The sequence below is a fragment of the Rhinoderma darwinii genome, chromosome 10, assembly GCF_050947455.1.
Source record: "Rhinoderma darwinii isolate aRhiDar2 chromosome 10, aRhiDar2.hap1, whole genome shotgun sequence".
NCBI classification, from domain to species: domain Eukaryota; kingdom Metazoa; phylum Chordata; class Amphibia; order Anura; family Rhinodermatidae; genus Rhinoderma; species Rhinoderma darwinii.
Window position 1 is genome coordinate 53,535,494 of NC_134696.1, and position 210,495 is coordinate 53,745,988.

Sequence of the window (210,495 nt, forward strand, 5' to 3'; positions counted from 1 at the left end):
TGAAATTGTGATTTTCAGTAAACCGTTGATTTGAAAAGAACTGAGTAGTGTTGTGGTGTCCACGTTTAGTCTTACCTAACAACCAGAGCAAGCTCTGAGCAGACACTGAAGCAGCAGAGTATGCAGGAAGATATGAGAGTAGGATCCTGAAGAATTGTGACTGTAGTTCTGGATGAGAGCAGGTTAAAAATATAGGCCGCAACACAGCATCAGTAAAAATAAAAAGATAAAAGCGCAAGCTTTTCTGTTCTGAGGGCCACGTTGTCAGAATAAAACACTCCCAAGGGCCGCAGTGAAATGTAAAGGGGTAGCATTTATTTCTGTAACTTATATAGTGTCAACATATTCTACAGCGCTGTACAGCAGTCCGTACATACTGTCCCCGTTGTGGCTCACAATCTAAATTCCCTATTGGTATGTTTTTGTTATGTTTTTGGGGTGTGGGAGGAAACTGGAGTACCCGGAGGTATCCCTTGCAAACACAGGGATAACATACAAACTCTATGCAGACGTTGTCCTTGGTTGGATTTGAACCCAGGACCCCATTGTTGCAATATAGAGAGTATCTCTAAAAAACAGTCTGATAGGTGGGGATTCCTTTTCTGGGACTTCTACCTATCGGGACAATAAGGGTCCCTTGTTCCACCGTTCGGCACTCTAAAGACGATGAGATCATGCATATGTGTAGCTCTGTCATAATAGTTTATGGTAGTTGTGTAAAAAGCTTATGTCGTCATTTCCATATAACAGTGGCAGCCACACACAGGCAGTGCCCCAACATAACTGGGCAATCCACACAATGCCCAGCATAACTGTGCCAGACACACAGTACAGCACTTGTATTCCCACACTGTGCACCACTCCTCTTCACTCTGACATGAAAAATACATGTGAACAGCCATCAGGGGGCGCATGGAACAGCATTGTGGGTAAGTGTAGCTAAATGTTCGACAAACTTCTGACATGTCATAGAGACATGTCAGAAGTTTAGATTGGTGGGGGTCCAAGCACGGAGACCCCCACCAATCTCTAGAACGAAGCAGCTGAAGTCCTCATATGAGTGCTCAGCTGCTTCGTGTCTGTTCGGCTATTTCCGGAAATAAATGTATCGGTGTACGAACTCAATACAAAGTCTATGAGCCCATACACGATACATTTATTTCCGGAAAATGCTGAACAGAAACGAAGCAGCTGAGCACTCATATGAGCAATTCAGCTGCTTCGTTCTAGCGATTGGTGGGGGTCTCCGTGCTCGAACCTTTAGCTACACTTTAAGTTCTGCTTCATCTGTAGGTTCAACAGAAGACGCAATATTTTGGTAGAAATAATATTCATGTAAACCTGTCAAACTTAGGGTTAACAATCTTACAAATGCGTCAGACCAAGTGATGTTAACGGTTCCCAGTAGTTATTTCTCCATTGTGTATAACTGACAGGTGCACTTTAAGGCTTTTGCATCATAGGAAATTGTTCATCCATTCAGCTTGTAAAGAGTCAGCTGTTTTTCAGATCACTTACGTCACTACATTTATTCATATCTGAGAAATTATATCACGTCTGGAAAAAATCTGGCTTTGAAAACATTTGACATCTCATTTTCTCATAGAAAATTACATTATAAACTTGTGAATAAATGTTTCTATGAAAATAAGACATATTCTAAGTATTATTAAAAAATCCATTACAGACAGTGACCTGTGAATGATGTCATCCGTCCAACCACATCAGACATTTACTACTGCCAAAGCAACGCATGGTCAAAGTTCATATAACAACTCTTCATCTATGTACATGAATGAAAATAGTAAGAATGTTTTTCTAATAGCTTAAAGCCTATGTACACCTTTGAAATAGTTGTTGTTTTTTTTTTATAAAAATGTCTATCATTGTGTTTGGTGCAACTTTCTGAATACTTTTTTTTAAAAATAGCTTTTACTTTTTGAGATACAGCAGCTTTGTATCCTGTATACAGAGCAGCTGTATCCTGCGCTGAGACCTGAATCCGTCAGGTCAGCGGCACTGACGGGTTCAGTGACAGCGGGTCCTGCGTGTCTATGGATCCACCTGTTATCGATCACATCTAAGTTATGGACAAAGATGTGAAAGATAACAGCTCGATCCAACCACTGTCACTGAACATTTTTATTTAAAAAAAAAAAATTATTTCAAAGATGTACATAGCCTTTAAGACATTTTTGTCTTTTTCGGGTTTTTTAGCCAGTCAGTCGGAGTCACATGCTCATCCTGCTAATCAGAGGTGTACATTGAAGCACCTGGGTCCCCGTAAGAGAGCCTCCATATTTAATTTAGATTTAGTCATAGTATTGGTGTCTTCTTATGTGGCAGAGGGATCTTTGAGCCCCTCTCAGACTACAGGACTGGGTGTGACTGCTACCTCTGCACCCCCTGTATTTACACCCATGCTGCTAATAGCTAAATGCTCATAACATGGGCTGCATGCGGCAAAAAGTGGAATGATTGGCCCTCCTGAAATTGGAGATGGAAAAGATCAACAGCTACATGTGGTGTGCTGGGATGTTAGCAGAATGAAGCCCCGCCTCATAAATACTTTGGTCATTTGTTTTAACCCCTTCATACATTATCGCATACATGCGCGTCATGAAGGGCCCCCTTTTTTCATAAAAAGTGGTTTGACCCCTTGGAGACACTACTTACCAATTTTTCATATCTGACATGTGTTACTTTATATGACAAGAAGTTTGCAATGGTTTTACATATCCTGATTCTGAGATTGTTTTCTTGTGGGATATTGTACTTTATGTCAGTGGGAAAATTTGGTTGATAAATTCAGTATTTATTTGGAAAAAACACCAAAATTAAGAGCAAATTTGCAAAAATAAGCATTTTTCTCAATTTAAATGTATCCGTGTAATACCACACAAAACAGTAAGGGTATGTTCACACGCTGAGTCAAAAACGCCTGAAAATACAGAGCTGTTTTCAAGGGAAAACAGTTCCTGATTTTCAGACGTTTTTTAAGCCACTTGCAATTTCCGCTTCGTTTTTTACGGACGTTTTTGGAGGTGTTTTCTATAAAGTCTATGAAAAACGGCTCCAAAAACGGCTGAAGAAGTGACAGGCACTTCTTTTTCGTGGCCGTTTTTTTACACGACTGTTTTTCAATAACGGCCCGTCGGAACAGAACGCCGTTTTCCCATTGAAAACAATGGGCAGATGTTTAGAAGTGTGAACATACCCTAACTAGTTAACATTTCCCATATGTCTAATTTATGTTGGCATCGTTTCTAGAAAATCCTTTTATTTTTTGAGGGTGCTATAGGGCTTATTAATTTTGCAGCAATTTCTCAAATTTTCAAGAAAATGTCCAAAACCTATTATTTTAGGGACCAGTTCAGTTCTGAAGTGGCTTTGAGGGCCTTATATATTAGAACCCCCCCCCCCCCCCCCTCATAAGTCACCCATTTCAAAAACTACTCCCCTCAAAGTATTCAAAACAGCATTTAGACAGTTTCTTAACCCTTTAGGTGTTTCACAGGAATTAAAGAGGCTCTGTCACCAGATTTTGCAACCCCTATCTGCTATTGCAGCAGATAGGCGCTGCAATGTAGATTACAGTAACGTTTTTATTTTTAAAAAAACGAGCATTTTTGGCCAAGTTATGACCATTTTTGTATTTATGCAAATGAGGCTTGCAAAAGTACAACTGGGCGTGTTTACAGTAAAAGTACAACTGGGCGTGTATTATGTGCGTACATCGGGGCGTTTTTACTTCTTTTACTAGCTGGGCGTTAGGAATGGGAGTGTATGATGCTGACGAATCAGCATCATCCACTTCTATTCGTTAACACCCAGCTTCTGGCAGTGCAGACACACAGCATTTTCTCGAGAGATCACGCTGTGACGTCACTCACTTCCTGCCCCAGGTCCTGCATCGTGTCGGCCACATCGGCACCAGAGGCTACAGTTGATTCTGCAGCAGCATCAGCGTTTGCAGGTAAGTAGCTACATCGACTTACCTGCAAACGCCGATGCTGCTGCAGAATCAACTGTAGCCTCTGGTGCCGATGTGTCCTCGCTCGTCTGACACGATGCAGGACCAGTGAGTGACGTCACAGCAGTGATCAGGCAGAAGCTGGGCGTTCTGAAGAGAAGTGGATGATACTTCTCGTCAGAACGCCCAGCTAGTAAAAGAAGTAAACACGCCCAGATGTAACACAAATAATACACGCCCAGTTGGACTTTTACTTTAAACACGCCCTGTTGGACTTTAGCAAGCCTCATTTGCATAAATACAAAAATGGTCATAACTTGGCCAAAAATGCTCGTTTTTTAATAATAAAAACGTTACTGTAATCTACATTGCAGCGCCTATCTGCTGCAATAGCAGATAGGGGTTGCAAAATCTGGTGACAGAGCCTCTTTAAAGCAAATTGAAGGTGAAATTTAAACATTTCATATACTTTTTTCGAAAATCCTATTTAATCCATTTTTTTCTGTAACACGGAAGGTTTTACTAGAGAAAAACAAGTCAATATTTATTTTTCAGATTCTGCAGTTTTTAGAAATAATCCACATGTGGCCCTAGTGTGGTAATGGACTGAAACACAGGCCTCAGAAGCAAAGGAGCACCTAGAGGATTTTACGGCCTCCTTTATATTAGTATATATTTTAGGCACCATATCATATTTGAAGAGGTCTTGTGTGGCCAAAACAGTAGAAACACCCCCAAAAAGACAGCATTTGGCAAACTACATCCCTCGAGGAATTTATCAAGGGGTATAGTGAGCATTTTGACCCCACAGTTTTTTTCGCTGAATTTAGTTTAATTAGGCCATAAAAATCGACAATTCTTTCCAATAAAAAGTAGAAATTTTCAATTTTTATAAGGCATAAAGGAGAAAAACCATCTCAACATTTAAAAAACAATGTCTTCCAATTACGGCAATACTCCATATGTGGTAATAAACTGCTGTTTAGACAGAGGGCAGGGCTCAGAAGGGAAGAAGCACCATTTGGCTTTTGGAGCTGAAGTTTTGCTGGAATGGCTTGCAGAGGCCATGTCGCATTTGCAAAGCCCTGAGGGACCAAAACAGTGGAAACCCCCCAAAAGTGAACCTATTTTTGAAACTACAACCCTCAAGGAATTTATAGAGGGGTATAGGGAGCATTTTGACCCCACAGTTTTTTTTGCTGAATTTAGTGGAATTAGGCAGTGAAAATGAAAATCAACTTTTTTTCAATAAAATTTTGTTTTAGCTGACATTTTTCCATTTTCACAATGGATAAAGGAGAGAAAGCACCCAACATTTGTAAAGCAAACTCTTCTGAGCGTGGCAATACCTCATATGTGGTCATAAACTGCTGTTTGGACCCACGGCAGAGCTCAGAAGGGAAGTGTAAGGGTATGTTCACACGACAGCGTCCGTAACGGCTGAAATTACGGGGATGTTTTCAGGAGGAAACATCCCCGTAATTTCAGCCGTAACGGCATGTGCAGGCGCTTGAACGCCGCGTCCATTACGGACGTAATTGGCGCTGCTTTTCATTGGAGTCAATGAATAACGGCTCCAATTACGCCCAAAGAAGTGACAGGTCACTTCTTTGACGCGGGCGTCTATTTACGCGCCGTCATTTGACAGCGGCGCGTAAATATTTTTCGGACGTAATTCGGGGCAAAATTACGTCCGTAATTAGTGCGTGTGAACATACCCTAAAGGATCTGCCAGACACAGCTTCTGTGTCGACGCCCGTGGGTAATCAGTCTGCACCTGCTCCTAAGTCTGAGAGAGTGACTCCATCTTCTACCAGTCAGGCTGGGAGGCTTAGGAGTGGGAGAGCCTATCACAGCCTGGCCAGACGGAGCTAGCTCCCGCCCTCTGTCTATTTATACCTTCACTTCCTGCTCCTCCAGTGCCTGTGAGTCTGCCTGTTTCCTGGCTCTGCTGCTGCTGCTTGAACTATTTGTCCTTCATTTTGACCCTGGTTTACTGACTACTCTCCTGCTCTGCTTTTGGTACCTCGTACACTCCTGGTTTGACTCGGCTCGTTCACTACTCTCCTGCTCTGCGTTTGGTACCTCGTACACTCCTGGTTTGACTCGGCTCGTTCACTACTCTCGTTGCTCACGGTGCTGCCGTGGGCAACTGCCCCATTTCCCCAGCTTCTGTGTACCCTTGTCTGTTTGTCTGTCGTGCACTTATTGAGCGTAGGGACCGTCGCCCAGTTGTACACCGTCGTCTAGGACGGGCCATTGCAAGTAGGCAGGGACTGAGTGGCGGGTAGATTAGGGCTCACCTGTCTGTCTCCCTACCCCGGCATTACAGGAAGAAGGGCAATTTGGCTTTTGGAGCTCAAATATAGCTGGAATAGTTTTCGGGTGCCATGTCGCATGAGCAAAGCCAATGTGGGACTAAAACAGTGGAAACATACCAAAATTTACCCCATTTGGGAAACTACACCCCTTGGGGATTATTTTTGGCGTATAGGTCTTTTTCAGAATCTATTGGAATTAGGCCGTGAGAATAAATATCAACATTTTTTCCACTAAAATGTTTAATTTTTTTTATTTTCACAAGGGACAAAGCAGAAAAAGCACCACAACATTTGTAAAGCAATTTTTCCCGACTACGGCAATACCCCACAATGGCAGGATCGCTATTTGGCATGTAGATTTTGCTGGATTGGTTTTTGGGCGCCATGTCGAATTCAAAACCCCTGAGGTACCAGAGTACAGTGGAAGCCACCAAGAAGAGACCCCATTTTTTAAACGACACCCCTCAAGGCATGTATCCTTTGCTTGGACATATAACAGGCAAATGAGGCATATTTTGGTGATTTTCGCAGCATTGGCCCTGAGGTCAAATAGTAAAACGAACCCCAAGTAGTGACCCCTATTATGGAAACTACACCCCTTAAGGCACTTTAAGGGGTGTAGTGAGCATTTTGAGCACACAGGTGTTTTTTTCATTAGAAATGAATTAACCTTTTAAGGACTGAGACATTTTTTGCTTTTTCATTTTTGTTTTTCACTCTCCGCCTTCCAAGAGCAATAACTTTTTTATTTTTCCATCAATAGAGTGATGTGAGGGATTATTAAGTACTGGGAAATTTTGAAAAACTTCTTTGCAGGCTGAAATTGGAAAAAACTGTGATTCCTCCATTGCTTTTCGGGTTTCATTTTGTGATTCTGGCATGGTTTTATTTGAAAAATAACATTACAGTTTTATAGTTTGGGTCGTTACAAACGCGATGATACCAAATATTTGTACTTTTTTTTTACGTTTTCATTTTTTTCCTATAATAAAAGACTTCTAGGAAAAAGGGCATTTTTATTACCTTTTTAAACTTTTTTTTTTTTGTCCCACTAGGGGACTTGAAGGCCAGCAACACTGATATCTATACTAATAGATCTATACTAATAGATCTGATATCCATACTAATAGATTACACTACCTATGTAGTGTAATGTATTAGAGCTGTCATTGTGACACTGACAGCAATCCTATCAGGACCTGCCGGAGGCCATGCCAACCATCGGCACCACCCGCTATCGCATCGTGGGGTGTGCCAATCTGCTACAACCCCTTATGCGACGATTGCTATTGACTGCCGCATTTAAGGGGTTAATTGCAGAGATCGCCGGCGTTGGACAGCTGACCTCCCGGACCCCAGACACTGGCCGTCAGGACAGTGTGCTCCGTGAACGGTTCAGTAACTGTACGTACTGGTGCGGGAAGTAACCTCTTGCTAGGACGTACAGGTACTGACCAGTGCGGCTAGGGGTTAATTTAGTAAAAGTGAAAAAATAAAATAAAAAACCACATATATATAGTATTGCTGTGATCGAAACGCCCCGAACAATAAAGTTAAAACGTTATTTAAACTGCATGGTAAATGCAAAGAGAACGTCAGAATTGATTTTTTTTTCCATTCCCCCCAAAAAATATAATAAAAGTTAATCAATAAGTTCCATGTACACCAAAATGGTACCAATGAAAACTACACCTTGTCCCGCAAAAAAAAACAAGCCAAAATACGGCTACATCGACAAAAAAATACAAGTTATGGCTTTTATGGCGATGCAAAAAATAATTAATTTTGGTTTTTATTGTGCAATATTAGTAAAACACAAAAAACCTGTACATATTTGTTTTTGCAGTCCAAACTCATAGACTAATCCTCACATTATTGGCGCAAATTTAAAATGCGAAAAACAATGCTAACATAGCTGTTGTTTTCAATTTCCTCACAAAAAAAGTTAATAAAAGCTTTGTATATGACATCTTTATATTGTTTTGAAAGTCTGTAATATAATGTTTCGCTTGGTCAGAGAGATGATGATTTTTGTTGATGTTATTGGTACCTATTGTATCCTTACCTGTATTGTCTTCCCTTCCCCAACCTAGCCTTAGTTATGTATCCATGTCTTCCCATCCTTCTTATGTACCTTTACCCGAAATTCAAAATAAAGAATTGACAAAAAAAAGGTTAATCAATATATTATGTGCCCAAAAATGGTGCCATTGAAAAATTTAACTAGTTCTGCATAAAACGCACCCTCTTTCGACTATGTCATTGGAAAAATAAAAGCGTTATCAAAACAAAATTCTGACACTACTCATAGGAGTGCACAAAGTACTAACCTGATAGTAAAATTTAACTCACTTATCTGTTCCACACTACCACACTCTTCCTCAGCTGCCAGTAAGTTATATGTTAGTGGTTTGCGGCTGTTGTATGTATACGACGAGGCCGCAGCCAATGTGGAAAACACAATCAAACACAGTAGCGGAGAACATCTATATGAATATTGTGCATTACATAATGAACTGTGGCTGATGCCTATGAGCAATACTGGCCCAATCTAAAAAAAAAAAACAACGAGTTAGGGCATGCTTGCTTCCCTCTAATTATGGTCTGCCATTTTTGGGTACCGTCCAATGATTAGATACGGTATCCAGAACTAAAATTTTCTGATCGTAGAAACACATTGTTATGGAATTGCTAGATAACCGATTCCCCAAAGACTGCTGGAGACCGCTGTGAGAGTGTGTGCATATAAATCCACAACCTCATATCTGCCACAACTTTGATCAACAGAGTCTAAGGCTACTTTATGATATTCGTCAGAGCCCAACGCAAGGCGGGATGGTTTTTGTTGCATAGAACCCAGGTTGTTTTAGCAGAGTTCAATGTTGAATAAGAGGTGCAATGCAGGCAAACATAAACAGGATAACCACACAGCCAGAGGTTAAACAGAAAGTCCAAATAAATAAGCAAGTGGATACCAGGTAAAGCATAGGTCAGAGCCAGCCGGGAGCAGATAATCCAAATCAGCAAACAAGGGGTTAACGGAGAGACAAGCCGAGTTCAGTTTTCCAAGAACTCCAAAAGTCAGAGTTATGGGTTTAGTCAGAAGCTTGATCAAGACACCTGAAGGTAAGGAAAATCACAAGCAAATACTGAGTGGGAAGGACAGGTATAAATACAAAACGAAATCTGATAGAAAGATAGAGAAAACAGATAGGCTCAAAGAAAAAACAACCGCCCACAAGCCAGAACAGTAGTCATGGAGATCATTAAAGGAATAGGCGTTTCCTAACACACATGTTCTACAGGGGCCAATCAAACATTACTTTCACTTAATTCTAAATTTCCGAACAGATACAATATTATAACACATTCTATCCGCTCTCTATTAATCTCGTGACAGCTATTTTTCATTGGCTACTGAAGACCATGTGACTCCTTTAGCCAATCAGAAAATCACTGCTGGATATATAGACATGGACTGAACCAAAACATAGCAGACACAATTATTTTCTGTACAGTGGGGTACGTAGTAGGTATGTAGTAGAGGTATGGGGAAACAGTCAGTGAAGTTATAGTGTAGTTGCGGGCGGTTCTCTTTTGTACAGTAGGTTAAAAATAGTATAAATAGCTTTTCTGTGAATAGTAGGTTACATGTGGTATAGAAACCTGTTTTCTTACGGGTAGGGGAGGACAGTGGTTTTATGGGGTGTTGGGGGATCAGGCCAGATATGGATTGTTTTTCTGATTGGCTAAAGAAGTCACATAGTCTTCAGTGGCCAATGAAAAATAATTTTCATGAGACTAAGAGACATTATATTCAGTTGGAAATTGAGAATTAAGTAAACGTAATGTTTGATTGCCCCCTGAAGAACATGTAATTCTTCGAGCCAAGCAGAAAATGTTACTGCTGGATATAAAATTATTGGACAGTATCCAAAAATGGCAGACCAATATTAGAGGGAAGCCGGCATGACCAAGCCGATTACGTGATTGGGCCAGCGTTGCCCATTGGCATCGGCCACAGTTTATTATGTGATGTGCAACAGTGATGTTAACCTCTACACGACTTTCTGCTTGCTGATTATATACTGTAGCTCACGCTGCCAGCTTAGACCCCCACTTGCGCCGCCTTCTACAGTATAGAGTACTTGACAGAACTGTAACTGTAACTGTATATTACATACTTAGGTAGCATTAGTGTTCGCTGAGTGCTGTCGCCATTTTTGGATATTGTATAATACATACTATATCTCTTATACTGTACTGTATGTAGAGTTTTCCCCCTAGCCCCAAATGACCTCAGCTTCAGTAACCCATAGACGTCACTTGCGCCACCATACAGTATGGAGCCCCAACCTTCTACTGCCAGTTTTTCTGTGCTGCCTATAATGTACTGTGTACAGTACTTGTAGGACGCCCTCCAGCAGTAAAAGGGTGGAAGTACTGTATACATACTGCATTGATAACCCCTTACACTCTACAGCAGCCCCCTCATACAGTATAACCCCAACACCTCTGTGCTGCCCGATAACATTTTATTTCATACACCCCATTATCCTTGCCCTCATATTACCCTGGCAGCACAGTGCTGCCCGCCTCACACTGTGCCCTACACTGCAACTTATACATTAACTGTGCTGTAACCCTGTAATGTACTGTACCACATCTGATATACCCATCCACTTTTACACTGTACCTCCTATTCCGTACTGCTTTCAGCTTCATATACAGTAATCCATACGGAGCTAACATTCTTCGGCTGCTCGCCTCATATAACTCCAACACGGCACTGCCACTTGCTTACACATCACATCCCTATTCCCCTTGCGTCATACAGTAGAACGCAAAGCCCCCATTGCCGCCCTTAGATGCCCAACACCGTGACCTAACTGCCGCCGGCTTACCCCTTATACTGCAGGCTATACCTTATCTCTGCACAGTAGCCTACTTTGTCCTGCATTTGACTGTCTCTGGAAGTGGCATCATATTGGAAAAGATATAGTACTGTAGAGTACCATTTCTCTTCGCTATACTGTGCAGTACTGTACTCTACTGTACAAGTCTCATGATTCTATGGTCCTCATTACAATCCCTAAATGTGCTGCGCTTACTACTGCACAGGAACTGTAAAACTGCTTTATATGCCATCTGGTGGTGGAATAAGGATATTACATGTTAAAAACAGTTTTTAAACTGCAGAAGAAAGCTTAAAATGAGTTATGATTTTAACTTGTTATTAGGTCATATAAGTTGATTTAGTTAACTGACCTAAATTGTGCTGTCTCCCTGATTCTATCGCAGTTTTTTCTTTCTTCCTAGACCACCGTTCTGTTAAGTTAGCTCCCTATATGGTAATTTTCTGTAGTTAGCCAACAGGGTGGAGCTAGCTTCCATGCCGCTGATGATGACCAATCAGCGAGATGCAGCTTGAGGGTAGTACACGTTGGCTAACTACAGTAAATTAGCATATAGGAAGCCAACAGCAGTGGGCTATATCTCAGGAACGTGGGTAGGTTTAGAAAAAATTTATTAAAAAAAACTTAAAAAAACAGCGATGGAATCAGGGAGACAGCGCTATTCAGGTCAGATAACCAGTTCAACTTATATGACTTAATGACAGGTCCTCTTTAAACGAACCTCAGCAAGTTACTGTGTCGGGCTAGCAAGTTAAGCGAGTCAAGATAACGAATGCTACATCTGTACTACTATTCAAGTGGCAAGGAATACAGTAATATACAGTAAAAATATTTAGTGTCTGATTCTTTAGGGTTGGGCTATAGTTTTTATAGCTATCTTTCACATGGTGCTATATTGATAACCCCCCATTATCAATGCTGCACATCATACTCAGAGTAGCCACTAACTATCCTGCTAGGACTAGGGGTGGGTTGGCATTTTTAACATGTACTTGTAAGGTGAATCCCCATTTTACTATGAAGTATTATACTAATGAGTTAAGGTTATAAATCCATTTTGTATGTTATTAATCTAGATTTGTGAAATGCTAAAATTATTAGTCCTAGTGAAAGTGATTTTCAGATTGGGGGCATGGAGTATAAGTTATTTTAATATATGAAACCCTGAAACGAAGGGCCAAAGCCAGAGCATTGTCATGGATGGCAAAGAGTTCAGGACTCCACTTGTCTCACAGCGACCACACCCAGACTGTTACGTGAGACAGTCTCACTTAGACTCTCCACCACAGTCACCATCAGACGACAATATGTCTTCCTTCACTAGCCCTGCTCTTAGGGCTCTCCACCTTCACGCCACAGTTTTCTGACTCTCAAGGGTTATACTCTTGGCCACAGCTCTCTAAATTCCAAAAATTCTATATCAAACACATTCAGTCGACAATCTAATTACGGGACAAAATGACCATACTCGGGTCTGATCCTCTTCATCTAGCGTTCACGGGAACAAGACACCCTTCTCTCTAGGGACCTGACTGTCAAGGACTCCTGCAATGCTACTTCTCCCACTGACTACACTACTCAATGTGGTCTAATCCAGGACTGCACTTACTAGGCCAGGTCTACAGGGCAACCAGTCCTCACTGCATCTGCATCAGTGGCCCACCAAAACAGGGATCCCCAAAAGGACCTATCTACAGTCCCTCTGGTTTTGAACACATTACTACTCACCGGCACACTGGCTCCCTCACACGGCCTGACAATACAATGTAGCCATCACCGCTTCAGCATGACCCTCATCCACAGTCCATATCTCCAAACTTTTGAATTTGGAAAAGAGGGTCATTTTAACCTAACCTTCTTCAAATAACCAGAGCATATTCTTAATATGGATCTCTAGACTTGGAAAACTATGGATATCACAAATATTATGGATCAGGTTATATCGTCTTAGTGTTACTTTTCCTAACTTGAGTATAACATTTGCTGATCACGGCAGCAGAACCTGCAGGACAAAATAAAAGGCAGAGAACAAGCACTGGGGCTGCTGCAGGCTCGTATTAGGAGGCTGGGAAGGGCCAAAAACAGTGGGCCTTCCCACCCTTTTAACGCTATGCTGCTGCTGCTGTGTTGTATCTAGCTGGTTATGAAAATGGGGGGGACGCAATGTCATTTTGTTCATTTTTTTTTTTTTTTAAACTACGTGGGGCCCATCCCATTTTTCATAACCAGCTAGATACAATAAAGCAGCCCAGCCTATCATTACAAGGGTGGGAAGGGCCACGGTTTTTGGCCCTTTCCAGCCTCATAACACCAGCCTGCAGCCGCCCAGTGCCCGCCCATCACTACAGATGGTCGGGTACTGGATCGTACCCAGCTCTTCCCAGCACCCTGGGTGGCGGTGGATACCGTGGTAATAATGGGGGGCTAGTGCTAGCGCTAGCGTTTTTACTGGCTAATACTAAGCCTCATTTTAGTAATGGACGGTGTCAATCAGACAACTGCCATTACTAAGGCGCTAATAAAGTATTAAAAAAGAAGAGGCTTAAGAAAATATTTTTTTTTATTGAAATAAAAACTCCCCCACCCAACCCTCTTTGACCATTTTATTAAAAAAAAAAAAAAGACGTAGATCATCGAAGTAGTCCAATGAATTTATGATGTAGTCCAAACGGTCCAGCGGAACCTGCAAAACAAAAAAATAAAGTTAGTAATATGAAAAATAAAAAATCTTACTCACCTACAGCAGTTTTCTGTCATCCCATGCGCCACAATAGAAACTAGACATGAATTAACTTCTGAAATGTCATATATTACAAATTAAAAGGGATACATGTGTGATCGCTGGGGGTCCGACCACTGGGACCCCCATAGATGAGAACTGGGGACCGAAAATCCCCCCGAAGTGGCCAGTGCTCCATTCATTTCTATGGGACTTAGGGGACTGCTGTCTCCGGCAGCTCCATAAAAATTAATGAAGCAATGGTCGACCAAGTGCCCCAGTGCTCCATTCTCATAAATTTCGATCCCCAGATCTCATCGCTGGGGGTCCTAGTGGTCAGACCCCCAGCGATCACACATGTATTCTTTGGAAAACCCCCTTTAAAGGGCTTTTCCAATCCCTAAAAATTGATGGCCTATTCTCAGGAGAGGCCATCAATAGCTCATGGGTCGGGGTCTGACTCCTGAAACCCCTGCCAATCAGCTGTTTTGAAGGGGGTGCTGTTTTGAAGTGAATGGGAGAAAAAGCTGCAATACTGTGAATCGCTGCTACATCTGTGTCGGAGATTAACAGTGAGCAAGAAAAAACTAAATGAGCGCTGCACCCCCTTTAAAAATATATACAAAAAGGATGAATGAACAGTCCATAGGCTGTAATTATGGGTGCCCAAGTTATTTGGTAGCAGCTCAGAGATAATAGCGGCTGCAGGCTTTCATGCTATATAGCAGGGGCTCCGGGAAACCAATAACATTGGTTTAGGACCTTATATAAGGTCACATTATTATGACCACCAGGGCCGACCTTAGGATTGATGGCGCCCCATGCTAAATTATTATTTGGTGCCCCACCCACATCATAAAAAAATGCCCCATAAAAAGTATAATGCCACAGCCCTATATAGTGCCCCCACACAGTATAATGCCCCTTTAGTGCCCCGATACTGTATAGTAATAATAATATCTAATAATATATAATAACCCCTTCAAGGACACAGTATTTTATCCTCTAATTGTGCCCACACAGTATTATGCCCCCTAAGTGCCCCTGCACAGTATAATGTCCGCTTAGTGGCCTCCACACAGTATAATGCCATCTCGACTGGCTGCCACACACAGCTCCCCCTTGTAGATAGAACCCCCCCTGTAGATTGTGCCATACAACCTCCCTGTAGACAGTGCCATAATCCCACACCTCTTCCTTGTAGACAGTGCCACACAGCCCCCCACCTCTCCCATGTAGACTGTGCCATACAGCCCCCACCTCCCCCTTGTAGACAGTGCCCCCAAACAAAAAAAATTGTACTCACCTAGGCCCCGTTCCCACGACGTACTGAGCTGCTCCACAACTCTGACGGCGGGATCCTTGCGCAGGCCAGCATGGTCCTGTAGCATAGTACAGAGTTTCCCAACCTTTTCAAGCTCGAGGCACCCCTAGAAAAAAAAAACAGCACCCACTCACAGTAAAATGACCATCAGCCTCCACTCTCACTAAAATGATCATCAACCCACCACTCACAGATGCCCCCTGTAGATAGTGCCACACACCCCCTTGTAGGTAGTGCCACACAGCCCCCTTGTTGGTAGTGCCACACAGCCCCCTTGTTGGTAGTGCCCGACAGCCCCCTTGTAGGTAGTGCCACGTAGCCCCCTGTAGCTAGTGCCACACAGCCCCCTTGTAGGTAGTGCGACACAGCTCCCTTGTAGGTAGTGCCACACAGTCCCCTTGTAGGTAGAGCCAGACACCTAGTTGTAAGTAGTGCCACATAGCCCGCTTATAGATAGCACCCACTTTCCTGTAGATAGCGCCACACAGCCCCTTGTGGGTAGTGCCACATAACCCCCTTGCGGCTAGTGCCACACAGCCCTCTTGCAAGTAGTGCCACTCAGCCCCCTTGGCAGGTAGTGCCACACAGCCCCTTGGCAGGTAGTGCCACACAGCCCCCTTGTATGTAGTGCCACACAGCCCCCTTGTAGGTAGTGCCACACAGCCCCCTTGTAGGTAGTGCCACACAGCGCCATTGTAGGTAGTGCCAGACACCCTCTTGTATGTAGTTACACACAGCCCCCTTGTAGACATCACCCCTCCCTTCCCATAGATAGTGCTGCACAACCCCTTGTAGGTAGTGGCACACAGCCCCCTGTGGGTAGAGCCACAAAGCCCCCTTGTAGGTAGTGCCACACAGCCCCCTTGTAGTAGTGCTAGACAGCCTCCTTGTAGGTAGTGCCACACAGTCCCCTTGTAGGTACAGCCAGACACCTCCTTGTAAGTAGTGCCACATAGCCCCCTTATAGATAGCACCCACTTTCCTGTAGATAGCGCCACACAGCCCCTTGTGGGTAGTGCCACACAGCCCCCTTGTAGGTAGTGCTAGACAGCCTCCTTGTAGGTAGTGCCACACAGACCCCTTGTAGGTATTGACACACAAACCCCTTGTAGGTAGTGCCAGACACCCCCTTGTAGGTAGTGCCACACAGCCCCCTTGTAGATAGCACCCCCCTTCCTGTAGATCACACCACTGTAGCTCCATATATGGACAGTGACATCAGGGGCAACTCCTAAAGCTGAATTCCCATCCACAGTGTTGCCGGGGATTCTGCTTCAGGAGTTGCCCCTCACGTCACTGTCCATATATGGACAGAGACATCAAGTGCTCTGTCCAGGAGCAGAATCCCCAATCACAGCCCCCTTGCAGGTAGTGCCACACAGCCCCCTTGTATGTAGTGCCACACAGCCCCCTTGTAGGTAATGCCAAACATCCCCTTGTAGGTAGTGATACACAGCCCCCTTGTAGATAGCTCCCCCCTTCCCATAGATAGTGCTGCACAGCCCCTTGTAGGTAGTTCTACACAGCCCCCTGTGGGTAGAGCCACAAAGCTCCCTTGTAGGTAGTGCCACAAAGCCCCCTTGTAGGTAGTGCTACACAGCCTCCTTGTAGGTAGTGCCACACAGTCCCCTTGTAGGTATTGCCACACAGCCCCCTTGTAGGTAGTCCCAGACACCATCTTGTAGGTAGTGCCACACAGCCCCCTTGTAGATAGCACCCCCTTCCTGTAGATCGCGCCACTGTAGCTCCATATATGGACAGTGACATCAGGGGCAACTCCTAAAGCGAAATTCCCGTCCACAGTGTTGACGGGGATTCTGCTTCAGGAGTTGCCCCTCACGTCACTGTCCATATATGGCAGAGACATCAAGTGCTCTGTCCAGGAGCGGAATCCCCAGTCACACAGGGATTACGCTCCTCCAGGGAGCTACAGTGGAGCTAGTAGATAGCAGAGCAGAGCGATACCTCCCTGCTCTGCTATAGTATTCAATAGTACCTATGTAAAGGATCTGCCAGGCACAGCTTCGGGGTAAATGTCCATAGGTAATCAGTCTTCACCTGAGTCTATGTCTCTGAGACTGACTCCAGCTTCCACCACTCAGGCTGGCAGGCTTAGGAGTGGGAGAGCCTATCGCAGCCTGGCCAGACTCAGCTAGCTCCCGCCCTTTGTCTATTTATACCTGCCTTTCCTGTTCCTCCTTGGCTTGTGATTCTTCTCGTGTGGTTTCCTGGCCCAGCTACAGCTTCTGACTATTTGATCCTGCTCCATATTGACCCCGGCTTACTGACTACTCTCCTGCTCTGCGTTTGGTACCTCGTACACTCCTGGTTTGACTCGGCTCGTTCACCTCTCTGGTTGCTCACGGTGTTGCCGTGGGCAACTGCCCCATTTCCCTTAGCTTTGTGTACCCTTGTCTGTTTGTCTCGTGCACTTACTGAGCGTAGGGACCGCCGCCCAGTTGTACCCCGTCGCCTAGGGTGGGTCGTGGAAGTAGGCAGGGACAGAGTGGCGGGTAGATTAGGGCTCACTTGTCCGTTTCCCTACCCCTATCATTACATAATCACAAGCCCATTACCTAGTCTACCCTGGTCCCTGTCTCTACTATGGACCCCCTTGAGACCCTGGCCCAGCAAATGCAAGGTCTCTCCCTACAGGTCCAGGCCCTGGCTCAGAGGGTCAACCAGCCTGACGCTACCATGGTAGTGCCCCTCACCTCACCTCTTGAACCCCACCTCAAGTTGCCTGACCGGTTCTCAGGGGACCGGAGGAATTTTCTCTCCTTTCGGGAGAGTTGTAGACTCTACTTTCGCTTAAAGCCTCACTCCTCAGGTTCTGAGAGCCAGCGGGTGGGTATAATTATGTCCCGGCTCCAGGAAGGGCCCCAAGAGTGGGCCTTCACCTTGGCTCCTGACGCCCCTGAAGTTTCCTCCGTTGACGGTTTATTTTCTGCTCTCGGACTCATTTATGACGAGACTGACAAAACTGCCTTTGCCGAGAGTCAGCTGGTCACCTTACGTCAGGGTAAGAGACCTGTTGAGGAGTATTGTTCTGACTTTAGGAAGTGGTGCGTAGCTTCTCGGTGGAATGACCCTGCCTTAAGGTGCCAGTTTAGGTTGGGTCTGTCGAACGCCCTGAAAGACCTGCTAGTTAGCTATCCCTCTTCTGACTCCCTAGACCAGGTTATGGCTTTAGCGGTACGACTTGACCGACGTCTCAGGGAACGACAACTTGAACGTTTTTGTGTTTTCCCCTCTGACTCCCCCATGATGCCTCCCGAGGTCCCGTTGCTTCGCTCTTCCACGGAAGACTCGGAGGGTCTTCTGCTAATATCATGTCTGTGGAATTTGCTATGTCTCTAGCTATGCCTTTGATTGATTTGCCTAAACCTGTCCCGGTAGTGGGTATCGACTCCACTCCTCTTGCTAATGGTTATTTGACACAGCATACCCCTGTTTTTGAACTCCTTGTTGGCTCCATGCATTTGGAGCAGTGCTCTGTACTGTTGATGCAGGGATTATCGTCCGATTTGGTTTTAGGCCTTCCCTGGTTGCAGTTGCATAATCCCACGTTTGACTGGAATACTGGGGAGCTTACCAAATGGGGTAATGAATGCTTGACGTCATGTTTTGCTGTTAATTCTATTTCTCCCCCTGAGGAGGTGAACACGCTACCTGAGTTTGTGCAGGACTTCGCTGATGTTTTCTCTAAGGAGGCCTCCGAAGTGTTACCTCCTCATAGAGAATACGATTGCGCTATCGAATTGGTACCAGGAGCTAAGCTCCCTAAGGGTAGGATATTTAATCTTTCTTGTCCCGAACGTGAAGCCATGAGCGAGTATATCCAGGAATGCCTGGCCAAGGGTTACATTCGCCCCTCTACTTCTCCGGTAGGTGCAGGCTTCTTCTTCGTAGGGAAGAAGGATGGTGGTCTTAGGCCATGCATTGACTACCGTAACTTGAATAAGGTCACTGTAAGGAACCAGTATCCCCTTCCTTTGATTCCTGATCTCTTTAATCAGGTTCAGGGGACCCAATGGTTCTCTAAGTTTGATCTACGGGGGGCGTATACCTTATCCGCATCAAAGAGGGGGATGAGTGGAAGACTGCGTTTAACACGCCCGAAGGTCATTTCGAATACCTCGTCATGCCCCTTGGGTTGTGTAATGCTCCTGCGGTCATCCAGAATTTCATAAATGAGATTTTAAGGGATTACCTGGGGGTATTTCTTGTAGTGTACCTTGATGACATACTGGTGTTTTCCAAGGACTTGTCCTCCCACATTGAGCATGTCAGGAAGGTGCTCCAGGTCCTTCGGGAAAACAAACTGTTTGCGAAAACCGAAAAATGTGTGTTTGGGGTACAGGAGATACCATTTTTGGGGTCAAATCCTCACTCCTCATGAATTCCGCATGGACCCCGCCAAGGTCCAGGCGGTGGCGGAATCGGTCCAACCTGCCTCCCTGAAGGCGTTACAGTGTTTCTTGGGGTTCGCTAATTATTACAGGAGATTTATTGCTAACTTCTCGGTCATCGCTAAGCCTCTTACAGACCTCACTCGCAAAGGTGCTGATCTGCTCCACTGGCCTCCTGAGGCTGTCCAGGCTTTTGAGTTCCTTAAGAAGTGCTTTATCTCGGCCCCGGTGCTGGTTCAGCCCAACCAAATGGGGCCGTTAATCGTGGAAGTTGACGCATCCGAGGTGGGAGTGGGGGCTGTCTTGTCCCAGGGTACCAGGTCCCTCACCCTCACCCATCTCCGTCCCTGTGCCTACTTCTCCAGGAAGTTTTTGCACACTGAGAGTAACTATGATATTGGCAACCGCGAACTCTTAGCCATTAAATGGGCATTTGAAGAGTGGCGCCACTTCCTGGAGGGGGCTAGGCACCAGGTAACGGTCCTTACCGACCACAAGAATCTGGTTTTCCTAGAATCTGCCCGGAGGCTAAACCCGAGACAAGCTCGATGGGCGCTATTTTTTACCAGATTCAACTTTTTGGTTACCAATAGGGCTGGGTCTAAAAATATTAAGGCCGATGCACTGTCGCATAGCTTCATGGCCAGCCCCCCTTCGGAGGAAGATCCTGCTTGTATTCTGCCTCCTGGTATAATCATTTCTTCTATTGATTCTGATTTAGTCTCAGAAATTGCGGCTGATCGAGGTTCAGCTCCCGGAAACCTTCCTGAGGACAAGCTGTTTGTTCCCCTGCAATTCCGGCTAAGGGTACTTAGGGAAAATCATGACTCCGCACTATCTGGTCATCCAGGCGTCCTGGGTACCAAACACCTCATTGCTAGAAACTATTGGTGGCCTGGGTTGCCTAAAGACGTTAAGGCCTACGTCGCCGCTTGTGAGGTTTGTGCTAAGTCCAAGACTCCCAGGTCCCGACCAGCGGGCTTACTACGTTCTTTGCCCATTCCCCAGAGACCTTGGACCCATATCTCCATGGATTTTATCACCGATTTGCCTCCATCTCAAGGCAAGTCGGTGGTGTGGGTTGTAGTAGACCGCTTCAGTAAGATGTGCCACTTTGTGCCCCTCAAGAAACTACCCAATGCCAAGACGTTAGCTACCTTGTTTGTCAAACACATCCTGCGTCTCCATGGGGTTCCTGTCAATATTGTTTCGGACAGAGGGGTACAATTTGTTTCATTGTTTTGGAGAGCCTTCTGTAAAAAGTTGGAGATTGATCTGTCCTTCTCCTCTGCCTTCCATCCTGAAACTAATGGCCAAACCGAGAGGACTAATCAATCTCTAGAACAATATTTAAGGTGTTTTATCTCTGACTGTCAATATGATTGGGTCTCATTCATTCCCCTCGCCGAATTTTCCCTTAATAACCGGGTCAGTAACTCGTCAGGGGTCTCCCCCTTCTTCTGTAATTTTGGGTTTAATCCACGGTTCTCCTCCGTTTCACCTGGTAGTTCCAACAATCCCGAGGTAGAGGTCGTTCATCGGGAACTGTGCACAGTCTGGGCCCAGGTTCAGAAGAACCTAGAGGCGTCCCAGAGCGTACAAAAAACTCAGGCTGATAGAAGACGTTCTGCTAACCCCTTGTTTATGGTCGGGGATCTGGTGTGGTTATCGTCTAGAAACTTGCTCCTTAAGGTCCCATCCAAGAAATTTACTCCCCGGTTTATTGGGCCGTATAAGGTCATTGAAGTCGTCAATCCTGTCTCCTTCCGACTGGAGTTGCCCCCATCTTTTCGAATACACGACGTGTTTCATGCCTCCCTCCTTAAACGCTGCTCCCCGTCCTTGGCTCCCTCGAGGAAACCTCCTGTTCCCATTCTCACCCCTGAGGGGGTGGAATTCGAGGTGGCCAAGATTGTGGACAGCAAGATGGTCCAAGGCTCCCTCCAGTACCTGGTCCATTGGAGAGGATACGGGCCTGAGGAGAGAACTTGGGTACCCGCCCGGGATGTTCAGGCTGGGGTATTGGTCAGGAAGTTCCACCTTCGTTTCCCCAATAAACCAGGTCCACTTAGAAAGGGTCCGGTGGCCCCTCATAAAAGGGGGGGTACTGTAAAGGATCTGCCAGGCACAGCTTTGGGGTTAACGCCCATAGGTAATCAGTCTTCACCTGAGTCTATGTCTCTGAGACTGACTCCAGCTTCCACCACTCAGGCTGGCAGGCTTAGGAGTGGGAGAGCCTATCGCAGCCTGGCCAGACTCAGCTAGCTCCCGCCCTCTGTCTATTTATACCTGCCTTTCCTGTTCCTCCTTGGCTTGTGATTCTTCTCGTGTGGTTTCCTGGCCCAGCTACAGCTTCTGACTATTTGATCCTGCTCCATATTGACCCCGGCTTACTGACTACTCTCCTGCTCTGCGTTTGGTACCTCGTACACTCCTGGTTTGACTCGGCTCGTTCACCATTTTTGTTGCTCACGGTGTTGCCGTGGGCAACTGCCCCATTTCCCTTAGCTTTGTGTACCCTTGTCTGTTTGTCTCGTGCACTTACTGAGCGTAGGGACCGCCGCCCAGTTTTACCCCGTCGCCTAGGGTGGGTCGTTGCAAGTAGGCAGGGACAGAGTGACGGGTAGATTAGGGCTCACTTGTCCGTTTCCCCACCCCTATCATTACAACCTGCTTCCTAAGGACAAAGATACTATTGAATGTTGTGTCGCTAGCGCTGTAGTGGCTGCTAGCGTCGGCGTTGGCCATGGGGTGGCCCGTCCTGGAGGGTGGTACGGGCGCCTTCATGCCCGGTTTTGCCGCTAGCATCCGCTATGGCTGCTACAGCGGTAGCGACGCCACTGATTGAAGAAGTGCCCGGGCGGAAAGACAGCTGCTGAGTCGCCAGGCCCGGGTGCTCCGGAAACAAGCAGGGGAAGGGAGCCAGCGCAGCGCCCCTTCCACTTGCTGTAGTGATGCTCACTGTGCAATGGCACAGGTCGCACACCCCTAAGGCCGGCCCTGATAACCACCTCCTACTTACGACGTTGGCAGCGCGTAGCCCATGATGGAAGTGATGTGTCGTGGGCTTGCTTGGTGGGTATATAAGGTGTGTGATAGGCTGTCTGAACACATATCAGTTGTTGTTGCCAAGGGTAAAAGGGACGATTTATCAGAGTTGCAAAAAAGGGATGATTAGTGGCTTTCGAGCCGAGGGTAGCCAGTACCGTATTTCTTAGACAGTGCAGTTTGTGAACTGTTCGCATGCTGCTGTGGTGAAAGTGCATCGTGAGTGGACAACTGACACCATTGAGAATAACCGACGTGGAAACTGCGAAGCACCACTTGCTATTGATATAAGAGGCGAATGTCGGCTACGAAGGTGCGCGAGGGCCGAACGACACGCTACAGTGGAGCAGCTCACTGTGAAAATCAACCAGGGTGCTACCAGACGTGTGTCTAAAACAACAGTTCAGTGAATCCTACTGCGTATGGGCCTCCGAAGCAGACGGATGGTCACTGCTCCTATGTTAACAAAGGTGAATAAAAAAAGAAGGCTTCAATTTGCACGGCCATATCGCTATAGGACCACCGTTGATTGGCAAAGGGTTGCCTTCTCCGAAGAGTCAAATTTTCTGCTTCATCTAACTCATGGACGTTGGCGTGTCAGACGAGAAACATCAGAGAACAAACACCCTGCAACCATTGCTGGAAGAACAAAAGCTGGTGGTGGCAATGTTGTGGTCTGGGGAATTTTTTCATGGCATTCTCTGGGCCCACTCATCCATGTGGAAGGCACTCTGTACCAATTGGTTATGAATCCATCATTGCAGATCACGTCCACCCATACATGCTTTTTGTCTTCCCTGGGGCAGAAGGAACCTTCCAACAAGACAATGCAACAAGTCACACAGCTAGAAATGTCCGACAGTTGTTGGAAGAGCACGACCAAGACTTCCAAGTACTTCCAAGGACATCCAGAAGATCATTTTGCACACTCAGCCATTTAGATATCAAGAATATAAGGAACGCATTAAAACTTTCACATACTGTAATGTACGATTTGCACTGATTTTGTGTTCTTATAATGGAGACTAATCTAACCTACAAAGAAAGAGAAGAGTCTGGTCCATTACTTGTCCAGACTCTGTAAAGGTGCATTGTGAACACATGACACATGACATAAAACACAGGGATTATAGAATAATCTGTATTACACATGCAGAATGCCTGAACCTCCTAGGCCATTTAACTAATCATTTAGGGATTTCTGGAACCCTCTGTCTCCATTGATTCTATGCATTCACAGTTCCCAAATAATGTCTATCTCTCATCACAGCGAGTGGGCGGGTTCCTGGTACCTCAAAAACGGCAAGTGACCTGTTTTTTACCCATTGTGCTAAAATCTGTGTTTCCCAGAGCCCACAGACCCATTTCCCAGAACTGGTGCAAACTCAGTCTTGATCTTTGCCACCAATGGTCAGTAGGCTTTAACTTATCGTGGCGTCTCTCATGTGGAACAACTTCTAAGCGATGAGATAGAATGCGAGGAAATAATAAAATCAAGCCTCAGGTTGGAACCTCCTCAAACCTTCCCTGATCAAACTATTTAAACAATGAATTGAAAACAGCATCATGGATACAGAAGACAATTTATACCATGCCAAACCTGAGCAGTAGTAAAGTGAGAGGAAAAGTATAGGTATAAAAGTTTATCCTATACCGTAGCCACTCTGTCTTCCAGTCCTCCTGCCCCCGGTCCTGGTGGCTGGTGTTAAGATGGCTTTCTGATCCAAGTCACGGCAACATAAATTTCACAGAATTTTTTCATCAAATAGCTGGTTCACTCCTCAGAAAAAAATAAAATTATATTGTGCACACAAGAGACCATATCCAGGTTTAGTTTCTGATCTGAATTTGCTTTTCTGAAATTTTCCTTTCACAACAACAATTTTTACAAATAGGAATCTATTTCTACCGATAAGTTATTTATTTACAAAGTTTCAACACACTCTGCACCTTTTATCTGGCACATGCCTCCAATAGACATTTTCTAAGGCATGCTGATCCAGAACTATCCTGAAACCTAACTTAACCCCTTGCGTACCTTTGACGTAATAGTACGTCGCTGGCCGCTTATTCCAGCGTACCTTCGACGTACTATTACGGCGCAGGAATAAACTGTCACTATGTGAAATCACATAGTGACAGAACAGCGGCGGCAGCTGTCATTGACAGCTAACCGTCTCTGCTACCGGCCTGGGGACCAATTAGCAGTCCCCAATGCCGGCAATTGCTGTGATTGGTCAGTCTCTGAAGACTGACCAATCACAGCCGTCTGTGACGTCGTCTGCAGGAGAAAGCTCCTGTCACTTTCTCTGATCTCCTCACTTCTGTGAGATACGTGAGGAGATCAGAGAAAGCGGTGTAAAAAAAAACAAAAAACTTTTTATTAACCCCTTCCCGAAAATGGGCGTCTAGTAACGCCCTGAGGATGAAGCGGGCACAGGAGCTGTGCTCGCTCCATCTTCATCGGATGTCGGCTGTAATATACAGCCGACATCCCACTGCAACTACAGCGATCACTGTCCTCTCCGATCGCTGTAGTTTAACCCCTTAAATGCCGCTGTCAATAGCGACAGCGGCATTTAAGTGATTGATACAGAGGGAGGGGGCTCCCTCTGCACCCCATTGCCCCCCCGCGAAAAATCGCGGGGTTCTGATGGTTGCAATGGCAACCAGGAAGCCTAGCAACGGCTTCCTGGTTGCCAGGTACGGGAGCCTATTAGGTCCTGCCCAAGGCAGGACGTAATAGGCTCAACTGTCAGTTGTAAAGTGACAGTTACAATACACTACATCAGTACATACAGAAGTAGTGCAGTGTATTGTACAGGGGATCAGAAGATCAGATCTTCCAGTCCCCTAGTATGTGTAAAATAAAAAGTGAAAAAAAAGTAAAAAAAAAAGTTTTAGATAAATAAATAAATACAAGTTTTACATAATAAAAACAATAATCGCCTTGTTTCCCTGATCAAGCCCTTTATAATTAGAAAAAAAATGAAAAAAAAGACAAAAACTAGATATAATAGGTATCGCCACGTTCGTATCGGCCTGACCTAAAAAAATATCGTATTATTTATCCCGCACGGTGAACACCGTAAAAAAAATACCATAAAAAACAATGGCAGAATTTCCTTTTTTGGTCACGTTTCCAAAAAAATTGAATAAAAAGTGATCAAAAAGTCGCGCGTAGCCAAACATGGTACCAATAAAAACGACAGTGTGTCACGCAAAAAATGTATGTACTCCGCACAGATTACATATGCCCCCACATTATAAACTGAAACACCAGTAAAACACTAAACAAAACTACTACCAAGCAAAAGCTCCAAAAGCCAAATGGCGCTCCTTCTGGGCCTGGCAGTGTGCCCAAACAGCGGTTTATGACCACATATGGGGTATTACCGTACTCTGGAGAACCGCTTAACAATTTATGGGGCGTATGTCTCCAGTGGTACAAGCTGGGCCCAACGCATTGGGCACTGAAATAGCATATCTGTGGAAAATGTCAATTTTCCATCTGCAACATCCACTGTGCACTAATTTCTGCAAAACCTTTGGGGGTCAAAATGCTCACTACACTTCTAGATGAATTCCTTGAGGGGTGTAGTTTCCTAAATGGGGTCACTTCTCGGGAGTTTTCACTGTACTCGTACCTCAGCGCAATGCAACATGGCGTCAAAAACAAATTTTGTAAAATCTCCACTCCAAAAACAAAATTGCACTTTTTCTGTTTAGACCCTTGCCGTATGTCCAAATAGCCGTTTACAACCACATATGGGGTATTTCCGTAATCAGGAGAAATTGTGTAACACATTTTGGGGTGTCTTTTCTCCTGTATTCCTTGTGGAAATGAAAAATTCTGAGCTAAATCTACAGGTTATTGGAAAAAAAAAATGTTTTCATTTTCACGGACCAATTCTAATAAAATCTATAAAACACCTGAGGGCTCAAAATGCTCACTACACCTCTAATTTAATTCTTTCAGGGGTATAGTCTCCAAATTGGGATCACATCTGGGGAATTTCTACTGTACTGGTACTTCAGGGACTCTGCAAATGCGACATGGCCCCCAGAAACCAATTCAGCAAAATCTGAGCTGTAAAAATCCAAATGGTGCTCCGTCCCTTCTGAGCCCTGCCATGGGTCCAAACAGCAGTTTATTACCACATAATGGGGTATTTCCGTAATCAGGAGAAATAGCTTTACAAATGTTGAGGTGCTTTTTCTCCTTTATTCCTTATAAAAATTAGAAAATTCTGTGTTTTTTCCAAAAAAAAGTCTCTTTTCATCTTCACAGACTAATTCCAATAAATTCAGCAAAAAACCTGTGGGGTCAAAATGATAACTATACCACTAGAAAAATTCCTTGAGGGGTATAGTTTCCAAAATGGGGTCACTTTTGGGGGGATTCCACTGTTTAGGTCCCTCCAGGGCGTTGCAAACGTGACACGGCACTGAAAACCATTCCAGTAAAATCAGATCTCCAAAATCCAAATGGCGCTCCTTCCCTTCTGAGCCCTGCTGTGGGTCCAAACAGCAGTTTATTACCACATATGGGGTATTTCCGTAATCACGAGAAATTTCTTTACAAATGTTGGGGTGCTTTCTCTCCTTTATTTCTTGCAAAAATTAGAAATTTTTACGTTTTTCCAGAAAAAAAGTAGATTTTCATTTTCACAGACTAACTCCAGAAAATATAGCAAAATACCTGTGGGGTCAAAATGCTAACTATACCCCTAGATAAATTCCCTGAGGGGTGTAGTTTAAAAAATGGGGGTCACTTTTGGGGGTTTCCACTGTTTTGGCACCACAAGACCTCTTCAAACCTGACATGGTGCCTAAAATATATTCTGAAAAAAGGAGGCCCCAAAATCCAAGAGGTGCTCCTTTGCTTCTGAGGCCTGTGTTTCAGTCCATTATCACACTAGGGCCACATGTGGGATATTTCTAAAAACTGCAGAATCTGGGCAATAAATATTGAGTTGCGTTTCTCAGGTAAAACCTTCTGTGGTACAGAAGAAAATGTATTACATATGAATTTTGTAAAAAAAAATGAAATTTGAAAATTTCAGCTCTACTTTCCTTCAATTCCTGTAAAACGCCTAAAGAGTTGAAACACTTTCTGAATGCTGTTTTGGATACTTTGAGGGGTGCAGTTTTCAAAATGGGGTGTTTTATGGGGGTTTCTAATATATAGGGCAATCAAAACCACTTCAGAACTGAACTCGTCCCTGAAAAAAATCGCTTTTTGAAATTTTCTTAAAAATATGAGAAATTGCTGCTAAAGTTCTAAGCCTTATGAGGTCATAGAAAAATAAAAGGATGTTCAAAAAACGATGCAAACATAAAGTAGACATATGGGAGATGTTAATTGGTAACTATTTTGTGTGGTGTTACTATCTGTTTTACAAGCAGATACATTTAAAATGGGAAAAATCATAATTTCTTCATATTTTCGCTAAATGTTGGTGTTTTTCACAAATAAGCAAAGAATTTATCGACCAAATTTTTGCACTAAACTAAAGTCCAATGTGTCACGAGAAAACAATCTCACAATCAATTGGATAGGTAAAAGCATTCCGGAGTTATTACCACATAAAGTGATACATGTCAGATTTGAAAAAATGGGTCTGGTCCTCAAGGCCAAAATGAGCTGGGTACTCAAGGGGTTAACCTCAGTATTTATTATTCCTATTTTATTTTTGGATATCCTCTAGAAAGCTGCAAGAAGCCTGTGAGGAAAGAGATGTGAGTGCTCAATCTGTCTGCTGTTTGTGCCTCTATTTGTCTGTGTGTGTGTATATATATTATATATATATGTGTATATATATGTATATATATATATATATATATATATATATATATATATATACACACTACCGTTCAAAAGTTCGGGGTCACCCAGACAATTTTGTGTTTTCCATGAAAACTCACACTTATATTTATCAAATGAGTTGCAAAATGACTAGAAAATATAGTCAAGGCATTGACAAGGTTAGAAATAATGATTTTTATTTCAAATAATAATTTTCTCCTTCAAACTTTGCTTTCATCAAAGAATGCTCCATTTGCAGCAATTACAGCATTGCAGACCTTTGGCATTCTAGCTGTTAATTTGCTCAGGTAATCGGGAGAAATGTCACCCCATGCTTCCAGAAGGCCCTCCCACAAGTTGGATTGGCTTGATGGGCACTTCTTGCGTACCATACGGTCAAGCTGCTCCCACAACAGCTCTATGGGGTTGAGATCTGGTGACGATGGCCATTCCATTAAAGATAGAATACCAGCTGCCTGCTTCTTCCCTAAATAGTTCTTGCATAATTTGTAGGTGTGCTTTGGGTCATTGTCCTGTTGTAGGATGAAATTGGCTCCAATCAAGCGCAGTCCACAGGGTATGGCATGGCGTTGCAAAATGGAGTGATAGCCTTCCTTATTCAAAATCCCTTTTACCTTGTACAAATCTCCCACTTTACCAGCACCAAAGCAACCCCAGACCATCACATTACCTCCACCATGCTTGACAGATGGCGTCAGGCACTCTTCCAGCATCTTTTCAGTTGTTCTGCATCTCACAAATGTTCTTCTGTGTGATCCAAACACCTCAAACTTCGATTCGTCTGTCCATAACACTTTTTTCCAATCTTCCTCTGTCCAATGTCTGTGTGCTTTTGCCCATATTAATCTTTTCCTTTTATTAGCCAGACTCAGATATGTCTTTTTCTTTGCCACTCTGCCCTGAAGACTAGCATCCCGGAGTCGCCTCTTCACTGTAGACGTTGACACTGGTGTTTTGCGGGTACTATTTAATGAAGCTGCCAGTTGAGGACCTGTGAGGCGTATATTTCTCAAACTAGAGACTCGAATGTACTTGTCTTGTTGCTCAGTTGTGCAGCGGGGCCTCCCACTTCTCTTTCTACTCTGGTTAGAGCCTGTTTGTGCTGTCCTCTGAAGGGAGTAGTACACACCGTTGTAGGAAATCTTCAGTTTCTTGGCAATTTCTCGCATGGAATAGCCTTCATTTCTAAGAACAAGACTATAATGTCGAGTTTCACATGAAAGCTCTCTTTTTCTAGCCATTTTGAGAGTTTAATCGAACCCACAAATGTAATGCTCCAGATTCTCAACTAGCTCAAAGGAAGGTCAGTTTTATAGCTCCTCTAAACAGAAAAACAGTTTACAGCGGTGCTAACATAATTGCACAAGGGTTTTAAAGTGTTTTCTAATCATCCATTAGCCTTCCAACACAGTTAGCAAACACAATGTACCATTAGAACACTGGAGTGATTGTTGCTGGAAATGGGCCTCTATACACCTATGTAGATATTGCATTAAAAACCAGACGCTTGCAGCTAGAATAGTCATTTAGCACATTAACAATGTATAGAGTGTATTTCTGATTAATTTAATGTTATCTTCATGGAAAAAAACTGTGCTTCTCTTTCAAAAATAAGGAAATTTCTAAGTGACCCTAAACTTTTGAACGGTAGTGTATATATATATATATATATATATATATATATATATATATGTTTCTGTGTTTGTATGTGTTTAAGTTCCAGTATGTGTGTGTATATGTATCTCTGTGTGTATATTTGTGGGTCTAAGGCCTCATGCACACGACCGCAGTGGTGTGCACGGCCGTGATTTTGGGCTCGGACGGCCGCGGAGTGTCAGCAAATCACGGGTCGTGCACTTGGCCACACACTGCTCCCTGTAGATGATGCCACATTGGCCCCTGTAGATAGTTCCACATGGCCCTCCTGTAGATAGTGCCACAGTGCCCTCTGAAGAGAATACCACAATTCCCTCTGTAGATAGTGCCATGCAGCCCCTCTGAATATGATGTCACACACCCCCTTTAGATGATACCACACACACCGCCTGTAGACGATGCCATTGTGGCTAAATATATGAGCGGAATCCCCAGCCAGGTGTAGGCAATGCTTTTGCTCTAGGTGGAGCCCCAGACTTCATTGTCCATATATGGACACTGACATCTTCACTGGCTCCCTCTATGAGCAGAATCCCCGGCCAGGTGCTGGCAATGCTCTGGTCAGTGATTCCGCTGCAGGAGGTGCTTCTGACGTCACTGCCTTTATAAGGACAGCAAAGTCATGGGCTACTCCTGGAGCGCCGGAATTCCCGGCCAAAGTATTGCTGACACCCTGGCCGGGAATTGAGCTCATAGAGAGAGCCCTGACTTTACTGTCCATATAAGTGCTGTGACATCAGTGGCACATCCTGCAGCAGAATTCCCGGCTAAGGGATCGGCAACGCTTTGGCCGGGGATTTTCGCTCCAGGAGGAGTGAATAGCAGAGCAGGAAGCGGATAGTTTCCTGCTCTGCCTAAGTATTCAATTGTACCTGCGTCCTGCCCAACAGAATTTAGCAGCAACAGTTGTAAAACCTGGGACATACCAATTAGATCTTACAAAATCGATCTTTGCAGTCTTGGTGGCATATTTGAGACAATACCATCAATGAAATTCACATCAAGAGTTACCGATTTATCTTTCTTATCTGCCCACATTCCATTAGAATCTGGTTTTCATGCCTTTAAGCCCTTATTCACACGACAGGGTTTCCCGGCCGGGTGACGGCCGTTCATAAAACGGCCATCACCCGGCTGCAGTGGGAACAATAGACAATGGGGCAATTCACACGACCGATTTTTTTTGACGGCCTGGGAAACCTGGCCGTCAAAAAATGGGACATGTCCTATTTTCGGCCGTTTACCCGGCCGCCCGACTGCCATAGAAGTCTATGGGGCTGGGTAATACACAGCCATCACCGGAATGTGTCCCGAGTGATGGCCATGTATTCCGTCGCTCGCTCCCTCCTCACAGCGCAGAGTGTATGTGAGGAGGAGGAGTTGATGCCATTCGGACGAAAGGCTGTACGCTGGAGGTAAGTTTATACACTGTGTGGCAGGGCCGGGGTGTACAGCAGGTGGAAGGGAGCACTGCGCTGGCTCCCTTCCCCTGCTTGTTTTAAAAGCGCCCTGGCCCGGCGACACCTTCCATGGCCGATGGCGCCGCTAGCAGCTGCTGCTGCGGCTGCTACTACTGTAGCGATGCCACTATAGCAGAGCAGGGAGGTATCTCCCTGCTCTGCTATGTACTAGCCCCACTTAGGCTCCCTGAAGGAGCGGAATCCCCGTGTGTTCGGGGATTCCGCTCCTGGACAGAGCGCTTGATGTCTCTGGCCATATCTGGACAGTGACATCAGGGGAAACTCCTGAAGTGGAATCCCCGAACACTCTGTGACCGGAGATTCCACACCAGGCGAAGCCAGTAACGTTCAGTGTCCATAAATGGACACAGACAACAGGGGCTTTTCCTGAAGTGGAATCACCGGTCACATGGGGATTCCCCTTCAGGAGTTGCCCCTGATGTCACTGTCCAGATCTGCCCGGCCCGGAACGGATGCAAAACTAATGCAAACCGGCCGGGAAAAACGGCCGATTTTATCGGCCAACACTCAGGCTCGGGCGGGACCCTGTCGTGTGAATAAGGCATTATTCCCAGTTGGACACCTCCTGTGGAGAACAATCTCTTTGCCAAAATAATCTTAAATTGACATTTATCAGGCAGTTCAATTGAAGGTAAATTTTCAAAAATGACAACTTTAAGTTAAACATTAACATTGAGCAATATACTAAATGTGATATATGCAAACCGATTTTCTTCTTTCTATATATACTTCATCATGTTTCCCTTAGAAATACTAAAAGAGACTAGGAATGTACCCATCTTGTACATACTGTATTTGATGAAGTATCTCCTTCTTGCATATGGATGGACTGTTGTTCAAATGGGTGGACCCTACGTTTTTTTGTTTTTTTTAAAATAGAAAGCTAAATGTTATATACTGCTCCATGTTCATTTGATAATCCAGAACATTTGATAACACTACCCCCATTATGTAATGTAAATCCCCAATTAATACAACAAACTAAAAAATTGTGATACTAAAATCGGGGAAAACGGATGATATTCAGGTAATTATCGCCTCCTCCCACCTCTGAGTCTGTAAAGACTCATGCATCTAAGGCCTTATTCACACGAACGTGTTATATTCCGTGTGACGGCCGTTAAAACAACGGCTGTCACACGGACCTATCTAATTCAATGTGGCCGTTCACACGGCCGTTGTCCGTGAGAAAATAGGACATGTCCTATTTTTTTGCTCTTCACGCATCCCTCCATAAGGAAAAGCACGGCTGTTTTTCACATCTGAGATGCACAACGCTCGTGTGAATCTAGGCTAACAGTGAAGAATATTACACAATAACAAACAATAACCTTACCACTATTTTCCCTATTGCCATTGGGGAACATAGGGAATCACCATTAATCTTAAACAGACACAGAGAAAGTCTGCCATAACTAGATAAACTTAGTGTTAATTTGGCTATTTTCTGTAATAAAATGTACTCTGCATAATGTAGATTTTTGAGTGTAAAGTGTGTCCTTGACTGCTGCAGACTCACACATGCAGCCATCCTCTCCCCTTCTGTCTCTTATCCGGGGATGGATTGGCCCTGGGAAAAAATGTAAAAGTGGCCTCTGTTGTGGGTGGGTCCAATTTTGCAGCAGGCGGGGCTAACAAGTAGTCGGGGTGAGCAACCCTTTAGCCATATCCACATTGGTGGTAGGTTGGGCCAATCCAAAAATAAATTGGTATGCGGAGCCTGTGGGCGGTGTTAATGCACAAGTAAGCGAGGCATTGCACTGGTAAACAGGGCCAATGCAACAGAGCATTAGGCAGAGCAGATTAACAAGTAGCTGACCCAGCACCCCAGCGGGTCGAGCACACACTTCAGTTTTGTGAGTAAGGGTGTGTTCACATCAGCGTTTAGTTTCCGTTGAGGGGTTTCATCAGATCTTTCCGTCGGAGGAACCCATCAATGGAGAGGCTAACGGAAACCATAGCTTCCGTTTGTACTACCATTGATTTCAAAGGTAACGCTTCCGTTGCAAATGGTTTCCATTTGTCTCCGTTCCGTAAGGCTTCAGTTTTTTTGAGCGTAATCAATACCGCTGTCAACTGAAGCATTACCATTGAAATCAATGGTAATGCAAACGGAAGCTATGGTTTCCGTTAGCCTCTCCATTGATGGGTTCCTCCGACGGAAACCAAACGCTGATGTGAACAGGCCTAACACTGATTAATCCAATAACAGAAAGTTCCCAGGGCTAACGTGGTAGGGATAGTAATTGAGCCTTGAAATTCCTTGCTGTTGCATGAGGCCAAGCCTGCCACTGTGAGATAGATCATTCTTACTGGGGTCTCCTTTAGGGTATGTTCACACGGCTTATTTTCGGCCGTTTTACGCCTCCAAACATCTGCCCATTGATTTCAATGGGAAAAACTGCATTCTGTTCCGACAGGGCGTTTTTTACGTGGCCCTTTTGAAAAATGGCCGCATAAAAAGACGCCCGTGAAAAAGAAGTGCATGTCACTTCTTGAGCCGTTTTTTAAGCGGTTTTTCATAGACTATAAAAAAACAGCTCCAAAAACGGCCGTAAAAAATGCTGCGAAAAACGAGAGTTTGATTATAAAAACACGGCTGAAAATCAGGAGCTGTTTTCCCTTGAAAACAGCTCCATATTTTCAGACGTTTTTTAGTAAGCGTATGAACATACCCTAACTGTTAATTTCATACTGGCTCCCTAGCAGTTTAAAAGACAAAATAAATCCCATTGCTTTTGTCTACCTTTTAACAAAGACTTTGGGATAGCGTATGGTGAGGTGATCATAGACATAGTTAGATTAAAAGCATATGTTTCTGCACTTTTATATTCTACCCCTGCCCCTAAGAAGAGGTTCCACCCTCAACTTGGGGGATACAAAATGCAAAAACAAAACAAAAAACATTCTTTGTTAGTTATTAACCCCTTAATACCAAAGGTATATTAAACCGTAATGACCAAGCAATTTTTTAAGTTTTTTCATCGTCGCTTTCAAAGAGCTATAACTTTTTTATTTTTCCCTCAACACAGCTGTATAAAGGACTTTTTGTGGAACAAGTTGTATTTTTTTAATAGTGCCATTTTGGGGTACATCTAATTTATTGATTAACTTTTATTAACTTTTTTGGCGGGGTAATGGAAAAAGAACCAGAAATTTTGCCATTCTTTTTTTAATCTAAAATTTATGCTGTTTACCATGTGGTCTAAATAACATAACTTTATTCAGCGGGTCGTTACGATTATGGCAATACCAAATTTATATTGTTTTTCTATGTTTTACTACTTTACACAGTAAAAACACTATTTTTTAAAAATTATTTGTTTTTGTGTCGGCATATTTTGAGAGCCATAACTTTTTTATTTTCCTGCTGACGTAGCTGTATGAGGGCTGTTTTTTGCGGGGCAAGTTGTATTTTTTAATGGAACCATTAGGACTCACATATAGTTTATTGATTAACTTTTACTAATTTCTGGGAGCGGGAATGGAGAAAAAAAAAACCATCAATTCCAAATGAATTTTTTGCATTATAAATCTACACCTTTCGCCGTGCGGTGCAAATAACATGTTACAATGTTCTATACACGATTACGGCGATATCAAATACGTATAGTTTTTTTTCATGTTCTAGTACTTTTACACTTTTAATAGAAAAGAATTTGTTTTTACATCGTTGTGTTCAAAGAGCCATAACATTTAAAAAATGTTGGCGATGTAACCGTATGCAGGCTTGATATTTGCGGGATCGGATGTCGTTTTGATTGGTATCATTTTGGGGTATATGGTACTTGTTAATTAACTTTTTTCACATTTTTTTGCGGTAGGGGGATAAATACAAAAGGAATTTTGCATGTTTTTTTTTTTTTTTAATTCTTATGCAGTTTACCAGTGTATTTTTTTAACACTGACAAAATAAAACCATTTTTTAATGTAATTTTTTTTTTTTTTTATTTATTGTGCAGTTATTTAATAAATATTATTGGAAATTAAAGGAGTTTTCCAACAAAATACATGCATTCCCTAACCACGGAATAGGGAATACATGAGTGATCGCTGGGAGTCCGACCACTGGGACACCCAGCAAAAAAGGAGAATGGGGACCAAAATTCCCCTGAAGTGTTCGATGAGAATGGAGCGCTGGTGCGCATGAACAACCAGCGCTCCATTCATTTCTATAGAGCTGCCAGAGACCGTGATCTCAGAAGTCCCATAGAAATGAATGGAGCACTGGTTGTTCATGCGCACCAGCACTCCATTTCCATCAAGCAATTCAGGGGAATCTTGGTCCCGATCTCCTCTTTGCTGGGTGTCCCAATGTTCAGACCCCCAGTGATCACACATGTATCCCCTATCCTGGACTGACAGGATTTCTGTACGTGGGGCTGATAATAAGTCATAGATATCAGGCTGAAAAAAAAATGAAATGCACACAAATTGTCACACTCACATTTCAAACTCCGCACAACTCAGGAGCCGGAAGACAGTGGAAGCACCGCATGCCAGCAGGGGTTTGGAGAGGGTTGGGTGGAGACAAATCTTGTCTCTGAGTCCAACAGCCGGGCAGCGTTAGCTCCGCACAGAACGACGTGATGATGGCCAGGACGTTATGTGCGCAAGTGCCGCTCACAATGCACAATACACACTACACACACTACACACACAATACACTGGCCGGGAAATTGTGTGCCTGGCCGGGCAGAGAAATAAATGTGAGCGCATATGAAGGATGGTCGGGCCAGGCAGCCCACTATGTCTCATAAACGAGCAACCCACCATGAATTTTCCCGGTAGTTACAATGGCCAATCAGCCCATGCTGTTATCACACTGCTCCTGAAGCACTGTGCATCCCAGCAAGGCTAAATGATATACAGTGTAATTTACTATGATGGTTATGTAGTTAGTATGGTTGAAAAAAAAAGACATGTCCATCAAGTTAAACCGAGATTAGAAGAACTCCATTTAATGTAACTATAAACAATGTGCTCCTTGGCTTGGCTAACTAATTCTGCAGTTTGGGTGTTTCTAATATCTTCTGGAATGAGCCTCCTTGTCCCTCCCTCTTAGTTCCCCCAAGGGTTTCCTGGCCTTGGTGATAAAAGACACCGTTATCTGGTTCAATCCATTCGTCTTCAGTGTCACGTCTGCATTTCCCTTTGTATGACTGACTACAGTCTACAAACACCTCCCACATCTGGTGTGTAACAGCCGCTGTGCAAACCATAATGTAGTGAACAAGCATGGGCAGTCAACAGCCTTGTTGGCATCAGCGGCCATAGCCCCAAACTTTCACCACCTCCTATATGTCCCAGACATATCTCTCCTACCTCCTATATGTACCTCCAAGAGAAAAATCTTTAGACTGACAATCAGAATGTAACCAAGTCAGAGCTTGGTGCATTGACCTATTATATTCAAGATGTAGCCTACAATTAAGGTCAATTAACACAAAATGATTTAGAAAATTACAAAATGTTCTTTATTGTTTAACATATATGAGACGCAAACAGGTTAAAAAATGAAACATGAAGTGCAAAAAGATGTCCTACACAGCAGGAAGCATATGGGCATGCTATAATAGATGAGAATATATGTAAGCCACAGAGGAATGCTGACATAGTATGTGCTATTTAATAGTGGGAAAACAATCCCCATGCGTGTAATTGAAGCTGATTGTAAGCTAATGAAGTATTAATGCAGAGTGTGACATAGTAGTTGTAAGTAACGTCATAAATTAATGTGTTAAGAAAGAAACACACTCATGAGCATATAAATTCAGCAAGACCTATATAGGTGGCACAGTGATATATCTTACTCACCCATATAGTTGCTCCTGCACTGTAGAGACACCAACCCGACGCGCGTTTCTGCGAAATGCCTTCGTCCGGGGGTGGTGTCTCTCAAGCGGAAGCCACTATTTACATAAACATTGTCCAATCACGCTAGAGAGACCTGTAAGGGCAAACAAAAAAGGGAATAGCCATTATGTGGCAGCAGACGCCAGGTACGAAGATGTCCGACGATGTACTTTCGGTGTCGCGTCACCCGGAGGGGCAAGAGAGGGAGCGACGGAAGCGTCACTCTGACTCAGCACATCCAGATAAAGATCGCAGGACATCATGGACACTCCCCCGATTCGCAAGCGCTCGGCTCATCCCAGGTGTGATGAAAGGATCTATCTCTGGAACGTGATTGGACAAATGTGCAAAAAATGCATATGTTTGGAGAGGAAAAACATCAGGGGAGACGGAAAAAGTACAACGATCACTGACATACTGAGATACAAAGTCTGTAATACAAAATAACATGTAAAGTGCAGGTGAAGGTGACAACAAGATTGGAATAAATATAGAAAAAATTATGTGTGAAATTATGTATGTGCGGAAAGAAATGAAAAAATGTGGATAAAAACGAAAATGTGATAATGTGAACAAAAAGTAATAAGTAAATAAATATGATAGTGGTGAATGAGTGAAAGAATAAAAAAAATTAAATAAATAAAAATAAAAAGTAAAGTGAAATTATGTGAGTGGGATCAGATGAGAAAGTGTATTGGAGTATACATGTGTGTTAATGTGACCATATACATATATATATAGTGCATATATCTATGAAAAATATGAACGTGCAACATATTGATGACATCAACTTGCTATTTATAATTTTATATAAAGGATAGAAAAATTCAACATGGGACCAAGTCCTTATATGTCATATTTTTGAAAAAATGTTTATTAACATAAAGAATACATATTATGAAGAATGACACATAGGACATTTTTGTGAATCTTGTCCTAAGAATGAAGATCTCTTTTCGGATATCTATCTCATGATATCTAAGTCCGTCAATCCGCCAAGAAGAAATACAGTCTCAACTCCATCTGTATGCAAAAATATTTTAGAAAATATTAGAAAAAATATATAATAATGAATAATAATAAATAAAGTAGAGATTAAAGGTTAAAAAACATATCAAATATGTCCACTGTCTCAATGGAGACACAAACTTAGATAAAAATGGACCCGCTAGAGATCCATGGTCAGAGGAAAGACGCGAAACGTAGAACTTCATTCAACCCCTGTGGATACATGGTATTGAGAGTCTAAATCCATTTGGATTCACATTGTGCCAGTTTTTGGCATACGTCACCCCTTCGAATGCTGACCTTAATGCAATCAATACCCTTTACCTTAAAAAATGTGGGGTTACATGCATGATGAGTCTTGAAATGTTGGGCTATTGGTTTTAATGTTTCTAAAATTTCGATTTGAACTGCTCCCACAATATCACGTATATGCTCCCTCACTCGTACTTTAAGTTCCCTGGAAGTAAGGCCAATGTATATTTTAGGGCAAGGGCATGTTGCATAATATACAACCGCTCGTGTGGAACAATTTATATGATATGTGATGTTGAAGGTTTTCTCACCTCTTGCATCCACAAAGGTAGTTGCCTTTTCAATATTTGGGCAGGCAACACATATGAGTTCTTGGATTGATAATGACTCCTTACAATGTAATCTTTCAGATTACGTGAGCGTCGAGCAGAGATACCTGGAAATTTGGTAATGTATTTCTCAATGGTAGGGTCTGATAAGAGAACTGGCCAGAACTGTCTCATGATTTCCTTCATCCGAGACCAATGTGAGTGGTAATTGGTAGTAAAATTTACCCGTAAATCATTTTGTTTCCTATTCTTGGGAAAAAAGAGATTTTCTCTAGGTGTATTTTTTGCACGATGATAAGCCTTTTTTATTGATCTCCTGCTGTATCCATGATTCAGGAAGCGATTAGTTAAATCATAAGCTTGTTTCTCAAATATTTAGTCTGAGGAACATATCCTTCTAATTCTGAGAAATTGTCCTGTTGGTACGGCTTGTATGGTCTGTGCAGGATGAGAAGAGGATGCATGAAGTAGTGCGTTTACTGCAGTTGATTTTCTAAAAACATCAGTTAGAAGAAAACCTTGTGCATCCTTGGATAATTTCACATCCAAGAAATCAATCTGGCACTTATCATACTGGTACGTTAATCTGACATTCAGGTTGTTCTTGTTCAAGGTATTCATTAATTTCTCCAGAGACATTGAGGCCCCCTTCCAGATGATCAAGATGTCATCGATGTACCTGGCACAAAAAATCACCTGGTCCATCGAGACATCCTTACCATCCCCCAATAGGTCCCTCTCCCACAACCCCAGGAACACGTTGGCATATGAGGGTGTGCATGCAGCCCCCATTGCTGTTCCCTGGAGTTGTAGGTAGAAGGACCCATTGAATATGAAAAAGTTATGTGTCAATACATATTCCAGAAGGGTAGCGAGTGATGTTTCCACATTCCCCATAGCCAGAAATGAGGCTACTGCTTTTAAGCCATCTGTGTGTCGAATACTTGTGTATAAGGATTCAACATCACAGGTGACTAGTAACATGTCGTATTCAATATTAATCCCATCGATCTTAATATCGGGATATTAATTGGTGTCATGGTTCGGCTTCAACTGCAAAGGGGAGACATTTCCTCAACCTGTTGCAGGAAAATTTTATGGGCCAGTTTGTGGAAGACCCGACTAGAGGTGAAGCTCTGTTGGATCTGGTCATTTCTAATAATGCAGATCTTGTTGGGAATGTCAATGTTCGTGAAAACCTCGGTAACAGTGATCACAATATAGTTACATTTTACCTATACTGTAAAAAACAAACGCAGGCTGGGAGGGCAAAAACATTTAATTTTAAGAAAGCCAATTTCCCCAGGATGAGGGCTGCAATTCAGGATATGGACTGGGAAGAACTAATGTCAAATAATGGAACAAATGATAAATGGGAGATTTTCAAATCTATTTTGAGTTATTATAGTGCAAAATTTATTCCTACAGGTAACAAGTATAAACGACTCAAATTAAACCCCACATGGCTTACACCTTCTGTGAAAGGGGCAATACATGACAAAAAAAGGGCATTTAAAAAATACAAATCTGAGGGTACAGCTGTAGCCTTTGTAAAATATAAAGAGCTTAATAAAATCTGTAAAAATGTAATAAAATTAGCAAAAATACAAAATGAAAGGCAGGTGGCCAAGGATAGTAAAACAAATCCTAAAAAATTCTTCAAGCATATAAATGCAAAAAAGCCAAGGTCTGAACATGTAGGACCCCTAGATAATGGTAATGGGGAGTTGATCACAGGGGATCAAGAGAAGGCAGAGTTACTAAATGGGTTCTTTAGCTCTGTATATACAACTGAAGAAAGAGCAGCTGATGTAGCCGGTGCCAGTGCTGTTAATATATCGGCTGATATACTGAATTGGATGAATGTAGAGATGGTCCAAGCTAAATTAAATAAAATAAATGTGCACAAGGCTCCGGGACCAGATGGGTTACACCCTAGAATTCTTAAAGAGCTTAGTTCAGTTATTTCTGTCCCCCTTTTCATAATATTCAGAGAATCTCTAGTGACTGGTATAGTGCCAAGGGACTGGCGCAGGGCAAATGTGGTGCCTATTTTCAAAAAGGGCTCTAGGTCTTCCCCGGGTAATTATAGACCAGTAAGCTTAACATCCATCGTGGGGAAAATGTTTGAGGGGCTATTGAGGGACTATATACAGGATTATGTGACAATAAATAGCATTATAAGTGACAGCCAGCATGGTTTTACTAAGGACAGAAGTTGTCAAACTAACCTAATCTGTTTTTATGAAGAGGTAAGCAGAAGTCTAGACAGAGGGGCCGCTGTGGATTTAGTGTTTTTGGACTTTGCAAAGGCATTTGACACTGTCCCCCATAGACGCCTAATGGGTAAATTACGGACTATAGGTTTAGAAAATATAGTTTGTAATTGGATTGAGAATTGGCTCAAGGACCGTATCCAGAGAGTTGTGGTCAATGATTCCTTCTCTGAATGGTCACCGGTTATAAGTGGTGTACCCCAGGGTTCAGTGCTGGGACCACTATTATTCAACTTATTTATTAATGATATAGAGGATGGGATTAATAGCACTATTTCTATTTTTGCAGATGACACCAAGCTATGTAATATAGTTCAGACTATGGAAGATGTTTGTGAATTGCAGGCAGATTTAAACAAACTAAGTGTTTGGGCGTCCACTTGGCAAATGAAGTTTAATGTAGATAAATGTAAAGTTATGCATCTGGGTACCAACAACCTGCATGCATCATATGTCCTAGGGGGAGCTACACTGGCGGATTCACTTGTTGAGAAGGATCTGGGTGTTCTTGTAAATCATAAACTCAATAACAGCATGCAGTGTCAATCAGCTGCTTCAAAGGCCAGCAAGATATTGTCGTGTATTAAAAGAGGCATGGACTCGCGGGACAGAGATGTAATATTGCCACTTTACAAAGCATTAGTGAGGCCCCATCTAGAATATGCAGTTCAGTTCTGGGCTCCAGTTCATAGAAAGGATGAATAGAAACTGGGGAGGAGACCTCCAGCTCACCTTTCACACTCCAGTGTGGTGTGGATTGTGGATGGCGCTCGGATCCTCGTGTCGGCACACGGCAGGCTAACGAAGAAGGAAGAAGGTAGGAGGTAGGATCCAGCGCTCTGTGTAGTTAAAACGGATATTCTGTTCCAAGTTTATTGGAGGTAGATTAAAAGGAAGTCCAGTTGCATGTAGTCCTGGGTGAGTGAGAAGTGGAGGTATATGTCCTCGGAGCCTACGCGTTTCGGACGACTATCCGCGTCCTTAAACTTGGCTGTAGTGATTTTTGAAATGAGCGCGCTGTCATTTTATACTTAGTCAGCTGATTCATGCGTGTCATCGTCTGAGTTGTTTTGGAACGCACAGCCGGAAATGATCCATTTATACTCAGTCAGCTGTTAATTGATGCGTGTCATCCTCTGTTCTGCGTTGGAACGCAGACCGGCAATGGTCGTGGGTTCCTATGTTATCGGTTGGATCTTTTCCGTAAGTAATAGGATTATTCTAAATCTTTATCTGACCTAGACGATTGGGATTGTATGATATGTTATAACTGTTTGTGATAAGTGCTGTATGTTAACAATAATTTTGTTTTGATTTAATTGTGACGTTTCAGATTTTTCAGTGGATATATAACAATCTCGGAGTCTGGTTTAGAAGTATATCTAGGTCTACACGAGCTCCCAAAAACCATCATGAACGTTCGTGTTGGCCGTGAGTAATATTAAAGCGTGGATTTTTACTCGTATAACCGATGATTTATATGCATAAGGTTGTGTTTATTAATTGGTTATAGCGAACATCGGGGACCTATCGAGCTGGTCTTGATGGGTTATCCAGTCATGTAAAAGTGGCCATGAAAATGAATTGGGATTGGTGTTGTTACGTGACTGATGTTGTTTGCCTGAAATGAGGTATGCATGAAGGCCTCTTAGAATGTAACAGCGTGATCTGCATTGATGATGAGGACCATGTGGGGAATGTGTAGGAAGGACTCAACTGGATCTACAAGGGAATTAGGAACACGTAAATGAACAACAAGACTAGGTGATATGTGAATTAAAAAGTGTGCATGACAAAAAGCACATGTTATGTATGCATCACTTGGGGGATTTGTACCTCACATGGATTCGCATAATTGATTCGATTTTGATTTTTGTAAGTCGTAACTCTATCCTAATGTTATGTTTGTGTATGGCTGATATTGCTTCTATATGTAGTGATTGTATTTGTTAGCTAGTAATATTTGTATGTATGATGACTTTTTAGTATAGATACATTAGTTCTTTTCTTAGGTTTAGGCCTTTTGGATATCTAGTATTGAGTCTGTATATCCAGTAAGCTTCCCTAAGATGGATTTTGTGTTTTATGTCCCCTCCTCGTTTGCAGGGATGAATTTTTTCTATTGCGTAGCAACGAAAACATTTGATGGATCTATGATGTTGGGAAATGAAGTGCTTAGCGGCATTTGATATGTTTAGAATGTTTTCATTTCTGATATAGCTGAGGTGTTCTAGAATTCTTACTTTAAACTTCCGATTGGTACAGCCTACGTATTTTAAATTGCATTCAGTGCACTCTATGATGTAGATGACGGCTTCAGAATTACAATTGATGTAGTTTTGAATGTTGAAACTGTCTTTTTTTGTGGAGTCACTGAAAGTTTTGGTAATCTGTACATGGGAGCACACTCACCCAGGACTACATGCAACTGGACTTCCTTTTAATCTACCTCCAATAAACTTGGAACAGAATATCCGTTTTAACTACACCGAGCGCTGGATCCTACCTCCTACCTTCTTCCTTTTTCATAGAAAGGATGCCCTGGAGTTGGAAAAAATACAAAGAAGAGCAACGAAGCTAATAAGGGGCATGGAGAATTTAAGTTATGAGGAAAGATTGAAAGAATTAAACCTATTTAGCCTTGAAAAAAGACGACTAAGGGGGGACATGATTAACTTATATAAATATATTAATGGCACATACAAAAAATATGGTGATATCCTGTTCCTTGTAAAACCCCCTCAAAAAACAAGGGGGCACTCCCTCCGTCTGGAGAAAAAAAGGTTCAAGCTGCAGAGGCGACAAGGCTTCTTTACAGTAAGAACGGTGAATTTATGGAATAGCCTACCGCAGGAGCTGGTCACAGCAGGGACAGTAGATGGCTTTAAAAAAGGGTTAGATAATTTCCTAGAACAAAAAAATATTAGCTCCTATGTGTAGAAATTTTTCCTTCCCTTTTCCCTTCCCTTGGTTGGACTTGATGGACATGTGTCTTTTTTCAGCCGTACTAACTAACTACTATGTAACTATGTGTCCCATGTATATGATGGCAAATTTTCCACGATTCCTTTAAGATGATAGTCAATGAAAGTGCAGATTTTTTCCGTCATACTTCCCCTACCTGAAATAATTGGTCTGCCCGGTGGAGTTATGGCATTCTTGTGGATTTTGGGAAGTAGATATAGCATTGGAATCGTGGGTTCAGAGACGGTTAACGCTTCATTTAATTCCTTTGAGATTATATTATTCCACACAGCGTCATTTAATATCTTCTGTAGATCCTGTCTGTAAACAGACAAAGGGTTAAAGGTCAATTTTTTATAACAATTTTTATCATGCAATTGTCGATAGGCTTCCGCCTCGTACATATTGCAAGGCCACACAACTATATTTCCACCTTTGTCGGCCGCCTTAAAGATGACATCATCCATTTTTGACATTTTTTTTTAAGGCTCTGTCGTTCTAAATTTATGAGATTATCACATTTGACATTGTTAGATATCTTTTCAAATTCTCTGCTTACAGACTTGACAAACATGTCCACAGCTGGACATAATGCCAATGGTGGAAAACGTTCGGACTTCACTCTCAATGGTATGGGTACTTTACCTAATGGGTCAGTATCAGCCCCTAGGCTCCATAAGTTATATCAGCCCCTGGTACAGAAATCATGTCAGCAAAAAACTTAAGTTATCAGCCTCTATTCTAGGGACTGATTATTTATGTGTGAGCAGACATGATTTCTGTACTAGGGAGACTCGTCACTTATGTAGCCTTGGGGGCAGGGCTGATTATCCTAGTACAAAGATCATGTCAGTCCATTAGTCACAGATATCAGCCTGGAAAAAAATTAAATGCCTGTGGCCCCTAGTACAGAGATCAAGTCAGCACATAAGTCAAAGATATCGGCTTGAAAAAAAAATTAAATGCATGTGGCCCCTAGTACAGAGATCATGTCAGCCCATAAGTCATAGATATCAGCCTAAAAAAAAAATGAAATGCACACAAATTGTCACACTCACATTTCAAACTCCGCACAACTCAGGAGCCGTAAGACAGAGGAAGCACCGCATGGCAACGGGGGTTTGGAGAGGGTTGGGCGAAGACAAATCTTGTCTCTGAGTCCGACAGCCGGGCAGCGCTAGCTCCGCACAGAACGACGTGACGCTGGCCAGGACGTTATGTGCGCAAGTGCCACCCGCTGCTCACAATGCTCTGACACTGGCCGGGACATTGTGTGCCTGGCCGGGCAGAGAAATAAATGTGAGCGCAGATGAAGGATGGTCCGGCCAGGCAGCCCACTATGTCTCATAAACGAGCAGCCCACCACGAATTTTCCCGGTAGTTACAATGGCCAATCAGCCCATGCTGTTATCACACTGCTGCTGAAGCACTGTGCATCCCAGCAAGGCTAAATGATTTACAGTGTAATTTACTATGATGGTTATGTAGTTAGTATGGTTGAAAAAAAAAGACATGTCCATCAAGTTAAACCGAGATTAGAAGAACTCCATTTAATGTAACTATAAACAATGTGCTCCTTGGCTTGACTCACTAATTCTGCAGTTTGGGTGTTTCTAATATCTTCTGGAATGAGCCTCCTTGTCCCTCCCTCTTAGTTCCCCCAAGGGTTCCCTGACCTTGGTGATGAAGGACACCGTTATCTGGTTCAATCCTTACATCTTCAGTGTCACGTCTGCATTTCCCTTTGTATGACTGACTACAGTCTACAAACACCTCCCACATCTGGTGTGTAACAGCCGCTGTGCAAACCATTATGTGGTGAACAAGCATGGGCAGTCAACAGCCTTGTTGGCATCAGCGGCCATAGCCCCAAACTTTCACCCCCTCCTATATGTCCCAGACATATCTCTCCTACCTCCTTTGAGTGCGAAATTTATCCAGGATCTCCACCTGCTTGTGGAGTAATTAATTTCCCAAAGATCTATGATCTAAGATCTCTTCAATTTAGAGAGTAAAGCGGAGGGTAAAGCACTGGAATCCTAACCACAAGGAGAGCTACTTATTTAACGTATGGAGGTAACGTTAGTACACTATGGGGCTGTAGTGCTCATTGACATCTCAGGAACGCCCGAGACTGCTTGCCAATACACAGCCTGGAGACACGTTACTGCCTGTCCTAGACAGCCACAGTTTGTGAGTGATGTCTCAACACCACATTTTGTAACCAAGCTAGTAAGACACAAAGACAATTAAAATGGAAAGTAAAAAAACATCACCTGTGAGAGAGACATCGGCAATGACGCTTGGAGCCAGAGTCCCCGATGTCGACCCACAAACGAGGAGGAGGGACTGCTAAGAAATCTCATCTGCGGCCACAAAGTCTGTCCCGAAAATCCTCCTGTCTGGATCACTTACAAGGGAAACCAAGGCTGCTGGACATGCCACATTCTCTACCAGCTCTAAAGATTGACTCTTAAATTAGCCATTTAAAGGTATTTTCTGTCTAGCTGCCATCGAGGAACCGCCCTACAAGTTATTGGCCACATAAGAAATGACACAATCATTCTATTCACAAGTATTACGTTGTCTAGAATATCACGTCTGTCTTCAGTAACTTTTACCTCGGAAAGACCTGGTAAGCAGTCTGATATTCAGAGAATACTGTTTAAAAATAAACCTTAGCTAGCAAGATCATATAAAATAAATTTCAGAGGCAGAGTATATGTAGTATAAGCATATTATTTTTCTTTATTAGTAACTATGTAACTCCTGGGAGGATTTATTACTCAGTTATCAGTAGTGGTGGAATGGTGAAGTTTCATCTTCCTGTCCAAACTTCAATGTATTTTCCAGTGTGAAGTAAAGAATATGATAGAACTGATCATGGAACAAAACTTTTAAAACTTGAAACTTTTCTCAGCTGTTACAAAATTGTATTTTATTTCGCAGAGAATGTTGTCACTTTGCATTAAGATCACAATCTAATTTCCCTATTAATATGGATTTGGAGTGTAGAGAAGAAAACCATATTAGAATATTACAGAAACTACGATATGATGCAACCAGTAAACACAGGACACCACAAAAAAGCAGCAGGAGCTCGAGGTCCTCCGCTCCCACTCCACTAATACACCGCAAAACGATACTCCTTAGGGACTGTACTCCCTCCAACTACAGCTTGTAGTAAAGGTGGAAGTGATCTTACTTTAGCAGTGCAGAGAAATAGGTTTTTCAGGCCAAAAACCAATGGAGTCTCCCCGTATGTTTCCGCTCCACACTGTAGCGTGTTATTGCAACAATGTTTAAAGTGGCCAAAACATAGTGTAACCCCACAACTTCAGATGGACAGTTAAAACAAGGGTGTTTTAACTCTTTCCGCCGCAGCCATTTTTCGGATTTTCACTTTTGTTTTTTCTTCCCCACCTTCCAAAAGTCGTAACTTTTTTATTTTTCCATCATATCTATATAGCCATATAAGGTGTTTTTTTTTGCAGGACGAGTTGTAGATTTTCACAGCACCATATAATGTAGTGGGAAACTGGGAAAAATATTTGTGGGGTGGAATAGGAAAAAAACAGCGATGCCTCAATCCTTTGGGTGGTTTTGTTTTTACGGAATTCACCATGCGGTAAAAACGGCGATACCAAATTGACATCGTTTTTTTTATATTTTACTACTTTTACAAGGAAAAAAAACTGATTGTTAAAAATAAAATTGGAGTTTTGTCGCCATATTCTGAGCGCCTTAACTTTTTCATTTTTCTGTCTTAAAATAACCTCCTTACACAACATTACCCATCAAGCCTCTTGCTAAGTCATTTACACACACCACTACTGCCACATTCACACAGATCCAGCTTCCAGAAATCAGTCCCAATGGTATTAAAATGAAAACTGCCCTATAGCATATGTTCTGTGGAGGAGACTTTTACATCTCTATGACAAAAAACAACTTCCCCCTTCCTAGCCACAAAATAGGAGACTTCTTTGTTCATTTTTATCCTTGACTTGTCTAGGTGCTCCACAGACCTGGTATGAAGCAAAACAAAACAGCAGTTTAAGAGAAAGGCCCAAATGACAACCGGTCAACGCTCCACAGAATACATATTAATAGCAAAGTATACAAATTAAGCAAAAACAACTAAAAATAAATAAGGAGGAAACACACAGTAATCCACCGAACACAGAGAAAACATAAATACTACCAACTCCACTTGCTCTTAGTTTTTTTTTTTATTCCGGAAGTTACAAGTTATCTAACTGGACAGTAATTGACGAATGTAAAACGAGAATTGGAAGATTCCCAGCGACCAAGAAGCCTCATGATATTGTCACCTAGACCCCCATCTAGACTCCTTTGTGGCAGCTGTGATATGGAAAGAGAGGGACCCATACTCCCCAGACAGATCCGCCACTTGAGCCAAATCCCTTAGGAACACCGCACAAATTATAAGTGAGATAGCCTGTACCAACCAGAAACCCAACATACCACCCTTTTTTCAAAAACTCAGAGAAACACTTAACAGGGTAAACTTCAGAATCTAACACTGCATACAAAACAACCAGACATCCCCGGTCTAAGGTCAACAATTTTCACCACACCACTGTAACAGATTGACCCTCAGAATACACATGACGAACCAGACATAGGACCAGAACCAGCCGCTCATCATCACGCCACTGACCAGGCATGCTGCAATAACTATCCCATTCAACCCACACCAGTTGATACCGCTACCAAGTAAGTGCTGACACGACCGTGTCATCAATTCTGCTACTGCACTGAGACCAGGTTCCACAAGTATGGACAACTTGGACCCACTTTGTTCGCTGCCAGTGCCAAAAAACAAAACCTGTGGAACTAAATTGGGATCGGGAATCACCGACTGAATTCTGAAAGCCCAACACATGCTGAGTGGACATACACGCATTCAACTAAATCCTCGCATTACCAAGCGATGCAGTCAAGACACTACTGGGCTAGAGCTAGCTGACCGGAAATTAGTAGCAGGAACTATAGCTTGATTGTCACAATAGAAACAGACTTTTCTGTTTCAAAATAATCCCTCCCCCGCAATTCCACTGCCCCCAGGATGGGGAGAAGTTCTAAAAAGTAAAAAATTCTTCACTAATCCATCTTCTACCCACTTCTCTGGCCAGCGCCCAAAACATCACTGCCCTTTAAAAAAAAATGCTACAAAGCCTAATGACCCTGCTGCATCTGTATGCAAGTCTAGGACCACAATAAACATTCACTGTAATGCTTCAAAAAGGAGTCCAAAACGTCCAAGTCAGCTCGGACCCCCTTGTAAAATGCACATAATGCAAAAGGGACATTACATTTGCTGTTGCGTCGGCCAGCTATTGACAAAACACCCTGCCAATTAGCATAATACTACATGCAAAATTGAGCTTCAATAACAAAAAAAAAAAACTAAACCGCCCTTAAGCGAACCTTACGCGCCCCTCTCATGTTGGCTATCACTGCCCTCGGGTCGGAGAACTTGTCTACTGGGAGCCTACATTCCATTGTGAATCAATCTGAATCCGAAACACATAACCCTGGAGGGACCCTCTGTCATGTCTGCCTCCCCACCCACACTGGACTCAGAGGAAACCGCAACCCACGGATCAAGTGGGTAAGAGTAAACATTCGTCTGCCATAATCAATCCAACAAAAGCCCCTGTAGGAAAAAAAAAATTGTCACAACATATCCATTCACTGCACTCCAGCTATAGGGAACTTGCCAGAAACACACAGGAGAAATGGCCCACCCCCAAAGTAGAAGCAGGGGAATAGATGGACTCACCAGGCTGCCTCAGAGTTTACTTTGAATCAGCCGCTGTCCCAGCATCCACTGGCGCCTCCTTGACAGGTCCCTCTTTAACATGAGGTAACTTTCACTCTTTTGCACTGGACATTCGACCACTGGCACCCACCTAAGGCCCAGGGGAAGTGGCACAAACTGTCAACCACAAACGCATCCAGCCAAACCTGCCTAGTGCTGTGTCACAGCAGTCTACAGCCCTCTTCCTTCCTTGTCTGACATGGTTTCGATGACCGCCCCCTGGTGATCACCCACAGGCCTTACCGCAAGTACAGGCCTCAAGCATGGCGTGCCGCTACTTGTCCGTGGATAATCCACTGGAACGTGGTGGAGAATGAGAAAACTGTAAATCTATAAAATGCCTTCTCTACTGTATTCAATCAAGAAAATCTAATCACAGACCATTATTTCTAATATTTAAAGATTCTATATTAACTGGGGCTGTTCCACAGGACTGGCACATAGCAAATGCAGTGCCAATACAAAAAAAAGGGGGGTCAAAAAGTGAGGTTTTCTTAGAGATGCTATGACAGTGTCTCAATGAAAATAAACTTGTAACGCAACATCAGCATGAGTTTATAAGGAATTAGTTCTGTCAAACTAGTCTCATCAGCTACTATAAGGGTAAGTTCACACGTAGCATAAATACTGCGGATTTTGGGCAAAGGATCTGAAACATAATATAGTAGCAGCAGATAAGTTTAACAAATTTCATACACACGCTGCGTGATAAGCGGAAAAAAACGTTCAGAAATTGATCTGCGTTGCGGTTTTTTAATCCGCAGCATGTCAATTGTAATTTCGTAATCACAGCTTTTTTGTTGCGTGTTTTCAGGCTGCAGCGGTCACATGGGATGAAACACCATCCCAGGAGGCCGGGCTACAGGACGTCAGAGGGTAAGTACACCGTGTTCCAAATGATTATGCACATTGGATTTAAGTGTCATAAACATTTAATTATTAGTTTTTCAATTAAACTCATGGATGGTATTGTGTCTTAGGGCTCTTTGGATCATTGTAATCAATCTCAGACACCTGTGATAATTAGTTTGCCAGGTGTGCTCAATCAAAGGAAATCTACTTAAGAAGGACGTTCCACATTATTAAGCAGGCCACAGGTTTCAAGCAATATGGGAAAGAAAAAGGATCTCTCTGCTGCCGAAAAGCGTGAAATTGTCCAAGGTATTGCACTAGGTATGAAAACATTGGATATTTCAAGAAAACTTAAGCGTGATCATCGTACTGTGAACAGATTTGTGGCTGATTCAGAGCACAGACGGGTTTGTTCAGATAAAGGCATAATGAGGAAGGTTTCTGCCAAACAAATTAATAGGATTAGGAGAGCAGCTGCTAAAATGCCATTGCAAAGCAGCAAACAGGTATTTGAAGCCCCTGGTGCCTCTGGAGTCCCGCAAACCTCAAGGTGTAGGATCCTCCAGAGGTTTGCAAGTGTGCATAAAGCTATTATTAGGCCACCCCTAAACAATGCTCACAAGCAGAAAGGGTTGCAGTGGGCTCAGAAATACATGAAGACTAATTTTCAAACCGTGTTGTTTACTGATGAGTGCCGTACAACCCTGGATCGTCCCGATGGATGGAGTAGTGGATGGTTGGTGAATGGCCACCATGTCCCAACAAGGCTGCGACGTCAGTAAGGAGGTGGCGGAGTCATGTTTTGGGCTTGAATCATGAGGAGAGAGCTGGTAGGCCCCTTTAGGGTCCATAACGGTGTGAAAATGACCTCTGCAAAGTACGTAGTTTATGACTGACCACTTTCTTCCGTGGTACAAAAAGAACCGTGCCTTCCGTAGCAAAATTATCTTCATGCATGACAATGCACCATCTCATGCTGCAAAGAATACCAAAATATCTATGAGGGTGGGAGGCAGTTCACATCAAAACAGCAGCTCTGGGAGGCTATTCTGACATCCTGCAAAGATATTCAAGCAGAAACTGTCCAAATACTCACAAATTCAATGGATGCAAGAATTGTGTAGGTGATATCAAAGAAGGGGTCCTATGTTAACATGTAACTTGGCCTGCTAAGTTTTTTTTTATTGAAAGAGCTTTTGATTTCTGTAAATATGACCTCCTGATGCTGTAAATTCAACAAATTACCATTTTAGTTCTCTTTACAACCTTTAAAATGTTTTGATCTCTGTTGTGCATAATAATTTGAAACAGTGCATTTTGAGTTTTTTACTTCTAAAAAAAAATCTGTTATCATTTGGAGATTTGTTCAATAAAATTTGCATTATACTCCAACGGTTGATGGCTTGAAGATTATACTGACTGTCATTTGCATCGATTATTTAGGAAAATCAGCGAAAAATAACATTTGCATAATAATTTGGAACGCGGTGTATGTGCGTTTTTTTTCTCTTGTTTTCCACAGCGGACATTCCAGCCAAAAAACAACAATTTAACGCGGTTTTTCCTCCGGAATTCCCTGCAGTCGCCAGGGTGGAAGCGCAGTGTAGCTTTACGCAGGGAATCCGCCCTGTATGAACATAGCTTAAGAAGGTACACTATATGGACAAAACTATAGGGACCCACCTTTTAATCATTGAATTCAGGTGTTTCATTCAGTCCCATTACCTCAGGTGTATAAAATCCAGCACCTAGCCATGCAATCACCTTTACAAATATTTGTGAAAGAATGGGTCGTTCTAAAGAGTTTACTGAATTAGAGCGTGGTACTGTAATAGGATGCTACCATTGCAACAAGTCAGTTCCTGAAATGTAGATTTTCCAGTCAACTGAGTGGTATTATTGCAAAGTGTAAGCATTTAGGTACCACAGCAACTCAGCCACGAAGTGGCAGTCCACGCACAATGCCAAGCGTCAGATGGAGTGGTGTAAAACCGCCGCCACTGGACTCTGGAGCAGTGGAAATGTGCTCTGTGGAGTTACAAATCACACTTCTCTATCTGGCAGCCTGATGGACAAGTCTGGGTTTGGCGAATGCCAGGAGAACATCACCTGCCTGACTGCATTGTGCCGACTGTAACGTTTGGTGGAGGAAGGATAATGATATGGGACTGTTGTTTAGGGGTTCGTCTAGGCCCCTTAGTTCCAGTGAAGAGAAATCTTAATGCTTCAGCATACCAAGCCATTTGGGACAAATTGTAGCTTCCAACTTGTCTATTCCAGCATGACTGTGCCCCAGTGCACAAAACAAGGTCCATAAAGGCATGGATAGGTGAGTTTGTATGGCCAGTCAATTTCTTCCACACCAGAGTCCTGATCTCAACCCCATCAAACACCTTTGGGATGAACTAGAACGCTGTTTTAGCTGCAAAGGGGTGTCCAACTCTATATTAATGCCTATAAATTTATAATGTGATGTCATAAAATCTCCTGTATGTGTAATGTGCCCCAGTACCTCAACATTGTTGCAGACGAAGTACACCCCTTTATGGCAACAGTAGTTTTATAATTGCAGTAGCCGCTGTCATGTTCCTCAAACCATTCCTGAATAATGTTTGCATTGTGGCAAAACTGAAAAAGATTTCTCCCACCAGAAGCAATATTTTACAAGAGATCAAAAGCAGAGTCAAAGTACCAAGGGAACATTCTCTTTCTCTCTGGTGGTCTAGGTTGGTGAAGAGGTTAATGGTCCATCTGTTGTGGTCTAGGACAATGAAAAGGCTAGTTGTTAAACCCCTGGCAGTGAAGGGGTTAATAGAAAAATCCCTGGTGGTCTAGGGTAGTGAAGGGGCTAATGGACACGTTTGGTGGCTTAGAGCAGTCAACGGTTTTGTTTTTCCACTGTCAGGTTGCCATCATCCAATGCAGGACCTCTGGCTGAATGTAGGGGGTATGGGTCATTGGAGATGGAAGAGGGGGTTCATTGTGTCCAGCAATAGGAATAGATTATGGTCAAAGTTGGGAACACATTGTGGCTCAAACTTTGGGAATAAGGGTATTGTGGCTGGCAACGATGGGACTAGTTATTGGGGCTGACACTATATGAAAGAGGTTCTGTAGCAGCTCAAGTGCATATTATAAAGGTTCCGTGACCTGCATAAAATAACTTGGCTTAACAGAACAGCTGCGTTCACATCTGCGTTGTGGCTTCCTTTCTAGCGGATCCATCAGAGGACCCCAAGAATGGAAGTTAACGTTTACGTTAAAAAAAAACATTGATTTCAATGGGCTTTATTTTTGCATCAGTTGTGCTCAGTTAGGCTCCGTTCCATCAGATTACGGTATTTCTTCTGTAAAAAAAACGGAAGTCTGCTGCGTCTGATGACGGAAACCTGACAGAAAAGAGCTTTCCATTTTTTTTTAACATTGAAGTCAATGGATGACTGATACAAACGGATGGCATGTCAGTTTGCATCCGTTAGGGCCTGTTCACATCAGCGTTGGCTTTCCGTTCAGGGGTTCCGTCTGAGGTTTCCGTCGGGTGAACCCCGCAACGGAAAGTCAAACTGAAACCACAGCTTTCGTTTCCGTCACTATTGGGATCAATGGTGACGGAAACATTGCTAATGGTTTCCGTTCGTCACCATTCTGGCAGGTTTCAGTTTTTCCGACGGAATCAATAGCGCAGTCGACTCCGCTATTGATTCCGTCGTTAAAACGGAAACCTGTCGGAATGGTGACGAACGGAAACCATTATCAATGTTTCCATCACCATTGATCAAACAGAAGCTGTGGTTTCAGTTTACGTTGCGGGGTTCACCCGACGGAACCCCGGAACGGAAAGCGGATGGTGATGTGAAGAGGCCCTTATGGATTACGTTTAACGGACCTGTTTTTTTTTCTGCACATGCGCAGACTAGAACGGATGACAAACTGACGGAAAGAAAAGGGTCAGTTTTTTTTGACGGATCCGGTAAACTGATCCGTCAAAAACAAACATATTTTACCTTCCGTTGCATTCAGTCTGGCATTAGTCAGTCTGTCTGTTTTGTTTTTTTTTCATTTCAACAGATCCGCTAGAACGGATGTCACAAAGCAGATGTGAACGAAGCCTATGACCGTTCATACGCAAAGTATTATAGGTGCTCCCTCTACTGTTCATTTGTGAGTTAGCATCTTTCAATGCTTGCATAGATAAAAACACAAGGAAGAGTCAGAACATACAGGATACCATTAAAAGTGACTTGCGCAGTTTAATAGCATGGTGTAAATAAGACTGAGAAGAGGTCAGTTCTTTATCATATTGCTGGGAGAACAGAGAGCCTTGTGCGTTGCAGCACCGAGGAAGATCTATTGAAGTTGTATTCCTGTAGCAACGCCCATGCACGTAAACTACAGAACGTAGAAAACAAAGCCTGCACCACGATCATAGCCTCTACTGCTCTACAGTCACACACAATTTCTAGTTCATCTAAGAAAATAATCTCATAATACAATTTAATACATCGAAATACAAGAGGCCACTTGTTCATCATGTTGAAGGACTATAAAATGAAGGATGAAGAGACTGCAACGCTGGAGGTAGACACTCTTGTTTAACCGTTTCTTGATGATCACCAAGACTATAAATTTTCTTATAAAGTAAAAACACATAAATAAAATCCAAGAGGTTGATTATTGTGATGCTTTGGAATGAACAGGTCTTAGCAACATCTCATCCGTATCACACAAGGTACATCCAGTCATTGGAAGTGCGGCCATACTACGGGATGAAAAAAAAAAGGATTGTGTTATGACTGTACACAAAAATTATTATAATCAGACTTGTATTGTCAGTCTATGAGGGAAAATGAAGAAAAAAATCTTGTAAAAAACTTATAAACCAGCTAAGACCCCCTGCTTAGTAAGAGAGGACAAAGCCACTGTCCTATCGTCGTACTTAAAGGGGTTTTCCACGTTCTGACAACTGATGACCTATCCACCAGGTCATCAGTATATGATCGGTGCGTGTCCGACACCCGGACCGCATCCCGAACCGCCACTCCGGCTGCCTCTGTGCACCGGACAATATTGGCGGAAACAGTTGGCTCCGGTCAAAGAATAGCGGCCAAGCTGCAGTTCTGCTCCCGGCTCCACCTACTGCATACCGTTCCAAACATCTGATGCACGGAGTCAACCGGAGTGGCGGAACAGTGCGGGGTCCGGGTGTCTGACACACACTGATCATATACTGGTGACCTATCCGGAGGATACGTCATCAGTTGTCAGAAAGTGGAAAACCTCTAGAAGTGGAGAACTTTAGATGTAGTAGGGTAGTACATTTATAAATGCCAACTGCAATTCCCACCCCAGCTCCGAGGGAGAGGAAGATGGTATCAAGCACCCAGTACAAGGTCACAGATACTTATTTTTTCTCTTTATGCTGCACTTACAGAGGGGGCAATAACACGTCTGACTTGGTGACAGTATTTAAACTGATGCGTGTTTTGTTGGATGTAGGTAAAATTTTAGTTAGTAGGGTTGGAAAAAAAAGACACATGTCCATCAAGTTTAATCAGAGTAGAGGATGTGGAAAGGGGTAGGTTTACATTTTAGAACTTTGCTTCCACCTGTTAATCGAGAGGAAGCAAAGATAGAACCATAAGGGTACCACGAGGACGTCCACAGAAAACACACAGATCCTAATATTTAACAACTACACTGTCAAATCACATTATTATGACCAGCAGCTAATATCCAGAGTAACCGCCGTGTGCAGCACGGACAGCAGCTAGACGGGCTGGGAGTGACTCAATAAGGTGCTGGTAGGTGGTCTCAGGTATCTGGAGCTATGCGGACTGCAGTGCGTCCCATATGTGCTAGAGGGTGCGTGGGGGAAGATCCATAGAGCGGACAAGACGATCGAGGTGCTCCCACAGATGCTCTATTGGGTTTAAGCTTGGCGAATCAGGGGGCCAGGGAACTACTTGGAATTCTTGGTTGTGCTCTTCCAACCACTGTCAGACATTTCTAGCCGTGTGACATGTCGCATTGTCTTGCTGGAAGATTCCATTTGCCCCAGGGATAACAAACAGCATGTATGGGTGACGTGATCTGCAACGATGGATTCATACCCTAATCAGTGCAGAGTGCCTCGCGCGTGATGAGTGGGCCCAGAGAATGGCAAGAAAAAATTCCCCAGACCATAACGCTGCCGCCACCAGCTTGTGTTCTTCCAGCAATGGTTGCAGGGTGTTTGTGCTCTAATGTTTGTTCTCTAATGTTTGTCACTGGCACGCCAACGTCCATGCGTTCGTTGAAGCAGAAAATGTGACTCATCGGAGAAGGCAACCCTTTGCCAATCATCGGTGGTCCAAATCCGATACTGCCGTGCAAATTGAAGCCTTCTTTTCCGATGCACCTTTGTTAACATAGCAGCAGTGACCATCCGTCTGCTTCGGAGCTCCATACACAGTAGGGTTTGCTAAACTGCTGTTTTAGACACACATCTGGTAGCCCCCTGGTTGATTTGCAGTGAGCTGCTCCACTGTAGCGTGTCCTTCGGCCCTCGCACACCTATGTAGCGGTCAGTTGCCTCTCACATCAATGGCACGTGCTGCTCCGCAGTTTTAACGTCAGTTATTTCCAATGGTGCCGTTTGCCCACTCACAATACACTTTCACCACAGCAGCACGGGAACAGTTCACAAACTGCGCGGTTTGACAAATACTGCCAACCTTGGCCTGAAAACCAATAATCATGCCTTTTTGCAACTCTGATAAATCGCCTCTTTCACCCATGGCAACAATGAGTAATTTGTGCTCAGACAGCCTATCATACACCTTATATACCCACCAAGCCGGCCCACGACACATCACTTCCTTCATGGGCTACACGCTGCCGACGTCAAAAGTAGGAGGTGGTCATAATAATGTGACTCGTCTGTGTATTGTCAGCTGGTCTCATCCGGGGGGGATGTAAATATTCACTTATTACATTCACAAAGAGTTTCTATAAAATAATTGTCCAGAATATAGCCCACTGTTTGAAAAAGAAGGGGGGAAACCAAGATGTGGAGGAGAGCAAATAAGAGGAATCCCAGAGTTATCAATCTAAGTACCTTTAACAGGAGAACAAGGATAACCTTCAATAGAGCGCTGCAATTGAATTTTGACAGCAGATATTGCAAGAATTTGGCTTCTAAGAGTTTGCAAGTGTTTGTCATCTACAATGTTATAAATATGGAGTGTTCCTTCCCTGCCTGCTGGGAGGGCACTAGAGAAGAATCTGGGCAGGACACGACCTGCTTCTGCAGAGCATTAGAAATGTGTGTAAAGAAACATACCTGAATGTCTGTGAGCTCTTTCAAGAAGCGTTTGGCCAGGTCAGGTCCATTATCCATAGTTGGTATGAGGTAATTCTGAAAAAAGTAAAAAAAGTACACCTATATCAATCAAGTAAAAAGAGGAATATAGTCTTGCAGAACATATACCGTGTAATAAAGCTTGCCATACATTCATAAAACGTGGAGGACATAGAAGGAACTCTGCGGCAGATTTTCCCTTTAAGGCCAGGATCTCACACACAGTTTTGATGAAGTTTTTGGCTCTATTTTTTTTAGCCAAAGCCAGAATAGGGATCCAAAAGGAAGAAAAGGTATAAAGAAAAGACTGATGCATCTCCTTTCTTTTGTGTCCAGTAGCATCAAATCTGTGTGTGTGATCCCAGCCTTAGGCGGACGGCCAATTTTGAGGGATTACTTTTGACCCTTCTATAGAGTAGAATCAAGGCAGTTACCCACATTGCACGTATATTGCAGGAAACACTAGAAATGTTTTGGAGGGCCCCATACATGCACCTTGGTAACCCCTACTTATATACTATGTATTTATGTGGTCAGTGTAAAGTTGGTCATGCACATTAGTTAAAACTCCGCCTACGACAATCTAATCCTCCATGACAATCTAATGTGTATGGGGTCTCCCGACTCTCCGATTACAGATGTTGGGGGAAAACGATCAGGCATGTTGGATTTTAACATGCCCGATCCTTTGTTTCTGTGGGAGATAAGCCGCTACCAAAGGTGTCTGTCAGCAGATTATTCCACTCTCCCCATTGAAATAAAATAGCATGCTTGACGGAGCTGGGCGTACATGTTTATGGTGGAGTCGGAATAAATAGTCATGTTTATGGTCAGACCGTGACAAAAACGAAGCTAAAAGAAGATGGACATTACAACAATCCTAAACATACTTCCAAATCAATCCTAAAGTACTTCAAAAAACAAATACTAAGGGTTTTGGAATGGCTGTCCGTCCTCCGAAATTGCTGGATAGATCTAAATAATGTTGCACATGCAAGATGAACACAGAATCTAGAAGTGTTCTGCAAACAAGTGTGGGAAAAAAATACTAAAATAATAAGCTAGCGACATGAAAGGTTCAAAGTCTAAAATTTCTGCAAAAACACACACAGTCCTAGGGAACCTATCAAGCCGATCATGTAGTCCAATCTGCCGCGCAGCAGGTTATAGAGAAGGAGAAGATGAGAAGAATGGAAAATACAGTTTTGTACAGAAAAATATAGGATAGCGTGAATTTCATTCATTTAAATCCATGCTCATTCTGGGCTAAGGAGTCCAGTGGGTGGTCCTACTCAACGATTGACAGCCTTCCTGGTGTGTGACTAGAGAGATAGCTGTCAATCACTGGGTGGGACCGTCCGCTGGGTGGGACTTTTAAACCCAGAATGAGAAATTATTTCAATCAATAAATTTATTATACTGAATCTTTTCCCACAAAGCTGTACATCAATCTACTCAGTTCCTCCTGCTCTATAGCATGCTGCCCGCAGATCGCACAGCATGTTCAATGTGGCAGCTTTACTGTAATCCATCATCATTGGGACTAGACTATCAAATATTCTACGTTATTGGTACTCCTCTTCAGGATACAGCCTAAAAAAAAAATGAAAACACAGAAAATATACTACTATAACCATGCTCTGTCCGTCTGGTCTTGTAAAATTGCACATTATATTGCAACTCTGGGCTGGAAATAAGTGCCAAATTAAATGAATTTCACTGTATACATGTATTTTACATTCTCTATGTCTGTGTGTCTATTAGCACACGCATGCAGAACTCACTTCTCTGTTATAAAATATCCGATTAACAGGGCAAACCACACAGGCTGTCCCTGCGCCGAAGATCTCTTTCACTCTGTTCTCTTGTAGCCCTTTGACCACATCAGCCATTGTAAATGTACGTTCTGAGACCTTAAATTCACCCTGCAGGAGACAATACAGAAAAGGATATAAAAGTGCGCACTCACAAGACTGGCATTTTAGCAAATTATTACTTTCCTACTATAGATATTGATGGCATATTATTGTAATACACTATAAATGTCTGATTGGCACAGATCGGACCTCTGGGACCATCACCCATTCCAAGAACAGGGGTGCCTGCTCACTTGGCTGTCCCTGTATCTCCCATTCACTATGGTGGTAATTTATGATTCAAGTCAATTCTTCGCTGCTAAAAATCTATTTTTTTCCAGCACTGCAACAGATATTCTAATTTATGGGAATTTCTAACAAACACCAAAAAGGGTTGAAGTGCATTAGCCAACAGCGCAGCCCCTTTTAGTATCAGTGGGAGAGGCGGCAGACCGGACCATCCACTTATGAAGCATTGAACCTTACCCCCCCCCCCAATTTTCTAAGCTTAGCATCTGTAGCTAATGAAGTATCTACTGACATGATCAAGACACTTTCTTACTTTTCATTTATTACAATGTAGTGAAATTCTGAAATGTCACCTGTAGATCTTAAACTAACCCATTGTTGTGCCAGATCCAGCAAACTTTGTCTGGTCACTCCAGGGAGGATTAAACCGCTGAGTGGTGGAGTCACAAGTTCTTTCTCTACAAAGAGATGGAAAAAAAACATTACTAAAAATAGTCGCAAAATACATTAAAAGGGTAACTAAACGTTTGACCAGCTTCTGACATTTCATAGTGACATGTCAGAAGTTTTGATTGGTGGCGGTCCGAGCAAGGAGACCCCCACCAATCGCAAAAAAAACCAAAAAAAACGGCAGAAGCGCTCGTGTGATCGCTCAGCCACTTCTTGTCTGTTTGGATTTTTCCGGAAATAAATGTATCAGAGTACGGACTTAATCGAAAATCTATGAGCCTGTACTCCGATACATCGGCTTTCCGGAAAAAGCTATTTACACAAGTAAAGACACACAAAGTGAAGTAGCTGTTCATCATTATTCCACCATTACTCCTATTCACTTAGCCCATGGATGAGTCTTCTATGTATGTAGGTCATGTACCCTGTGCCTAACTCAATGCTAGAATCATGACGGACGCCATGTTTAGTGGTAATCCATTAGCCTGATGCACTACACAGGACTAATCTATGGACTATACCATTCTACTGCGACAGGGGCCTCGTGCACTATGAGAAAGGTATATGAGCAGAATTTCTAACACATGGATATTAGAAAACTGTATGATTTCCTATTCTATAAAATCAACAAATTAAAAAAATTAAAAGCGGACGGCCCCTTTAAACATTATAGGGAAACGAATAACCAAAGATCTGTGTTATCACTATTGTGTTACAATAAGATGTGCGTTCTCTACCACACACACAGAAAGCATTATTTTTATTTTTCTATTCGTAGGACTTTTGAATGTGTAAATACAGAACTGTAAACTTAAAAGGGACTGTCCCATATTCTCTATTAGTGCATATAGGCACATAGAGCAGGGGGTTCTCCGCTTAGCCAGAGTGAAGAGCATTTGAATTAACGCTGTAAAATAATTTTTCCTGCTGCCGCTTCCCCCGGTGATATTGACGGATCATCAGGGGTTTCAGGTCCAAATCTGTGGCAATCAGAGGATTGGTGGCTGGCAGCACACTTTTGAGAAGAGCTTGTCAAGTTGAGATAACCCCTTCAAAAGGCTATGGTTCATCAAAAATTACCTGCAGTTTATCCTCTTAGTGACCAGGCTTATTTTAGTCTTAAAGGGAACCTGTCACCAGCATTTCACCTATTGAACTCCCCTCACCCCCTCGATGCCACTGCAGTCAAAATTTCATTGGCGTTATCTCCTCTCCTAAACTCCTCCTCCGACCGTAAATAACGGTCTGCAAACATTTCACACCTTTTATGGTAATAATCTGGCAGTCTCGTTCGTTCCTCTTCTTATGAAGATGAAAACTGGCCCACCATGAACGCCAAAATCTTGTCTAAGATAGCGCATACGCCAGTCATGTATGGTCCGATACCCTTCCCTGCTATCGTCCGGGCCCCAAATCTAATTACTGCGCATGCGCCGCTATGGTGTCCTATTGTGCGCACGCATCAGAACAGGACATTGATCCGCAAACACAGGATTTCGTGTGTGCTGGGGGGAGGCTATAAGCGGTCAATCAAAAGTTTACTCAGAAAGGCTTGAGGAATGAAGATATGGCTCTTTTATGTTTATTAGCATACTGTATGTAACAGGAACACTAAAAAATTGAATACTAAAAAGGTACAGAGAATACTTAAAGGTAATGTGTCGTTTTTTTTTTAGTTAAACAATTAGTGTACATTGTTAGTGTATAAGTGATTAAACATTGTTCTAATTTTTTTAATTTTTTCACGAGCCAGGAAATATTATAGATTAGATTCTAATTTATAACATTTCCCAGTGCTGGTCACTAGATGGAACAATTCCCAAAATTGCAGCATTGGCATGTGGTAAAGCAACCACATTGCTTTATGCTGCAAAATTTGAGAAAACTCACTCGCTCTAGTGAGCTCTCAGAATCCCCCCCTCCTTTATCCTGGCTAGTGCCGGGAGAAACGAGGGGATTGAACGGTCAAACCTCCTACACTGTGTGTCGCCATTTTTTGAGCTAATACACAGTGTAGTAGGTTAACATACACTAGTAAACACACAGTAAAACACGTACATACACAGAAATAACTTACCTGCTCCTGCCGCCGCCGCTCCCTCCGCTCCAAGTGCACAAGTCCGGAAGCCACGACCGGAAGTAGTAATCTTACTGTCCGGCCGCGGCTTTCGGTCCACAAGAAAATGGCGCCGGACGTCGCTCGGCCAAAGACCTTCAATTTGGACTGTGTGGGAGCGGCGCATGCGCCGTTCCCACACAGACGGCGTACAGCATAGTGGATGGACTATGGGGCTGTATGTGCCGTATATCCATGTCTGTATGTGTCGTTAATCGACACATACAGAGATGGAAAAAAAATGGCAGCCCCCATAGACAAGAAAAAGTGAAAAAATAAAAAAAGTAAAAAACACAAACACACAAATAAATAAAAAATGTTTTAATAAAACACTAAAAGCAAATTGATATAAAAAAAAAAAAATTCGCGACACTCGTCCTATAAAGGTAAGGTTACACAAAAATAATTTTTCACCCACTTCCACCAGGTATTGCTGATTTAATAGGTGAAATGCTGGTGACAGGTTCCCTTTAAATGGGTTTTCACATGAAGGACATTTATGACATATCCACAGGATATGTCATAAATGTCAGATAGAGGAGGGTCCCACCTCTGGGACACGCACCTATCTCTAGAACGGGGCCCCCTAAACCCTGTTCTACCGCTCTGTGTTACGGCTGAAGCGTGTGATTTCTGACCATGAAGAAGAAAACAGAGTAGCTCGCTGAGCTACGCGGTTTCTGTAACTCCCGTAGTAATGAATGGCAGTTATGGAAGCAGCGTAGCACGCGAGCTACGTTGTTTCCGTAACTACTATTCAGTTCTATGGGAGTTAAGGAACCAGCATAGCTCAGCGAGTTCCGTAACTCCCGACCATGTAATCAGTAAGTTGCCGGGAGGCAGCACGAGTACAAAAAGCTGGAACGGGGTTTAGTGGACACCGTTCTAGAGATAGGTGCAGGTCGCAGAGGTGGGACCTGCATTTGTCTGACATGTATGTGTATGTCACAAATGTCCTTCTTGGGAAAACACCTTTAATGACCAGCATTCTTTTTTGTTTTTTCACTTTCGCATTCCAAGAGTCATAACTTTTTATCTTTCTGTCAACATAGCCCTATGAGGGATTTATATTTTTTGCGGGATGATTTGTAGTTTTCATTGGCAGAATTTTTGGGTACATTTATATTACATAGTTAGTACGGCTGAAAAAAGACACATGTCCATCTAGTTCAACCATATTGAATAACTGCTAACTTTTTTTGGGTGGGGGGGGGGGGGGTTGATAAAAAACAGCTATGCTGCCAACGTTTTTTTTTTTTAGTTTTAGATTTCAGCCGCACACGTTTTTTTAGGGGGTTTGGGGGAAAAAAATTGTGCCGTTTTTTTGTACGGCGTTCACTTTGTGGTTTAAATAACGTGTTCACTTTATTGTTTGGGTATTTACGATCACGGCGATATCATATATATGTTTGTTTTTTTTACACCGTTACAAAATAAAACTTATTTTTATGGAAAAATTGTTTTATTTTATGTACTGAGCAATTTATTTTTGAATAACTTAACTGTATTTGAAAAATTTTGTCCCGCTTTAGTCCCGATCTTTTGATCACTTATATAATGCTTTTGTAAGCTCAGTATACCAAAGCATTACTGCCTGCCAGCGTATAACTGACAAGCAGTCTATTAGGACATGCCTCTGGCACTGTTTAATGGGCCATACAGTCATAGCAGGCCTGGGGGCTTTCATTAGACTGCCAACTGCCGAGCAGGTAGCTCATTCTGTCACTCATTGATGTACAGTGAACGTGACCCCCGGCCGCCATTGGGTAACAGAGTGAGCTACCTCTTTCTGTCAAACCACTTAAATGCCAGGGTCACTGCCCGGGACCTGTACCTGCAGCGGTGGTGAAGGAGCCGCCTGTATTAAGACCGCATGGATCTCCAGAGCGGGGGGACTAGATAAGTAGATCTTTGATCGTGGAGTGCCTTCCCTTGTATTCTCAGCTTTTTCCATTCTAAGAGCTCATGGTAAAAGTAGACACCACCAATGTGACTGTCATATCAGAAGATCATAGTTTTATCCAAATACAAAACTTGCCTCCTTGCTCATTGATCCAGTACATGAAGAAGTTCATGGTACCAGCTTCGGTCACTTGGTGGTCATCACCGTATAGCCATAGTACTTGCTGACATCCTTCCTTTGTTGCTTCGTGTTGCACATAAATTGTGGGCCCATAGTTTCTGTGTAAATATTCAGGTATCATAAATATCATATTGCATAAAACATAAAAAAAAAAAAAACAACTGTCCACGGTCGAAGTTGCAAAACCAATTATGGCTATAGCTAGTGCAGGGTGTCTTTTGTATATACATTAAACTGTACAAATGACGGACCCTATTGTAAGGCCATAATGGACATAGATCCAGGATCCTTGGATTCATACAAGAAAAATAGCGATTTAAAAAAAAATTAACATAAAAGTAACTTAAAAGCAAAAGAATAAAATGTAAACACTCTATGGACGTCCCACATACAATTTTTTTTACTGTAAAGTTAATCAGAATTTTTTGCAATTTGTAAAAATGTGCAGATTTTTTGTTCCACACAATCATAAAAATCTTGTGCAAATTTTTACATTTTCAGCTGTGCTTCCAACAATAAAAATGAATAAATAGGAGCTGTAAAAACCTATGACTGCTCTCAATGAGGTATTATAGGGTATTCCTTGTAAAGCGAAATACAGAAATACAGAGCTGTTTACTCAAGAACATGCATCATAAAATTATATATATATATATATATATACACACACACACACACACACACACATACCACCACAATGTACAATATTAAACAGTAAATGAGTATAGAAGAAGCGGTTACTTACCCACCCAGTTTGTAGTTTCCTACTCCCCCATTCCAGGCACGCACGTATTTTGGATCTGCCAAAAGTGAAACTGGAGTAAAACCGCCTCCTGGAAAGTATGGTCCTACAGGCCCAATGATTACATACAATAATGCATGGTTGGACTTTGTGACTCCAAGTGATGGCTGCAAAAAGATCGCAGATTCATTAAAAAAAGAGTCTGTTTTTCCTGTTGAATTAGGCTTGATTGGTGCAACTTTAAAAACACTTTATTAAAAATTATTTTTACTTTTTGAGATACAGCTGCTTTGTATACTGTATATAGAGCAGCTGTATCGTGCGTTAAGACCTGAATCCGTCAGGTCTGCAGCACTGACGGGTTCAGCGAAAGCCGGTACGGATCCAACTGTTATTGATCACATCTAAGTTGTGAACTTAGATGTGATTGGTAGCAGCTTGATTCTGACGGTCAGAGACACACAGGAGCCACTGTCACTGAACCAGTCAGTCCCGCGGACCTGACAGATACAGGTTTCAGCACTAGATACAGCTGCTGTATACAGGATACAGAGCAGCTGTATCTCAAAAAGTAAAAAAAATAATTAATAAAGAAGTATTTTGAAAGTGGAACCAATTACACTGATAGACATTTTTATTAAAAATGATATTAAAAAGGTGCACAGAGACTTTAACTTACTTATATTCTAATGATTTGACAGGTATAAACTGGCCCAACCTCTTACCCGCTATGAGTTTTACATTATGCATCTCTCACTGTACAGGATTTTCCAACAATGTTGAAAAATATTGTATGGTGGTAAAGTAAAGTTGCATGCGCTCAAACTACAAGAAATAGCATAGATTCTGTTGAGAGTACAGTAGCGTACATATAAAAGACTGATAAACAAGAAAATAACACTGACAGAACAAGCCTCCCTGTGATCAAAACGGTTATAGTATAAAAGAGAAGGGGGGAAAAAAAAAGAAGGTTGTGTTTACAATAGTGAAAGATAGAACATCTAAAAAACAGGAAAAAAACAAAACATTTTACGATTAACTGGGTTATATGTATACAGCAGAAGACATATAGCCCCCTATGTAGCAGTTACAAATTACTGTTATTTGATGCGTCATCCATAGTGACACTTGTGACGGGTCGTCCTTTACAATGTGCAGCAACTTTGTTGTAACAAATCCCATATGCTTTGCACACACAACAACCATACAAGTTATAAAAACAATACATAAAATGCATAAGAGTAAAAGCAAACTCTACCTCGGTGCCAATAAAGGTGGGTCGAATATAGAGACTTGCAGATGTAGATTTAGGAACCCAGTCTCTGTCAATATCAATAAGTCTTCTCAGGCACTCTAAAAGTTCTGCCTTGTCAAAGGACTGGAAAAAAACAAAACATAAAACACCACCTCCATAAAAAACACAATACATTTCAATGAAGGAAAATAAATTGCAGGAGGCTTTCAATGAGACAAGAACAAGACAATTGGAATGACGAGGCCTTTACACTGCAGAATTATCATCACCCCCCCCCCCCCCCCCCCACCTGTTTATACGTGCATTTTTTTTTTTTTAGGTCTATATCTTGAATAATGCACACGGCAAGATGGAAAAACAATCCATTATATTATTTTGGTGTTAGGCCTTCGAGCTAATACTTTCCACCGGTGTGGTCTGCTACAGCTATAGTTAGACTCTTGTATTGAATCACAGGTACAGTCAAATAAAGCAGATATATGTGCTTGGTACTGGTTAAAATGACTATAGTATCGTAGAGGATACAACAGATTGAAGAAAATCTTCGCTTCTCAATGAAAGGTTCTTCTTAACTGACTTTTTAGGAACCGGAAATGATTTAGGCCTCATGCACACGACCGTAGCCGTGTGCACGGCCGTGATTTTCGGGTCGGCCAGCTGCGAACTGTCAGCCGCGGGCCGCCCGCAAATCGTAGGACATGCACATGGCCGCAGTCATTGTTTTCAATGAGCCCGGACCGCAGAAGATGTCCGTAATAGGACATGCCCGTTCTTTCTGCGGTGCGGGTTCCCGGGCCATGCACGGACCGTAAAAACTACGGTCGTGTGCATGGCCCCATAGAAAAGAATGGGGCCGCAATTCTCCCGTGGATTTTCGGGGGAATTGTGGCCGCAAAAACACGTTCGTGTGCATGGGGCCTTACATTACAGTATCTGTAGTTTTAGAGTGAATGTCACTCATCTCCACTGTAGGCATAGAGGCAGAGCTGACTGAGGTCTTGAAAAGATGGCAGAACGACTATCACTTAATCCTGTTTATTAGTCAAGACATGATGCTGTAGCGACTCGGTCTCAAAGAAGCAAAAAGTTTAGGGAACCCGTGTCACAGTTAGCAGATCAGCTCAGCGGGAGCAGTCAGTAACCACTAAAACTATTAAAGGGGATCTACAACCAGCCTGGAGGTCATCGGGAATCTGCCGGTGACATGTTTGCTGTATATTGTTGAGGAGAAGCTAAAAAGACCAGACTGTAAGTGCTGTATATCTCAGCAAGAACTAAACATAGACTTGACCAAAATGGCACCAAATTTAGACGTGGCGAATTTGCGATAGATTTTGGGTGCAGCATCCGTACAGGACAATACGTGTTATTACGGATTTTTAAAGATGTTGCGGATATTTGCAGTGGATATCATCCTTTGCAATGTAAAGTTTTACATTTGTACAAAATCTGCATGTGAAATTTAGTGCAATTTTTTTTTTCCACAGTGTCCAAACGTTAAAAAAAAAAAAGATAATCCCTTCAAATCGCTTTTGTAGCAAGAGACGACTTTTGGATTTTCATGGTGTGCTACCTGAGGATATACGGTCATTCAGACTTACAGGTAGACAAGCTCTGAGTGCCGTCCGATGCATCCTCTCCATGTTCATCAGAGGTCGGAAAAGTCGAACTTGATTGTCCACCCCTCTGTAAGCTTTCATACCCTCAAAGAGCTACAAATACACAAGGAGAAATTTAGCAAATAAAAAAAAAAAATTTATAAAAACATACACTACCAAACCACATGGAATACATAGCAAAGGCAACCCCATGGCGATCTGATAGAAGGGTCAGGCTGCCGAGAACTCTAAATCAGCTGTTATAGCTGGGGGAAAACACCTGCGAGTCCACATTTCACCTGCAGGATCAATTTACAACTCAGAAAAATAATAATATTAAACCACTAGAAGTAATTGATTAGTATTTGGAACAGAGTGCAGATTTGGAACTCAATGGGGGAGGCCTGGTGCGTCAGGATCTCATCCCGATTCAGCATGCCTCATAACAAGGCGCATTCCCCGTTGATGAACCTGTCATAGGCGAAAAATAATGTCAGGTCTGACCAGATGTTGTTGTTTTCCCATCACTTTTCAAACTAGAAATGTGCATGAAAATGATTAATTGGTCAGAACGCTGAACCCCCCCCTTTCCACGTCCGTATGTAAAAAAAATTGCAGACTTTTCTTAATGCCATTACATCTCTTCCTGGATCTTAACATCTTACCTCAACCGAATAGTGCAGTGCAGAAGAAGCCGGGTGAAGGGAAAGGTTTTGGAAGGGCTTAATGCGTGGCTTTCCCCAGCCTCTCTCATTGGTCCATTCTATTGTCAGCATATGGTCCGTAAAGGTTTTTCCAAACACTAAGTCTGACACAGCCGGCTTCTCTTTAGGATGTTTGTTCAATTCTACTTGCAGATCTGCCGACTGAGTTGAAGAATAAAATAATTAACAAGAAGACAAGATATAACGCATTTGAGAAGTTGTATAATAATAAAAAAAAAACCTGCGCCAGTACTGGCTGGAAGGCGCCTTTAATAATAAAGTTATAGCACTTCTTAGGAACACTTTCGGTAATTCTAGCTACCCAATAAGGATGCCATCTTTGGCCACACAGGGTCCTCACCTTGAATGTCGTGCTTGCTGCCCTCCATGAGATAATAGGCCAGCTGCGCTGAACGGATATAAGCTGTTTAACCAAAACCTAAGGAACGAAAGCAAAACTCAGATGTAAGCAAATAATAGGCACATATAACGTAAAGGTATTAGAAATGACAGAAGGGCATGTTCAGGTCCAAATCTGTAGTCAAATCTGGATGTGTTTCATGCAGATTGGCCGTGGTTTTCAGTTTGCAAAACTGGACTACAAATCAGCAGCACTTCGGGTATGCAATAGATTTGGAAATCAATTTCTTATATCCACACTAATTATTTCTACCATGTGTAAATACAGTTTTGTAAAACCCCATTCACTAGCATTGTACTGTACTTTTGGGTGTGAAATCTGCACCAAAAATCCACCACGTTTACATGGCCTTTAAAGGGGTACTCCCATCTTAGACGATTATGGCACATCCACAGCATAGACCATAAATGTCTGAAAGCTGCGGGTCCCAGGGATCCCCCAATCCTGTCCCACCTGATGAGGCGGCCACTGTCCGCTGCATAAAAGGCGTAGAATCTGTGGAGAGGGGTCTGGGAATCATGGAAACCGCCAAGCTTGCTGTGCTACGCTGTATCCGTAACATCCATAGAAGTAAATCTTCAGTTGTTTCCCCAAATCCCATTCGCTTCTGGGAGTTACGGAAACAGTCGAAAACAGCAAGTTTGGATATTCCCGGTATTATCGGTCACCTCTACACCGATTTTCACCTGGTTGCCTCACCAGGGGACCTTTGTTTGGGAAGTAGGTGTGGGTTCTCGAGGTGGTACCCAAATCTATTAGACATTTATGGCATATCCTGCGGATAGGAAATATGTGACACCAGAGCAGAAAAACCTTCCCACCCTACGGGGCCCTGGGCATGTGCCCAGTGTGGCAGCCCCTAAATCCCACCCTAGATATAATGCAGAGAGTTTTCTTTTAAGCACCTGTATTTTAAGGGGATTTCCCATTTTAGATATTTATGGCATAACCACAGGATATGCCATAAATGTCTTAAAGATGCAGTTCCCAGCTCTAGAACCCACACCTATATCGAGAACGGGGGTCTCCCAACCCCCGTTTCGCCTGGTTCGGCAGCCGCTGCCTGTAGAATATAGGCGGAGACTAGTGGAAAGAGGGTTGCGCGTGCACCTCTTCATTGTGTTGAATGGTCCATTGTTCTATTACGTTACATGGTCGTTAAGGAAACAGCCGAGCAGCACTTGGCTATTTCCGTAACTCCCATTGAACAGAATGGAGAGAGCCACGCTCACACGAGACCCTCTTTCCACTTGTGTCCGACTGGATTCTACGGCCAGAGCCGCCGACTCCCCCGGTCTCTATATAGGTGTAGGTCACAGATATGGATCCTGTGGATACGACACAAATGTTTAAGATGGGGAACCCCATTAACATGATAAATAACAAAAAAATAACGTTATGTTACACCAGTTACTCTATGATTGCATGAGAAATGACTTCATTACATTTATGGGAAGTTAATATAATGACGACAGATTATAAGACTTCAAGGGGACATTTTATCTTCTTTAGAAGGGGAAAAAAAATCATCTACACCTCAGATTTATTAATATTGTCTTAACGTTAGACAGACCAGACAGGCAAAACCTGCTCCAAATTGATCACAGTGGTGCATGCTGTATAATAAACTTGGAGCAACTTGCTAGATACGTTAGAAATGTTTTTTTTCTTAAACCACCTTATGGCAGGTGTACTTTTCACCAATTTTTTGCATTAAAAGAATGGCGCACGCCATTATTAAATCTAGTGAAATCAGAAAATGTGTCTAAAACACATAATACATTTGGTGCACGGCATATACGACAGTTTTTTGCAGCGATTTGAGGCTTTGTACATCTCCACTGGATAATCTTCTGCACAATTGGCTGTAAAATACCACATCAATACCACAATGCAATGAGTCTGTGTGATCCGGGCCTTATGGGAATATTTGTCTTCTGGAGAACTCTCGTCTGAGACCTACAATATTAAATGTTGCCATCCTTCACCCCTGTAGCTGATATAACTGCGGATGGAGGGATTTGGCCTCATTCCCTGCAGAGGGATTAACAGCAACACATTAATTATCATTTTGGCAGAACACTGAGGTAATGTCCCACTGGCAGACAGGGTACAAAAGGCAAATGGCTCATTTACATTCTGTACAGCTCAGCAAGTTTAGTGGCGTGAGAAGTAACCCCCTGACATGAAGACTCCTCCTTTAAGGTGGGCTGTGGACGGACTCTCCTCCACCCAAGCCAATCAGCCCGAGGACTGTCTTCATAGTTTGCTCAGGATTCTGGACTCTGGACCCTCTGAGTTGACAGATTCCTCGTACACAGTGATCACTCTACCAAATGGACTTGAGTCAGGGCACCGGGCACCCTGAGTGAAGGGATGGAGAGCAGAAAGATGAAGAAACACATAGAAGAGGACCTCCAGGACTCGCTGCTGGAGGATGTCATGCATATAGAGGGTGAGTACATCATTATATTACACCACACAGGACTCTCCAGGACGTCCCCAGACAGCTAACTGGTTATATAGGGCAAAGTATTGATCACAGTGAATAGGTTGCACAGACAGGGGCATCAAACGAAGACGGAAGCACACCCATCAGTTAATGAAAATTGACAAATATGTTGGAAAACTTTTTGCACTATAAAGAATTGCAACAATATGATAAGTTTATGATAGCCTGTAATAATGGGAAATGCACAATGGCATGACGTATGGAGTGATCTATGAACAAAAACAGCTGTTATAAAACTACAACTCCCAGCATACACGGATAGCCTGAGAGTTGTAGCCTTGCAATGGATCGAGAGCCACAGGTTGGAGACTACTGCTGTATATAATACATATACTCCTAACACACTGCTCTATATAAAACATATACTCCTATCACACTGATGTATATAATACATACTCCTATCACACTGCTCTATATAATACATATACTCCTCACACTGCTGTATATAATACATACTCCTATCACACTGCTCTGTATAATACATATACTCCTATCACACTGCTCTATATAATACATACTCCTATCACACTGCTCTATATAATACATACTCCTATCACACTGCTCTATATAATACACATACTCCTATCACACTGCTCTATATAATACATACTCCTATCACACTGCTCTATATAATACATATACTCCTATCACACTGCTCTATATAATACATACTCCTATCACACTGCTCTATATAATACATATACTCCTATCACACTGCTCTAAATAAAACACTCATATCGCACTGCTCTTTATAATACATATGCAGTGTGATATGAGAATGTATTATATAGAGCAGTGCGATATGAGCATATGTATTATATAGAACAGTGTGATAGGAGTATATGTATGATATAGAGCAGTGTGATAGGAGTATATGTATGATATAGAGCAGTGTGATAGGAGTATGTATTATATACAGCAGTGTGATAGGAGTATATGTATGATATAGAGCAGTGTGATAGGAGTATGTATTATATACAGCAGTGTGATAGGAGTATATGTATGATATAGAGCAGTGTGATAGGAGTATATGTATTATATAGAGCAGTGTGATAGGAGTATGTATTATATAGAGCAGTGTGATAGGAGTATGTATTATATAGAGCAGTGTGATAGGAGTATGTATTATATAGAGCAGTGTGATAGGAGTATGTATTATATAGAGCAGTGCGATAGGAGTATATGTATTATATAGAGCAGTGTGATAGGAGTATATGTATTATATAGAGCAGTGTGATAGGAGTATATGTATGATATAGAGCAGTGTGATAGGAGTATATGTATTATATAGAGCAGTGTGATAGGAGTATATGTATTATATAGAGCAGTGTGATAGGAGTATGTATTATATAGAGCAGTGCGATATGAGCATATGTATTATATAGAGCAGTGTGATAGGAGTATGTATGATATAGAGCAGTGTGATAGGAGTATATGTATTATATAGAGCAGTGTGATAGGAGTATGTATTATATAGAGCAGTGCGATATGAGCATATGTATTATATAGAACAGTGTGATAGGAGTATATGTATGATATAGAGCAGTGTGATAGGAGTATGTATTATATAGAGCAGTGTGATAGGAGTATATGTATGATATAGAGCAGTGTGATAGGAGTATATGTATGATATAGAGCAGTGTGATAGGAGTATATGTATTATATAGAGCAGTGTGATAGGAGTATGTATTATATAGAGCAGTGTGATAGGAGTATATGTATGATATAGAGCAGTGTGATAGGAGTATATGTATGATATAGAGCAGTGTGATAGGAGTATATGTATGATATAGAGCAGTGTGATAGGAGTATATGTATTATATAGAGCAGTGTGATAGGAGTATGTATTATATAGAGCAGTGCGATATGAGCATATGTATTATATAGAACAGTGTGATAGGAGTATATGTATGATATAGAGCAGTGTGATAGGAGTATATGTATTATATAGAACAGTGTGATAGGAGTATATGTATGATATAGAGCAGTGTGATAGGAGTATATGTATGATATAGAGCAGTGTGATAGGAGTATGTATTATATAGAGCAGTGTGATAGGAGTATATGTATTATATAGAGCAGTGTGATAGGAGTATGTATTATATAGAGCAGTGTGATAGGAGTATATGTATTATATAGAGCAGTGTGATAGGAGTATGTATTATATAGAGCAGTGTGATATCAGTATGTATTATATAGAGCAGTGTAATGAGTATATTTATTATATAGGGCAGTGTGAGGAGTATATGTGCTATATAGAGCAGTGTGATAGGAGTATATGTATTATATAGAGCAGTGTAATATTAGTGCTTGTGTATGTATAATATAGAGCAGCGTAACATGAGTATATGCATTATATACTCATAGTACGCTGCTCTATATAAAACATATGGTCATATCACACTGCTCTATATAATACATATACTCTTATCACACTGAGATATAATCATACACAGACACTATCACACTGCTCTATACAATACATAATATACTCACATCACACTTCCTGTAAAATGTCCAACAACTTGTATGCAGAAAAAAAAAAAGTTGAGCAACTTGAATCACATGCAGATATTGCACGGCCCAAGTTGTCATTTGCTTTAGCCTTACTTACCTATGTTAAATCTATAAACTATATGGCAAAGCAAATATAAAATAACTTACCGATGATACCGTCTTTATGTATTTGTATGCAGGGGCCGTGCAACTCACCAACACAGGTCTTTATCATAGACCCCCCCCCCTCCACCCCCTCCTATAGCGGTAGTGTTTTTTTCCCGTAGAAACTCAATCTCATGAAAGCTGCACGTATATGCGACCATCGCAAGACTTTCATGGGGGAAAAGTGCACAACGTGTATGATACGTCCCACTATATTCCGATCGACAGCTCACCTGCAAACGTCTGTGTGTAGCTCCGGCCTTGACTATCACACCTCACTCAGCTTTATTTTGTTTCTATTACAAACTACAATTTATTTTCAGAATGTATTCATTTTAGAATTTATCTATCAATTATATATATACAGTGAAGGAAATAAGTATTTGATCCCTTGCTGATTTTGTAAGTTTGCCCACTGTCAAAGTCATGAACAGTCTAGAATTTTTAGGATAGGTTAATTTTACCAGTGAGAGATAGATTATCTAAGAAAGAAAACAGAAAATCACATAGTCAAAATTCTATATATTTATTTGCATTGTGCACAGAGAAATAAGTATTTGATCCCCTACCAACCATTAAGAGTTCAGCCTCCTCCAGACCAGTTACACGCTCCAAATCAACTTGGTGCCTGCATTAAAGACAGCTGTCTTAAATGGTCACCTGTATAAAAGACTCCTGTCCACAGACTCAATGAATCAGTCTGACTCTAACCTCTACAACATGGGCAAGACCAAAGAGCTTTCTAAGGATGTCAGGGACAAGATCATAGACCTGCACAAGGCTGGAATGGGCTACAAAACCATAAGTAAGACGCTGGGTGAGAAGGAGACAACTGTTGGTGCAATAGTAAGAAAATGGAAGACATACAAAATGACTGTCAATCGACATCGATCTGGGACTCCATGCAAAATCTCACCTCGTGGGGTATCCTTGATCCTGAGGAAGGTGAGAGCTCAGCCGAAATCTACATGGGGGGAACTTGTTAATGATCTCAAGGCAGCTGGGACCACAGTCACCAAGAAAACCATTGGTAACACATTACGCCGTAATGGATTAAAATCCTGCAGTGCCCGCAAGGTCCCCCTGCTCAAGAAGGCACATGTACAGGCCCGTCTGAAGTTTGCAAATGAACATCTGGATGATTCTGAGAGTGATTGGGAGAAGGTGCTGTGGTCAGATGAGACTAAAATTGAGCTCTTTGGCATTAACTCAACTCGCCGTGTTTGGAGGAAGAGAAATGCTGCCTATGACCCAAAGAACACCGTCCCCACTGTCAAGCATGGAGGTGGAAACATTATGTTTTGGGGGTGTTTCTCTGCTAAGGGCACAGGACTACTTCACCGCATCAATGGGAGAATGGATGGAGCCATGTACCGTCAAATCCTGAGTGACAACCTCCTTCCCTCCACCAGGACATTAAAAATGGCTCGTGGCTGGGTCTTCCAGCACGACAATGACCCGAAACATACAGCCAAGGCAACAAAGGAGTGGCTCAAAAAGAAGCACATTAAGGTCATGGAGTGGCCTAGCCAGTCTCCAGACCTTAATCCCATCGAAAACTTATGGAGGGAGCTGAAGATCCGAGTTGCCAAGCGACAGCCTCGAAATCTTAATGATTTACAGATGATCTGCAAAGAGGAGTGGGCCAAGATTCCATCTAACATGTGTGCAAACCTCATCATCAACTACAATTAACGTCTCACTGCTGTGCTTGCCAACAAGGGTTTTGCCACCAAGTATTAAGTCTTGTTTGCCAAAGGGATCAAATACTTATTTCTCTGTGCACAATGCAAAAAAAGATATATAATTTTGACTATGTAATTATTTTTTTTTTTTTATATAATCTATCTCTCACTGGTAAAATTAACCTAGCCTAAAAATTCTAGACTGTTCATGTCTTTGACAGTGGGCAAACTTACAAAATCAGCAAGGGATCAAATACTTATTTCCTTCACTGTATATGCGATATTTAAAACATTCTCATTTTGGTAGAAGCTAAAACATTGTGCATCAAATCATTCCTGTTAATAGGATACCTGTTTAAAGACAAATTCAGATAAGAGACCATAGGGGAGAAAACCGGTTATCAGGCGGTGTAACCTTGGAAAACATTTCCAGGTGCCTGCACATATTGGTTCGTTCACAGTCATGTTTGCTGAGCACATGATATGCTAAGCACGCTCGCTTTTCTTTAGTGAAGGGCCTTTTTCACATAAATGTCTATTAAAAAACGACCGAGAATCTGCAGGGAAACCAACCAGAATATCCGCACCAAATCGTGCGAATTATCCACAGCAAAAAATACAGTTAAAAAAACAAAAAAGAAAACACCTCTATACTCACCTCCCCCGGTGCTCCCGTAGCAACACGTCTCCGGTTCCCACCGGCTGGTTTCTGTACACCCGACCTCCTGTCATGTTGGTCTCACGGTCACGTGTCGACAAGACACCTCATCACTAAAGGTCGGGTGTACAGAGACCAGCCGGGGGACTAGGCATTCATTGTTATAGGAGTGCGAGGGGAGGGGAGTATATATATATATATATATATATATATATATATATAGTTATTTTTTTTAACTTTGAAAATAGTGTTTTGATGATTTTGCTGCAGATATTAAGTTAATCTGCAGCAATATCCGCGCAAGGATTTGCCTGTGGATTTTGACTTCCCTGTTGAGGTCAATAAGGAAAATCTGTGCTCTGCGGCACAAATACACACAGTGCGGATTTAACAATCTGCACTGCAGGTCAATTTCCGCATGGAAATTTTCTGAAGAGTGTGGATGAGATGTGTAAAAATATCAACTACTTTGCTGCTATTAGAATACACTGAGAATATCAGAGGCGGAAACTCCAAGAAAGAGCATGCCGCAGTTTTTTCCCCTGAGAGGTTAAATGCCTCTTGAAAAAAACAAAACAAAAAAAAACACACGCCTCTGCTTACCATTGAAACCAATGAGATTTAGGGCTGATTTACACGAGCGTGTGCGTTTTGCGCGCGCAAAAAACACAGCGTTTTGCGTGCGCAAAAGGCACTTGACAGCTCCGTGTGTCATCCGTGTATGATGCGCGGCTGCGTGATTTTCGCGCAGCCGCCATCATAGAGATGAGGCTAGTCGACGCCCGTCACTGTCCAAGGTGCTGAAAGAGCTAACTGATCGGCAGTAACTCTTTCCTAACCCTCGACAGGGAGTTCCGATCACAATATACAGCAACCTGTGAATCAAAAAAAGACGTTCATACTTACCATGAACTTCCTGCTTCCTCCAGTCCGGTCTCCAGGCCGTTGCCTTGGTGACGCGTCCCTCTCTTGTCATCCGGCCCCACCTCCCTGGATGACGCGGCAGTCCATGAGACCGCTGCAGCCTGTGATTGGCTGCAGCCTGTGCTTGGCCTGTGATTGGCTGCAGCTGTCACTTGGACTGAATTGTCATCCCGGGAGGTCGGACTGGAGGAAGGAGGCGGGACTTATCGGTAAGTCCGAACTTCTGTTTTTTTTTACACGTATATGTATATTGTGATCGAAAGTCACTGTCCATGGTGCTGAAACAGTTTAAGTCTTTCAGCACCGTGGGCAGTGACTGTCTCCTGACGTCGCGTACCCGAACATTTTTTGCCGGGTTCGGTCAAAACGAGTTCGGCCGAACCCGGTGAAGTTCGGTGCGCTCATCTCTAATTTGACACTCCGTTTGGATGTTTGTAAACAGAAAAGCACGTGGTGCTTTTCTGTTTACATTCATCCTTTTGACAGCTGTTGCGCGAATCACGCAGTTCGCACGGAAGTGCTTCCGTGCGGCATGCGTGGTTTTCACGCACCCATTGACTTCAATGGGTGCGTGGATGCGCGAAAAACGCACGATTATAGAACATGTTGTGAGTTTTACGCAACGCACTCACGCTGCGCAAAATTCACGCATCGTCTAAACTGCCCCATAGAGTAATATAGGTGCGTACGACACGCGTGAAAAGCACGCGCGTATATTACGCTAGTGTAAATGAGGCCTTAGGGTGTTTCTGGTACGGATTCGAATGCGACTTCTGCTTCAAAATCAGCACCAAGAAACCCTGTGTGAACTGGGCCTTCGGAGAACATTGTATGTTATGCTACAGGGATAGTGGTGTTTACCTGGAGCTTCTGTATTCTAACAAGCCAAATTAACTTTTCTGCAAAAGTCTGAAAATCCAGAATATAAGGCTACGTTCACACAGAGTTTTTGGACTAGTTTTTTGACGCGGAAACCGCTCCGCAAAACTCGCCACAAACAGCCCGAAAATGCCTCCCATTGATTAAGAAGCGACATGCCCTATCTTCGGCCGTTTACGCCTCTGAACTCCCATTGACTTCAATGGGAGGCAGAAAAAGCGTATTTTGTGGCGTTTTATGCCCGCGGTGCTCAATGGCCGCGGGCGGAAAACGCCGTGAAAATCGGCGTGCAGAGGGAGGAAAATCTGCCTCAAACTTCCAAACTGAATTTTGAGGCAGAAATTCTGCCTGCAATAAAACCTGTGTGAACATAGCCTTAGATTATCTGGCACCTGTTGGATCCATTTATGGCCAAAGTAAAGAAATGTGAAATTCTCCTATATCACTATAGTGATGATCACTCCCATTGCTTGCTCTTGGTTGGGCATAGCATAGGCAAATGTTCATGTCGTTTTTAGCAAGCAAAACACGAGTAGAAAATTTTAGGGACTGCGGCTGAATGCACATTTGTAAACAAACCTGTCCTGTCCATATAGACGCTTTGACATCTCAGCTCAGAGACTGAAATGTGTGCTGCATATAAAGTGTGCCATTCCCCTCACTAATTGGTCTGCCATCTGTGGTGTCCGAGCTATAGTAAAACTACAACTCCCAGCATGACCTGACAGCAAGCTCTGCCAACTCCTCTATAAGAAAGGTGCCTTGGTGCTGACCCTTTCTGGTCTGAGGGCCACATTGACAAATTGTACCACTCCCATCGGGGACATTTATGACCTATCGACAGTGTGTGCCATAAATAATGGGATGGGAGTTCCACTTCTGGGATTCTTAGCGATTAGAAAAGGAGTCTGCTGCTCCTCTAGTCAACCCTTCAGAGAACAGAAGACAAGGTGGCCATGAATGCACGCAGCTATTTGTGGTTTATAGGAGCTATGGAAACAGCTGGGAGTTTCACAACTCACAAACTACACTGGACAGAGCTGCATATATACACAGCCACCTCTCCACCTCGTCTCCGGAATACTGAATCCAGCAGACATTTATAATGTATCCTGTGGAGAATGATGGGAATGACAATTTAAAAGGAGCACTCTGAATAAAACAGATGCAGTGTTATGCCTAGTGAAGACCTTAAGGGGTGGTGCATGACACAGGAATCACTACAGCACAAATAAGATTATTTCATGTCTGCACTAGGTATAAGGCCTTGATAGCTTCTTTAAGTTACTTAAAATAAAACCCCTCAGTTCCCTCCATAACAGCAACAGCGACACAGTGCCCCTCCCGTTGGCGCCGGACACACAGGGCTCTCCCGTTAGCGCCGGACACACAGGGCTCTCCCGTTAGCGCCGGACACACAGGGCTCTCCCGTTAGCGCCGGACACACAGGGCTCTCCCGTTAGCGCCGGACACACAGGGCTCTCCCGTTAGCGCCGGACACACAGGGCTCTCCCGTTAGCGCCGGACACACAGGGCTCTCCCGTTAGCGCCGGACACACAGGGCTCTCCCGTTAGCGCCGGACACACAGGGCTCTCCCGTTAGCGCCGGACACACAGGGCTCTCCCGTTAGCGCCGGACACACAGGGCTCTCCCGTTAGCGCCGGACACACAGGGCTCTCCCGTTAGCGCCGGACACACAGGGCTCTCCCGTTAGCGCCGGACACACAGGGCTCTCCCGTTAGCGCCGGACACACAGGGCTCTCCCGTTAGCGCCGGACACACAGGGCTCTCCCGTTAGCGCCGGACACACAGGGCTCTCCCGTTAGCGCCGGACACACAGGGCTCTCCCGTTAGCGCCGGACACACAGGGCTCTCCCGTTAGCGCCGGACACACAGGGCTCTCCCGTTAGCGCCGGACACACAGGGCTCTCCCGTTAGCGCCGGACACACAGGGCTCTCCCGTTAGCGCCGGACACACAGGGCTCTCCCGTTAGCGCCGGACACACAGGGCTCTCCCGTTAGCGCCGGACACACAGGGCTCTCCCGTTAGCGCCGGACACACAGGGCTCTCCCGTTAGCGCCGGACACACAGGGCTCTCCCGTTAGCGCCGGACACACAGGGCTCTCCCGTTAGCGCCGGACACACAGGGCTCTCCCGTTAGCGCCGGACACACAGGGCTCTCCCGTTAGCGCCGGACACACAGGGCTCTCCCGTTAGCGCCGGACACACAGGGCTCTCCCGTTAGCGCCGGACACACAGGGCTCTCCCGTTAGCGCCGGACACACAGGGCTCTCCCGTTAGCGCCGGACACACAGGGCTCTCCCGTTAGCGCCGGACACACAGGGCTCTCCCGTTAGCGCCGGACACACAGGGCTCTCCCGTTAGCGCCGGACACACAGGGCTCTCCCGTTAGCGCCGGACACACAGGGCTCTCCCGTTAGCGCCGGACACACAGGGCTCTCCCGTTAGCGCCGGACACACAGGGCTCTCCCGTTAGCGCCGGACACACAGGGCTCTCCCGTTAGCGCCGGACACACAGGGCTCTCCCGTTAGCGCCGGACACACAGGGCTCTCCCGTTAGTGCCAGACATAAAGCCTCTAGAAGATGTGCACTGATATTTATGTACAGAGAAGATGGCACTCTGTTCTCTGCATCAGAAGGATGTGGGGGTGTCTTTTGGACGCCTCACCTTTCTGAACCATCTGGACAGACAAGCATGTCTGGGTCCCAATGGTTGGGGACCACACAGAATGGCATCACGAGTTGTGCATCCCTGCTCTAGACCAATTCGTAAGCGCTTTAAACTAGGTCAATATAATGTATGGCCGTTTTTCCAAAACGGAGGCAACAAAAATATATAAACCGATGCAGTTGCCAAGCGTTATTAAGGTGTCTTAGTGACAGATTCACTGTAAAGTCTACAGAATATAGGCTGACAACATATATTATTATCACTGAAATCAACGTGTGGGTTCCTCAAAGAAACAAGTAGTATCCCAGAGTGTGAACTCTTCATAAAACATAACCTTTATTCATTATTCGGATTAAAATACTCTAGGTAATTCTTTTGAATACAAATATCCCTGACACAACCAGGAGTGAAGCAATAAGCAATCCACACTTATCACCGGGAGTATGCAGAAAATTACATCTAGGTGGCGTAGTACCATACACCACCTATGGACAAACTCCAGGGATACAAACATTTCTCTCACACACAATTAGTGTCATTTATAAGCACCAAATATTGCATAAAATGACCACAACATTGACACTTCATAACCGTCCCAACGCATTTCCCCAACCTAGTTGGTTCATCAGGGGACAGTACTGGACAATGTGTGTAATTGGAGACCTATAAAAGGTATATATACATATATATATATATATAATAAATATTTGCTTGTATCGGCACATTTGAAAACAGCTCCATATTTTCAGACGCTTTTTAGTAAGCGTGTGAACATAGCCTTACTGTGCTTTCAATCCTATTTTCTCCAAAACTGCAGATACAAATAGTGACATAAATATTGATGAACAATACTTCACAGGCTTCTATGGGGAGAATGTGTGTGTAACACGGCCTATGCATAAAAACATGACGACAGCTGCTTAGGCTCTCCTCACATCAGCGCTATGCGTCCTTTACAGGAACAGAATAATAAAAAGAAACGGAAGAGCTGGATCTGTCAAACGTTGGACATTTCACCAGATAAAATAGTGCTGCATGCTGCACTATTTTGTTTGGCAAATATGACGGAATCTCCTAACGCTGACTCTGACGCAAATGTGAATACAGTCTTATTCAAGACCTTGCAAATATAGATGGGAAATACTGTTCATGTGAACAAGGCTGAGGACTGTAGTTGTAAAGAGGCCTGTGAATAGAAACGCAACAATGCTACCCTCTAGTGTTCAGCACTGTAATTGCGTGCGCAGGTAAAGGAACACAAGAGGGCGCTCTGCCCCTCCTAACACATCATTTAGACGTAAGGGTATGTTCACACGGCCAAATTTCAGACGTATACGAGGCGTATTATGCCTCGTTTTACGTCTGAAAATAGGGCTGCAATACGTCGGCAAACATCTGCCCATTCATTTGAATGGGTTTGCCGACGTACTGTGCAGACGACCTGTTATTTACGCGTCGTCTTTTGACAGCTGTCAAACGACGACGCGTAAATTTACTGCCTCGGCAAAGAAGTGCAGGGCACTTCTTTGCCACGTAATTTGAGCCGTTCTTCATTGAAATCAATGAAGCACGGCTCAAGGTTTACGAGCGTCTCAGACGCCTCGTAAATTACGAGGATGAGCTTTTACGTGTGAAACGAGGCAGCTGTTAACAGTCTGTCTTTTCACACGTAACTGCCTCTCAGCGTGTGAACATACCCTAAGGCTCACACTGAGCTGAAACGTCGCACACACGTGGAATAAAAGGATAATTTTTTTCACAAATTTGGTAGTGCTGCCTCATTCTCCTTTGCTTGCCATGGGGTCAGGTGACTGAACTGGTCCAGTCCTGTGCCGTCACCGACCCCAGACAAAAGTGATCCGATCTTCGACGCATGACCACCTCCTCCTGACGGTGAGTCATGTCAGGCAGAGAGGAGAGTTGTAGCAGTAGGCTACCGATCTCCGCTCTATTTGCCCTAAGTACAAGGGAAGGGGGGAGGCTGTGCGTGGCTATCTACATGGGGAAGCTGTGTGTGGCTATCTACAAGGGGCGGTTGTGCGTGGCAGTATATGCAAGGGGGTCTGTGTGGCAGCATATGCAAGGGGGGCTGTGTGGCAGCATATGCAAGGGGGGCTGTGTGGCAGCATATGCAAGGGGGTCTGTGTGGCAGCATATGCAAGGGGGCTGTGTAGCAGCATATGCAAGGGGAGCTGTGTGGCAGCATATGCAAGGGGGGCTGTGTGGCAGTATATGCAAGGGGGTCTGTGTGGCAGCATATGCAAGGGGGTCTGTGTGGCAGTATATGCAAGGGGGTCTGTGTGGCAGTATATGCAAGGGGGGCTGTGTGGCAGTATATGCAAGGGGGTCTGTGTGGCAGTATATGCAAGGGGGGCTGTGTGGCAGCATATGCAAGGGGGGCTGTGTGGCAGTATATGCAAGGGGGGCTGTGTGGCAGCATATGCAAGGGGGGCTGTGTGGCAGCATATGCAAGGGGGGCTGTGTGGCAGCATATGCAAGGGGGGCTGTGTGGCAGTATATGCAAGGGGGGCTGTGTGGCAGTATATGCAAGGGGGGCTGTGTGGCAGTATATGCAAGGGGGGCTGTGTGGCAGTATATGCAAGGGGGGCTGTGTGGCAGTATATGCAAGGGGGGCTGTGTGGCAGCATATGCAAGGGCGGCTGTGTGGCAGCATATGCAAGGGGGGCTGTGTGGCAGCATATGCAAGGGGGGATGTGTGGCAGCATATGCAAGTGGGGCTGTGGCAGTATATGCAAGGGGGGCTGTGTGGCAGTATATGCAAGGGTGTGTGGCGCTCTCTACAGGGAGTCTGTGTGGCGCCATCTATAGGGGCAGTGGTGTAATTAAAGATTCTGTCATTGATGCCTATAATTGGGGTTTATAAGAGTCTATTTTACTGCTGGACTTGTAATATAATATTTAAAAAAGTAAGTAAAATTAATTTAACATAAGTTTTCTTATTCTCTTATTTAGTCGCTATATTAGCGTTTACTGGGGGTACTACTTTTGGTCATCAGATCACCCACCATAGATGGAGACTCGCCCTGCTCCCTAACTGCCCTGCTCAGGAGCTGCCAGGACTTAGAGGGAACATTGGTTAGGACTTTACTAGGGTCAGCAGTTATAGTACCCTTGGGAGTTCTCAACTTAATAGGCTCTCGCTGCCAAATTGGAAACCTCAACTGGTGCGCCAGAAGCCTGACCGGCTTATTAGTTTGAGAATAATAACATGGCTTGGACCACCTAAGTTTATGAGTGTGTGATGCGCGAAAAGCGTCAAAGTATAGGACATGTCGTGCGTTTCACGCCGCGGACATATGCTGTGTGAAAATCACGGACTGTCTGAACGGCCCCATTGAGTTACATAGGTCCGTGCGAACTACGCTCGTGTGAATAAGGCCTTAGTGTGAGATTTTCTGAGGACCTTATCCAAGATGGGGCGAAGCCGGGAGTCTAAGTGTATGTTCACAGGCTTAGCAAAATACATCTGAAAATACGGAGCGGTTTTCAAGCAAAAACAGCTCCTGATTTTCAGACGTTTTTGTAACAACTCGTGTTTTTCGCAGCGTATTGTACGGCCATTATTGGAGCGGTTTTTCAAAAAGAGCTCCAAAAACATCCCAAGAAGTGTCCTGCACTTCTTTTTCGCGGGTGTCTTTTTACGCGCCGTATTTTGACAGCGACGCGTAAAATTAAGCCTCGTGGTAACAGAACACCGTAAATCCCATTGCAAGCAATGGGCACGTTTGGAGGCGTAAGGGTGCAGTTTTTTCAGGCGTAATTTGAGGCGTAAAACACCCGAATTACGTCTGAAAACAGTGCATGTGAACATACCCTTACCGGGAAGATTGGGATTGTTGGCTGGGACGACCCGTTGGCGCAGGTAGAAGTTGTAGGGTTTCTAAGAGTTGCTTGAGGTAGTCAGCCGAGGAAGAGGAGTAGAATTTATTATTCAGGGAGAAGTTAAGTTTAAACCGATGCCCCCAACGGTATCTAATTCTGAGTTTGGAGGATGGCAAGGAAAGATTTCATGCTGCGTCTCTTCCGGATAGTGACAGGTGACAAGTCAGCAAAGATTTGGTATTCATGGCCCTGAAATGTTAGGGCTGATGAGGCCCTGCCCTTTTGCATTAAGGTTTCTTTAGTTACATAGTAGGTCAGTTCAACCACAATATTGCAGGGTTTATCATCTGCCCGCTTCGGGTCATGGGATTCGAGTAGGCCTTGGATCCTGAGGTTTTCCTGGCGTGCTCATTTCTTAAAGTCTTCTAGGCGGAGCAGCAGCGGAGTTTATGTCCGCTCTCAGGGAATCAAATTCTGCATTGCGTGCAGACAGCACTTCAATAGCGTAGTCCATTTTAGTTTCGAAGGCATTTCTTCTAGCTCCCAACTCACGTATTTTCCTTGTGAGGTCTTTGAACAGCTTGCTAGCTGTGACTTTTCAGAGTAGGGAAGCGTCCCTGGTGGAAATTTGCTGCTCCGATGAAAGTGGTGAGGGAAAACCCTCGTCGTGGGGCTATGAAATGAACCGTTAGGTCATCTTCTGACATAGCCGACATAGTGGGACATCCGGCGTTCGCTGGCGCGCGATCAGATGTTAATGATGGTTTCGACTCCTTTCGCGCTGCTGCACTCCTCCGGACCATGGGCAGTTGAATCAGGGGGATACCAGGGTGGAAAACTGGGAACGTTAGGCAAGGATATCTCACCTCAAATATTAGCTCTTGTGCCCAGGAGTTGCAGAGCCATATCAATGTGCGGCCATCTTAGTTATCTGCTCTCGAGCGCCACCCGGATTTCACCCTTTTCAATGTAGAAATCCCCAGGAGCTTGACTGGAGTGGCGGTTCAGCATGCGCGCACTGCTTCATTCACTGTCTATAAGGGTATGTGCACACACACTAATTACGTCCGTAATATACGGACGTATTTCGGCCGCAAGTACCGGACCGAACACAGTGCAAGGAGCCGGGCTCCTAGCATCATACTTATGTACGATGCTAGAAGTCCCTGCCTCGCTGCAGGACAACTGTCCCGTACTGTAAACATGATTACACTACGGGACAGTTGTCCTGCAGCGAGGCAGGGACTCCTAGCATCGTACATAAGTATGATGCTAGGAGCCCGGCTCCTTGCACTGTGTTCGGTCCGGGACTTGCGGCCGAAATACGTCCGTCAATTACGGACGTAATTAGTGTGTGTGCACATACCCTAAGAGTAACTGAAACAGCCGAGCACTTTATTTGGCTGTTTCTATCATTCCCACAGACATTGAATGGAGCGGCAGAGCGCATGCTCGACCGCCGCTCCAATCAATGTCCTCCTTACTGTGGTCGAGCAGTGAGGAAGAACTGGGTTTCGGAACCCCATTTCTCACGATCGGTGCGGACCCCGGCAGTAAGGCCTCCAGCAATCAGAAAATAATCACCTATCCTGTGGATTTGGTGATGATTTAGGATTTTGTAAAAAAAAAAAAAACACTTTAAGATGCGGTGTAATTGCCTCAGATTTAGCGTGAATTTTTTGTGCAGATTTCAGCGAACTTGAAAAGGTGAAATCTGCAGCAGTTGGCAAGATCCAAATCCTGTTAAATATTGAGAAAATTGAAAAAAACTTATTGGGGACATTTTATTTGCACCAGCTGTTAGTCTTTGCGATCTGCCTCCTGTAGGGTCTTCAAAAAGGAATAGCTGCAGCGTAAGGACTGCCTGTCACTTTATGCAAATGGAGAACCGTCGCCACCCCATCGTCATTGAGTTTATCGTGAATTTAAAAAAGTGCTATATCGATCAGTGTTACATTTTTCCCACTATTTTACCAGGAAAAAAAATCCAAGAATATTTAAGTGAACTGTTTAGTCCCAACGTCTTTCTATGGCTACAACTACCGTCCTCAGATTCTCCAAAGCAAGAGTTACTGCCCTATAGAGGAACTGGTAAAACAAGTATTACATAACCCGTACCAGTGAACGTCCCCAGGGCACCTGTACATAAATTAACCTTTTCATACCCCTTCATCATTTATCTAAGGGATTATTCAAACGAACGAGTGTAAACACGAGTCCCACACGGGTGCGACTCGGACGTGAAAAACATTAGTTTTCACATTCGAGTCGCACCCGTGGGGGAGTCGTTTTCACGGATCCCTCATATAGACTGGAGTCTATTGAGGGATCGGTGAAAACGGACAAAAATAGGACACGTCCTATTTTTTCACAGGCCCTTCACACGGTCTGTTAAAACAACAGCTGTGTGAACAGCCCCATTGAATTGCATGAGTCCGTGTGCGGTCCGTTTTTTTTAACAGACAGCAGATGGACCTATAATATGCTCGTCTGAATAAGCCCTAACAGCTATTGTGAGAAGTCCTGTGGATTGCAGTTTCAGATGCAGCCCACGAGTCTGGTGAACCATGATCCTTTAAGAGTGCATTTAAATTAGATGTTTTTGGGGTGCGCCGTAAAAACGCACTCGGTTTTACAGCTATTTTCTGCGGTTTTCGATGTGGGTTTTAAGTGTGCAGTTTTTACAGGTGAAACTTGTAAAATAAATGTGTTTCAGCTGTAAAAACGCACAAACGAAAACAGCATCACAAACCGCGGTAAATCACGGTAAAACCGATTGCATTTTTGATAACATTTTACAAAAACGTCATATCTAAACACACCTTATGGGTTTATTCCATCGATGTCTAAGGAGGTTATTATTGCCTGGATACTCACAAAAGAAAACCTAAGGGTGCACCTAGAGACTTTTTTGGCATGTGGTAAAAAAACGCATCAAAAGTCGCGGCAAAAACACACACGGTTTACCACTAATTGCCGCAGTTTGCAATGTGTTTTTTGCCTGTCTGTTTTTACAGGTCAAACACACTTATTTTACAAGTTTCACCCGGAATAATCGCACAAGCAAAAAAAAAACAAAAAACGGAAATCACAGCAAAATTTGATTGCGAATTTTGATGCGTTTTTTACAGCGTGGCCAAAAACGTCTTACCTAAATGCACCCTTAATGGGTTTTCATTTGTTGTGCCCAGGACGGAAATGCTGTGGAAATTCTGCATGGTGAATTTGGATGCTACATCTGCAGCATGTGTCAAGACGGAAATGCCTGAGGGAAATTCTGCAGTGTTTTCGTCTTGTGTGCAGGAGTCCTTAAAGTTATAGTCCTACAAAATAGAAATTGCACAAAATAGGCCATTTACAAATACTGTACATCCCCTGTTGGGATTTTCCCGTTTCTAAATGTTAAAAGGCCATGGTCATATGGAAACACAGCCATGGTGATGTCATCCTTATGATGTCACATACTCACATGACCTCTTTGTCCAGAGGCGGTCATGCTACAAACACATATGCACGATCTTTACGGACATAAATCGCATGATCGGACGGATCTGATGTCCAATGAATGACATCATCATGGCTGTATTGTTTACATCCGACCATGGCTGCTGAACAGCGAGAAGTGGGGGCTTAGTACTGACATGGACTGCACTGGTAAGTGACATTTCAATTCTGTCAAAACTTCAATGTGCTTATACTTACCTTCCCTTTTTTTTTTTTGTTGCAGAGAACTGGTAAAACTTTGAAGATATTTTTGACGGTCGATTTGGATGTAAATGAATAGAACAGAATCCTCCTTGAAGGCTGTTTTTATAAAGACATTACCTTGGAGTTCTTATAGTTGGATAAATAGGGAAAAGTGAGTATGGGGGGGGGGGCACCTACGTCAGAAGACAATACATATTGCTTGATATATGGAATATTTGGAAATAATAATCAATGTAAATGTAGTATAACAGCTGGTAGAAGACCCGGGAGCTAAGTGGACCTGCAAGGCCCAGCTCCCCCCCCCATTCCTCCCTTACATATGACGAGCCCAGATACAATAACCGTGCCCTTGAGGTCTCGCTGTGGGCCACAATCTACTCCACTGACAATCTTGAATGCTCAGAAGATCAGTCTGGTCTCATGAGTGGAGTGTCTAAATAGTTTGATCTCTGCGTTGTAACGTCACTCGTCCTAGCCAACAGTTCCGTAAAAGTGTCAATGTAACATCTAGACCACCAACGACACTCTCTGGGCAAAGGAAGTGGGTCACTACATGAAGGTGAAAATCCGGCACAATGTTAAGGCACCCTGCACACAGGACAGGAGGGCTGCAGATTTTCCGCATGTATTTGCGCGCAGAAAATCTGCACTGGATTTCAGTATTAGCCATGTGGATAAAATTTGAACAAATCTCTATCACATTCAAAATTTTCACACAAAAATCAGAGCATGATGCAGATCTTAACCCCCTGAGCATGCTCATTCTGCTCCGAATGTTCACCCTCTACAATGTAGAATTGGGGAAATCTGCGGTGAATCTGTAGCAATTCTTCCATATGTGTGGGTACCCCCTAAAGCTTGCCTTATTGCATACCAAATAGAGAATACCATTGAAGCTCGTAGAAGGAGGCCTCTCACTTTTTTTTTTTTTCAGTATACATTACATTTGTGTAGTCTGAATTCTTCATCCTTCTACAATAGATGGCATTGCCCGGGATGTGCTTGTTGGCATGGCTTAGTTGGTTATTATGTGCGTCACTTTTATTTTTCTGTACTACTGTTTTTAAAATGGTTACGAAGCAAAAAAAATAAAATACAAGAACTAGAAGTGCAAGTGTATGATCTAGGGGGCCACAGTTACTAGGTGGGGTGGGGAGCACAATATTCATTTACACACATCTTGTGCTATGTGTTTGTATAGCATACACAGTGAGTGCCAAGCAGAAATGTAGGGCATGTTATATGGTAATAGCGTCACAGCGAGCCCGCTCAGCCAGTCAGAATAGCAGAGGACTCATGTGACAGGTCTAATATCACCTATGTAAATGGTCTCAGACCTATTCAAAGCACCCCCCCCCCCATCCTTTAATAGATCTGAGAGTGAGAACACAGGGAGCGGCAGAGGCACGTGGCCAAAACCACTTACATGCGGTGGCAAATCAGTGCACGATTTTGGCAGTAAAACCACGTGTGTGGTTTTGGCCACGTGCAGCTGCCACTCTGTGGTCTCATCCTGATGTGGAGGGGGCATTTGGTGAGCACATTTGATATACGATGACAGGGGGTCCTTGCCAAGGTCTACACTGTAGACCTCTGACCACAAAAAAATACAAACACAATACATTATAACGGGGTTTTACTAAACCAAACTAAACCAATCATTCACACACTGTAGAAAAAAATTAAAATAAATCAGTACAGATTGGAGGGATGGTGACACATGCAGATTTAGGCTCTATTCACATCACCAGCCTATATGGCGGAGGTATATTGAAATACAGTAGAGGTCGTTTGCAAGGACGGCGTTAGCACCCGGGAAAGTGCCGGTGGTCCAATAGGCCGCTGGGTCCTTTACGGTGCCGCCATGGCTCAACCAGGAGCGGAATCTCTGGCCAGAGCGTTGCCGACGCACTGGACATGGAATCTGCTTCTGGAGAAGCCCCTGACGTCACTATCCATATATGAATAGGGACGTCAGGAGCTCCTCCAGGAGCGGAATCCCTGGCCAGACATTGCCAACGCTCTTGCCGGGGATTCCGCTCCTAGAAGGAGCCCCTGTCTAGAGGGAGCCCTGTCCATATATGGACAGTGACGTCAGTTCTATATGGGTGCATAAAATGGGCCTAAGTTCTATGGGGGCACAATTTGCCATTTTCCTGCTGCCATGAGTTCCGCTGCAAAGGGGCCCACTAAGTCTGTGTCGCCCAGGCACCCACATAAAACTGGGGCCAGCCCCGGCTGTATGTACCGCTATGGCCACCCTATTAGGCCAGGATCACAGACACAGTTTTGACGCAGTTTTTGAGCCAAAGCCAGAAGTGGACACAAAAGTAAGGAAAGGTATAAATAAAAAAAGACTGATGCATCTCCTATTTTTTTTTGTGTCCACTATTACAAAAACTGCATCAAAACTGCGTGTGTAATCCCGGCCTTACAGCTTCATACAAAACGGAGTCATTATAAAGCCGTTAGGCCTGATTTGAGTAGATGCGGTTTTTGCAGCTGACACTAGTAAAATAAATGTGTTTCACCTATAAAAAGTTTCATAACTCCTAACAGGACATACGGATAAGTTATCAAAGTAGACAAACCCGTAAGGGTATGTTCGCACATGGAGGAATAGATAGCACATGTGCATTGTGGATTCCGCACCGCGAATCCACTGCTATTTATAGTACAATTTATGAAGACAGGGTTTTCAAAACCAAATCTACATGTAGCAGAAAAAAAATCAATGTGGAAATCTGCAGCATGCCCATGCATGAATGAAATCTGCGGAAAATCCACAGCAAAACCCATATATAACACATGAAGATTTTGCTGTGGATTTTTCGGCCATGTCTGAACTTAGCCTTAGGGCGGATTTACACGAGCGTGTGCGTTTTGCGCACGCAAAAACCGCTGCGTTTTGCGTGCGCAAAAGGCACATGACAGCTCTGTGTGTCATGTTCATATGGATGCGCGGCTGCGTGCTTTTTGCGCAGCCGCCATCATTATGACACTCCGTTTGGATGTTTGTAAACAGAAAAGCACGTGGTGCTTTTCTGTTTACATTCATACTTTTTTTACTGCTGTTGCGCGAATAACGTGCGTCCCACGGAAGTGCTTCCGTGTGGTGCGTGTGATTTTCACGCACCCATTGACTTCAATGGGTGCGTGATGCGTGAAAAACGCCGAAATATAGAACATGTGAGTTTTACGCAGCGGACTCACGCTGCGCAAAACTCACGGACAATCTGCACTGCCCCATAGACTTGCATAGGTCCGTGCGACCCACGTGAAAACCACACGGGTTGCACGGACGTATAGCACGTTCATGTAAATCCGCCCTTAAAGAGGTGAGCGGGACAGTGCCAGTGTGGCCATCTATGGCTAATATCAAACGACTTTAATACGGCCACTTTTCTGGGTCCGTATTACGGCTAGATGTGTGCCACCTCACGCCACGTTACCGCCATGGCTCATCTGTGTCTGTGCACAAGGTAAAGGTGGCATGGTGCCTTTTAGCAGGCAGTGCAAAAACCTCAGCCAGGGCAATACCAGCCCCAGAGGGCTGCTCCGTAGACAGCAAGTTCTATTCCGCACTCCGCACCAGTCATTACTACGGACTATAGAAGATTCAGAATTTAGCGAGTCTGTACAAGATTTCTTTCTGCTTGGCATGTCTTGGCCAGTGATTTATGACTAGGAAGCTTGGCACAGGAAGGCATAATGGCTGCTCATATTGAAGTTATTTTTAGAGGAATAGAAATCACTGTGGGACCACGGAGGAGATGTGTTGTATTATCTGGCACATTTGCTTGGGCACTGCTGTGGCTGGCACATTGTAAGGGCATTGCTATAGCAGGGACTGGTCTTTTGTCATTGCTGTGTGATTGAAACAATTTTTTGGCACAATATTATGGGTAATTGTGTGTGGCATGCACAATGCTATGGGCAATTCTAGGCTGGCACTACCGTCGTTCATGGGCAGAACTACACAATGGCACATTTGAGTAAGTACAATGTGACCATAGTTCGGCGACTGTCTACTGCGATATAGTGAATCTACCAATTAATCCAGTGTTGTTATAATGACGATGACACCCGTGAGGACTTAGGCTAGGAAAACACGTAAATGCTGCTGGGCCACCAAACACCAAGTCGTTATATGGTTATACGGCAAATCAGCGTGGTTTTTAAATCAATGTTAATATACGGCCACCTGCAAAAACACTCGGACATTAGTAAGGCCCTGTTCACACGGCACTATTCCTGCTGTCGGCAGAAAGATTCCTCCCGTCCATTGACATCAATGGAAGGTTCAGGCGAAATCCGCCCGAAGATCGAGCAGGACCCTTCTTTTTCCTGCTAGATGAAAAAAATCAGCTAGCGGTAAATAGAAGCGTCTGGCTCCCATTAAAATGAATGGGAGGTGGAATCCGCCGCAAAATTTCCTCCGTGTGAACATACCCTTATAGCGGATTTGTGGTAAAACCAGTAACTGGCTTGTTGTTCGGCCGTCCCGGCGGCACCTTGGCGTGTCCCTACTGTTATGTGGTAGTGTATTTAGTAATCCATGTTAAGTAAATCTCAGTTATTTCCGTATCACACACAATTCATAGGACTCCTGCGCATACAGCCGATTTGTCGCAGATTTTCTGTCCGGAATTGCGGGTGGAAAATCTGCAGTGGAAGATTGTTGTAGGCAAGTGGATGAGATTCAATACACATGTTCTGCACGGAAATCAGCTCATTCTGCGCCGGAGGTTCACTGCAGATTTCACCCTTTTTAATGTAGAAGAGGTGAAATACACGGTGGAAAAACACGCGTATCACTTGCAGAGGTTTCGTTGAGGTAACGCTGGAGTAAATCCGCTACGTGTGTGTGGGTACCCATAAGGACAACTCCCGCAAGAAGTGTTGTCATGTTTACCCCACAAATAGTAGGGTAGAACTAGACGTTCAGTCCTCTGCCTCTACACAGGGATTATAATATAAACTCCACAAGGTATTTTCTGAGGCCTCCGTCACACACTTTTTTTTCAGCGTTTTAGAATGCATGTAAATAACGCCATGCGTTTCATGAGGTTTTTAATGGCGATTTTTACACGCCTTTTGGTGGCATTCTTTTATTTAGTGTAATTTTGTACAGGAGTGTTTCCTGGTGTTTTTGAAGTCCTACAGAGAAGCCAACCGGAAAAATGCAAAAAAAAAAAAAACACGCTATACTTAGGCCTCGTGCACACCTCCGAGACATTTTTCACGACCGCTTGTGACGGATCCGTGTGGCCGTTTTAGCTGCCATGTGCACTCCGTGTTTCCGTGCGCCGAGCACGGTACTGTCCAGGGTGCTGAAAGAGTTAATGGGCTGCACTGATCGGCGGTAACTCCTTCAGCACCCTGGACAGTACATGCTCGGCGCACGGAAAATACAATTTTAATTAAATTAAAAAAATAATAAATAAATTCATACTTAACTTTCCTCCTGTCCGGCCTCCAGCGATGACGTTTCATCCATGTCACCGCTGCAGCCAATCACAGGCTGTAGTGGCGGTCACGCACGTCAGAAGGCCGGCCTCCAGGGATGACGCTTCATCCCACGTGACCGCCTCTGCAGCCAATCACAGGCTGCAGCGGCCTCTGCAGCCAATCACAGGTTGCCGTGTCAGAAAGGAAGACCAGACTGGAGGAAGAAGAGGGACTCGTCACCAAGACAACGACCGGGTACGTATGAACTGATTTTTATTTTATTTTTAATCAGCAACCTCTTTTCTCTATCAGTGATTGATAGAGACAAGTGGCTGCCGATTAGAGTAATATTTCGGTTATGTTTTTCTGCCCGCCCGGCCGTTGCTAGGCAACGGCTCCGTCACACACGGACGCCTTCCGTGTGCCTTCAGTTTTTTTGACGGCCCCATTGACTTGCATGGGCCTCACGGTCACGGAATCTCGGACCAAAGTAGGACATGCTCTACTTTGGATCGGAACGGAGCAACGGACCGTCAAAAAAAACTGAAGCGTGCATGGCCCCATTGAAATGAATGGGTCAGTGTACTAGCCGTCAGAAAAACGGATAGCACCCTGAAGGAAAAAACTGAAGTGGGCATGAGGCCTTAGAGCATGCTGTATTTTAAAAATAAAATTAAGAAATGCTACAAAAACACACACAAAAAAAAAAAAAAAAATAGATGTCTCCCATACTTCTCACTATCATCTGGCCGCAGAACCACATCAAAAAATGCCACCAAATACGCGACGTGTGTGTGTGTGTGTGTGTGTGTGTGTGTGTGTGTGTGTGTGTGTGTGTGTGTGTGTGTGTGTGTCCTTGTGTCCTTGCATTATTACATGTACAATACTTGTATTTGTTACTCTGTGGCTTCAGCTAGTAATAAGCTCCGGTTGAAGGGTGACCTTCAGGACGTCTCCTGACAGAGCGCTGCGTGGGGTGACAGCCAGTGCTGTACGACAGGCGCAGGTAGAGCAGTCATGAGATCTACACTGGAATGTCATCAGAGAAGTGTGGACAGGAAAGACAGCAACTGGAAAACACGCCAATGTCATTCACCTTTAGTTGCCTACACATGTATACGAAGGACTTGATTAAAGGGAATCTATACGGGTGCGTTCACATACAGCTGATTTGTTGCCACTGTCCCATACATCTGAATGGGGATGTCAGAAATTCAAGGACATGCTGCAGATACATCCCCATTCCCTTACAGCTGTTAGATGCACCTGTGAGTACTACTACACCCATCACCCAACTCCCCAAACTACTGCCGAGCCAACGCAGTGGAGCGTGTGCTATATACTAATGGCATGACGGCATCCCCAGAACCCAGAGAGAAATAAGTGTCATGGATGTGGCCCATCTTGGCCGATCAGCCTGGAAAGGCGTTCAGGGAACCGTTCTACAGGAGTTGTAGCGCCCTCTATGGCTTCTCCTCATTAGGGGGAATCAGAGACCCCCTGATTTAAAGGGGTCTGCCTCCATGAGAGATTACCTTTATACCGCCCCCTATTTTACACATATCAGCTTACAGGATGAAGGGGATTTTAGATTCCCACCAAGGTCCTGAGACTCTTTCCGCACTATATAGGATGTGAGCAGCCATTATTCTACAGATGAAAAGTTGCTGCAATTTGGAGTAATGTGGAAACATAGGCACAGCGCTGTTCACACCAGGGTGATGGGGACCTCCACAGTTACTGATTCACAACCAGCAGGTTTACATTGGGAACGTCCTATGATGGTCCATATGTGCAGATAGAATAGAGCCGTGACGGGGGAAGGGTCACTATATTTCCCATACAGATGTCACATATCCAATATTGTGAAGAACCCTTTATCTCTGGAAACAAAGCTCATGGAGAAGCCAAAGCCCAATACATAGCAAGCGGAAATAAATATATATATATATATATATACATACATATAGAAAGCGCATAAACCGTAACAATGCTATACACACTTAGCAATGAGCTTGGAGCTAACGCTGGGGGCAGGGGCAGTGTTTGTGTACATAGGACGTTGCTATATGAAGGCAAAACATCCACAGGGCTGAATTCACACATTCAATAGTGCAGTTTTTTTGTTGTCTTTCCGCTATACTTTTCTTCCGCTTTGTATCCACTTTTGACTTTGGTTCATCAACCGCATAAAAAACTGCATGTGTGAATCCGGACTAAGGAGCCAAGTACATATATACATAGATAAACACACTGCCCCCCAAACCCAACAGCCCCAAGATCGGGCGGGGGGACAATGTATATTACAGTAGACCTCTATAGACCCCCTGTATGTGCGGTCTGTGGACCTCTATAGATCCCCTGTATGTGCGGTCTGTGGACCTCTATAGACCCCCTGTATGTGCGGTCTGTGGACCTCTATAGACCCGCTGTATGTGCGGTCTGTGGACCCCTATAGACCCGCTGTATGTGCGGTCTGTGGACCCCTATAGAGTGATCACATATCAACTCATGTTATATTAGTATCTATAGAGGAGATCGCCTTCAATATGAGAACAAGAGCCACAGAAATGCGGTTTATGTGAAGCGGATGATATCGGGGTCACCGTGCTATCAGGTCCATGCGCTCCCCCCGCCACGTCTGTATTGTACCGGAGCAGCCGCTCTCCCTCCTCCCTGTGCACCGGATCCTCTTCCCCCGGATCCCTGGTATCCACTGCCAGCACTCACCTTCACCCCGGATAACGCTGCCCCGGCTGCCATGGTCAGTGCCTACCCGCAGGATCACTTCTTATTCCGCCTCTCTCAAGGTTTCTACCCGCCTGCCCGAGTCACAGGAGACTGGAAATGAAGAGGCGGGCGGGGCCAGCCGGAGCCCAACCATACATGACTATAGAGGGCTGCACTAAACCCCCCTCATCATCTGCCTGTGAATCTACTATCCTGTACTGCACTAAACCCCCCTCATCATCTGCCTGTGAATCTACTATCCTGTGCTGCACTAAACCCCCCTCATCATCTGCCTGCTAATCTACTATCCTGTGCTGTACTAAACCCCCCTCATCATCTGCCTGCTAATCTACTATCCTGTGCTGTACTAAACCCCCCTCATCATCTGCCTGCTAATCTACTATCCTGTGCTGAACTAAACCCCCTCATCATCTGCCTGTGAATCTACTATCCTGTGCTGCACTAAACCCCCCTCATCATCTGCCTGTGAATCTACTATACTGTGCTGCACTAAACCCCCCTCATCATCTGCCTGTGAATCTACTATCCTGTGCTGTACTAAACCCCCCTCTTCATCTGCCTGCTAATCTACTATCCTGTGCTGCACTAAACCCCCCTCATCATCTGCCTGTGAATCTACTATCCTGTGCTGCACTAAACCCCCCTCATCATCTGCCTGCTAATCTACTATACTGTGCTGCACTAAACCCCCCTCATCATCTGCCTGCTAATCTACTATCCTGTGCTGTACTAAACCCCCCTCATCATCTGCCTGCTAATCTACTATCCTGTGCTGCACTAAACCCCCCTCATCTGCCTGCTAATCTACTATACTGTGCTGCACTAAACCCCCCTCATCATCTGCCTGCTAATCTACTATACTGTGCTGCACTAAACCCCCCTCATCATCTGCCTGCTAATCTACTATACTGTGCTGCACTAAACCCCCCTCATCATCTACCTGCCAAAATAACCATAAAGTGCTGCACCAAACACCTCTCATGATTTATCTGATAACTAGAGTGCTGCACTAAATCACCCTTATCATCTACCTGCTAATAACTAGAGTGCTGCACTAAATTACCCTCATCTACCTGCTAATAACTAGTGCTGCACTAAATCACCCTTATCATCTACCTGCTGATAACTATTCAGTGCTGCACTAAATCCTGCTCACTGTACATTCACACATAGCATTACTGTACAGCATTCGTGTGTATGGTCACTACATGTACATTTTAGTAACCGCCACTGTCCCCATCCATAGTAAGTACATGTCATTTCCAGCCCATTCCTCTGCTTGATATCTTGACCTTACATCATTTCTCTTCATTGTATCTGCACACACCATTCATATAAGCGTATACTCAGTACAGGATACCCGCCACCTACAGGCCGCAGTGAGTATACACGCTGTTCTCCCGGACAGATATTTCCTGACACGCCAGGACACATACAACAGATACATTGATCCAAGGCACATGCTGCGCTGTCCAATCACCGCTGTCGCCCCCTTGTCCAATTAGAGAGCCGCTCTGTACCCACCTCCTTCTCGGAGCCATACAAAAACAAGGGCGCCCAATATGACCAATCACAGGCCGCCTCTCATCCACGCCTCCGTGCAAGTAGTCAGCTGATGTAGGAACTGAACACCCACAGTAAACAGACGGCGGCATCTGCCTGACGTAACACAAAGCAACGACACCGAGGAAACAATGACCGTAGCACGACCTTCTCCAAGATCCGCGCGGTTTCCTCTTCTGTCAAGTTCAGTTGAGCCGTTTGATAGCTGTGTCTGTTTCTAGGAAGCCGAGTGACAATCAATGTAGCTGTCCATACAGAGTATGTTACTCAGTATTTCCAGATGCCAAATTCCTGCGTTTTTCCCCATTTACTCTAGTGTATGTTCACACAGGGTGGATATGCTGCGTAAAAGCACACCTTGTATACGCCCTGGTCTCTACAGGGAATTCCAGTCAAAAAACGCACCAAATTGTGGTGCAGTTTTTTGCCTGGAATGTCTGCTGTGGAAAACTTACCCGTAGCCATAGCGCCGCATCGCTCCACCGTCCTGCAGCCTGTCCTCCTAGGATGATGTTTCATCCCATGTGACTGCTGCAGTCTGCGATTGGCTGCAATTGTCACATGGGATGACACATCATCCCAGGAGGCCTGACTGGCGGAAGAAGAGCGTTTTTGTTTTTTTTCCTGAGTTGCGATTTTCACAGTGGAATTGCAGCTTTTCTGCCGCAAAAATCACAACCTTATTTGTTGCAGGTTTTAATTCAATACAATTAACATGCTGCGGATATAAAAAAAAACTGCACCGCAGGTCACAATATCTGTTCACTTTTTACACATTTCCGGTCTGGCTGCCATGGATGATGTAGCCCATGTGACCGGTGCAGTGGCAGCCACGTGGGATGTAACCTCATCCCAGGGGGCCGGCCTTTTGACGTCATCTAGGCTGGCCACCTGGGATGACGTGTCATCCCATGTGACCACCGCTGCAGCCTGTGATTGGCTGCAGCGGTCACATGGGATGTGACGTCATCCCAGGAGGCTGGCCTGGAGGAAGAAGAGCGTTCTGGGTAAGTAAGATTTATTTTATTTTTTTCCGTAGTTGCAATTTTTGTGGTGTAATCGCTGCGAATACAACGTAAAAGTCGCAACACTTGGCGTTCTGTTGTGGGTTTTGTATCCCCATTGAATTCAATTCAAGTGATCTCACGCCCGACCTGACATCAGGTGCGGAAAGACACACCGTACGCTGGGCGGAACTGTTGCTGTGACAACCAGTGAGTATCGTGTATGGGTCTAATTGTAATTAATCATACCCGCGCACAATACTATCAGGGCATAGTACAAGTGCCCCGGTAAATACCACCCAGCATGCAGGAGGGTCTCTCCACACCCTGTCGGATGGGAAATCACAAGTAGCAGTACACTTTATAGTCGTGTTGTGGGGGAATATGATGGAGCGCAGCACAAAACACTTTGCCCTATGCATGTGTCCCACTCTAGCCCCACTCCCAAATCATTTACCCACTATAAATACATATATATATAACAAAGGAGCGCAGATGAATAGAAAATACTATTCTATAATCCTCCTTCAGTCACGGCCGTAAGATCTCAGATTCAGTCTAAGCTGCAGGGGCTTGTGGGAATGTGAAGTGGGTGGCACCGCACACGGAGGGAGCTGTCCGAGAAGATACACGTGCCGACTCCAGAGGTGAGTCGTTATTTTGCATAATAGACGCACTTCTTATTCAAATGAGCGTGAAAAGCAAACACTTTTACATCAGCTTTTTTCTGCAATTGCCTTAGGATTGTCCGTTTTTTTACGCCCGGAGGGCATCAGTCTGCCATCCGGTTTTTACGTTCGTGAGAAAAAATTAAGAATGTCAACTCCCCATCAACTAATATACGAGTTATTTGATACAGATTTTTTTTTGCAGCTGCACCGTTACTAATTACCACGGAGCGGAAATCGCCCATTGTCCCTACTATCCCTCAATGGATCAACAAAATAGATCAAAATGACAAGTTTCAGGAACTCTCGCATCGGGAGTCACGTTCTCGTACTAGATTTCTTCTGGTCTGGGACTCATGGATTACCTTGAGGTTTTCAGAAATCCTGAATCTAACTAAAGGGCCTATTAGACGAGTCGATTCTCGTTCGAATAATCGTTCTATTGAGCAAAAGTGATCAATCAGCCTAAGTGTAAACACTGCAAGCGATCGAACGATTACCAATATATCCTTCGTATATCGACGATCACATCGTTTTGAATGAGAGAAATATTATTGTCCGTTGTCCCTAAATGTGCAAGTTTAAACCGGTATCGTTGAGGTGCAAATGCACAAAAGATACCAGACAAGCGACCTAAACGCCGATCGCAATAACTACTATTTTAACGATAATAGATGCAATTAAATAACGATCGCTCGCTACGGCACGATCGCTAACTAATCGTTCGATCGTTACAATTTCTTGGCTGGTCTAAAACGCTACACCACTTACGTGTATTTATCTGCTATCACTTGGAAATTGGGTGTTTAACCCCTTAATGACCGGGCCTGAAAAGACCTTAATGACCAAGCCAGATTTGTTAAATCTGGTATGTGTGACTTTATCAGAGAATAACTCTGCGAAAGTTTTAAATATCCAAGTAATTCTGACATTGTTTTTTCGTCACATGTTGTACTTTATTTTAGTGGTAAAAGTAGACTGATACGATTTGCGGAAATTAATGAAAAAATTGAAGAAATTTTGTAAAAATTATAATTTTTCCCTATTTTTAACTGCAATATGTCCCATATGTACATACATACTGTACAATTTTTTTTATTAAATATATATTTCCATCTCTTTACTCTATTTTGGCAGCACTTTTGAAAAAATATTTTTTTTTTTGAGCAATTTAGAAGACTTACAAGTTAAGTAATGATTTTATAAATTTTGAAGTACATTTTGTTTTCCCGCACCAAGCCAGGTTTTCAGAGGCTCATAGGTGTCAGAATGGTGGAAACCCCCACAAGTGACACCATTTTGAAAACTACACCCCTTAAGGTATTTATTAAGGGGTGTTGTAAGTATTTTGATCCCACAGTTTTTTTGTAAGAATTCATGCAAAGCAGGCGTAAAAAAAATATAATCTCACTTTTTTCATAAAAGTATCACTTTGAAGACCGATTTCTTTGTAAAGCGACCATGAGAATGAAGAAACACACCCCAAAATCTATCACCCTGTTTTCGAAAATGCCCCCATTGTGACCCTAATGCGTTGGCTGGACACACGGTAGGGCCCGAAAGGGAGGGAGCACACGAAGACTTTCAGGACACACATTTTGCTTGAAAATGTTTCAGGTCCCATTACACATTTATAGAGGCACTGAGCAGCCAAAAACATAGAAACTCCCCATAAATGAACCCATTTTGAAAACTAGACCCCTTAAGGTATTCATCTAGGTGGTTACTAAGTATTTTGACCCCACAGATTTCGCAGGAATTAATGCAAAGCAGGTGGAAAGGAAATTTTATTTAACTTTTTTTCACAAATGTGTCATTTTAAGGTCAGATTTCTTGTACAGAGGACATGAGAATAAGGAAATGCACCAGCAAATGTCTCACCCTGTTTCTCCTGTGTTCAAAAATATCCCCATTGTGGCCCTAATGTGTTTCCTGGACACACGGCAGAACCCAAAAGGAAGGGAGCACCCGGAGGCTTTCAGGACACACATTTTGCTTTGAAAATGGGAGGATTCTACTTTTCTAGATTGAGAAATATATGTCCCTTAGGCCTCATGCACACGACCGTATTTTTTCCCACCCGTAAATACGGGTCCAGTGTCACACGTATTCCACCCGTTTTGCACCAGTATTTACGAACCCGTGCTCGTAAATATGGGTCCGGTGTCACACGTATTCCACCCGTATTTACGAGCACGTTTTTGGCGGCAAAATAGCACTGCACTAATCGGCAGCCCCTTCTCTCTATCAGTGCAGGATAGAGAGAAGGGACAGCCTTTTCTGTAATAAAAGTTAAAGAAATTCATACTTACCCGGCCGTTGTCTTGGTGACGCGTCCCTCTCTTCACATCCAGCCCGACATCCCTGGATGACGCGGCAGTCCATGTGACCGCTGCAGCCTGTGATTGACCTGTGATTGGCTGCAGCGGTCACATGGCCTGAAACGTCATCCAGGACGTCGGGCCGGATGTCGAGAGAGACGCGTCACCAAGGCAACGGGTGGGAGACCGGACTGGAGGAAGCAGGAAGTTGTCGGTAAGTATGAACGTCTTTTATTTTTATTTTTTACAGGTTTATACTGATCGGTAGTCACTGTCCAGGGTGCTGAAAGAGTTACTGCCGATCAGTTAACTCTTTCAGCTCCCTGGACAGTGACTATTTACTGACGTCGCTTAGCAACGCTGCCGTAATGACGGGTGCACACATGTAGCCACCCGTCATTACGAGAGCTCCATAGACTTCTATGGACTGTCCGTGCCGTTATTACGGCCTGAAATAGGACATGTTCTATCTTTTTCAACGGCACGGGCACCTTCCCGTGAGAAAACGGGAAGGCACCCGTGGCCAATAGAAGTCTATGAGCCCGTTATTAGGGGTCGTAATTACGACCCGTAATAACGGGAGTTTTTACGGTCGTGTGCATGAGGCCTAACAGTTTCTACACCCTATGACTATGTCGTGCTAAGAAAGCAGCTGTCCTGAAATCATGTCAGTCCATAGACATTATGTATATCAACCCGCTCTGATAGATAGTAAGTTAGAGTGGGAAAATGTATTAAACTGTTGGCGGAAAAAGGCAATCTATCCAAAAAAAAGGAGGAAGAATGTATCCAGCTATGTGAAAAACTAGAGCATGTTCACAGGATGAAAGAAAATTTGTAGGGCTGTAATGACTTTATTATTCAAAGTGACTGGTCATACAACGTCTCTTTAGCTCCATCAATCCCTATATAAGTGACGAATGTGCCAAGTGACGTGGTACACCATAACCAGCCCCTGCCCGGCAAGGTAGGAACCGCCATGTGCACAAAACAACCAATCACCTGTAGAATATATAAAGGGGCAGTGTCCCACACCGTATGTATAGATACAGTAAAGGACCACTACTCCCCAAATTAATGTCGCTATTTCTAGAAGTATTGTCGGGTGTAAGAGGTCCACCAAAAACCCGAACAAAACTGTAATAAAGCCCATAGTGTATTGATAAGGAACAGCTCACTTAGTAGAAATCCTCCGAATAAAAAGAAAAAATGATGCCGTATCCCCAGTCAGTAACGGCTATTTATGGCAGGACATAGTCATAGCGGAAAAGGAAATAAAAACCTTTCAGGGCACAATTTTATCTTGAATGAATTTCAGGGCCTTATTCCACTTTCTATAACTGGGTTATATCCCAAAATGACTCAATCTAGAAAAGTATATTTCCCTCCCTCCCAAATAAAGTGATTAAAAAAAAGAAATCTCTAAAAGAACCCTAAATTTTGGCATCTCCTAAATATACAGCGAAGCTGCTTCCCTAAAAAAACAAAAAGAGGTGTACAGAAAAATAAAATCCTAAATAAATCCTGCATTTTAACTTTTATAGCTCACAAAAGAAAATTAGTAATGTGCGACGGTATGATAGATTTCAAAACAGGGACTTATGCATAGACCAGGGTTGGAAGGACAAGCGGAACAATAATATCTTTACTCACTTTGCTGCAGACCCGACACCGTTTTTTGGGGTATTTTTGGTTAGGTGTTGAAGGGATGTAAAAAAATTTTTTCAACGACTCGGCGTACATCCTCTGACTCATGGACTACTCTCTGGTCTGCAGATTGAAATAGGAGATCTTCAATCACTTTCTCCTGAAATTCAAAGAATGTAGCCCTGCCCGCTGATTTTTTGTACAGGACAAATGCATTGTGCATTGCAACCTGGATGAGGTATATTGCCACTTTCTTATACCACGTTCTGGTTTTCCTTTTAACCAGATAAGGTTGTAACATCTGGTCGCACAAATCTACCCCACCCATGAATTTCTTATAGCCGATGACACACACAGGCTTTTGTCTATCTGCAGAGGCCCCACGTTCTCTAACAGTTGCTGTTGCACTTGAATGGACAGTGCTGATCATGTAGACGTCTTTGCGGTCACGAAATTTTAAAGCCAGCATCTTCTCAATTTGAAAAGTGCATGACTGCCCCTTTCGTAGTTTTTTATCCACAAGTTGACATGGGAAACCTTTGCGATTCCTGCGTATTATGCCACAGGCTCCGGTGTTGGCACAATGAAGGGCGCTAAACAATGGCACACTGGTATAAAAACTGTCCGTGTATACATGATACTCCTTGTGTAGGAAAGGGCCAATTAAATCCCACACAATCTTACCAGTGGTACCAATATTTGGAGGGCACCCTGGTGGATTGAATTCACTGTCTTTACCCTCGTAGATCTTAAAGGGAATGTGTTGCCAGAAAAACATGTTTTTTTTAAAAAAATTAAACATTTAGTGTGTGGGTGATTAAACATTGTTCAAATTTTTTTTATTTTTTTGCACGAGTCAGGAAATATTATAAATTATTTCTAATTTATAATACTACCCATTTTTGGTCACTAGATGGAGCTGTTCCCAAAATTGCAGCATTGCAACATTGGGTTAAAAGCCCTCGCTCTAGTGAGCTCTCAGCATCCCCCCCTCCTTTATCCTGGCTAGTGCCGGGATAAACGAGGGGTTTGAACGGTGTAACCTCCTACACTGTGTGTCGCCATTTTTTGAGCTAACCCACAGTGTAGTAGGTTTACATACAGTAGTAAACACACACAAACACGAACATACATTGAAATCTCTTACCTGCCGCCGCGGCTCCCTCCGGCCCGTCCGCTCCATTTGCTGCCGCTGGTGCAAGTGCACAAATCCGTAAGCCGCGACCGGAAGTAGTAATATTACTGTCCGGCCGCGACTTCCGGTCCACAGGAAAATGGCGCCGGACGGCGCCAATTTCGAATAGGACTGTGTGGGAGCGGCGCATGCGCAGTTCCCACACAGACGCCGTACACTGCAGTCAATGGGACGGGAGCCGTTCGCAGTCCCTATGGGACTGTGGCTGCCGTATTCCATGTCTGTATGTGTCGTTAATCGACACACACAGAAATGGAACAAAAAATGGCAGCCCCCATAGGGAAGAAAAAGTGTAAAAATAAGAAAAAGTAAAACACAAACACACAAATGAATATAAACGTTTTTAATAAAGCACTAACATCTTTAACATATAAAAAAATAATTTGTGATGACACTGTTCCTTTAAATGCACATGTGTAGCCAGTAGTACTTTCACATAACTTGTAGATCTTTACCCTGTATTTTGCACTTTTTGAGGGTATGAATTGGCGGAATGAGAGACGCCCTTTGAAATTTGTGGGATTCCACAACCTGGCATTAAGTGACGAAGGCTTATTTGCAATGTACTGCCTGGCATACAAATTTGTTTCCTGCACAAAATGTTCCAAAACTTGGTCCGTAATAAAAATATTAAAATAATTTAGTGGTGAAAAATTACTGACATTGGGACTTATGCCAGGAGTAGCAATAAAGTCATTTATGGTGGGAGAAAATAAACTCGTGGGATCCCACACTAAATCTGTTTGGTGGGGTTGTGCAATTTCAGGGGCTGCACTTTGAACGGACGTTGTGGCAACTGCGCCGTCTCCCATATCACTGGTGCTGGGTCTCATATCCATAGAATCCCTTGAAGCGACACTTTCGCTGTCGCTTTCAAGTAAAAGCTCAACTTCAGATGCAGAATCCGTATCTGGGCATAGCATCTGATAGGCTTCCTCGACGCTGTATCTTCTGGCAGCCATAATGATAATACAGTCTAAACCGCAAATAATAAACGTAACTAGCGGTTTAATTTTTTTTTAATCAACTAAGAACACTAAAGGAATGAAACTTTTTTTTTTCCCAAACCTAAACTCTACGCCTAACACAAACCGTAAACCCAAGCCCAGAACAGCACCCTACGCCGTCTAACAGCGTACACACCGTCTAACAGCGTACCCTAAAAAGAAAGTCGTTTATAGTACGATTCTTAGTATATACAGTAAATATATTTATATATATATATGTATATACTATAAAATACTGAAAAAATGTTGTTGTTTTTAAACTGTGTGTGAGGAACAAGTGATTTTGTGAGGGGACACTGACACACTTGTATCTGTTTCTCTCCACAGCTAGAACAGTGAGGAGAAACGGATACATGTTTTTACTTTTATTTTACTGTAGTGATCACTGTGATTGGATCTCATAGTGATCACAAAAGATCAGGAACCAATACTATTGGCTCCTGATCACTGCTCTAAGAACAGAGCTGCTAGCAACAGCTCGTTCTTAGAGCAGGAGCTGTCATTTAGACACTCCCGGCGGCTCTGTACACAGTAACAGCATGTGACCGCTGTGATTGGCTGTCACAGCGGTCACGTGCTGTTACGACGAAATCGGCAGGTCCTGATGGCTGCACTAAGAACCGGACCTGATACTTACAGCCGGTTTTTAGTGCAGACTTCACCAGGGTGCCGCTAAACCGCCTCTACTACAGCAACGCCAAAAGGCGTCGTTGTAGACTGAGTACATGCACCGCCTGACGTCAAAAGACGGTGGGCGGTCGTTAAGGGGTTAATCTTCCCTTCCTTTATTCTGCTATTGCCATGCTGCATTTATGTGAATTTGAAACTTTATGTATATGGACCCTCTTCGATGTATTAACCCTTTCCCGCCGCAGTCATTTTTCGGATTTTCACTTTGTTTTTTTTTTCCTCCCCACCTTCCAAAAGCCATAGCTTTTTTTTTCCATCAAAATTGCCTTACGAGGGATTTTTTTTTTTGCGGGACGAGTTGTAGATTTTCCCGGCATCATTTATTGTACCATATAAAATGTAGTGGGAAACTGGAAAAATACATATTTGTGGGGTGGAATAGGAAAAAAACAGCGATTCCTTAATCTTTTGGGGAGTTTTGTTTTTACGGTGTTCACCATGTAGGAAAAATGAAATGTTAACTTTATTCTGCGGCTCAATACGATTACAGCGATGCCAAATAAATATATATATAATTTTTTTTATTTTTTATTACTTTCACATTCAACTTTTTTTTTTTTTGTTCCATTTTTTGTGGGAGATAAAGTCACCAAAAAATAGCGATTTTTGGCGTTTTTTTACGGTGTTCACTGTGTGGACTAGATAATAGTATATTGTAATAGTTCAGACTTATCACGTTGGGGCAGGAGACGCCGGAGTTGTGGGACACTAGGTCGGATGCCTACCACGACCGCCACAGCAAAGACCTTGTGTGGGAGGCCATTGCAAAAGTGATGTTCTTAAGTGAGTGGAGTAGTGCGATGCCTGCTGACAGAACCAAATTTGGTAAGTGCAAGCATAGTATAGCCTGCATCGTTGTGTCCAGGTTGATAAAGCTTTTGCGCAACTTTTGAAGTAATTAACGCCACAAGGCCCTGATAGACACGGTCACTGCTAAAATGAACCCTTTATTGCATGTTTGACTAGTAGTGCATGTTTAGTATACTGGTCCCAATGCTAAATACACACATATATATATATATATATATATATATATATATATATATATAAAATATGTGTGTGTTTTTTCAACAGTGGATGACTAAAAGGGAAGAGCGGTTCTGCGCCCTCAAAGAAAAGGGCCATACGTCGTCGCCAAACAGCTGTCTTTCCTGAGGCTCATATTTGACCTTCGTCCGTAAGTATCCCAAAATAAAAGTTCTAGGGGTTTTCCCATCATGGAAATTTGACATATCCACAAGATATCTTAAAAATGTAGCGTGTGGATATGTAATTAGCTTCCATGATGCAAAATACATGTAATATATATTAATTTGTTAATTTTTTTTATCCAAATTTAGCTCCGAAGACAACCTAGAGAAGAACGAGGAGGAAGAGGAGAGCAGACAGATGGGGGAGATTAGAGAGGAGTGAGACACTGGTCTTCCAACCCAAGAACTATATCCTGGTACATCTTCTGGATCCAGTCCATGCAGCCCTACTCCTGCAAATTGTGGTTCGCTCTCGTTCGGCAACCAAGAGGAGAAAAAAATTAACCTAGCCGGGTTCTAGAATATCTGAATCTAAATCAACCAGAGGATGAGGTGGACACTTTTACCCGTAGCCTGGGTCTGCATTTACGGCTTGTACTGGCAGAGCATCGCCTACGCACACTATCATCTATTTTGATTTTTCTGCAGGCTGCTACACCACTTAACGATCCCAGGGAATGCTTTACAGCACTAGAGCACTGGGGCTTGCTTGGGCACATAATGCCTCAGGTTCTAGCATCACAAGCACTCCACCTCCTCCAATGCCACGTCGATGGCAATGTTTTCTGAGGCAAATGCCTCAAGACCACCCAAGTGGTTATAGGGGGGGGGGCTTACTACAGCCTACAGGAGCCTTATTATGGCAATCTGCTGCCACGGCAACCTTCATCCCAATCTGTCTCTGAGAGAATGTAGTCCGCTCCTGCAAGTTCCCCACCATCCTCTCTGGAACTCTTTTAGTTTATCACTTTTTTTTATGTAATATACTTATGTTTGATTTATGTAAAGCCTCAGTTCTACAGGTTTTATGCACTGGTGCGTTTCATTTTTTGGATAAAAAGCGAATTTCACATAAAATGTTTCAATACTTTCTTTTGCATATTTGGTGGTGAGTGGGCATGAATGTGTCATGTACAAAAACACTACAGATCACATCATTTTATCATACAATTTTAGAGGTATTTGTTTATATTCTGGTCAAAATATTAATGTTACTGTTCTGTATAATTATAAAGTATTTTAAGATAAACATATTAATTTTTTTAACCTGCATACGAAAGCACGCAACCTGTGTCATGGGTCCTGATTGTATCGCGAGTGCCTACACTAACCTAACAAAACTATAAACAATATAATGACAGAACTAACTAAAATAACTTCACACGTGGCATTTCTAGTGGAAAGAGTCCTGCTGCCAGGGCACTGCTCCCTCAGAGGTGACAGAATCCCGGAATTATATGCAGATTATTTTAACTTCAGCTGTTCCTGGTCTCCCTTGGACTGTCTCGTCTGAAGTCAAGGCTCCAGTGGCCATCTGATGTTCCACGTCACCATCACCTGCAGAATCGTACACCCTGGTGAAGTTGTGCAGGATGACACAGGCCTTGATTTCGTGGTTGACATTTTCCGCATCGATTTGGATTGTAGACGTGAACAACCTCCATTTATTTACTGGTATACCAAAGGCGCATTCCACATACCGATGAGCCCTGGTAAATAGAAAATTATAAATGCGCCTCCGGTTGTCCAAACCACATCTAGGAAAGGGGCGTATAACGTGGGTGGAGAGTCCAAAGGCCTCATCTGCCACTATCACAAATGGTGCGGGGGATCCGGGCAGTAGACGGGGTTCAGGAAGAGCTAGCTAGTTGTTAAGAAGGTGCTGACCCATTCTGGAAGCCCTCAAGATAACAGCATCTGCAGTGCTGCCATAGGAACCGATGTCTACAATTACCAACCGGTATTGACTGAGCCACGGCCGACAGCACAACCCAGAAATACTGTTTGTAATTGTAGAATCGAGACCCTGAGTGTGGTGGCTTCTTCACTCTGATATGTTTTCTGTCCAGCACCCCAATGCAATAAGGAAATTGTGCGTGGTCCATGAACCCATTTGCTATGCTCATCCACTGTTCTGTTGTGTGTTGAGGCATCACGGTGACTTTCCGTTTACGCCAGATGAGCTCAGAGGTGGACCTGATAATCCTGGAAATGGTTGACGTCCCCACTAGGAATTCAAAATGAAGGGATGCAAAGTCCCAGTTGCAAGGAATCTGAAGAAAAAAAAAAACTAAAAAAGTAGATTACCGTTGATAACCTCAAAGAGGATAGTTTGTGTACAATTTCACTTACAAACAACATTAATATTTATTAGACTGTCAGAGCAAGTTCTTTTTAAAAACATTTACCTCAGGGTGAGCCTTACCTCTGGTGAAATGCTGCATCTCATGTTTGTGTTCCGTAAAGTTAGTGTGGAACGCAGCTCTTCCAGCAGCCGATCAAACGTTGCGACTGACATCCGACAGAAGGAATTACGTTTCCCAGGATGCAGCCGCAGGGCCTCAAAGGGTGTGAAAGTGCCCTTTGGAAGCAGGTTGGGAGGCAATTGGATGAACCCAAAGCCGCCTTCTCCTCCTCCGGTTCTTCCTCCACCATATGGCATCGCTCTGCATATGTGCGAGATATCAGCCACATCATAAGAATATGGTCCATGGTTTTTGATGTCATGTTCCAAACCGAAAAAGTAGTCAAAAATCCAAGTCAAATAGCAGAAGTTTCAGACAAAGCTCTCTACGCTGTAAAAGCAATAGAAAATGGCATTTTGAAACCACGTGACCGCCCTGAGAGTACTCCCAGGGGGTTGGCACAAGAATTGTGACAAAAGTCCGCCTTCCCTTTTTTTTGCGCACGTATTAAACATGTCTATTTTTCACACAGACAAGTTGACTTCTATGGGCTGTTCCTGCCTGAAAAACTGACAAAACAGCACGCTGCGATTTTTTTATCAGATGGATGGTCAGTAAAAGAAAAAACACTATTTTCATTTTTTTTGCCATATAAAGAGAAATTTATTTTTCTACATAATTTTTTTTGTGGGCGTTGACAATTTATCATTTAAAAATCTCCTAAGACTAAGAATATCTCATGACCATTCAGCGGAAAATAAACGCAGCGTAATACGTTAATAAATTGACCTGCAGTGCGGTATTTCGTTTCGCAGCATGTCAATTTATGCTGAGTATTTGTTGATTTTCCCGAAACAGCCAAGTTTTGCAACATAATCGCAGCAATTACACCACACAAAGCACAACTATGAAAAAATAAATAAATCTTACCCAGAACGCCCCCTCCTTCATGAAGTTTCACTGCTGCAGCAAATCACAGGAGGGAGGGGGGTAAGTATGAGCACTTTTTTACGCAGCGGATATTCCCTCCCAAAATCTGCACCATAATGGTGCGATTTTTCGGAAGGCAGGTGCTGCGGGTTCCAGGTTGGATACACTGCGTGATTTTTACGCAGCGTACCCGACCTGTGAGAATTCGACCTAAGACAGCCACAATGTATCCATAAGTCACAAAGCCCCCCCCCCCCCCCCCCAGCCCGTGCATTACTCCGGCAGACAAGCTTTATGTTTGATGTGCGGCGCTCACATCCACATCAGACACAACCACTGACATCTCCGTCATCACTCACTTAGAGGCAGCATACGCTATTTAAGAGTATGTTCACACAGGTTGAATTTGCTGCAGAATATTCCACAGAAAATCCAAAGCAGAGAATGCAGGAAATTTCAGCCAAAAATCTGCACCAAATCACGTTTGACTTGGTGCCGATTTTCGGCCAGATATGTCAATGCAGACAACAGGTCTCCCCTTTTAAAGCACCCGTGCTCCCCGGCTGGTCTCTCTGCAGCTGGCCTCCTGGGATGAAGTTTTGTCCCATGTGACCATTGCAATCTGTGATTGGCTGCAATGGTTAGATAGAACGAAAAATCATCCCAGGAGGCCGACTGCACAGAAAACAGCATTGGTAAGTAAGGGTATGTTCACACGGCCTATTTACGGACGTAAATCGGGCGTTTTTGCCCCGAATTACGCCCGAAAATAGCGCCTCAATAGCGCTGACAAACATCTGCCCATTGAAAGCAATGGGCAGACGTTTGTCTGTTCACACGAGGCGTATATTTACGCGCCGCTGTCAAATGACGGCGCGCAAATAGACGCCCGTGTCAAAGAAGTGACCTGTCACTTCTTTGGCCGTAATTGGAGCCGCTATTCATTGACTCCAATGAATAGCAGCGCTAATTACGGCCGTAATTGACGCGGCGTTCAAGCGCCTGCACATGCCGGTACGGCTGAAATTACGGGGATGTTTTCAGGCTGAAACATCCCCGTAATTTCAGCCGTTACGGACCCCCGCCGTGTGAACATACCCTTAGTCTTTGCTTTGGAAGGCCAGGGGAGGTGAATATACACCGCGTTCCAAATTATTATGCAAATGTTATTTTTCGCGGATTATCCTAAATAGTCAATACAAAGGACAGTCAGTATAATCTTCAAGCCATCAACCGTTGGAGTATAAATGCAAATTTTATTGAACAAATCTAGTAAAATACTCAAAATGCACTGTTTCAAATTATTATGCACAACAGAGATCAAAACATTTTAAAGGTTGTAAAGAGAACTAAAATGGTAATTTGTTGAATTTGCAGCATCAGGAGGTCATATTTACAGAAATCAAATGCTCTTTCAATAAAAATAAAAAAACTTAGCAGGCCAAGTTACATGTTAACATAGGACCCCTTCTTTGATATCACCTTCACAATTCTTGCATCCATTGAATGTGAGTATTTGGACGGTTTCTGCTTGAATATCTTTGCAGGATGTCAGAATAACCTCCCAGAGCTTCTGTTTTGATGTGAACTGCCTCCTACCCTCATAGATATTTTGCTTGAGGATGCTCCAAAGGTTCTCAATAGGGTTGAGGTCAGGGGAACATGGGGGCCACACCATGAGTTTCTCTCCTTTAATGCCCATAGCAGCCAATGACACAGAGGTATTCTTTGCAGCATGAGATGGTGCATTGTCATGCATGAAGATAATTTTGCTACGGAAGGCACGGTTCTTCTTTTTGTACCACAGAAGAAAGTGGTCATTCATAAACTACGTACTTTGCAGAAGTCATTTTCACACCGTCAGGGACCCTAAAGGGGCCCACCGGCTCTGTCCCCATGATTCCAGCCCAAAACATGACTCCGCCACCTCCTTGCTGAAGTCACAGCCTTGTTGGGACATGGATGGAGTAGTGGATGGTTGGTGAATGGCCACCATCTGGACCATCCAGGGTTGCACGGCACTCATCAGTAAACAACACGGTTTGAAAATTAGTCTTCGTATATTTCTGAGCCCACTGCAACCGTTTCTGCTTGTGAGCATTGTTTAGGGGTGGCCGAATAATAGCTTTATGCACACTTGCAAACCTCTGGAGGATCCTACAACTTGAGGTTTGCGGGACTCCAGAGGCACCAGCAGCTTCAAATACCTGTTTGCTGCTTTGCAATGGCATTTTAGCAGCTGCTCTCCTAATCCTATTAATTTGTCTGGCAGAAACCTTCCTCATTATTCCTTTATCTGAACTAACCCGTCTGTGCTCTGAATCAGCCACAAATCTTTTCACAGTACGATGATCACGCCTACGTTTTCTTGAAATATCCAATGTTTTCATACCTTGTCCAAGGTATTGCACCATTTCACACTTTTTGGCAGCAGAGAGATCCTTTTTCTTTCTCATAGTGCTTGAAACCTGTGGCCTGCTTAATAATGTAGAATGTCCTTCTTAAGTAGTTTTCCTTTGATTGGACACACCTGGCAAACTAATTATCACAGGTGTGATTGATTACAATGATCCAAAGAGCCCTAAGGCTGGGTTCACACGACCTATTTTCAGGCGTAAACGAGGCGTATTATGCCTCGATTTACGCCTGAAAATAGGGCTACAATACGTCGGCAAACATCTGCCCATTCATTTGAATGGGTTTGCCGACGTACTGTGCAGACGACCTGTTATTTACGCGTCGTCGTTTGACAGCTGTGGGTATGTGCACACGATGAGAGGCTTTTACGTCTGAAAAGACAGACTGTTTTCAGGAGAAAACAGCTGCCTCGTTTCAGACGTAAAAGCTCCTCGCATTATGCGAGGCGTCTGTGACGCTCGTAAATCTTGAGCTGCTCTTCATTGACTTCAATGAAGAACGGCTCAAATTACGTTGCAAAGAAGTGTCCTGCATTTCTTTGACGAGGCAGTCAATTTACACGTCGTCGTTTGACAGCTGTCAAAGACGACGCGTAAATGACAGGTCGTCTGCACAGTACGTCGGCAAACCCATTCAAATGAATTGGCAGATGTTTGCCGACGTATTGTAGCCCTATTTTCAGACGTAAAACGAGGCATAATACGCCTCGTTTACGTCTGAAAATAGGTCGTGTGAACCCAGCCTGTCAAACGACGACGCGTAAGTGGACTGCCTCGGCAAAGAAGTGCAGGACTCTTCTTTGCAACGTAATTTGAGCCGTTCTTCATTGAAGTCAATGAAGAGCAGCTCAAGATTTACGAGCGTCACAGACGCCTCGCATAATAGGAGGAGGAGCTTTTACGTCTGAAACTAGGCAGCTGTTTTCTCCTGAAAACAGTCTGTCTTTTCTGTCGTAAAAGCCACTTCTCGTGTGCACATACCCTAAGACACAATACCATCCATGAGTTTAATTGAAAAACTAATAATTAAATGTTTGACACTTAAATCCAATGTGCATAATAATTTGGAACACGGTGTAGTCTTTGCTTTTTATTTTATAATGAAAGTGTTTTTTGTTTTTTCTTCCATACTTACGATTTGTGCTGTGAATTCGCAGGTTTTCTGCAGCAAAAATTTGTTGCAGATTTCTACTTCCCCATTTAGCTAAATATCCGCAACAAATATACATACATTAAGCAGCATGAATTGGCATGCTGTAAATTAAAAAATCTGCACCGTGTGTTAATTTCTACACGAAAACTTTCAGCAGCTTGAGGATGAGATTTTTTAAAATCTCATCCACTTTGCGGTTACTGTAATACACTAGAGATTTTCCGCCTGCAATTCCAGGTGTAAAATCTACAGCAATTACACTACCTATGAATGTAGCCTCAGGCCGGGTTCCCACATGTCAAAAAACTGCAGCGTATCCGACCTGGAACCCCCAGCACATTCCGTCCAAAAAACCGCAGTGCGTTTTTTCGAAAGGAAATCACGCTGCAGGAAGCAGCGCTTGAAAAAAAAATTAAAAAGTTTACACTTAGTCCCTCCCTCTTCTCTGTGCGTAGTCTGACCTCCTAAGAGGACGTTGCAGACCATGTGACGCTGCAGCCTGTGATTGGCTGCAGCGGTCACATGGGATGAAATGTCATCCCAGGAGGCCAGACTGCAGGAAGGAGGAGCTACGATTTTTGCGGCATCCCCATTGAATCCAATGGGGAAAACGCCTAACAGAAAATAAACTAAAACGCATCATAAATTGACATGCTGCGGATTCAAATTCCGCACCGCAGGTCAATTTATTAACATTTATGCTGCGTTTATTTTCCGCAGCGTGGGCATGAGATTTTCTAAAACTCATCCACTTTGCTACTACTGTAAATGCTGCCGAATTTCCGCACACATTTCCATTGCAGAAATTCCACAGTGTTTACACTAAGTGGGAACCCGGCCTTAAGATTGCTGGGGGGGGCCCTGAAAGCAAATAGAAGGGACCCATGGGAATATTGAGACTAGGGTTTAAATTTGGCTTAGATGGTGTTTTATTGAGAGGAGTAATAGTAAATAATGCATTTTTGTTTGAGTTACACTATTTTTAGCCGTTTTTCTGTCTGTAAACGCCCTGAAAAATGGCTGAAGATATGGGGGCTATTTTACAGCCGTTTTTTGTTTAGCGTGTGAACATACCCTTAGGGTTAATTGTGCCTGACTGGCACAAGGTTACCAAAGAAGTTTCCCGCTCTTGGAGGAGAATCCTTATTTAACGGATGAATTGCAGTAAAACCCACTATAAAAACCCTGTGGATCGGTGTCCATGTACAAGAACTCCCGCTGAAGGTTTAGGAAATCTTAGGCCAGGAACACACACACACAGTTTTGATGCCGTTTGTGTGAAAATTTTTGCCCTCAGTCTTATATGCTCTTTAGAGAGATGTCACCCAGTTTAGGGTTGGGTGGACAGGGTTATTGATCAGAATAATACTGTTTGTTGGGTTATTGGCTCGATCCTGTGGTCAATAGAATTTATTGGTAGCCATTAATAAAATATGGTGGCCAATTTCTTCAAAGCTTTGTCCTGTGTGTTTATTTGTTGGTTATGTTAATGTGTTTGGCTATATTATAGCTCATATATTCCCATGCTGCTTCCCTGCTAGTTTTACATTATATCCGCATCCAGAGGTAAACGCCATTGTTAGGCTGGGTTCACACGACCTATTTTCAGACGTGAATGAGGCGTATTATGCCTCGTTTTACGTCTGAAAATAGGGCTACAATACGTCGGCAAACATCTGCCCATTCATTTGAATGGGTTTGCCGACGTATTGTGCAGATGACCTGTAATTTACGCGTCGTCGTTTGACAGCTGTCAAACGACGACGCGTAAATTGACTGCCTCGGCAAAGAAGTGCAGGGCACTTCTTTGCCACATAATTTGAGCCGTTCTTCATTGAACTCAATGAAGAGCAGCTCAAGATATACGAGCGTCACAGACGCCTCGTATATTACGAGGAGGAGCATTTACGGCTGAAACGACGCAGCTGTTTTCTTCTGAAAACAGGCTGTCATTTCAGCCGTAAATGACAGCTAGCGTGTGAACATACCCTAAGGGTATGTTCACACGGCCTATTTTCGGCCATTTTTTGTTGCCGTAAACGCCAGAAAAATCGTAAGCAAAACTCCTCCAAACATCTGCCCATTGATTTCAATGGGAAAAACTGCTTTCTGTTCCGATGGGCCGTTATTTTACGCATCCGTTTTTTTATTTGTTTTTGATATTTTTTTATTGCATCTTAGACCATAGACCTGCTGTCTCCAAGGGTCTTACTAGAAATCACAATGCCTTGTAGCAGAATCTGGAATGTCCCCATGAACACTCCTTTGTTGAGGGGCACTCCTAGCCTGTCTGCTGACCGTGGCGAAAAGTAAAAGATCGCACCACCTCCTCAAAATGGAAATGGGAAAGTAAATGAGAAAGCTGACGTAATGCTGCTCTCCCTGGCTGCCTGAGGTGGAGTTCTCACACCATGGATGGGGCAACCAGGGCCGCCATCAGGGGGATATTAGGGGTAGTAGTGTAGGGGGCCCGGCCAAACTTAATTGAAAGGGGGGCCCGGCAACTGCCGCGACTTGCCTTTGGTAGAAAAAAACAGGCCCCTGCAATGGGGCCTGTTTTTTTCAACAAAACAATGTCGTGAGCTGCGGGGCCCCCCTCTCGTGAAACACCGCCGTGAGCTGCGGGCCCCCCTCTTATCACCGCCGCGAAACACCGCCCGCTTGCGCGCGTACGAGCGAGCGCGCGACCGCGCGCGAACGGCCGCAAGCGCGCGCACCCACGCGCGAACGACCAGGCGCGCCGCCGAGAGGGAGGCGGTGCGCCCGCAACAAAAGATCTAGGGGGAAGGACAGCCACACTGGACAGCGGCGCAGTCTACTTACCTGCTGGCCCGCCTCCGACTAGTCCTCCTCCTCCGCCTCGTCCGACTCCTTCTCCAGAGCGTGGCTGCGTAAGGAGAGGGGGAGGAGTCTAGTTGTTGCGCGGCGGCAGTTCTACGATCCCCGCCATTTTCTGGAGCCTGGAGGTGAAGGACGACATCTGGACCGAAGACATCGCCTGAAGAGGACTGGAGTGGGAGCCAGCAGCTCTTCTGACACGGTGAGTAAAGTGTCTCAAAGTGCTGTTTATGTATGACCCTGTTCACACAGAGTATTTTGCAGGCCGAAAAAATCAGCCTCAAAATTCCTTAAAGAATTTTGAGGCAGATTTTGACCTGCCCACACTATCTTGCTGCGTTTTTTGCCCGCTACGATTGAGGACAGCAGACAAAAAACGCAGCGAAAAATGCATTTTCTGCCTCCCATTGATTTCGATGGGAGGTCAGAGGCGGAACCGCGGCAAGAAAGGACGTGCTGCTTTTTCTTTTTTCCGCGACTGGCTCCCATTGATTTCAGATTAAATCAATGGGAGGCGGTTTTGGAAGTTTTTTGGTGCTGATTCTGACGCAGTGTCCGAGTCAATATCAAGGCCCAAAAACTCTGTGAACTGGGCCTTATTATTAGGGCTTATTCAGACGAACGTGTAATACATCCGTGCAACGCGCGTGATTTTCACGCGCCTCGCACGGACCTATGTTACTTTATGGGGCCGTTAAGACTGTCGGTGATTTTCACGCAGCGTGTGTCCGTGTGTCCGCTGCGTAAAACTCACGACATGTCGGATATTTGTGCATTGTTCGCGCATCACGCACCCATTGAAGTCAATGGGTGCGTGAAAATCACGCCCAGCACTTCCGCAGTAGTATAAACTATGACTGAAAACAGAAAAGCACCACGTGCTACAAACATACAAACAGAGTGTCATAATGATGGCGGCTGCGCGAAAATCACGCAGCCGCGCATCATACGCTGCTGACACATGGAGCGGTTATGACCTTTTGCATGCGCAAAATGCCACGTTTTTGCGCACACAAAAAGCACACGCTTGTGTGAATCCGGCCTTAGGGTAGGAACACACTAGGCATGAACACTGCGGATTTTATGCAACACATTTTATTGTGGAAAATCCGCAGCGTATCACAGTCGCAGCCGAGTGGATGAGATGTGAACAAATCTCATCCACACGCTGCAAAAATAATGGACCTGCAGTGTGACTTTTTAAGCCGCAGCGTGTCAATTTATTCTGCAGAATCGCTGCTCCTCTGTTGCGGAAATGCTGCGGTTCTGCCGCAAAAATCACACATGAGAAAAAAAAAAGGTACTTTTTTAAATTTATAAAAAAGTTTAGACTTACCCTGGCCGTAGTCCTGGTGACGCGATTCTCTATTCTTAGCGCAGCCCGGCCTCCTGTCATGACGTTTCATCCCATGTGACTGCTGCAGTGGTCACATGGTCTACAGTGTCATCCCAGGAGGCGGGGCTACGTTCAGAAGATAGAGATGCGTCACCTTAACTACGGCCGGGGCAAGTCTAAACTTTTTTTTCCCTGCAGGATTCCCGCAGCGGACACGCCTCACGAAACCTGCGCCACTATTTGGTGCTGTTTTGCTGGCAGAATTCCCTTCGGCTACCGGGACAGATAAGCTGTGTAGTTTTACTCAGCATATCCGCCTAGTGTGTCCCTTATGATGTCGCTCCTGGAGCTGCTGCCGGTCTCTAAATAGGCAGTTGGTCCAGTAGAATTTGGAATTTTTTTTTTTTTTGTGAACCAGCTTAAAAAAATACAAAACTTTTGTGTTAGGGCCTGTTCACATCACCGTTCGCTTCCGCTCCGGGGTTCCGTCTGAGGTTTCTGTCGGGTGAACCCCGCAACGGAAAGTGACAGCACAGCTTCCGTTTCAGTCACCATTGATCTCAATGGTGACGGAAACATCGCTAATGGCTTCCGTTCGTCACCATTCCGGCAGGTTTTCGGACGGAATCAATAGCGTAGTCGACTGCGCTAATGGTGACGGAAACGGAAGCTGTGCTGTCACTTTCCGTTGCGGGGTTCACCCGACGGAAACCTCAGACGGAACGGAAGCGAACGGTGATGTGAACAGGCCCTAACACAAAAGTTTTGTATTTTTTTAAGCTGGTTCACAAAAAAAAATAATTCCAAATTCTACTGGACCAACTGCCTATTTAGAGACCGGCAGCAGCTCCAGGAGCGACATCATAAGGGACACACTAGGCGGATATGCTGAGTAAAACTACACAGCTTATCCGCCCCGGTAGCCGCAGGGAATTCCGCCAGCAAAACCGCACCAAATAGTGGCGCAGGTTTGGTGAGGCGTGTCCGCTGCGGGAATCCTGCAGGGAAAAAAAAAGTTTAGACTTGCCCCGGCCGTAATTTAGGTGACGCATCTCTCTCTTCTGAACCTAGCCCCGCCTCCTGGGATGACGCTGTAGACCATGTGACCGCTGCAGCAGTCACATGGGATGAAACGTCATGACAGGAGGCCGGGCTGCGCTAAGAATAGAGGATCGCGTCACCAGGACTACAGCCGGGGCAAGTCTAAACTTTTTTATAAATTTAAAAAAGTGCCTTTTTTTTTTCTCATGTGTGCTTTTTGCGGCAGAACCGCAGCATTTCCGCAACAGAGGAGCGGCGATTCCACAGAATAAATTGACATGCTGCGGCTTAAAAAGTCACACTGCAGGTCCATTTTTTTTGCAGCGTGCGGATGAGATTTGTTCTAATCTCATCCACTCTGCTGCGACTGTGATACGCTGCGGATTTTCCACAATAAAATGTGTTGCATAAAATCCGCAGCGTTCATGCCTAGTGTGTTCCTAACCTAAGGCCGGATTCACACAAGCGTGTGCTTTTTGTGTGCGCAAAAACGTGGCGTTTTGCGCATGCAAAAGGTCCATAACAGCTCCGTGTGTCAGCAGCGTATGATGCGCGGCTGGGTGATTTTCGCGCAGCCGCCATCATTATGACACTGTTTGTATGTTTGTAGCACGTGGTGCTTTTCTGTTTTCATTCATAGTTTATACGGCTGCGGAAGTGCTGGGCGTGATTTTCACGCACCCATTGACTTCAATGGGTGCGTGATGCGCGAACAATGCACAAATATCCGACATGTCGTGAGTTTTACGCAGCGGACACACGGACTCACGCTGCATGAAAATCACTGACAGTCTGAACGGCCCCATAGAGTAACATAGGTCCGTGCGAGGCGCGTGAAAATCACGCGCGTTGCACGGATGTATTACACGTTCGTCTGAATAAGCCCTAACAATAAGACCCAGTTCACAGAGTTTTTGGGCCTTGATATTGACTCGGACACTGCGTCAGAATCATCACCAAAAAACTTCCAAAACCGCCTCCCATTGATTTAATCTGAAATCAATGGGAGCCAGTCGTGGAAAAAAGAAAAAGCAGCATGTCCTTTCTTGCCGCGGTTCTGCCTCTGACCTCCCATCGAAATCAATGGGAGGCAGAAAATGCATTTTTCCCTGCGTTTTTTGTCTGCTGTCCTCAATCGCCGCGGGCAAAAAACGCCTCAAGATAGTGTGGGCAGGTCAAAATCTGCCTCAAAATTCGGTGCGTGGTTCCAGGCGGTCGCGGGTGCGCATGCGCGGGAGTTTGCGGGTGCGCGCGATCGGTCGCACGGGCGGCAGTGTTTGACGGCCCCCATGCTACCCAGGGCCGCCATCAGGGGGGGTATTATGGGTACTGATGTGAGAGGCCCGGCCAAACCTAATTGAAAGGGGGGCCCGCAGCTCACGACATTCTTTTGGTGAAAAAAACGGGCCCCATTGCAGGGGCCTGTTTTTTTTCTACCAAAGGCAAGTCGCGGCAGTTGCCGGGCCCCCCATTGAATTAGGTTTGGCCGGGCCTCTCACATCAGTACCCATAATACCCCCCCTGATGGCGGCCCTGGGTACCATGATATAGTGCTGGACGGAGTACCGTTAACAGGCGGTGCCACGGTAGGGGGCCCTGAAATTCCTGATGGCGGCCCTGGGGGCAACCCCTGCCCTGCTTCAGACAGACTGCCTTTGCCTCAGTCACTCAATGTAAGCAAGATCGTACACTTTTTTTTTTTTGGTATAAAAACTTATACAGAAGATTAATGGGCCAAACGTAGTGTGAACTGAGCCTAAGATGATTAATTGAAGACTCTTGGAGTTGAATTTCATGAGCTATTTCAACCTACTGGTCTCCAAAAACCAGACCCGGGGACTTATGCAAACATCCCATCATGACTAGACAACCCTGATACACAATACCGGCTCGTTTACAGCTCCATACAAGTTATGAGTCCATACTTTACCTCTATGCCCCTGATTTCATATGAAGGCATACAGGGCTTTTTACTGCCAGATTCATAAAGAAAACAAAAAAAAAATCGTGCCATGTTTTCATCGGATGCTGTGTTATGGAGGTATTCTCCCCTACAAGCATGGCACCATACAACGATCCATAGTACAGTGCCAAAGTGCATAAGGCCTGATATAAATAGTAATACATCATAAACTGGTAAGGTTGATATATTTACAGATAAAGTGTTTTGTTTTTTTAAATGTAGATTTCTATATTAGAACCAGCACGTTCTACTTCCTTCCACTACAACGTTCAGCTGCTAAGTATTAACAACACTAGACAAACTTTACATGCAATTTATTGCAATTCCCTTTACATCAAATAGTCATAGATATAAAATCACATTGTAAGCTACACAGGCAAATGTATTATTAGAATTACTTTACAGGAGAGTGTGATCCAATAATCCTGCGTGGCGCCAATAGAAGCATGAATTCTCTCTGTGCACGGATATTACATAAGTCTCTGCCAGCAGAATACAGGCTTTCATAAACAGTGCCCGTATAATGCTGATGGCACTTTTAGGGGAGAGGGAAATTTAAATCACGCTGCAGTGTTGCCATTGGATAATTCTGCTGGTTAAGGCCCTCTGCAGACTGCCATGATTACGGACAAGGCCGGGCGCGAACAGTCACCCGCATTTGCGGGCCGTACTCCCGTTATAAAGTAGTATGGGAACACAGTACGTAAAATCTAAAAATAGGACATGTCCTATTTTTTGCCAATCATTTCTACAGCCCTGACACCTTCACGTAAATATACGGGAAGGTGTCGGTGGGCCATAGGAAAAAAATCGATCAGTATTTTGATCCATAATTGTGGATGATCAAAGTTACGGTCGTGTGCATAGTGCCAAAGTAAGCAGTTCCAATAATAACTTTAGATTCGAGAATGGGAGTTGTAGCTGTTGGGGAGTCTTGCAATCACACCCCAACATTCCTGAGCAGGATGCTTGTTGCCTCCCCTTGTATGCGAGGAGAATGGAATGACCCACTGGGCAACCCCCTCACTTGCTGGGTTGGACACAAGGAGCCCTCTGCAGTTTCACACAGGCCTAGGGAAGGGGGATGGGGCCTGCCTGAATGGGCTACATCTATGGTATGTATGACTCAGCCCACTGTCTTTTTTTTCCAGGTTTAATAAGGCATTTGTGGTTGATAAAGGGATGTGGTGTATTCATAATAAAGTTTAAAGAAAGTGAATGCCTTTAAAGCTAAAACCATAGTACCCAACATGCTAAGGCCTCATGCACACCTCAGTTTTTTCCTTCAGGGTGCTATCCTTTTTTCACTGATAGCACCCTGACCCATTCATTTCAATGGGCCCATGCACATTTCTGTTATTTTCACGGATCCGTTCTTTCGTTACGTCAAAAGTAAAGCATGTCCTACGTTTGACAGTGATTCCGTGACCGTGGGGCCCATAGAAGTCAATGGGTTCGTGAAAAAAACGGACAGCACACAGGAGGCTTCCGTGTGCCGTCCGTTTTTGACGGATCCGCTGCCCTAGCAAAGGCAGGGCGAGCTAAAGTTCACAGACTGGGACATGTGAAGTTCAGATGAAGTTCAATACCTTCCGTTTTTTTAAAGGAAACACATCATCCGTTTGAAACGGAATGGACACGGAGTACACCCGGATACCATAACGGACACACGGATCCGTGAAAACGGTGATGGAAGTGTGCATGAGGCCTTATAGGATCCTTTTATTTAGCACTAGTTACAGCTTTTCAATGGTGGTCCTACAGCTATTAGCAGACATAAGTCTGGATTGCTTCTATTGCTACTAATGCTTTATATAATCATTTTATATTTTTTTTGTATTTGTGTACATTATATCGCTCAAATGAAATTGTTTCTTTACTAAAAGATTTAACCCATAAGCATCAAAATCAACAAAATGACATTACAGTCTATGAAAAGTCAGTGATAATTGCTGCTTCGCGCCTTCTTCTGATTCTTATTGGCATAATTGAGTTCAGCTCCACCTGTTAGGAGAATATCAATACCTGTACAGAATGTACCTTCTGCTGCCAGGTACAGCGCAGCATTGGCACACTCCTTAACTGTCCCCATTCGACCTAGAAGCTGAAATCAAAGAAATCAAAAAGAACACATAAGAAATGGGAGTGGATGAAAAAAAAAAATGTGAAGATTATCTGAAGTTGAGAATTGGATGAATAGTAGTTCCATTACGTGATGTTTTTTTGGAACCATAAGCAGTGGAAGTGTTCAGATAGCATAGAAAGACAGACCCTACCCCATTTAAAGAGAACAAGTCACAAGCATTTTACCTATTATTCAGCAATACCTGGTGGAAGTGGATAAAAAATAATTTCTAATTATCTTCTAAGTCGGCTCTGTACCTTTAGTATTCTGTTTTTTATTATTCCCGCACCGTATGCTAATGAGCATAAAAGAGTCATATCTTCATTCTTCAAGCCCGAGTTAACCCCGCCTCCTTACTATTGAGTAACAGCATTCAAGGTGGGCTCGTTTTTGGCGGCGGGCGGGCATAAGCAGAGGAACGAACGAGACTGACGGATTATTACCATGAAAGGTTCAAACCGTTTGCAGACCATTATTTATGATCAGAGGAGGAGTTTAGGAGAAGAGATAACGCCAATTAACTTTTTACAGCAGTGGCCAGAGAGGGGTGAGTAGAGTTCAATAGGTGAAATGTTGGTGACCGGTTCCCTTTAAATTCTCCAAGGCTTCCTTATCATCCAGTCAGCAGCTAAATTGTTACTTAGAGGGACACTAAACATAAAAAATACAGACCCTCCACCAGTGCTCTGTAAAGGGTGGAGGCCCTTAGCTAAGCCCCATCCCTCGGATATCTGCCAGCCTAAAATTTTACAGATTGGAGAAAATTTAACCCAATTGTTCTCTGCAAGATTTCTACAAGACTTTGTGCTTCACGAACAAGCACAAAATCCAAAAGACAGACAGCGTGGGCAAAAGATCTGTGACCTACGAAGCTGTAATACAGTGACCAAAGCTGCATGTGGGTCCATTCCAATTATATATAGCACAAAAAGGTTTATTCTCACAGATTCATACAGAATCCATGAGAAAAAATATTAGGGAGCTATTCTCCCCTAGAAACACTGCACCATACAGCAACACACCGAGTGCTTACATCTTCGTAATAGTCCATGCTGCCGTACAGGCCAAATGCTGTGTGCATGGATCCTAACACTATAAAGAATTAAAGAATGGTTGTTTAACCCCTCAACAACATGCCATGTACGTGGCAGTCGGTAAGGTGAAGTATGGAGCTGGCTCACGGGCTGAGCGCACGCCATACTTCGCAGGTGACGGCTGTGTAATACAGCCAACACCTCACTGCAACATTCGAAATCAAAGATCACTTCGATTTAATCCCCTTAAATGCCACGGTCAATCGTGACTTCGGCATTTAAAATCACTAGAAACAGGGGGATGGCCCCCTGTGACATGCCATCGGGCCCCGGCGACACGACCGCGGGGTGCCAATGGCCATCAGGGCAGCCTGGAGACCAATTGAAGGCCCCCAGGTCTGCCATCTTTTTACTCCTTTGAAACCCTGGAGACCAGTGGCGTAAATACCACTGTAGTAGCCATGGCGGCGTCTGCTGCAGGCCCCCCTATGCACAGTGGCATCGCTGGGAGCTGGAGCAGTAGTGACGCCACATTCAATTGTATCTGCTTAGGACGCAGATACTATTGAACACTATGGCAAAGCAGGGAGGTATCTCCCTGCTCTGCCATTTACTAGGCTACAGGCCACGTTCGGCCTGCAGCCTATCAGGCACAGGGACAGGACACCTGCGCAGACCAGCGTGAGGACATCACTGGATCAAGAGGACCTACGCAATGATCACGTCGGCATTGAGGATGCTGTGGAGCAGCTCCGTTAGTCGTGGGAACGGGGCCCAAGTGTATAATTTTTTTTATTTTAGGTGTTTGGGGGGGGGGGCGCTACCTACAGTGGGGGCTGTATGGCACAATCTACCGAGGGGAGCTGCATGGCACAATCTGCAGGGGGGGCTGCATGGCACAATCTGCAGGGGGGGCTGCATGGCACAATCTGCAGGGGGGCTGCATGGCACAATCTGCAGGGGGGGCTGCATGGCACAATCTGCAGGGGGGGCCTGCATGGCACAATCTGCAGGGGGGGGGCTGCATGGCACAATCTGCAGGGGGGGGCTGCATGGCACAATCTGCAGGGGGGGGGCTGCATGGCACAATCTGCAGGGGGGGGGCTGCATGGCACAATCTGCAGGGGGGGGCTGCATGGCACAATCTGCAGGGGGGGGGGCTGCATGGCACAATCTGCAGGGGGGGGGCTGCATGGCACAATCTGCAGGGGGGGGCTGCATGGCACAATCTGCAGGGGGGGGCTGCATGGCACAATCTGCAGGGGGGGGCTGCATGGCACAATCTGCAGGGGGGGGCTGCATGGCACAATCTGCAGGGGGGGGCTGCATGGCACAATCTGCAGGGGGGGGCTGCATGGCACAATCTGCAGGGGGGGGCTGCATGGCACAATCTGCAGGGGGGGGCTGCATGGCACAATCTGCAGGGGGGGGCTGCATGGCACAATCTGCAGGGGGGGGCTGCATGGCACAATCTGCAGGGGGGGGCTGCATGGCACAATCTGCAGGGGGGGGCTGCATGGCACAATCTGCAGGGGGGGGCTGCATGGCACAATCTGCAGGGGGGGGCTGCATGGCACAATCTGCAGGGGGGGGCTGCATGGCACAATCTGCAGGGGGGGGCTGCATGGCACAATCTGCAGGGGGGGGCTGCATGGCACAATCTGCAGGGGGGGGCTGCATGGCACAATCTGCAGGGGGGGGCTGCATGGCACAATCTGCAGGGGGGGGCTGCATGGCACAATCTGCGGGGGGGCTGCATGGCACAATCTGCGGGGGGGCTGCATGGCACAATCTGCGGGGGGGCTGCATGGCACAATCTGCAGGGGGGGCTGCATGGCACAATCTGCAGGGGGGGCTGCATGGCACAATCTGCAGGGGGGGCTGCATGGCACAATCTGCAGGGGGGGCTGCATGGCACAATCTGCAGGGGGGGCTGCATGGCACAATCTGCAGGAGGGGCTGCATGGCACAATCTGCAGGGGGGGCTGCATGGCACAATCTGCAGGGGGGGCTGCATGGCACAATCTGCAGGGGGGGCTGCATGGCACAATCTGCAGGGGGGGCTGCATGGCACAATCTGCAGGGGGGGCTGCATGGCACAATCTGCAGGGGGGGCTGCATGGCACAATCTGCAGGGGGGGCTGCATGGCACAATCTGCAGGGGGGGCTGCATGGCACAATCTGCAGGGGGGGCTGCATGGCACAATCTGCAGGGGGGGCTGCATGGCACAATCTGCAGGGGGGGCTGCATGACAATTTGTCACTGTTCAGGATCTCGTTCTGAAGGAAAGCTCCGACGGAACATTAGAACACGACCCCAACGTAGATGTGAACAGAGCCTTAGGCCCCATGCACACGACCGTGCCCGCAATCACGGCCCGCGATTGCGGGCACGGCCGGCCGCTGACTGACAGCCGTATTTTCGGGCCGTGCTCCCATACAAAGTATGGGAGCACGGCCCGCAAAATGCGAAAGAACGGACATGTTCCATAATTCCCGGAACATTTCCACGCCACTGACACCCTTCCGTAGTGCTACGGAAAGGTGTCAGTGTTCAATGAAAGTGAATGGCTCCGTTTTTGTGGACCGCAATTGCGGTCCGCAAAAACGGAGGTTTTTTGCGGTCGTGTGCATGGGGCCTTAGAGGTTGAAGGAAAGGTGTAAAAAGAAAAACCATAACCTGGATACTACAAACAGGCTTAAAGAGGCTCTGTCACCAGATTATCAAATCCCTATCTCCTATTGAATGTGATCGACGCTGCAATGTAGATAACAGCAAAGTTGTTTTTTTCTTAAAAACAATCATTTTTTCGCAAGTTATGAGCTATTTTATATTTATGCAAATGAGCTTTTCAATGGACAACTGGGCGTGTTTTCTCGTTTTACCAACTGGGCGTGTATTGTGTTTTTACCAACTGGGCGTTGTGAATAGAAGTGTATGACGCTGACAAATCAGCATCATACACTTCTCATCGTTCCCACCCAGCTTCTTTCACTGCAGACACACAGCGTGACGTCACCCACAGGTCCTTCAACCTTGTCGTCGGACAAAGAAGATACATCGGCTCCAGGCATCCAAGAGGTTAATATGCTCATCTCTAGGGAGTTTGCTATGCTTACCTGCACATGGTGATGCTGCTGCAGATTCAACTGTACCCTCTGTCGCCTGGAGCGGATGTGTCTTCTCTTTTCCGACGCCAAGGTTGAAGGACCGGTGGGTGACGTCACGCTGTAGATCTGCAGTGAAAGAAGCTGGGTGGGAACGATGAGAAGTGTATGATGCGGATTTGTCAGCGTCATACACTTCTATTCACAACGCCCAGTTAGTAAAAACACAATACACGCCCAGTTGGTAAAAACACAATACACGCCCAGTTGGTAAAACGAGAAGACACGCCCAGTTGTCCATTGAAAAGCTAATTTGCATAAATATAAAATTGCTCATAACTTGGGCAAAAATGATCGTTTTTCACAAAAAAAAAAAAACTTTGCTGTTATCTACATTGCAGTGCCGATCACATTCAATAGGAGATAGGGATTTGATAATCTGGTGACAGAGCTTCTTTAACCACTTCCCGACCGCCCACTGTATATTCACATCGGCATTTGCTGGGCTCTGTGCAGTGCCAACGTGAATTCACGGTGGGTGTTAAAAGCACGATCCGGGTGTCTCAGAGTAGCGCTGACACTCGGATTGCGCTGTTAACCCCTGCCTCTGTTCCCGGAGACATGACCGGGACCTAATTGGTTCAGGTCCCGGTCATGTGATCGCAGGGAAAGCTTGTTGTAGCAACGAACTGGAAAGTTTTTTACTACAACAAACTGGAAAGTTTGTTGCTACAACAAACTTTCCAGGGGACCGATTGCGGGTGCTGCAGTCGGTTATAAGGCAGAACCGAGGCCATACAACGGCCCCCGGGTCTGCAATGCACAGCAGCCTATGAGAACCAGCCGGAGGCTGGTCCTCATAAGCTTCCTATCAGTGTGACTCTCAGCGTCACACTGACAGTTTATAATACGTTACACTACCTAGGTAGTGTAATGTATTATAGCAGCGATCAGTGCTGCAGGTATTCAAGTAAAACAAGTAAAAATTAAAAAATAAATAAAAATGTTTTATAAAAGTGTAAAAACAAGTTATAAAAGTTACAAAAACAAAAAATGCTTTTTTTCCTATAAGTCTTTTATTATAGGAAAAAAATGAAAATGTTAAAAAAAAAAAGTACACATATTTGGTATCACCGCGTTCGTAACGACCCAAACTATAAAACTATAATATTATTTTTCCCGCACGGTGAACAGCGCAAAAAAAAATCACTATTTTTTTTGGTCATCAACCCTCCAAAAATATAGAATAAAAAGTGATCAAAAAGTCGCATGTACCCTAAAATAGTACCAATAAAAACGACAACCCGTCCCGCAAAAAACAAGCCCTTACACAGCTTTTTTGACTGAAAAATAAAAAAGCTATGGCTCTCAGAATGGTACCAATGAAAACTACAGATTGTCCCGCAACAAATAAGTCCTCGCACGGCTCCGGTGAAGAAAAAATAAAAAAAGTTCTGGCTCTCAGAATATAGCGACAGAAATTGTGCAGTGTCCAAAAGCGGATAAGATCGTGCGACATTTATCAGTGCGACATTGGCCACATATCTGCGGATTATTATTTATTTACCGAATTATTATACCCTCTTATGTCCTGATGTACTCTGCCCAATTTACACATACCCCCACATCATAAACTGAAATACCAGCAAAACCCCAAACAGAACAGTTACCAAGCAAAATCTGCGCTCCAAAAGCCAAATGGCGCTCCCTCCCTTCTGAGCCCCACAGCGTGCCCAAACACCAGCTTACGTCCACATATATGATATTTTATATCCGGGAGAACCCGCTCAACATTATATGAGGCATTTGTCTTCACTGGCACAAACTGGGCACAACATATTGTGCGTTAAAATGGCATATCAGTGGAAAATTTTAATTTTCACTTTGCACCATCCGCTGCGCATTAACGCCTTCGCGCACCACGACTTAATAGCATGTCGTGGTGCGGGGGGTTATATATGAAGCGGGCTCATGCCCTGCGGCCGCTCCATATTCTGCAGGTGTCCACTGTGTATTACAGCTGACACCCGGGACTAATGGACAGGAACAGCGATCGCCCTGTTACAGGAGCCTGTAAAAATGATATTATACTGCAATACATTAGTACTGCAGTGTATTGTACCAGCGACCTAATGATCGCTCGTTCCAGTCCCCTAAAGGGACTTTTGGGAGGTTTCCACCGTTTTGGTACCTCAGGGGCTTTGCAAATGAGACATGACACCCGAAAACCATTCCAGCTAAATTTGAGCTCCAAAAGCCAAATATTGGTCCTTCCCTTCTGAGTCTTGTCGTGGTTCCAAACAGCCGTTTATTACCACATATGGCGTATTGCTGTAATCAGGACAAATTGCTTTACAAATTTTGGGGTGATTTTTCTCCTTTATTCATTGTAAAAATTAAACATTTCTATGTTTTTTCAGAAAAAAGTAGATTTTCATTTTCACGGCCTAATTCCACTAGATTCAGCAAAAAAACTGTGGGGTCAAAATGCTAACTATACCCCTAGAAACATTCCTTGAGGGGTGTAGTCTACAAAATGGGGTCACTTTTGGGGGGTTTCCACCGTTTTGCTCCCTCCAGGGCGTTGCAAACGCGACATGGCACTGAAAACCAATCCAGCAAATCTGCGCTTCAAAATCCAAATGGCGCCATTCTGAGCTCTGCCGTGGGTCCAAACAGCAGTTTAGTACCACATATGGGGTATTGCTGTAATCGGGAGAAGTAGCTTTACAAGTTTTGGGGTTATTTTTATTCTTTATTCCTTGCAAATATCTTTTTTTTTTATATTTTTTCAGAAAAAAAGTAGATTTTCATTTTCACAGGCAAACTCCAATAAATATAGCAGAAGACCTGTGGGGTCAAGATGCTAACTATACCCCGGCCGGTATTTCAGTCCATTTTCACACTAGGGCCACATGTGGGATATTTCTAAAAAGTGCAGAATCTGGGCAATAAACATTGAGTTGCATTTCTCTGGTAAAACCTTCTGTGTTACAGAAAAAAAATGTATTACAAATGAATTGCAGCAAAAAAAATAAAATTTGTCAATTTCCCCTCTACATTGCTTTAATTCCTGTGAAAAGCCTAAAGCGTTAAGAAACTTTCTGAATGCCGTTTTGAATACTTTGAGGGGTGCAGTTTTTAATATGGGGTGATTTATGGGGTCTATCTAGTACATAAGGCCCTCAAAGCCCCTTTAGAACTGAACTGGTCCCTGTAAAAATCGCCTTTTGAAATTTTCTTGAAAATGTGAGAAATTGCTGGTAAAGTACTAAGCCTTGTAACGTCCTAGAAAAATAAAATAATGTTCAAAAAACTATGCAAATATAAAGTAGACATATGGCATATGTGAAATAGTAACTATTTTGTGTGGTATTACTATCTGTTTTACAAGCAGATACATTTAAAATTAGAAAAATCATAATTTTTGTACATTTTCTCTAAATTTTGGTGTTTTTAACAAATAAGCAATGAATTTATTGACCAAATTTTTCCACTAATATAAAGTACAATATGTCACGAGAAAACAATCTCAGAATCGCTTGGATAGGCAAAAGCATTCCAGAGTTATTACCACATAAAGTAACACGTCAGATTTGAAAAAATGGTTGCTGGTCCTGAAGGCCAAAATGAGCTCAGTCTTGAAAGGGTTAAAGGGGTTATCTGGAGAGATCAAATTGATGGCCTATCATTAGGATAAAGTATAGAGCAGTGAAAAGTATAATGGGGAAGCAGCACACACACAAGCGGCACATTCTTTTCAAACAGCTGATCAGCAAGGGTGCGGAGAGTCGGACCGCCACAGATCAGATATCAATGGTCTATCCTAAAAATAGGCCATCAATTTTATCTCTCCGGATAACCTTTTAGCATAGGTTCACTAGAGAGGATTTGTTTAAAGTAAAGGTTTACTTTTGATGAACCCAAATGTGTATATATATATTAGAGAACAGTATTATCAGCAATTCTCTAAATATACCACTCCTGCATGAAGCCGTAATATGTCTGCATGTAAAGGCCGGAGCATAAAGGATTCCAATGATTTGAAACATTTTGTAGAGGCACAGGATTATTTTATATATATTTTTTTTTTATTTCACATCACAAAACCTAGAGCCCATATTTGCTGCACTTTTACCTGCGCATCTTGCCCTCCCTCGATCATGGTAGCTGGATCGGTAGAAAGAAGTGATAACTCATTCCACATTGGTGTCCATATGTTTCCAGGAGATATGCTGAAGGTATAGAATTCTGTTTTATAGGATGAATGTACAGCACCATATATTATTACTTCAATGACCATCTAATGCAACTTCATTATACTATCTGTACAGCAAAGAAATATTGTACTGCTCCGTTAACAAGAATGTATTTTTTTTTTAGACAAATTATTTAGTTTGATATAGTCTCCATGAACTTTATGTACTAAATAAATCTTTACAGCAGCAAATTCATTTGTGAGCAGAAATACACTTACATGCACTCAGATGAAAACATTATGGACAGAAATTAGTTCCATTTCATGGTGTGTTCCCAATAATCCATAGACGAAAACTTACAGGGTGATCTGGGATATAATAACTGTTGACCAGTTAAAGGGATATTCCCATCTTAAACATTTATGGCATTAGCTATAGATAAAACTGCCTGGTAGCGCCTCGAGGGCCCTCACCTATCAGAAGAGCTGGAATCCTCTGATCAGGATTCCTGTTTTCAAAGGTTATCGCTAGAATAAACACTTTTACCCCTTTCGCACTCTACCACATTGTCAAAAGAAATGAGATTCAGAGAGGGAACGTCTTGGTGGGAGTGGTGCATTTTTGTGTGGTTTATTGTAAACCCCCTACAGGTCGTGTCTCCAGCATATGGACAATCAGATGAGTCCGAGGTGCAGCCACAAGACAAAGGGTCCTCATTGTCCAGTCTCCACAGGGGATCATCAGGAGGCACCACCATCACTCAGCTCAGGTGCAGACGAGCAAATAAAGCAGATCCAATTATCTCCCGTGTGTTCTCATCCTGGCTGTGGCACACAATAACCGAGCAATACACAGAATAGTACAAAAGGCCACAACTCGCATGCAAACAGAAGAAATATTAACTGAAGTCAATCTTCTAACAAATCATGGTGACTGGAAAATGCCTCCCCCCCTGAGGGGTATATAAGGGCTTGAGCTGGGGAGGATGGGAGTTCTGGATTTAGACCTTCATGGGAGCTGAAGCGGAGGCGAGATTTTCCGGTGATTACCCTATTTTGTGGACTATGTGCTGTGTCCTGCGTGGAAGCCCATCTGTTCTGTTAGAATTGGATGCAATAATCCTTTTGGAGCTGCCCTGTCATGACTGGTTCTGTTGATCGTGTATTAACCTAATGAACCCCATGACACACTCTTAGGGTATGTTCACACAGGCTATTTTCAGCCGTTTTTCGGTCTGTAAATGCGGGGGCTGAACGCCTCCAAACATCTGCCCTTTGATTTAAATGGGAAAAACGGCGTTCCGTTCCACGGGGCATTTTTTTATGCGCCCATTTTTTTAAAACGTTCGTGTAAGAAAACGCCTAGTAAAAAGAGGTGCATGTAATTTCTTGAGCGGTATTTCATTGACTCAATAGAAAAACAGCTCCAAAAACATCCGTAAAAAAAGCCACAAAAAACGTTTGATGCATAAAAAACGGCTGAAAATCAGTATTCCAGTATTTTTAGCTGGGCCCTTAGTTGTCAGTTAGTTCATGTAATCATTTCACCCAACAGTCTGTTACAACAAAATTTCATCTTCTTGTCAGTGCCCAGAGTTCTTACACACATTCTATGATCATTGCATGAGTTTTCACTTTTTTTACTTTACAGTCGGCAGCACCAGAGCAGTTAAAAGGGGTATTCCCATCTTAAACATTTATAGCATATCCATAGGATATGCCAAAAATGCCTCAAAAGGTGCGGGTCCCACCTAGAGGACCCTCAGCTATCAGCAAAACAGGGATCCTATGATCATGATTTACGTAAGCCCCTTTCCCCTTCTAAATCAATACAGAGATAGGCAAGCGCTGCGGCCACTTCTTTAACTCACATAGAATTAAATGGAGGGGGCAAACACTGATGTACAGTGTCAGAGTGCATGCTTGCGTGTGGCCTTCTTCATTGAACTCTATGAGGGTTGCGGAAAGATGAAAACTACGTCCACCTCTCTATTGATTTCTTTGAATGAATTTATTCAAGCAGTGGGCGTGAATCGGTAAATGCAGTCCATAAAACCCCCTCTCTCCAGATAGATGAGGGTCCCAAAAGTGAGAGTCGCAAATATCAGGAACTTATGGCTTATCCTGTGGATATGCCATAAATGTTTAGGATGGGAATACCACTTTAACGATAATCGTTCCAGACATATCCGTGTTAATACATACTGTAATACCAAACAGTTGTTATGCTCCATGTAATGAGGACATTAAATTTATATTTGTGTTTTATGAATAAATTTTACATATTTAGGTTTCACACATAAAATACACAGACTTTTCAGGATCTTACCTATTTACTCGTACATTGTACTGGCTTTCATCTACAGCCATTGCCTTGGTCATTGCAGTCACTGCTCCCTGTTTAACAAACAAACAGTATAACGGGGTCGTTCAAACACAACACAAGTCACACAGCAAAAGGCCGTTTTCACATTGCCCTTGTCCATATGCACTAGGAAAAGCTCCTCAAGGCATAGGTCAAATATACCACTAGACTCATTATACCAACGGCCAAAGACAGTTCTTTTGGCTTATGTCGGGAGGTAAATGTTAGGGATACAGTTTTTTTGCCGTGTGAGATGGACCGTTTTAATGTCACAACACTTTTGTAGTGCATTTCGTTTGATCTACTGTGTGAATTTTTTTTTTTTATATTTCTTCATTATAATGGCAGCTGGTATATTGGTGCTGCATTTTCTCAACTAAAAAATGTGTAGAAAAAAAAACAACTGCATGGCAATCAGATGCAGATGTTTGTTTTTTTTTTTAAGAAATACCCTTATCTATAGGTTTGGCAGGAAAAAAAAAAAAGGAAGAAGAAGGAGGAAGAAGAAGGAGGAAGAAGAAGGAGGAAGAAGAAGGAGGAAGAAGAAGGAGGAAGAAGAAGGAGGAAGAAGAAGGAGGAAGAAGAAGGAGGAAGAAGAAGGAGGAAGAAGAAGGAGGAAGAAGAAGGAGGAAGAAGAAGGAGGAAGAAGAAGGAAGAAGGAAGAAGGAAGAAGGAAGAAGGAAGAAGAAGAAGAAGAAGAAGGAGGAAGAAGAAAGAAGAAGAGCTTTACCTCAACTGTAATAAATAAAACGATGTGAACAGAGGTGAACACTCTTTTTTCTAAATTTTTTTACATAGGAGTGTGGTGGAGCTATGAAATGTGTCAAGATTTTAAGATTTCTAGTAAATAAAACCAGTCATATTGTTTACTCGGGAGTAAAATTAACGAGCCATCACCAGTTTGTAAAAACATGTGAGCATCTAGTGAATGCGTTTTCATGGGATCATGGGGACACTTAAGTGTTAAATTCCTATCATGGTTGTCGTTAATTTTTTTTCTCTCTAGAATTTTTTACTTCTTACATGAACTTACCTGGCTCATTGGGAGGTCAACAGTGCTTGGTCACGTGTAGGTTCCAGAATATTCTGAGCTACATGCGGTGTTGCCTAACTGGCTACAAGTTCTTTGAGCGGGAGAGTGAACCCCCTTATAAGGACAGATATTCTGCTGTTCCTCCTGTCTTCGCTATTTTGGAACGAGCATCGCCCGCCCACCCTCTCTTTGGATTTTATCATTTGTCGATGGTTGTTTATTAGAGGGATAGGTTATTAGTCACCCAGTTTCATGGGTGGACGAGTTTAAAGTATTTTTGATTTAGGATTTTTATATTATATTTATGATTATTTATATTTTTAACTATGTAGCCCTTAATAAATAACCACGGCCTCGTTCAACCAATCTCTTGTAGTCTGTGTTTTTATTATTATTATAATAAGTTATTGGAATTTTTGAGTTGTCATTATGTTTCCATGCCTCTGATGAAATAAACATAATTCAGTGTATGTTACAAGACTAGAACTGTAAACTATCAGTTAATAGATTAAAAGACGCTGATTCCAAATCTGTACGTTTTATCTTTCTACTCACTTGCATTCCCCCGGTGTAAGCCCACAGATGGGCCATGCGCTGTGCGGATGACGAGTCCTAGAGGTCCTCTCCATTATACACGCTTATGCAGCATGCAACGCACGGCCCGTTTGCGGGTTTACAGCTGGGAAATTTTATGCTGTAATTCAAAAATACAAATCAAGATAACACGACAAATAAAACTTAATTTTAAGATTACATGAAAGGTATGGTGCATTAATTGGTACTAAAGACATTGTACCTTTGTGGCAACATAAGGTATTGCATGTTTTTGACCAATAATTCCAACGAGACTTGAAATGTTGATAATGTTCCCTTGAGTTTTTCTTAGATGGGGTAAAGCATACTGGGAAATACAGGAAAAAAAACAAAAAAAAAAACAATAAAAATTGTTGACATAGATATACATTTTAATAAGCACTACAATACCTAGTATTCTATTACTTGATGCCATGCTTTGAAGGTAAAAAGTAATGTAAATGCTTGCTCCGACAATGGCTATTGCACACATTTTGCCGATGTGTGTATTTAGCGCCAGGGATGGGACTGGATCAGAAAAAGCATTTCCATCTGCATTACTACATTAGCAAAGCAAAATCAGCTACAGTAATATATCATGGTGTTGCGTCTCTCTGCGAGTGCTACACCATATATATTTTTTTTAACATAACTGTGAAATGCTGCGGATGGGAAACTGACTTGTTTTATATTGGAGCAGAATAAAGCAACCTATCCTGAGTTTAGGCCTAGGCCCAAGAGAGAGGATTCTTCTGTTGCACAGATCTAATGTTTAGTGCAGGGATTCCTTCTATAAGGTTGTCTTGTAGAGGCAGATGGGCTCACACAATTTGATCAAAATGTGCGCTAAGAAGAAGTATAGTAAATATACTGTAGAAGTAATGCGATTGAAAATAATATAAAAATGTTTGCATTGCATATATCTTAGCGCCTGCAGAGTGCTGCATCTTTGTGTTTGTTTGCTAGGAAACTGAATGGCTACATGTAGCTTCCTCCACAGCTGATCGCCAGTGTGGTTTAATGATAATCTTATGACATGTAAAAAAAAACATTTTGCATCAGTGTGTCTAAATTTTCATCCATTTCCAGTCCGTCGGTCCATTTTTTAAATGGCCGTTTGTCAACCATTTGCCATCCATATTTTATGGCCGTTAAAAAAAATAAAAAATAAAAGAAGGATGGATTTCATTGATCAGTTATTTTTGGTCCCAACTCCCTGAAAATGCCACAGTGCCCATGCAGATAGTGCTGCAATGTCCCTGTAGATAGTGCCACAGTGCCCACTGTAGATAATGCCCACATAGGGCCAGTGACCACATATAAAGTGCCAGAGCCAACATAGTGCCATACTGCCCACTATCGATAGTGCCACAGTGCCCATAGTACCACAGTGCCCACATATTAAGTGCCAGTGCCCATATAGTGCCAAAGTGCCCAAGTAGATAGCGCCAGTGTTCCCTGTAGATAGCAAGGGGGGTCTGTGTGGCACTACCTGCAAGGGGGGGGGGGTCTGTGTGGCACTACCTGCAAGGGAGTCTGTGGCATTATCTACAGAGGGCAGTGTGTGGCATTATCTACAGAGGGCAGGCTGTGGCATTATCTACAGAGGGCAGGCTGTGGCATTATCTACAGAGGGCAGGCTGTGGCATTATCTACAGAGGGCAGGCTGTGGTAGAAAATTAGGCTCTATTCACACGGCAGGGTCTGAGTGTTGGCCGTTTTGCATCCATTTCCGTTCCGGGCCTTGTTTCCGTTTTTAACGTCCAATTTTGACCCGTTTTGCATCTGTGTTTTTTACTGTCCATTTTGAAAACGGATCAATTTGATTTGTACATTTTCTGCCAAACACTTCCTTCTGTAGGTAATGCCTCACAGACCCCCTTGTAGGTAGTGCCACACAGACCCCCTTGTAGGTAGTGCCACACAGACCCCCTTGTACATAGCCACCCCCCATAGATGGCACCCCCCTACCTTGTAGGGGACAGCTCCAGGAGAAGTTCCTGACTTCACTGTCCGACGTCACTGTCCATGTATGGAGACTTCTCCTGGAGCAGGATCACCGGCCACAACTTCAGCCGAAGCTGTGGCCGAGGATTAGGCATTCAGCTCCTACAGGGAGCAACAAAATACCCTCTTCCTCCTCACATGCACTTCGCACTGTGAGGAGGAAAAGGGAGCGAGCGGCAGAATGCACGGCCGTCACTCGGATCACATCCGAGTGATAGCTGTGCTTTACGCAGCCCCATAGACTTCTCTGGGAGCCGTGTGGCCGGGAGAATGGCCCAAAATAGGGCATGTTCCATATTTTGATGGGCAGGTTTACCGGGCCATCAAAAAAATCGGCCATGTGAATAACCCCTTTTGGGGTCTATTGTTCATTCTGCAACCGTGTGAATAGGGCCTTACACAGGATTAGTAAATTTGCCCCACTGTGGTTCAGATAAATGAAACAATTGTTTACAAGCTACATTTGATTGGAGCCCTAAAATCTAGAAGACGGGTTTACATCTATTAGAAAAGTAAAACATTAAACTGGTTAATGATGATTTTAATACCCATTAGGCTTACAACCTGAAATCGGTGCTTATTAATATAGTCAACCACTCCACATCATTACTTCAGAAGACAACGAATTACCTTGGCAGTCAGAAAGTAGCCAATCAGATTCAAGTTTAAGAGGTCCTGAAACTCCTGGACAGTTGTGTTGTCTATGGTTTGTTCTGGGGGATCTAGGATTACACGTTGAACAGAGCATAATAGCAGATTAACCAACAGTATAATTGATCTGGAAAAAAGAGCAGCAATGTTAAAGGATTTTTCCCATAATAATGATTTATCAGCCATCCACAGGATACAGCAGATGTTGGGGACTATCTGCCAGGCCATATGGACGTTGGTCGAACTTGAAGGACGTGTCTTTTTTAACTGTACGATGTAATATTTAATCCCTTAGCGCACCCTGACGTGCCATTACGTCCGGTTGTGGGGGTTAATGTGTGGAGCGCGCTCACCCACTGAGCGTGCTCCATATGTTGCGGGTGTCGGCTGTATTTTACCCAGGGCTGCCTTCACTCTGCCTCTGCTAAGCCCTGCCTGTGGCAGGGCTTAACAGAGGTCTGTAAAAATGATGATATACTGCAATACGTTAGTATTGCAGTATATTGTACCAGTGATCTAACGATCGGTTGTTCAAGTCCCCTAGGGAGTCTAAAAAAAATGTGTGTAAAAAAAGTTTAGTAGTGAAAAAAAAAATTACAAGTTCAAAAGAACAAAAACCTTTTCCCAGTTTCCACCCTAAAGTAATGTAAAAATCAAAAAAGTAAACAAAGTTTGTATAACTGCGTCCGTAAAAGTTTGAACTATTACAATATAGCGTACTTTAACGCTCACGGTGAACACCATAAACAATAAAAAACGTGATCAAAGAGTTCTACGCACCCAAAAAATTGTACCATTAAAAACTACAGCTCGTCCCGCAAAAAATAAGCCCTCACACCGCTCAATCGGTGAAGAAATAAAAAAAGTTATTGCTCTCAGAATGTGGCGACACAAAACATTTTTTTTTAACAAAGTTTATCAATAAAAGAAGCAAAATATATATATATAAAAAAAAAAACTATATAAAATTTGGTATCACTGTAATGGTATTGAGCCACAGAATAAAGATAAGCTGTCGTTTTTACTGCACAGTGAAAGCCGTAAAAGCGAAAACCCAAAAACCTATTGAGGAATCTCAGTTTTTTTTCCAACTTCAGCCCGCAAATAATTTTTTTTCAGTTTCCCAGTACATTATATGGAACTATAAATGGTACCAAAAGAAACTACAACTCCTCCCGCAAAAAATAAGCCCTCACACCACTCTATTGATGGAAAAATAAAAAAAAGTTATGGCTCTTGGAATGCGTCGAGTGAAAAACAAAAAAAACATAAATAAAAAAAATGGCTTCTTCCCAAAGGGATTAAAGAGGCTCTGTCACCACATTATAAGTGCCCTCTCTCTTACATAATGAGATTGGTGCTGTAATGTAGGTAACAGCAGTGTTTATGATTTAGAAAAACAATCTATTTTCACCAAGTTATGAGCGATTTTAGCTTTATGCTAATGTTTCTTCTTAATGCCCAGCTGGGCATGTTGTTACTTTTGACCAAGTGGGTGTTGTGGAGAGTAGTGTATGACGCTGACCAATCAGCATCATACACTTCTCTCCATTCATTTACTCTGCACATAGTGATCCTGCGTTGTTCACCATGTGCAGTCACATACACACATTAACTTTACTGAAGTGTCTTGACAGTGAATAGACATCACTTCCAGTCGGGACAGGATGTCTATTCACAATCCCGACACTTCGGTAACGTTTGTGTTTCACTTACAGCACAGCACATCAAGATCACGTTGTGCTGTCATATACAGCGTGATCTCGCGAGATTACGCTTGCTGGGCTGTAAGTCCTACACAAACGTGATGTCTATTCATGGTTAAGACATTTCAGTAACGTTAATGTGTGTGTATAAGTGACTGCACATAGTGAACAACGCAGGATCACTATGTGCAGAGTAAATGAATGGAGAGAAGTGTATGATGCTGATTGGTCATCGTCATACACTTCTCTCCACAACGCCCACTTGGTCAAAAGTAAAAACACGCCCAGTTGGGCATTAAGAAAGTAATTAGCATAAAGCTCATAACTTGGTGAAAATAGATTTTTTTCTAAATAAAAAACACTGCTGTTACCTACATAACAGCGCCGATCACATTATGTAGAAGATAGGGCACTTATAATGTGGTAACAGAGCCTCTTTAAGGCACCTCCGCTGTCCACCTGGTGCATAAGCAACATTGGAACAAAGTAGTTGTATCCTGCAAAGTTTCCTGTATGCATCCAATTCCAGTTTGCTATCTGCTGTCAGCCGGTATCCAGCTACCAGCTAGTGTCCAGCTACCCACCTGTGTCCAGCTACCTGCTGTCCACATGTGACCAGTGATCCGCTGTCAGCTTCCATCCCTCAAGGTACCATCTGCCACTGCCTGTTTCTTGTCTGTCTGGCCAGCAGCTACCCCACCTGGACCACCTCAAGAGGTAGCCCCGCCCACAGCAAAGATCCAGATCCCTGCATAGGGGTTGAAAGGTGAAGACCGGGGAGGCTACTTAGATAACGCACAATTATGAGCTGGCCCTAAGCCAAACCGGTGAAGTAGTCCAGTGGGTAAACATCCTGCTGGTCATAACAAGCTCAATCCCCTTTGCTATTAGATGACAAGATCCTAAACAGGACTTCACTCTCCAGAGGTACCTAAATGATCGTCTTGAACAAGGAGGTGGGGAATTGGGCCAAGGTACATACAAGTGGCGTGGTGGGGGAAACACCAGGCACTTCTGTTCGGGGTGGCAAAGCCTGGCACCATAATGGGGTGTGGGCAATTTGAATCTTTTCTCTATCTTCTATGTACACCACTTTATTAAGCTGTATTATATAGTGAAGTTGATCTAATGTGCCCTACACAGAGCCAAATCCCAATCTGAAGATTATATATTCACATTTTCAAAAATGGTTATTTGTCAGTGGTCAAGTAAGTCAAGCCTGGCCAATCAATTTCAGTCTAGATATCGGTTGGTTGTCAGCCCGTTCATGTAAAAAGTACACCCAAAATGGTCAGAAACTCTTTGTTATATCAGATGGTTTATCCAGCCAGTGGCCAGCTTGAAGGTCCTTACTCTTTAGAGTCAGCAGCAGCACAGTTAAAGGAATTATCCCACAATGAATGAAAAAACAAAAACAAAGCTAGAACCAGTCCTGTATCTTACATGGATCCAGAGATCTCCCCATTCATTGCTCTGAATGCTCCGCTTGATTTTCTTAAGGCTGGCAGCTCGGGGGCGTGTCCTCTTACAGCTCCTCTCCCTCCCTGTCATAGCTTGTATAGGCAGATCGTTCTGTGTCACTGGCTCTGCCCGGTCTCTAGGAGGAGCTCTACAAATACCCCCATTACATGGCTTTTTAGAGGGAGAGCCAAGCCCTATATAACTGAAGACAAGCTGTGTTTCTGAATGAAAGCTTCTTCTCTACTTCCTTACGGACAAGCAGAGGAGGCATTTTCTATTGGCTGGTGGCAGTTGGAGAGTGTATCTGAGCATGTGCGTCCTCCCTCATTCAGCTCAGTAGGACGACGTGCACATTACTCTACAGATTGAACTCCAGGGGGCACCATTATAACGAACTAAAAGGAGACATATCGCAACTGGAGCATTTTTGCAACAGAAGGTAAATTATAAAGCTAATTAGTTTTTAATGCTGAATTATAGTGAAGCAACATTTAAGAGCGGGAAAACCCCTTTGAGGAGTATCTATGATATGAAACATTGTTCTATACGAAGAAAAGGTGATCTCACTGCGAGTGTTGAACATGTTCAGCTTTTAGAAAGAGCTTGAAGAGCCCATATATTAAAAACATTACACTCCTCCACCGTGATGTCAACTCCTCTTTTCTATTCATTGACTCCTGTAAAAGATTACATAAGGTACTTACGCCACCCAGCATTGTTGATCAAACAGTCTATTTTCCCGTATGTTTTCACAGTTACATCAATCAGCCTCTGTTTTAAATAGAACCTATCAGTTAATGTTTTTTAATGTCCTAATTATAAAATACACACTTCTTTACACTATAGACATTATATAAGAATACATAAAAAAAAAAAATTAAAAAAAAAGAGAATCAAACCCCATCTTTCGCCATATACTAGTTCTTCTCAATGAATTAGAAGATTAAAAAGTTAATTTATTTCAGTAATTCAATTAAAAAAGAGAAACTCATATTATATAGACTCATTACACGCAGAGTGATCTATTTCCAGCATTTATTTCTTCTAATGTTGATGACTATGGCTAACAATTCATAAAAACCCAAAATTTAGTGTCTCAGAAAATTTGAATATTCTATCTTTTTAATACCTAAATGTTGGCCTACAGAAAAGTATGTACATTATATGCACTCAATACTTGGTCGGGGCTCCTTTTGCATGAATTACTGCATCAATGCGGCGTGGCATGGGGGCGATCAGCCTGTGGCACTGCTGAGGTGTTATGGAAGCCCAGGTTGCTTGGATAGTGGCCTTCAGCTCGTCTGCATTGTTGGGTCTGGTGTCCCTCATCTTCCTCTTGACAATTCTCATAGATTCTCTATGGGGTTTAGGTCAGGCGAGTTTGCTAGCCAATCAAGCACACTGATACTGTGGTTATTAAACCAGGTATTGGCACCTGCCCACACTGCCAAAAGTACCAAGTCCTGCTGGAAAATGAAATCAGCATCTCCATAAAGCTTGTCAGCAGAGGGAAGAATGAAGTGCTTCGAAAATTTCCTGCTAGACGGCTGCATTGACTCTGGACTTGATATAACCCAGTGGACCAACACGGTTGCTCAGAGGTCCAAAGTCCTGTTTTCAGATGAAAGTAAATTTTGCATTTCATTTGGAAATCAGGGTTCCAGAGTCTGAAGGAAGAGTGGAGAAGCATCAATCCAAGCTGCTTGTGGTCCAGTGTGGAGTTTCCACAGTCAGTGACGGTTTGGGGGACATGTTCACTATTAAAAATTATTTTTGAAATTTGGCTTATTTAATATTCTAATTTTCTGTGAGACTACATTTTGGGTTATCATTAACCCCTTAATGACCAGCCTATTTTGGACCTTAAAGAGGCTCTGTCACCACATTATAAGTGCCCTATCTCCTACATAATCTGATCGGCGCTGGAATGTAGATAACAGCAGTGCTTTTTATTTTGAAAAAACGATCATTTTTGAGCAAGTTATGAGCAATTTTAGATTTTGTTTCTTAAAGACCAACTGGGCGTGTTTTTACTTTTGACCAAGTGGGTGTTGTAAAGAAGTGTATGAGGCTGACCAATCAGTGACCAATCAGCCTCATACACTTCTCATTGTTCCAGCCCAGCTTCTTTCACTGCACAATCCCACTGTGCTGTGGATCATGCTTGGCTGGAACAATGAGAAGTGTAGGACACTGATTGGTACTGATTGGTCAGCCTCATACACTTCTTTACAACACCCACTTGGTCAAAAGTAAAAACACGCCCAGTTGGTCTTTAAGAAACAAAATCTAAAATTGCTCATAACTTGCTCAAAAATGATCGTTTTTCAAAATAAAAAGCACTGCTGTTATCTACATTCCAGCGCCGATCAGATTATGTAGGAGATAGGGCATTTATAATCTGGTGACAGAGCCTCTTTAATGACCAAGCTATTTTTTACGTTTTTCAATCGTCGCATTCCAAGAGCTATAACCTTTTTATTTTTGCGTCGACATAGCTGTATAAGGTCTTGTTTTTTACGGGAAAAGTTGTATTTTTTAATAGCACCATTTTTAGGTACATATTATTTATTGATTAACTTTTATTAACTTTTTTTGGGGGGGGAATAGAAAAAAAATCAGAAATGTCGCCACTGTTTTTTGCGTCCTAAATCTACGCCGTTTACCGTGTGGTATAAATAACACAATAACTTTATTCAGCGGGTTGTTACGATTGCAACAATACCAAATTTGTATCGTTTTTGTATGTTTTACTACTTTTACACAGTAAAAACGCTTTTTTTTCTAAATAATTAGTTTTTGTGTCTCCATATTTGAAGAGCCGTAACGTTTTTATTTTTTCGCCGATGCGGTTGTATGAGGGCTTTTTTTTTGCGGGACGACTTGTAGTTTTTATTGGTACCATTTTGGAGTAGATGCGACTTTTTGATCACTTTTTATTAAATTTTTTTAAAGTCAGTATTCACAGAAAACAGCAATTTTTTCAATGTTTTTTATTAATTTTTTTACGGCGTTCACCGTGTGGGTTAAATAATGTAATAAGTTTATAGTCGGGGTCGTTACGGACGCGGCGATACCAAATATGTGTAACTTTTTAACTTTATTTTGTTTTTTTAATAGTAAAGCATTTTGTAAGGGGAAAAGCTGGGTTTTTCATTTTTTTTCACATTTTTTTTTAAATTAACTTTATTAAACTTTTTTTTCACTTTTTTACTAGTCCCATTAGGGGACTATGATATGTGATTCTGCGATCGCATTTATAATACACTGCAATACTTTTGTATTGCAGTGTATTATGCCTGTCCGTTTAACACGGACAGGCATATGCTAGGTCATGCCTGCGGCATGATCTAGCAGGCATTCACTCCAGGCAGACCTGGGGGCCTTTATTAGACCCCCGGCTGCCATTAAAGACACAGACACTCGGCGATCGTATCGCCAGGTGTCGGTGGGAGAGAGAGGGAGCTCCCTCCCTCTCTCCAAAACCACTCAGATGCGGTGCTCGCTATTGAGCAACGCATCTGAGGGGTTAAACGTGTGAGATCGATACTAATATCGATCTCACACGGCAGAGCAGGAACGCTCCCAGCCCTCAGCTGCCTCTAGCAGCTGAGAGCAGGGAGATTTGACAGCTCCCTGCTCTGTTTACTTATTCCGATGCCGCGACGTAAAAAGTCTATGGCATCGGAATAAGGCCCGTTAGTGACCGATGTAGAAACATGATGGGCCGGTCACTAACAGGTTAACGGTTACCATAATCATCAACATTAAAAGAAAAAAATGCTGGAAATAGATCACTCTGTGTGTAATGAATCTATGTAATATAGGAGTATCACTTTTTGAATTTAATTACTGAAATATATCAACGTTTTGATGACATTCTAAATATTTGAGAAGGACTAGTATGTGATAATTCTATTACGCATATGGCACAATGTAAGGTTAATCAATTACAGAGGAACGGTCAGCTTCCCTGACATATCGATATTAGTAAATACTTGAATTTCTCATATAGCCACAATTCTGGAGCATCTTCTCTTAGAACTCTGCGTTGTGCCATTTGTCTTCTATTCCTTCTAGGAATTTATGTATAAATGGACAGCTGGGCCTTACCATTCCCCTTGTCAAAGTAACATGTAACTACAGGTCTCAGACTGTGAGCACTGATTGGACAGTTTCAGACTGTAGGAACACCGCCCCAACTGGTAACACCCAGTTGTCAATTTATTAATACATTTCTAGGCGGGATAACAGAGGAACAGTACAAACACAGATTTTTTTTTTACTAAAATAGAATACAAAGTTTTTACTAAAACAGACATGTCAGGAGATCTCACAGGTCCTCTTTAAAGAACATTTTTTTAGAACTCAGCGTCCATACATTTTCACAAATTTCTAGGAGGAACAATAGACGAACATTGTTATTTCAAGGGGAATAGAAGTATTTACTATAATAGACTTGTCAGGAGAGTGATCAGGTTCTCTTTAACCTGTTCACTGTTTCGACCTTGAGAACACCGATTTTTTTCAACTATAACTTGTTACTTTATGTGGTAATAACTTTGGAATGCTTTTACCTATCCAAGCGATTCTCAGGACATTTTGCACTTTGTTCGTGGAAAAATGTGGTCAATAAATTCAGTATTTATTTGTGAAAAACAACTAAATGTAGGGAAAATGTGCAAAAATTTGCATTTTTCTAAATTTAAATAGTTACTAGTTAATATTTCCCATATGTCTACTTTATGTTTGCATCATTTTGAACGTCCTTTTATTTTTCTAGGACTTTACAAGGCTTCTAACTTTAGCAGCAATTTCTCACATTTTCAAGAAAATTTACAAAACCTATTTTTTTTTTATGGACCAGCTCAGTTGCTAAGTGACTTTGAGGGCCTTATATATTAGAAAGTCCCCATTTTAAAAACTGCACCCCTCAAAGTATTCAAAGCAGCATTCAGAAAGCTTAACCCTTTAGGCGTTTCACAGGAATTAAAGCAAAGTAGTACCACAGAGGGTTTTACCCAAGAAATGCAACTCAATATTTATTGCCCAAATTCTGCATTTTTTAGAAATATTCCATGTGGCCCTAGTGTGCTAATGGACTGAAGCACCGGCATCAGAAGCAAAGGAGCACCTAGTAGATTGTGGGCCTCCCTTTTTTTTTTAGAATATATTTTAGGCACCATGTCAGGTTTGAAGAGGTCTTGTGGGGCCATAACAGTGGAAATCCTCCAAAAATGACCCCAGGTATAGTTAGCATTTGGACCACACAGTTTTTTTTGCTAAATTTATTGGAAATAGTCTGAAAAACATAGAAATTTTATATTTTTACAAGCAATAAAAGGAGAAAATGCACCCCAACATTTGTAAAGCAATTTCTCCCTATTACGGCAATACCCTATATGTGGTGATAAACTGCTGTTTGGACCTACGCAGGGCTCAGAAGGGAAGGAGCGCCATTTGGCTTTTGGAGCACAGATTTTGCTGGAATGATTTTCAGTGCCATGTCATGTTTGCAACGCCCTGGATGGACCAAAACAGTGGAAACACCCCAAAAGACGTACCCCATTTTGGAAACTACACCCCTCAAAGAATCTATCTAGGGGTGTGATCACTTTTTTAACCCCATAGTTTTTTGCAGAATCTTGTGGAATTCTGAAGTGAAAAATAACAAATTTACAATTTTTCACAAATGCTTCATTTACAGGACAGATTTTTCACACACAGAGCATGCAAGTGAGGCAAAGCACCTCAATATTTATTGGCCTATTTGTAAGGAGTTCAGAGATACCCTCAAACTGGTCCAAATATGTTGTGTGGACAGATGGCAGTGCCTGGAAGTAAATGAGGTGTAAGACTTTCAGGGCCCAAGTTTTGCATGATTAGTTCAGCCCCATTTGATCTTTGAAGAGACTCTGCGCCACCAGAAAGATCCAAATCCCCCAGAAATTACCCCATTTCGAAAACTACACCCTCAAGAATTTATCTAGCAGTGCTATCACTTTTTTGACTCCACAGTTTTTTTGCAGAATCTTGTAGAAATCTGGGGTGAAAAACAAAATTTTAAATTTTTTCACAAATGCTTCATTTGTAGGACAGATTTTTCAGACACAGAGCATGCAAGTGTAGAAAAGCACCTCAATATTTATATGGCTATTTCTTCTGAGTTTAGAAATGCCCCCAAATTGGCCCTAATCTACTACTGCTGGACATATGACCAGGCCTAGAAGTATTGGAGCACCACAGGGATTTTGAGGTCTTATTTTACCTGGATGATTTTTGGGCACAGGTCATGTTTGCAAAGGCCTAAAACATTGTGCATACACTATACCATATTACAAATACTAGGTATTCATCTAGGGGTATAATGAGAATTTTAATTATGAGGGGGATGTTCAATTTTTAAATGGTGAAAGAAAGGGACGGTAATTGTAAATGAAAGGGACGATAATTCTAAATGAAAGGGACCGATGAAAATAAAGTTTATAACTCTAGCCTGAAGCACTCCTTCATACACAGTCGGGGATGGGAGGGACAGTTGTTACACTGGCATGACAAGTCTCTTCTTATGCCTCTTCTGGCACAGACACGACACCTTTTCTGGGGGCAGCTTTTTTTTCTCTGTGGGTGGAACTCTCCTGGCAGACATTACTACTTGCAGAGGTAGAACTTTCTCCTACCTCTGCCACATTACATTTTATTACCTACTGGTATTTTAGGTATGTTCCCTCATGACCAGTGCTCCTGTAGATGACAAAGGAGTTGTACCATGGCATTTGGATGAAGTACACTGGCAGGTTTTTGTTAGATTTACGCATGGCATTGTACAGCTTGAGCATCTGGTCAGAGAGATCTACTCCCCCCCCCATAAATTTGTTATACGCCTGGAAGCACAGAGGCCGTGACGTGCTGTTGGATGTTGCACCACGCACAGGGACAAGGGATAGGTGGCATCATGAATGCATGTTAGCATCAATACATCCTTCTTGTCCCCGAATTAAAAAAAAAAAGACCCCTTCGCTATAGCACGCCCTGCTCTCCCCAAGCTGCAGGGTTTGGCTGAGAAGGGTCTTTGAGAGCTGGCTTTGGTTTTTGTGGACTGTCCCACGCACCACCATTTTTTGCTCCACCAGGCACTCGAACAGATGTACACTCCTGTACCAGTTGTCAATGTACAAGTGGTACCCCTGATTAAACAGTGGGTGCAAGGGTCAAGACGGGTGGGGGGACAGTTTGGGGGCTCAATGTGGCTGTCCCTTCCCTCGTAAATTTTAAAAGTGTGCGTGTAGCCCGACTCGGACTTGCACAATTTATAAATTTTAATGCCAAACCTGGCACGCTTGTTGGGCAAATACAGCCTGAATTTCACCCTTCCCTTGAAATGCACCAGGGACTCGTTAATGGCTATTTCTCTCTTTTTGGGGGCCAAATAAGAAATAAGTGATCTAAATTTTAAAGAGTCGGTCAAGACTGGGGTCATCGTGGGGGGGGGGGGGGCACTGGGAATTATCATTATAATGTATATATTTTTGCATGGCCTCAAAACAAGCCCTGGGCATCGTAGTGCGGTGTAAGGGGCAATCGTAAATAATATTAATGGACAAATAGACCCTCAAATGATGGCTTCTTAGTTGGTCCTGAATATGGGCCTAATCCTAAGTATTGTAGCATTTCTTCTTTATTGGTAGGATGCCACCTGTATGGCCTGGCATAAAAAGTACTGGGATTCGCAGCAATAAATTGTTGAGCACAAAGATTTGTCTGCTCAACAATTTTTTCAACAAGGCAAAGAAGAGCTTGAAAAATTCAATTTCTGACAGCCCTGCTGTCTGTATTTGGAACCCTGCAGCAGAAAAAGTCTGGTACTTGGGGGTGTAGGAGGTTGGGGCAACCAGTTAGGTTCAGGTGCAACCAGAACGCTAACCATCCTGCGACTTCGAGGATGTTCCTCGGTGTTAGTCGAGGAGGAGGACAGAGCAAAAGCGGATCCTACATCACTAGCACTCTGTGTCCGATGTGAGCATCCCATACGCCTCCTTATATACATTTACTGTACATAAAAAATAAATATGTATACTGTAGAGAGCTGTATACAAAAAAATTATAATATAGAACTTCTTTTATTTTTTTTTACATAAAAACACTAACGTACACGAATATTTTTTGCTTTCATTTTTTTACACTAAAACTGCCTAACTTACACTGACAGGCAGACAGACAGAGATGGCCTAACGCTGACAGACAGTCTGACGCTTTTATGAATTTTGAAAGAAAAAAAGAAAAGAAATAAGAGCTCCCTTATACAATGGGAGAGGTAGGGAGAGTGATCACAGTGGGGAGGGGGTGTGCACTGTGATTAAGGGGTTAATGAGGTTTTGTTTTTTTTCATCTCCTTCCAATGAAGATACCGGCTTTGACCTCTCCAACATATGTTCACCAACAGAGGAGATCAGAGGTGGTAAACCCATTTTACATAACTTCTAAGCTCCGATTGGTAAGTCTGTACAGACTAACTAATCGGAGCGATCTCCGACAAGGGACCGCTTTGGCAGGTCCCTTGTACTCTGCCTGGAGACTAGGGTAAGCTAAATGGAGAAAAAAAAGGAGGATAAAATTCTCCAGCGCTGTCCAAATGTTGTGGAATTGAAGGATTCAATCCAAGGCAAGAACTTTAAATGAGATATATGTTTAATGAATAAGAATGCTACGCGTAGCATTCTTATCCATTAAACATATATCTCATTTAAAGTTCTTGCCTTGGATTGAATCCTTCAATTCCACAACATTTGGACAGCGCTGGAGAATTTTATCCTCCTTTTTTTCTCCATTTATCTCGATTTACTGAGGGAGCCCTGACAGCCCCTGCACGGATTTACCAGCTGCAGTCCTTTGGGACCATACAGGCACTTCTGGGTGTTGTGCTCCTAGCACAACACCACAAGGTAAGCACAACCGCTTACCCCCGACCCTTTGTCACTTTAATCAAGAGATGATGCACGATGTGCCCCGGGTGTTTTTTGTTTTTCTCTCCTTGTCTGTAGATAATTGGAGACCAGGGCAGGCGCGATGGTTAAATTTTAAAGTGTAGACGCCACTGCACGTCAAGGTGCGCAAAGTTACTGCTCACCTGGATGTGCAGTTACGTCAAGGTACGGGAAGGAGTTAAAGAGGCTCTGTCACCAGATTTTGCAACCCCTATCTGCTATTGCAGCAGATAGGCGCTGCAATGTAGATTACAGTAACGTTTTTATTTTTAAAAAACGAGCATTTTTGGCCAAGTTATGACCATTTTTGTATTTATGCAAATGAGGCTTGCAAAAGTACAACTGGGCGTGTTGAAAAGTAAAAGTACAACTGGGCATGTATTATGTGCGTACATCGGGGCGTGTTTACTACTTTTACTAGCTGGGCGTTGTGTATAGAAGTATCATCCACTTCTCTTCAGAACGCCCAGCTTCTGGCAGTGCAGATCTGTGACGTCACTCACAGGTCCTGCATCGTGTCGGCCACATCGGCACCAGAGGCTACAGTTGATTCTGCAGCAGCATCAGCGTTTGCAGGTAAGTTGCTACATCGACTTACCTGCAAACGTGGATGCTGCTGCAGAATCAACTGTAGCCTCTGGTGCCGATGTGGCCGACACGATGCAGGACCTGTGAGTGACGTCACAGATCTGCACTGCCAGAAGCTGGGCGTTGTGAAGAGAAGTGGATGATACTTCTATACACAACGCCCAGCTAGTAAAAGTAGTAAACACGCCCCGATGTACGCACATAATACACGCCCAGTTGTACTTTTACTTTTCAACACGCCCAGTTGTACTTTTACTTTTCAACACGCCCAGTTGTACTTTTGCAAGCCTCATTTGCATAAATACAAAAATGGTCATAACTTGGCCAAAAATGCTCGTTTTTTTAAAAATAAAAACGTTACTGTAATCTACATTGCAGCGCCTATCTGCTGCAATAGCAGATAGGGGTTGCAAAATCTGGTGACAGAGCCTCTTTAAGGATTACCAGTTTTATTTTTTTTTTACAGAACTTGACAATTTCTTAATCAGTTTTAGAAAATATAACTGTACGGTCACATAAAATGATGTCAGAGAACTCAAGGGCAGTCAGTTAATATCACAAAGTCACAGTTTAGGGCATACCATTTTTCTCTTTTGGCTCTAATTAGTTTGCCCAACACACTTCCCCTATATGGATTTTGGAAATGCCTCCAGCAAATCACAAGTAAACTCCAATAAGTCGCCTAAGAGCAATACTCAAGCTAATTTCTAGGGGCCAAATAAAATCAGACTATAAAAGCCAGTGAATGGCAAATGCACCTTATATTACCTCCGTCTCATAATAGTCTCTAAATTATAACAATAGGTCTATAAAATGGCACAAAATATAGAACCTTGTAGTATACTTACCCTATTAATTCTGCTTTGCTCTAACCCAGTCACTCCTTGGCCCGCACTTTTTACAAGAGATTGTGATGATCAGATGATATTACTGTGGAGTGGGGGGCACGGGAATATTGCAGACTTCATAAGGTAACTATAATACTATGTTTTTTATGTGCCCATATAGACCTATTGTTATAACCCAGAAAACCCCAATAAATATAGCTATAGAAACACCTAAGATAGGGATCGTGCAGGCTAATCAAACATATAAAATAATTGGGTAAATCTCTTGTAAGACTGTCAACTGTTGAAATAAAACTGAAAAAATAAATAAAAAATAAAAATATTATATATATATATATATATATATATATATATATATATATATATATCATAAATTAACAAAACCTGAAAACAATAAAAGCGTTACCTTGATCTCTTCTTCTTTTGTTACATCACAAGAGACATAAATAGCAGCTCCTGTCCCAGAAGCTTTCAGTTCAGTTTCAAGGTCTCTGGCTGTCTCCTCTGCAAATAACACACAAATATTCCAGGAATAAGAGTTGTGCATGAGCTCATCTTGGTTGTACCATTTCATACCGCTGTTAGGCTCCATGCACACGAACGTAAAAACGCCTGTAATTATGGGCCCATAGACTTCTATTGACCATGGGTACCTTCCCGTTTCCTTACGGGAAAGTGCCCGGGCCATTGAAAAATATAGAACATGTCCTATTTCAGGCCATAATTACGGCACGAGCAGGCCCATAGAAGTCTATGGGGCTCCCACAATTACGAGTGGCTACGTGTGTGCACCCGTAATTACGGGGAGCGTTGCTAGGCGACGTCAGGAGATAGTCACTGTCCAGGGTGCTGAAAGAGTTAAACGATCAGTGCGGGACAGAGAGAAGGGGCTGCACTGATCGGCAGTAACTCTTTCAGCATCCTGGACAGCGAGTACCATGCACGGCGCTTACAATATAGATATCTAATATTACTTCAAAAACCTGTAACAAAAAAAGTTAATACTTACCCAGAACTCCCTGCTTCATCCTCCAGTCCGGCCTCCTGGGATAACGTTTCAGCCTATGTGACCGCTGCAGCCAATCACAGGCTGCAGCGGTCACATGGACTGCCGCGTCATCCAGGGAGGTCGGACTGGATGTCAAAGGAGGGACGCGTCACCAAGAAAACGGCCGGGGTACGTATGAACTTCTTTTACTTGCAATCGCTGCGTTCCGCTGTGGAAACTCTGCCCGAAAAGGCTAGCCCTTCTCTCTATCCAGCACTGATACAGAGAAGGGGCTGCCTATCAGTGCAGAGAAAACGGGTCCGGAAATACTGGTGAAATACGGGTCAAATACGTGTGACAAAGGACCCATATTTTTATGGGAGGAAAAAAATATGAAGCTGGATTAAGGGCCGCTGCACACTTCCTGGAGAGGCGAGGAGGGGAATGGGCCCATCAAAATGAATTTATCATAGAGATGTTGGAATTTGTCCTGAACCACAATTGCTTCTCATTTGATGGTAAATATTACCGCCAAGTACAGGGGACTGCTATGGGGTCCTCCTGTGCACTTTCATATGCATGTTTACATCTGGGATGGTGGGAAGAATTTATTGTATATCCCCACCCCCTCTTCAGAAAGTGTGCAGCCACCTGGCTCAGATACATGGATGATGTGCTCCTGTGTTGGAAGGGATCGGTGGAATCCCTGGAAGAGTTTATTAAAGATCTTAATACGAACAGTTTGAATCTTTTCTGGACATTTACTTCAAGTGAAACTACTATTAGTTTTCTTGATTTGAATATTCACAAGGAAGGAAAGCAACTTATGACCACGACTTTCCGTAAACCAACGTCAGGAAACAGCCTTCTGGCAGCAAGTAGCCATCATCTACCTTTCCAAATCAAGGGAATCCCAATAAGCGAATTTCTTTGAATCAGACGTAACTGTTCTAGATTTGAAGACTTTAAAGGAGGGGCTCAAGACCTAACATCTCGTTTTCTAAATAGGGGATTTCCTAAAAAAATTATAAAAAAAGGGTACAACAGAGCTTTAAGACAAGATAGGAGGGAAATTCTTGAGAGGGTAAAAAAAGAAAAAACATGACAATAGCGTACGGTTCATCTCAAGGTATGGTTCCCATTGGAATTTGCTACGCAATTTAATGATTAAAAACTGGCCCCATCTAACTTTGGATAAAAGGATTGGTTCAATAGTAGGGGAGATACCAAGTATGGTTCCAAGAAAAGCCCCTACGTTAAAAGATATTCTAGTAAGTTCTGAATTTAAAAGAAAGACCATAGACAACGAAACATGGCTAAATAAACGGCCAAAGGGGATGTATATGTGTGGCTCTTGCAATTGTTGCAAATACGTTTTGAAGTCCGATACCTTTTTCGACAGTGAACATAAAAGAAAATTTAAGGTTTATAATTTTATCAACTGTCGTTCAACTATGGTGGTGTATTCAATTATATGTCCATGTGGCAAGCAATACATTGGAAAAACGAAACGAGAGTTACAGATAAGAATAAGGGAACATCTCTCTGACATTACAAAGGGCGAAATGAAAAGCCCATTGGCAGCACATTTTAAATTACATCATAGACAATCACCCAAGGGCTTAAAATTTATGGGAATCTACCAACTCTTTGAGGATAGAAGGGGTGGGGATCGTAACCGTATTCTTCTACAGAAAGAAACTATGTGGATTTACACATTGGGAACCCTCAACCCTAGAGGTCTAAACAATGAAATAAAATTTTATATGTTCTTATCACAGGTTGAAGTAACAATTTCCTTCTATTTATTGGTGGATGTGCCCCTGTGGGGTGGATTGGTTGGCAGTCTCTGGGATACCATCAACGGATCGACTGCCGTGTGACCTATCCTCAAATTGTCTGATTCAACCCAATTCAAGTAAATATTTTCCCATTCTTTGAAAATAGGAATGAACAAAATTATGGGATGAATAAAAAACGAATCCTGATGATTCTCTGCCTCCGAGTGGTGGGGACTCGGTCCCTACAGATTTTTATCTGGAATGGACCCGCTCCCTGCCATTCGGAGGCGGATATCAAATCCTTGGATCCCTGAAGCGTTTTTGTCTGAAATTGGGGAAGCCTGTGGGATACCCCTTTATGTTTTGGAAGTGATCTTGTCTGTTTATCACTTCGGTGGGGGCTGCGTGGATCTTTATGGGCCGGCTGTATACCAGCGTCCCATGATTTTTCCACGCACCAACCACCGAACTGATCTCCCTTTATAAATACCTTTTCCCTCGGGATAAATTGATAGGCCCGATGGGTGCTCTCTGTCTCTGGGGGATGGGGACTCGGTCCCTCCGGAAATATCTTCCGGGTTGGACCTACTCCCTGTCATCCAGGGACGGAGGATATATTATTTGGACTCTTGGTAGATAAAAATCTGCGGGACACTGTCACACTTCTATAATGAACAGGTGCATTGTTTTCTCAGGACTTATGGATAGCCCCTTGATAGAATTAGTGTGAGACTAGTGTTATACCATCTGAAATGCATCATGGATCTCTTATAATTAACATGAATTTATTTAACATTTTGGATTTTTGATTTATTTATTTAGTTTTATTATAAATTTTTTATTATTATTTTTATTTTTATTATTTTTTTAATTTTCTTTCTCCCGATAGAAATGTCTGATGAAATACTGAGGGGAATCTATAAATATAGAAAAAATATGTGTATAACTGGATGTTTTGGATTTGAATTATTGGATTATAATGAGTACTTAATGAGATATCCTTACATATGTGTCCAGTTCCCTTTAAATTCGGCACTATAAAGGTGCCAGACTTTACTGAACTCCTGAAATAGCTCTGAGGAAATCCCGGTCCAGGATGAAACGCGTCAGCTGATCAATTAGTCTACACCTGGCAGGTAGTGACGTCAACCTTGCCTCGTCTTGCAGTCTCCAGCGTTGCCAGAAAAATCAACGTGGATACCAGCATAGCACGATACCGACTCCTCAATGTAGGAGTGTGCTCCATCGCTATAATTTGTTCACCTTCGTGTGAAATCTCGGCTGCCCCCGAGTATAGGAAGATCTAAGCTACTCAACATAAGCTTTGACGGTGGATGGAGTGGATATAAGGAGAATCTCCTATGTGGGAACTGTGACCTGCCATTGATGAGATCGAAGGGGTGAAAAACCCGATTGGTATACTTCCAAAATCTGCCTTAACCCTACAATTGTTCCAGGAGGAGGAACACAGTGGAAAGGAGGGAATTTCCAGTCCATCCTGAATTGCGAGATCTACATGAAGATGAGTATTCAACTCTTTACCTATACTTGCATTGATATCATATAAGAGGAACTGTTCTTGTTAGTTTCGGATCAAATTTCTAAAAGAAGAAAAAAACGCAAGTGTGAACTGAGACCAACTGTGTCTGAACAAAAAATCTCAAGAACGGTTTCTTATAGCTAATGACCTATATGGGTCTGATGAAAGGCTCGTGTATAGAATTTATATTACTTAAATACATCATCATGACATGTTATTATGTTTAGAGGGGGATAAATTAATGGAAGTAAGGTTATAAAAGTCTGTGTTGGTATCCTGGCCAGGAGACATTTTTAAATTATGTACATCTAGTTTGAAACAAATGTGTTTGCTCAAACCCTTTCCTTTTCCTAAAAAAATTAGTATTATGGAAAAAAGAGGAAAGAGATTATATATATATATATATATATATATATAAAAAACACCTTTAAAATATATTTTTATATGGAATTTAATAAAAATGTATACAAAATTATTCTTATCCCAAAGAGTGCCTGGTATGTTTTGGAAAATATTTATTTATTTTTTTCTTTAGGAAAAAAATATGTTCGTGTGCATGTGGCCTTATAAGAGATTTTCTGAAGCAAATACTGGACTCACATTTAAATAAAGGCATAGTCCGCTTTAGACAATTCACTTTTGTTTAAAGTGTCCACCGCAATAAGCTGATCCCACTAATGCGACCCCCAGTAATCAGCTGTAATCTGTGCGGGAAACTCCCAGCAACTGTTCAATTTTTCTGCAGCACCACCACAGGGGATATTAAGAATTACACAGATCTCATTAAAATTAATGGATACGTGTCCCGCATCATATAGCATTGCTCACAGATTAGTTACTTCTTCATCAGCCCCCATACAAATGTCCACTCTTTTAAACAGGAACGAAAATCTAAATTGCCAATCAATTGTGCACTGTGGCTGCCACTGTTATGGAGACTCTGTGCCAACACTGTTGTGGGGAAAATGTTTTGGTTATTAATATGGGAAAGCATGAAGAAAGAAGTCCCTGTGAATCAAATGTCCGGATGTTTAGGACTGCTTGCTTGTCTAGGTGATGGCTGGTATGCCTGTAATACAAAAGATACTGAGAACATCAACACTTTCCACTGCTGTAGAGTATGCCCATACCAGAGGAAAAATAGATCATATCTCGCTATTTGATCCTTGCATAATTTGCACTTCACCCACAATGTACTTTACCTTTCGAACAGAAAACAACTGAAGCTCCATTGTTCACTGTGGGTCCACATACAAAAGAGAAAAAAAGATAACAGTGTTAGTAAAAGCTAATTACTTATTCTAAGTAAACAAATAGTATTGACAAATATTAAAGCAAACTAAACCAAAGATTTTTACCACCCCCTCCCATGCACTTCGCACAGTGATAATGAACCTGACAGAGTAGTCCAAATTGTTACAGTGCAATGGCAAAAATATGCCTTCTTGTATTTTCGGCAGATTTGTGTCCCAGCAACATCTGCATGCAACACACATGGATGCTTAGGGGGTGGGGGGGGGGTGTCGAAGACTGCGATTGCCCGGGGCTTCTAATTTAAAAGACAGGAACCGCGGGAGAAAACAGAGTAGGGGGCTCATTTTCCTGACCACTATACTGAAAATACACAACACCGAGTTCTCTATATAATAGCATACAAGGGTAGTGACCCCCTACTTTTAATTTGCCCAAACCCCCATTTTCTATAAAACAGGGTCGGTTAACTCATTTGCCACATATGAACTTAAGCCATCTAAAAAGTGTATGGCCAGCTTATTGTTCAGCTGACAGCTATTCCTACTGACTCCCTATACACATGCACCCTAAGGGTATGTGCACACGTAGTGACCAAAAACGTCTGAAAATACAGAGCTGTTTTCAAGGGAAAACAGCCCCTTCTTTTCAGACGTTTTTTGAGCAACTCGCGTTTTTCGCTGCATTTTTCGCGGCGTTTTCGCTGCGTTTTTTGGAGCTGTTTTCATTGGAGTCTATGAGAAAACAGCTCCAAAAACGTCCAAAGAAGTGTCCTGCACTTCTTTTGACGAGGCTGTATTTTTACGCGTCGTCGATTGACAGCTGTCAAACGACGACACGTAAATGACAGGTCGTCTGCACAGTACGTCGGCAAACCCATTCAAATGAATGGGCAGATGTTTGCCGACGTATTGTAGCCTTATTTTCAGACGTAAAACGAGGCATAATACGCCTCGTTTACGTCTGAAAATAGGTCGTGTGAACCCAGCCTTAACAGGAGCTATGCCCATGCGCCATCGGCAGCGGGTGTAATATAAAGCCGACACATAAAGTAGTGAAGTGTATTGAATAGGCGATCAGAAAAATCAGGCCTTCAAGTCCCCAAAGAGGGTTAAATTTTTTTTTTTATTTATATATAGTTTTAGACAAATAAATAAAATAAAAACAAGAATCACCCTGTTTCCCTGATCAAGTCCTTTATAATTGAAAAAAAATAAAAAATTAAAAAGTATACATATTTGGCATTGCCGCATTTGTAACAGCCTGAAATATAAATATATCATGTTAGTTGTCCTGCACGGCAAACACCATAAAATAAAATATAAATTGAAAAAAAAAAAAAGGCTGAATTTTTTGGTCACCTTGTTTAACCCCTTCCCACCTTCCTGACCGAGCCTCATTTTTCAAATCTGACAGGTTTCATTTTATGTGGTAATAACTCCGGAATGATTTTACCTATCCAAGCGATTCTGAGATTGTTTTCTCGTGACACATTGGACTTTATGTTACTGGCAAAATTTGCTCGATATGTTCAGTATTTAATTGTGGAAAAACACATTTTTCTCAACTTAAATGTATCTGCTTGTAAGACAGGCAGTTATACCACACAAAATTTCAAAAGGCTATTTTTACAGCGGCCAGTTCAGTTGTGAAGTGGCTTTGAGGTCCTTATATATTAGAAACCCCCAAAAAGTCACCCCATTTTAAAATCTTCACCCCTCAAAGTATTCAAAACAGCATTTAGAAAATTTCTTAACCCTTTAGACTTTTCACAGGAATTAAAGTAAAGTAGAGGTGAAATTTACAAATGTCATATTTTTTTGCAGAAATTAAGTTTTAATCCAATTTTCTTTATAACACAGAAAGTTTTACCAGAGAAATGCAACTCTATTTATTGCCCAGGTTCTGCAGTTTTAGTAAATATCCCACATGTAGCCCTAGCGTGTTACTGGACTGAAGCACCAGCCTCAGAATCAAAGGAGCACCTAGTGGATTTTGGGGCCTTATTTTTAGTTGAATATATTTTAGGCACCATGTCAGGTTTGAAGGGCTCTTGCGGTGCCAAAACAGTGGAAATCCCCCAAAAGTGACCCCATTTGGGAAACTACACACCTCAAGGAAATGATCTAGAAGTGTAGTGAGCATTTTGACCGCACAGGTTTTTTACAGAAATTGGAATTAGGCCGTGAAAATTAATATCTAATTTTTTTCAAAGAAAATGTAGGTTTAGCATTTTTTTTTCTAATTTCCACAAGGACTAAAAGGAGAAAAAGCACAACCAAATTTGTAAAGCAATTTCTCCCGAGTAAAACAATACCCCACATGTGGTAATAAATGGCTGTTTGGACACACGGCAGGGCTTAGAAGGCATGGAGCACCATTTGGTTTTTGGAGTTCACATTTAGCAGGAATGGTTTGCGGAGGCCATGTCACATTTACAAAGCCCCTGAGGGGACAAAACAGTGGAAACCCCCCACAAGTGACCCCATTTTGGAAACTACACCCATTGATGAAATTATCTAGGGGTATAGTGAGCGTTTTGACCCCACAGGTTTTTTTGCAGAAATTAATGGAATTAGGCCCTGAAAATAAAAATCTACATTTTTTTCAAAGAAAATGTAGGTTTAGCTAATTTTCTCATTTCCACAAGGACTAAAGGAGAAAAAGCACCACCAAATTTGTAAAGCAATTTCTCCTGAGTAAAACAATACCCCACATGAGGTCATAAACGGCTGTTTGGACACACGGCGGGGCTTAGAAGTGAAAGAGCGCTATTTGGCTTTTGGAGATCACATTTAGCAGGAATGGTTTGCGGAGGCCATGTCACATTTGCAAAGCCCCTGAGGGGACAAAACAATGAAAATTCCCAAAAAGTGATTCCATTTAGGAAACTACAACCCTTGAGGAATTCATCTAGGGGGTGTAGTAAGCATTTAGACCCCATAGATGTTTAATAGAATTTATTAGAATTGGGCAGTGAAAATAAAAACAACCCTTTTTCTTCAATAAAACGTAGCTTTAGCGCAAAAATGTTTCATTTTCTCAACAAATAAAGGAAAAAAACAAAAACATTTGTAAAGCAATTTCTCCCGAGTACGGCAATACCCCATATGTGGTCAGAAACTGCTATTTGGGCACATGGCAGGGCTCAGAAGGGAAGGAGCGCCATTTGGAGTACAGATTTTGCTGGATTGGTTTCTGGGCGCTTGTGGGACCAAAATTGTGGAAACCCCCCAGAAGTGACCCCATTTTGGAAACTACACCCCTCAAGGCATTTACCTAGTGGTGTAGTGAGCATGTTAACCCCGCAGGTGTTTTGTAGAAATTAGTGTGCACTCCATGTTGCAGAGTGAAAATGGGATTTTTTCCATAGATATGCTAATATGTGGTGCCCGGCTTGTGCCACCATAACAAGACAGCCCTCTAACTATTATGCGGTGTTTCCCGGTTTTAGAAACGCCCTACATGTGGCCCTAATCTTTTGCCTGGACATACGACAGGGCTTAGGGAGTGAGAGAGTACCATGCGAAATGGAGGCCGGTGTTGCACTGATATATGGCGCCCTTTCTTATGCCCCTTTTGGTCCACACTCCGCACCTTTGCAGTTTGGGGAATTTTGCTGGGAAAGTGTTGTCCTGGTATAATACGGGCACCGGCGCTTCCAGCGGACATGTTTGGGCCCTCTCTTTCCTTGTTCTTCAAACAACTGCAGATTTTTTATTTCCTGACTTATTGGAGCCATAACTAATTTTATTTTTTCATAGACGTAGTTGTATGAGGGCTTTTTTTTGTGGGACGAGCTGTAGTTATTATTGGTACCATTTTGGGGTACATGCGACTTTTTGATCACCTTTTACATTATTTTTTGGGAGCCTAGGTAAACAAAAAAAACGCAATTCTGGCATAGTTTTATTTCGTTTTTTTATACAGCATTCACCAAGCGTTATAAATTACATGTTAACTTTATTCTGCGGGTCAGTACGATTCCGGCGATACCTATTTTATAGGACTTTATGTTTTGCAACTTTTTGCACAATAAAACTACTTTTGTAAAAAGAATGTATTTTTTGTGTCGCCAAGTTGTGAGAACCATAACTTTTTAATTTTTTTGTCGACGCAGCTGTAGGAGGGCTTGTTTTTTGCGAGACGAGCTATAGTTTTTATAGGTACCATTTTTGGAATACGTGCGACTTTTTGATCATTTTTTATGCCAATATTTATAGGTCAAAGTGACCAAAAAACAGAACCTCTGGTATCGTTTTTTAAGTTTCTTTTTATGCGGTTCACCGCGTGCAATAAATATAATATTTTGATACCTCAGGTCGTTATGGTCGTGGCGATACCAAATACGTATGGTTTATTATTATTTTTCAATAATAAAAGGACTTGATAAAACTCAATCCCCCTTTTACTCTTATTTTATTACTTGCAACTTTTATTGTTTTCAAACTTTTATTTTGTTCACTTTTTTTTATACTTTTTCTCAAGTACCACTAGGGGACTTGAAGGTCCAGCTGTCAGATTTATTTTTTTCTAATACATTGCACTACCTACGTAGTGCAATGTATTAGATCTGTCAGTTATTCACTGACAGCAAGCCGATTAGGCTTCGCATCCCGCATCAGCTCCTGACCCGGCGCCATCTTGCCGGTGGCTACGGAAGCCGATCAGGCTACGCCGCCGGGCGGATCTAGACCGGTTTCCGTGCTAGGCAGACCGGGAGGGCAGTATTAGGCCTCCGGTTGCCATTGCAGCCACCGGAACCCCGGCAATTTCATTGCTGGGGTTCCGATGAGCTGCAAACACCTTAAGTGCAGCGATCACGTTTGAGCGCTGCACTTAAGGGGTTAATGGCGGGGATCGAAGCTAATTTCTGTCCCCGCCGTTACAGTCGGATGTCAGCTGTAAGATACAGCTGAGATCCGACGATGATGGCACCGACTCAGCTTCTGAGCCGGTGCCAAACATTTGGCGTATGGGTACGGCAAAATGCGGGAAGTCAATGCTTTCCATGGCGTACCCATACGGCAAATGTCAGGAAGGGGTTAAATGAAATAAAAAGTAAAATGGAACTACAGAGTTACACGTACCCCGAAATAAGAACTACAGTTTGTCACAGAAAACAGCCCCCTCCCCACAGCTCAATCAACGGAAAAATTAAAAAAAAGTTATGGATCTTAGAAAACGGCGACACTAAAACAAATTTTTTTTAGAAAAAAAAGTTTTTATCGTGGGAACGTAGTAAAAAAATAAATATATATATATATATATAAAAATATTAAATTTGGTGTCACTGTAATCGTATCGACCCGCAGAATAAAGTTAACATGTTGTTTATACTTCATGGTGAATGCTGTAAAAAAAAAAAAATTATAAAAAAGTTACAAATTGCATGTGTCCCAAAAGGGTAAAAATAAAACCTACAGCTCATTTCGCAAAAACCAAGCCCTCACACAGCTCCATCAACGGAAAAATAAAACGTTATGACTCTCGGAACACAATGATGCAAAATGATGGGCCATACTAATTAATAGGTCCAGTAGTAGTTGACGAAAAAACCCATGTCATCATTTGCTAGACCCCACAGGTGGACCCCGTAGATGCAGCGGAGATGAGGACATTTTAGGGAGTTGTGCTTCTTACGGGGCAAGGGAAGAAGTCAAATATTAGGCAATACTCAAAACGCAGATATTTTGTACAATACCCAGGATTTACCACATAGTCACGTCCCATGGTACCCAAAGCTGGCTGTGCAGATGGCATTTTACGTGCTTTCTTGATGTGCAGGCCAGACAGGAACATTCCTTCAGTTTTAAGAATTATCATCAACAACCTAATATTTGGGAACCAGGGAGGGCCCAAGTACGACTGCCCCAAAACATCATCATCTCTGCTGGAAGTGAGACTGCCTTATTGTAGCTGGGCAATACTTTCCCAGAGAAGTTCCCCAAACTGCAAACAAAGGAAGGACCCAAAAAAGTTGAGCGTGTTCCAAAACGGGGATAAAAAAAGGACACTATTTAGTGTGACACCTGCCCCAAAAACCTGGCCTGTGCATAAAGGATTGTTTCAAAGCGTACCACACCAATCCATGGATTATTTTATTATTTACCCCATTATTACAGATCCCTATTATGCCCTCATATACTCTGCACAGCTTACATATGCCCCCACCTTATAAACAGACACCAGTAAAACCTCAAACAAAACTACTACCAAGCAAAATATGTGCTCCAAATTGCGGTCCTTTCGAGCCTGGCAGTGTGACCAGATAGCAGTTTATGACCACATATGGAGTATTACTATACTACGGAGGACTCGTTTAATTTACGGGGTGTGTATCTCCAGTGGCACAAGCTGGCCACAACATATTGGGAAATGAAATGGCATATTTGTGGAAAGATGCCAATATTCAATCTGCAACATCTATTGTGTACTAACTTCTGCAAGACACCTGTGGGGTCAAAATTCCTATTATACCTCTAGATAAATTGATTGAATGGTGTATTTTCCAAATTGGGGTCACTTTTCAGGGGTTTCTATTGTTCTAATAACTAAGCGCAATGCAACAGTGTCTGAAAACTAATCTTGTCAAATCTGCACTCCAAAAACTAAATTGCGCTCCTTTCCATTTAGAGCCTGTTTATGACCACATATGGGCTGTTGCCTTACTCGGGAGAAATAGCGTTAACAAATTTTTGGTTGCCTTTTGTACACCTTTTAGAAAGGAAAAATGTTAAGCTAAAACTAGAAATTATTGTAAAAAATATACCGTTTTAAATTTTCACGGCCCAATTCTAATAAAATCTATAAATCACCTGTGGGCTCAAAATGCTCACTACACCCCTAATTTAAATTCCTTGATGGGTATAGCCTCCAAAATGGTGTCAGATCTGGGGACTTTACAATTACTTATGGGGTATTGCTTTACTTGGGAGAAAATTCTTTACAAGCGTTGGGATACTTTTTCTCCTATAGTCCTTGTGAAAATTAACAATTTTGAGCTAAAACTACACCTTATTAGAATTTTTTTTATTTTTACAGCCAAATACTAATAAATTCAGGAAAAAAAACAAACAGGTCAAAATTCTCACTATATAGGGGTTTCCACTGCACTGTTAACTCAAGGGCCCTGCAAATGCGACATGGTGCCCAGAAATCAATCCAACAAATTCTGCGCTACAAAAGCCAAATAGTGCTCCTTCCCTTCTGACCCCTGGGGTGCATCAAAACTGCAGTTTCTGACCACACATAGGGTATTATCATACTCAAGAGAAACTGTGTTACAAATAATGGGGTGCCTTTTCTCCTAATGTCCTTGTGAAAAATGACAAATTTGAGCTAAAACTACATATTAGCAAAAAAAAGCAGCTAATTTTTACATTCCAAGTCTAATAAATCTCCCGAAACACCTGTGGGGTAAAAATGCTCACCACACCCCACATTAATTCTTTGAGGGCTGTAGTTTCCTAAATGGAGTCACATTTTAGCATTCAACTGTGCTGGTACCTCAGGGCCTTTGCAAATGCGATATGGCATCAGAAAACCATTCCAGCAAAATCTGGGCTCCGAAAGTTAAAAGGTGCTCCTTCCCTTCGGAGCCCTGCCATAAGTCCAAATAGTAGTTTATGACCCAAATGGGGTATTACAATGACATGGATAAATTGGCTTTCAATTGCTTTAAATTTTTCTTCTGAATTCCTTGTGGAAATAAAATTATTTTAGATGAAACTATATATTATTCTAAAAACAATATTTTTTCATTTTCACGGCCCAATTGTAATAAATTCTATGAAACACCTGTGGGGTCAAAACGCTCACTACACCCCTAGATACTTTCCTTGAGTGGAGTAGTTTCCAAAATGAAGTATTTTCGGGGTGTATCTAACGTTTTGGCCAACTCAAGTTCTCTTCAAACATGAAATGGCGCCTGAAAAACATTGTAATAGAAAGGAAGCTCTAAAATCCACTAGGTGCTCCTTCATTTCTAAGGCCTGTGTTTTAGTCGCATAGCATACTAGGGCCACATATGGGATATTTCTTGAAAACTGCAGAATCTGTGTAATAAATATTGAGTTGTATTTTTCTGTTAACACTTGCTGTATTCCTGAAATAGACTAAAATTGAATATCTGCAAGAAAAAAAAGTTTAATTTGTAAATTTTACCTCCACTTTGGTTTTACTCCTCTGAAACACCTAAAGGGTTAACAAACTTCCTATATGCTGCTTTGAATATGTTGAGGGGTGCAGTTTTATAATTGGGTAACTTATGAGGGGTTTCCAATATATAGGCCCCTCAAATCATTTAACATTTGAAAAACTGATAAGCCTTATAACAACTTGAAAAAAAAAACAAAATTGGATTAAAAAAAATTATGCCTATATAAAGAAGACATAGTAAAACTTATTTACTAATTTGTGAGGTCCCATTATCCATTTTCGAAGCAGAGGATTTCAAATGTAGGAAAATGAATTATTTTTCAAAAATAAAATCGAGCAATATTTACCACTCACAAAATACATAGCGTTATGAAAAATCACTTGGATAAGTAAAAGCATTCCAGAGTTATTGCCACATAAATTGATATATGTCAGATTTTAAAAAATGTGGCTGCGTCCTAAAGGCCAAAATAGACTCGGTCCTGAAAGTATTAATGTGTTCAAAATAGGAAAAACAGAGAAAGCCGCTGCCAGACTCCTCTGGTAGCATCTTATCTAACAACAAACAAAAGGTTCGGGCAAGTTGAAATTCAACTTACAAACCCTTCTCTGCCCCGATGCAGTCAGGGAAGCATTGGGATGCCGCTATACACATTAGATGGTCTGCCTGTCCCGCCGGCGGGTTCAGCCGACATACATCTGATGTGTATGGCCTGCTTTAGCCCTACAGTTTGAAATAAAGGGAAGGAAGACAAAAGGTAGTATCATGTAACCAAACATAAAAACTAGACTATCCTCCCAAAGTCTTATGTGCAGACCTTCTTGCAGTGCAGATTGTGATCCAGACTTCTTGTCTTGAGTTTCTGGGAAAATAATTAGCGGACTGACACCAGCGATTATAACTCATATTGCCTTTCTTGGAGCTCACTTCTCTGTTTAAACAGAAATAATAGGGCCCCATAGCAAAACTAAGAATGGGACCCACTCCCCACAAAGATTCACCAAATGTACTAAGACCTTTATTAAAATTGATGTCCAATACTCCATTTGTAATCCCTAATTCTGTGCTGAGCTCTGTTTTTCATACAGAATTTATGATAAAATTCTGGTTGCATGCCACTCCAGGGGGAACTAACTCTATTTAGGTCTAAATAGCTAGAATTGAACTCAATTAGACTATGTTCACACGGAGTATTTTGCAGGAGGAATATCGGCCTCAAAATTCCGTTTGGAACTTTGAGGCAGATTTTCCTCTCCCTGCACGCCGATTTTCGCGCCGTTTTTAAAACACCGTGAAATACGCTTTCTCTGCCTCCCATTGAAGTCAATGGGAGGTCAGAGGCGGAAACGCCCGAAGATAGGGCATGTCGCTTCTTTTTCCCGCGAGGCAGTTTTACTGCTCGCGGGAAAAAGACGCCGACGCCTCCCATTGAAATCAATGGAAGGCGGTTTCGGGCCGTTTTTGCCGGGTTTCGCAACGCTGTTTCCGCGTCAAAAAACTCGGCAAAATACTCCGTGTGAACATAGCCTTAGGAGCCCAATGAATCTGTATTCAGTGAGCGCCATCTAGTGGCAGCTGCAGATAGCGGCCATGACAGTGTCACTGCAAGCAACGAATGCGACACCAGGCTCGATGCTACCAGGGGCCACATAGCAGCCTTTTGCCCTGCTTCTATGTTATACCCACCACTGGTGATCGTCTCATCTGTAGAGATATGCTTTAATAAATCTATGCATGTAAAAGGGAAAACTCGGTCTGATATAAATCAGAAATGTTTGAGACAGACCAAAGGCTTTATAGTTTATAGATGCACCAGGCACTTTTTTACCAAGTTGAAAAATTAGGTATGTTGGCACGTGTAGTTTTAGTGACATCAGTGGAAGGGGAAAGAACTTGTTTTTCTGAATTTCGTTTTAACCCCTTCAGTACACAGCCTGTTTTTACCTTGTGGACACAGCCAATTTTTATCAAATCGGACGTGTCAATTTATGTAGTAATAACTTTAGAATGCTTTTACCTATCCAAGCGATTTGGAGATTGTTTTCTTGTGACATATTGTACTTTATCAGTATGTGAGACTAGACATGGACCGCACGTCCACTTGTAATACATTGATCTATAACTGCTAGGCAAAAATTTATAAACATGAACGAGGTTCTTTGTTAACCTTTTGATCAAACTGTATAAGCCCACTCACCACTTCACGGCGACCTCTTTCAAAGTGGGTCCCTACTCTATCGGTTGCAGCACCACATGGCGGTCGCTGCCACTGCAACACCACTCCTGCAGAGGGAACAGCCTGATAGCATGGATGCTTTTGGGCCCCTGGGTTGCTCCCTCTGCAGGAGCGGTGCTGCGGTGGCAGTGGCTACCATGCGGTACTGCTACCGATAGAGTGGGGACCCACTTTGAAAGAGGTCGCCGTGAAGTAGCGAGTGGGCTTATACAGTTTGATCAAAAGGTTAACAAAGAACCTTATGTTCATATTTAGAAATTATGCGTAGCGGCTCAGATCAACGTATATATTGTGGGTGTGCGGTCCATGTCTAGTTTCTCACAATGCGGAGATTGTACTTTAGGTTAGTGGTAAAATTTGGTCAATAAATTCAGCAATTATTTGTGAAAACACCAAAATTTTGAGAAAATTTGCATTTTTCTAAATTTAAATGTATTTGCTTGTAAAACAGACAGTAATACCACACAAAATAGTTACTAGTTAACATTCCCCATATGTCTACTTTACGTTGGCATCATTTTTTGCGCATCCTTTTATTTTTCTAGGACGTTACAAGGCTTAGAACTTCAGCAGCAATTTCTCACATTTTCAAGAAAATTTCCAAAACCTATTTTTTTTAGAAACCAGTTTAGTTCTGAAGTGGCTCTGAGGTCTTATATATTAGAACCCACCATAAGCCACCAAATTTAAAAAATTGCACCCCTCAAAGTATTCAAAACAGCGTTTAGAAAATGTCTTAACCCTTAAGGCGTTGCACAGGAATTAAAGCTAAATTAGAGGTCAAATTTTTTTCTTTCGAAAATCCATGTTAATCCTTTCTTCTCTGTAAGGGTATGTTCACACGCAAATGCAAAATAAGTCTGAAAATCAGGAGCTGTTTTCGCCTGAAAACAGCTCCGTATTTTCAGACTTTTTTAACAACTCACATTTTTTACGGACGTAATTGGAGCGGTTTTTCAATGGAGTCAATGAAAAACGCCTCCAAAAACGTCCCAAGAAGTGTCCTGCACTTCTTTTGACGAGCCGTTATTTTATGCGCCGTATTTGGACAGCGACGCGTAAAATAAAGGCTCGTGGGAACAGATCATAAATCCCATTGCAAGCAATGGGCAGATGTTTGTAGGCGTAATGGAGACGTTTTTCCAGGTGTAATTCGAGGCGTAAAACGCCAGAGTAACGCCTGAAAATACTGCGTGTGAACATACCTTCACACAGAAGGTTTTACCAGAGAAACGCAACTCAATATTTATTGCCCAGATTCTGCAGTTTTTACAACCATCCCCCATGTGGCCCTAATGTGGTAATGGCCTCAGCAGCAAAGGAGCACCTAGTGGATTGTGGGGCCACCTTTTTTATTAGATTATATTTTAGGCACCAGGTCAGGTTTGAAGAGGTCTTGTGGGGCCAAAACAGTGGAAACAGCCCCAATGAGACACCATTTGGCAAACTACACCCCTCAAGGAATTCATCAAAGCATATAGTGAGTATTTTGACCACACAGTTTTTTTGCTGAATTTAGTGTAATTAGACTAAGAAAATGAAAATCTAAGTTTTTTCCAATATAATGTAGAAATTATCAATTTTTACAAGGCATAGAAGGAAAAAAAAAAAAAGCAATTTCTCCCGATTACGGCAATACTCCATACAGCAGTTTATGACCACATTTGGACACACGGCAGGGCTCAGAAGGGAAGGAGCACCATTTGGCCTTTGGAGCTCAAGTTTTGCTGGAATGGTTTTTGGGTGCCATGTCGCATTTGTAAAGCACCTGAGGGACCAAAGCAGTGAAAACACCCCAGAAGTGATCCCATTTGGGAAACTACAGCCCTCAAAGAATTTACTTAGGGGTATAGTGAGCATTTTGATCCTACAGTTTTTTTGCTGAATTTAGTAGAATTAGGCCGTGAAAATGAAAATGTAAGTTTTTTCCAAAAATAATGTCGTTTTAGCTCAGATTTTTCAATTTTCACAATAAAAAGGAGAAAAAGCACCCCAACGTTTGTAAAGCAAACTCTTCTGAGCACGGAAATATCCCATATGTGGCAATAAATTGCTGTTTGGATACATGGCAGGGCTTAGAAGGGAAGGAGTGCAATTTGGAGCTCAAATTTAGCTGGATTGTTTTTTGGGCGCCATGTCGTATTTGCAAAGCCTCCGAGGGACCAAAACAGTGGAAAGACCCCAATAGTGACCCCATTTGGGAAACTAGACCCCTCAAGGAATTGCTCTAGGGGTATATTAAGCATTTAGACCCCACAGGGTTTTTGCAGAATGTATTGGAATTAGGCTGTGAAAATGAATATCAACATTTTTTCCACTAAAATCTTGAAATTTTTCATTTTTACAAGGGATAAAGGAGAGAAAGCACCCCAACATTTGTAAAGCAATTTCTCCCGAATACGGCAATACCCCATATGTGGTCATAAACTGCTGTTTGGACACATGGCAGGGCTCAAAAAGGCAGAAGCGCTGTTTGGCATGCAGATTTTGCTGGATTGTTTTTTTGGACGCCATGTCGCATTTGCAAAACCCCTGGAGGTACCAGAGTACAGTGGAAGCCACGAGAGGTGACTGACCCAATTTTGGAAACTACACCCATCAAGGCACTTACAATTTGCCTGGACATATGACAGGACTCCGAAGTGAAGAGCACCATGCGCATTTGAAGCCTTTTTTGGTGATTTCCACAGCATTGGCCCACAATTGCAGGGCTCTGAGGTCAAACAATAAAACAAACCCCCAAGTAGTGACCACTATTTTGGAAACTACACCCCTCAAGGCATTTTCAGGGTTGAAGTGAGCATTTTAACCCCACGTGTTTTTTCATTAAAAATAAATTACCCCTTTCAGGACAGACATTTTTTGCTTTTTCATTTTCGCTTTTCACTCCCCACCTTCCAAGAGTCATAACATTTTTAATTTTCTCTCAATAGAGTTGTGTAGGGGCTTATTTTTTTGTGGGAGGAGTTGAAGTTTCAATTGGACACCATTTAATGTACCATATAATGCACTGGGAAACTGAAAAAAATTCTTTGCGGGCTGAAATTGGAAAAAACTTCAATTCCTCCATTGTTTTTGGGGGTTTAGTTTTTATGGCTTTCACCTTGCGGTAAAAACGACAACTTAAATGTATTCTGCTGCTCAATAGGATTATGGTGATACCAAATTTATACAGTTTTATTATATATATATATATATATATATATATTTTGCTGCTTTTACAAAAAATATCTATTTCTGAGAGCCATACCTTTTTTTCTTTTTTGGCCGATTGAGGAGTGTGAGGGTTTATTTTTTGTGAGACGAGCTGTTTTTATTGGTACATAAAACTTTTTGATCACTTTTAATGACATTTTATTTTAGCGCTATGCGATCCAAAAAAGATTTTGGCGGTTTCAATTTTTTACGGCGTTCACCGTGTGAGTTAAATAATGGTATATTGTAATCGTTTGGACTTTTACGGATGCAGGGATACCAATTCTAGTTAATATTTTTACATTACTTTAGAAGAAAAATGGGAAAAACATTTTTTTTTTACATTTTATTAGTTCCCCTAGGGGACTTGAACCAGCGATCATTAGGTCCCTGGTACAATACACTGCAATACTTCAGTATATTGTCATTTTTACAGGCATCTGTAACAGCGAGATCGCTGTTCCTGTCCGTTAGACCCGGGTGTCAGCTGACACTCGCAACGTATGGAGCTGGCTCAGCATGTGAGCCCGCTCCATACATCACCCCCTGCACCACGACGCGACGTGCTATTATGTCGTGGTATGCGAAGGGGTTAATGCGCAGCGAATGTTGCAAAGTGAAAATTGCAATTTTCCACTGATATGCAATTTTGTTGTGCCCAGCTTGTGCGACTAAAGACAAATAACTCATAAAATGTTAAGTGGGTTCTCCCGGGTATGGCGATGCCATATTTGTGGACATAAACTGCTGTTTGGGCACGCTATAAGGTCCAGAAGGGAGGGAGCACCATTTGGATTTCGGAGTGCGGATTTTGCTTGGTAGTAGTTCTGTTTAGGGTTTTAGGGCCTGTTCACATTACCGTTGTCTTTCCGTTGAGGGGTTCATTCGGAGGTTTCCGTCGGGGGAACCGCTCAACGGAAAGGCAAACCTTAGCTTCCGTTTGCATCACCATTGATCTCAATGGTGATGGTAACGTTGCTAATGGTTTCCGTTTGCCACCGTTGTGACAGTGCTCCATTATTTTGACGGAATCTATAGCGCAGTCGACATTTCAGTTTATGTGGGAGCATATGTAAGCTGTGCGGAGTACAAGAGGGTATAATAAGAGGGTATAATAATGCAGTAAATAAATAATTATCCATTGATGTGTGGTCAGTGTCGCACTGATAAATGGTGCCCAATCTTGTCCGCTTTTGGAACATACTCTAAACATTTTGTGTCGCTATATGCTGAGAGCCAGAACTTTATTTTTTTTCCTCCAACGCAGCTGTACGAGGGTTTATTTAATGCGGGACAATCTGTAGTTTTCCTAGCAATTCTGACAAGGTTTTTTTTATTCCACATTGTTCACCGTGGGATATAAATGACAATATTTTTTTTATTCTGCGGGTCGATATGATTATGGTGATACCAAATGTATATACTTTTTTTTTTGTATGTTTTGCAGCATTTGCACAATAAAATCACTTTTTTAAAAATAATAAATTTATTGTGTCACCAACCATATTCTGAGAGCCATAACTTTTTTATTGTTTAGTCAAAAAAGCTGTGTAAGGCTATGTTCACACGGAGTATTTTGGGGGAGGAATATCTGCCTCAAAGCTCCAAACGGAATTTTGAGGCAGATATTCCTCCCCCAAAATACTCCGTGTGAATAGCAATTATCGCGCCGTTTTTCGCCCGCGGCCATTGAGCGCCGCGGGCAGAAAACACGCTTTCTCCTGCCTCCCATTGAAGTCAATGGGAGGTCGGAGGCGGAAGCGCCCGAAGATAGGGCATGTCGCTTCTTTTTCCCGCGAGGCAGTTTTACTGCTCGCGGGAAAAAGACGCCGACGCCTCCCATTGAAATCAATGGGAGGCGTTCTCGGGCCGTTTCTGCTGAGTTTTGCGATGCGGTTTCCGCGTCAAAAAACTCGGCAAAAGACCCCGTGTGAACATAGCCTTAGGCTATGTCGACACTGAGTTTTTTGCAAGCTGAATTCCTGCCTCAAAATTCTCTTTGCAAGTTTGAGGCAGATTTTCCTCTCCCTGCACACCGATTTTCGCTGCGTTTTTCGACCGCGGTCATTGAGCGCCGCAGGAGAAAACCGCCCCCGCCTCCCATTGAAATCAATGGGAGGCATTTTAGGGCCGTTTGACGAGTTTTGTTGCGCGGTTTCCGCATAAAAAACTCAGTGTGAACCAGGGTTTTTTGCGGGACAGGTTGTAGGTTTTATTGGTACTATTTTGGAGTACACACAACTTTTTGATCACTTTTTAGTCTATGTTTTGGAATGGGTGGTGGTGATCAAAAAAAATAGCTATTGTGGCATTGTTTTTTACTTACAATGGAAACCTCAATGGATAATCAATGGAAACCTCAAGGCCACGGGATATCTGAAATTGCTACAGGATGATGTGTTTCCCTCTTTATGCACTGAAGCTGGCACGTTCCCTGAGTTTTTCCAGCAAGATGGTGCACCACCACATTATGGGTGTCAGGTCCGAGCATTCCTAGATGAAGTTTCCTGGAAAGTGGATTGGTCATCGTGGGCCAGTTGAATGGCCCCCTAGGTCTCCGGATCTGACCCCCTTAGACTTTTATCTTTGGGGTCATCTGAAGGCAATTGTCTATGCTGTGAAGATACGAGATGTGCAGCAACTGAAACTACGGATACTGGAAGCCTGTGCTAGCATTTCTTCTGCGGTGTTGCTATCAGTGTGTGAAGAGTGGGAGAAGAGGGTTGCATTGACAATCCAACACAATGGGCAGCACTTTGAACACATTTTATAAGTGGTCAGAAACTTGTAAATAACTCATGAAAGAATAAAGTAACGTTAAAACCAAGCACACCATTGTTTTTCTTGTGAAATTCTCGATAAGTTTGAGGTGTCACATGACCCTCTTCCCATTGAAAAAACTAAAGTTGGATACAAAATGGCCGACTTCAAAATGGCCACCATGGTCAACACCCAGCTTGAAAAGTTTTCCCCCTCCCATATACTAATGTACCACAAACAGGAAGTTAATATCACCAACCATTCCAATTTTATTTAGGTGTATCCATATAAATGGCCCACCCTGTATTTTTTTGGGCAGTGTTCACCATGCAGGAAAAATAACAGTTAACAGTTTTTTAGTTTGGGTCAATACCAAATATGTGTACTTCTTTTATTTTTTTTACTTTTTCCTATAATAAAAGACTTATTGGAAAAAAGGCAGTATGTTTTTTTAACGTATAACTTTTATACAACATTTTTATTAACTTTTTTTTTTGTCGCACTAGGGAACTTGAAGACCTACAGCACTGATCTACCTACGTAGTGCAATGTATTAGAGCGGTCAGTGTGACGCTAAATGTACGTGCACACGCAGTGTTTTCAACCATTTTTCGTGCCGTAAACGTCCCGAAAAACATCTGCCCATTGATTTCAATAGGAAATACGGTGTTCTGTTCCGACGAGGCATTTTTTTTATGTCTCGTTTTCCAAAAATGGCACGTAAAAGGAGCATGTCACTTCTTGGGACGTTTTTGGATCAGTTTTTCATTGACTATAGAAAAATAGCTCCAAAAATGGCTGTCAAAAACGCGAGTATGATTAAATCACGCTTGAAAATCAGGAGCCGTATTCCCTTGAAAACAGCTCCGTATTTTCAGAGAAATTTTTTGGTTAAGCGTGTGCACATAGCCTAACAGGAAGCCTATCAGGACATGCCTGTAATTGAATCACTATTTGAGCAATTCCAGAGTGCAAGTTTATGGAATAGCTATGCGAGCGATTCCCCAAAGGCAGCTGGAGACCGTGTGGTTCTAGCGTGCAGGTAAAGCTACCTCAAGTCCGTCACTACTCTACTTTTACACCGGCCGACAATAGACCGGGGCAGCAAGCGCCGATCAACGAGACATCGTTGATCGGCCCTGGTTTGCTCCGGTCACACGGAGCTATGGATGGGGACGAGCTGTCGTTACTCTGATCGTTCGTCCCCATCCATTATCATCGTTTCGGCAGTGTGTCACCGTTTACACAGGGAGATGTGCTGTCAACAATGATAATCTTTTAGTTTTTTTAAAACAATGCGACCAGCAGATTGCTAGCTCATCTGCTGATCGGTGACCTTTTTACACAGGGCAATCATCGGCAACGAGCGTTATATGAACGTTCGTCTGCACAATAATCGCCCAGTGTAAAAGGGCCTTTAGGCTACTCTATGGTCTTCACCAGAGCCCACCACAAGGCAGGTTGGATTTGGCTGCATAGAACCCAGGTTGCATTAACAGAATACGGTGTTGGACAGGAGGTGCAATGCAGGCAATACCAGAACAGATAACCAGACCAGCCAGAGGGTAAACAACAACATGGTTCACAACCAGGAGAGCGTGAAAGTCCAAATAGCAAAACAAAAAGGATACCAGGAATTGCAAAGGTCAAAACCAGCCAGGAGCAGAATGTCCAAATCAGTAAGCAAAGGGTAAACCCAAAGACATGCCGAGGTCGAGTTCCAAAAGTCCAAATAGTCAAGGATACAGGGTACAAATCAGGAGTTTGATCAAACACATGCATACACAAAGAGAATCACAAGCAACAATGACAGAACTAACCAGACTTAAATACCCGCCCAGAAGCTAGACTAGTAGTCATGACAACCTTAAAGAGACGGGCGTTTCCCAACACTGCTCATAGGCTTCCGTACATGGCCGACCCAGAGGCCATTGTCAGACCTCCGGTTGCCATGCCAGCCATCGACACCCCTCGCGATCGCGTCGTGGGGGGTGCCGATCTGCTACCTTTTTAATGCGACGATCGCTATCGACCGCCACATTTAAGGGGTTAATTGCCAAAATTGCTGGACGGCGACAGAGGAGTGTCAGCTGTTGGGGACAGCTGATCTCCTGGTTCCTGGACACTGTCTGTTAGGACAGTGAGCACCGGGAACCGCTCAGTAACTGTATGTTCTGGTGCGGGAACTAACCTCTCGCCAGGACGTACAGTTGTGTCCTCGTGCGAGTACAGGTTAATGCTTCGTTCACATCTGCGTCAGGACCCCGTTCATGGGTTCTGTCTGAGCTTTCAGTCAGGGGAACCCATGAACGGAATCCAAACTGAAACAAACGTGCATCACCATTAATTTCAATGGTGACGGATCCGATGCAAATGGTTTCCGTTTGTCACTTTTGTTTAAGGGTTCCGTCAGGAAAAGTTTTTTTTTTAACTTTAAATACTTTTTTTTCCTGGAACATAAACCCCCCCCCCCCCCAAAAAAAAAACAACTTTATTTAACTGTTTATTAGTCCCCCTGACCTTTACACACTCACGCACATCATGTTACCATTACACACACACACACACGCATCATGTGACACCACACGCATCATGTGACACCACACGCACCATGTGACCATCACACACGCACCGTGTGACCATCACACCCCATGTGACCCCACACCATTACACACACACCATGTGACCATTATACACACACACCATGTGACCATTACACACACACACACCCATCACACACACCCACCATGTGACCCCCTTGTATTTAGTTGATAACAGGGTTACATGACATACATGTGTTGGGGCCACATAGAGGGCACATCCATGGGCTGAGGCCCTATGCACACGACTGTAAAAATCTCCGTAATTGCGGATCGTAATACGGTCCGCAATTACGAATCCACTCAGTTCTATTAGCCACAGACACATTTCCGTATCGCTACGGATATGTGTCTGTGCCATAAAACTGTGCCGGGAATTACGGAGCATGTCCTTTTTTTCGTATATTACGGGCCGTGCTCCCATCCATACTATGTATAGGAGAACGGCCCAAAAATGCAGGCGGAGGCCGGCCGGCCGTGCCCGCAATTGCTGGCCGTGATTACGGGCACGGCTGTGTTTATGAGGCCTAAGTGAATGGTGGAATAATTAACTATATCACTGTCCCTGCATTCACAGTCTATATATGATTTATAAAATGGCTGCCTGTCTCTAGGTGATGTTGTTAATAAAGTTAAATATTAAAAAACAAAAAGACAGAGTAGACCAGGAGTAAAATGTAAGGCTACATGAGCACGTTGCGAATTTTGCTGCGGAACAAACACAGCAAAATCGCAAGAAATTCGCAGGAAAAAAAACGCACCTGAAGGTTTTTACATTTCTACTTTTAGCTGTGTAAATAGCTGCGTTTTCATGTTGCGGGTTTTGCGGCGTATTTCTTTAGAACTACAGGGCTAAAATTCGCAAGTGGAATCGCAAGATAAATTGACATTCTGCAGTTTCAAAAATATGCACTGCGTGTCAATTTACATCCTGAAAAATATTGCAGCGTGGACATGAGATTACCTGGAAACTTGCTGGTACTGTATTAGGCCTCATTTACACGAGCGTAATATATGCGCGTGCGACGCGCGTGCTTTTCACGCGTGTCGTACGCACCTATATTACTCTATGGGGCAGTGCAGACGAGGCGTGAATTTTGCGCAGCGCGAGTGCGTTGCGTAAAACTCACGACATGTTCTATAATCGTGCGTTTTTCGCGCATCACGCACCCATTGAAGTCAATGGGTGCGTGAAAACCACGCATGCCGCACGGAAGCACTTCAGTGCGAACTGTGTGATTCGCGCAAGAGCTGTCAAACTGAATGTAAACAGAAAAGCACCACGTGCTTTTCTGTTTACAAACATCCGAACGGAGTGTCTTAGACATGAGCGAAACGAACTTTACCGAGTTCGGCCGAACTCGTTTTGACCGAACCCGGCAGGAGACAGTCACTGTGCAGGGTGCTGAAAGAGTTAAACTGGTTCAGCACCCTGGACAGTGACTTCCGATTCCAATATACGTGAACGTGTAAATAAAAAAAAAAGTTCTGACTTACCGAGAACTCCCGGCTTCTTCCTCCAGTCTGACCTCCCGGGATGACAATTCAGTCCAAGTGACATCTGCAGCCAATCACAAGCCTAGCACAGGCTGCAGCGGTCACATGGACTGCCGCGTCATCCAGGGAGGTGGGGCCAGATGTCAAGAGAGGCGCGTCGCCAAGGCAACGGCCGGGAAGTTCTCGGTAAGTATGAACCTCTTTTTTTTTTAAACAGGTTACTCGATATGGTGATCGGAATGCACTGTCGAGGGTGCTGAAAGAGTTACTGCCGATCAGTTAACTCTTTCAGCACCATGGACAGTGACTGACGTCGACTAGCCTCACCTCTATGATGGCGGCTGCGCGAAAATCACGCAGCCGCGCATCATACACGGATGACACACGGAGCTGTCAAGTGCCTTTTGCGCGCGCAAAACGCACACGCTCGTGTAAATCAGGCTTTACGCTGTGGTTTTGCCGCACGCGAATACGAGAGGCAGAACCGCACGTAATACGCAACGTGTGCATTCGGCCTAAGAGCTGCTCCTCAGACACTGACCGACATGATGAGATGCTGCTGTAGGTAGAAATACTTTATAACTTCTGCTCCTCAACAACCTATTATATACCTGGACAGTGTTACCTGAATGCCAGGGGTCACATGATGTGTGTCACATGATGTGTGTCACATGACTGACGCTATCTATAGTCTATTCAGTTATCCTATGGGTGCTTTTTTTATTAACTAATCTGTAGGCTATACCTTTTTTTTTTTTTTTTTTTTTTTTTAGACAGTAACTACACTGATACTAGAAATGTGTGTGCGAGCAGAATTTAAAATACATGTATATTACAAATCTGTATGATTTCCTATTCTATAAATAAAATAAATTAAAAGTGGACAACCCCTTTAAATTCCTAGATTGGGCTTCCTTTATTTATTCTCAATAACATCAGCCCATGGGAATTATGGTGTAGCATTATTTTATACTTCCCTTCAGACTGGTTACTATTGTGCAGAACACGGGGTAGTGCGCCCCACCTTCTTGACTTCCGATCTCATTTTGTTTTCTTTCACACAATGTGGAAAAGGTGAACGGGACTTGATCGAACCGACGGCGGAAGGATTTATAAATTAGGTATAAATCATAAGTGGGTTACCAATATATCCCAGTATTCTGTTGTCTATATACTCTACGATGCATACTGTAAAACATTCCCCTATGCTTACATAACGGGATCGCTGATTGTTTAACGTTCTGGCAGAGGCGCATTTGAGTGCGCATATTCATATTATGGGACACGGTCTTGTTTGCACCAGTGTCGGTTATTAACTAAATCGCTGTCATAGGTTAAGTGGTCGTCTGTCATTTAAGTTTTTCCCTCTGTTGAACGGTGAAGCAAGCTTCAATTTATATTGTGCAAGCAAATATAGTGCAATATTTACATCGACCTCTATAGGAACCGGTGTCTCTTTTTCCCATACATAAGATGGCTGACAATGCCTCAATGATTATACCACGCATGTGCGGCACTGTTATGCTCGAAGACTAGATTTTCACATCGCAGTCAAAGTGCATTGAATTGTGGCAAAACCGCACAATTTTGCTGAAATGTTACAAAAACCGCAAGAAAATGACACATTTTGACGATGTCGTGAGAACCCAGCCTTATGGTAACTATAGACGCTTCTCCTCAGCTCTCTTATGGGTTCCTTCGTTTTGTCACATGGCTATGTTGCTAAGCCATGATGGCATTGACTTATCCTCATGTACATTGAGCACTTGAAATGACAGATCATCAAGTTGCATAAAATCACAGACAAATCTTTTTCTTCTATTGGTGAGTGGTCCTATTCCCGGCCTCCTGAATAATTGATTGAATCAATTGTTAATTTTTTAATATTGTTGAAATATTTTAGACACATAAAACAGTGATCAGTATTGTGACATTACCACATTATTTGCTATTATATATATACACACACACGAATATTACACATTTGATCTATTTGTCTTGTACAGACTTCACAATTTTAATAGATAACTGTATATAATTACTTGATGTTTGCACATACACACACATAGAGATTATATATATATATATATATATATATATCTCTCTATCTGCCCTGGTTTGCTTCACATTGCTTGAAAAAGCCCTGTGAGGGTAAGGCCACACGGTGTGTCGTTGACGCGGTTTTGTTGCGTTTGAAAACCGCATGCGGTCAACTGCATGCATTTTTTGTCTCTGTAATGCTGCAGTTCGGTTGCGTTTTTAAAGGAAATAATTGATGGACATAGGTTTCACCCGTGTTGAAGTTTATTAGGCGCTTCCTGTATATAGTTCTTTACAATGCATTGCAGAACTGTCAGGGTATGTTCACACGCGTAGCCAAAAACGTCTGAAAATACGGAGCTGTTTTCAAGGGAAAACAGCACCTGATTTTCAGACGTTTTTTGAGCAACTCACGTTTTTGGGTATGTGCACACACACTAATTACGTCCGTAATTGACGGACGTATTTCACCCGGAAGACCCGGACCGAACACAGTGCAGGGGGCCGGGCTCCTAGCATCATAGTTATGTACGATGCTAGGAGTCCCTGCCTCTCTGCAGGACGACTGTCCCGTACTGAAAACATGATTACAGTACGGGACAGTTGTCCTGCAGCGAGGCAGGGACTCCTAGCATCGTACATAAGTATGATGCTAGGAGCCCGGCCCCCTGCAGTGTGTTCGGTCCGGTACTTGCGGCCGAAATACGTCCGTCAATTACGGACGTAATTAGTGTGTGTGCACATACCCTTACGCTGCGGTTTTCGCGGCGTTTTCGTGCCGTTTTTGGAGCTGTTTTCAATAGAGTCTATGAGAAAACGGCTCCAAAAACGTCCCAAGAAGTGTCCTGCACTTCTTTTGACGAGGCTGTAAATTTACGCGTCGTCTTTTGACAGCTGTCAAACGACGACGCGTTAATTACAGGTCTTCTGCACAGTACGTCGGCAAACCCATTCAAATGAATGGGCAGATGTTTGCCGACGTATTGGAGCCGTATTTTCAGACGTAAAACAAGGCATAATACGCCTCGTTTACGTCTGAAAATAGGTTGTGTGAACCCAGCCTTAGCAAAAACGCAAGCAGTTCAGCAACAACTTTTGCAGCGCGGTCATTAACCACATGCGGTTGGACATTATGAAGATGCAGTCAACTGCACAAAAAACACATTGTAATATAATAGCAGCATTCGGTCCATAACAAACATTTCACCATTGACTTCTATTGAAAAATGACTTGCTGCAGTTTAAAAACGCAACATAAACGCAACGTGGCCGCATCCTGTGGCCTTACCCTGAGAGTGCAGTTCTGTAGATGTGCCCACATAAGTAGTGAGACCCCTAGAGGCCATGCATATAACATATTGCTACAGGTGCAGTCACATGCAACAGATTTTATTGCAGAAATTTCTGACTGAAAATCCGTTCCATCTGAATATAGTTGTTTTTGCAGCAGGTGCATGGATTTCTGCAAGGACCATGCAGATAAATGGAACTGATTTTTAATCGTAGAAATTTCTACAACAACATCTGCGGAGTGTGACTGCACCCCAATAGGGCTGAAACGTTGCTGTGACATGGGTGAATAAACCACTTATTTAATTGGATTGCTCTTGGAGTGCTGCGATTTCCTAATTTTGTACGTGCATTCTTTACCCTGGATCAAGGTCATGCTCGCTGGCACCATTATATGTTTTCTTCTGAGGTGCTGCTTTCATTCGGATATATATATTTAAGTTACTTTTACATTTTATGAGGGAAAGGGGACAGTGTCAGTGCTTGTAAGGTGTGTGAGTGTGGGGGGGGGGGGGGGGGGGGTCAACAAGCTGAATCTTTGCCATGGGTTAAGGATAGCCTAGCTACAGCTCTGGCATAGCGAGGGGTTTAGCACAGGGGGGGGGGGGCGGCGAGACATATCTGAGTTGGCCCCAACCCAGTAGGCCCCCCTAAGCATTTTTTACAACTGCAGAGGTGCATCCTAATCGTAGTAGTTATTGTGAATGGGCAGGAGTGCTGTACTGTATACGCTGCTATATTATCCATGATAATTAAACGTTTGAGAGCAGTATAAAAGGCTGTCTTGAGTACATTACACATGTATAGCCGAGTTTAAATGCTATCTACTACATTATGAAAAACAGTAGAAAAGACGGGACTATTACATTACAACAGGAGAAGACATAGCAGCCGTCTCAATATCAGAGACACATCCTAATCTATAGAAGTTTAATAGCCGACTATAATACCAGGTCAGCGGTATATCAAAAGGAGATACACCTCCAAACCAAATTGATACTTGAAAGCAGTAGACTAGCCAAATATAAGCAAGGAGAACATCAGCGCTAATCCATCACATTAACTTTATCATATACAAATCCCAGAAGCAGAGCAGGTGAGCGGCTACAAGTACATCCTACAGCATGCAACTATTATAATTCAGATAGAAAAACACTTTAATATACTCATAGGAAATACATTTAAAAAACATGTTACTCACCAAGTCAATGTCCACGTTGGCTCAAACTCAAAAATAATCATGTGATCCATTTTTTTCAAACTGATACAGGGATGTGGGGTTATATACAGTTATATACAGGGATGATGGCTGGTATATACAGGGATGATAGAGGGTTGGGAATAGAAATGATGGGGGTCATATACATGGATGATGTCTGCTCCAGCTATCATCCCCATATATAACCCCCATCATCCCTGTATATAATCTCCATCATCCCTGTATATAACAGCCAGGCTTGTATACACAGGTATGATGGGGGTTATATACAGGGATAATAGGGAGTTTTGTACAGTGATGATGGGGGTTATATACAGGGATGATAGGGGGTTGTGTACAGGGATGATGGGGGTTATATACATGGATGATGGCTGCTCCAGCTATCATCCCCGTATAAAACCCCCATCATCCCTGTATATGTAAACTATCATGCCCGTATATACCAGCCATCATTCCTGCATCTAACCTCCATCATCCCTGCATATACCAGCCAGGTTGGTATATACAGAAATGATGGGAGTTATATACAGGGATGATGGGTAGTCCAGCCATCATCCCTGTATTAACCCCCATCATCCCTGTTTAAAGCAGCCATTATCACTGTACAATTTCAGAACGGGATACATTGGGGACGGATGCTTGCTCACCCTCTCCTCACACGCAGGAAGGCTTCTTCTGTTCCTGGCGGGCAGACCTATATCATTATCCTGTGCCACTAGAGATTAGCAGCTCATTTTTACACTCTCTATTGTTTGAAAAGAACTGGGGTGCACTTGAGGGGGGTGTTCCTAGTACCTGGAAATCCCCTCTGAACAGTGATTCTATGAGAAATCCCCTATGAGAAGTGATTCTTTCGGATGCCACTAGCTCACTACATATAGATCTATTATAGAGTTCAATGGGAGTTGTAAACATATGCATTGATCTCCCCCTAGTGGTGACTGCAGGCCTCCGCACCAAAGAGGGTAGGGAGTAGCTTAGCATAGCCTATTGAGGTTTACTGTAGGTTTCACAAGAATTAAATAAACTTAACTGTAAGGTTCATTCACTTCCTCCATTAAGATCATACGTGGCTCATGTGATGGGAAATGACTGCTGGATACCATTAACATACATCATATTAATTGATAAATTATAACTATACAAAATATAATTAAATTAGGTATTTAATATAAATGAGAATTGCTCAGAATAATTTTGGCTGAAAAAGAGTTGAATAAAAATGGCTTCAGTGACTTCTTATTCAGAAGGATATGTTTTCACCACTTATTATAATTACAGTATAATTCTGATAGTCGGCAAAATCAATGTCCCCTCCAACCACTCACCACTCCAATGAACAACTTTTTCTTACCATGGACATGGCCTTCTCCACGGCTTTTTCTTTTGAATATGAACACTGAATTTAACAAATTCATTATTAATTTAAAATGTAAATTGGGGCTAATATATTGCATGTTGCATTAGTGGGATTTCTGGACCACTGGGTTCTAAGAATATCACGAGTTGCTTTGAGGAAGTGAAGATTGGGTCACGTTTTGGAGTCTTTTACACTCTTTTTTAGGCTCAGTTCACATCTCGTTTTGTGCACATGTTCGTGGTATACGACGACGTATACGATTTTAAAGTTACAAAAACATATGCCTACATTTTTTGTGGTGTATGTCGTATACATTTGTGCCCATTCTTACTTATAAAAATGTTTACTTTTTTATTGTTCTTTAGCCAAATCAAACATTGTAAAGTCAAGATTTACCACATAAGGTTACAAAAACGTATACGTTTTATGTATGCAAACGTAGGGTTTAATCTTGCATATGTCGCCATTGACTTAAATACAAATAAAACCATATATGTTTGGAAAAGTACTGAAAAGCGTAGTAGACTACGCTTTTCAGGACACGGGAAAAAATAATACAACGTAAGCACATAAAACATAAGCACAAACTACACCATTATGGCATCGGTCCTGACCGTAGCAAACAATGTGCACGCTGTGGTACACGTTTTGATACAGTTTTCTCATGTCAAAACGTGCACGTCAGACGTAGAGTAAAAACGAGATGTGAACTTAGCCTTTTACAGCAAATTCTTTTCTATAGCAATTAGATGAACGTGATAACAAATGAAAGGAAATTTAGAATGCTGCAACATAAACTAACAATCAACAGTCCCAGCTCCAACTTTTTACCATAGCTGGCAATCCCAGTGACCGGCAGACCGGCCCTTGCCGAGTGGTGTGTAGGGAACAGGGATCGGATAAATAAAATGTCAACTCTTCTATCCTTTTATTACTCCCAAGAAAAGCATCACCAGATGTGTCTGGTGGCCGCTTATCCCTGCCCCACCCTAGAATTAACATGCCTGCTCAGTTTACTAAAGAGATGAATGGAAATGGTTTATGATAAACTGATGTATCCCCTAATACCCCTGATGTATCCCCTAATTTTTCTAATAGAAAAATGAAATATTAGCGCCCCTATGTGTGGGCACGGCCCAGGTCTGAGGGCAGTCATATAGGTCACCCACCAAAAGTGTCGTTGAATCATCCACCCACGTATGCATTTGTATTTAAAGAGGCTCTGTCACCAGATTTTGCAACCCCTATCTGCTATTGCAGCAGATAGGCGCTGCAATGTAGATTACAGTAACGTTTTTATTTTTAAAAAACGAGCATTTTTGGCCAAGTTATGACCATTTTTGTAATTATGCAAATGAGGCTTGCAAAAGTCCAAGTGGGTGTGTTTAAAAGTAAAAATCCAAGTGGGCGTGTATTAGGTGCGTACATCGGGGCGTTTTTAATACTTTTACTAGCTGGGCGCTGTGAAGAGAAGTAACATCCTCTTCTCTTCAGAACGCCCAGCTTCTGACGGTGCAGATCTGTGACGTCACTCACAGGTCCTGCATCGTGACGGCCACATCGGCAGCAGAGGCTACAGTTGATTCTGCAGCAGCATCAGCGTTTGCAGGTAAGATCGACTTACCTGCAAACGCTGATGCTGCTGCAGAATCAACTGTAGCCTCTGGTGCCGATGTGGCCGTCACGATGCAGGACCTGTGAGTGACGTCACAGATCTGCACTGTCACAAGCTGGGCGTTCTGAAGAGAAGAGGATGTTACTTCTCATCAGAGCGCCCAGCTAGTAAAAGTATTAAAAACGCCCCGATGTACGCACATAATACACACCCACTTGGACTTTTACTTTTAAACACACCCACTTGGACTTTTGCGAGCCTCATTTGCATAACTACAAAAATGGTCATAACTTGGCCAAAAATGCTCGTTTTTTTAAAATAAAAACGTTACTGTAATCTACATTGCAGCGCCTATCTGCTGCAATAGCAGATAGGGGTTGCAAAATCTGGTGACAGAGCCTCTTTAATATTACATTGTTTGCACTTTTTGTATTAAAAAAATACAGTAAGTTCTTACCAAAAACCCTGACAATTGCCTCTCCAATGCCCTTTGTACCTCCAGTGACAATGACTGCTTTGTTGTGATAGCGCACGCTTGGTTCTGGTCCACTAGAAGCCATTCTGCTTTGCCTGTAATAGATGAAATAAAGAAAAGTGTTGTTTTAACAGAGTTGCAGTCACGCTCATATCAGCTGACCTGTCTAGAAACCAACAGGAAAGAAACTGGGCAGGTTCCTGCCCCTAGAGCATGATGGGATATGTAGTCTTATGAACACCGTAGTTAAAGGAAAATTACTCAATTGCAGACACAGTTGCAGAACATTGAGGGAAAAACACCCAGCAGTGATCAGCTCACCACGTAAAGCTGTGGTGCAGGGAGAGAGAGCGCTGAGCCGGTAATCAGGTGGTAAATGACATAAAAGAGTGCGTGTAGTTCTCCAGCATCCAATCAAGTTAAAAACTAAAGTTGAACCCCTTGAAGTCCAATCCATTTTTTTTTTTTTTTTTTTTCGTTTTTCACTCCCTACCTTCCAATAGCCATAAAGTTTTTATTTTCTCGTCAATGTGTGAAGGCTTATTTTTTGCGGGAGGAGTTGTAGTTTTCTATTGGCGCTATTTAAAATACCATATAATGTGCTGGGAAACTGAAAAAAAAAATAATTGTGGGGTAGAATTGGAAAAAACTGTGATTTTTAGGTTTTGTTTTTACGGCTTTTATCGTGTGCTAAAAACAACAACATAACTTTAATCTGCTGGTCAATACGATTACAACGATGCCAAGGTAGTTTTTTAAAAATATTTTACAAAGAAAAAACTTCTTTGTTAAAAATACAAATGTTGTGTGACGCCACATTCTGAGAACCATACCATTTTTATTTTTCAGTCGTTTGAGCAGTGAGGGCTTATATTTTGCGGGACGAGTTGTAGTTTTTATTTGTATTTTTTTTGGAGCTAATTGGACCAAAAAACAGAGTTTCTGGTGTTTTAATAAAAAACGTTTTTACGGCGTGCACTGTGCGAACTTGTACTTCGGATTTTTACAGCTGTGGCAATAGCAGTTTAGTTATTTTACTATTTTTTTATTAGTCACACTAGGGGATTTGAATTAGCGATTGTCTAAATTGCCAGTGCAATACAAATGTATTGCAGTGTCTTGTAATTTTTACAGGGCTTAACAGCAGCAGGAAGAAGGCAGGCATGGGGGCCTTCATTAGGCCCCCGGACTGCCATGACAACCATCAGCAGAAACGATGGGCTGTCTGAGGGGACTACCCCCTCTTTCTTACGGCTTAGATGTCACAGTCGATATTGACCTTCGCATCTGAGTGGTTAAACGGCCAGGAACAGAGTTCTCTCTGTTCTTGGCAGTTAGGCTGGATTTACACGAGCGTGTGTGTTTTGCGCGCGCAAAAGGTACTTAACAGCTCCGTGTGTCATCCCCGTATGATGCGTGGCTGCGTGATTTTCACGCAGCTGCCATCATTATGACACTCTGTATATTTGTAAACAGAAAAGCACGTGGTGCTTTTCTGTTTTCAATTATAGTTTTCACTGCTGTTGCGCGAATCACGCGTGTCAGACGGAAGTGCTTCCGTGTGCTGCGCGTGATTTTCACGAACCCATTGACTTCAAGGGGTGCGTGATGCGCGAACAACGCACAAATATAGTACATGTCGTGCGTGAAAATCACGGACTGTCTGAATGGCCCCATAGACTAACAGAGGTCCGTGCGAGGCGCGTGAAAATCACGCGCGTTGCACGGACGTATTACACGTTCGTGTAAATAAGCCCTTAGTGCGAGTTGTCATCAGTCACCTGCAGCGTATGGAACAGGCTCAGCCCGTGAGCCCACTCCATACATCAACCTCTACACCATGACGTATAGTTACGTCATGGTGCATCAAAGGGTTAATTCATCATTTAAAAGAAGTACGGAGTGCACTTCCAAAAAGATGTGTGCACGGTCCGTGATTACGGCATGGGCGGGCTGCGGAGTGTCATCCGCGGGCAGTCCGCAATCACGAACTGTACACATACAAGATGTGCATTGACTTCAAGGAGCCCGGACTAGAATTGCGGTCCATAAAATGACGTCCTATTTTGTTTGCAGTCCAGGCTCCAGGCAATGCATGGCCTATTGACCCATAGGATATAATGTGCCCTATATTATCCACAAATACAAATAGTATGCGGACACAAATGCACGCTCGTGTGCATGAGCCCTTAGTCATAGCTGATTTGAGACATAAAACACCTAAGTATTTTAAATGGGAGAAGAACTTCTCCCCTCCGCGTTTACAAAGTACTTGACATATCAGTGAGACGGTATTTAATATTATCTTGGTATAGGCATAATATTGGAAAGGTTTATATTAGAATATGCAAGTAAGGCCTCATTCACACGGCAGGGTTTCCCGGCCGGGTGCCGGCCGTTCATAAATCGGCCGGCACCCGGCTGCATTAGGAACAATAGACCCCAAATGGGGCTATTCACACGACCGATTTTTTTGACGGCCGGGAAAACAGGCCGTCAAAAAATAGGACATGCTCTATCTTCGCCCGGGTACCCGGCCGCCCGGCTCCCATAGAAGTCTATGGGGCCGGGTATTACACGGCCATCACCGGGATGTGTCCCGAGTGATGGCCGGGTTTTCCGGCGCTTGCGCTCTATCTCCTCCTCCTCACAGCGCAGAGTGCATGTGAGGAGGAGGAGTTGATGCCATTCTGACGAATGGCATCGCTGTACACTGTGTGGCAGGGCCGGGGTGTACAGCAGGTGGAGGGAGCGCTGCGCTGGCTCCCTTCCCCTGCTTGAAAAGCACCCTGGCCCGGCGACACCTTTGATGGCGCCGCTAGCAGCTGCTGCTGCTGCGGCTGCTACTACTGTAGCGACGCCACTATAGCAGAGCAGGGAGGTATCTCCCCGCTCTGCTATGTGCTAGCCGCACTTTAGCTCCTTGAAGGAGCGGAATCCCCGTGTTTTCGGGGATTCCGCTCCTGGACAGAGCGCTTGATGTCTCTGTCCATATCTGGGCAGTGACATCAGGGGAAACTCCTGAAGCGGAATCCCCGAACACATGGGGATTCCCCTTCAGAAGTTGCCGCTGATGTCACTGTCCGGATCTGCCCGGCCCGGCACGGATGCAAAACTTAATGCAAACCGGCCGGGCAAAATGGCCGATTTTACCGGCCGACACTCGGGCTCGGGAACGACCCTGTCGTGTGAATCCCGCCTAAGAGTTGTTATCAAAGCTGAAAAAGTTCTGAGAGAGTAGAAAGTTGACAGAAAGGCCTTATTCACACGAACGGACCTATGTTGCTGAACGGGGCCGTTCAGACTGTCAGTGATTTTCACGCAGCGTATGTGCGCTGCGTACAACTCATGACATGTCCTATACTTGCCCGTGTTTCGTGCAGCACGCACCCATTGAAGTCAATGGGTGCGTGCAAATCGCGCACAGCACACGGAAGCACTTCCAGTTGACGCGCGTGATTCGCGCTACAGCTGATAAAGAAGAGAAGGGAAACCTAAAATCCCCTCCTTCTTTACTGTGTCGTCACATAAAAAGGGAGTGTCATAATGATGCCGGCTGTGTGAAAATCACGCAGCCACGCACCATATACACATGTCACACTGAACTTTTTACTAGTGATTCAAGGAGGATGGTATAATAGTAAAGGCCTGTAGTTTAAGTAGCATCAGTGGTTGATGGCCGGTGACTGAAAATCAAAGCAAAATTGGCATAGAGCCCATAGCAACCAATCACAGCACAGCTTTCATTTTCAGGAGCCAAATGTGAAATGTGCTTACACTGTGCTACAAAATATGACTACATTGAAGTGAGAAAAAGCTTTTTGCATGTTGGAATTTGCAAGAACGACATCTGTTGTGGCACTACAGCGAAATTTTCAGAATAAATTTGGTAAATCTCGCACAGAAACTGCATTTAGCTTTGGGTGAAGCAATTCGAAACCACTGGGTGTTTATGTCATGGGAAAAGTCCGGAACCCCCAACGACTTCGGAAGAGACAGTGGACAGGATTCGAGTAGTGTATGAACGTAGTCCTAGAAAGTCGACCAGGTTGACTAGTATGGAACTACAGGTGCCACAAACCACGGTATGGCGTATCTTCCGAAAATGTCTGCATAGTACGCCATACAGATTACATCTTCTTCAGGAGCTGACACCTGACAGCAAACCGAAACGCCGGGACTTTTGCATTGACTTGCAGGTCCGATTGGAAGAGGACGAATTCACTGACGGGCTGGTGTTCAGCGATGAGGCTACCTTTCACCTCAGTCATACCTTCCAACTTTTGAATTCGGAAAATAGGGGCATTTTAAGCCACGCCCCCTAACCACGCCCAATATCCCGCATCAAGACATCAAATCACGGCCAGATCCTTCTGCAAATAACAAGCGCACATTCTCACTGCGGATCTCTAGACTGTCTGGATATCACAGATATTATGGATCCGGTTATATCGCCTTTATGTTACTTTTCCTAACTTGGGTATAACATTTTCTCATCACGGCGGCAGCAGTTGCAGGACAAACCAAAAGGCTGAGAACAATGAAAGTCAAGAGTGAGACTCTGTGGTTGATGAGTTTTCAATTGACAGGTAGCAGAGTTACATGATGGGGATTTTTTTTCCAGTTGTGTAACTCTGCTACCGGTCAATGGAAAAGTCATCCACCAGAGCCCCCCTGTAGATTGCTCCACACACAGCCCCCCTGTACATAGCGCCAGACACAGCCCCCCTGTAGATAGCTCCGTATACAGCCCCCCTGTAGATAGCTCCAGACACAGCCCCCCTGTTGATAGCTCCAGACAGAGCCCCCCTGTAGATTGTTACACACACAGCCCCCCTGTACATAGCGCCAGACACAGCCCCCTGTAGATAGCTCCACACAGCCCCCCTGTAGATAGCTCCACTCACAGCCCCCCTGTAGATAGCACCAGACACAGCCCCCCTGTAGATAGCTCCGTATACAGCCCCCTGTAGATAGCTCCAGACACAGCCCCCCTGTAGATAGCTCCAGACACAGCCCCCCTGTAGATAGCTCCAGACACAGCCCCCCTGTAGATAGCTCCAGACACAGCCGCCCTGTAGATTGTTCCACACACAGCCCCCCTGTACATAGCGCCAGACACAGCCCCCTGTAGATAGCTCCACACAGCCCCCCTGTAGATAGCTCCACTCACAGCCCCCCTGTAGATAGCACCAGACACAGCCCCCCTGTAGATAGCTCCACACACAGCCCCCCTGTAGATAGCTCCAGATACAGCCCCCCTGTAGATTGCTCCACACAGCCCCCCTGTACATAGCACCAGACACAGCCCCCCTGTAGATAGCGCCACACACAGCCACCATGTACATAGCGCCAGACACTGCCCCCTGTAGATTGCTACACACAGCCCCCCTGTACATAATGCCAGACACAGCCCCCCTGTAGATAGCCCCACACACAGCCCCCCATGTAGATAGCTTTACACACAGCCCCCCCTGTAGATAGCTCCACACACAGCCTCCCCTGTAGATAGCGCCACACACAGCCCCCATGTACATAGCGCCAGACACAGCCCCCTGTAGATTGCTCCACACAGCCCCCCTGTACATAGCGCCAGACACAGCCCCCCTGTATATAGCTCCAGCTACAGCCCCCCTGTTGATAGCTCCAGATACAGCCCCCTGTAGATTGCTCCACACAGCCCCCTGTAGATAGCTCCAGATACAGCCCCACTGTATATAGCGCCAGACACAGCCCCCTGTAGATAGCGCCACACACAGCCCCCCTGTAGATAGCGCCACACACTGCCCCGCTGTACATAGCGCCAGACACAGCCCCCTGTAGATAGCGCCACACACAGCACCCCTGGAGATAGCTCCACACACAGCCCCCCTTGTAGATAGCGCCACACACAGCCCCCCTGTAGATAGCTCCACACACAGCCCCCTGTAGATAGCTCCACACACAGCCCCTGTGTAGATAGAGCCACACACAGCCCCCGTGTACATAGCGCCAGATACAGCCCCCCCCTGTAGATTGCTCCACACAGCCCCCCTGTACATAGCGCCAGACACAGCCCCCCTGTAGATAGCTCCAGATACAGCCCCCCTGTAGATAGCTCCACACATAGCCCCCCTGTAGATAGCTCCAGATACAGCCCCCTGTAGATTGCTCCACACAGCCCCCCCCTGTAGATAGAGCCAGACACAGCCCCCCTGTAGATAGCTCCCTGTAGCTAGCGCAACACAACCCCCTTATAAGAGGTAGCCGGCCCCACTGCTGCCACTCTCCGCTCTGCTTTTACTCACCGTCAGAAGAAGGCAGGAGTCTCACTGGTGTCGATGCTGGCCCGGGAGTGGACCAGATGACAGGTCAGGGGATTGGACTGGTCCACTCCTGTGCCGGCATCGATCCCAGTGAGAACACCGCCGCAAGACTCCTGCCTTCTTTTGATCGTTGCTGCAGATGTCTGGCATGCAGGGGGCCTGTCAGCAGCGATCAGCTGTTTTGATACAGCTGCAGCGTCCAGCGGGACATTCTGCAGACTGCCCGGGACGGCGGGACAGAGGTGAGAAACCGGGACTGTCCCACCGGATCCGGAATGTTAGGAGGTATGCCTCAGTGGGAAGGTCAATCGCCACAACGTTATAATTTAGGGCTCAAAAAATGTGCCCTTATAAAGCACATGAGGGACTCACCCAAAGTAAACGTGTTCTGTGCAATGAGCAGGCGCAAAGTCTACGGTCCCTTCTTTTTTGCCGAGGATACTGTCACTGGCCACTACTACCTGGAGATGTTAAAGGAATGGCATATTCCTCTACAGGAAAATCTTCCAAACGTAGCCTATCAGCTGGATGGTGCACCTCCACATTTCCATCTGGATGTTCGCCGATACCTGAATCAAACTCTACAAGAATGTTGGATCGGCCCACACGGAAACAACGATTCACCAATGTTGCGCTGGCCCACACGATCATCAGATCTAACACCCTGCGACTTCTTTCTGTGGGGCTACATCAAGGACTCAGTGTATCTGCCCCCCCAGCCACAGGATCTAAACACCCTGAGACAACGCATTATTGAAACAGTGGGGTCCATATTCGAAGATATACTGGTACGCGTCTGGACAGAAATTAACTACCGCCTAGACATCTGCCGTGTCACCAATGGAAATAACTTTGAATATTTGTAGTGTTTAGATAAAACTTGGTTAGATAGTGCGTCTTTTTTTGTTAATAAATATGTTTTATGTTCTCTCAGTTATGAATACCAAGGCTATAGTTTTGCACCATTCTTTTTAACCGATTCCCGACCACTGGCGGTCGGGGTCCATAAAACCCGTGCAATAGACTAGTTGCGGAGCAGGTTTTAGCTTGTTGCCCGAGCGATTGGGCAGCCGAATGTTGGGTCTCCGGCAGTCAGTGATTGCCGGGGACCTGGGGGGAAGATTGAAGCAGCTTTCGCTCAATGAGCGCTGTGTATATGAATAGATGCAGCATCAGTGCCGTTGCCTCTCTTGGTCCCGGTGATCATGTGACTGGTCACATGATCGCCGGGATGCTGTTAGTGGCAGACTGCTGCTGGGTCCAACTAGACCCAGCACAGCCATATTAGTGACAATAGTCACTATAAGAGGGCTGACTTATTCAGTTACAGTGGAAAAAAAATGGTGTAAAAAAGGTATTTTCTAACCTTTGAGGGACGGACCACAATAATATAAAAATAAAAGTAAAGTAAAGTGCAATTTTTTAAATTATAAATACACCTAAAATACCCACCCCAAAAAAATGTGTGCCCCCCCCCCGCCGCCAATCATTGTCGTAACACTAGCCCTGACCCAAATACCCTAAATTAGACATGTAATATATTAAAATTGACGGTAGACAAGGACGATCACAAATAAAAGGTCTATTTAGGATAAAACGATGTTATTACCAGAAAAAATAGCTAAAAATTGAAAAAAGCTTATTTTTTTTACTATTATTTTCAAATTTTAAGCCTAAAAATTCTAAAATAGCAAAAAGGATGTGTATAAAAATGATTAAAAAAAAAGAAACCTGCATTGTCTACGGAAAAAACATAGCAAAAATCACGTCGCTAGCCCAACAAATAAAAAAGTTATAGCTGTTTAACTAACGCTTGCTAAAAATGGCTGAACTGTGTCTGGTCCTGAAGGCTCAAAATAGCCCAATCCTGAACTGGTTAAATCACCCTGTACAGGGCCGGCATCAGCACCCGTCGAACACAGGCAAGTGCCGGGGCCCACTGCCCTTGTAGGGGCCCACTCGACCGCCGAGTGCTTTATGCCGCCCACCTGCTTTAATTAACTATAGCCGTCCGTGGTAGATTGCAGAGATGAGCAGATAAAAATAATTTTAAAAAACTCACCTAACACGTTCCCATGACAAGCTGAACGGTCCCGTCACTGCCTTCTTACTGGTACTTGGCGCCGCTCACATCCACAATAACAATGCATCGCGGCGCAGATGACGTAATCTGCGCCCACCGCTTTGTTATTGTGGATACGAGCGGTGCCAAGTACCAGTAAGGGTATGTGCACACGACCTATTTTCAGACGTAATGGAGGCGTTTTACGCCTCAAATTACGCCTGAAAAGACGGCTCCAATACGTCTGCAAACATCTGCCAATTGCCTGCAATGGGTTTTACGATGTCCTGTGCAGACGAGGTGTAATTTTACGCGTCGCTGTCAAAAGACGGCGCGTAAAATTACGCCCGCGTCATAGAAGTGCAGGACACTTCTTGGGGCGTTTTTAGAGCCGTTTTTCATTGACTCCAATGAAGAACAGCTCCAATTACGTCCGTAAAAGACACGGCGAAAAACTCTAGTACATGCAAAAACATCTGAAATTCAGGAGCTGTGTTCGCTTGAAAACAGCTCCGTAATTTCAGACGTATTTTGCGTTGCCGTGTGAACATACCCTTAGAAGGCAGTGACGGGACCGTTCAGCTCGTCGTGGGAACTTGTTAGATGAGGTTTTTTTTAATCATTTTTATTGGAGCAAAGGCACCAAACTTGGGGATTAGCTTTTATATGGGAGCACAGGCAACGGACTAACTTCTATATGGGGGCATGTATGTATGGACATCTATGATACTGTCTGATGGGCCCTATATCTAAGCCTATCACATGTCATGCTTAGATACACTTCCCCAGCAGGCAGCAATCTTAGGGCGGGTTCACACATGGCGGAATTTCACTTAAATTCCGCTGCGGACACTCCGCAGCGTTATTCCGCAGCGGAGCCGTTTCTCCATTGACTTTCACTTTAATTTAGCAGTGTTCGTTTACACGATGCGTACAATTCCGCTGCGGAACATAGGCTGCGGAGCGGAATTTGGTGTCCGCAGCATGCTCTGTCTGTTGCGGAGCAGTGGCGGACTCATGGCGGAATTTCTCCATTGACTTCAATGGAGATTCAAAGTTCCGCAATGAAGTCCGCAGCTGTCATGCACATGTTATGTGTGCTGCGGATGCGTCTTGCTTTTTTAACTTGACATTTCTTCATTCTGGCTGGACCTATGTATTTCTAGGTCTACAGCCAGACTGAGGAAGTCAATGGGGCTCCCGTAATGACGGGAGCGTTGCTAGGAGACGTCAGTAAATAGTCACTGTCCAGGGTGCTGAAAGAGTTAAGCGATCGGCAGTAACTGTTTCTGCACCCGGGACAGTGACTACCGATCTCAATATACATGTATCTGTAAAAAAAAATGAAGTTCGTACTTACCGAGAACTCCCTGTTTCTGTCTCCAGTCCGGCCTCCCAGGATGACGTTTCAGTGTAAGTGACGGCTGCAGCCAATCACAGGCCAAGCACAGGCTGCAGCGGTCACATGGACTGCCGCGTCATCCAGGGAGGTCGGGCTGGATGCCGAAGGAGGGACGCGTCATAAAGACAACGGGCGGTAAGTATGAATTTCTTTTACTATCACTAGGGAAAGTGCTGTCCCTTCTCTCTATCCTGCACTGATAGGGAGAAGGGAAGCACTTTTCCCGCAGTCCGCAGCAGCTAGTCCGCATCAATTTTCTGCACATTTTGTGCAGATCCGCAGCCGTAATCCGCAACCCGGATTAGGTGCGGCATTGATGCGGACAGTTGCGGAGGAATTCCGCCATGTGTGGTCATGCCCTTATACAGCCTTGTGGTAGGCTTAGATATATGGTCTAACAAACAGTATCACACATGGGCCCTGTATCTAAGCCTACCACATGTGTTACTCATTTTTTTTTGTGTTTGTGTTTTTTTACAGGTTCGGTCTTTGAACTACGTCAGATTCGAGGACTACTTCGATGATGACTTTTTTTATTTTCAATAAAATGGTTAATGAGAGTTGTGTGGGGGGGGGGGGTTTATTTCAATAAAATATTTTTCCTGTGTCTTTGTATTTTCTTTTAAACTTTTATTACTACTGCCTTAGTAATGGCCGCTGGCTGATTGACAGCGTCCATTACTAAGGCAGGCTTAATGTTAGCCAGTAAAAAGGCTAACACTAACCCCCATTATTACCCCGGTACCCACCACCGTCGGGAAGAGCCAGGTACGATCCAGTCCCCGACCATCTGTAGCGATGGCCTGTAATTTGGGTGGCCGCAGGCTGGTATTATTAGGCTGGGGAAGCACAAAAACTGTGGTCCTTCCTACCCTGGTAATGCTAGCCTGCTGCTGCTGTGAGTTATCTGGCTGGTTATGAAAAATGTTTTCATTTTTTTTTCTATTATTATTATTTTTTAATAATTGGAAAAAACGACGTGGGGTTCGCCCCAATTTTTAATAACCAGCAAGATACAACACAACAGCAGCAGGCTAGCATTACCAGGGTGGGAAGGGCCCACTGTTTTTAGCTTTTCCCAGAGTATTAACACCCTTCTTCCCGGCAACCCTGGAGGCGGTGGGTACCAGGGTAATAATTTGGGTTAGTGTTAGCCTCTGCACTAACTCTAAACCCACCTTAGTATTGGACACTGTCAATCAGCCAGCGGCCATTACTAAGGCGGTACTAATAAAGTTTGAAGAAAATACAAGGATATGGAAGTAATATTTTATTGAAATAAAAAACCTCACACAACCGTCGTTAACCATTTTATTGAGAATAAAAAATTGCCGTCCTCAAATCCGAAGTAGTCAAACATCTGAACTTGGAAAAAAACACAAACACAAAAAAAATTAGTAACGCATAAAAAATGCAAAACAATTCTTATAGTTACCTTTCCTGGGTCCAGCGCAGGAGCCGCAATGTCAGCGAGCTGAGCCCTTTATCTAAGCCTATCATGTGTGATACTGTCTGCTGAGCCACTGTATCTAATCCTATCCATAGCTATAGGGTTGTAGTGCTATAGATATGCTGTCTCATATATATATATATATATATATATATATACATATACACACACAGACACATATACACATTTTTTTTGGGGGGTGGACATATGTTAGTACAAGGATACTTACTGCTGGGGCCCTGTATATAAGGCCTTATTCACACGAACGTGTTTAACGTCTGTAATACGCGCGTGAAAATCATGAGCGTCGCATGTACCTATGTTAGTCAATGGGGCCGTTCAGATAGTCCGTGATTTTCACACATCGTATGTCCGCTGTGTAAAACTCACGACATGTCCTATACTTGGCCGTTTTTCGCGATCATGCACCCATTGGAGTCAATGGGTGCGTGAAAATCGCGCACCACACACGGAAGCTCTTCTGTGTGTCGCGCGTGATTCGCGCAACAGTAGATAAAGAAATGAAGGAAATAATAAAAGCACTGCCTTCATTTATTTTTCTAAACATCAAAACCGCGTCTCATAAGGATGGCATATGCGTGAAAATCACGCAGCCACGCACCATTCACTGATGACACACGGAAATGCAACGCGCGCAAAACGCTGCGTTTTTTGCGCGCGCAAAATGCAGACGTTCGTGTGAATTAGGCCTAAGTCTATCATCATGTGTGATACTGTCTGCTGGGGGGACATTACTACTGTGTGGGAGCACATAGGGAGGTATTACTGTGTAGGGAGTAGAAAGGTGGCACTAAAACTGAACCATAACTATTTTCTTAAAGGTCACCTTTTTTTGGGGGTTGTGTCCTGTAAGGGACAGTATAGGTGGTATTGGTAGAGGCAGTTTATCAACATCACGTTCACCTCTAATTCCTCCAGGTACTGAAATACTCAAGCCTACAGATACCAGGTCTTCTGGAAATCACAACCTCCATGTAACAGGTACAACAAGATTCACACATGGCAGAAACGGCACTATCTGGATTCATTGGCCCATGTTGCATGTGAATGGTAAGTGATCCATGCTTACATCCTTCTGGCATTATGTTTCTGCCTTTATACTGCTGCCGCTCGAGTTAAACCGCAAAGGGGCCCACTAAGGTACTGTTGCCCAATGGCCCACATAAACCTGGAGCCGGCCCTGACCCTGTATATTCCGTTAGTTCCATGGAATAATTTTTGTACATTGTAAGGTGGTGCGACACAGCTGTGAGAGCTTTATTATGCGGGATTGATGGGTCCCCACCGGCACGATTCTGCTGGTGAGGGGGAGGATCATATGGCCGCTGCTACCCCCCCTGCCGCACACTGGGGTTGCTTTAGATGCTGCTGGGCTGTCTGAAATGGTGACCTATCATGAGGCCTGTTCACAGGTGATAGGCCTTGCGGGGGTCCCCGGACCGGCTCCATTTCCAGCACCGCTGTCCAGTTTCACTGCCCCTCTCCTACTGCCTTTAATGAGTGGGATTAGGGAGGTGGCGGCAACTATGAATAAAATACGTTGCCTGTGTCCTGTGAATGAAGTACGTTGCCTGTGTCATAAGAGACGAGGGAGGCAGTGCGTGGGATCTCCTGTCGTCAGGGAGGCGGCTTGGATGTCAAGACAGGCTGAAGATTATCCAGCATCTTGTGTTCAGCCTGAGCTGCATCAGCCGTATCCTTTTCAAAGCGACCCTTCCTGCTCTCTACCACCTCTGTAGAGTCAGGTCAGAGAAGGCTCCGCTGTAGCAGGTTCCAGAGAAGATGGGGATATTAGCAGTCATTCCTCTGCCCTATCCCTTTTTTCTTTACCAGGAAAGGAGAGGGAGGAAATACCCCTCCGGTGGACGTCGGCGTGATCGTCACAGGTGTCGCCACGCCAAGAGAGATCGTTCCTGCGATAGAGGTTCGTCACTTTCGACATCAAGGTGTTTACCCTCTTCTTCTTCTTCTCATCTGGAAACTTCAAGACATGTTTCGCGGAGGCGGGACCACTGACAACGTCGGGAGGCTACTCGTCAGAGAATGGAGCTCAGAGAGCCAACACAAGGGGCTTCCCCAGCCTGCAGACACGGCCATGTGATGAATCCGTGGTATTGTACAAAATATCTCTACTCCATTATTGCCTAATCTTTGACTTCTTCACTTTCCCCATAAGCAGCACAAGGTCCTAAAATGTCCTTATTTCCGCTGCATCTACGTGGTTCCACCTGTGGGGTCTAGCAAATGATAACATAGGGTTTTTGGTGAAAAACTACTGGACCTAAAAAATTAGTCTGGGCCATGATTTTGAATCATTGCGTTCTGAGCATCATAACGTTTTATTTTTTAGTTGACAGAGCTGTGTGAGGGCTAGGTTTTTGCAGAACAAGCTGTAATTTTTATTGGTACTATTTTTTTATCACTTTTTATTAAACTTTTTGGGAGGCGAGGAGACAAAAAAAACATCATTTCTGGCACTATTTCTTAATATTTTTTTAAAGTGTTAACCATGCAGTACAAACAACAGGTTTACTCTACAGGTTCATACGATTATGGCGATTCCAAATTTTCTAACATTTTTTTTTTAAAAGTTTTTCTACTAAGGAAGAGCTGTTTTTTTGTATAACAAACTTTCGTTTTTATTGGTACTATTTTGGTTGGAGTACTTGCAACTTTTTGATCACTTTTTATTAAATTTTTTTTTTAGACAAGGTAGCAACCAAAAAACAAATTGTCATTTTTTTTATATATATATATATATTTTAACGGTGTTCACCCTAAAATTCACTACTTATGTAGTGCAGTTTATTGTAACTAATTTTTCCACTGACAGTTAGGGCAGATTTACACGAACATGATATACGTCCGTCTATACGTCTATGGGGCAGTGCAGACAGTCAGTGATTTTTGCGCAGCGTGAGTCCGCTGCGTAAAACTCACGACATGTCCTATATTTGTGCGCTTTTCGCGCATCACGCACCCATTGAACTCAATGAGTGCGTGAAAATCACGCGCACCACACGGAAGCACTTCCGTGGGACGCGTGTGATTCGCGCAACAGCAGTAAAAAGTATGATTGAAAACAGAAAAGCACCACGTGCTTTTCTGTTTACAAACAGAGTATCATAATGATGGCGGCTGCGCGAAATTCACGCAGCCATGCATCATATGGTGATGACACACGGAGCTGTTAAGTGCCTTTTGCGCGTGCAAAACGCCACATTTTTTGCGCACGCAAAACGCACACGCTCGTCTAAATCCGCCCTTAGCCTATTAGGCCCTGCCCTTGGCAAAGTCTGATAGGCTTCCGTACATGGCCGACCAGAAGGTTATTGTTAGGCTTCCTGGTTGCCATAGTAACCATCGGCAACCCGCGATTGCTCGCTCGGGGCCGATAGGGTAAAACCACTTAGATGCCATGGTCGCTATTGACCACGGCACCTAAGGGGTTAAATGGCACCGATTGGAGATAACTCCATTCTTCGCCGTTGTAGCGGGATGTCGGCTATATGTTACAGCCGACACCCACCACTCACGGCGTGGGCACAGCTCCTGTCCCTGCTTCATCTTCTGGACATAAATGTACATTTATTTGCATTAAGCTATCCTAACACGGACGTACAGTCACATCCTTTTGCGGGAAGGGGTTATTGGTGTTCATTTTAGATTTGGACTCATAACCTCCAGTCTTTATGACTAATTCCTGTTACGGTTATTAGTTTTTTATTGATTATTTATATAATTTGTAATTAACCTTTAATTAATATTGCAGCCTTTATGTAAAAAGTTATGTCTGGTGTGGCTAATTATCGCTTTCTTATATTTATTGGTGTATGTGATCCATTAACGCCTTGACCTTCCAGACAGATTTTTCAAATCTGACGTGTCACTTTATGTGGTAATAACTTTGGAATGCTTTTACCTATCCAGGGGATTCTGAGATTGTTTTCTCGTGACCTATTGGTCTTTATGTTAGTGAAATTTATTCGATAAATTCAATATTTATTAGTGAGAAACACCAAAATTTAGAGAAAACTTGCAAAAATGTGCATTTTTTTAAATGTAAATGTATCTGCTTCTAAAATTGATAGTATTACCACACAAAATAGTTACTAGATAACATTTCCCATATGTCTATTTTGTTTGCATCGTTTTTTGAATGTCCTTTTATTTTTCTAGGATGTTACAAGGCTTAGAACTTCAGCAGCAATTTCTCACATCTTCAAGAAAATTTCAAAAGGCTATTTTTTCAGGGGCCAGTTCAGTTCTGAAGTGGTTTTGAGGGCCCTATATATTAGAAATCCCCCATAAATCACCCCCATTTTAAAAACTGCACCCCTCAAAGTATTCAAAAGAGCATTTAGAAAGTTTATTAACCCTTTAGGCGTTTCACAAGAATTAAAGCAAGGTAGAGGTGAAATGTACAAATTTAATTTTTTTTGCAGAAATTTATTTTTAATATTTTTTTTTTGCAACACAGAAGGTTTTACAAGAGAAACGCAACTCTATATTTATTGCGCAGATTCTGCAGTTTTTAGAAGTATCCCACATGTGGCCCTAGTGTTCTTATGGACTGAAGCACCGTCCTCAGAAGCAAAGGAGCACCTGGTGGATTTTGGGGCCTTCTTTTTATTAGATTATATTTTAGGCACCAGAAGAAGTCTTGTGATGCCAAAACAAAGGAAACTCCCCCAAAAAAGACCCCATTTTGAAAACTACACCCCACAAGGAATTCATCTAGTGGTATAGTGAGCATTTTGAAAGCACAGGTGTTTCATAGATTTTATTAGAATTTGGATGTGAAAATATTTTTTTTTACATTTTTCCAATAAGATGTAGTTTTAGCTAAAAAAAAATAATTTCCACAAGGAATAAACAAGAAAAAAAAAAACAACATTTATAAAGCAACTTCTCCAGAGTACGGAAATACCTCATATGTTGTCATAAACTGCTGTTTGGGCACACGGCCGAGCTTAAAAGGGAAGGCAAGCTATTTGGCTTTTGGAGCGCAGATTTTGCTGGATTGGTGACTCTATTTGGGAAACTGCACACCTTGAGGAATTAATCTACGGGTGTAGTGAGCATTTTGACTCCACAGGCGTTTCATAGTTTTTATTAGAATTGGGCAGTGAAAAAAAATAAATCTTAATTTTCTCAACAAATAAGAGAAAAAAAAGAACCCTAACATTTGTATAGCAACTTCTCCAGAGTACGGAATTACCTCATATGTTGTCATAAACTGCTGTTTGGGCACACGGCCGAGCTTAGAAAGGAGGGCGCGCTATTTGGCTTTTGGAGCATTGATTTTGTTGGATTGGTTTCTTGGTACCATGTCGCGTTTGCAAAGCTCCTGTAGGACCAAAACAGTGGAAACTCCCCAAAAGTGACTCCATTTGGGAAACTACAATCCTCAAGATATTCACCTCGGGGTGTAGTGAGCTTATTAACCCCTGGTGTTTTCCAGAAATTAGTATGCACTAGATGTTAAAGAGTGAAAATGGAAATTTTTCCACAGATAAGCCAATGTGTGGTGCCCAACTTTATTTTAGGAATGCCAGAAAAACAAGTTGGCCATCAAGACCTAAAATATACATACAATTTAAAAAAATCAATAGTGTGGTGGTGGGTAGGGGACCACAGCAATATAACACAATTTCCAATAAGGGCACAGTAAAGCATGATACAACAAAATAGACTAGATGGGAAGACAAATACATATCCACATAGTCAATTACTATACATAAGTGCACTTCCACATGAGAAAATGATGACACAAAATCAGGGCCCTAAACCAAGTACCAACCCATATGCTACATACTGTTCCCCCAACACACAGCCACCACAATAGAAGCCCTGACGCGTATTTCGCAGTCAGCTTTTTCAAGGGGTAATGAGTGTTGAGATGACTAACTCTTTAAATAGATTGAATAAGGGGCGTGGCTTGGCAGCCGAGAGACATGGCAGCTTAAATCCAGAGCTCCGGCAACTTCAAAGCTACTTGCAAAGCTAAGCTCTTTTAAAAAGTGATTTCGGCACCAGAAAAGTAGTTATAACTACTCATGATGACGAGGGGCAAGAGAAGCCTTAAACAACAAGGCAAATTAGACTTCTACTTTGAGAAAGACCGGGAGGGAGAAGACGGGGCTGCTGGCCTCACCTCACATCCCTCTCCTTCAAGCCCGGGAAATCCAGCTTCACCTCACGCTGCCAGTTCTTCCCAGGATATGAGAAGATCCATACTAACCTCAACGGAAACCAGGAGGCAGACGCAGAAGAGAATTCCGGGATCCCGATACAGTCCTTTGGCAGCAGAGTCTCTGGAAGAGGTTAGTGATGAGGGCGCCACGAGGTCGACGCCATCTTCCCCTTCACTAAGCCCAGAGAAACAGCGCTTCAAACTACAGGCGCAGTTAGGCCAAGATAATGAGGTAAAGGAGAGAGACTCCCACTCCCGGGGTTCATCGACGGGAATTAAAACATTCAGAGACATCCCCACTAATGATAGCCCAGCATCGGGCACCCTGATAAAGGAAATGCTGACGGTGTTTAGCACCTCTATACATTCAGAATTCACCGCCTTACTAGCCCCCATTACTGCTACATTGCAGGGACTGGGACAGAGAACACAACATATGGAGCACAAAATGGGGGAGTTTGCAACGTCCCATAACAACTTAGTGGACTCACATTCAGACATGGCGGCAGAAATTGAAAGCTTACAAGCTAAGGTAATAGATCTGGAAGATCGTTCTAGACGGAACAATGTGAAGATCAGAGGAGTATCAGAAGAAATCCAAAATGCAGATCTCACCAAATATGTACAAGCACTCATGATGGCAATACTACCAACAAGTTCAGCTATTGACATCATAATTGATAGGGCACACAGAGTGCCAAAGCCGAAACACCTACCAGAAACCTTGCCTAGGGATGTCCTCATAAGGATTCACTACTATCACGTCAAAGACGCATTGATGGCCGCGGTACGTTCGATGGGAGATATACCAGCACCATATCAGCATATTAAACTATATGCGGACCTATCCTTAGCAACCCTTCGCATGCGTAAAAGCTTGTCACCAATAACAGCAACTTTACGTGACCATGACATCGCTTATAGATGGGGTTTCCCTGTTAAAATTCTGATACGCCACAATGGAACATTTCATGCTATTTCGAACCTGGTAGAAGGAAGAAAGTTTTTACAATCCAGGAACCTTCCTTGCCCGGAGATGGAGGATCAAGAGCCGTTACAGAACCGCATAGGACAAGAATGGCAGGTGGTGCCACCCCGGAAGAGACTTCCTCGCTAAAGAGTCACTGATACAGCGTGATATAGTTGCCGTTCGGAGTTCTGGCATGTCTCTGGGATTTGAGCCCTGAGAAATTGTCCCGGTATCCATCAACAGCTTATTTAGCTGTATATGTGTTTAAAATATATGTATGGTTGGTGCGATTCTACTTGGGTCATGAGGCACCTCAATATGTTGGTTTGTTACCTATGTCTTTTGAATAGTGAGATGCTAAAGTTAGAAGATGTAACAATGGATAGATCTATGCATAAACTAAGAAATATAATATCACATGTAGCAAGTCTGGGAATATACATCGTTCCCCGCAAATTAGATGAACATATAGGTCCCAAAGGGACACGGGAATATCAAGTGATATCTCAGTTCCACACTCTAGTTGATATACTATTTAGTAATGGTTAAGTTTGTTTCTATAAATGTGAAAGGCTTGAACAGCCCTCACAAAAGAGCGTTTATGTGGAAAGAAGCTCTGACCCTGAAAGGGGATATACTGTGTGCACAAGAGACTCATATAGTAGAACAGGATGCTCATAGAATAAAACATCCCCAATTCCCTAACATCATCCTTTCTCATTATACTAAAAAGCAGAGAGGGGTACTCCTAGCAATACGAAACACAGTTGCTTTTACTCCAATATCGTCCTTTTCAGATCCAGGAGGGAGATATATTATCCAGATAGGAGAAATTAATAACATGTTATTTACAATAGTGGTAGCTTATGCCCCAAATACACACCAAATTCGCTTCATTAATAAATTATTCAACAAGATTAACAAGGTTAGACGGGGAGAACTAGTGGTATGTGGGGACTTCAATACCATCCATGACCCCACAATGGACTCTACGAGCGATAATAAAACCCACTACCAATCTTTAGCTCCTGTCCTACTCCGAGAAGACATATATGACATATGGCGTATTCAACACGACATAGAAAGGGATTATTCCTTTTATTCTCAGGTACATAAGTCTTATTCTCGTATAGATTTATTTTTAGTTGGTCGCTCTTTGATACAAAAAGTAGAAAAGTCGTCTATTGAACTGATTAAATGGTCAGATCATGCAGCTATAACTATGTGTGTTAAAGATGTTCATAACACAACTTCTCACTTTTTATGGAGAAATAATGTATATTTGATGTCCCATCCTAAGTATAAAGAAGAGTTACGGAAAGGTATAGATGAATATTTTCTGCTGAATGTTAACTCTGTAAATGACCCCTTTGTGTTGTGGAACGCTCATAAAGCATATATAAGAGGTCTTTTTATAAAGTGGGGACATAGAGCAAAAAAGGAAAGGGGAAAGTCAAGTTGAGGAAACATTAACACAATTGCGTCAAGTAGAAACTCAGAACAAAATGAATGTATCCCAGGCCAACACTGAGAAGATAAGAAATCTTCGGATTAAATTAAAAGATTGTTTAATGTATAAATATGAAAAAAACCTGCAATCTATTAAGGCACAATACTATTCTCAGGATAATAAAGCTAGTAAGCTTTTGGCGCATAGATTGAAGGCGAGGGCGGTGAAAAGTAAGATACCATTTCTAAAAGAACCCCTAAGTAATACTAAAACATACTCACCTGAAGGTATAGCACAGAAATTTAAAGAATACTATGAATCCCTATACAATTTAAAGTCACATACGGCCAATCCGCAATCAAACCAACAAGTCATCAAAGATTTCTTGACTGACTTAAAACTACCACGTTTATCACCACATCAATTAGAAGATCTCAATCTTCCCCTGTCCAGGATAGAGGTCTCCAAAATAATCAAGGCCCTCCCGCTTCATAAAGCTCCTGGCCCTGATGGCCTATCTGGAGCCTATTATAAAACTTTTGAGGAAGCTCTCCTCCCCCACTTGTTTGAAGTCTTGAAGCATGCGTTGATGAAAGGATCTTTCCCGAAAGAAATGCTAAATGCAGTAATAGTGACACTCCCGAAACCAGGGAAGACGCCTGATTCACCGCAAAATTTCAGGCCCATATCCCTCCTTAATTCTGACCTAAAAATATACGCCAAAATCTTGGCAAACCGTCTGATAGATGTGATCCCATTCTTGGTCAATAGGGACCAGGTGGGTTTTATTAAAGGGAGGCAAGCAACAGAAAATACCAGGAGGGTACTTAATATCTTAGATTATGTAGATAGGAAAGGGACTAAAGCAGCTATGGTAACTCTAGACGCTGAAAAAGCCTTCGATAGGGTTAATTGGACATTTGTCTTTACAGTCCTAGAGGAAATGGGATTTGAAGGTCCTATTACAAATGCAATCAAGGCTTTATATACTGTTCCGTCGGCAAGAGTTTTTGTCAATGGGGCTATATCTAAGGAATTTGAGATAACAAACGGGACAAGGCAAGGATGTCCATTGTCACCTCTGATTTTTGTTCTATCAATAGAACCATTGGCACAAGCTATCAGACTTCACCAAGAGATTCAAGGGATAAAAATAGGAGGCCGTGAGCATTGCATATCCCTATATGCAGATGACATAATATTAACTTTAGGAGAACCAGAAAAGTCATTAGCAGCTGCATTTCAGATCATACAGAAATTTGGACAAATAGCGTTTTACAAAGTTAATATGGGTAAATCCCAAGCTATAGCCTTGAATTGCTCACCGTTGGACATCAGATCTATGAGGGGGAAATTCCAGTTGGATTGGCAACAATCACACATAAAGTATTTGGGGATTAATATCACCTCTAAAATGTCACAGTTATATCAGGTCAATTATTCTACTATGTTATCTCAAATAGAAATAGAATTGAAACAATTAACAGCACATGAAGTCTCGTGGATAGGCCGCATAGCCGCTTTTAAAATGTTAGTACTTCCGAAATTATTATACTTGTTCCGAACATTGCCGATAAAAATGCCCCTTTCCTTTTTCAATAAAGCAAATAAATTGGTAAACACATATATTTGGCTCAAGAAAAGACCGCGAATAGCAGCTAGAATACTGAATAAAGGGAAAAAACACGGGGGCTTGAGTTTACCAAATATTCAACATTATTACCTAGCTACCCAGGTATCTCAATTGAAAGACTGGTGGGAGGGAGACATCTCCAAAAATTGGGTACACATTGAAACATCAATATCCCCTATTCATAATCTAAAAGCTCTTCTAATAGTAAAATTACACTCCAAAACCCATGACTCCCACCTGCCATATTTCCTAGATACTTCCCTACAGAATTGGGCAAAATTCCATACGTTAAGTGGTACATCTGCATTCTCTTTACTCCCAGTATCACCGGTAGATGCTTTAGAGTTCCTTATACCTGACCTAGACCTTAAGTCTTGGAAGAAGCAGGGTCTGACACAGATGTCTTCCTTGACAGAGCACAGCCATTTGGTACAATTTAATTCATTACATATAAAATATGGTATCCCGAACAATGAATTTTACAAATTCCTAAGAATCAGACACTTCTTGCAAGCGGAGGGTCAGTTTGAGGTTACAGCTAATGCAGACATATTCCGATTGTGGACCCAAACGGGGTCACAATCTAGAGGATTACGACCTTTATATGATCTCTTGGGATCCAAAAACACATTTGCAAAGTCTCCATCTTTTCTGGCATGGGAGAAGGAACTCACGAAAGAATATACTGAGCAGGAATGGACAAATGCACTTACTTTCATAGCAAAAAATTTGAAATGCACTCTGCATTATGAATCAGTGATGAAAACGATGCTTCGTTGGTATTACACGCCGGATAAACTTCAACGCATATACCCGAATGCCTCTCACTATTGTTGGAGGAACTGCGGAGGTAGAGGAACCTTGATTCATATCTTATGGAAATGTCCACTACTTAAAAATCTGTGGAAAGCCACATTCCTTCTATTGTCAGACATTATAGGGATTACAATAGTCCCCTCTCCTTCACTTGCTTTACTTTTTCTAAACATTGAAGAGATTCCGAGGGAATTTAGAATAATAACGGCGCATATACTTCTTGCGACCAAAATAACCATAACTAGATACTGGAAAAGTCCAACAATTCCCGCACTAACGGAAATTATTGCTCATGTTAACAGCACATGCTCACATGAAAAAATGATGGCACATAAGAATCATTCAATACCTAAATACGAGACAGAATGGGATACATGGTTGAGTAGTGTCCATAACCTTAAGTTTTGAGGGGAAACAAAAAGGACAGAGGTGTATAGTAAGAAAAAGACAAAGTAATCATTTCCCAAGAGGAAAGACAGGATAGCAATATATAAGTAAGGGAATTTATCATATGTATGGTGTTAGGATAACTGAAAATTCTAGATCATAGGTACTGTTTTATTTTTGGTTTTATTTCTTTGTATTACATGTTTGTATTAAGTTTGTCTGATAATACAAGTATTACATATCCTATGCAATGGAAAGCA

At 43.3% G+C, this 210,495-nt stretch overlaps 2 protein-coding genes and 1 long non-coding RNA gene across 7 annotated transcripts; 1 reads left to right on the forward strand and 2 right to left on the reverse strand.

Moving 5' to 3' along the window:
• Window positions 1-55,290: 55,290 nt before the first annotated feature.
• Window positions 55,291-98,992, reverse strand: LOC142662066 (branched-chain-amino-acid aminotransferase, cytosolic-like). 3 transcript variants are annotated; one of them, XM_075839937.1, is made up of 11 exons: window positions 98,973-98,992; window positions 69,819-69,896; window positions 69,419-69,619; window positions 68,757-68,867; window positions 67,159-67,278; window positions 65,904-66,067; window positions 65,114-65,256; window positions 60,882-60,967; window positions 60,189-60,329; window positions 58,387-58,461; window positions 55,291-55,824 (listed from the first exon to the last, which is right to left on the reverse strand). In XM_075839937.1, the coding sequence occupies exons 1-11, from the start codon at window positions 98,973-98,975 to the stop codon at window positions 55,786-55,788; spliced, it is 1,161 nt and encodes a 386-aa protein (XP_075696052.1). In that variant the 5' UTR covers window positions 98,976-98,992; the 3' UTR covers window positions 55,291-55,785. The 3 variants fall into 3 exon arrangements, with proteins under 3 accessions (XP_075696052.1, XP_075696050.1, XP_075696053.1); XM_075839935.1 differs by lacking the exon at window positions 98,973-98,992 and adding an exon at window positions 97,625-97,895; XM_075839938.1 differs by lacking the exon at window positions 98,973-98,992 and adding an exon at window positions 97,501-97,552.
• Window positions 72,142-109,848, forward strand: LOC142662067 (uncharacterized). Of its 2 annotated transcripts, XR_012850865.1 has the most exons (4): window positions 72,142-72,333; window positions 89,463-89,594; window positions 108,815-108,917; window positions 109,081-109,848. It is a non-coding gene; the product is annotated as an uncharacterized LOC142662067 (long non-coding RNA). The 2 variants fall into 2 exon arrangements; XR_012850866.1 differs by lacking the exons at window positions 72,142-72,333; window positions 89,463-89,594 and adding an exon at window positions 99,205-99,466.
• A 13,305-nt stretch (window positions 109,849-123,153) lies between these two features.
• On the reverse strand, window positions 123,154-187,710 carry HSD17B14 (hydroxysteroid 17-beta dehydrogenase 14). Of its 2 annotated transcripts, none has more exons than XM_075838853.1 (9): window positions 187,526-187,710; window positions 159,047-159,082; window positions 153,942-154,039; window positions 143,820-143,886; window positions 139,928-140,019; window positions 137,514-137,618; window positions 135,649-135,716; window positions 133,260-133,356; window positions 123,154-124,958 (listed from the first exon to the last, which is right to left on the reverse strand). In XM_075838853.1, the coding sequence occupies exons 1-9, from the start codon at window positions 187,626-187,628 to the stop codon at window positions 124,794-124,796; spliced, it is 831 nt and encodes a 276-aa protein (XP_075694968.1). In that variant the 5' UTR covers window positions 187,629-187,710; the 3' UTR covers window positions 123,154-124,793. The 2 variants fall into 2 exon arrangements, with proteins under 2 accessions (XP_075694968.1, XP_075694969.1); XM_075838854.1 differs by lacking the exon at window positions 123,154-124,958 and adding an exon at window positions 132,276-132,409.
• Between the last annotated feature and the right edge of the window lie 22,785 nt (window positions 187,711-210,495).

Coding starts and splice junctions, on each gene's coding strand:
- LOC142662066 (XM_075839935.1), bottom strand. CDS start 97,657: ATGGCAGCCGGGGCAGCGTTATCCGGGGTGAAG. Junction 69,897..97,624: donor CAGCGTTATCCGGGGTGAAG/GTGAGTGCTGGC, acceptor TTCGTTCCTTAG/GTTTTGGTTAAACAGCTTAT. Junction 60,330..60,881: donor TGGATCTGGCACAACAATGG/GTTAGTTTAAGA, acceptor TGTCTCCTGCAG/GGTGAATTTAAGGTCTCAGA.
- HSD17B14 (XM_075838853.1), bottom strand. CDS start 187,628: ATGGCTTCTAGTGGACCAGAACCAAGCGTGCGCTATCACAACAAAGCA. Junction 159,083..187,525: donor GGCAATTGTCAGGGTTTTTG/GTAAGAACTTAC, acceptor GTGGACCCACAG/TGAACAATGGAGCTTCAGTT. Junction 154,040..159,046: donor AGTTGTTTTCTGTTCGAAAG/GTAAAGTACATT, acceptor TGTTATTTGCAG/AGGAGACAGCCAGAGACCTT.